Genomic DNA, 222,313 nt, shown 5'->3' with positions numbered 1-222,313 from the left:
CCTGACGGTAAGGCCTGTGGCAGTAGTACCCAAGGGCACAGCAGAAGGCTTGCCAGGGGGCTGGGGGCAGGCAGGACTCACATCCCCAGAGCCCATGACGTGTTTTTGGCAGGGAGTCCTGGATGTGGCCCACGCCTGTGTCTTCACCCCAGATGGAAAACTTTTAGTGTCTGGAGCTGCTGATTAGGCGAGACGCCAAGTTCACTGCCTGATCAAATCACCTGGAGACTCTCAGACAACGCTACCATGCCTAGCTGTCAGACCGCATACCCTGCCTCTCCCTGCCAGGCGCATGGACTTGGCAGAATGAACTCGTGAAAGGAGAGGCAGGGCAGGTCCATGCCACAGGCCCAAAGTAACCTTAACAGAGCACCCAAGAGTTCCCCGAATCCACAACTGTCACGGCCCCACACCAGGGCAGCCAACGGCTTGCAGGCAGGCCTGCCAAAATCCATCAGCCACCGGTAAGGTAACCATAACTAGGGCCACACCGGCCCATGGTTAGTTGAAACACCTGGAAACTCAAAGCAACTCAGCCAGTGTGTGCTTTATTGACGTTGTGATGCTCAGGCCTTGACCGCGTATTTCCGCAGTGGGTACAGCCGCTCCTTCCGCTGCTGCTTCTTGGTCTTCAGGTTCTCTTCGTGCTTGTTGAGGCGGCGGCGCATGGCACGTGTTTTCTTGGGTCGCAGATCCAGGGGCTTGTACTTCTTACCCTGGGTGATGGAGAGCAGGGGGAATCTGAGGACCAGGGTTTAGGAGTTTCTGTAATAGCTAAAGCTGTCCCGGCACTGGGGCTAAGCTGTTGGGAGGGCACTGGGAAATGCTGGGAAGTGACTGATGGAGGTGCATGGCTGGGCTGGGGAAGGTAGTTTGTAGACACATGTATAAGGAGCTGTATGACACCCAGCCCAGCAGGGGACTATCAATATGGGACTAAGGACGGATTGAGATGTAAGCAGGCCATATACCGTGCTCACTACTTCATATAATTTCCTCAGAGTCAAAGGTGTGGGAAGAGATCATCCCCATTTTTTAAAAAGTCTGTTAAATTACTAGGCTGAAAAGCAAGTAAACTTATCTAAATCTCAGCAAAGCAGTAGCAGAACTGGGGTTTGCACCCAAGTAAACCAACTTCCTACTCAATGTTCTTTCTACCTGATTCCCTGCCATGGAGTCAACATCACACCCAACCCAGTCAAGGGCATATGGGACCCACCAAGTCCTGGGCATGGCCACTGTTATCTAGGTGTAAATTATGCAAGCTGGGGAGGGGGGCACACACTTAACCTGGCGCTTGATAAATCAGGAGTGTCTACCAGATCCCGGTGGTGTTTCCTGTGACACATTCCCATTTAACACGAGCCCCTGAGCTTGGCCAAAGTCATCCTGCTCAGAGGCCGAGCCCCCTTCTCTGCCTTGGCGGCCTCCTGCTACCCCTGCTCCCAGACCTGTAACAAGGCCATCGTCTCTCTGCCCCTGGCTCCCATTCGGTCCTGTCCCACCTGCTCCCAGTGAGCAGGTGTAGACTAAGGCAGCTCTCACGGTCTCTCCTTTGTTCTGCCAAGGTTCCCTGGGACCTCTTTGGCTTGAGGCCCTGTGCTGGGTGTTGGCTTGGCAACAAATCAGACCTAGTCCCTGCTCAAGGAGCTCCCAGTCCAGCGGAGAAGCCTGAACAGATAACAAGCAGCTCATCAGCGGGGACAATTCACCTAGTTAACTGGCAATAGCCTCGAAAGCAAGCAACGCAGATGCCAATTGAAAGGAGGATAAAACTGTGCACAGAAGTCCTGAACGATGACAGCTCAGGCCCTTTCTGGGAATTATCAACAGCCTGGGGGTAGGCACAGGGCAGGCACACGTGAGGTAAATGAGGTTCATGTCGTGAATAGCCTTGGAGCAGAACACTGCAGAAAGCAGATGAGGGCAAGCTCTGGAGGAAACTGGGAAGCACAAAAGTCTCTGTCCACCCACATCTCACACATTGGGTGGCATAGATCGGGATCTTGTTTATTTCAAACTTACAAAGCCCCTAGAGCCCTGCCATCCAAGAGTGGCCGCTAGCCACATGTACTGTTTACATTAAACATTCAGTTCTCAGTCATCATAGCCACACTGTTCAATAGGTACATGTGACCAGAGGGGACTGTATTGGACAGAGCAAGTACAGAACGCGCCTGTCACTGCAGAAAAACTACTGGACACAGTGACAGCAGCCTTCACCTCCACCTCCCTGCATGGTGTCTGGTATGGGTGCACTCACTGGCTGGTTACAAAGACAATGCTTCCAGGCCCCCACCTGTCTGGTCCCCTCAGGGCCTGATGAAAGCTTCAGGCCCAATCCTCAGAAAAACATTCCCAAATGAGCATACCTCTGGGGTGGCAGTATAACCCCCCAAACTCCCACATGCTAGTGCTCCCTGGGAAGCTAGCCCCGACACACCATGACGGCTTTTTTTTTTTTTTTTTAAATGTCAAACCCTCCAGTTATTCAAACACTAATTTGGGAGCTGAAGTCATTTTGTAGATGTAATCAGAGCCCCTAATCAGTTGATTTAATTAAGAGAATATCCTGGGTGATCAGAGTGGGCCTGAAAAAATCAACTGAAAGGCACTAAAGGCAGGGCTGGGACTTTCCCTAAGCAATCCCACGGCAGGACAGTAGCTTCACCCGTGTCACAACTTCCAGCCCGCCCATGATCTTCTCTTCCAGACAGCTTGAGTCTGGACTTATTAGCCAGGCCCCACAATCACATAAGCCAACTCCCTGTAATAAAACGAATGCACGTATACACGCACGGTCTCCTACTGGTTCGATGTCACTGCCTGAACCCTGATAAGACTACTTTAAGGATGGGACACACACACCAAAAAAAAAAAAAAAAAAGATTGTCAACATCCTAGGCTGTGGGATAGACGCCTGTGGGAATCTCCCAAGAGCACTCAATCCACCGCTCCCAAAGACATGGTTTGGAACTTAGGTCAAATCACTCCGTGAATTGTAGGTGGCCCTGAGCAACTTAACCTCTCTAAGCTTTGAGGTCCTCACCCAAAAAACACTGCTTTGCAGTGCTAGTAAGGCAAATGTTTAACAGTCAGTCCTCATAGACGGTCCAAATGCACTCGGCTAGTCAGGCTGCATCCAAAACCCAAGTATCCAGCCAGACTCCCACCATACTGTTTTAACTGCGACCCTGAGGAAATGAAGTCTGTAGGCCATATGCTGCTAGTGCAAGATGCTGGAAAGAAGGCGAACCCGCCTACAAGCTGGGAAGGCTCTGGATAGCTCAACTACACCTGGGCAAAGTCCTGGTCCACACTCCCCAGAAGAACTTCTTCGTACTGACCCCCTCGCCAAGGGAGGGCTGGAACTTCGCCCCCTGCAGCCAAGCACCGCTCTCACACACCCCTACTCACCTTGTAGAATTTCCTGAGGTTCTCTTTCTGAGTCTGGTTAATGACGGTAAGAACACGGGCGATGGATTTGCGAACAACTCGGCTACAAAAATGAAAGACATCAGTGAAGATGGTGAAGACACACCGAGTCCCCCAAAGCACCTTGTCCAGAGCATGACCCAGATCTCATAGAGCAGGGACATTCCCCACTAGCTCACCCATACTCACCCAGGAGGAAGGGCTCTGGGGGTGAGGCCTGAGACACTACTGGAAACTGGCATCCCAGGAGTGCGAATGGGAAGGGCTGAGTGTCCACTGAGGAGGCTTAATGAGGAGTGGTGGAGGGCAGATTGGGGAAGACCTTCCATGCCAGGGGCATGAAACCAACCTAACCAATGCCTATCTGAAAGAGCTGAACAGAAGGAACCATGACACAAGCTGGGGAAGCAGGAGCCATCTAGGAAGAAGTACCATGGGGCAAGAGAGCCTAAAGCTAGAAACCAGCTGGGGATAGGTGAACCTATGTCATGCTGACTAAGAAGCATATTGGGGATGATGAGAGGCTCACTTAGCAGATAGCTGGTAAACCTGGTTTTGAGGCTTCAGCCCAAAAGTGCTTATTGTTCCCAAACTCATCTGATCAGCTCTTACCATGGTAGGAAGGCTGGGGGCCCATTTCAAAGAGGAAAAGGAACTGGCTGGTGAGCCAACTTGCTCATAAGGTAGGATGTGGCAGAAGTGGAATTTGTGTCCAGATGGACAGATTCCTTTTACTACGTGAAGGTAAAAAAATGAAGTGGCTGATGAGAAGTGAAAAGAACAAGGTCCAATTAGGCTTTTGAAGGTAGGATTAAAATGCGTCTTCAGGGACACCCAGTTCTTTCTCCAGCCAAATGAGCCTAACAAGAGCACTCCAGGGGAAAAAAAGTACCATGCGGTTAAAGGCAGAGGTTCTCCCACGTGTCTGGGCGTGAGCAGGTGAGCCTGGACAGGCTGGTTAGGTGTGACAATCCAACCCACAGATCCACTGAATGTACTCTTAAACGGACACTTTCCTAAAACAACTTCAAATATCCACAAACGCTCCCGATGCACACAAACTCCGCCCCCCCTCCCCCCCCACCAGAGGACAGTGGTCTGGGGTACCTTCGCTTACATTTTGGAGAGCTTGGAAGCTGCGCCTCCTGTCACTTTGGCGACGCGCAGCTGGGACAGCTCCACCTTTAGGTCGTCCAGCTGTTTCAGCAGCTCCTCTTTCTTCTTGCCACGAAGGTCTCGGGCCTTAATCTTGGCCTGTGTGCAAGAAAGTGTCTGGGTCAAACGCCCGGCGGCGCCGTCTCCCGTTCCGCCGCTCACCGAGGCCTCCACCAGCGCCGTACCCAGCCCCAGGAGGACGCGCGCCTCGCCCTGGGCTCCGAGCGTGCCGGGGGCCCAGCACTCCCTCACCCCAGGCCTGCTACGAGGCTGGGCCGCTACCCCGATTCGGCAGATGCAAAGACCCAGGCCCCGGCAGCGCCCGCACGTCTCTCCTAGCTTAAGGCGGCAGCAATAGGACGGAAACTGACTAGGGTGGAGCTAAGCCATTCAGCACGGCACTCCACCGGCCCGGCTGGTAGATGGGACCCCAGACTTAACCTCGCGCTCTCCGCCTCAGCCCCCGAACCCCAGAGCGCACGGATGATGCCCGATTCCCAAGCCCTCACCATAGCTGCAATAAGCGTCCTCCGCCGCCGCCTGCTGGGAGAGAAAGAGGAAGAGGCGGGGCTGACCCCTGCAACTACTGCCGGGTGACGGCGGACGTGACCAATAGCGCCGCAGCGGGGCCCCGCCCCTTCTGCCTCTCCGGGCTCCTATGCAGCGAGGAGCGAGCGGTACCTCGCCCAACCCCGCGTTGTGGTTCCCGCGTTTTCCTCCAGCCTCCGAGGTTACTTAGCTCCGCGTCACGCCTTGAGCACAGCAGTGGGGGAAACGAAGGCCTGGGATGAGAGGCAATTTACCTGAGATTGCATAGCGAGGACTCCAATTCATTCACTCAGTCATTTATTTGTTCATTCATTCATTCATTCATTCCATTAATCTCTGCAGGTCGCCCAGTTCGTGCTCCTCTGGGCTGGGTGCCCGAGTTCTGGGGGTGGAGGGGATGAAGACTGAGGATGTTCAAAGATGAATTAACACGGCACCAGCCTTAGAGGAATTTAAAGTCCGAGGTGGGCCGGCAGGGCCGAGGCCAGACAGCTATAATCCAACTCCATAAATATTCTAGTGGAGGCAGCCTGTGGCAGAGGAAAGGGCATTCGAGATCTTTTTTAAGTGAACCTGACCTGGTTTCAGGTTCTCGTTCTCTCGCCTGATGCTAGCCCAGACTCGGCAAGTGCCTTCCCTTCTTTCAGTCTCATTTTTTCTCATCTGTGAAATGGGATATTTATGCGAATTAGGAAGATAACACGGAAAACTGATATCACAAGATCTGATACTAACAGTAGCTCAAAATACCATCGTTATTCATGTTCCCAGGGGAATGAACGTTTGACTCGAGCCCCGAAATTTGAAGGGGAATTCACAAAGCAGAGAGGGCGCTCAGGCTTTCCGACAGGGCAGTTTCATTGTTGCTGCAGCCAGAAAGAATCAGCGCTCCAGTGTCACTCCATTGCCATTAACAAAGACACACCGACACCACCTCTTAGAGCTCTAGTTAATGCCAGGTTGCCCCCTTGTTGTTGTCAGATGTCACCTCCAGGGGGCCTTCTCCCATCCCCTCCGGGGTTGTTAATGGACCTTAGCCTTGAAATAAATCGAGACACAATCTCCTGTGTCCCAAGTTTTCTATGCCATCCTCTCTTTAGTCCTAAACATACTGAGTTAAAATGGTTAATGTGTTGTCTCCACAGCCAGCCTGGAAGTTCTCTGGGTGCAGAACCACGGCTGACATCTGATTTGATTTCTCTATAGTCTCTAGGCCCAGCATGTGGATGCTTGTTGGATGAATGAATTAGTGAGCTTTGCCCTAGACCACAGCAAGAAACTTTCAGGAAGTAGGGGTATGTGGGGTGGAGAGGGCAGAGGGAAATCTTGCCATGGATTAATCTTAAATGGAAGTCAAATAATGCAAAGGGGCTTTGCTGTCACAACCCCCAAACGCTAATAGTTCTATTAGAACTAATGATTGTGTACATCTTTTCTAGATATGGAGTCATCCGCGATGCCCCTGTTCTTCTTACATGCCCCATCCAATCCACAACCTAATTCTGTAGACTCTACCTTCAAAATATATCTGACCTCTTCCTACCATTCTTATTGGCACATGCCTGGCCTGAGCTATCATTGCCTATCACTGGACTGTTGGTGTGATCTCTTAAATCATCTACTTTGCCTCTTGCTCCTGTGTGTTCTAAATACAGCTGCTAGAGGGACCCTTTCCATACTTAAGTCAGATCATATCACTGCTTTGCCCAGAATTTCCAGGGCTGTCCCATCTGAGTTAAGTCCACATCTGTGCCTCAGCCTACAAAGCCTTGCAGCATCCCTTCCATTTCCATCTCATCTCTTTTCACTCTCCGGCTCCAGTACGGCCTCGCTCTTTGTGGAATCCACCAAGTCTGCCCTGCCTCTGAGCCTTTGCTCGGCTCCCTCCTTCACTTTCTTCAGGTCCCTGATCAGTGTCACCTTCTCAGGGACACCTCTCTTGACCACTTTAGTATTCTCAGGCACTGTATGATTATTTACCCCCTCAGCACAGCCATCCCTGACATAGTATAGTCCGGATTTTTTAAATTAACCTCCCTGACCAGACTGGAGTTCCGACATTATAAGCAGGGACATTATTTCATTAACCAGTTTATTTAGAGGCTATTTCTTTACTTGTAAAATGGGCATTTCTGGTTTAAAGTTCCCCGTGACCAAGGTATTCTGGGGGATGTGAATTTCTGCTGTCTTATGGCACGCTTGGGTCAAAATTTTCTTCAAACATAGGAGCTTTGCCTGTTTCCAGAACCCCCGAGACTTTTATTCACTACCTATTTCCACTGCAGGAGTGTATCTTCAGCATCTGTGATTAGGCAGCATCATAGTCTGGCATATGTTTTTGGATCTGCAGACACAGTTCAATGAGAAATATTCAAAACAATAGAAGCGAGTCATATTTTATCAACCTTTATTAAAAAGAGTGTTGTGGTGTGGTTAAACCTAAGACCCATGGAGCCAATTGAGATTAATTATGAGCCTTTATTAGCCGGCAGTGACTGATTCTCCCCACTAGAGAATCAGCCCCAAGCTTCCGGAGGCAGCTTATAAAGCCTGAAACCACGTCTTAGTGGCCTTGATCAAGCAAGCAAGCGGATTACAGAAGCAGATGTTAGTAGCAATATTGTTTTAGTTTTTACATTGTCACAAGAGTACTATATGAAAACAAAGACCTAATTTAGGCTAAGGCTAAGGCTAAGGTCCGTTAAGGGAACCCCTCAAGCAACATTAGCCCAGGCTCCTAATCCTGGCACCAGAGTCGTCCTTTACTCTGCCCTCCCTCTTCCCACCCCCATATTAGATGCTAGGCTTCCTACCGGGATATGCCTCTCCAGCCAGGTCCGTCTTCTCAGTCCCTAGGACCTCACCCTTCCTGCCAGGATGCTGACCCCAGGATTATCTCCATCCCCTCCCCCGCCACGCACACGCGCGCGGAGCCACCACACCCTCAAGCCCAAAAGTCTTCACTGTTTTGTCAGCACCCTAGATACACTTTGAACGTCTTTCAAAGTTTCCTAGGCTATTAAGAGTAGGATCACTGTATAGGAAGCAGAGGCCACCTCCCCTGAGCTCAGTGTGGTGGCGTTCAAGGTTCCTAACACCTGAGACTTGGGCTCCCCCAACCCATGTCACTCCCCGGGGCATAAGAACTCTCCTACTCAACCCTTAGGCCTCGGCTCGAATGTTTCGTCTCCAAAACGCCTGCCTGGCCTTCGACAGACAGAGCCGGGAGCCTTCTCCTGGGGGCCTCGTGCCTCCTCAGTCTGGGCAGTGATGACCCCCAGAGTCCGCGGCTGTGCCAGCGCCGGCCCCTTCCAGGGTCAGGGGCTACTTGAATGCAGAATGGAGGCCGAAGAACGAGAGCAATAATGGCGTCCACGATGTTAGGCCTCTCGGGGGCTGGGCGCACGATCCTGAGATGGAACGGCTAAGGCGCCACGAAGGGAGTCTGACCGGGGGCAGTCGGGGCGACTACCAAGCGCGTTAACCAGCACATTAACCAGCGATTCCAGCCCGGCCGCCACAGGCTCCGCCCCCACCCACCGGCACTTCCGGTTCCGGCGTGGGCCGGAAGTGGGCGGGCAGCGGCGGCGCGCGGAGGAGGTGGAGGAGGTGCCGGGCGGCCGCTTCCCGCCCCCGAGCGCGAGCCGGTTCCGAGTGGAGTGGAGCGGAGGTCGGACCCGGAGCGGAGCCGGCTGAGCGGGCGCTGAGCCCCAGCCATGGCCCGGAACACGCTGTCCTCGCGCTTCCGTCGGGTGGACATCGACGAGTTTGACGAGAACAAATTTGTGGACGAGCAGGAGGAGGCGGCGGCGGCGGCGGGCGAGCCAGGCCCGGACCCCAGCGAGGTGGACGGGCTCCTGCGGCAATATCCTTCCCCTGCGTGGCGGCCCAGGCTTCCCTCTGGCTCGGCCTTCCCACTTCCCTCATCCCGAGCCCCGGCCCCTCAGGCTGGCTCCCCACTTGTCTAACCCCTGGCCCCTCTCTGGTCGGTCTCCCAACTCCCCTCTGATCCGGCTCCCCTCGGGCTGGGTTTCCTCGGTACCAATGTACCCCGCATCCCTATGATCCGGCCTCCTCACTCCTCCCTGGTCCCTGGCCCCGGCTCTCGGAGCCGCAGCAGCGTAACCCCACGCGGTCCCTGCACCTCGGTGGAGCGGCTCTCGGCGGCCCCGGGAGCGTGCCGGACGCGCCTCTGGCCCCGCAGGCCGCTCATACCTCTGCGAGGCCTCTCCTCCTTTCTTCCCCGTGCCTCCCCATTCCCTCCGGCTGTTCTTTCCTTGGACACCGCATCACTCCATCCCGCCTTGCAGGAAATGGGGTCATACTCGGGCTTGACCCGCGGGAGGGGCCGAGGTGAGCCACCACTGAGTAATTGAGCGGCCGGGGCGGCTCCTGGGCAGTTCTTCTCGGGTCTCGGGCTCGGACAAAAATAGATGGGTGGAGGCCGCTGGGAAGAAAGGACACAAGGGGGAGCGAAGGCTGAAGTCCCTAATCCAGCCCTGATTGTGCACCTCCCACCCCAGAATCAATCTGACCCTCTAGCTTAATGCTACTCCTTCTCACCTGTTCTGTTTCCTACCAACAGTTTGGGCTTTGGACCTTGGTGGTCTAAGCCATATTCAACAAGTAAGTTTTGGCTCCCTTCCCCCAAATAACCTTGTGCAGGAGGCAGTGGGAAAAACTAGTTTAGAGGTAAGAAAAACCAGAGAGCAAAAAGTGAAATGTAAAAGTAGAGCCCCACGACTGGAAATGACTTTTTGTGGCCACGGAAAACAAGCGTTTAGAAAACGATTAAAAATAGAGGTGGTTGTCACAGCCTGCTTGGTCCCTTAGCAGTTTGAACACAGGAAACTGACTTTTTCTCACAGGAAGGATTTTTCTTATTCAAACGGTGTTACAGGAAGTGCCCGCTCCTCCCCCACACTTGTCAGGGCTGAAGTCTCATGCTGTATATAAATCAGGTTCTGGGTCTTTAATCATTTGACTCAGCTTGGGAAGTCAAGCCCATAGACTGCCTTTGGGAGGAGTCCTGCAGTGTTCAGTGTGTCTTTAAAACAAAAACCTTCAGACTTTAGAGAGGAATGTTTTTTCTAAGGTGTATTCAAATATGTGTACAGACTCGTATTTCCTGCCCCATCAGGGATCACCTTGCTTACCCCGTTGGTGAACTGGCAGTATGAGAAGGACCCTCCTGAGGGAAGGCTGATTCTGCCTTCTGGTACAGGACCTCGCTCATGGGCAGGTGGTGCCAAAAGGGCTCCAGGGTCAGGTCTGTGGCTTAGGACCATCCACAGATGGGGAGAACAAGGTCTGCTTATCTGCTGTCTTGGGTCTGGTGCAGCAGGGACTTATTGAAGGTCATCTCTTGTAGGACCCTGACTAGTGATAGGTTCTTTGAGGCCATTTGGAGACCTAGGCTTAGCACATCAGGGGATGGTATTTTCTTTACTAATTACAATATCAGAAACCTCGTTACCATGGAGAATGTCCCTCTTGGGATTAGGGAAGGGGAGTTTAGTGGATGAGAACTGAAATCCTAGCAAATGCAGCGCCCAGGGAGGGAGGAGGAAGGAACTAATGTTTACTGAGGCCTTACCATGTGCCAGATGTTGGGCTTCTATTAGATCATTGAATTTAAGTTGTAGAATGGGCTTCTAGGACTCTTAGGACAGAAGTGAGGGAGTAGGGATAGGGGTTGATTGGAATAGGGGGATGTAGGTAGGATGCGTGTCCTAGTACTGTGTATGGGAGCAAGTCGTGGGAAGTAACACATGAAATAAGAGCACGGACTGTTCATCCACACAGACCCAACTATCGTGCCATAGCTTCGTGACCTTCAGGAGGTCACATGCCCCTGAAGATCAGCATTCTTTTCTGTTAAAAGGAGAACCTTATAGGTTCCATGGGAGCATTGCTGGACAGTGGCCCAGAGGGCTTCAGCACAGCACTGGGCGCACAGCAGGTGTCCTGGACCTGCTGCGTGGGTCAGTGGGTGGAGTGCAGCAAGGGATTGTACAAAGAGCTTGGCTTTGGATTCAGGCATCCTGGGTTTGAAGGCCGGCCGGACAGCTTAGCTTTTTGACCTTGGACAGGTCTCTTCCCTTTTCTGAGCTTCAAATTCATTGTCTTTAAAATGAGAAATGTGATTCTTGTCACAGTTGTTAGCAGTAATGATATGACATATGAAAGCACTTGGTACAGGATCTGAGACCTTGTAGGGATTTTAAAGTAATATCCCTTTTTTTTCCTCTCTCAAGCACTTTCTGGTCCTCTGAAGCAGGGATCTGTTCAGCGCAGTGGTTCTGAGTGATTTTTCACTTTCCTCCCCCTGAGGGAATTTGGCAGTGTTTGGAGATATTTTGATTGTCACGTCTTGAGGGGTGCTACTGGAACCTAGTGGGTAGAGCCAGGGATGTTGCTAAATATTGTATGATGCATAAGACAGACCCCACATCGATCATCTGGTCTAAAATGGCAGTAGTTCCATGGTTGAAAAACCCTGATCTAGAGGAAGCTCGGAGTTGGGCAGAGTTCCCCAGTCTCACCGCTTGATCTCTGGAAGAGCCTGAAGCCAGCTGAGTGTGGAGGCCAGCTCGGGAACTAGAATGCCTTCCCAGCTCCCCAGATCTCCCCAAATCTCCCCATATCTCCCCAGCTGCTGACAGCCTTTACCCGTCAATACAGTGAGTGCTTGATAGACTGGTATGACAGAGAGGTGACTCTAATAAAGCAGTGATTCTTTTTGCCTCCATGGACTAGTTATCCTACCCACCTTCTGAATGATTTTGTTTGTCAACCATACTGGATAGTGAAGAGCACCAGCCTGTATTTCTTTTTTAAGCCTCTGCGACTCTTTATTGCTCTGGGACACCAAATTAGAAAAGACTTTTGAGGTAGAAGTTATCAGTGGCTGGTATCAGACTGGCCCTTGCCTGGCACAGGGAAGAGGAATTCCAAAGCTGGTAGAGATAGGGAGTGGGCTGCCTCTCAAATGTGGAAGGTGGATCGGAACTTAGCAAGGGCTTGGAAGGTGGCAGGAGTGGCTTCTGTGTGGCTTCCGAGTGGCGTGGGCCCAGTTCAGTCAAGATGGAGCCCACACTAGGGAAGGTGGGACTCGGCTTTGTTTCACACGTGGGTATCGCTGCAGGAGCAGGAGTAGAGGCCTTATTGGGCAGAAGCCATTCCTTGTTCTATTTTTGAAGCTTTTTGGCTGAAGCCAGTATTTCAGATGAGGAAATGAAAGTCGGCTGATGTAATTCAGTTTAAAATAGGTGTCACCTTTGGGGACCTAACCCAGATTGTAATTTTCTTTTGAGTACTGGGTATTCAGAACTCAGCAAAGAATATATCAGGATTGCAACTGAGGTTTGGAGGATGAGGGAAGATTGGCTCATTTATTGGCAAAGCTCTCTTAGATGAATAAATCTCCCTCCTGGTAGCTGTTGGGACATTGCTGGCCTGGGTAGGTCTTGGAAGGTGAAATTTAGGGGATCTCGGTTTGTGCCTTTGTTCTTCCCTTTGGTGAATGACAAGGTGGGAATGATATCCACATGGTTGCTGCGAGGGTCCAGCAGGGTAGATATGCTGTCCCCTGCTGAGCAGGTGCACGTGCACTCAATCAGATTTTGCTGTAAGTTAGCCTGTGAGAGCAGTTGCTTAGCGACTTTCAGGGATGGAGGGAGGGAGCATCCAGACTTGCTTTGAGGGGGACGGTTTAGGGGGTGGAAGAAGGAGAGGCATGCAGAATTGGCAGAGAGGTGCCCACCACCCTATTTGTGGCTCAGAAAAGCCATAGGCCACCCTCTAAACAGGCTTTAGCCTCCCGGAAGCTGCAGTGGGTGGTGGGTGGCTATGAATAAGATGCCATTTGACTACTCTTGAGCTGTCTTTGAGATGAGTTCATTAATAAAAGCATGGACATGTTTGAGCCTAGCCATCCTTAACTGGCGGTGATGCACAGGGGACATGCTTCGGGCGTTTCATGCAGCCTTGAGGAACTCTCCTGTCAACACCAAGAATCAAGCTGTGAAGGTAAAGGGGGTCGCGCTGTGCCTCTGTTGGGTGTGTTGAGACCAGGGCTGTGGTTGTCCAAGTCTCCAGCCGCGCGTGAGCTCCCTGGGGCTCCAGACAACATCTGTGTCTTCTCTGCACCGGTGGGTATCTACCAGTGGAGTGAGCTGGCACTGGGCAGGGCTTCCACAGAATCCTCCTGGCGCTCCTGACATCAAAGCTGTCAGTGTTTATTTTAAAAGCTCCCCAAAGAAACGATCACTCCTCCCCTGGGCCTTATGGGGTGAGAAGTCAGCCCAGCCCTTGCTGATGAGCAGAACTATAAATTAGCTTGCCATGTGGCACTTAGCAGAGTTATGCTTTTCTACGCTATTGAACAGGCTTTATTTGCATAAGGATTTTCACTGCTTTTAGGATTTCCTGACTTTAAAAAACTGGGTGAGAAGATACAGTTTCTGCTTACTGCATCACTGAGGCTAACATTTCATCATTGAGCTTAAAATTTGGTCCAGGGAAAGGGGTCTCTCTGAAGCTGGGATTTTTCCATCTTGTGACCACATCTTGATGTAATCAGCAGACCTCACTGGTCTGAGGGGAAATGGCACCTCTCGCTGGGGGTGGATTCAGAGAGAAGTTGCAGCTAGATAAACCTGTTTTTTAAAAAAATGGATCTCCACTAATCATTATGCTGTATACCTGAAACTAATATAAATTATTGAATGTCAACTCTAGTTAAAAAATAATAAAAATAATAAACCTCCATAGCTGTGGTCCTATGGCATCTTGGCCTTGCTGGTGTCATCATAAAAATGTAGTGATGCTTCTCCCCAGTAAACCAGTCATTTCCCCCCAAGTAGTGGGATAACTTATTTGCATAAGTAAGGGATACTTTGTAATTTAAATCAGTGAGAGAATTTTTGCCCACTTTTTTTTTTTAACCATCTCAGACAAATTAGAAGTTGTACTGTGTTCCTAGTGAGTTCTGACCACTTGGTTTGGTGTTTCGTACCTGGGGTGGGGGACGTGGATGTGCCTGGGCTGTGGCTCTGGGCCTCACTCCCTTTCTCTTTCCTCTGTAGGAACGAGCCCAGGGTGTGGTGCTGAAAGTGCTTACAAATTTTAAGAGCAGCGAAATTGAGCAGGCTGTGCAGTCACTGGACAGAAATGGCATTGACTTGCTAATGAAGTACATTTATAAAGGGTTTGAGAAGCCCACAGAAAATAGCAGCGCAGTGTTACTCCAGTGGCATGAAAAGGTATGTGAACACGCTGCCCATGTAGGCAGCCAGCTGACTCACCCCAACCCCAAGGTTCAAATCAGCAGGCCAGTTTCCAGAACAAGAGGACAGTCTGATAGGTATATGAGAACAAAGACTGTCCCATGCCTGAAGCCACCTGGGACATCTGATCACCTACCTCTGCCAGGGAAGCACCCGGTAGAAGTCCATTGTTTCTGGTAATCACAGCTGGTTTAGCTACTGATTTATGCCAGGCAGGTCATGGGGGCAGATACCTTGGCGTGATAATGTGGACGGGGAGTCCCAGATGGCAGGCAGGCAGGCTTGTTGGTGGCTGGGGCTTCATAATACTTTGCTTTGGTGGAGTTGGTGGTTGAGAGGGTCTTAGGAATGCAGGCCGAGCATTCCAGCTAGCCCTAAGGGCTTCCTGCTCAGGCCTCAACCTCACCAGGCCAGAGTGGGCAGTGGCAGAAACCTTGACAGTCACTTGAAAAGGGTCTTCATCCACCTGAAGCAGAAAGAGCTGTGCCTGTCCTTTGCTTGGGTTGGTACAAGAGCAAAGCCTTTCGTTAAGCCTGTGTCCCCTTGCCTTGTCAACTACGGGAAGCACGCCCACCATCACAGGAGGTCGGGCTGTCACTAACACAACGTCCTTCCCTAAAGGCCTCAGTGACTTTAAGGGAGTGGTCCTCTGAGATGGCTCAGACTCACCTGAGGGGGGCTGGGCTGGGGCTGGGTCCAGGGCCTTTGGTTCTGCTGGTGGGTGTCCTCTGGCTCCTTGGTTGGAAGGTGAGCTCTTGGGCTTAGTAGGTGGGGGTGGTGGAGACCAAGCTCTTGGGGCCCTTTTCGGCAGATTGGTGCTCAGCCCTGGTGGCATTTCTAATGAGGGCTCAGGAAGGCAGCTGTGATGACCTAGCATCTTAAGTGCCTGGGGCAGTGCGGCAGGCTGGAAACAATGAGCTTGTCAAAAGGGAAATTGGGGGGTGGGGGGCTCTGCTGTGTGTGCTTAGTAACTGTTGAGCCCAGTTCTACTGTCTGAAGAACTAGTAATTCCTGGACCCTTGGCCCCAAGACAGGGCTTTGTCCCTAGAATGTGACCTGTTGCCTTCTGACCGTGCCTGTGTTTTTGCAGTCATCCTTTTTCAGAGGTTCTGTGACATTGTGGGACCTAGGTCAGCAAGTGCATGGTCCCACTTCCCCTGGCAAGCCAACTGAGGCTCCCCTTGTCTAAATGGGTCTCAGGTGGGTCTCATTTGACATGTTTCCTTTTCCTGCCCCACAGGCGTTAGCAGTAGGAGGACTAGGCTCCATTATAAGAGTTCTTACAGCAAGAAAGACTGTTTAAAAAAAAAAAAGACTCATGTTATCTTGAGAAGAATTTTGGATGCACAGGCTGGTGAAGAAGAGATTGACAATGGACCATCTTCCTAGGAACTCCCAACTATTTCAGGACATGCATCCGCTGAAGTGTATTTTATTTTCAAGGTGGAGGGAGAAATTGTCTTACTGTTTCCTAAATCCTTTGCAGGATCTGATAAGTCTATGCCTTTGTCCACAAGTAATGCAGAACTGACATTGTGACTGTCTACCAGAGTGGCTGGCCAGGGATGGTCAAGTGTACCTGTGTGCACTGCCTGTTTAAAATGTGGGAGGGATGATTTGGGCAGGTGCAGATCCAAGGGCTGTGGTGAAAGGGAGCGCTTACCTTGTTTTTGAAGTGGAAAACCCCGAGGGTTTGTACAGACATCCCATCCTCCCAGAGAAGGCGGGCTCTCTTGGGTTCATTGTAAAGTGCCTGCTGCATCAATAAAGCTCTTGGCTTATTAGTATATACTTTGTAGTGTGTTTCATATATGTTAAAAAAAAAAAAAAAAAGGATAATGAATGTGGGGTCGACTGTTCTGGAAATTCAATGTGGAAACTCCATGTGGAGGGGGCAGATGCGCATCCCCGTTCAGCCATCCCCAGGGAGCGAGCATGGCAATCAGCCCTCGTCACAGCAGCGCCTCACGCCTGGGCTACAGTGCTACTGGCTGCTATGGAGAGATGTTTTGCTGACTACGTATTTATTGTTTTTACTCCTTTGATTTGTATGTAATTTTGGAGCTTATTTAATTTAATAAAGTGCCAAACATTCAATAATTGACCTAGGCTTTTAAAGTCTTCAGTTTGTGTGACTGTACTTGGAGTCCTCTGAAAATAGGTCTCAGACAGGCCTGGTCACCATCTCTGACCCCAGGTTTGGCTGTGTGGTAGAAACATTCTTTACTGCGATGTTGACAAGTTCTTTTAAAAGAATTAAAAGCCAGAAACAGGTAGCAGCAGTCGGCCTATAGATATAAAAAGAACATTTTGTTCCCTATAAATACTAACAAGAGTCTCTTCTTCAAAGAGCAAAGATGCTTTTCTTTCCTTTTTAGCACATAACTAATTTGCATTCTGTGGCCCTTGGAGATAGACTGTGACCAAAGTGACACAGTCCTCCCAACTCCTGCAGAACCCCCACCATTCTTGGGAGGTAGGCCTAGACTGCTGGCTCATTAAATTGCATTTATTTATTCATGCAAACCCTATCTGGGGAGGTTCTTTCTAAAACACATGCTCTTTAGCCCTTGAAGTATTGAATATGAGACACAATGTACTAAATTTAGTAAGTCAAAGGAATATTGACACCAAACTATCAAGTAAAACCCACTGTAGCTGCATCTGGATTGAAGAGCTTTAATCAAAAAGTATATTGCACCACAAATGATTTTTCTACAGCAATTTTAGATAATATAATCCCTATTTACAACATGGAGAGAGAAATCCAGATCAAATGCTCATATAAAGGGTTATATACTGTCTCTCACAGAATTTTATACAAGTGAAAGTGCATTAAATCAGAATAGTTACTCCACTCTTCTTAAAGCTGAAGAAAATTCAACATGCAGGAGGAACGCCTAATCAGAATGCATCCTCTCTAAGCAAGTACAGACTGAGTGATGGGCTGCACGGCTACACCTACACCTGCTTGGAGTTGGGGGTGGGGTGGGGTGAGGCCACCGGAGCTGAACGGGCTCCCGCAGGTGTGCTGTAGCTGCCTGTGGCAAGCCCTGAACTGCCTGACCTTCGGAACTCTGCAACAGGTAGAAAAGCTACCTCTTCCTCATCAAGATGACGGAACAGAAGGGACTCCTGTTTTGTGTCCCCACCAGGTAAATGGAAAATAGCATTCTGAACAGGACAGACATTGGCAGGGAGGAGTCATGGGAGGAGACTGAAGAATGGGTCACTCGGATGGCAGAGCCCGGGTGAGACGAGGGTGATGCTGCCCTTGCTACTTGTAGACCCGTGAGAATGTAGCAGGTTAACTCTGCAACAGCCTTGTTTTTCTGAGATATTTTAACCCTAAGTGTAATTGAGGAACAGAACTTTACCATGGGATAATAACAATGGAGTTAGGACCTCCAGCTATTTTTATTTGACCAGCAAAACTTTCCTCAAACTAAACGGTTTCCCTTTAGATTTGTTTGATATTGTGGTTATCCAGGGCAAGCATGTAACTTTTCTTGAATAATGAATACAAATTTTCATCAGTCACTACCAGAGCCATTTGTATATTATCAAGTCCTGCAGCCAGCTCTGGGCTTTCCAGACGCCACATGTGTACTGTCATCTTAAATATCTGGGGGTAGGGTGAGGGAGAGCTGGCTCCACATGCAGGGTAGACCACCTCCAATGTTTTGGTCAGGGCTTGAGGGAGGGGCAGCTGCTGCCTCTCTGAACACAGTGGTCTGTGCTTAACAGTAGAAAACATGTGATTAGTGCTTGCTCAGTGCTAACAACCCAGAATTAAGAGCAGAGCGAATTAAATACCACCGCTGCTTCAGAGGGACGCAGATGCCACAGGATGCCAGCGAATTACAAAGGGGCAGCAATCCCAACCTTAGAAACGGCTTCTTCCTCTTAATGCTCTGATTTTCCTTTAAGAATGCCATTAAATGGCTTTTATAACAGAAGACATGTTTATAACAGTGAAGAACTTGAGCTATAAAAAATAAAGTGGTTTACCTATGCAGGACAAGTACATTCATTAAAAAGGCAATTGAGTGTATTTGGTACTAAGGAACTTTTTATATATTTGCTAGTTTTCTTCAGTAAAATGAGATACTGATAGAAAGCTGCATATTCATTAATCCACACTGGTCCCAGAGCATCTTAAGATGTATACATTTAAAGTTCGAGGTGGTTTGAGAAACAAGGTAAAATAATGTTTTCTTGAGAGGAAGGGTTAAAAAGCCTCTTCTAACTTGTCTGAACCCCAACATGCTAACAGGGAAGGAGAATTTTTAAAAGCCCCCCCACTGAGTTGGCTCTCCCTGGCAGAACCAGGTGAGCCAGGCGTGCTGGGCATCATTCCAAAGGGCGCGCTACATCTGGAGTCATTGCTACGTGATGGATCAGTCGCCTCCTCTCTGCCAGATGCAAACGGCTTCAGCTTTCCGTGCTAACAGTAAAGTCAGAGGACTCGGGTGCGGATGGGTGTTGGCCAGGGCTGGGATTTCAGCAGCACTGGAAACGTGGGTAGTGCCAGGACCCTCTCCCATTTGTGACCAGAATGACAGGATCAGCTACCTCCTGAGGTCCATAGCAGTCTGCAGGGAAGTGGGCCTTAAGTCTTGTAAACAATGTTTAGATACTTGTACAAAATACTGCAGTTACAGTGATTAAAAACCCACCCAGACTGGTGTGTCAGTGTTCTGTTCTCGGAAAATGCGGCAGCCCATGAAGCTCCGTCCTTGGGTAGTTCCGTCTAGGACCACGGTGTCCGAGGGTTGGAGATGGATGGCCGGATGCTGCCCTTGGGAGCTGGCTTGGACCCAAACCATGACATCTGTGTTTAAAAATGGGAAAGGCTTCTGAGATGAGAATCAGGACTAAGGCAGAGGGAGCTGAAAGAGCCCCTCCCCACCCCCATCCTGCCCTCCAGGCATCCTGACCGGCTGTGAGCAGAGCAGTGAAGACCACAGAGCAGTAACGTCTGGAGGGCTCAGGGCCCATTCCGAGCACGGGAGGAAACAGGAGGAAATCTGAGCCGATAAGCACCAGGTGGTGGAATTATGGGTATTTTTTCTTTAAATTTTCTTTCTATTTATAATTGATGCAGATACTTTTTGAACATATATATTTCTAAGTCTGGGTGCTGGGCCAGACCTAGGACACCTGATGAAGTGATATTAATAGAAGTGCTTTGGAAAGTAAGGTCTGCTGGTCAAGCAGAGCACAGACCGAGCTGCGGGCACGAAGCTCGTCTTCAGTGAACACGCCCGAGTCAGGTTCGTCCTCCGAGTGCCCTCTCAGGGGATGGCTGCTCCTGTCTGCTGCTGTGGGATCGCCAACCCCATTTTTGGAAGGGACAGCAGACCAGGGAGCCCTACCTTGTACTCCAGAGTTTCTTTGAGCATGTTCTCCTCCTCTTGTGAAAAGTTCAGCAGCACTGACACAGCTTTTATAAGATGAAAAGCCTGAAACGAAGTAAGTGTTGCTGCCTGGGCCTGCACTGGGGGTGGAGGCGGGGCTCGGGCTAAGTGGCAGCTTTCTGGTTCTGCCCCTGGTGTGTGTGTCTGGCTCGGTGGGCAAGGACACGCAGAGGGTGCAGGTGGTCATTCTGAGGTTGATGGCAATGACAGGTTCTTTTTCTCCCCCTCTATCGTCCATTTCAGAGACTGGCCAGATCACCAGGAGAGCCACACAGCGATCCTGCTCTTCGGCAGGACGTGGGACTGCTTGGCGGGCAGATTCGGTTCCTTGGCCTCTGGCCTCAGCATCCGACCCCCGTGTCCTCCCAGGAGCCAGTCCCTCAAGGTCCCCCCACCCCTGCCTGCTGCTCAATCAGCAGGTCAATGCCAGCTGGAGAAATAACTTGGTGTCCACACTGGTGGCCAAATTGGAATGCTGGAGAGGAAGTGGCCTTGGTAGGAGGCCATGCGGGGCTCGGGCACGTGAGCCAGGCCCTCGGGTGGAACTCTACCCAAAAGGCAACTCGGACGCCCTTTACCTCAGATTCCCGACAGGACATGAATTTTAAAACCACGTGTTTAAGGTATTCAAAGTTGATCTCGCGGGCATCACTCAGGTCAGCATTATTCGTGATAGAAGGGGCCATGTTTGGCATCTCAGGGCCAGGCTTCTCCCGGACTTCAAAAAGCTCACTGTCGGGCTTGATTTTCTGGAAAACCAATGGAAAGATGCTATATTGAGCCACTCGAGACACATCTTAAAATCACATGGGAGATTTGCCTGGCCCACCCTGTGATCACCTGCTGGTCCTCTGCCACCCCCTGCACACAGTAAGGGGATGGGCTGCCCCTGGGAGTAAGCATCTGAAGAAGGCTCAGCCCCTCCACACAGGGTGGACGGCTGAAAGGAGGAGCGAGGCCACCTGCAAAAGTTCCGACATCTCTATCTGCGCCAGGATGCATTTCCGGGAGCAGTGAGCACCCAGCCAGGGCAGGGGTGCTGCTCTCCTCCCATGTCAAGGCCCGCCACTCTGCCATCGCATGCGGCACCCATGTCATCTCACTGACTCCTCTGACAACACACGGGCTCGGAGGAGGGCACAAGCCTGAGGCCACATAGCCACACAGAGGTATGTTCACGCTGGCAGGGACACTGTCCCACTAGCCAACATCTGACCTCCCAGAGACGCCTTGCAATAACCTGGGAGCATCGTCACCAGGCACCGAGGGACCCCAGGAGAACCAGAGGGCAGGGAGGGCGAGGCAGCAGGGAGGACAGGGGCACTCACCAGTTCCTTCTGCAGCGTCTTTCTGAGTTCCAGCATCCTCTGCTGCATCTGCTTTATGGTCTGAGACAAACCCCCACCCCGCAAAAAGCTATCCGTTAAATGTACACCTCACCATCTTTAAGGAGCAAAGGGCAACAGGACAGACAGACACTCTCTTGGGTCCCCAGACACCTGTTAGAAGTCCCTGCCTGGTCTCCTGAGAGGCTTGTGCTGTCACACCTATATGTCTTCTGCGTTGGGCTCTGTCCCTTACATGCAGCTGCTGTGCACACACCTGCTCTTCAGGCCCATCGATGGCCACCATGTCGTCACATGACCCTCTGCAGAGCATGCGAACGCCCCGGCACCATCCCACTCTCCCCAGGGGCTCTGTCCTCAGGACTGCCTCCGCAGTGCGCCTCCGCAAGCAGCACAGCTAGAAACACCTCTGTACGGACCAGTCTGCCTTTTGGAAATACATTCATGTATTACGATCCCCAACTGGGACACAGACCGACATTTACGGCTCTCGTCATTACCGCCACTGCCCTGAAACACCGTGACTTGATGCTTCTTTTGAACAGTGTAAAAGATCGTGGCTCTTCTGCGTAGCCCACTGACACTGGGTTTTATATTTTTTACTTATCTATTTTAAGCGAGTTTAATTATAAGCCTTAAATATAATTGATTACACATTCCATTAATCACTAGACAGGCTGAACTGTTTTCCCAATGAAAAATTTACTGTGTAACCAGCAATACAGGAAAATTTTTAAATAAAAATTATTCTAAAGCCTCACAACGATATGTATGAAAATGAGTTTTTCCTGCGGACTTCTAGTCCGTCACCATTCTTGTATCGAGTAGCTAGAATTGTGAATGGTATTTTACATTTATCAGAGATTTCACAGCTTTCTACAGTTTCCTAATTGTCACTTTTACTGTGACAGTAACTCTAGGGGACGCCCCATGCCTTGTTGTGTAGCTGTTTCTATTTTTGAACAAAGCCACAGTATGCTTTGTTTTCTCGAGAGAGGTGTCTCCACAGTCTCTCTAGAGGGACGGGAGGACTGGGTCAGAGGAGCGTGCAGGTCCTGCCAAGCACATTTAACCGCCTCGAACACACCCCAGCTCACGGAACGGTGACGTGTTGTTGCAGCTGGCCTTCTCTTGTTTGATCATGAGGCTGGACGTTCCCCCAAAAGTACATTTGCTATTTTATTTTATGTTACTTGATTTTCTAGGTTTTAGGCTCATTTCATTAATTCATCCAGCAAATACTGAGTTCCTACTATGTGCCAAACACTGTCCTAGAGGCTGAGGAAATAGCCAATAAACAAACAAACAAGAAATGTATGCCCTCGGGAGGGAAAAGTACCGAACCAAATATACAACCTATCCATGGAGAGAAAGAGCAAGGCAGGGGGTAGGGGTTCTGGCCGTGAGGGCTGACGGGATAGCTGGGGAGCCTCACTGACAGAACGATACCATCACGGAGGTGAGGGTAACTGGGGGGAGAATCTTTTGGACGGAAGGCTCAGCAAGTACGAAGGCCCTGAGGCAGGAGGATGCTTGATATTCACAGAAAGGCAAGGCCAAAGTGCCTGAGAGGGGCTGCTGGGGACAGCAGAGAGGGTGCTGGGGACAGCAGAAGGGGACAGCCGTAGAAAGGATGTCCATTGGTAAGGAGACAATATGTGTCCAATATGACCCAGCTGGTGATGGCAGAGGTGGCTGGGAACACCCAGACCTGCTACTGCCCAAGCTCTAATGCCCTGATGGCATGTCGAGTGCGGGGCGGGGGAGAAGACTGAGGGGGGCTGTGAAAGGGAGAAGGCAGCGGGGAAGGAGCCGAGGGAAGCGGGGAGAAGCCCCTCTAAGGAGCGAGGTCATGCCTCCCCGTGAGGTGCCCAAGGGTGTCGGCAAAACTCTCAGAAGGGACTGAGCAGAGAGAAACGGGCGAGGCGAAGGGCATCCTCACCTTGTTCTTCTCTAGAAGCTGCTGCTCCAAGTCCTGTTTTTCCTCCTGGAGCCGCCCCAGATCCGTGGCCCCGACCTCGCCGTTCGGTATTCCCTCCGCAGCCGGAAGTCGGAACGCAGGGTCCTGCACGGCCCTCGAGGCTGCCTACAGGGTGGGGGCAGCAAGTTGAGAGCCAGGACCGGTGATGGTCAAGCTAAGCCACAGGTCCATGGGGAAGGGGAGCAGACTCGTTCCAAAGGTGGGACCGGTCCGCTCCAACAGACAGCTGGCCAGGACGCAAACCAGCTCCGGTGAGGCCCATGGGCGCCTCCCGAGGGACAATCAGATGCCACGGAGTGAGTGTGCTCGGAGTGAGTGTGCTCGGAAGGAAAGGGCTTTACTGCCTGAGCACTGACAGGTGCTGCCACCTCCAAGGGGCTTCTCAAGTGACTCACGACCTCCTAGTCGGTTAGCGCTCCCTCACGCTTTAAAGAAAGGAAGCCGCAGCACAGGGAAGCGATGTGCCCAACACCCCGGCCAGTAAACGCAGCGCTCCTGCGTCCTCCCACTGCCGCCCCCTCCTGGCAAAGTGTGGCAGCCAGCCCTCCGCCCTCCCCGCGCCCGCAGCACGCGGCTGCCCCAGGGGACCCTCCCGATGGCACTCACGCGAGGCTCGCCGTCGGAGAGCGCCAGCCCCTGCCCCCGGCCCGGCAGCCTCAGCAGGCCCTCCCGCACGGCGGCCGCCTCCGGCTCCTCTGCCCTCCGGCTCCGCAGGGCCTCCAGCTCGGCCTGCAGCTGGTGCGTGTGCAGCAGCGCCGCGTCGTGACCTGGGCCGGGCAGAGGGGAGGCGGGTGGGCACGGTGAGTCCGGCGAGTTCTGCTCCCGGATGGGCCGCCACAGGGCGGGGGTGCTGGGCGGGAACGGGTGGCAGGGCTCGGCCAGGGGCAGACTCCTCACCTTTCTTCAGCTGCAGAATCTCCTGCTCTTTCTGCAGAAGTGCTTCGGCTTTTTCCCGCACACTCAGCTCCTTCTCATCTACTAGGGCCGTCAGGTGAGCAGCCTTGGGGAGAAAACCCGGGCAGAGGGAAGGCTGGCAGCAGAGGCCGCATCACCTCCACAGGAATCTCCACATTCCACTCTCTAGGGTCCCCCAGGATCCATCCCTGGAGCCCACAGCCTACAGCATACCCCAGGCTGACCTGCTCCCCTAAAAATGCGCAAACCCAGTCTCCTCAGCAGGTGCCCTGCAGGGGGCAACCATAACTTCAGGGCCCTGTGAGGTGCCCAGAGTTTGTTATACATGACCTCACTATGATGTCCTGGAGGGTGTCACCTCCCTAGAGTCTTTTCAGAGGCAACGCGGAGACTCGGGTTTGTTGAGGATCCACCCGAGGCCTGAGCCAGCCCACTCGAATCCTGGGGCCTGATGCTGAGTCTGGCTTCACAGGGAGGCTCTTCCCACCCTGCTGGCCAGAAGCCCGACCGCACGCCCACCGCAGAGAGCGCCCGCGAGTACCTGGGCACGGGCTCTTCCTCAGGTGACGTCACAATTACTGACCGTCACTGTCTAAAGGGCCTTCCTACGGGGTGGGGGTTTCTTTATGACACTTTCTCCCACCTTCCTAGGAACATCAAAGGAATCGCGCAGCTGCTGTCCTTCTTGCGACCTACGTCCACCCCGCCCTGGACAGATGGGGAGGCAGGCTGGTGCCACCTGGGACAGAGGTGAGCCTACCTGTTGCTGCAACTCTTCCCTCTGCTTCCGCACCTCCTCCAGGGCTTGAGCCATTGCCACGCTCACAATTTCCCTTTGGCTCCATTCTTCCTACAACCCAGAGAACAGGTAGGAGACTGGGCCCCCGAACCCGGCTCGCGCTTTGCTGCGCACCCGCGTGAAGCCTGCCGAGGGGCCGCCTTCTCGCAGGGGCAGACCGCCACTCCTCCTGCGCCCCACGGTGCGCAGGCTGCCCTCCTGCCGCGATGCCCTCTTCCTCCGAGAACTGTCCCAGTGGACAACCCACTGACCCCTCTAGAAACGAGCACACTACCCAGGGTCAGTTGTCCCATAAGCACAGAAGCCAGTACTTCGGCCCAGGCTGGGGGAACTAGAACTTGAAGAGCTGGTCCAATGAAATCAACACAGAAGGCCCATGTGAACGGTGTAGTGGACTGGAAAAATCTGGCCACAGGAAAAATAACCAGCTCCTTGCTTCAGTTGCTACTTTTGTATTATCTTTTAACTGTTTCAGTGCTGGACTAAAAACTACATTAGAACATAAAGTCTCAGTAATGGGTGGTTCCTTTCTCCTGACTGGACCACGGATGACATACTGTGGGTCAGATTTTCTGTTTCTTCTCTTGTACATACTTGCAATGATCATTGCTCTTCATTCTTTCTTACCTCCTCCCATCTTCCATACAGAATTTTCCTTCAGCTCAAAGATGCTCTTTAGTACTTCCTTTAGGTGCACGTCTGTTGGTGACTAATTCCTTATTTTCATTTTATTGGGTTTCTTTCTACTACCACGCTGTGTCTGCGTATGGATTTTAAAATGTATCCTGTTTGGCTTTGTAAGGATGGTGACACCTGTGCCTGTGACTTGATGGCTTTCGTCATCGTGGAAAATTCTCAGCCGTTCTCTCTCCGAGGACTGCTCCTGTCCTGTTTGTTTCATCTCCTTCAATATCTCCGATGACACGATAGAACATCTCAAGGTACCTTACATGCCTTTCATCATTCCTTTTCTGTATTTCATTCTGCCCTTTCTTCCATTTCACTAATTCTCTCTTTAATTCTGATCTGCTGTTCAGCTCGTTCCCTAGGACTAAGATGAGGAGCCCCACAGATCTGGCACAGACCTTCCGGGGGGTGGGGGGGGGTGCACTGTACAGTTGGCACTTGTGTGTTTGGTGGAGAGGACAGTGAGTAAACTCAGCCCCAAGTGCTGGAAAAACTGCAAAGTGAATGCAGCTGCTGCTTCAGGAAGAAACTGGAAGCTGACGGGAAGGAGCAGGCCTTTTTCTCCCTGCTCCTGCCTTCCAGTCTTCCTCGAGCCTCCCCTGTTGGCAGGGATTCACACGGAGCCAGCTGGACAAGCAGGAGCGTGCCGTGCCGAGTCCCAGGTGCGGCAATGCAAAGCAGAATATAAAAGGACAGCGTGGGCTCAGTCAGAAACTTAAAGCCAGGCAACTTAGAAGTGTGGTTAATCTTAAAATGTTTGGGGAATTTTCTCAGTACCTTAGATTTCTAGTTTAGTATCATTTGTTGAGATAATACCCTGAATGACTGCAGTCCTCAGTTATTTAGACCTGTTTTGTGACTTGGCCTACAGTCTTCTCGGTGTACTTGAAAAGAATACATATTCTGCTATTGTTAGGGAGAGGATTCCATAAAAGCTCATTAGGTCAAGCAGGTGGATAGTGCTGTTCAAACCTTCTGTTTTCTGTTTCATTTGTTTTTTGTCCACTCATTCCGTCAGAGAGGGTCATGCTAACTCTTCGACTGTGATCATGGATTTGTCTCTTGCTCCCTTTAGTTCTGTCCATCTTTGCTTCCAGTATTTTGAAACACTCTTTTAAGTGCACACATATTTAGAATTGTTTGTATCCATAGTTTTCAAAACAGCTGTTCCCTGGGCCTCTCAGGGGAATCATCCCCAGGGGCAGTCTGGTGGCTCCCACTGCAAACCTGAGCTGTGCCAGGCAGCCTTGAATCCCACAGTCCTGGATCGCATGTGGCTCTGTGGCAGCAGCACAGACTTTAGAGCCGCACAGACTCAGTTGCGTGTGCCTGCCAGTTCCAATCTGCTATTAAACTCATTCACTGTTTTTTTAAACAGCTTTACAGCAATGACCCAGCATCTGCTACGGATGGGGCGGGGAGCCTGGAGTCCTATAAGTGGCAGAATCTCTCTCCTCTGCATCCAGTTATGTCCAGGACATGAAGGGAGCAGCACCTGATTAAAGACTGAGTTCTCAGAAAGGGAAGGGAAGCAATCCAGCGGACTGCCTCCTCATTTATGTTCAGGGTCCCTGATGCAAACGAATAAGGTCCTGAAACCCTGAGGCCCTGCTTCAGAGCCAACGGTGGTGCTGACAGCATTACTTTCAGGCAGCGATTGACGACGACGCAGAGGAAGGGCTGGGCCTCTGTGGAGTGAAAAGTGGGACCAGCATCACTTCTGACTATGGGACTTGGACAGATGACTTGCACTTGGAACCTCAATGACATTAATTGCAAAATCACTGTAATTCTTCCTACCGTCATGGGTTCCTGAGAGGAGTTAACGAGGTGACAATCTCTAGCAAATGCCTAACAGAACTATGCCTAACAGAACTAACAAATGCTAGTTCTACTCCTCCAAGTAAAAGACACGACACTCTCATGAAACTGAATCAATTAGGTAAATACCTTTAGCTTCTTTAATTCGAGTTGGTGATGCTGTAAAGAAAGTTCACATTCGTTCTTATTTTGTTTAAGGGCTGTATTTTCTTGCTCCAGCTCTCTCTGCAAATTGAGAAAAGCACATATTGAAAGAAACGATCTTTACCACATTTCCCCTGGGCATGGTCCTATCTCTTTGACATGGAACCTTTAGAAATGCTCCTCTTCCCCCTTTTTTTGTTCACTGTAGGCATGGGAGATGAGAATGGGGTGGGGGGAGAACCGCCTTACAAACTCCTAAGAACTAGGCCCTTGATTCTGAAGACTGTGGAACAGGGAGAGGGACCAGGGAAACACCATTAGTGATGGACAATATAAATTCTAGAAAGAAGGCGGGAAGGAGCTGATGGCACTGCTCATGGAGCGTCGAGAAGTCCTGCGCCACCCAAGGAAAAAGAAAACCCACTGGTCTGTGATTTTTCTAAAAAGCAGCCTTTTTACATCTGGTCTTGTGAGCCAGCATCTTGTTGGAAAGGCGAACACTCTAAGAAGTGGTTCCCTGGTCCGGAGCGGGCTGGTCCTCCTGTCACACTGCTTGGCGGCCCAGCCACGCACGAACCTGGCGCTGACCAGCCCGGCCCGCCCCCTTCCTCGCTCACCGCCTTGTGCTCCGCAGCAGCCTGGTCGGCCGCCCGCGCTTGCTCCAGGGCAGCGAGCTGGGCCTCCAGCACGCGGATGTGCTCCGCACACTGCTGCTGCAGGGCGAGCGCCTGCTGCTGTGCGCGGCTGCTCTCCTTGTCCGCAGCGGCCTGCAGGGGCACCGGACCACAGTTATTCAGGGTGACAACAGGGGCCTCACTCTGTTTCTCAGTGATCCAAAGATGGGTGGACCCTTCTGACCTTCTGCAGCCCGGGTGTTGCTGAGGTCCCCACCTGCAGGCTCTGCCTACTGCCCCGGGCCCTGGCCTACTCAGAAACTGGAGTGTGGGGTCGGTCGGTCTTGGTTCTGGGGACACAGCTCTGGGCAACAGTCAGTCCTGAGACGCAGCCCTCTCTCACCCTCCTCCCTACTCAGTGCTGCCCTCTACTGGGAGGTAGTATAACAGAGCAATGAAGAAAAGGCCTCAAGGATGAGGGTTCTGCCATTTATTAGCTGGGAGACCATGGCCTAGTGTTTCTGAGCCTGCTTCCTACAGAGAATGAGGACAACCGTACGTACCTCCTGGGCCTGCCGCAAGGACTAAATGTAACACATACAGTACCTAGCACAGTTCCTGGGACATGGCACGCATGCAATGAATGCCATTTTTATTTCTCTAGTTTCTAACTCAGCAGCTCTCCTGAGGCTGTGATGACAGGCCAGACCCTTGCCATCTTCTCCCCAGAGCCTGGACCTGCTCTCCGCAGCCCGGCTGCCCGCTGAAGTCTGAGTGCCAGCGGAGCTACCACTGCCAGCTCTCCCAGAATTAGGCCGGGCCCCACGGCCGGCTGTCAGGTGGGAATTAGCCAGTCACTCCCTCTCTGGGTGACTCAGACCTTGCAGCAGGTCTGGACTCCCTCTACCTGCAGCTGCCCACCTGCTCATATGCAGCACAACTGTATCTAAAGTCGGGTCCAGAAACCATTCCAGAAGTTGGGAGTGACTTTGGGGCATCTGCAAAGGCAGAAAGGGAAAGGATCAGGGGCCCAGAACACGGCAGCCACGTCACCACCTACCAGCTCCTGAATCTGAGCCTCCCGAGCTGCGGCGACGCCAGCGCTCTCCTTCAGCTTCTCCTCGGAGGCCCGCAGGCTCTGCTCCAGGTCCTTCACCTGAGAGGGAAGCAGAAGCACCTTTCATTCAAGGGAAGCTGAGGAATAAAATGAATGGCTTTAAAAACCAAATCCGTTTAAATCAGAAATCAGGTACACTACAGAAAGTTTTTAAATCAGAAAAAGATACTCATAAGTCTACTATTAGAAAACACTATCATCCTAATGTATTTTCTCCAGTGTATTTTTATAACTTTTAAAAAATGGCTTTGTATACAATTCTAGTAACATTTTGTATTGTTCCTCCTCACTCAAGTTTCCTTCTGTGTTTCCATGTGGCCTCCAGACCTCAGATTATTTTCTCCAGGGATAGTTCAGAATTTACTGCACCGCTGCCTACTATACTGGCACTTAGGTTTTCTGTTTTCCCACCAAAAATAATTCAGCCATTAACATTTTCATGCAAAATTTTTTGACCTGATTTAAATTACTCCCTCGGGATAGATTCCCAGAAGTAGGAATCTATCCCAGAAGTACGACACAAACTTTGGTTTCATTCGTTTCACAAATACTGACCAAGTCTCACTGCGTACCTGGCCCCGCACTAGGACACGAAGCTGCCCTGTGGACAAGATGCTATGCACTGTCTAGCACTTGGCTTCACTTCACTCTCTAGTGGGGTATTTTTATCTGACTCAAGCTCTCTTTGCCAATTTCTCTGATAAAGTCCTCATGTTTACCAATGAAGGTCTGCCCTTGGGGAGCTTTATTATTAAAACATAAGCACAAAGCCTGCAGCTTTTTCAAAGAGAGGTAGGCGCCCTGTGAGAGGAGGGGTTTTTAGGTATCGTGGTTCCTCAGACATACACACACATCACACGATGTAACTGAAACAACTCCATGAGAAGAACGTGAGTACTTCCACAGAGGAGACGAGTAACATTATTGTCCGTGATCATAATTTTATTAGTGGTAGAATCAGGACTCAAACCAAGTTTTTTAAACTCCTGGGTTCGGAAAATATCTACCCAACTCCCAGATAGAGAGAGAACTCAGGGAAGATTTCAGCTCCTCAAAAGGTAAACTATAGAGGTACCATATGACCTAGCAATTTCACTTCTAGTATATACCTAAGAGAAATAAAAGTATAAACCCATACAAAAGCCTGTTCACTGTGCTACACTAATGTTCAAGCAGCATCATATCCACAACAGCCAAAAGGTGGAAACGACCTCAATGTCCCCTGGCAAATGGATAAACATAACGTGGTATATATATATATACAATGGAACGAAAGCCTTACAATGCCTTATTAGGCATTAAAAAGGAATGAAAGTCTGGCGCATGCTACAACATGGATAAAGCTGAGGGCATTATGCTAAGTGAAATAAGCCAGACACAAAAGGACAAATATTGCATGATTCCATTAATGTGAGGTACTCAGACTTGTTAAAATCATAGATACAGAAAGTAGAATCATGGTTGTCAGGAGCTGTGGGAAGGAGAAAATGGGGAGTTACTGCTTCGATGGGTACAGAATTTCTGTCTGAGAAGATGAGTTCTGGAGATGACGGCGGTGATGGCTGCACGGCGACGTGCATGTACGTGATGCCACTGAAGTGTGCACCTGGAAATGGCTGAAACGGTCAATTTTACCACGATAAAAAAAGTGGATGTTCAGAAAGAGAATGTAATTATAATAAAACAAAGCTATATTTAGAGAAAAATGTACTTTAAAATATATGTATCAGGAAATAAGAAATGTAAAAATGAGCTAAATTTGCTATGGTCTGAAAGTCTGTGTCCCCACAAAATTCATATGCCAAAATCCTAATGCCTGAAGTGATGCTATTAGAACCTGGGGTCCTTGGGAGGCGCTTAGGTCGTAAGGGGAGAGCCGCAGGGAACGGGAGCAGGGCCCCTATTAACGGGGCCCCACGGAGACCCTCTGCCCCTGCCACCGCTTCACACTCGTTAAACTGGGAAAGGCCAACGCTGGAAAAGGCTGAGGTGCAGACACAGGAACCCTCGAGCATGGCAGGGGAGCAGAGCCAGGTGCAGCCCTACTGGAACAACCCTGTCCTGCGAGGCACATTAGGTCATCTGCATTCTCTCTTCTCAAGGTGACATGAACAAGGATGCTCACTGAAGTGTGGTCTGCAGTGACAGGAAGAAGGCAACCTGGATGTCTATCATCTAGCAGATAACTACAACGTAGAGTAGATAAGTACGATGGAGAAAACACCTGTACAGCTGTGTCATGTACATAAACACATATGCACACAAACGATGCCGCCCGTTTCAGGGTAACCCAACAAAAGGGTCTCTATTAACCACGTGGGAACGGTTTCCTATGGGAGGAAAAAGAATAGGGATGAAAGGAAATTAATAAGGACAATTTTGTGTGGCAAGAAGAAAGAAAATGACTAACTCAAACTTACAGAAGTGAGATTCCAAAAATACTCCTTTCAAAAAAACCTCTGACCCGAGGGGATCCTCAGCCGCAATCATGCCATCCACTAAGTTACTGCCCAGACATCGCAATCATGGAGAGTGAGGTCAGTACCTTAGTCTCCAGGACGTCAATGGCCTTGGCCTGGCTGCTCCTGGCTGCCAAGAGCTGCTGTCTGGTATCCTCCAAATTCTGCTCGGCAACTGTTTTCTGTAAGTTGAAAGAGAGTAAAATGAAACAGTCATTCCTACATTGAATAAATATTTACTGATATCTATACCATACTATGATTTTTGTAAGGTGCAAGGGATACAAATACATTTCAACCTCCCTCAGTTAATTAAAATATAATTTACATATCATAAAGTATACACAGATAAATTTGACACAGTTCTTTGACCTTTAGGCTGGGACAAAAGACTAACAAAAAATTATATAAAAGAATGCAATAGTGCCCACAAAGAAGGAGCACAGAGCAGAGGATACTCAGGGCTTCAAGCAAGTGGGAGGCTTCATAATTCACAGGTGGCCTGGGGTGGAGAGAGCATCCAGACAGAGGGACGACCGGTGAAGGCATGAAGCAGCCTGGGATATCTGGGGAGCTATAGCTGCCAAAGCTAAAGTGATGGGGGACTCAGATCAAAAAATGAGACTAGAAAGTTAGGCAATGGGCCAGATCATTAGACCCTTTTTATGCCATAGAAAGGAGCTTGAATTTAATTCTGTAGGCAATATTTTCCAAACACTGGCATTAAAACTTACCTAGAGGGGTGGTTGTTAAACCTGAGGCTTTACTCCAGGCCTGCTGAAATCGGAATTTCTGAGGGTAGGGCCAGAAATATATATACCTTAACTAAACTCTTAGTAACTCCCATGCAGACTAAACTTTATAATAATGATGATGGCACAATAACAATCATTATACTACTAATAGCTCAAATTTATTGAGACCCTACTATGTTCTAAGCCTCATTCTAAGCACTTCACATATTGTAACTCATTTAATCCTAATAACAATTATATGTATTTGGTACAATCATTAAACCTATTTTACAGAGGAAAAAATAAACACAAAGAGATTACATTTCTTGCTCTAAGTCACAAACTAGTAAACAGTAGAGGCGAGATACAAATCTAAGCAGTCAAGCTCTAGAAATCAGTTTATACCCTAGAACCCACATCATACTCACTGCAGACTGCAGGGGAGTTGTGGAAGATATTTAAGTTTAGGAAGCTCAGTTTGGTAGTGAGCATGGAAGACTGTCAGAGGGTGAAGGAGGAGAGACTGATGCTGGGTAGGCCAGTCTGGAGACGTCTAATATGGGCTAGGCTAGAGCTGCTGGAAGCCCTAAAGCACTGGAGATGGAGATATTTACCTGAAACTAACTGAAGACAGAAAGTCTAATCTAGGCCCAAGGCCTTGGCTTTGTCACCTTTGTCACGGTGAGGCCAATCGTTGGTCTACTAAGAGGAGGAAGAGCAGAATGTGGGCAGACGATGATCTCACACCTGGCTAGAAAGCAAGTTCACCTACCCCACTGGGCAAAAGGTCAGTGCGCTCAACAGCCTCCCTTAGCTAAGAAGAGTCTGCTTGCTGCCCAAGGCCATTCCCGCTGAAGCCAAAGGCAGATAGTAACTATTTTCCTTGGCCAATGGAAAGTGCAAAAGGGAGGAAGCGAGCACCGCAGTAAGACAAGACAGGACAAGTGGAGTAAATCGCTAGGCAGGGTTTATTGGTGTTCAGGATGCTCTTCGTTCTTGTGTATCTCTGAACAAAGCTTTCTCTGTCCCTAAGGAACACAAGTCACCCAAGTGACATGAGGCTTTTTTGCTGAAAGCAAGACAATCAAAAGTGGGAGGGAGCGCTCCTCTCACTAAGCTGTTTGCTTGCAGACTCTCCAGCTCTGAAACTCTAGGACTTTATGCAATCCCCTCCTCCGCCAAAACTGCCTTCCCAACACTGACTGGCCCAAAGGGAGCTGGTCACCTCTTTCAGAAGTTCCTGCACATATTCTTCTCCTGATAAGTTCTGCTCCAGTCTCCTCTCTAAGGATGTGACTTTCTCCTGTAAATGGGTGATGAGCTTTTCTTTCTCTTGAGTTTCAGCAGTGACCTGCAGATGAAAGCAGAGATTACAATACACTATAAACCCTCTCTCCTTTCCTTTCTGTCTCCACTAGGACCACCATATTCCCATGAAACTCTGGTCTCAACTGCATCCTCGAAGAGCATACAGCCAGGAAATCTTCCCAGAAAACAAGATCTAGAAGCTACATGGGGATCACTGGAAATGCACTCTCTCTACGGCATACCTTTGGAATCTGAAAACTTTATTTCACTTATTTGGGATTTGCTGAGTTGTAAATGTCTTTATTTTTCTTTGTGGTCACAGGAGACTTAAGTTCCATAATTAAACTGTAAGTCTCTGAAAGAAAGCACTGTATGTGTCTAGATTCTCAGGTCACTGAGCGTAGAGACCTTGTATCCAGGTCATTCATTTGTGTAAGATCTATCTATTGGGTGCGCCTTGCTGTGAGACAAAAAGCCCAGTAGAACAAGCATGAATTCTGGAGTAAGATTTGGGTTAGAATCTAGCTCTGTTGTTTACTGTGTAACAGTAACTGACTGTGTAACTTTGAACAAGGTATATGACCTCTTAGTTTCCACTTAGGATCGGTAAATATTCTAATGCTTAGCTGGAAGTGGTAATCAGACTTCTGTTTATGCAAATCTAACTGTGCTATGATGATGCTCTAAGTCTCCCTTACACTTGACACTACTGGTTCTCAAGGAATGAGGGTAACATTCGTGGTACCACCCACTAGACACTGTTTTGTCATAAGAGGGGAAGGGCTGGGTTGTCAATGCCTGAAGGATACCAGCGGCATTCAGACCCCAGGGCCAGGAAAGCAAAATGCCCTGCAATGCAAGTGTCAGTTACACAATACGAACTGTTCTGCTTAAAATGGTGATAAACATACCACAGAGAAACACTGCCCTACAGTCAATAATAATATTATTGTTCATCCTTCTGTTCTCAGAATTTAGTACATGTCAAGGATAGGAGGATAATAAATGTATGTTGGCCAAATGAAAACACAAATTATAATTATATCATTTCTGTGTTCTTTTGAACAAATTGGGTTAGAGCCAAGTATGTCAAAGATACAACTTTGGCCATGTCAACCATAACTGTTATGTTTTCTTATGCTCAGGGTCCATCATGTAGTATTTTAAGACATACTTGAGTAGATCGAATGGTGTGCTTTGACAATTCCTGTCAGGACAATAATGATCTCTCCTGTTAAGTACCTCTTATTTGGTTACTTCCACCTGAAATGCAGCCCAGATAGACCAAGAACTAGGGCAACATGGATGGCGTGAGAAACACGTTTCATCAGCCATCCGGATGTAGAAATTTCTGATAGAATTAGTGTTTACCCCATTCATGAAGCCTAGGAAGCCGGATCCACTCCGAGCACTCGACTTACTTTTTGCAAATCAATGGAAAGCTGCTGAATGCATGCTTGGAGCTCTTGTTCCTTTTGTTCCAGGGCTGCGAGCTTATTTTCTGCACCCATTTTTGAAGCTGTCACATGATCTCTTTATTGAAAGAAAGCAGACAATAAACAAATTTGGATATCTTATCTAAGACACTCTTCCATAGGAAAAATATAAATGTTTCTTTATATATCAGGGCTGCAAACACTAGCCATGAGAAAACACCTTGGCTCTCTCTGAAGCGGAAATCCGAAGAGAAATCCTGATCTACCTTTGGTTACTCAATTGCACAGAAAGGAAAACACTGAATTGCTTGGCAGGGTTGGAGGGGTTCTGAGTTTGGGCAGGTGAAGGGGAATGAGGATTTGGAGGGTGGGGGGTCCTGAGCCCTAGGCAGGTTGAATGAGCCCTGAAGCCTTTGCGAGAACTGAAAGCGGAAAGTGTTGCAGTGAGTCACGGGGAAAAGTGGGGCGGGCTATGGCCAGAGCTACACTAACACCACTTCCCATGGGCCCCACAGACCAAGCAAGAACCTCTGCTCTTCCAGCGTTGAGTAGTGTCTCTGCAGTTCTTCTAGCTTTTGGCTCAAGTCCGATGACCGCTGACTGGAGGTCCTTAACTCCTCCTGGGTGTGACTAAGTTCTCTGGTCCGTGCCTCCAACTCTTGCTCCATTTTCTCCAGACTTTCTTCTTTTTTTAAGAGCTGATACAAAGATAAAGTTTCACTGAGCCACTACTAAGAAATATAATTTAAAAAAAAATCTGGACCAATAAGCCACACTTTTATAACATTTTTTGTGAGCTTATAAATGGCCTTATATATCCAGTAGTTACAGAAAGAAGGAAATAGATTTCAAACAGAATATTTCCACTTTAGTAAGGTGAAAAACATATAAATATGATTAATATCAAAGACTACGGGAATATGTTTATCAGCACTTAGAGAGTGATGACTTATAAAATCTACGTAATTAATAATCTATTTAGCATTCAGCTCCTAAAACAAAAATGCTCACCATATGCTTTACTTTACTTAGTTCCTGCTGTTGGAACTCTTCTAATTCATCCATTTCATCTCTTCTTTGGAAAAGATTCAAACTCTGGTTCTTCATTTCCTGTAACTGAGCTGTCAGAAAACTTTTCTCCTATTTGGAAGAAGAAGACATCAACTCAGGCAACTAAGACATTAGAAATCATATTATGTAAGCAGAAATCTTAATAAAGGAAAATCTTAAGGAAATCTCTTGTCAGTAGGCAAAAATATATTAATAATAGGAAGCTTTACAGTAATATGACCAATATGGCATCATCTACAAATTCTTTAAGTTAAAAATAAATGTTTTAAATGACAGTTGTGAATAAAGGGAATAAGAGCAAAAATTACTTAACACTTTAAAGTCTTAAATTTGATTAGCAATGCCAGATAACCATTTTAGATGTCTATTCTCAGTGAGACTCAACGGGAGTGAGACCTGAATGCCCTTTAAAAATTCAATGCATTTAAGTAGAACTGATTTCAGTTAACAAGTTCAGTTAGCGAGTAAACAAAAATTAGATACGACTGGTATCATCAAGCTACAATTTACTAAATGATAGCTTTCCAAGGTGGATTCTCTTAAGGACGAACTCTGCTGTTGTAGTTACCAATTCTTGATTGAAAGAGAAATTAAAACAGTCTAAAAATAACATTTCCAAAAATCACAGTGGCTTCTAAGACCTACATAGGCGTCTCATTACTCTTTCCCGGTCTAAAATATTTCCCAACGCCTCCTCTGGTGGTGGGGAAAGAGAACAATCTCCTTAGTGAACTGAGGTTTTATTTAGTTCAGTACTATTTGGCTCCTCCTTTACCATAATTTTAAAAGATAAAAAAGAAAAAGTCCAATGAGAATTTCAACTGCTGTAACCTTAAGAATTTCTTTTAAGATAAGAACACTTTAACATAACCACCATATATAAGAAGACCATCATCGGTACCATGGTTATAGCTTTTTTTTTTCTCCCAGGCACATATTTCTTTGAGTGATAGTCTGACTTTTCTGTAATTTTTTTATATAAATGTTGCCGATTTAATAATCAGATTTCTATAGAACACATAAAGAAAACCTCTGGTTTAACTTGGTGTTTTATCTCAAGAATAGAGCAATAATAAAACTCAGTTGTTTAATAAAATTAATAGTAAATATATTTGGCAACTGAATACATCTATCTAAGAAATAACATTTCTACCATGAAGAGTAACTCAGTACTTAATGAAAACAAGGAATGAATAAGGTAATAGCATATAATTTGGGTTGAGGGTGGTGACTATTGATTATTTTATTTTTTTAGGAGAGGCAACCCTTGGCTCACCTCACAGATTGCAAGGACCTTGTCAGCTTACAATCCCTTATTTTTTTCATCTTTTTACACCTACAGCACCTGGTCTTCCATCCAAGTACTAACCAGGCCTGACCCTGCTTAGCTTCCGGGATCAGATTGGATCGGGCTTGTTCAGGGTAGAATGGTCGTAGACTACGACTGATTATTTTATATTAAAATGTTTTTCTAATTGTAGGCTTGAAATTTCATCTGCTATTCATGTCTGGGAGCCAGAATACATTACGTTAGGTACCTACAATGTTAGAAGAGCTATGGTGTTAGAACAATCAATTTTCCTCGTCTGTGTCTGGCCAAGAGGTTCTCTTATCTGCTTAGTGCCGAACCTGGAGAAATGCCCTCCTTCCCCAGGCCTCCTCATAAAGTCCTCCTAATGTTACCAGAGTGTCAGTCAGAGCCCCCGCAGGAAACAGATGGCCGACTCAGATTAGGGATTTTGAGACGAGTTTAAATAAAAGGACTTTTCAGAGCTGTGGGCAGGATAAGACAACCCAAAAGAGAATATGTACTAGTAATAGCTGAGCATGAAGGGGCAAAGGGATGAAGAGGTTACATGAAACCCAGAGAGAGAAACGATATTAAGAGGGTAAACTGAAGGTCCAACTGAAGCTGTGGCCATCGGATACAACTAACCAGAAGGCGCCCACGTGGAGAAGGCTGAGGAATGAACATCCCCATCACTCTTCTTCCACACAGGGTTCCTTTGGTGTTTCCCACTGGTGGAACCCAATCAGAAGCAGAAGCCAGAGGGCAATGGAGCCCTACGGACGTGGGTCCTTTCAGCCTTCGGGTACACAGAGGAAGGTAAGAGAAGGGTGGAGAGTGTATTGGGAGGGCACGCCCACCAAGGGAAAGACGAGCTTTTCAAGCCAGTGTCTAATCATCCAGTACCCTGTTTCCATGAGGTGGCAGAGCAATCAGTCCACTGGATGGTACTGGAGAAATCACTGTCCAAGCTCCACAGAGGAGGCCAACATTTATAGAGACAAATATAAAGATGAACTAACCTTTTCAAGCTGATCCACTTTTTCTGACCATTCCTGAAACGAAACAACAAAAAAGTAATTTCCAGGGAAGAGTATCAGTAATATCAAGATTTTCAGAAAACAAAACAGCCTGCCCCCGAAAGCAACCCACCAACCAAATAGCAAAAAAACTCCCCAAAAACAAAACAAAACAAACCCATGAAGTTGGCCTAATAGTAAGAAAGCCAAGAATCCTAAAAGAAGAAAATGAAATTTATATAAAATTCCAGAACACGAATATAAAGGCTGCAGATTTTTACCAAGAGCACCCAAAGTTGTATCTGTTGTTCTGATGCAGTTTAGCTTATTCCTGAGTGTTTTTCCATGATTACTATAATAATTTATTGAGAGTGGGTAGCTGGGATCACCTGAATTGGTAACTCTTCAAATGATGTTTAGAAATTAATTTACTGAAAGGGGAAGGTCTTCAGCAGGCCCTAAAAATTATTTTCCTTGATTTTACCAATATGCTTTATGCCATCTGATATGTTAAAGGAGGAGAGATTATGTCCCTTATTCACAAATCACAGAACGGGGAAAAAATAGCCACTGGTACAAAAGACCATATCCTAAGTGCCTACAATTAGAATCCACCTTCTTCCTTTATATACACTCATATCATAGTTATCCTCTAGGTATTGGTGAATGATGTTTTTTCCGCCCAGTAAATGTCCTAGATGACAAATACATATTTTAAAACCAACCAACCAATCACTCCACCTACTGTTGGTAAATAATACATTTTCTTAAATGCAACATAATATAATAAAGTGATCCTGTCTTAATAAATCGGGCTTATCATTATAAAACCTTGATGCTTATCTTGTAATAGCAAGTAATACCATCTTTCAATGTCTGGTTCAAATGAAATGACAGGAATTCCCTTCTGTCACTGTGATCAGGTTTTTTTTAAGAACTATGTACATCAAGTATGATGGCTAGTTTGATAGCATCTTCTCCTCTATAGAAGACAAGTGTTTTGGGTCTAGGCTTAGAGACAGGTTTTTAGAGGACAGAAACCCTTTTCCTTATCTTGGGGCTCACCAGATTATAAACACACTATTTCCCTTCTCCATTTTACAAAGCTACACAACTGTATAATGATACTCACATTCTGGATGTATTTCATGATTATAATTGTAAAGCTTCTTGATAATTTCCACCCAGAGGCCAGGTGAAACCTTAAAGAACTTACATAACATTCCTTTTCTCTTAGGTTATAAATATTTTCTACCAGGTTTATGTCATCATTTCTGAAATCTTTCCACTTGTCTTGGGGAGTGTCACATATAAAATACCTGGTCCTTTCTGGCTAATGCCAAAGCCAGTCCTTCTGCCATTTTGGCTCTGTTGGCTTGGAATGTCTCATTCTGCTCTTGAAATTTCCGCATGGAAGCTGTTAACAAAGAGGTTCTATTAGAGATATGGAAATATTTCTGAAACAGCATGACAAACAGCTCACATGATTACTTTACAACTGTCACTTAACAAAAAGGCCAAGTCACATATGTGAATATGAGACTGGGAAAAACCTGATCCATCTCGACCTCCCCAGAATCTTTTGGGTTTAGTAAAAAACCATAATTTTTGTTTGTTTCCTGTTGTTTTTGTTTTTTATACTAGTCGAATATATCCATTTAGGAAAATGCCAAAAGGTATTTTTAAATGGTACAATGGTAGAATACTGAGTTAGGTAAGTTGTCAGAAAACGATGCTGTTGCTAAGTGATGGTTACCATCACTTTATCAGAATTAAAAACAAAAACAAAAATCAAAACAAAGCAACACAAAAGATCCTTTCTTTCACTCTGTTTTCCTTTAAAGACATTTTAATATATATCAACAGAAAATAACTTTCTATTTCTGTTAGCATCTTTCTTGGATTGAATCCAAAGGAAAACATATGATTTAGGGTAGACTAAACAAAATGTATGTTCTATTGTTGGAGGAATGATGACAATTAGAGATTTCCCCCCAATTACTGAACACAGCAGCAATGGAGCTATGGCTAGAGCCAAAGTCTCCTAATCTAGGTCCAAGGCCAGGCACTAGGTTCTACTAAAATCTAAGGGCAACCAATAAACTGGTCGACTGGAGGGAGACAAGCTGATATACATAGTGACCTTCTCCTAAGAAGCAAGCCCATAAGGCAATATAAAGACGATTTATACGTTACTATATACGAAACAAATGTTATGTCAATCTGTATACTGTAATACTGCTCACAAAATAAAGATTTGAGCTATGATGGATAAACTTAACCATATACTGTTGTTTCATTTCAAAAAACTAAACTCTAAAAAGATTGAACAAAAAACAGCAAAAAAAAAAAAAATACGTACAATCCTGGTGTTTTTCTAATGCAATTTCAAGCTTCTCTTTTATCTTCTGCAAGTTTCGGACCTGTTCAGCATAGTCTTGGGTGAGGAGGGTGACGCACATACCAGGAATGGACAAACATCAGGAAAGGAAGTTAATTCAACAAAAAAATGAGTGAAAATGATGATGACTTTCTCAGCCTGAAAACCATTCCTGTTAAGGAAAGCTAGGCAGACAGCTCCCATTAACAAACAACACAGGCAAACAGGTATAGTACAAACCATCCACGGTGTAAATGGTGACTACAAACAGGCAGATTTATTTAGCCTTGATAAAGAACAAGAATTGGGCCTGGTCTGGTCATCAGAAATGCCCTGCTATGAAAACCAGGTATTATCTTATTACTTAATTTCAAATCTCGGTTTTCACTTCCCCTTCTAGTCTGGGCAGGATAGATCAAAGGGAACTCACTAAATAGCACCCTTACAATCCATACCACTAGTGACAGCGGTTAGGACAACTGCAAATACCCTACCACAGTATTGTTTTTATACTGAAAGTTCTTTATGCTCTAGAAAAGTCAGCTTCCTTTCTACACGGGAACTGAGCCTGCCTATGCCACTTAAAAGGTGAAAGTCAGAATTAATTCCCCAAGAATTGCCAAAGAATACAGTATGATATAGTGTAAAAGTAGACAGGCTTTAGTACAAATCCCAACTCTCTGTTAGTCCTTAAGCAAATTATTGATTCTAAGTATTAGTTTCTTCATTTATCAAATGATATTAATTGCACCTACCTTGAAAGGTGTATTAGATAATAAACTAAGTGTTTCATATGCCTTAAGCACCTGGCACACAATGTTCAATAAAAGGTAGCTGCTATTGTTGCTGTTATTATTCACACTAAGCCTGTAGGAAAATAACTCAGCTATAACTGGGCTCAATAAATGTCAGTTCTCTTCCTTGTTCCTTCTTCTCTACCTTAAGTTAAGCCTAAACTAGTCTTCCTTCTGTATTAGACAGGGCACAGATTATTTTATAGTTTTCTCCACAACATTAAACAAATGTGAAGTTATATAACCTGTTACTGACAATATTCACAGTACAGGTAACAGGATGGCAACAACTGCATTTAAAGCAGATGCTAATTAAGAACGTGGACTCCAGCATCAAGCAAATCTGGATTGGATTCCAGCTATACCACCTATTACCTGTGTGACCTTAACCTTGCTAAGCCTAAAAAGGCTACAGTGAGGACAAAATGAGATAACGCACTAACCAGTAGCCATGAGCTACACCAGGGACCTTTCGTAACTGCACCAATACAAATATTTCACATACGATTTGGTGAATTTTGTAGCCTACTGCTTTCACTCCAATAAAATGGGCATAAAGCCAAGGGACAAAACACAGAAGCCACTGACCCCTTCACGGGATGAAGCTTTTTAAATGTATCCACTGGCAGAAACCAAAATAAGAACTCACAACTCTACCACAAATATGCCCTGCTCAGGCGAAGGATATAATGAGAGTTGTGTAAATTGCAAAGTGCACACAAAAGACATAATGAGTTACGGCTTCTACACAGGTGTTGAAATTAGAAACACTACTGAGAAGTGGCCCAAAGACCAGAGTACCACTTATGTAGGTGATATTTAGCTGTAGCAAGTGGCCACATAGCACCAAAGCCTTCTAGTGTTGAAGATTTCAACGTGTGTTGGCCATTTCCTGTAAATAGTATTCCTTACCCTTCTCCACCCGAAAGCAAGCTATGCTAATGTCTAAAAGATGGTCATATCTACTCTACATATACTTTTAATACCTTTTATATCCATGACTAGAAACCTCAAGAGCAGAAAAACAGAAATTATTTTTTTAAACCTTAAACCTCAGTTTTGAATTTACACTATTTAGCACACTAACAAAAGAAAGGAACGAAGGGGGTATAAGTCACTCTTTTGACTAAGATCAAAATATGTCAAAGTAAGTACACAGTTATGCTATACAGCTATTTTACAGGGACAGAGTGTCAGATAAGGCAAATTTACTTTGTTTTTTATAAGTTCTGGGACATACCAGAAAGTCTGGCCTCTAATTTCCGTATCTGTTCATTCCTTCTCAAAAGCTGAGAAGAAAGATCTTCTCTGGAGCTGCTTCCATCAGAAGCCTGTTCGGACAGACACAAGAGGAGGTCGTATTTATACACGTTTTCAATAATGCGTGACCACAATACTGACCCAAAAAGTGACGACTCTTATTTTAGGTTTGGTTCCACTTTAACTGTGATCACCGAAAAGCTTTTTAAATTACCTGGGCCCCAGTTTCTCTATCTGTAAAGTAGAAGCAACACTATCTTCATCTACAATGTGAAGGAGGTATAAGATGCGAAACAGATAAATTGTGTGTGTGTGTGTGTGTGTGTGTACACACGCTATTGGAATAAATGGTGGTGAATGAATCCATTATGATCATATAACAACCAAGTATATAATACAAAAAATATATATCTTCAGTGATAAAACATGTTTTATCACTTTATTTTTCCAAAGGCAAAGTGGCAAAGTCCTGGGATAAAGAGGGGAAGGTTCGTTAGCAAGGGATCAAAGTAAAGTAAGTTTGTGACAAAAAATTATCATTGACATTGATAGTTTCGGTATCTTCACCTAGAAAACAAAGCAGTGTCAATCTAAAGCTCTAAAATGCACCAAAAACCTTAGCAGATAATAAACATTCAATACATCAATATATTAACGAGACATCTATTTTCCCTAGCAATCTACATTATTTTAAAACATACGGGTACTTCCATTACTTTGGGTACTGCTTGCTATTGCTAATAAATAACTTGCTTTATCTTTTTACCTTTGATTATAAAGTTTTTAAAAATACAGAAAAGTAGAATCGTTTACTGAACATTCTCTGCCTGTCTTAATGATTGCTGATGTTTTCCCATACTTGCTTCATCAACTTTTATTTTACCAAAGTACTTTAAATAACAGATATTATGACATTTCATCCTAAATACTTTGTTAAACATTTCTAAAATATAAGGATATTTCCTTTTATCACAATACCATTATCGCACCTAACAAAAATAACGGTATCTAATATCTAGTCATGCTTCTCTATTTTATTCTCATAATAAAATAAAGGTGGTCTTTAAAGTTGGTTGAAAAATTGACTTTAAATCTTCATTTACCCATCCAGCCACCTGCCCACCCAACATTTACTGAAACGCAGTATTGTGTATAGGTAAGAGGAAATTCCTGCAGGTGGAGGCCCAGATTAAAGTTCCATCTTCAACATTTATAAACTATAACAAGTTGGGCCAATTAGTCAACTTCTCTGTGTTGGTTTCCTCATCCGTAAACTATGATAACAAACATGATTTACTTCATAGAACTGTGATGAGGATTAAATAAACCAATACTTGTCAATTCCCTAAAGTAGAGCCTGGCACATAATTAGTTTCAATACCTATATCATCTGTGATTAGTAGAAGCTATGATTATTACTTTTAGTGAGACATCCTATTCTCAGCATTGTATTAAGTGCTGGGAATAGTGGTAAAACAAAGTCTTTTCCTATAACAGCAGCACGTGCAGCAACTACTTATTATGAAATGCATGTTTAGAGCCAGGCAGTATACTACAAAGTTTTACATACCGCACGGAAGAGTTAACATCACAGGCCTGATACTGCTATCCTTAGCAAGGCCTGCTTGTAAGGTTTGCCCCTGGTTGGCCTATGGAAACAGGTTTTAAAAGGGTTCCCACTATTCTTGATAAGAATGGCTCACTGTACCTAAACTGATTGTGCAAGAAAATGTGTCTGCTGAACACCCGTTTTCCTTCTGGGAGTCTGGGATGTTGGTAAATACTAGGCAGAAGGTGTCACATGACTAGCCTCCCAGTAAAATCCCTGGGCACCAAGTCTCTAACGAGCTTCTCTGGTAGACATTTCGCCCTGTGTCATCACGGATCACTGCTGGGGGAATCAAGTGTGCCCTACATAACTCCTCTTGGAGAGGACTCTTGGAAGCTTGTGCCGTTTTCCTCCAGGCTTTGCCCTGTGAGCCTTTCCCATTTATTGATTATGCTTTGGATCCTTTTACTGTTATAAACGATAGCAGTGAGTGAAACTACATGCTGAGTCCCATGGGTCCTCCTAGTGACAGCTCCTATCCCTATTTTCCAGATGAGGAAACTAATGCATAGAAAAGTGAAGGGACTTGCCTAAAGTCACATAATGATGGAGCAGGGAATCAAATGCAAGTCTGACTCCATAACCTGATGTGAGTTCACAACTGCTATACTCTGCCTCTCATACAGCTCTAGTGGGAGGGACAAACAAGCAAATCAGTCACAATGCAGTGTAACAGGTGCTCTTATAGAGAGATAAGTAGGAGACCAAGGACCAAATTCGGCCAGGAGGGACAAAGGGTAGAGGGGGTGAAAGGGGCAGGTCAGGTCAAGGGAGCTTCCTGGAAGTAACATGTGAGCCAGTTTTGAAGGATGCACCAGAGTCTGTCAGAGGAACACAGAAGTGAAAGGAGACAGGAGACATTCCTGTGAGAGGAAACAGCGTATGCAAACATCTGTAGGCATGAAGAAATGCCCATTCCAGAAAAATACAGTCGGTTTAATATGGCTGGAGCACAGGGTATAGGAAAGTGGAGTGAGATGAGGCCGGATAGATAAGCTGTGACAAGACCATGAGAGTTTAGCATTATACTACAATCATGAATTTGCGCTTCCTCCTTAAAATGATGGACAAGCCACTGAGGAGTTGTAAGCACCAGAGAGACACAAACGGATCTGCTTTGGGGAGTTACTGGGGGCAGGGAGCCCAGGTAGGTTATCACATTTGTCCAAGAAACAAAGACAGCCTGAAATAAAATGGAAGCAAATGTAATACTAGTGAGTGGAGTACAGAGGGCAAGTCTGAGCCGTTTAGGAGATGGAAGCCAAATACTTGTTGACTGACTTGACAGCAAATGAAGAAGGGAAGAGTCTAAAATGCCTCCAAGGTTTCTTGTTGGTGACTTTGGGGGATGAAGGTACATGTGGCAATGGAGTTAATGTTTTCAGTTTTGTTCATTTTAGAGTCTGAGATACCAGAAGAAAACTTCTGGTTGGAGAAATACATGCAGTGGGATATAAGCGTCTGAAGATAAGGAGTGAGGATCAGAATACATATATAATTAACTTCAAATAGGTAACTTTAGAAGTCTCAAAGCAAAGTACTTCCTGAATTCGAGCCAGTCTAGAGTATCTAGAATGCATTAGAGAAGAAAGCCTTCATTTAGCATGTCAGCATGAAGGCAAAGCAGTTACTTCTGCCACAGAGCTCAGCATTAAAACTGTATCTTTCAGCCTGGTGATCAAATGTGCATTTGTATTTCCTACTAAATACAGGTACCAATGATAACTGAGATCTAGCAATCTTATTGTTCTGCCCCAATAACCTAATTGCTTCTGCCATGTAATCTGACTCAGACAAGTAGGATGTGAGAGGAGGAGGAAGACTCATCTGACCATGGAAACAACTCAAGTGTCTATCACCAGGAGTAGACAGAGATAAACTAAGGCGTTGCAAATGCTGGAACCTTATACAGCAGTAAAAATGAATGAACTACAGCTTTATGTAACGCCTGCATTTTAGAAACATGTTGAATTAAAAAAAAAAAAAAAAAGGAAGTCCAAGACTTCTATTATAAAAATAGCATGCTATTTTTATAAAGTTCACAAATAAACAATATCAAATAAATTGTTTATGAATATATACATGTCTGGTAGGATTTTTTAAAAGCACAATATCTAGGAGGAGGGCGGGGAAGGGATCTGGGAAGGAGCATATGAGTGGCTTGAACAGTAATGATGTTCTAGTTCTTTGGACAGTGACAGATTCACAAGCATTCGTTTTATTTTTATGCTTTATACTTTATATACATTATTTTACACATAACAAGCATTATAAAACATTTTTAACAAGTTATCTGACTTTAAAAGGATCCTGTCACATGCCAAAGACATACTTGTAATCCTAAGCCATGACATTTACCTAACCTAACGTAGCAGCATCTTCATTCTCTGAAATCTTTCCAACCACAGATACTTTACAAATAAGGGGCATACTGAAGTCATCAGTGCCATCTTTTCATCAATTTTCCCAATAAAAGAGTGCACTCTGGCTCACTCCACACAACTCAGAGTCCTTGTTAAGCAATTAAAGTATATGTCTGTCTGCAGAAACAACAGGTCGAAAGTATTTTGAGAAATGAAATGTAAAATACATAAGATATGTAGATGGAAAAAGAGCACAAGAGGGCAATATAGAGAATATTTAGCACCTCAGAATAGGAAGAATCAGATCTAAACTACAAACAATATTGCAATTTTAAAAGACAATACTTATTGGAAGGATTCCCTGAAATATTATTTTAAAATTTTATTGAGATGGTACTAAATATTAAAAACAAGAGAAGATACTTACAAAGTCATCTCCTGAGTCAGCTCCCATAGAGGCTACTGATTCCTTGCTCACTGACCGGGCGATCCTAGTACCACCTCCTGGTCTCTGGGTGATAGCAGTCTCTTCCGCAATTTTCTTCTTCAGTTTTGCAAACATCTTGCTGTGTGGCTCTCCTGCACTGATGACCAGTTCTTGAACCACCACAGTGGTCCTTAGGCCAGCAACCAGGAATTCTGAGACAGGGGCCTAAAAAGTTCCAGACATCCAAGCTAGCTGCATTCCCCCTTAAATATGGGCCAAGGACCTGTGGCAACACAGTATCTATAAATCAGATGAAAGAGAGCTGTAAGTTAAACAATGGAGCGATTTCACATCTGAGTCGCTATGTTAAACTTCAGGTTTCAAAATTAAGTTTCATCATTTTGCATGTATACTTAATAGAACACAATTACTAAACATTTAAAAAGCACTCAGGTCCTTCATATGCATACACAGATAAGGAAATCCAGTCTCAAGGTGGTGAAGCAATCAGTCAAAGATTGTGTGACAAAGTGGCAGAAACAGTATTTGAACTCAGGACTCTGACTCACAAGTCTCTCTTATTTTCATTACACCATGTGGGTTACGCCATACGACACATTAGTAAAAATTTCCAAGGCAACCCCTAACATCACAGAGTACTTTTGAATCCTTCTCCCAATATTAACTATAGTTTTGTTTCGTTTTTCTTTAGATGAAGACAAAAACATGTAACTCAATATGGGAAAAAGTATAACGTTCCAATATTCCAAGATGGTTTGCAATCAGCTGGTTCACTGGAAAAAGCTGACAATCTGGAAAAGACCAGGCAAGCCAGACAACTATATTATACAGGTTATCAGATATCATTGAAACAGTTCCTGGAAAATGCTGTGTTGGTTCTTTTTAAGGGTGATTAAAATTACCTCAAATCAGTTGCTTTTATTCAGAATGTTTTACATGATATTCAACAAGGAGATTCAAATGTATTTTCCTCCCTGTGGTGTATGAAACCCTAACATTCTGGTTTCAACCTTAACTTCTCAGGTTTTGTGGAGGACATCCAAGCTCTAGTACCTAAAATCTACAAATAATTTCTTACCATTTCAGATCATCCATTTAAGTCTGTACAATTCTTCAAAAAACTTTACCTTCAATGTCTGTAAACCACCTACTCACCTGGATTATCTACTAGATTTAAAACAGATCGGAGGTCAAAGCGTTCTGTTCTGCATAAAGACAAAAGATAAAATGCATTGGACATTTCCTTTCAAGTGTAAGGCCAAATGTTAGGGGTGGGGAGTGGAAGAGGAGAGAGGATTAAGGGGAGAAAGAAAACATGTCACTACCACAGTCCTCAGTGGGCTACCCTCCCTCACCCTGGTCTCACTTGCATTTGCGATTTGCCTGAGTTTCACTTACAGGCAAGAATTTCACTTACAAAGAATAGAATCTCTCATTGCAGTAGATGCCTAAATTCCCTTCGCACTGGGAGCCTCTGAACAAAATAACTTGAATGAGATTAAGGTTTCCCAGAGCCAGTATTTCTTTCTGTTGATTCTGACAGTTTACCTAGTCAGATCCTGGAGCCTTGACTTGCACTAAGAGAGTCGCCGAGAAAAAGGATTGCTAAGTTGGGTAAAAGACAGCTGCCTAACGCCAAGAAAGGTAGCAGGTGCCTGCAACGGCAGTCTGGATCCCACTCACTCAGACTCCTTCCAGACCCTTCCGTGCATGGACTGTCAAAGAAAGGAGGGACCCCACATCTCTCCCATTTGACAGCAGAGAAACTGAGACGCAGAGAGGAGTGACTTGTCAAAGGTGGCACAGAGGGGAACCCCGGAACCCTACGCTCCAGACTCCAGTGCCAGGCAGCCCACCTCTGCCCCTACCCTCGCCCTTTCAGCACCCCAGTACCGCCCCCCGCCTTGGGCCGCTTTGGGGGCAGACCGAGGCCACTGGGAGAAGAAGGGGCCTCCTGGCGTCCCGGCCCCCACCCGCGCACCTGCCGCTCTCTGGGCAGCCGGGGGAGCCCCGCCTCCGGGGCCTCTCGTGAACGCCGGGGCGCGTCACCAGCCCCCACGGCCCGCCGCGGAGCGGAGCAGCGACCCGGAACCGCACTTCCTCCAGCGCGCCGGAAGTGGCCGCGCGGAGGCCGGGCCGCGCGCATGCGCCCCAGAGCGGCCCCCGCGGCCGGCGGCGCAAGTTTAGAGCGGCAGTTGGGCGGAACCGGTTAGGACGCGGCGCGAGGCCGGGCGATCCACCGGGTCGGACGGCCACGTCAGCGAGTGGCCCGACCTGCGAATGGTGACTGGGCGGCCGACACCTTTCTTTCGTTTTTTTAAAGCTGGTGCAGAGCAGGGGAAGTGGGAGGAGCCTCGTGGCAAAAGGAAAACCCAATTGGTGCCGTGGGGTCAGCGTATGCCGTGCGGGACAGAAACCCCAGGCTGTGGCTGCGCTCGGCCAACCTGGAGCTTCCATTCCTTCCCCCCGCCTCCCAGTCCCACGCACTCTGTACAGCCACTTTGTCACTGAGTGGTAGGTGATCACTTCAAGTCCGTGCCTCCCTTCTCATAGAGAAGCTTGTGACCTCCCGCCTTGGGTCTAAGACCTACTGTATGTAGGTATATGCGTTTTGTATCCCCACCCGGGACACAAATGTTATATACCATTGAAGTTTCCCTAATATAGTGCACTCTTGATATATTGCATTCCGTTAAGAAACATGCTGGTGGCAGCCCAATACACTCAGTTCATTATCCACTAATGGGCTCCCAATTTTTCACAGATGAAGAAAGTCTGGGGAGGTAAAACTGCCTTGTATAAAGTCAGAATGCAAATTAAGAGCCTCGTCGGGTCCCTGGACCTCTCTGTGTCAACTAAGCCAGACATTCCACATCGGAGTTGCTGTGCTTGCTCCCGACCCAACGCCACCAGATTCCCCTGAAACAGTCCGTTCCTCCCCTGGTCCCAGTTCTGACCACCAGCAGGAGGGAAGGGAAAAAACCAAGACTAGGAATCAGAAGAAATACACAAACTAGAATAAGCATTGAATCCACAAGCGCAAGAGTTTAAAATGTCTGAGGCATTATCTGAAAGAAGCAAACTCAACAGTTTAACACTTCCGTTGTCAACAATTCTTAAGTACCAAAAACTTTAAGCAAATAATGTTTATTTTTATATTGATGATACACTTAATATATACGTGAATTCAAGATACAAAATTCATTTACAAGAGTTCACACCTGATGAATGTCACATTCCTAGAGAACATTTGTCAATGCAAAAATGTTTTCAATACACTGACAACAAAAATCAAATATTCTGTAATCTGGTTATTCAATAAACATCAAAACGACAATGTTTAACTTGCCATCCTCTAGTATTTAAGCGCCCTCAAGGTGGTAGGCACCATATAACAGAAGAAAACATTGGAAAGACAGGGGCCTACTGAATCTGCTCTGTAGAATCACAGTGTTTACTCAAATTCATTTAGTGAAGTAGTTCGTGAAAGGTTTGCTATCCTTTATGACAAATCACAAATACAAGAGTCAAAAGTGATGAACTCAGGAAAATAAAATGTTTCAATAACCTCTCAATTTCTAAAATCTATGAAGTATTAACCATAACAGACAATGTAACAAAGAGGCTGCTGAAAAAGAACATAACAGAAAAACCTCCTTAAGGATATGTATGGCTAAAGCAATTTAGAAACACAACAGACAAGACTTTTACAATACCACAAACATTCAAGTCAAAAGAGATTGACAATATGATTTTCCCCCTTAGTCATTGGTAGTGAATAGCCCCTTCAAAATTTATTCTACTGATAATACACATAAAACTAATGAATTAGAATGTTTTGCTGTCTCACAGAGTTGAGTTGATAGATTTTGTTCTAAAGTATTAACCCACAATACCCAAAATTTAATACAAATGAGCAACAAGACTAAGTTTCAATGATTACAGTGATTTGTGAATAGCTAGATAGGCAACCAAATAGCTTCATTATTTGCACGACAGATTAGCAGCACTTGGATAAGAACTGTTACATAAAAATTATTGTGCTTCAATCTCTTGAGAGCTAATAAATATAACTCTATAATCCCTATAGTGTTACAATTCTATAACATTTCAGTTACAGACAAGCACAATTTTTAAAAAGTATTTCACACCACTAGAAAATCAAGAAAATCAAGTAATTATATTCTCCAAATGTAACTTCTGCTATGACTGAAACAAGGGCATTTCTGCCTAATAGCCATAATATAGACAATAGCGTTTATTATTATTTTCAGGGAAAAAAGATCAAACATAATTTATTTTAACTCCTATTTGATTATCTTAATCTTTAGTGATGATTTGAAGAAAAAGGATATTCAACCTTACAATAGAAACTGCTCAGAGAAAATAATGTGACCTGAAATGATGATAATCTTTAGAGCCAAGTAAGGGATGATTTACAACTGCTTCATCAGATTCTATGATTAATGAAACCAATATTTGTACTGATGCTACACACTGAAGATAATCTATTGGATAAATTCCTTTCCTTGTAAGCTCTACTATTTAAATGTTAGACTATTGTACCTGCCTTTCCTAATATCTAAGACCTTTCTACCTCAACTAGAAGAAGCCTCCAAAATATAAGACTCTGATTGTTGAACAGCAAAGTTTATTAAAAACAAAAAAACAGCTGGAGAACTAGCCATATGGCCTACATGACAAAAAGAATGTATCCAGATACCTATAAAAGCCATGAACACAAAGTCCTAAAATATTTTACTGGACCATTAAGAGTTCTTTTTAATAAAAAATAAACAAGAGTTTTAAAAAAACCTTATTCTTCGAGAAATTGTAATAAAAATTCTTATTGCCCTAAAGCATTTAAACAATTTTCTTGTAGGGTTTTAATGCAACACAACATATATTTATAATTTAGAAAACAATTAGTAACATGCAGAGGGTAGGAATAATATTTTTTTAAATATAGTAGTTATTTCTCTATGATTTGGAAATAATCCAATTTAAGAATTATATGATCATAAGTGACTATATATGATCATTTCACACTTTGCAATGGTTGATCATACTGATTTGATGTATGAGAAAACTTATGGGTCATATTGTAACATTACTAATCTTAATTTTCAATTGCTGACAAGTAGAGATTCACAAGGGCTTTGAAAGAGAAAACTCTAGTAATACAACATAAAATATTAAATATTGTTTACTGTAGACTTATAGGAAGGCTAACTAGAATTCCCTATATCTCATTCTGAAAGTGATACGATCACTCAGTCTATTAACTTCCATTCCATAAGTCTATCAGAAACTAATAATCTGAACCCTGCAATTATCAATGTCTCAATAAACAATATTATACCTAAAAAGATGATTGTCTTAGAAGATAGACTGGAATTGTCCACCAAAATAGGAAAATATTCCCAATTTACAGTCTGTTCTAGGACCAAATTCAGGCTGTATGATTGACTCTGGAGTGCAGAATTAATATATTTCAAACTACTAAAAAACTGATCTACTGTTCAAATAGTGCTTAGAGTAGTTTGATAACTAATTTAAAAAATAACTTTAAAAAACAAAAATATTTTCAAATTAAAAAATGGTGCTTCAGTGATTAACAGTATTATGCAGAAATGGAATTCTTCTCAAAAGTATTATGCCAAACTAATAAGTGAAAAACACCAATTTTAGCTTAAGAAAACATTTCATATCTAGAGTTCGGAATGAAATATTTCTATGGCGTCAACAAATTAGTTATATTAATACATTTATCTTTATCCAATTAAGGGCATGCCCCCTACATCATCTTTCTGACATGCTTCTCTTCAATAGGTGATTGATTCCATTCACACATCAATTATTTTTCCTTAAACACAAGGCATGCTTGAGAAGTCTGTGTTCAAAAACTCAGTGAAGCTAGGACATCGTGTAATATTATGTTTTGAAATTCTAGATCAAAGACGACGAATTGCCTTTGGGAAAATTTTTTTAACTGGTCAAAGTATCCAGGATAGAATGGGAGGTACAGCGCGAGTAGGTGCAAATGTCTTATTAATAAGAGTACAGAAGAACAGGAAGAAAGTGCTTGGTTTTCTAAGAAATTCTTACCTTACTTAACTGCAAAGTAACTGGCTTTTTACAACTGTTAAAGTCAGAGGTCATAACCACAATGTGAATGTCATCTGCACTCATCGCTGCTGCTCTCCTCACATCAATGTCCACACTGAGCCTGAGTCCGTTCCATGAATTTTAAATGGCATAACATCTGTTCTGCTACTCTCCGACTGCGATAAATGATTTGGTTATAAAACAGAACATCGAATACTATGAACGTTTTCACTGATTTTTCAGAAATGGTATATTACCAAATTGTAATATTTATAAGTTCATTTTAAATTTAATACTGTAATTGAGAAGTATTTTGAATAGGTGGCTTTTATTAAAATCACAATGATGAGGCAAGTGTAATATTTTGGCGGTGGTAAAACTGACTCCCAGCTCTAACTTCTCTAAGATAATTGAATGTTCCATCAGCTAGATTTAATCTTCTGAAGAGTGATGGGTAAACAGTCGCTTTGCAGTCAAATTTTATCATGCCAAAATAATCTCTACTTAATTTCTGCGGTGAATGTATTCAAGTGTATATTAAACACTTCCTACACGTTTCCATGCAAATAAACATGCCCAGTGAAGACAGGAGTAACTGAACGCTGATGCTCTGTGATCTTTCATCCGTCCACAAATTTGCACTGCACATAATTCCTGTCCTCTAACCCTCCCCCACCTGTCATCTTTGGTAGAGGTTTGAAGGCCCAGATTTTATAGCATACCATACACCTAAAATGTTAAGAGTCCTACCTCATGTGTGAATATATCATCAATTTGCAGAACATAAGTGGTCTCATAGAGACAAAGAAATACAACTGAAGGCATTTTATTCACTGGAAGCATTTTCTCAGATGAACGTACTCATCTTTGATATGCAACTCCAATAAGAAAAATCTATAGTCAGAAATGCCAAGACAAGACTAAATTGATCAGAGCTGCTGCAAATATACAGATTAACAACCCCCTGTTCCTCGGGAAATGCCACCCCACCTAGGTAAAGCCTTCTCCTAGCTAATGCCCCTTTTTTCTGCCTCACAGAGACAGATATAAAGTGAGACACGTTGGTGAAAAAAAAAAAAAATTTGTTCCAAAATTAAAATTCAGTATCAGGTATTGAAATGGCAACTAAGAACATAGTCCCAATTTAAAGGACATTTTCCTATCTATTTTGAAATGTGATCAAAGTAATTTTTTCTACAGCCCCTTGATTCTCCATATAAATACTACTCAGTAATAATATCCAACTATGGATCAAGAAAATAAAGGACTAATACATCTTAAGAACCTGCTGGTGTCTCAGTTTCACATACTTAAGTTTTTTTTCAGGTTTATATCACTAATTTATTATCAATTTAAATGCAAATTGGCAGATGATTTTAAAGCTAAGAATATCCAGCTTTCTGTTAAGATCTTTGTATCCCTAATTTCAACCCCAAATTAGTCCATTTTACCCAAACACGAGCCCCTCAAAATAGAGGCTCATGAATGAGATACAGCCACAACCTAATTAACAGCAGCACGAACAATGCCACTATGATGTCCTCACAGAACTTAAATAAATTCAGCCCACAATGGGTATGGGTATATAATATACACATACTGTATCACTGCATACCAACATATTTACAAATATGTACATATGTACAAAAAGTATACACAGAGATTGCATTTAGCATCATAAAAATATACACATGCCATTAAAAATAAAATAAGAATTTCAAATAAATAAAGTCAACAAAAGAGCCCTCAATGTAAATACACTTTATACTCTCCAAACACACACCCAGGATCAAATATACGCCCAAAATATTACCAGGAGAGTCATATCATTCATATATCAAATCTTTTTACTCACTTAGTGTGGGGAGGTGGTTCTAAATCACTAGCTACAGCCAAGTTTGCAGACCTTGGTACCTTACTATATTTCCAGTCTAGAATGCTCTCTGTATATCAGGCTGATTATAAGTCTCCATGGATAACTAAGTACAAGATTTTAAACTGAGTCCAAACCCCTTCTAAGAGACAGAAAGTTACTAAGTCGTACAGGTCAGAGACTAAATTTGGAGAATGCTACAGAAAGCTCTATAATTGATAAAGAAAAAACCAATCTGTTGCTTTTCCTTTTACCTTCAATGAAGTTCAGTTCAATTATCGCCTAATCTGTTTCAGGGAATTCTACTACAAGAAGAAAATAAAGGGCAGTAGCCACAAGTGTGGAAAAATAAAACCCAGATCCTAGATCAGGAAAACGTGTCATGACTAGATTGCACTTTGCTTTTATTATCTCAAAACATTTCAACTATGTAGAAATATAAAGGGTACGATAAACTCTATGTGCTTTGAGAGGTTTCGAGAGCACCACTTCCTAGGAGGAAAACACACACACACACACAGAATATATCTTGGCTAAAACCAAAGATAAAATGTCTAACTTGTGGATTTTTTTATAACTAATAAATAAAAATTTCCTAGGGATGACTGATTTACTGGGTTCAATATTTGATATATTAAAAATAATATAACCTTTGTGCCAAAATATAAATCTCTAATTATTTCTGTCTTGGTCATTATAGAAGGCAACCTGAGCAACCAGAAAGACTGGACTGAGATCAGGAGATTTGAGTTTTAGTTCTAGCTCTGTCACTATGAATTAACTGACAGCTGGTGGGGCGGGGCGGCACGTGTCTCAGATTTCTCTTCTATAAAATAGAGAAGACGGTTGCTTTCCCAACTTCAGAAATACACAGATAAAGAAAGAAAAAATAATTCCATTGTGCTTAATTGTTTTGTGTATAACTGACTTCTTGCAGTCTTATACTTTCTATTTTGTTTATAGTGATTCTTAAGGGAGGCGAGAGACTGTATCAGAATCTCCAGGGGAAGTTTGTGCAATTTGAAAAGAAAGAAATGCCCTTTCTCATTGCTTTGCTTTGTTCTTAATTCCAATATTTAAATTTCTGTGAATTCTGAAAATAAATAAAGCGCCTAGCAGTTTTATATTTATAAAGGGGAACAGTATGCGTGGAGAAAATGAGTCTTTGCCATTGGCATCTTAAGCCCATAGGGTGATTGTCCTTTTACGTTTCTTCTTCCTTGATTAAAGTAATGCCTTAACACGTAGAAGCTGGGTAGTGGGTAGTGGGTTTGTTAAACTCTGTGTATGTTTAAAACTTTCAAAAAAAGTAAAAAAAAACTAAAGACAAAAAATATGAAGTATTTGCACAAATGGAACCTCAGTGAGGCCTACCCTGATCACTCATTTAAACATTGCTCTTTGCCCCTAAATAAACAAAAAATTTCCCTTCCTATGTATGCTATAACTTTTTCTTTATACTACTTATAACTTTCTAACATAAATTTACTTATTTATTACATTTAGTGCCTGACTCCTTTTACTATAATGGAAGTTTCATAAAGATGAGAATTTTTAATTTATTTTGTTTGCTTCCCCAATGCCTAGAATGAAATCTGGAGTATAGTTGTTATCCCAATACACATTTTTTGAAGGCATGAATAAAACAATACTTTAAAATTATCTAGCAGTTTTCCTCTCTGGATCACTTTCCTCTCTCAGTTCACTTTAGATTTTTAACTATTAGGAAAGACTTATACTACTATTAGCTTAAGGAACAATGTCATCATCTGTGCCCTAGTTGTGAGTTCTAAGACGCCTTGTTCTTACATAAATTCATTTCTAATTACAAAAGCTCTAATATTTCAGGAGATTCTCTCTCTGCACTAGTTTCTCCAAAAACTAAGTGGGATGCAGCTATTTTCTTGAATAAAAACTATGTAAATTATGACGTAGAAAAGAAAATGTTAGGTACACTAAAATCAGGAAAACTAGTCCAGGTGGCAGGGGTGGGGAAGTCAATGTCTTCTGGAACCACGAGTCCAAATTACAGAATCATAAAGTTGCATGGGCCCTTGGGTCAATACCTTCATTTTACAGATGCGAAGGCTAAAAAGTAGAGATAAGAAGACACGTGTCAAGGGCAAAAAGCTACTTACTGGGAAAGCCAGGACTAGAACTCAGGCCTCCTCGTTCTCAGACCAGTGTTCTTTATGCTAAACAGGCAAGGATAAAGCTCAGGACATAAAATATTATTTTAAGCATCAGAGAACAGGAAAATATGTTTTTAGAAACATTCCTGGCACAGAACTTTAGGAGAATTGAAATAAAAGGTCAGACAACTAAGACCAGTCTATTGCTGTAGCCTAGGTGAACAGGGAGATGAAAGGAAAGCTCTGAAGTATACTTAGGGACTGAAAATAAAGGAGAGCAGCTTTTATCTGACAAAAAAGAAAAAAAAAGAAAAAAAAAACCTACTAGCAAAGGAAACCTCTCTCCAGAATAACTTTTCCACAGCTTTCTGAAATAATGTTTAAAAGAACAAACAAACAAAAACAATAAAAGAGCATAAAGTTCCCCCAAACCCAAAACAATAACTTCAAGACCTCAGATGAAAAATAAACAAATTGGAACAGGTATATGAACAACTTAGACCCAAATAACTCTCTATGCCAGAAATGAAAACCAAGTCAAAAATATTACAGTAAAATTTCCCTAGGGACATAGGAAAGAGGCACCACAAGCAATCACCTCATTTCCCCTGGAACTGCCAGAGGTAGAATGTGAGCCTGTACAGAAAATTAGGTAGCAGGGCTTTTGATTCATAACTTTCTTGAAAGCTGTGGAGTCAAAAGAAGGAGGAAAAAAATCATAGCTAGTGCCTGTGAAATTATAAAAGGGATGACAGGGAAGAAAAACACAGAAATATTTATATTATACACTGAGTCCTATTAAAATAAAAACTTGTGCATGAATATAAAATATTACATACAAGAAGTTTTAAAAAATCTTATTGCCAAAGTGTCAATGCAAAAGGAACTTCCATTTCCGGTTAAATAACAATTCAGTTACCCCCCAACTAAAATTAGAAACATCTCTGACTCTGAAGTCTCATAAATTTGAACGAGGCAAAAAGATGCCAAACTCTGTACTGTACGCCATGGACTTCGACCCAGACAGTCTTTAAAGCTGATCTCATGAGTTAAGAGTTTAAAGAGAATTCTTACTGGAAATCGACAATCTGATTTTTTAAGTGAAATATTTAAAAGTTGTTCTTTTTAATTTCCAGCACTCAAAGGCTTCAAAGAAAACAAAATATGCAAACATATCTCATAACAACACAGGACTCACACATTCCAAATGATAGTTATCATCTCAAGACCTCAATTAAATATTTAGTTTTCTGATGCAAAATCAATCCTGAAACTCAGTTTCTGACACTCTTATAGTATTTAAATGAATTAAATGATTTCAAGAACTGTCTTGATTTTACTTCAAAGAATCAGACATTTTCTACCTACTAACTTGGAATGAAAAGAAATATTATGGCAGGACTGTTCTCTTGACGTTTGGTAGTCCATGCTGGCCAGTTTCATCTCTGTGAACAATTACATTTTCCAAATCCACACATATAAGTCCAAGTTTAAGAGTATGATTTTCCTCATTATACAAAAATAAATAATTTACTCTTCTCAGGGCGAGAATAGTGACTATTTGAGTGTAAGTTTAGATGTTGGAGGTAAGTATCCATACATCGAAACCAAAAAAATAAAAATTCCAAGAGTAATTCAGTTTTTTAAAAGACCTGAAAGACTGTATTTTAAAACAGTTACCCTAAAAGTGTGAACAATTTTTTCAGTTTGTGTTTTTTAAAATGGTGGTCCTAAATTAAAAAATAAAAACTAACACAACTATGTGTCTGTTACCACATTAGAAAACTGCACCATTTAAAATCTGTGGCAAATGAAAAACTGCTTTGACAAGAGGGTTTTTCTTTTAATAGTCATCTATGGTATTCTCAAAGAACACGTTTCGAACATCCAGAATGGATGCCAATTCCAAAATGTGCTTCTGGAGATGAGGGTTCTCCACCGTTTCATCCCTTGGCAGTTGTGGATATGATTCTGGATAATTTCGTGTTTCCTGATAGGTAAAGAAGAGAAAAGTCACGTTTTACAGTTTAATGAAAAAAAAAAAAAAGATAAGCATTAATATTACTGTTAACATAAACAATATTAAGGAATAACAATATATATTTTTCTCTTTCATATGGTATGATTATTATTGGTAATATATTTGTTGAACATATGAAATTGCTGACATTTGACCATTTTGACCTTAGAAATGACAATTTCAGATGATCCAACCTATTAATATATTAATTTCGTTAGTTAATTCACAAATATTTACTGGGGCCTATTATTTCTGAGAACTATGCTATATTGAGGAAACAATATGATTCTTACTCATTAAGAGGGGAAAATCCTAGCATACATAGAATTTCCACAAGTATTTGTTAAATGAATGAATAAATAGATGTTGCAGTGGAAATTAAAACAAGAAAAAGACGTGAGAAGCACTGAAAAGGTCAAATTAATGGGCCTGGGAAATTAATTATAGAAGGAGATGTCAAAGATAACTGAGATTTCTGTAAAGGATGACTTACTTGGGAGAAGGATTGGGAGCAACTGTGAAAAAGAGAAGTAAAAGAGGAAATAATTTGGAAATAGTATAAGATTCGGGTTTGATGAATATTTCATTTGAGGTAACGAGCTAATACAAATAGAACTGCTCCTCAACCAGAATTTGAAAATTTAGGGCTGTATCTCAGCAGACAGGTTTGAGCAGTATATGTAAACACTGATATCATCTGCATGAATATTAAAGCCATGAAGATGGATGAGATTTCTAAGAATATTAGCAAGGATTAAAAAAAAAAAAGTTCCTAAAAAGGGAGGTGAAAATTTAAAACAAGACAAAGAAACAGAAAAGGGATAATAGAAAAACAAATTTTATAATACATGGAAGCAAAAGAAAGATAATTTCAAGAATGAGGTAATTCTCATTTGAAAATTCTTCATTTGGTAATTTCTGCAGACTATAATTTGTCATCCATTTAAAATTTCTTAAAGAAATAAGTTACTACTTTTCTACTTTTTTTCTACTTTTAACAAAACAGTTTATATTCAAATTTCATTTCTATCTTATTCCTGCAGTCCTCACTCATTGCATATTACAAAGAGTAAAGTTTGGTTTTACCATACTAAATATTGTGACAAAAATGAAACATTCAAAAACTCTAAAAAAAGAGAAAAAAACAAGAACTACCAAAGACTACTGTAAGCTGAACAATTTTCTTAGCTTACACAGTGCTGGGGGAATGTTTGGTTCTAAACAAACATTCCCCGAAGAGGAGAAATCTTTTCAAACAGGTAACAAATGAAAGAGACTCTAGAAGAATCATGCTTCTTAGCATTAGGCCAAAAGAAGCTTACATCTTTATGCTACTAACTCTAGTCTAAATCCGCCCCCCCTACCCAAAAAAGCTTAAAAACTAGCCATAGAAAAGTCGAGAAGATCTGCAAGTAATTTCACTCCTGTCAGAACAAAGTCTAACATTCTTTAAAGAAAGGCAACAAAATCCAGAATTCAACATCATAAAATTCACAACATCTGCAGGATAACAGAAAATTAGTAGAAGTACAAAGAATTAGGAGCATAAGGTCCATAACCAGTAGGAAAAACAATAAAAACAAACCTATAAATGATAGAGAATACAGTATTGGCAGATAAGAACTTTAGCTATTATATATACATTCAAGGGCATAACAAAAACATAAATATAATGAGAGAAATGCAAAATATTAAAAGAACCAAACAGAACTTCTAGAGAAGAGAAAAATGTAACCGCTGAAATAAACAACTAAATGGATAGTAGTAACAGCATATTAGACATTGCAGAAGAAATTATCAGTGAACTTGAAGACACAGAAATAGAAACTGAAACACAGAGAGAAAAGGCTTAAAAATGAAGAGCACATCAGTGACCTTTAGGACGATATTAGCTTGTCTAACATATATGTAAATGGTGTCCCAGAAAGAGAGAAAAGGGGGAGAAAAGAAAGAATATCTGAAGAAGTAATGGCAAAAAATATTCTTTAAAACTATAACTCACAGATCCAAGATTCTCAATGAGTCCCAAGCAGGAGAAACACAACAAAGAAAACTATATCGAGGTACATCATAATCAAATTAGAGGAAACCAATAGAAATAAATATCATAATCATTCATAAAATCAGATGCAAAAATCCATAATGAAATATTAGCAAATTGAATCCAGCAATGCAAAAGGATAATACATGACCACAAAATGCATTTAACCGGGGTATAGAAGGTTGACTTACTACTAGAAGATCAATCAATGCTATTGATCATGTTAGAATTAATATATATCAGATCAATTGATGCATAAAAAATATTTTACAATTTTCCATACTCATTCCTGATATAAACTCTCAGATGAGCAATAGAAGAGAGCTCAGTCAACCCAGAAAAGGGCATCTATGACAAACCAACTATTAACATTATAATTTATGGTAAAAGACCAAATATGTTCCCCCTAAAACCAGGAATAAGGTAAGGATATCCATTCTCACTACTTCTATTCAACATTTTACTGGAAGACCTAGCCCTGAAATTAAGCACATATAAAGAAATAAAATAAAATGCATTCGGATCGGGAAGAAAGAAATAGAATTGTTTTTATTTGAAGATGCTGTGCAGAAAAAAACTTAAGGAATGTATAAAAAAAAGCTAACAGAATACTTCATTTTAGCAACACTGCAGGATACAAGATCAATTTAAAAGCAGCAGTATTTCTATTTATCAGCAAAAGATAACTGGAAAAAGAAATTTAAAAAATACATCCCCAAACTTGAAATACTTTGGAATTTAATGACACATGTACGACCTGTATGATGAGAGCCACACAATATTGGTGAAAGAAACTAAAAAAGACCCAAATAAATAGGGAGATATAACATATTAATTGATTAAAGACAATATTATTAAAATACAGCTCTCCACAGAATGATTGCATAGATTAAATGCAATCCCAATCAAGACGTGAAGTTGATGCTAAAATTCACAGATATGCAAAAGACCTAGAACAATCAAAACACTTAAAAATTTTATGGGTGAGGACTCATACTATAAGATGACAAGACTTAATTTAAAGCTACAATAATCAAGGTACTAGTGTCCTGGAGAAAAATGCTATTGGTCAACGAAACAGAATTTGGAGCTCAGAAATATCCCTGCACATATATGGTTGACCGATTTTCAAAAAAAATAACAAAAATAATTCAAAGAGAAAAGAATAATCTTTTTGACAAATGATACTAGGACAATTTCATATCAATATTTTTTTTAAAAAAACACCTTAAACCCTTACTGTACACTATAAACAAAAATGAACTCAAAATACATCACAGATCTAAATATAAAACCTTAAACTATAAAACTCCTATATGAAAACAAAAGAAAATCTTTGTCACTTCAGGACAGGCAAACATTTTGTAGATAAAACACACAACAACAACAAATTAATTAATTGAAAATTCATCAAAAATTTAAGTTTAGTCTTCAAAAGCTTCTGTTAAGAAAACAAAAAGGCAAGCCACAGAATGGGATAAAATATAGCTAATAAAAGCATGTGAAAAGATGTCCAATATCATTATTCACCAGTGAAATGCAAATTTAAACTATAATGAGAAAACATAATAAATCCACCAGAAAGGTTATAATGTAAAAGACTGACAAAACCATGTGTTGACAAGGACGTAGAGAAACTCTCACCATGCTGTTGCTGGTACAACTACTTTGAATAAAGAGTCTGGCGGTTTCTTATAAAATTAAACGCATGCCTATCCAATGACCAAGAAACTTCAAAACACTAAGACTGCAAATACTTGTGCAAAAGAATCTTGACAGCTGCTTTATTTATAACAGCCAAAAATTTTAAACTGCCAAGGTGTTCATCAAAAGGAAAAGGCCTAAATAAACTGGTATATTCAGACGATGGAATACTACTCGTTAATAAAAAGGAATGAGCTACTTATACATGAAACAACATGAGATGAATCTCAAGAACAATCTGCTTGATTAAAAAAGGTTTACACTGTCTAACTCAAGTTCATGAATAGGTGAAACTAACCTGTAGTGAAAAATAATAAAAAGAGAGCTGTTCTGGGGTCATGGGTAGTAGACTAAAAAATGGTGTAGAGAGAATTTTCCCTAATGATGCTATGCTGTATCACATGATTGGGGTTTGAGTTACACAGGTATATGTATTTATCAAAAGTCATCTCATGGTATACTTTAGTTTCGTACATTTCACCGTAGTAAATTTTATATTAAAGTCTACTGAAGTCCACGATTTACTTCAAAATTTACTCGAAAATGAAATAATCTGATGAATGGAAAGTGGGATGGATAAATGGAAAAATATGTGAAAAAGCAAATATACCAAAATGTTAACTCTAGAAATTAGCTAGTATGAATACAGGTATTCACTGTACAATTCTTTAACGTTTTAAAATTATAATAGTAAAATGGGAGAAAATAACAAATTTTAAGACTAAAAGTTGCATGAGATTTTTAAAAAAATGTTTAGGCCTATTTGAAAAAGATCTAAATATTACTTACAAAAGTGAAAAATATAATGGCTAAAATTTTAAAACCTCAATGAACAGTGTTACGTAGCTACTTGAACACACCAAAACTATCTAGAACAAAAGACTTGAACGCCCTCTTCACAAAGAAGAACAAAGAACACCACATATGAACCTCAACAGTAACCCCAGAAACGAAAATTAAAACCACAACAAACTACTACTTCACACCCACCTGACTCGCATGGAATATAAAGTATGACTCCGACAAACGTTGGCACGGATGAGCGCAACAGCAACGCTTACATACTGCTGGTGCCAGTGTAAACTGACACAACCACTTCGCAAAATGTTTGGCATTACTCAATAAAGTTGAATATGCCGACATCATCTGATCTCGCACTCCATCCCTTTTCCCTCCAACGAACACATTTCATCCAAATATGGCAAGTGCTGGGTCACAGGCAGTTCATGATAGAGTTCTCTGATGAGGTCTAGAATTGCCTCATCTATTCCCCAAAGTGTTATATATGTGGACCAGGAAACTGATAGAAGACTTCACAGTGGCATTGTTTATAATACTAAAAGACTGGAAATGCCTCAAATGTCCATTATCGGTAGAAGAAACGAATAATTTGTGATATAGCGTCAAACAATGGAATCCTGTGTAGCAGTGAAAATGAATGAATGAAAGCTTTAGTCAGTCTTCAACATGGCTCAATCTCAGGAATATAGTAGTGAGTGAAAAAAAAGCAAGTTGTAGAAGACTACATACCATATGGACCTATCAACGTGCTGTGCAGGAATACAAATACATGTGGCAAAACTTTAAAGATGAGTGAATAATAATTATAAAAAATCAAGATTTTAGTTTCATTTGAGAGGGAGATAGGATCAGGGAGGACCCACAGAGGGGACTCAAAGAAATGAGAATGTTCTATTTCTTAAATTGGGTGACAGATAATCAGATATGCCTTACATTGTTCATCTTTATACCTTATCTATTAATTTGTGATTATTATTCTTTTGGGTCTATTCAAACTTTATTTAATACAGGTAAAATACAATATAAGATTCTTAAATACCAAAAATGGTAAAACTGGTCTTAATAATACTCTTTGCCTACCCGAAAAATCTTGTGCATCCTCATGGTGGCTGAACAAAAGACAAATCTTGTGAGAAGCAAGCGAAGAAATTCGTCTCCAAAAAACTGGAGGAAAGCCTGATCTGCAAAGACGAGAAAGGTGATCGTAAAAGGATGCTTAAATGGGTAATACATTTCAAAGGAGAAGAAAAGTTCAGGAAAATCTTCTCAACTTTCCTGTCTTCAACAAATACCTTTAAAAATTCAAACAATTCAAACAATTTCAACAACTTAAAACAATTTAAAACCATTATAGTACGTTCTGTTAAGTGTGCAGTTAGATTAGTAGGGTACCTATTGAACGTGAATGGGTCAGTAGCTGGGCAATATCGCGGTTGATTTTTCGAAGATATTCTTGACACTTTTCCCATAGGCCTCTACGCATGCTTGACAATCCAGAGACAAATAGGAAGGCCATTAGAGGATTGTTCAAAAAGAGAGTGAAGAGGCTACCTCGTTGAGATTGATCTGTAATAACAAACATGTTATATGTATATGAACAACAGTTTTGGAAAAGATAAGAGATGCATTTGAGGAACATTTTAACATACTGATAATGTATAAAATCAAAGCTATATCATTAAATCATAATTCAAAAAGCAGATTCTGCATGAGACTACGGAAATATATCCCAGGTACACTGCTTTCTGCTGAACAAACCATAGAGCCGAGTAACCTTAAGAGAAATGGAAAATGAACATAGTCTTTTGCCTGCCCCTCCCCCACTCAGACTAACACGCTTCATCCGAATAGGGCCAGGGCTGGATCCCAGGCAGTTCGTGAGAATTCTCTGAGGAGTGCTAGACTCGCCAACCTTTCCCACTCTCTGCAGTTAGTTGTTCTTTCCCCGCCCATCCCTTAAACATCAGTACCTTCTCTTTGCCCTATCCACTGCTAATCTCACCTACTCCCATAATTTCAGTTATCATTTATGTGCCTATTGATTCCCGATTCTCTATCTACAGCCTAGATTGGGCCCCTTAAGAACTTAAAATGTGACTGGTCCAAGTCCAAATTGAGACATGCTGTGAAGTGTGAGATATCCACGGGGTCAAAGCCTCGGTACAAAAAACACACTGCTAACATTCATTTTACCAGTTTCTTTCTACTTTTTTTTTTTTAATGTGGCTATTGGAAAACTTAAAATTATATTTGTGACTCCCATTATATTTCCATCAGACAAATTTGCTCTAGACTTCTAAATTAAACACAACATGTCAAAAACTGAAAATAACTTTCCCCCCTTTTATATAAATCTACTTCTCATCCAGTATCATTATTTCCATCAACACCACAGCCAGAAACCTGGAAGTCCATTCCTGCCTCCTCCCTCTCTGGTATTTCCTCAGCATCACCAAGTCCATCACCAAGTCCTGTTGGTTCTCTGGGCTTAGTATCTTTTGAAGCCAGTTAACCAGCCAGTGTTCTCACTACAACCACCATAATCTCCCTATTTCCATCAACGTTCCTGTCCAATGCATTTCACCCAAGGTTAACTGAACGCTCTTTCTTGTTACTGTTCTGTTTAAAATCATTTGATGGTACTCCCTTGTCCTCCATTTAAATCTCTTAACCAATCACAAAGGGTTTTTCATAACGTAGTCACATAATCCCAACTCTGCCTTTTAACTAGCAGAAACTACTCTGATTTCTCTAAACGTTCCACAAACTCTCTCTTCTTAGAGCCCTTATCTCAGGGCTCACATGCTATTTCTCTGCTAGAATACCCGTTTTCAACCATTCTTCATCCCCATCTAATCTACATACCCTTCAAGTCCACTATAGACATCATTTCATCCCGTTTCCTCATTCTCGAGGGCTGATTAGAACTTCCTCATGAGTATTGAGTGTGCTTCTCCCCTATGAGACACTAATAGCACCTACAGTACTTGTATGCTAGGTTGTCTGTATCTTCTAGACAATTGCCTCTGTGAGAAACATAAACGTGCTTGTCTGGTCAGAGTGTTACATCGGATGCCTAGTGCTGTACCTGATAAATAAATATTAATGATCAATGAAGTAGAAAAAACTGTAGACTTTAGAGATCAGAGGTACAGGAACCTAATTTGACATTCCAAATACTTAGGTACCTGCTAGTTTTGTTCCCAGAAGGCGTACAGTTAAGGGATCAGAGGTCTAAGCTTTAAAGCACAAAAGATCGGATATTAGACTAAAAAATATTAAGGGCATATATATTATACCTAAGCATATTAGTAGTCATGATAGTTGGGACATACTGAATACTGATTACATACCCGGAGTTATTTTATGAAGTAGGTACTATTATCTCCATTTGACAGGAAAAGAACTGAGGCACAGAACGGTTAAATAACTTCCCAAGGTCACACAGCCTCATAAGCAGTTGAGATGGGATTCAAATCCAATCAGTTTTCCCCCAGGGTCTGTGTTTTTACCCTATATACAACAAAGCCTTTCAGAGCTTGATATCAGCCCTTTAGACCATGCAATTTTAAATAAAACTGCCTCTTGACAGGACAAATTGATCGCATGAGGAACTGAAAGGGGTCCCATTTCTCCAGAAATGATATGCATCAGGCTAGGTTAACAAAGTCCTCACCGCAGGAGAATTTTACCGTTGTTTGAAGGTAAGTTCTATCCCTTAGTAAGTTGACTTTTAGATACATGAACTTAATACTTCTACATGTTTTTCCCTGTTAAATAGTAGAACTTACCTTAAAACAACGGTGAAAAAGTCTCCAGCTTCTCCCAGGCATTCAAATGCTGACCATCACTTCCTGTGTCAAACTATGTCAGCAGACAGACTTCTGGCGGGGAAGTAGCAGTAAAATGCCATCTCCCACCGAGAGACATCAGCACTATTCACGGTCAGGGAGATAGTGAAACAGTGACAAGTACTGCTAAAACAGGGTTAAGGTGCGTTTAGTATTTTACCTAGCTTGATGACTGGGAGTTAGAAACAGATTTTGTGCTGCCGATTAAAGACAAATTATTAACGACAAAAGGTCTTGCATTTCTCATTCATCTGAGAAACGGCAAAAACGCTGACCCGTCTCTCTGGCGTGCTGAGAAGAGGTTCTTTTATTTAAAAAAAGACAATGAGGTAAAAATGTGAATAAAAGAAACCCTTTAAGTTGTGCCAGTTAGGGTACCCTAACTCTTGGGCATAAGCTGAGGGGTTTTCTAGACCAGAAATCTTAAGTCTTAAAAGACGCCTAAAATATGTAGCCAGAGATGCAGGAAATCATCGTGCCAGATGGAGGAGGACAAACTCACCGAAACAAACAGCTGCAAAACAAATTTAAAATTCACGAATCGCGAATTCCCCAAGAGCGAGGGACCAAAACCACCCTTTTCTCGGGAATGTTGTACCATTTCTTGGAGAATCATCTCAAGGCCTAAGGGTAGCACAGTAAAGAAGTCTGGTGGTTGGCAAGGCTTCTGGCTTGGTTTCGCATTGACACCTGCCCCATGAAACACTACACAGTCACATGTGATCCTTATGGGTCGGGGAGACAAAGATCGGCATTACTCGAAATGCAGACAGTGTTTACTTGCACCCTATGGAGATGAGAGGTAACGACAGAACATACCTTGTAAAGCTTTTGGATATGCTGTAGGAGAAAGCAAGCAGACTAGTGGCTGTCCAAATAAGTTTGTGAAATTCTGTAATATATAAGAATTCGAAACGTTCATTAAAGGTTTGACCAGAGAGAGCAATTTTCCAAAGCACATCATTAGTGTATAGATTGGGCCCTTTGCCTCACAGCAGCGGCAGAAACAGCAGCAGCAGCAGCGGAAGAGACTGCCGTTCATACAGAACCACCGCGCATCACAGGCTGTCTTAAAATAGTGACATTTACTAAATGACTGTTGATTTTTAAAATAAAGGCCTGGATATGGTCGCAGTGTGACCAGGAGAGGTCATCTGGCTGTCTTTACACAAAGGCCATCCATTGGGCAACGTACACTAGCAAAGGTATATTCGTTCACAAGGGTGAATTTTCCAAGATCTTGATCTGGTTCTCAGCCTCACAGGCTCTAAAACCCGATTTACTGGTCTGGGAAGACTGGGCCCATCTCTCACTGTGAATCATAGTAACTGCTCATGCAGAATGATATATAAAAACAGAATGTCAATGTGCTAACTCACAGTGAGAATTAAAGTGACGCTCACACTAGAATACTCTTTGCAGCATTAGGGATATCTTTTCCCTAAGGGCAGATCTACACGGGAAGTAAAAGTATAGACTGGTAAAACTCCTAAAAGTAAATTTAAAAAGAAGCGAAGAGGCCATAAACAGCCCAAAACCACTCTTGAATCATAAAAAATAAGCCTAGAACAAATGGACAGACATACTAGGTTCTTAGAGAGGAACCCATTCCTAAGATGTCATTACACTAATTTATTAAAATCAAAAACAATCTCAATAAAAATACCCGCAGTATTTTTTTCTGCAACTGAAAAAAAAAATCTTAAATTCATATGGAAAAAGTAGATTAGCCAGGAAAACTCTAAAAAAGGAGAGCAAAGAGGGGGACCATGACTCATGAAATATTAAAACATGCTTTAAGCCTGGTATAAGACAGAAGACCAACAGGAGAATAATGAGGCCAGAATTAGACCCCAAAACAGATAGGACTTGAGTATATAAGAGAAAGATGACAGTTCAAATTGGTGGAAACACTGGATAGACGTGTAGGAAAAAAAGGTGGCTCCATATTTCACACCACGCACTAGGAAAAATTCCAAATATATCAAAGATTTAAATGTAAAAAATTAAATAATAAAAGTGCTGAAAGAAAATATAAGAAAATAAGGATTATTTTTGTAACCCAAAATATTTTCCTAATTATTAAGATAAAAAGTAATACAAACGTCAAAGGCTTGTGCATAGCAAAATACAGCATAAACAAAATCAAAAGCCAAATGATGAACACTGGGGGATATATCTACAACTCCTATTACAAAGGATTAATCACCTTAATATAGAAAGCTTCTCAAGTCCATAAAAAAAAGAGACTGCTGACTCAAAAGAAAAATGGGTAAAAGAGAACAGAGAATTCATAGAAAGGGGAATACGAATGGTTCAAATATATGAAAAGATGATCAACCTTATTGATAACGACAAATAAAATCAAAGCTCCATTAAATTATCACTTTTTAACCTATTAGTTTAGTAAAATTTCTAAAAATTTGAGAATATACACTATTGGTAAAAACATGGGGAAACAAATACATGTAGATGGTAGGGATATAACTTAGTATAAACTTTTTAGAAGACAATTTGGCAGTATCTATTAAATTCAAATGCATATTCCATTAACACAGCAATTCCACACTAGGAACGTAACCTACTGAGATACTCTTAAAACCTGTGAAATAACGCAAAGCCTAAGTTATTCCTTGCAGCATTGGTAGTAATAGTAAAGGACTAGAAGCAGTCAATGACCCGCAGTAAGAGACTGGTAGAATAAATTATGGCACAACCATACAATGGAATACTACGCAGCTATAAAAAAGAATGAAGTTCTTTATGAACGAATATGGATAGATCTCCAACACGTCTTAGTAGTGAAAAGAAGATACAGAACAGTTGTGTATAGCATGTTACTAGCATTTATAAAGCAAAGAAGACTAAAGATTATGTATTTGTTTTGGCTTTTATGCGCATTTAAAATTTTTTTCTAGAAGGATAAACGAGAAACAGACAACAGCTATTACCTACAGGGAGGGATAGTAATTGAGGGAACCGGGACTGAGAGGGAGAAAGATTTAAGATACGCTTTTTGATTTTGTGAATATAATACCAATCCAAAAAAAAAAAATTAAATAATTTTTAAAAATTAGAAATTTCTTGTAATGAAAACAAAGGGAGCAAGCAGAATGACATTAAGGGTCATTCTTCAGGTAAGGCGGCTTGAGCACTCTTCCACACCGCAGAGATGGCCTTCTGGGTCGGTGGCGGCCATGACGCTCTCGCTGTCGGATAGTGCTAAAATGGACACTGCTGTTATTTATGTCCTGAGGTTTCCTTTTTGCTTCCCTTGCCAATCAACTTCTCTAATTTCTTTCTTTCTTTTTTTTTTTTTTTAAATACTGTGTAAAAAAAGTTAGCATAACAAGCCTGACTGCTGTCCTTTGAAAGGCCTGCTTACAAGCGTGGCCCTTGGCTAGCTTCTGGGAACTTAGATTTGGGTGAGTTCCCACCATTAGCGGAACCGGTAAGAGCGGCTCACTTTCCTTAGACTGTGCATGCACATGAAATGGTTTATGCTGAACGCCTGCCTTCCTTCTGGGGGAATGGCATTTTGATATGCGCCAGGCACAGGGTGCCTACGTGATCAGTCCCCAGGAAGCACCCTGGACACTGAGTCCCTGGTGAGCTTCCCTGGTGGACACGTCACCGGGGTTGTCTCCATGTTGCCGGGGGGTTAAGTACCTCCTGTGTAACTTCCTCTGGAGAGGACCCTTGGAAGTTTCCGCCTGCTTTTCCCTGGACTTCATTCATCCTGTGTGCCTTTTTTCCTTTGCTGATTTTGCTCTGTCTCCTTTTCTTGTAATCGATCTTAGTGCTGAGAATGACTCTATGCTTAGATCTGTGAGTCATCCTAGTGAACCCCTGAACCTGGGGGTGATCTTGGGGATCCCCAACTCCCTTCTATCAGATTATATTTAAATTTTACACCTGGGAAATAGTTTCTTTTAAGGATGCTTCATGTCACTGTTCTAACTCATTTAGTGATTAATTTTATAGTTTAACTACCATAATCTTATTTTCTTCATTTGCAGGTTTTTGAGATTGCCTCATAACTGCCCCATATGTAGATTATATGAATTCAATATTATATATAAGAAAAATTATGCCAATTGTATATAAATGGAATATATAGTGAAGAAATTTTAACTTGTTATTGCTCATACTTCAGATTGCTATTGATTTTTGTATAGTCACCCCGTATCTACTTCATTGAATTTGTATTCATATTAACAGTCTTTCTGCAATTCCTTTGGATTTTCTAAATATGAAATCATATCTATAATTAATTTTTCTTTCTTTCCAGTATTTATACCTTTTACTAGTCTGAATAGCATTTTTTATTATTTTGGGAACATTACTAAATTCTGGTCAGGACTAAAACAACATTAATCATAATGATAATAGAAGGCATTCTCTTTTTCTTGCTCATTTTAATTAAGGATATTTTTGAATGTTTCTCACTCTAAGTACGGAGTTGGCTATTTAATATAGAAGCTCTTCATCATATGCTAATTTTTTTCCTCATTAAGAACGGGTACTAAATGTTATTAGATTCTACAAAATGACCATACAGAAATCCATGTGATTTTCTTATTTATCCTATTGACATAGTATACAATATTAATTTATTTTCATATACTTAACCTTCATGCATAATTCAGAAAAACTCTTTTGGTACATTATTCTATTAACAGGTCTATTTACTAGTATTTTATTAAATGTTTTCTAATCCATAATGATAAACTAATCTGAGGTGGAGTTTTCTTTATGCTCTTTTTATCTCGAAATAGTGTTGTTATAGTAATAATTCCTATCACTTACTGAGTGCTAACTACTTTCCAAGGACTATCCCAGGCTGCTTAGATCCTACCTGCCCTGTAATCTTAACAATTCTGTAAAATCAGGGTTGCCAACCTATCTTACAGAGAAGGAAAAAGGCTTAGAAAAGGCCAAGCACATTTTCAAGGTCATATGAGTCTTGTGGCCAAATTGCTACAGGATGGCTTGGACAGTCCAATCTTTTTCATTACTCCGGAATTGTGTATTTGATCCTAAAAGTTTAAAAATATTTTTGGTGAACTCACAAGGACTAGAACCTTTCCTGTGGGAAAGACGAGATTAACCATGATCACTTTCCTCTATTTCATATCCTGTCACTGGGCTTTTCAGACTTCCTCTTATGGCCATTGGATTTTCTCCTCCAAGAATTATCTGAGACTTTGAACAATCTTACAACTTTAAAAAAGTACACGTCTTTTTTAAAGATCTCTTTTCTTCAACAAATACTCATCAAATCTATAGACTAGACACTGTCCTAGGTGCTAGGAAAACAGCACTAAACAGAATGACTAAAAAACAAAAAACAAAAAACAAAAAACCCTGTCTTCCTGGAGCTCACATTTAGATGAGGGTGGAGGTGGCAGACAGAGACTCATAGTAAAAAAATAAAGACGTTAAAAGAAGGTAACAAGCGCTACACACTGGAAAACAGCACAGAGCACCGTTGGCCGCACAGGCTTTACAGACTGTTTAAATTCAATTCAGCATATGTGACCTTGGGCAAATTACTTAACTTTTCTGTGTGTTGGTCTTATTAGTTAAATGGGATTAGAGGTGACACATTGGGTTGTGCGACGATTAAATGTGTTGATATTCGAGCAGTACATAGCATTATATGGAAGCTGACTGCTACGGTTAAGAAAAATAAAGAAAGGTGGATAAAAAGTGCCGGGGAGATGACATATAATTTTCAAGAGGACAATTACGGAAGACCCTATGAAGAGGCTTCCGGCGATGAAACGCAAGAATAATGTGGGTGTCTTTGGCAGAAGATTTAAGGCAGGGGGACCAGGACACAAAGATCCTAGCAGAAAACCGCCAGCTTCATCTGCGGAACAGCAAGGTCAGTGTGACTGAAGAGGGCTGAGCGACAGGGAGACCGGCAAGAGACAGCGGAGACACACTCGAGGGCAGGGAGGAGGTGTGTGAGGTGGGGAGACAAAGCCTTCTACTCTGAGTTCTGAGAGGAGGAGCCTTTGGAGACTCTCAGTACAGCAGTGACAGGATCCGTAGGGGCGTGAGGGCAGAGGGGCGGAGACTGGTTAGGACACTACAGCGATGGGTCAGGGGACAGACAACGGAGGCAGCGCCCAGAGTGACGGAGGTGGAAGTGGTAAGATTCTGGATACGTTAGTTAGAGCCAAGAGGATTTCCTGAAACGAATGTGGGGTGTGAGGGAAGGAGGAGTCAGGTACGAAACCGAGGATGTGGGCCGGGGCGGCCATAAAAGCATAATGGTAGTTAACTGACACGGGGAAAGCGGGACGTGGAAGAAGTCTCGGAATTCCGGAATTCTGTCTGGGGCATGTTAAGTCTGCGATCGCTATTTAAATGACCGATTAGAGATGTGGAGCAGCTAGATGATATTGGAGTCCGGAGTAACAGAGAGAGGTCTGGGCTGGAGACACAGATTCGAAAACTGTCAGCGCAGAAGTAGTAATTAAAGTCGTGAAGCTACATGAGGGCATCAAGGGAGCCGGAAAGGAAGCGGAACAAGGATGGAGCCCAGGGGCACAGCGAAGATGAGGTCAGAGAGGGGAGGAAGCAGCAGGAGCCCGAACTGAGAGAACAAGCCTTTTGACTCAGGATTTCTTTTGCCCTGAGACAAATGAGCAACCTGAACTTAGATTTTAAAGGCTTTACCTGGAGAAGGAGACAGAAGTCAGAGCTCGGGGTTTGCCTAAAATGGGAGTCTAACAGAAAGCCAGCCCTGCTAAATTAGAATCCCAAAGGGCTACATACTTAGTGTAAAGATGAACCAAAATCAAACTTCGCACTCCCCTTTCCCCCACGAGGACTGCACAGGGGACCACAGGGAAGATTTTCTTGGGGCTGAGCAGAGACAAACACACAAAACAAAACAGTTCCTGAGGGCTATAACTCTAAGCCAGTCCTCCTGCATATTTGCAGCCCATGTTCATATCACCTGAGTAATCCCCAAAACAGGGTCCCCCAATGGGAGTACCTCCAGGTATCTATATGCAGACCCTCCCTGGATGAAAGGACCTTCATTCTAGGGCTCAGTGAATTTCTCATAAATAATTTTAAGGATAATGAAAAGAAACTAGTCAAAGATAATCAAGCGTACAAGGATACAAAAATAGCAAAGGGTGTCTGTCTTTAAGCAGCAAAAGCAGATTTAGTTATAAGAATTATCAGATTATTAGATTTAAAGAAATAAAGAACATACTTGAAAATAGGAAATAGGAAACAATAAAAAGAGCGATGGATTATTTGAAAAAGAACCAACTAGACCTTCCAGAAATGAAAAGTACCACAACCAATATAAAACTCAATAAATGGGTTTAATGTGGCAAGTTAGTCACAGCTGAAGGAAGAATTCGTGAATTGAAAGACAAATGAGAAGAAATTTTCCAAATCTCAACGAGAGAAATGAAAGGATGGAAAACAATAAAAGAGAGGTTGAGAGATGTGGAAGACAGTTAGAATGATGCATATAAAATCAGAGAACCAGAAGGGGAGGAGAGAGAAGCTGGCACACAGCCAATATTTGAGGGGAGGATGGCTGAGAATTTCCTGGCACTACTGTAAAACTCCAGCCTACCAATTCAAGCAGTCTAACAAGTCCCAATAGATTAACCACAAAGAAACAAAACGTGGACATATCACAGGGTGACTGCAGAATGCCAATGTCTTTCAAATAGCAAGAAAGAAACAAAACGAGTGAGGCTCAGTGGCAGAAGAGCTCTTACATAATCTTGTTACGAGGGTGAATGCCTTAATAGACTGCCGCAATCTGCGGCCATCAGTCAAGTAGGAGGAGGCTGTTGAGATAAATATGACTGTTCTGACAAATGTGTAAGTCATGTTCACTGGCAGGGATCCAGCTCTGTCATCATTATTTAAGCACTCAACATTTTTTCTTCCAAAGAAAAGAAAGCAGAACTAAAATAAGTGTTCGAAGTGACTGAGGGTTTTTTTTTTTTTTTTTTTTAACTCCCACTAATACTATGTTACTACAGATAAGGCCATTTCCACTTCCCTGTTTCCTAGTGGAAATGTGAGAGCCACAATGTGGGCCATGCTTGTCACACAGATCCTCTGACAGTGACATGCTGTTAAAAAGGTGACAAACACTGGGGACGAAGAGAAGATCCTACAAGGTCCCAGAGATTGAAAAGATAATCTAGAGTTAGACTGCTTTGTACTTCTTAAGAAAGACTGGAAGCCAGAATGCAAGGCAGCGATGCCTTGCAAATTCTGAAGGGCAATTTCTAATCTATATTAAAACCATCACTGAACTATGAGGGTCAAATTAAAGACACTCGCAGAAGTGCAAGACCTCACATGTGTTACTTCATCTCCACCCTTTCTCAGGAGTTACCAAAGGAGACGCTGCACCAAAACGAGAGAGTCAGGTGTCCAAGAGGAAGACACAGGATTCAAGGAAACGGGGTCCGGTTTGGAAGAGAGATGAAGACGCCCCAGAATAATGAAAAGAGAGTCTGGGATGACAGCTGAGCAGCAGTTTAGAGGCTGTGAGAGAGAAAAGATCCTGAAGATAAAATTAAGACTAATGCATCTGAACAATCTGAAAGAAGATTCAGACAAGTGGTGAGGAGATTTGGGTCGATTAGTGATAAGTTCAGGAAAAAAAAAAAAAAGGAACAAAGATAGACAATTATTTGCTCCAGGAAAAGTAGAAAGTTGCATAGGAAAGAAAAAGTTGACTATTTGGCATAGCTGTTAAAAGCACTTTATAGTCATAATAATATAAGCACTAAATAGTCAATGAATCTAAATTATGATATAAGTCTACAGAGTGGATAAAAGGATGTAACAGGTATAAATGTGAGCTGGGGCTAGGGAGAATAGAGCTAAATTTTTCTTTTATAATGGGATATCAATACATAATGCCTGAAACTGAAAAATCGAGAAATACCAATACCAGCATGTTAAATCAGAAAAATGATGGTTAAATACCAAAATAATCAGCTAAGAAAGATGTAAATAGTGGCCTCTTGGAGAAGGCAAATAGAGGTAGAACTAGAGAGCAGGAAACTGCTCTTTTTAGTAATACCTGGTAGAACTTGACAACATACTACAATTATTCTGACTCCTGACCCCACTCCACTCCAGGTCAAGCAAATGAGAATCATGAGAGTTGGGGCCCCTGGTACAAGTGGTTTTAAAAAGGGCTCTGAATGTTTCTGATGTATAGAAAGAGTTGAGAACTATAACTTTACTGCATGTATGAGCTACTTTCATAAAAATAAAAATGCACCAGTTAAATAAATATACATGAATGTTTCTATGAAAAAGTATTTAGAAAACACATATATGTTCATAAAACATTCACGTGTATGAAACATATAGCAAAGTAGATACATAAAATAAAGAAATAATATGTGTTATCTAGGTCTCCTTTTTCATTAGAAACTTATAAAATGGTAGTTTAAAACTTTTTACACATGCTTTGTGGGAAAAGTAAACATCAGACGCCTTCATATGTTAACAGAGAACTGCACATGATGTACAGGCATTAAATTGTACCAATTTTTAAAAAGACCAAATTGGTCTGTGCCATTCTCTGATCTGCCTACTGCATATGGGCTCCCCATTTCAGTTCTGAAGATCCATGTATACTGGATAATTAATTTTTTTAGAGGACTGATAATGGCATGTGCCATCAAAAACAAGCAAACAAACAAAAAATCTCCCTTTCTATTATTCCACTGTCATCCTGGGGTTCAGAATCTTAAAATCTAGAATTAAATCACGATACATAATCAAGTAAATACATTTCCAAGTACGCAGAGTGGTGTTTTGAAAAGCAGCATCCAATGCTCATTCTGCATTCAAAAAGCACTCTGGATGTAGCGGCCACATAGGCTGCAAGATATCCTCGTGATTATAAAAGGTGGTATCAAATAATGTCCATTAAATTGAGAGAAATTACTAAAATACTCTAAATGCATGCTGGAGCATAGTAAGCAATACACATATCCTGTCACATCATTAAACTGTAGCAAATGACTCCTTTCCATTTACAAAGAAACGGAATGTTTCTTTTGAATTCCGTGAAGGTACAAATGCCTCGGCCCTTCTGGTTTTATTAGTTTAAACGAGATCGTCAATAAAACTTTTCCTTCAGCAACCTCCGACTCCCTCAAAAAGGTTTAAAGCGACAATCATACACACACGATTTAAGAAGGCATACAGCTAATTTTCCTAAAGATCAAAACTGTAATGTTAAACTTGACACAATAGTGGGAAATATGCTGAAAAATTTAGAGTACGTTGGATGTTCTTGGAATTCAGAAACTAAACATGAAAATTTGAGAGAAAACGTGCTTGGGGTCAGCCCTCTTGGCCACCAGATAGTCCCATTCCTCTCCTGAAATAAACCTACCAAGGCCTGCTTCTCCATCTAATTATATGAACGCTCACAACAGAAACAGTTTTAATTGGCAGTTTTCATACGCAGATCCCGGCATATTTCTGAACATATTGTTCACTAATGAACTATTCCAACCACATACGAAGGACTCCAAAAAATTCTGTTTTTTACTTGCCTGTGAATTGTTATAGTTTGAATTCTAATATCCTACTTTAAGGGGTTTTGTTGCTGGCATTCTTTATACGATCATTGAAAAACACTGCTTCAAAAGCAAAATATAAAACAAAGGATTTTCAAGTTAGATCCCTGTTATTTATTTCAGCATTGAGGGCCATATTTTTTACTTATTGTCACAAATGTTTAAAAAATAAGTGCATCTAAAACAATGTATGTTGATAGCCAATGACTGTAATGGTATAACATGGAATAGAAATTTCACTTAAACTACAGCACACCGCAGTGTGTAAAAGGGGGACGAGTCTAAAAACTAGAAAACGAACTTTGCCGACACACGTCTACCTCTGTAAGAGAAAATTATTCTGGGTTATATAACAAAAATAAACCTTCCACCAGAGATCTTGGAAATCTTGCATTTTTTTTTCCTGCAGGAGGATTTATTATTTTCCACTGAGTGTCCATTCATGCGTTTTCTTCTTGTTTCTATTCATAGCACCAGATCCTGACTAGCATGCACAACCTCAAAAGAAAAGAAAGACTAAATACGAACTGTGTAAAATGAAATAAAACGAAGCAAAATAAAAAGGCACATCTTAAGACTGGTTACCTCGTGGGGGGGGCGGGTACCGTAATGTCTAAAGAACAAGAGTGCTCACGGAACTCACCTTATAGGCAACGCTATTGGATGAATCCACGATGATGAACAGGGGCTTCCTCGTGAAGGGATAGAGGTCTCCGGGATGGAGGCTGGGGAAACAACGATGGCAGTAAATAACTGAACAACTCTATCAGCTAAACCTTAGAATCTCTGTTCTTCAGTTTGGTCTGCTGGTGTCTCCTTTCTATTGTAGCACTGAGAGACAGACAAAGACTAATTAAGCAAAAGACAAAAAACGTCTGTATTGATTGGAAAAGACAAGTTAACAAGTTTTGACTGGAAAAAAAAATTCAGAGATAGTTATTATTCAAGAATATTTGAGCCAAAGAGAAGTCTATATATTCAAAGATGGACTAAACTTACAACCTGAAAATCAAAGAAGGCAGCATTTGGGTACTTGTTTAGGAATTAGAAGCCTCTTTTAAAACATGTTTTGAAAACAACGTTATAATAACATAACCAGATTTGTATTTCGATGAGTCTTTCAAAATCTATATCCATTTAAAAATTTTTAATATTTCAAGCCACATTCTTAATATTGCAGACAGTAACAGGGACTCCCCTTTTACTATTCTTTATGCTTCCTCTGGACATTTGCATTGAAATTAGCTGGGCACTTCTTAAACATATATACTCGCTGGCCCACAGGAGACATATTGGCCCCAGAGACTTAAGTCCGGTTATACGCATGGGAGAGGCATTGCTTAAGAAGGTCACAGTTTGGTGTGCGTGTTCTATCCACAGCTTAGTGGGCAGTGTGTATGTATGTATGTATAAATATTGATGTAAACATAATTACAAATATGTAAAATGATGTGTTAACAAGCAACAGTATCAAACCTCAACATATTTCAAATACAAGTTTCATTTACAACTAAGTTGGGGAACTGTTAGCTATTATGTATATAATTTGAAATGTCTCTCTCTCTGCCCTCCCTTCCCCATTTTTTAATATAAAGTTAACAGTGTTATGTAAAGTGCTATTAGAAATGCGGTTTCAAACAAGTGCAGTTTCCTTTAAAACCAGATTGCTCTCTCTCAGCTAGAGATATTCTAGAACCAATTGTGGTCCACCCAGTGAATGTGTTATAATTAGAAAAAGAGCAACTTTCATGGATGAAATCTACTTGAAATCATACAACTAAGTTCATTTGTGCTATATCAAATCAACAGGACCTTATATTAAAAAGCTTGTAACGATGTTAGGACAATTTGCCATGTCCTAACATTTACCTATGTATATATTTAGTTTCATTCAGCTTAAATGTAGTTTTGCTCAATGACATAGCTCCAGTTATTGAATAGTGCCTGATACATAATAGATACTCAATGAAATTAAAATAAATAAATAAATAAATAAATAAGCCAAAAATTCTAAAATTCCTGGGATAGTCAGAGACATAATATTGCTGGAATCCAAATGAGTGTTAAGTAGCCTGAGAAAATATTTCTAGTACTAGAAAAAGTCCCCATTTCACTCAGTCCTTTATGAGAGAGATCTATTCTTTTTACAATAGGAGGAGACACTAGGCTACGTACCAGTGCATTTCCTTGTGGGACTGATTTCGTTTGTGGATGGCGTCTCCGTTTATAATATCCCGGTTACTATTAGTAAGTACCCCTCCGAAATCATACGGACCTGTGGAAACAAAGGAAAGAACCCTAGACTTCAGTTGGAGGGTAACAATGATCTGATGTTCAAATGCAAAGGTATTGTGTGACTCTCATTAATACAAGTGGAAGATAACCGCGAAACATTTAAATTACTTTAAAATTTAACATTCTCGTATAATGCAGTCTTTAAATGATTTCAGCATGTTGCCTGTTTCGACATTAAAAAAAATCATTTAATTATTTGTCAGTTCTTCAAACAGAATATAATGAGAAACAAAACAAGAATCTACTGCATCCCATTATTCTGGAAATAAAAGGGATAGAGATCTGGAATGCTCAAAATGATCGTTACATTTCAAACAAAATTAAAGTCTCTGGTTTTACAAAAGTACTTAAGAAATTGGAGAACAAAGGTCTAATAATTTTTTTTAATTAAAATCTTTTTCAGAGTTGACATACAGTATCATATAAGTTTCAGGTGTAGAACGTAGTGATTAGACACTAGTAATTTCTTAAGTATAATATTAAGTGAGCCACTGATTGTAAAATTTAGGAAGAATCTGAAATGAAACCTGAAGATTCTGACAAAAACTTTATTTTTAAGGAAAAAAATTGCCAAATTTTAGTGCGTAAAAAAATCCATTATTATCACTATTATATCAATTACTGTAGTTCCAGTTTTGAAGTTAGCCTTTTCCCATTGGTCATATCAATTAAACTCTTGTCTAAATGGAGCAGCAACCATAACATGTTAGAAATAATCTCTGAAAGGACAATTCAGTTAGTATCGATTGTGGTACTACTGTACTTCAAAAAAGTAAAACAAGAGGTCCATAGGGTATTTGTAAATAAAATTACTAACTTTACTACAAAAAAAATTGAAGTAGTTTGATTTCACATCACTTTTAATGTTGTGTTATATTTTATCACTTAAAAAAAATCATTGCAATGAAAAGACTTCGAGATTTATTTTGTTTTGTTTTCATTTTAACACTCAAAGAGGATCTGCAGGTCATGCAAGGAAGATGGCAGGGACATGCACTGTATAAAGGAATGCAAATTTCAACAAACAGATGAGGAGGAAAATGTTAAGGATGTTAAGAAATTTTTTTTTTTTTTTGTCCAAAGATTGAATTGCCTAATTTATGTCCCAGTTACTCACCTATTGGGACCAATTTCATATATTCTGGACAGTTTTAAGTTTTTATTCTGAAACAGCATCCCAATATTCTACAGGTTGAATCCATAAAAACCAAAGAAGGGACAGAAAATACCCATGACAAGGACTTGAACTTTCACAGTTACAAAAGTGTACTGATTTCTACAAAGACTTCCAGCCACAACGAAACCCCGACCGGATTTGTTAATGCACTAAAGCTCAGAAAAATCCAATGATGTTAAGTAGATCATTAGGCTAGGTTATTCCATATATATACATATACACGTGTGTGATTTTGGCAAATCTGAGATTGAGGTATGTATTTAGTACATGAATTTGCTGATGATTTGTGGGCTTCGATGTATAAATTTTAGCAAATACAATCGACTGTGGTATCTATAGGACTGCCAATTCAACAAATAGATCAGGTTTCAAATTTGGAAGTCTCTCTAAAAAGCCTGAGACGGTCTGTGAGCTGTGGGCCATCGTCTTGTAGAAAATAAAGAGAATTCAAGCCCTGCTTACAACAGGGAGCATTCCTTTATTGTACCTTCACTATCGGAACGACCTGTGGGGAAAACGCCAGTGGCTGACAGGTAAATCAGAAGCACGCTATTGGCAGGCAGCTCCTGAAATTGAAAAAACATCACACATACAAAACAACAAACAGGGAAAACAGCTTCATTTAAAGCTCATGACATTTTGAAGTTGTGGGGGAAACAAGAACCTAATTTAACACATGACTATTTTCTCTATGGGAAGAGTCACTCTTGCTGGTTCCAACTTATAACTATCAACACAGCCGAGAGTCATTATTAATCTATGATCTACAACTATTGCCACAAGTTTGTAAGATATTCTCTGCTTTAAAAACCGCGTCATTTAGAGTATGTTCTCTGAAAAACCTGAAACAGAGAGATGTAAAGATCCTGACTATAGGTCTAACAGACAAACTCCCATCTGTGGCTTTCTCTATATAAACTCTGCAAGGAGTCATTACTTTTCAAGTTCTTTCAGTGACCAAAATGTTTCCCTGAGCTGCCTGCATGTATAACAGGCCTATGCAACCTGCTCCTTTTTTTCTTTTGTTCTGCACTGACTCTTATTCCTACAGCAGTTTAGCAATGAAAACCTGGGGGAAGGAATTAAGCAACAGTCTCATTAACTAATGGGAAGGAAGAGTCATAGCATCATAAGCAATTTCCATTCTGAAAATAGCTACAATTAGGATATCTGAAAGGCAGTTTTAATTTTGCATTTGACCTAAATTCTTGATTCAAATATTTAAAAAGAAGAGTGACTCTTAGATTCCACTTAGGGCACACTTTCCCCATAAAGTAAAAAGTACTGGAACGTACATACCTTAAAAGATGCTGCTAAGAACGTGTATAGTTGGCTGAAGGTGGGTTTGTAGAGCAGATACTTGTGGGGGTTTTCCCGCCTGGTCGGCTTGTCGGCTGATTCCTGTATTTACACACAGAAAACAATATACATACAAGCTGTATTTGACAGGTGAATTACCAATGCCGACTTTTACAACCCTCTCTATCAAATATCTTTTTCCTCAATATTACTATTATTGTGCTTTTTATTTCTCCTATGTCTCGTTAAGACAGTTCATTAATTGCACTCATAGCATCTGTTGAATAACAGCATTGAGTAATAGCATTCTTCGTGGAGCAGAAGCAGCAAAAATGTTACCAAAATTGCAAGTGTCGGGAGACGATACCTGCATTCCTGGCTTATTCATCTGGGAGGCTAAATTCATTGGCTCCCTTTCCAGGGCTTGTAACATCCGGAACATGTCCACGGTTAGCTCACTGAACTTAACCTGCAAGGAAAACAAACCTGACTATTAACGCAGTACGCAGACCTGGACGTCTTTACTCATATTATTACTCTTAACTTTGATGTGTATTTTATTGTTCAGTGTTTTACTTTCTTTTTATTTCTTTAGTTTTTATTTTCCAACATTTTAGGATGAGAAATTTCAAGATAGAAGACTGAAAAATTATATAGTCATCGAGATCCCATGACATTAATGTTTTTCCGTATTTGCTTTACCACAAAGAGACCTGTATCAGGTCCTATAAAACATGTTAACTTTTGGCAAAACGGTCAGGCTGATTGGTATATATGGCCGTGGTCCATATTTTACAACCTCTTCACTATACCGTGGCACGCTACAATGATTAAGACTGTATCCTTCTCATCTAAGATGTTTTAATTCTGAAATTTGCAGATTGATGTTTGTAAGAGCCAAAATTGGAGCAGTACTAAAAGAGGTGACAATAACCGAAATAATAGGCATTAAGGAAACTTGTATAAATAATGTATACAGAAAAATGTATTCGCTGGTGACTCTACTAATATCGCAGAATTTCTAGTAAATTGCTTTTCTAGTACATGAAATTATCATTCTGGAACTATTCTCTCATGAAAAAATATTTGAAATTTGCTGTGACAAATGTACTTAAACATAATCCCTCCCTCCTTTCTGCCTGATTATAGATGTAATATACAGATTTAGACAGTTGTGCAAAATAAAATTAAAGTCACCTACAATTCTGCTATTCAGAGATAAACCTTTTATGATATTGGTGAATTTATTCCTAGTCTTTTTCCTGTGCATATATGTATACAGATATTTTAATATATATGAAATAATTATTTCATAGTTCCATAACAAGTTTATTTTCACTTACCAAATCATGAGTACCTTCCTTTGTGATAAAAAATTCTTTCTACATCATTTAAACGTCTGTGATATAGTCCATATATGGACACGGCAGAGTTTAATTAACCATTTCCTCACAAATGGATGTAAGGCTATTTCCAAGGAAATAATAATTCTGCAATAATCAAAAGCTCTACTTTTCAAAGTGGATTTTAAGCATGATGCCTGCACGATTCTTTACCTGGTTGTTACAATTACCAATAATGAGTGCGTCGGCCAGGGACAGCTGCCCCACAATCATGCCCTGTTCCAGCAGCGGAGCTCCCGTTTCGGCGAGGCGATTGGATGTGATGACAATGGTGTTGTCATCATTCAGTACCATGACGGGGTCCGCCTGCAGAAGAAGAGCAGGAAGTGGCTGATGGCCCAGACGGAATGTCAGGACAGTAAGTTACTCCTCCTTCTTGATATCTAAACACAGTGAGAGTATCTATCACATGGACATTTATCTATCTATACTAATGACAACCTTCCTCGTCAGGCACTGACCTCGATGAAAGCGGCCACTTCTTGAAGCACCAGGTTCCATTCCACTTGATCTTCGGTATTAAAGCGGTGAGTATAGTCTTCAATTTCATCAGACAATTCCTGATTTTAAGGTATCACAAAGAAAACGGTTACAGGAAAAAAAAAACAAAACATACAAACAGACGGCTATATTGTACCACGTAGTTAAAACTTTATTATCAATATACAGTCCCGATTACAACCAAAAACGAAGAATGAAAACTACATGGATTTATTTCAAAATCAAAAACTCCAGAATGATACACATCAGTAGGATCTTTACAAACCAGAGCGACCCATACCTACTGAGTGCCATATCGGCGATGAATTTATTTATTTATTTTTAAATTAATTAATTGACTTTTTATGGTGACATTGGTTAACAAAATCCAGTAAGTTTCAGCTGTACATTTTAACAGTAAGGCACATACGTGTGTGTGTGTGTATACATATACATATGTATACATATATGTGTGTGTGTATATACGTATAGATGTATATCTGTATATATACGCATGTATATGTGTGTGTGTATATATATGTATATATATATTTACACTGTGTTAACCTCCCATAGTTTGATTTCTTTCTGTTACCACATATTTGACCCTTTTTACGCCACCTACCTTCCCCCTCCACCAGGTAACTACAATATATAGTCCATATCCGTGAGTCTCTGTTTGTCCTGTTTGTTTGTTGCTTTTAGGTTTATATCCCACATATAAATGAAATCATGTGATTTTTCAACTTTTTTCTGTCTGGCTTATTTCACTTAGCATGATGATCTTGAGGTCCATCTATGTCGTCAAAATGGCAGTGTGTCATCTCTTCTGGCAATGAATTTATGAATAGAAAACTCTTGATGGCAAAACCTCAAATTTTTAACATGAAAAAAATGAATACGATCTAGCTAATTTTCTTTGGATTTACATCATACTTTTTGTTGGAAGGGGAAATAGTCTTAATAGTAAGTGGGAGTGGAGGAAGACAGAAGAGGACTTATTGAAAGCAGTATATTTGAGAACCGAAATTAAGAAGTGTGCCACCGAAACCATCAGCTGAGTGCGGAGTGCAGCCAGAATGCAGTACATTCTGAAACCAGTACAGATATGAATGAAATCGGTACGGATGTTAAGTGGAACCCGAATGCTGTCAACGCTTAAGTACCGGAGTTGACGAAGGACAGTGATGCCGACGTACTAAACAGATGAAGAAACCAAAACGCGTTTGCGATCCCTTTGTAAAACGTGGCACACTTTTTCTTGACCTGACATTTTGATTATTTCCTCTTAAACCAAGTATGTTAACTTTTGTTTGCATTTCCCAACCGTCCGTTGATGAGCGGTAAAATGCAGAACATGCTGAAGGGACACAGGCCCGGAATCAAGAGAATTATCTCTGATGAGTGTGTGCTTGCAATAAGAAGAGATGGAAAAAAATTTTTTTTTTTATCATTACCCTTGTCGGAGGTTACCGTACTTTGAATGTTGTAGTGATTTAGATATACCCAAAAGTATTTTACCATTAAATCTATTGTTAGAAAACATTAGCCATATACGATTAGAAGTTAGGATTTAAATGATTTTACCTTTAAATTTAAAGGATTTAAATTACATTTACCTTCACCAGATCCTTTACGACGTCCATTTTGTTGAGAAGAAGACAGACGACTATAAATCTTGCATAGTATCGTAGCTTCTTAACCACCAACTCAGGCCTATAGGAGATAAGTGGGAAAATATTCATTAGATTACAAAAGAAAACATGCTTTTTGATTTTTCTAACTTTCCTATACCTTTTATACTCTTTTGATCCTATTCTGCAGTTATAAACATTTCTGCATATAACCCATAGTCTTTTAACACATTTCTTACTGATTCATTATATTGTTCATCCATAATTCATTCATTCAACAAATATCTATTGAAAACTTAGATGTATCAGGCACTATGTTAGGTGCTAGAAGTAGAGTGATTTTAAAAAAATGATAGACACAGGCTCTTGTTCACAGATCTTACAAAGCATTTCAAATGTACAAGAGACAGAAAAATACTTAAAACACAGTAGAATAAATATATCAACAGGAGAGACTAAGGATGCTATCAGACACTAGCTGTTGAGTGAAAAGGCTTCCTAGGGAGAGTAACGTTTAAGACTGTAAGAGAGAGTAGGAGACAACAGGCAGAAAAGACAAGGTGAAAAGAGTTCTGGGAAGAACATTCTTTGTTTTGAAATCTTACTGCTCTGATATTAATATAATCCAGCCAGTGTTCTTATGCTTAGTGTTTATTTTTACGCCTTATCTTTTTCTATCCCTCTACTATCAAGTAAGTATCTGTGACTTTTTAACACATCTTTTGTAGACAGCATATGGTTAGGTCTCACCTTATTTTTTACGTCTTGCCTTTTTTATCCACTTTGATCATCTCTGCCTCATACACTCAGGTCCTCAGCCATTTACACTTAATCTCCTACTTGCTTTGGCTGGGTCTGCGTCTCCCACTTTGCGATTTGTTTTCCATTTTCCTATTCTGTGTTTGTGTTCCTCTGCTGCTCCTTTTTAGCTTTCTTTTCAGTTAATCTAATGTATTTTAGTATGCCACTTTAGAACCTCTTGGCTTCTTTTAGTGTTGTGAGGAGTGGCAGTTCGCATCTTCAACTTATTAAAGGCTATTTACAATAAATATTGCACCTTTTCATACCTGACCTTTGTACTTATCCCTCATCAGTTCAAAATTGACATTTCTAATTTCCACTTCCTGCTTTCAGCATCCTACATTACACATATAATAACCTTAAAGCAGTATTTTTTGTATGTTTGACACTCTTCATAATAAATTTTTAAAAATTCTTCTTTAATCATGAGTTATTTAGAAATGTGTACTAATTGACAAATTTATTGATTTTGTTTCATTCTTAATTTTAATGGAATGGCACCATAATTAGATAATACATACTTGAAATATTGCAACCTGTTTTGTGGCAAGTGTAAGTCAATTTCACAAATCTTTATATAAGCGTGAAAATAATGTGTATTCGCTTATTGCTGTATGGAGCTTTATGCACATTGGAACAAATTTTTAATTATGTTATCCAAATTGTCTTATAATTTTTCATCTTCTCAACATATAATTCATTAAACATGGCATATTAAAAATTTCCGTATATATTAGATATCATCAATTTCTCCATGAAATATGATGCCATTTTTTGCTTTATTATAATGCTACATAATTGGGTATTTACAAGTTTAGAAATTTTATGTTTTCTTGAGTTGTTCCTTTTATCATTATGAAGTAAACCTCTATCCTAATAATACTTTCTCCCTTAAATATAAATAATGTGCACATAAACATAGCAGAATTTCTTCCTCTTAGTATCTGTCTCATTTCTCTTTTTCTGTGTACATTTTATCTCTGGAGGGTCTCCTATAAACAGTGTATTTTTCTGGATTTAAGAAAAAGGCACCTGATAATCTCTGACTTTTACCTAGGAAATTTATATATCACTTTCATTTACTATTATTACCAATGCACTTGGACTTGTTTCTACTTTATTATTTTGTGCTAATCATACCTTTTTTTAGCATATATTATTTTTCCACCTTTTATTGTGATAATCATACTTTTATTATTCACTTTCCTCACTTTCTTCTACCTGTGTTGAAGTTACACAGTCTCGTGTTCTTTTAAAATCTTTTTCTTAATATTTTAACAAGCAAACTACTTACTCTAAGCTTCTTCTGAACAAAAAATGAATATTATTAGTATTCGTTTCATGTTACAGTTATTCAGGATTTGGCCCCGTTTTATCGTCATAGCCTCAATCAGCCATTATTACAATGATTATTATCTTATGAAGCCTGTGCTTTTTCAGGAAACAAAGGGATAATTTTTTCTCACCAATCCTTGTTTATCACCCCTTCCTTCTTGTTTCCACTTTCCTCTTCCTGAAGAAATCCTTAGTAGTTCTTTTATGTCACTAAAACGACCACCCCCCGAAAGGCTGTCTGTCACAGCACTGGTCATCGGGCTAATGAATTGGAAATTTTTCTTAAGTCTTTTGACAGCTAACCTGTCCATTGAAAGGGGTGGTTGAGCTATCTTATCCAGCATTTCTAGGCATTTTGGAGATGGTACTTTAGATTATATATCCTACCACATTGTCAGAAGTGGAATTCAAAATCGAAAGAAAATTTGGAGGATGTCCATTCACAACTGAAATATCAATAAGACAATTCTTTAATTTTTCAAAATAAAATAGATTCTATGAATCTCTATCATAGATTACACAAACACATATTGAATCAGAGATTGGCGAACTCTGTCTACATGGCCAGACAGTAAACATTTTTAGCTTTGCGGGCAACTTAGAGTGTCTGTAGCATATTTATCTTTCCTTTTTTTCACAACCCTTTAAAAATATAAAAATGGTTCTAAGCTACCATACAGTACAAAAACGGGCCATAATTTGCCAAACCCTGTATTAAATAAACATACTGAAGTGGCGGATGCGTTCTGTTTTGGAAACCACTGTGTTGGAATGCAGCAAAGCACAGAGAAAGTACGTCAGGGCTCCCTCCTCGCCCACAAGAGGTTGCCCCAGTCCAGCCTGAAACCCCGAACCCACAGCCCACAGCCTATGCCGGAGTCCACATCAAACTGCAGGAAAAAAGGCCCTTCTGTGAGCCTCGTGGGAAAGGTCAGATCAAATCCTCCACATAAATACCGCCGCTAGGAAGTACCCACGTGAATCTTCGACTTTAGACGCCCGTTTCCCACTAAGACAAAACTTCAGTGCTGTCTACACTACAGCAGGCGTCATGACTCCCTTGACAAAGTTCTTCTGGCGCTTGGACTGCAGCCCTGACCATCCTGCCAGGTCCACTGCTCAGAAGGCGCCCACTCTACCTATACCTTTGTCTGAGAAACTGTTTTTCCAGGAGGCTAACACAGCATCTCCCCGCATTCTCTGTGTGACCAGAAACTTCACCTTCTGTATATCTAAGTGACCAGGGTCAGCCTCAGCCATTTACAACAACTAAGGCTTGCAGGTCCCAGGACAAGCGATTATGTGGTGACATCTCCCCCGTTAAACAGGACGGGCCCGTGGGATGAAACATTCGGAGAGCTGTCTATGCTTAATGACAGCCAGACACCTTGGTAACGGCTGGAATGTACCATTCCTCCTGGTTTTGACACAATCCTTAGGCACTGATACAGTGCAGAGAGAACTGGCTCCTTTGAAGAGATATTTTTGCCTTTTAAAGCAACTGTGAAATACTGGAACACTTTCTTAGTTTTCATCTCCTGGCTGTTGATTTTAGGAGTCGTGGCCAACTGCTACCTTGACTGGCCCCCTTGCCTTATGTGAACTAAGAAGCGAACAACCTACCAACTGAACAAAGTCCTTCCAGAGAACAAGGTGAAAATTTTGCACATTGGACGGTCCTTGGATTCTAATTTAGTGTCTTTAGGGCAAAAGATTTTGTCATCCTGATCCCAAATAATCCTACCTCTGCCCTGGCCCTGCTCTAGGAGGCAGCACAGGAAAACAATTCGTATTTGGTATTTGCTATTAGGATAGAAAATTTCACAAATCTCATTGTTGGGTTTTAAGCCAAAGGGCCTAAGGCCAACTTTCCTTTTGGTGAATTAGAAAAGTGAATTATACAGGTATTTTATGATCGCTTAAAATAGTTCTTCGTATTATATTTATTTTTCATACTGATAAAATGTCACTTAGCCCTTTTGCTTGGTTTTAGATATACAGCTTACCTCACCAAGAATTCAGACATATAGTACAACACAAATGCAAAAAAAAAGCGGGGGGCAGGGTAGGGTTGAAGGAAACACACCTGTAGTGAATACATCTCAAGCGAACCGGAAGAAGAGCTGACTGAAAAGTAATTGATGCTACTTCTAATAGAAGAATGAAGCAAGGTGATGACCAAAAGAACTGGGGGAAAATAATTCAGCATCGACATAACTCACTGCATCAAGCTAACGCCTCTAGACAAGTTTGAACAAGATTTGCCAGCACGTGAAGGGGACTGACGAGAGTGAGCCTTTCCAAAAAATGTTCCTGTGAGCTGGAAAGCTTCTGACAGCCAACTGCAAAGTGTTCTCCAGAAAAACAAGCCAAAACTATGTTTCCTTCTATCGCTAAGAGGATATAAACTTTTCACGACATAACGACTGTGAGTTGCGTTTCTGGGGCTGGAAAGAACATTCAAATCTTCTAGGCCTGAATGTTCTCTTCCGATGATGCTTGGAATGCTAGCAATAAAGACTCTCCAGCAGAGTCCTGGTTTCTCTTACAATTCTTGTCTCATCTGGAACTGATAACATCACCATCTACCTGTACCCCAAATATGTCTGTGATTCCCGTGAGAAGATAATAAGCTGACGGGAAAAGAGCTCACTTGTATACTTTCTTTTCTTCTTCATCTCTACTCCAAGCATCTACCACACTGCCAGATATATCATTAAGTACTCAACAGGTTATACTGATAATTATAAATTCTACAGGCTTTTTACCCTAACAGTGGAACTATATACCACGGCACAACAGTATTGGGTTTATAAAAGAAAATTCAAACAGTATTAGCACCTTTTCTTCATTCCTACGCGTCAGCTGTCAACAGGATTCTGAATGTATATGAATTAAGAGCACACAGGCTAAAAAGAATCAAGGTTATCAGCTAAACGTCACTGGAGTTTTCTTTTCACTGAAACTTTGTGTGACCCCAATCTCTCATATAGGCATCATCCACCCCTCCTTTGTGCTCTGGCTGTGCCCTGGTATTGTGCCATCTGTAACAACATCTGTAACATTTATTACTATTAGGGAACATACCTCTGTATCCCTAAGAAGGCCTGGTACATAGCAGGCACTTTATAAAGTCCATGAATTGAATAAAAGTTATCAACAAATGTGTGCTGTTCTGTATAATTTTCACACAAACTAAACTTTTAAGTGTTCTATCTCCCTCTCTTTGAAAACATAGGTGCATACCTGTCCTCTTTATTGACTTGAGAATAATACGATCTCTGTCTGATTGCAGAATAGAAGGAGAAAGCCTCATTCAGATAGCTGGTCTCAGATGTGCGCAGGCTGTAAGAAAAAAATATCTTTAAATTTGACTGTTTCAAACTCTTTACCATGATAAATACTTGTTTCATTATTCCCCTATTCCTCCGCATGAGAGGAAGAGAACGGCTGTCCTAAATCTGAATCAGGAAGGCAATATTCATGTTACCCTTAAAATGTGTAAAAATGATAATAATGATAATAATAATAAAAAAAAACCTCCCCACTGCTCCCAAGCCTTTTTGGATGGCAATCCCAAATACACATTGTTCTCATTCTTTAAAGGGACTCTCCAAATAGTTTCCCACCCAGTTAAATCTGTCTACACAGGGCCAAATCTTTGACAACCTTCCCCAAGTGCACGCGCAGTCACTTATCCTTTAGTTTCCTTAGATTTTTTATCTTACAGGACTCTGAAATGGGACGAACCTGTATTAATCTTCAGAGGATGTTGATGAATTAGGTTGTTTAACATTTCTAGTTTTACGAGGAACTTCTTAGGAAAGTATCTACCCAAAAAGGTGCTTTTAATGGTGGGAATTTGGGGTGGCATGCCAAAAGACAGGAAGAGGAAGGAATCTTCCAGCCTAATAATGGTCCGAGCCTTTTTACTGGTATACCCAATATTACTTCATGATAATGAGATTTAGATTTCTAAAAGTTCTCTTCTTGACTCAGGGTGGGACTATATAGATGTTACTGCTCTAAAAATACAATCAGAAGTATCCTTATCTACTTCAAGTAACCTTTTAGACATATCCTACAACTATGAGTTTTAAAGTATCCTTCTGAAAACCATTCCTTCAAACACATAAGTTATGATTTGTCTCCGTATAGTATCAAAATTTATGGGAAGCCATTAATAACTATAAATTCATTTCTCTAAAACCAAGATCATACTCATATAAGTTGTAAATAAGTCTGACCAAATGAACTGTTGGACGGTGAACTTTTGAAACTTTCATTATGAAAGGCCCTAATGCTGTCTTGATCAATATGATCTGAACTGTTAGGGTTTCATTTATAACTTCTCAGTTTTCTCCCTTACCACGGAAGTATATTATGCATATTTCTGCATGCTGTGTTTAAATTAGGACAATGCTTTATTTTCTCCATATGCAATTCACTTACTAATAATGGTAGTATAGCTGCCCAATCTTAGAAGCAATTTCCCCTATTTGCCACCGCTTCAAGCCATACCGATTATCCAAGACTTGTCTGTTTTATATAGGAAATAAGAAAATAGAAATAAGAGACTATAAATTTCAAAAATAACCAAATCAGTAAATTTAATAGGATAAAATATCACCCATTTCAGCATGAAATTTTAAATTCATGAATTCAAATTCATGAATTTTTCACGAAATTTCAATAGACTCATTCAATTAAATTTGAAAAGCATTTATTAAATGTCTAAAGTAAGTTAAAATATAAAAAGAAACTTTGAGTTATATTCATGAAAATTAAAAGCAACTCCCGCCCCCTTCCAAACAGCCTTGGCCAATAAACAATACCAACTTCGGAACTGAAACCATGAATTAACCAATTTATATTAGAATTAATCAGAACCATTTCAGATATAATATTGTCTTTAAAAATCAGATAAGAACATTACATTTTAAAGCCTTAAATAAATAAGAAAAAATCAATTTGTTTTCGAGTCATGAAGATAAAATTTAACAGGATGCACCAAGAATTAAAAAGTACCGAGGTTATAAAAGCCAAAACGGACTAACATAAAAAGGACCGTCGCTCTCCCTTAACTAAAGAATTCCTTTACCGATGCTGCTGCTGGAACTTCCAGAGTTTGGTGTAAACATCAAAAGTTCTTCCAAAATAGGACTGCCACTGCTTCTGCCCATATTGTGGCAAATCCCTGCAAGAACAAATACACATATATTAATTTTAAATCTCTTACACTATTGGAAAACTAAGTCTTGTGATAGCACAAGCTGGATAAATTTAAAACATCTGCATTCACGGTTTCTTTTTTGAAAAAGTTATAATGTGGGGGGCACACTCTCTCTCCTATGCTTACCCCGCTACTTCTGACAGCTCATTCTTGGTCTCCTTTGTAGAGACCGCTCTTGTGGTTTCTAGCATCCTCTTCCATCTTCCCAGGTGATCTTATTCATACTCACTTATATACTGATAACTTCTAAACGTTTATCTTCGGCTAAGAATTCAGCACTTGAAAAACACTGCTCTAGGGAGTCTGGAAGTGAATGTGCAGGAGGTATTATTTGCAACTCGTCTGCCCCCTCCCTATAGGGGAAATTAGACATCCCTGTCCTCAAGCCTGATAACTATAATACATCCCTCAGAGACAAACATTCCTCTACCGTCCCAACACTGGCACTGGCCACAGAACCTGCCTTGGCCAATGATACACAATTGTAAATTATCTACACCAGGTCTGAGAAGATTTTTAAAAATATTACTTGGGTCAGCGTTTTCACTTTCCCTCTGACCCGAGACCAAGACAGGGCTGCTCCTCACCCTGGAGCACGGCATAGGACACATATAATGGAGCCTCAGAACTGCAGACGACTTGTATTGAACACGGGAGCTAGAAATAAATCTCTGTTGTAGTAAGGCATTAAAAGTTTGGAGTGGTTACCGCAGCCTCATTTAGAAAAAGCCAGGACAGAAACTGGTACCGGGAGCGAGTTACTGCCATAACAAACGCATCACATAGGTGAGATTGGTGGGGGGATTGAGCGGCATTTAACTGTTACTGAAGACCACAAAAATGAGGAACTGCATCTGCCGGCAATGACTTGGAAAGTAGATACTATGACCAATGAACCTGTGAATTTAGACAAAGGATCCAGGAAACAGTATGCTACTAGCCCTGGATGCTATTGGCTGTACTCAACAAAATATGAGAAAGAGATGAACTCAGAAAAAGACTAGCTGCAAGCAGGGTGGAAAAGGAGAAGAGAAAATCCACAAATTCCAGAACTTTCAGGATTGAAAGATACAACAGTTTCTAATGTATAAGTGTAAAAAAAAAAAATTTGAGAAATGCTAGCTATAAATACCACTTAAGACTGACTCTGATCTTCAGGATAAAATCCCTTCATGAAAGACTGTATATATATAGGAGACAGGTCCTAAATACATTCTTTCGGTGGAACAAAACAGATCACAGAAAAGAATCTAAGAATTTGGCTGTCTTGTAAAATTCTGATAAGTTTAAGGTATCCATAATAAAGTTTAAAAGAGAGAAAGAAGCATGACTCAAAAATCACGGGTATGGTTATTGGTACATGGAGGCTTAACCTGACAACCAAATAGAGTCAATTAAATTTTGTGAGAGTTATAACGCCGATGCCATTTGTTTTACAAATGGACAGTAATTGTTTATTGATTAGGGTGGTACACTTCTTATTCCAATCTGTGACTTGTCTTTCATTTTTATTGATTTTTTTTTTATTAGTTCTCACACATATCAACCTTTATGTTTACAGTGCTTTTTCTTTTTAAAAGAAATTCATTTATACAATAATAATCTTTTAAAAGATTTAAAGTATTGGCTTTCAAATTTAACTCTTTAACGTAACCAAAATTGAGTTTCACATTATGTGTAACGAATTCTAACCAAACGATTTAAATATATACATATATATACATATCCTTCTGGATGATATGGTAGAACTGGAATTGCAGCCATCAATTTTCCCTTATGTTTGTGTCTCGGCTCTTTGTTTTATTCTATTGGTTTGTTTTTCAGTTTCCTCATTAACGTTCTGTTAATTGCTATAGCTTCATCAGTCTGGCATATTTCTTCTTTTTCAGGAGTGCCTTGGCTATTCTTGGTTCCTTGTACTTGCATATGGATTTTAAAATAGCTTATTAAAGTTCTAAAAATAAAATCCTAATAGCAGAGTTCTAATGAGGACTGAACGAATCAGAAGATCCATTTGGTGAGTTAAGATTTTAAAAAATAATTTTTCATGTCAATAGTATCTCATTCCATTTATGTTGAAAGCACTGTGTCGCGAAATAAATTTTGTAACTTTTTCCATAAAGGTCTAATATTCCTTGGTTCACATTATTGCAAGGTCTCATATTTTTACTGCTTTTGTGAAAGGTATCTTTCTTTTCATTTTTAGGAAATTAGCAACGCATTTATTATACTCCTCAAGAAAAGCATGATGGAATAATAATAATTCGATACATTTAATTTTGAAAATGTGGTGTATAAAAGTAAAGATCAACGCATCGATTTTTTAAGTTATGTCTTCAAAATGTTTTTTTTTTTTTTTTTATGGTGGAATGTTTTAAACACACAAAAGTGGAGAAGAGTGCAATGAACTCCCAGGAAACATCACCAGCTTCACAGATTATAAACTTAGGGTCGATCCCTTCCACGTGGGGCTGGCCAGGTAAATGACAGTGTTTTGTTTTGGGGCTCCCCACTCTTTTCCATCGGTTCCATTGTCTATTTCTGTGCTAACACCACTTCGTCTAAATCAGTACCCCTACAATCACCATGAGCACTCTTTCCAATTAAGAAAAGAAATGCAGGCCGTATTTCAGAATGATCCCTATAACACAAATGTCTACCAAACTACTTAAAATGGAGAAAACAAATGTTCGGTAGTAAAAGGAAGAACTTTTAAAATATAAATTTTCTCATTTTACCTAAGTCTGACTTTCAAGTATAAAAGAAATCCTTTATGTACCTTACATAAAAACCTGGTTGTCTTAGTAAATGCTACATATTTATAGAAACTTGAGGCAGTATTTTATGTTATTTGGTTTTGGGGAAAGGGATGTATATCCTTCCGGATTTTATACATGCTCAGCATTTGTGTATATGGGCATGGTATTTGTCTTGTTTTATCATGTAAATTTTTCCACTTACTATATCATTAAGATTTTCTCATGTTAATGCATGTGCCACCCTGTGTAGAATACACGTACATGTTCGGGATTGACAGAAAGAGACCATACACACACACGTACAAACCTGCTATATAATTTTTATTTTTTTAGTGAAGGAGACATAGTATCATGGAAATGAGCAGGAACAAACGCAGCTTATGTTTGTGTAGCTTTGCTCTTGCCCCCGTGGGGTATCATGCCATGGATGGCATGTGCCCTGCAGTTAGGCAAGGCATATTCTGAAGACACGGGATGAAAGGAGAAAACCTGGTTATTCTATAGGATTCTATCAAGTGCTGAGTATTATGGAGGCCAGAGAAAGTAGTATGAAATATGATCTGTACAATAAAGGAGCTTATTGTTTAGGTAAATAGAAGAGACTAACACATGTACAGAAAAAAAAATAGCGCGCAAGCATAAACTATATGGTACTGAGTAAAAGTAATAGAAGAATATAGAAAAGAGATACACTAGGGCGTACACAGTCCGGGAAAGCTGCAAAAAGAGATGTGAATAGGCGAAAGAGAGATCATGCGAGAGAGAGAAAGAAATGAGATACTTAAGAGAAACAAAGGCAATTATAAGACGGAAGATTTGCAATTATAAGCTAATAAACCTGTAGCACAAGTCTCAGCCAGGCCTCTCTCATGCAACCGCCGGCAGCTCGTAGTGGATGGCCGCCCTCGAATGTCCCGCAGGGCCTGTCTGCTGATGGCCGGAGCGCCGGGTCAGTGTTTCCATCATCCGACAGGCCAGCTTGGGTCTGTTTGCAAGGATCCCAAGAGCAGCAAAAGAGACGGCAGCTCAAATGTGCTTTTTTCTTTACAAGTTTTTGCATCAAGTTTGTACTGTCCCACTGGCCAAAGCAAATCGCACGGCCAAGCCTGGAGTCACTGAAAGAGGGGACTACTTGAGGGCATGGATACCGGGAAGGGAATGATGTTTATAAAGAAACGGAGACCCTATGTTTCTTTTTTCTTTCTGAATTTTGAAAATAGTATGTCCCTTGGGAAAAAATATTAAATAGGGTATGAACCAAGAAGCAAAAAATACCCTATTGCTTGTACCCTCAATTCTAGTCCCCAGAATAACCACCATTAACAATGTATTTTCTATGCACATTTAAGTATATGTGAGTGTTTCTATTATTTTTAATAAATGAGATCAAACTATATACAATGTTCTGTAACATACCTTTTCAATTACTAATATATCGGGTTTCTTTAATGCATACAGGATTATATCAATATCTACCAAACATAATATTTAGTATTTAATGAACTAATTTATTTAACTAATCCCTCCTGACAGACTTTTATACTGCTTCCAGTTTTCTCTTGTGAGAGATGCTACAATACTAGCTATGATATGAGTAAAAGGTAAATTTCTATAAGTGGAATTGATGAGTGATGGAAGATTTGCATTTCTGTACCAGATGTTAAGAAAATGAGCAAAAAAGCAAAAGGCTTTCTGACTGGAAATTTTCAGGCACACATAAGAAGAATGAATTAGTAATTGCATTTTTAATCTATTTCTATTATCTTTATGATAAGTAGAAGGTAGAAAATCATTTCAGATTACAGAAATAGGTTAACTATAGGTAATAGTTTCCACATTTATTGCAAGTTATCATTTTTTAAGTCTCCTCAGATCTCTAGTGAGAAGTTGCAGTAGAAGAAGCTAATCAGATATTTAAAAATTGAAGCTGCTGCTAGAATCTTTAAGAATTATTCAAGTCGCTGCTGCTAAGGAGACTGTATTATATAAAAGCATAAGGCAGCGACATCACCTTCATGAGAGCTAACAACTCTTGGATGGTTCTTTAAAGATGGTGTGTAAAGTCTTTAGGCAAATTTTCAAGTAAGCATCTACTTGCAAGTTCCTTTAAGTTTCTAAAACTGACAAATTTAATAAACCTCAGTAATATATCCTGTTAAGGGAGAAAACAGAACTAGAACTCAGTGTTTTACTTCATGACTATATAATTTCAGGTGATCAGGAGAAAGGGCATTTAGGGAAAGGGAATTTTGTATGAGGACTAGAAGCACATAAAAAGTGATCTAAAAAGCTCCTGACAATAGGTTGTAATGCACAAGTATTTTTTGACTTATAGCTATTTTCCTGAAAAGAATTTATAATATCTACCACTCCAGTCTAAAGACTCAAGCACTATAAAGATAGCAACTTCTTTTTAAAAATAGGATTAAAAATTTTTTTTTAACATCCTAAAAGATCAGTCCTAGGATCACCCTTTTTCTAATGAGGCATACCAAAAAGCTAATAGAAAAACCACAATAATATGATTAGAGTCTAAAATTAACTAGGGCACTTTATAAAGAGTTCTAGATAAGTTCCTCTACTATTCATAGCTTGACTCTGGTTTTAAACTCTGAGTATATCATTTGGTCATTTCTACTGTCGGCAGAGATGGGAAATTAATGATCCATAGAATTAAATTAAATGGGGCTCTGTGAATTATCCCGTTAGCTAAACGACCTTATATTTCACATTTTGCAAAGGCACCTGTGCTATAAATTGGCTGCTCATATTCTTTTTCCCAAGGCTTTGGAGGAAATCAAAAGTATGACACTGATCTCTCTCTTCTTTTTAAATCCTCAACTCTATCAATAAAAGCTGGGGAACGGGAGAGGGAGGGGGGTAGTGCAACATCACCTTCCCAAGCAAACCTGATCCTCAGAGATGCTGCAAATGGAATGCTGAGATGCCAAAACTTAGAAAATTTCTTCCAAGTTTCTGCAGTTCAGCCCTCTTTACTAGACTGAACGAGCTAAGATGACTGATGTCTACGAACACTGAAAATCCAGGTCCAAGAGTCACTTCCCAGTCCTCCCTGGGGCAGGACGCTGTTCACCACTTTCTCACCATCCTGAGTCTCTTATTTTGGCTTCTCTTCCCTTAGTCTGACCCTCGAAAGCTTGGCTTCCCCAGGGTATGTAAGTGTATATGTAAACACACACACACACGTATGCACATGCATGCACGTATGCACATGCACATTAAGATGAGGATCAGAGAGCTAAGTGAGGTGCCTGGGAACTCACGACCGGTAAGTTGTTGAGCAAATTCGCACCTTCTAACTCCTATTCAATGCTCCCCTCCTTTCTACCATATGGGAAAAACAGCTTAGATTTTGATTCTGCATAGCAGAGTTCTTCTCTGGGAGCTCATTCTGGTCCCCGGGTCTTGGGATGCTGGTGATCACCAACAAAGCTGTGGTCAAAGGCTAAGGAATAACGTGACTTGTCTGATCACGGTTTCCGGTCCCGGAGCACACCGACCCACACGCAGCTCTGTTGACACAGAGAGGACTGTGTTACAGGAACACCTCTGTTCCACTCCACGCCTCTCTGTTCATTGGTATACCAGACAAAACTGTGTTCGAGACTTGTAAAAGCCCCATTAAGCACTCCCTTGTTTTAACACCAGCATTAAAAAAAAAAACCGTACCCATAGATATATGTTTTTCAAATTTAGGTTTATGAATGGATCTGGGAGTTTGAAAGTGCTGGGGGTATCAAGAGGCCCAGACTGTTAAGGCTGAGCCCTTCTTTTAGGGGAGCTTAAAAATATCATGATGCCCCTGCATCGGCCGTGTTGTTTACTGTAGAGGGAGCAGAGATTGAGAGAATAAAAGATTGAGAGAGAAAAACTGCACAGGAATGACTGATTGGCTTGACATCCTATTTATCTTTAAATCTTGCCCCTAGTCCTAGCCCAGGGCCCAAAATGGAGCTGGCACAAAGACTGTTCCACTCCTAATGGTGGTTTGTGAATTTGAATAGCTTTGAATAATTATCCCTTGTTTGAATTTAAACATGCCAAGCCAAATAAAGCTATGGAATGGCATCTCCTACCCCTGCGAACCAGCTCCAGGGGAAGTATAAACATTCTTAACATTTAGAAACAGAGGTATTAATAAATTTAGTTTCTAATGACCTTGCCCATAGAAAAAAGTAGTTCTCAAACATGGCCCCCAAAGGTGTTGGTGCCTTTACACCTCACCTGCCCTGCCAAGTGTCCATGACTATCTAGTAGGTGTGAAGATACCAAAAGGACCTCCACAGATGTGGGTTCCTCTGAGAATCAGGCAGATGAGCACAGGAAGCCAGGAAGCCACCTGCCACCATTCCAAGAGGCGAGCGCGCACCTGTGCTACCCCCAGAGAGGAGGCAATGGGAGCTCCCCTGAGAGTTTGGGGATCCCCGCTCCTATACTGAGGAGAAACTTCTTCAAAGCAGCACTTCCCAAATTAGAATCCATCATATTAACACAGGCTATTACTTTATCTGCCAACGCTCTGGGTTTTTTCAACTGTGAAAACCGAGAAAATAATGAGGTTGTTTTGAGGATTGAATGAAATCCAGGGAACTTAAAACATCTTTATTTTTTTCTCTTTACATGCCTCCTGCAGGATCTTAAATGGAACCACAAAAATCATCCCCCTAATCAATCGCTGATCTAGCTTCCAGTAGCAACTCAAAAGTGAAGAGGTTCCTGTCTGTGTGTTTGTTTCTAGCCGGGCCTGACAATTAGGAGAGCTCACTTAAAAGACCAGGTTGTACTGAGCCTGGACAGTTAAAAAGAACTAATGAGAAATGTGCTGATCCATATTGCTGTTTAATATTTTGGTATAGCATTAAAAGAGCTGATTTTCTTAGATTCTGGGGAAATGGTGGCAGTGCAGTTTTGAACCTACTCAGATACAGACAGAAACTAAAACAGACTGTATTTAAATAACAAAACCAAAAACCCCGCAGGCAACATTTTCAGCAAAAGTAAGTGTTACGGGCTGAACTCTGTCACCCCATAATTCATGTGTTCAGGGCCTTCACCCTCAGTACCTCAGAATGTGATTGCAGTTGGAGACAGGGCCTGGAAATAGGTAATTAAGTTAAAATGAGGCCTTTGGGGTAGGCCCTAAGACAATCTGACTCATGTCCTTATGAGGAGGAAATGAGGACACACAGAGGGACACCGGGAGTGCTCTAGCGAAGAGGGACAGCCACATGAGGATACAGCAAGAAGATGCCCATCTGCGAGCCGAGAGGCCTCGGCAGGAACCAACCCTGCTGACACCTGGACCTTAAACTTCTGGCCTCCAGAACTGTGAGACAACAAATTTCTATTGCTTAAGCCGCCCCAGTCTGCGGTACTTTGTTATGACGCTTGGAGTAAACTAATACAGTGAGCAACGAGGTTACCCCTCAAATCCCAAAGTACAGGTGGGTGACCTGCTGGCTATCGCCATTTGTATAGGAAGAGGCAGAAGAAATAAATGGGAACATCTAATCGACCTGTGGAGAAGAGAATCCCAAAACAGTGAATATGTATTCTCCTGGATAACACAGTGGATCATTTTGAGAAAAGAAGTTAAAAGCAGGAGAAACTTTGCCTGAGCCAATAGCCATATGTGGCTACCGAGGACTTTCGTACTGCAATGTTGTGTAAGTATAAAACATTCAGTGTACTTCAAAGACTTGTAAAAAAACAATGTAAAAGATGTCGATAATTTTTTATATTAACTACATGTTGAAATAGAATGTTTTGGATATGATGGATCAAATAAAATATGTTAAAATTATATCACCTTTTTCTTTCTACATTTTTAAAATCTGGCTGCTAGAACATTTTAAATCACGTTTGTGGCTCACGTGACATTTTTAATTAGTCGATGCATCTCTAAATCATGTGATCAAGGGATCTCCTGAACTCTGGTGGCAGCCTACTTCAAGAACAAGTGCAATTCTTTTGAGTGGAAAGCCATATAAAATGAAAGCACGATATAGCACACACTTGTACAGACAGTTTAAGGTATTATCTCTGAATAACATATACCTTACTATTAGCAGTTGGCCGTACCTGCCTCTAGGAAAGTATTAATTTTTTGAAGGAGGAGGGGAAGGAAGAGGGAGGGGAAGAAAAAGAGAGAGGAAAAGAGAGGAAGAGGACAATGGAAAAAACTCAATTTCTCGGCTCTCCTTTCCTGTTTAAAAACTAGAGTTCCCTAAAGAGAGGCTTTGAAAGGAAGCATTGTGGATGATTTCTTCTCTGAGTTATTGGGAACATATTTAACAGCAATAATTTCTGCAATGATTTTTATCTAAGACCATTATAACTTCACTTTGGCGCACTTCTCTGTAAATACACACATTCGTGGGCTCCAACGCTTAGTTTAGCTTTGTGTATTTGCTCCTCTGGAGTCAAATAATTAGGGACCTGGAGGCCTTTGCTGTTTCAAAGCACCAAAAGTCACGATATCACTGGTAGACGCAGCTGTGTATCTCAAATACATGTCTCAAGATGCTGCCTTATATAATCCCACCAAATATTCCATTCTGCTTCGTCACCATGGTAACCAGAACCCTGCAAGCACTCAGGCTTTGATCATTTTCTGACAGCATTCAACGCTATTTCTAACACTTCATTACTACTGTAACTACATGCGAGAGCTACTATAAGCACAACATCATTCATTTTATCCATTTCCCACTCTCTGGACTATGTTTCCTTACACAGTAAGTAGAAAGAAGAACTTATTTATTATGCACATATTATCAGAAGGTATTTTCAGTCAAGGAAAATTCTCCATTAAGATATTCACGGCTGGGCAATCGAAGAGGCTCTGACAACTTAGATCAACGGTTTAAAATAAGGCAGGAAAAAACACTTCGAGAGTAAAAAGAGAATTTATTATATCCAAACAAGGCGTTATATAGACAGTCTGAAGTTTTTCATCCACTGAAATGCACTTTTTCACTCTGTTCACAGAGTGAAAAGGCCAGGTGAGAGGGACCACAGCGCGGTCGCTGAGGTGCTGGATGTCCTATGGCTTTATCCAAGTACAAGCCACCCAGGCGTGTTCAGTCTGTGAACAAACACACCTGTGTGGCGAGCATCTGCGATCTTGCCGCCTGGAGTATACCATCGGTTTTGGCTCGAATGAACTCGTGAACATTCTCAAAACGAATACACTTATATGTACTTTTCTGCAAGTATATTACACTGCAGTAAGTTTAATAACCAGTTTGTGAACTCGACGAAGAAAGAGAAAACACAAAGGAAAGCGGGCCAAAAGGTAAGCAAGAACAGTAAAAGTGATGCTGGAAAAGAAAGGCCAATGTTAAAAGCGGATGCTATTCCGGCCGACTGCCCACTTCGATTCTTTTTCTCAAGTCCAAAGCTGGTCCAGAACCACTACTGATGTATTTTTTTTTTTTTGTCCCCTATAAGCACTGTGTTCCTGTTTTCTTTTCAGACCAATACAAATATAAGGGAAAGGGGAGGGGACAACCAAAAACAATCTTCTTTTAATGATTCCCAAAGAAATCTCTAATTTAAAAGAAATGTGCAAAAGCGAATCAACACTTGAAAGTAGAAAGCTATTTAAATTTATGAAACTCAGAGTAGTGATGGAGGATTCATTCTAGACATTTTCTGAAAATGCTGAGAAAAAGGGATATGAAAATCGAAAGAGAGTGGATGGTTACAGAGGATTTCGACAGGATGTTCATCTAAGCATCACAAGTATAAACTAGGAAGGAGGAACGAGAAAGAAAAAAATGAAATATATAATAGCAAATTGAAAAAATATTTTTTTCTAATTAAAAAATACCTAAGGTCTCACACCACCCACAAAAATTAACTCAAAATGGTTCGCAGACGTAAATTTAAGAGGTAAAACTATAAAACTCTTAGAATAAAACATGGGAGACCTCGGTTAGGCAATGATTTCTTAGATGCAACAGTACAAATGATGAAAGAGAAAAATGACAAGCTGGACTTTTTAAAAATGAAAAGCTTTTGTGTTTCAAAGGATACCATTGAGAAATGAACAGACAACCCAAACGATAGGAAAATACATATTTGCAAATCAATATATCTTACGAGGTACTTGTATCCGGAATACACAGAGAACCACTACAACTTACAAAATAAAAAGCTAAATAACACGATTTGAAAAATGGTCAAAGGTTGAGAATAGACATTTCTCCATAGAAGACATAAAAATGGCCAGTGAGCACATGAAAAGGTGCTCAGCATCGTCAGTAAATTGGGAAATGCAAATTGAAACCACAATAAGATACCACTTCACACCCACTAGGATGGTGGTCATCAAAGAGACAGGTAATAACAAATTTTGGTGAGGATGCAGAGGAAATGAAACCTTCATACATTGCTGGCAGTACAGCCTTTTGGAAAAACAGCCTGGAAGTTCCTCATAAGGTTAATTATAGAGTTCCATATGACCCAACAATTTCATTCCTTAGGTATATACTCAAGAGAACTGAAAACATATGTCTACGCAGAATCCTGTACACAAATGTTCATAGCAGTATTATTCATAACAGCTAAAAAATGCAAAATAACTCAAATGTCCATCAACTGGAGACTGGATAAACAAAATATGGTAAATCTGTACAATGGAATATTAATCTGTAATAAAAGGAATGAAGTACTGATACATGTTGCTAAGTAGATGAACCTCAAAAAATATTATGTTTAGTGAAAGAAGGCAGTCACAAAAGACCATACATTGTATGATTCCACTTATATAAGATGTCCATAATGAGTAAATCCACAGAGACAAGATTAGGGATTGGGGAAAGTGGAGAGTCACTGTTAATGGGTATGGGGTTTCTCTAGGGGGTGATTAAATGTTCTGAAATGAGATTCTGGTGCTAATTGCATAACTCTAAAAATATACTAAACCATATAATTGTAAATCTGAATGAGTGAATTTTTATTGTATGAAATATGAAATCTAGCTCCATAAATCGGAGGAGGAGGAAGAGAACAAGGGGTCAGAGTTACGTGGACTATGATATTTTAAGAGTTGGGAATAAAGGAGTTTGAAAGTCACGTGCCAGAAGTTACAGTAGAATTTTTCATGCAAACTTTTAAACGGTTTCTTTCTTTAAATCTACCATCCCTTAAACTTTTTTTATTTGCCTTAATTTCAACAGGCACAAGGAGATAAATAAGAAATTTGCTTAACAGAGATGCTAAATCTGAAGCTAGCAGCAAGTAGGTGGCCATGGGTCTGTATTTTCGCAATTTCCTCAGGAAGTATTTGAGAGCAGGGATTGTTAGTTTTATCTTTGGATTATCTGTACCCAGTACAGAATGTGGCACATACTGGAGGCCAAGTAAATGCTGAATAAATAAGGCGGACCTGGATATTAATGGAGAAAAGGAAAAAAAAAAGTCTAAGTATGCAATTTAAATGGTTTATAACAATCTAGGCGGGGGGGGGGGGGTGGGGAGACTTACTAAAACCTGGACATACTGAAGTCATTTTGGGAATTATAATAGTAAAAGAAAATAATCTTTTAAAAGTATGCAATTAATCTGTAAAGCAAAGATCTTTTCTGCAGCACGAAACAAGATGTGGCAGAGTGAGGCGTTAATACTGTCTCTGGAACGCTTCATTTAACACGTGTTCTTGGAGCACCTGCAGCGAGCGAGGCCCTGGCTTAGGTACCAGAGAAACAGCGACAACAGGGCCTTGCTCTTGGAGATGTTTCATTTTAATGAAGGAAGACATCATAGGCAAATAAATAAGATCCCTTGAGACAGTAAAGAGTTTTATGAAGAAAATTAAATGACTATAGGAGGAACAAGAGAATGATTTAAAGCACAGCTTCAGATAGAGTGGTCATGAAGGATTGTGTGACCTTGTGTTATCTTTATCACTGTAAATGTTTTTTAAAAGATATATGAACTTTAAAAATAAACTCTGCCAGTACAGTTCTAAATATAGGGATGTAGAATACAATTATAAAACATGTGAGGAAAAGCTTGCATTTTCTCCCAGGAATAAGCTGTAAATTAAAATAACCCACAATCATTCACTTCTATGTAGAAATTCAAAAATAAAACCTATTTTACCTATAAGCGTTAATTTTTTTATGACCGGAACTAAGCTAATTAATGAAGCTTTAGGTCGGAAGTAAGTCAATATGCTAAGGATCTCAAGAACTAAAATGTGGGCTAAATCATCTAAACAGAAAAAAACCATAAAAATTATTTACCTACCACACACAAGCATACATAAAGAATACATTTTGACATAAGCGCATAAGGCTTCTGCTACCAGTCCCTTCAGGGCACTCATAACTTAAAGTAAAAATAACACTGTCTAGAACACTCCATCGTTCTTTTAGCCAACAGATATTTCAAAATAAGAAAAAGAACGAATAAAAGAAACAAGCAAATAAACAAATGTACAGAAATGTAACAGGAGAGCGGCCCAGTTCACCTGCATTATGCACTCCTAGGCCTCTTAGTCCCCAACACCTCACTGTGTAATCAGATGTGAATCGGGTATGATGTGGAATAATGTATCTAAAGCCATCTAACAAAGTAGCTCTCTTCAACTTGACTAAAACAGCTACCCTCTTTTCCTATCGTTCTTTCATCTGAGCATGAAGAAATAGTATCAAAGAAAAAAAACACAATCACTTCTAGTACAGATATTATGTAACATTCTATACACAACTTTCGGAAAGTAACCATACATCAGCCATGGGAAAAAAAAAAAACCATACAGAATTAGGGACAAGTTTAACACATCGAGAGTCCACTAACCTTAACCCATTGAACAGCTGCTTAGATTTATCCAGAAGGTAACAAAAATCTGTAACCGTTTTCCTCTCTCCTTGCGGGATGTCATCTTCAGCACCTCCAGACGACATGATTTCTTTAAGAGCAAATTCAGTCCTGTAAGAAAACATGTGTCCATTTACCAAGTAGGTGAAACTAAAAAGAGAAACAGACCTCGGTTACGTTATCTGATAGCATTTTTTTTTCCAAGACAGAGAATTCTTTCTGATTACAATCAAATCATGGAAATAATTTAAGTGTGAGATGGTCGGAGAGAACAGATGATCTCATATCGTCGGTGGGACTGAAAAGTGGTCCATCCAATTTTCCAAAAAGTTGGAAAGCAACTTTTAGAATATTCTTCCATCCAATGTTATTTGAACGCCTGTGGCGTTCCAGGCACTCCTTTACATGATTACAAACAAAAAAATGTTGATATTTTGGATGTATTCATCTACTTGATCCATTCTACTAATCCATCCTGTAAAAGGATCCTACAAATGGAGAACACTTTAACTATAAAGATATTTATTTCGGTATCATTTATTTAAAGGCTGATAACCTAAACGCAGCAAAGAGGGAAATGGTTAAGTACTTCATAGCATTCTAATGACTGCACGCTACCCTATCACTAACTTACCATTATATTTAAGATAGAAGGTAATAAATAATATGGGGATGCCTCAGTACAAAAAAGGGATTAAAAGAAATCATACCTACACACAGAGGTATTTTAAAGCTATATGTTTTTGTGTGTGTTGCAATAAGACTTTATTGACACAAACAGTGTTAATAAAGTGGAGGGCTTTATTAATAAGGTAGAGGGCTGGATTTGGTCCATGGGTCATAATTCAGTGATGCCTGGTTTAAGGGGCTCAGAAAATAACAAGCAACACAGGAGGAGCCCAGGCAAGCACAGAGTCAGATGGAATTTACACGTCTCTAAAATGTGGAAATGAAGGGAGGAAGTTGTATTTGACTGACATACGACTTCTCACCTACGCATCTACTAAATAAACCAAGTACATCAGTACTGGCAAACTAACAATAAAACTGTGCCAGAATAATTACATCATGAACACAGAAAAGAATTTTTTTCTTTGACTATTAGTAGTTCCAGCAGGAAAATGAAAACCAGTTCAAATCCAGCCTCTACCAGTAAAGCTCTATTTTATTGCAGCCAAACTATCTTCATCCGTAATCGATCGTGTTAAACAGCCATTTTAAACACAGCAACTCGCTCTGCGGTATATAGAGTATGAACCTACACTAAACATGGAAACAAAGAATTCATTTGTGAAAAGGTTAGAATGAACGCTGTGGATTGAAACTGGAGATCCGGGTAAACCAGTGGATTTCTAAAACTAGAGACACAGATGTGCAGGGTGTGTATGTGTGTGTGCATGTAAGCACACATGTACATACACCTTAGCTCCCTCAATCTGTCTATTGAGAGGGCCTCAGAGCAGTGACAACCTCCATGCTCTAATGGTACACTTCACACATCCCTAGCGCCCAATCTTGGCTTCTAATACACCATTCTCCAATAAAGGGAGCCAGAGCTCCTTGCGAGTTGGAACTGGCTAATTACAGCACTGGGGCAGAAAAAGGACAAGATGAATCTGGACTATCCCATGCCAGAGAGCTAGAAAGTACTCAAAGGATGAGGGATGTGTCAAAAGGACCTAAGTGCCCACCAACAATATATGATAAAGAATGTGGCATATATACGTGATGGAATATTATTCAGCCATAAAGAAGGGGGAAATCCTGCCATATGCGATGACATGGATGGATCTTGAGGCCACTATGCTAAGTGAACTAAGTCAGACCGAGAAAGACAAATACCATATGATCTCACTTATAGGCAGAATCTAAAAAAGGGAAATCATAGACACAGGGAATAGACAGGTGAAGGTGAACAAAGGTACAAACTTCCAGGTATAAGATAGTAAGTTCCAGGGACATAATGCACAGCGTGGTGACTACAGGTAACAATACCATACTGTATATTTGAAATCTGCTAAGGAGGCAGATCTTAAAAGTTCTCCTTATAAGGAAATAAAAAACTGTAATTATATGAGGTGATGGATGGTAACGAAATATAATGTGGTAATCATTTTGTAATATGAAAAGTGAGTATGTTGCACACCTTAAACTAATACAATGCAATATGTCAATGACATCTCAATAAAACTGGAAAAAGAACGAAAGAGAGAGAGAGAGAAGGAGGGAGGGAGGGAAGAAAAACAAGAAGGGACACAGGATCCAGCTTGAAGGAGATCCCACTGACCAAACTGGAGATAATTTCAGCATCAAAACAAATGATAGTAATGGATTACAACCTACTGAATAAAATAAGAAATTATGAAGCAATACTAATGTAAATAAATAATGAATAAATGGAAAGTTTGAGAGTGAACAGGATAGTTTCAGAGTAGTTCACCACTAAACAGATTCATTCCAAAAAGAAAAAGTAACTTCACAGCAGTGAAACCTGGCAGCCACCACCTTGGTCAAGGGATCAAAGAGAACGTCATTAGCAATCAGACGCAGCGAAGTCCGGTACCACGCGATAGGGTGTGATGAGCAGTGTTGTTCCTGACAAAGACCTGAACTTGAGTTTAATCACGAGGAAACAGACAAAACCACACTGGGGAGACATTCTACAAAAATAACCAGCCTGTACTCTTCAGAACTGTCAAGGTCAAAAACGTCAAGGCCGTTCCTCCAAAGGAAGGGGAAAGCCGAAGTGCACGGCCTGATGCTGCATCTTCCTGCCGTAAGGCATGCTGTCGGGACAACAGCTAAAGCTGGAACGGGACCTGAGAACTCGACGGTAGTAACCAATGGTAACAAGAACCTGTCAAACCTTGCCAGTCATCAACAAAATACGCACCTGATACAGCAAAGTTAGCACATCAAAAATATACTAATTACAGGGCTTGAGTATGCACTGAAACCAGCATATTTGCTAGGGGCGGTGTAAACGTTCAGACCTGGGAGATTCCCTGTATGGACTGGGGAATATGTTCACGCCATTAGACCCAGCGATCACACTTCTGGAATTTAGCGTAAAGAGCATGTCAACCTATCATTACTGATAAACTACTCATAACCAGAGAACTGGGGAAGACCTGCCGGCCAGCCTCCCCTCTCACTCTTACACAATTCCCTGATCTCTGATCACAGTGCAACATCTACGAGTCTCTAAACAAATTCTACTCTTACATAATACTACAATTTTGCATGTTATTCTCTTGGCCTATTTTGTTCACCTGGCAGATCTACAGACATAGTTCAAGACATTATTCAAATGGCGCCTTTTCAGTAAAAATTTTCTAGAAAATCTAATCTTTCTCTGGCACTTACATAAGATCAAGTCAGTAGAGGCTTCTTCAGCGACTCCATAAAAAGTTCTCATGTAAGAATTATTGGTTTATACCATACGGTTTTACTTATATGTGGAATCTAAAAAAGAAAAGAAAAAACAAAACAGAACCAGACTCATAGATACAGAGAAGAAACTGATGATAGCCAGATGGGAGGAGCTAGGAAAAGGTGAAGGGATTAAGAAGTACAAATTTGCAGTTACGAAATAGTCACGACATGAGGAATATAGTCAATAACATTGTAATAACTATGTATGGTGCCAGGTGGGTGGGTGACTAGACTTACTGGGTACTTATCGAGTGGGTATACGAGACTTACCACTTCATATATTATATAAATGTCTAACCCCTATGCTTGTACACTTGAAACTAATATAATATTGAATGTCAACTGTAACCGAAAAAAATACAATGTCATTAAAAAATTGTTTATAAAAAAGTCTGTGGCACCCTCCAGACCCAGATCTGTCACATCTAAAACTGTAGGTATCAGCCACATGTGGCTACTTAGCACTTGCAACATGGCTACTCTAAATCGAGATGTGTTGTAAATGTAAAATACATCAAAGTTAAGACTTAATATGAAAAAAAGGATGTAAAAATCTAATTAATTTTTATATTGTTACATGCTGAAACATTTTGATCATTTAGAGAAAATATATTATTAAAATTAATTTTATCTAACTTGATTATATTTCTACAGATATAAAGCTATCATTACAGATGATATGAATCTTTTCATAGAAATTTCAAAAGAACCTAGAGATAAACTATGAGAATTAACCAGTGAGGTTAGCCAAGTTGATGAATATCAAGTGAATATAAAAAGGCCAACAGTATCCCCACGAATAGGTAACTAGAAAGTGAAACCTTAAAAGATTAGATCACAATAGCACCAAATAATATCAGGTAACTAGGAATAAATACAATGCAGACGTACCAGACCTCATCATAGAAAACTGTAAAAAATGAGAGATAAATTAAAGAAGACTTAGAGAAAATTAAGAATGTGCCATGTGTTTTACTAGAGGCCTTAAAATTATAAAGACATCAGTTCTCACTAAATTTGTCTGTGGAGTCAATGTGATACCTATCAAAATCTCAATAGATTTATGGAAATGGACAAGTTGATTCTACAATTTATATGGAAATGCAAAGAGCCAACAGCAGCTAAAATCATCTTGGAAAAGAACAACATGGGAGGACTTATTCTACTGGATGTCAAGGCTTCTATAAAGCTCCAGGATTGAAGACTGTGGTATTGGTGCAAGAAGAGACAAACAGACCAATACGGCAGAACAGAGAATTGAAAAAAAGCCACATGTACATGGACACATGATCGATGACAAAGGTGGCACGGTCAAGCAATAAAGAAAAAATTGTTTTATCAAAAAGAAATAAATAAAAGGAGCCAGTGCTGGGTCAAGCTAATCAGGATATCTAAAATAAAAAGAAAAAACATGAATCTTCATTCCCATCTACACTACACATGAAAATTGACTCTAGGTATAGACTGTGCAAGTAAAAGAAAGAAGTAAAATAACATAGTTCTTAGATGATAATATAGGAAACTATCTTCGTGACCCCGAAGTAAAAAAAGATTTCTTAAACAGGTCACCCAAAGCACTCACCATGAAGGAAAAATGAGACTGTTTTAAAAGTCAAGTACTGTGTTCATTAAAGACACAATAAAGACACAATTTAAAAAGGGAAAAGACAAGCCATCGATATTTGCAATATATATATTTGAAAAAGGGCTTCTAACCAAAATAAATGAAGCATCCCTACAAGGCAGTAAGAAAAAAAAAAGATCCGATAAAAAAGGAGAGGGGGTAAGGCCAAAAGGAGAGAGCCAAAGGAAAGGCTGCCGACCTTCATTCGCCGTCAGAGAAATGCGAATTAAAGACACAATGAGTTACTGCTACATACCTATCAGTCTCAAACATTAAAAACCCTGACAATCCCAGCGCGGAAAGACTATGCAGCAACGGGAAATACTAGAAAACTACTCAGGAGCATCTGCTAAAACAGACCCTTTGATTCAGCACTAGGTGCATACCAACACAGACCCAACACGTGTGCACCAAAAGACAGAGAATGTTCACAGAGGTAAAATTTGTCATTGACAAAAGCTGGAAGCAATCAACTATTCATCAATAATGAAATGAATCGGCGGAGTACTACAGTGTGATGAAAATGAACGCACTGCAGCCACCTGTAACAACACGGATGAACCTATCACGATGCCGAGTAAGAGGAAGCAGACACGAAAAGCATACGTACCATGATTCCAAAGTCCCACACAAAACTGGTACGGCACTGAACAGACTGAGCAAGACAGTGGTTCCTTTTAAGGAGCAAGCAAGAAATAAGAGGGTTGCTAGCAATATTGTACGTCTCGACCTAGGGTTCACATTGTAAGAATTCATTGAGATGTGCATTTATTACCTATACACTTTTCTGTGTTACTTTTTTTTAAAATTTATTTTAAAATTATAGTCGGTATACAATATCATATTAGTTTCAGGGGTACAATATAGTGATTAGACATGTATATATCTGACGAAGTAACCACCACGATAAGTCTAGTACCCACCTGGGACCATACATAATTATAACAACATAACTGTGTATCTCAGTGACTAATTTTTTTTTAACTGGCGGTTTGTACTTCCCAGTCCCCACACCGCCTCCATCTGACGACCATCAATTTGTTCCCTGTATCTATGAGCCTACTTCTGTTTTGTTTTGTTTTTTTACATTCTATATGTAAGTAAAATCATATAGCAATTATCTTTGACTTATTTCACTTTGCATAATAATACTCTCTAGGTCCATCCATATTGTTGCAAGTGGCAAAATCGCATTCTTTTTTATGGCTGAGTGATATTCCACTGTGTAGATGTACCATATCTTCTTTATCTATTCATCTATCGATGGACACTTCAGTTGCTTCCATGTCTTGGCTACCGTAAACAATGCCGCAATGAACACAGGAGTGCACCTATCTTTTCGAATTTGTGCTTTTGATTTCTTTGGTTAAATACCAAGAAGTGGGGTTGCTGGGTCCTACGGTAGTTCTATTTTTAATTTTTTGAGGACTCTCCATACTGTTTTCCATAGTGGCTGCACCGGTTTACAATCCCACCAGCAGTGCATGAAGGGTTCCTTTTTCCCCACATCTTCACCAACACTTATTCTTTGTTGTCTTTTAGATAACTGCCCTTATGTGACTGACTATGTTATTCTTGAATAAAAAAGACAGGGAAAGAAAGGGGAGGGGAAGGAGAGGAGGGAGAAAGAACACCAGACCCAGATGGTTTTACAACTAAGTTTTAAACCAAAGTTTAAAACACACGCTAACATTGAAATACACTCAACATTCATTTTAATAAAGCTGACATAGCCTGACACCAAAACCATAAAAGAGCAATACAACAAAAAAGCAAAATTACAGGCCAAAGTCCATATTATATAAATAGCTGTTCTGGCCTCAAATGTTTGTAATATTAATAGATTAGAGACAACTGAAATTTTAACAGCAAATAATCTTAGTGGTTTACTAAAATATAAATCATAAAGCCATGAATGAAATATATATATGTATGTATCACTATCAATTATGTGGGGAAAATACACAAGGAAATCTACAGACAAGGTCGGTGCTACAGACCGTTATGGACGGCACATACGTAAACATATCACATGGGTAGGAATAAAAGTGGAGACAAAGAGAAGGCCATATATTGTTGTGGGTTGACTTGTGTCCCCCCTAAAAGGTACGTCAAAGTCCTAACCCCTTGTACCTGTGAGTGTGACTTTATTTGGAAACACAGTGCTCGCAGACGGAATTCAGACGTCGGTTAACATGAGCTCATACTGGAATGCAGTGAGTCCTCAATCCAGTATGCCCCGTGTCCTTAGAAGCAGAGACAAGACACCCACGGAGAGGAGAATGCCACGTGGAGACGGAGACTGGATCTACGCAGCTGCGAGTCGAGGAACGCCAAGGACTGCTGGCAGCCACCAGAAGCTCGGGCAGGGACACGGAACAGATTCTCTCTGTGAGCTTCTAAAACAGATCCAAGTCTTCCCAGGAACAGCTTGATTTTGGACTTCCGGCCTCCTGACGTGTGAGAGCACAAAGTTCTGCTGTTCCGAGCTGCCCAGTTTGTGGTCATTTGTTACAGCAGCCCTAAGAGCAATCCATACTGGATCCTGACACAGATGACAAAATGGGCACACGGGAGAGAGGCCAGCGAGCGGGAACAACTGCCCAAAGACTTCTGCTAAATACAGAGCACCTGACAAATTACTGACCTGCCCTTGGTGACAGTTTCTTTCTATGGGAAGTCTTTTGACAAAGCAGCAAGAGAAACTGCCCCTCGATTTCGATTCTGAGTAAGTGGCTGGCAACATGAACGTATGAAAGAAACCGGGAGAGGAACGAGACAAGCGTGTCTCGCATCACAGCAGGGAGCGCACTGCAGAGTCAACGGCAGCGGCAAGGGCCCTGGACTAGGACAGAAGCCTGAGCAGTCCTGTTCCTGACACTCCCTAGTTCCGTGACTGTAAACAAATAAAAAACTTTTGTTAACACTTTGCGTTGCGGGTTTTTTAATCTGTAAAAACAAGCAATTTACACTTGTCCTGCCTACCTGGGATAACTGCTGTGAAGACAGAAGGAGATGATCTAGGTGTGAAAGGCGTCTGAAAGCAGCTTACAACGTATAACATCGGATAACATCGCCGTTATAACTCTGCGGTTCAGAGATGTTTCAAAGAGACAGGGAACAGCCCTGGGCTTAGACCAAAAGGAAACGGGCTGAGGAAGGGAAGTATAGGAAATAAAACCAAAATACAATAAAAAATGAATTCTGACAAAGAAGAGAAGGTATTTATAGAAATTGCACAGTAGAAGAGAGATCATTTTCTTATGAACTCAGATTTTTTTTTCACTCAGATTTTCAAAAAGACATACAAAGAGACAGAATGACTGCGTAATTCAGTATCAACAAAGAGAGTATCACATACGTTTTCCCAGCTATAAAAATGGAATATTAATAACAGATACCTCCTAAGGCTGTTGGACAATAAAAGGAAGTAATGGATATGAAATTGCCCTGCTGATTACAATGTACTCTAAAATTGTTAGTTGTAAAACTGTTACACATGCACTCAAAAACAGAGTGTAAACTGAAAAATACCAAGTATGAAAAATACTGAATGTGTGTATATGGGGATGATGATGGTGTTTTGCCATGTTCAGGGTAAAAGGAACAAGAAGCTACTGCTTGGTGCAGATGGTACTCCTATACTGAACAAGTGGCCGTGCTCGAAAAAGCTGGTCCTTGCTCCGGTACAAAGTATCTTCATGTATCGAAGATCGCATAAAACTATCGTACATTATATACAACTTATTTTCCAAAAACCATTTTCCTGACTTATTCCAACATGTGACTGAAATCAAATGACATGCTATAATAAAAACCGCAAGGGAAATGCATAGGTACCAAACGTCTCATTGTTCAATATATAAAGAAAATGAATGAACTGAGAGCAAAGAGAGTTTAAGAAAAATCAGCCAAAGAAGCTAGAGCACGGAGCAGCAGTGATGCACATACAGCCGGAGGCCCAATCGTAAGATATTGTTCAGGAGACTGTAAAGATGTCATTTTGCCTACCAAATGTGGAGAAAGAGATGTGTTTACCTGACACACAGAAATATGCAAATTACTTCATCCAGACATAGCCGCAGTGAAAGGAAAGAAAGGCAGTTAGTCATCTAAAAAGAATGACTATCAACGAGACACATGGAATGACTATTTGTGAAGCTAATGGGGCAGGAAACACAAAAATATACAAAATGAAAGGAATCTTCAAAAATAGGATCTCGGTTTCCATGGAGAAATATGACCTGAAGCAGCCTATAGCTAACAATTCATAAAAACTGTCTCCGGTGGAGAACTCACGGAGCGGCAGTCAAATACAACGTCGTTCAAATTAAATAGCCGCTTTTTCATAACACAAAAACTCGAGAGGGAACAAAAAGTTCAGGCAAGGGCCTCGATCATCCGCCAACAAGACATGGCTGCTCTCTGGTATGTCAAAAGTATGAGCCCCACAGATTTTCATTCTTAATGACATCCGAGGATGACCGCAACAGCAGGCAGAAACTATGCCAGGCATTTTCCATACATGTTTCATCTTCACACCCCTATGAGGTAGGCATTGTTATCAGAATCTACAGATGAAGACAACAGGCTCAGGTAAGTTATTTATCCAGAGCTACCGAGTTGGAAAAAGACTCCAATGTCATGCTCTTCTTCCCAGGGCACCCTTACATAAGAATGTGAAGATTATAATCAACAGGACAAGTAACAACAAATGTTGGAGAAGATGCAGAGAAAAAGGAACCCTCATACACTGCTGGTGGGACTGCGAATTGGTACAGCCGCTGTGGAAAAACAGTATGGAGGTTCCTCAAAAAACTAAGAATTGATCTACCATATGATCCAGCAATTCCTCTACTGGGTATTTACCCCAGAGACTTGAAAACCCACATCTGAAAAAGATATTTGCACACTGATGTTCACAGCAGCATTATTCACAGTGGTCAGGACAAGGAAGCAACTGAAGTGTCCTACGATAGATGATCGGCTTAAGAAGCTGCGATACATATATACAGTGGAATATTACTCAGCCATAAGAAGAGATGAAATACTGCCATTTGCAAGTACATGGATGGACCTCGAGATAATCATGCTAAGCGACATAAGCTAGACAGAAAAAGTTGAAGATCACATGATGTCACTTATATGTGGTATATAAACCTAAAAGCAACAAACGAACAGGACAAACAGAGACTCACGGACATGGACTATAGACTAGTGGTTACCAGAGGGTAGGGGGTGGGAGAGAAGCAGGGAGGTAGACGACGGTTCAAGAGGGTCAAATATAGGGGGTTATGGGGAGAGTGAAGTGGGTAAAGGAGATCAAATATATGGTAGCTGAAGGAAACTGGACTTTGGGTGGTAAACACGCAAAAGAATATACAGATGTAAAATTATAATGTACACCTGAAAATTATATAATTGTATCACCAATGTTACTCTCAATAAACTTAATTAAAAAAAAGAAAAAGAATGCAAAGATTACAAAATAGGATTGTCTGATCTCATTACCAATACTTGAAATCCCACTGGCCCTGCCTTTCCTTTCCCTAAAAACATAGCTAATAATATGTTTAAGGTCTCTTGCCCCCCAATAACTGGAAATCAGTCTTTAAAAAAAATTACAAGACCCAAAAAAATCACTAAACCAAATTTCTTTAAAAATGGACTTTGGTTATCAGATCTACCTGTCAAGGAATGATTTTAATTACTAGATATTTGACTTTGGGATGCTACTTTTCTAAGCTTTGGGATTTCTTCAATTCCAAAATGAGGATTATAATATTTACCCCTCACATAGCTATTAAGGAGATTCGATGAGACAATATTCATAACATTGTAGTCCAGAAAGTCGCATAGTTATTAATAAAAGTCAGCAAATATGAAAACTGGTCATTCTAGCTGCTGGAATACAGCAGTGAATGAAACCGACGAAATCCCTGCTTTCTGAGTATACTTTCTAATGGAGAGACAAAAATAAAATAAAATAAATAAAATATTCAAGTGGTAAGAAGTGGAATGAGGAAAACAGCAGGAAGGAGAGAGCGTGACTGGGGGATAATAATGTTAGTCAGGGTAGGTGAGGTGACATCTGAGAAAGTAACACCTGTGTGAGCAGAGACCTGGGTGAAGTGAAGCAGAGAGACAGGTAAAAGATCAGGTGAGTTCAGGTTCTAGGCAGAGGGAACAAGTATAAGGTGCTGGGGCAGGTGGATACTTCGTATACTGAGGAACAAGAGGTTTTCCTTATAAACACAGGACTAAAAAGAGCCCAGCTCCTCATAAATAAGTTAAGATAAACCAGATTCACGGCTCCTGCTTCTGAGTACTACACCTAGAAGAGGCAGAGTGGATTAAAATCCAGACGCTCATTTTCCAAGCCCGGCATCCTGGCCCTAGCACGTGTGGCCTTTTCCTGACTGCCCCGTCCACCTGGAAGGGCTGCTTTTTCTGGTTTGCACGCAGGTACCATACAGGGCACCTGCGGCCCCCACAGGCCTTCCCCTTCCGTAGGATTTATTGGCTCTGCGATCATCAAAGTGGCGTTAATAAGCCTGTCGACTCAGAAATGGAAACGGACTAATTGTGCTGAACTAGATTCGATAATGACATTCATTAAAAACGACGTATAATGTGAGATGATCACAGCAATGTTCATTGTTCTTCTCTATCTTGAAACTGATTAAAAATGTTTTTTAATCTAGCAAGTTAAAATAAGGCCACGTGATACACACTGGATCTGGATTCTGAAGACCTGGGTATAAGTCCTAATTGTGCCATTTTATTCAAAGTCACATAGCTTATGGTTTAACTTTAGTTTCTTCATCTGTAAAATTAGGATACTAAATGCTGTCCCATCTCACCAGGCTACTGTGATAAATTCTATTCAAATGCAGCCATATTTTTTTCTTATTAAGATATCAAGTAAAAAAGTAAAAAGGCAAATGCATAATAATAAAAGTAGACAATGTTTTTATTAAGGAAAAAGATCTTGTGTATATCAATAGACTTCAAACTAAAAAAGGTTAAAAAATGATCCAATAAACAACACCAGACTTGCACATTAAAAAAAATTAGTCTTTCCTACTGAAGGGTTCCATCTGTTCCTGCTGCTCGCAGCCCACCTAGAGGTCAAAGTGTGCCATGATGGTGATGACTGAGGATTTTCCACAAGAGGACTCAGCGTCAAGTTGTCAGAGTCCTCCTCTTGTCTGCGATGATCAATTATTCTCCCATCAGGCCTCTACTCTTGGCAAACTGAAGGCCCGTCCTTAGCATAAGGGGGGTAGTGATTATTTAGCCAATTTAGAGGTCATCCAACTGACTTAAGTATCTCCACCTTCACGACATTTTCCTGGATCAGCCCTGTCGGAAATGATTTGTTTTTCTCTGAACTCTAAATTACTCACATGGCTCAAGTTGCCTTAAATGATCGTTATTCGTGCACGTTCATCATCCCCTTACTGAACTGGAAGCTAACTGAAAGCAGTAGCTGTCTGAAAAACATCTGTCCTCAGAGCACCTTGTGCAAGGTCTTTGAATACTGTCCCCAGATAACTCCAAAATATGAACTGATCAAAGGTAGTGAAAAAGTGTGTGTGTGCCTGCCATACCACGGACACTGTTCCAGGTGCTGGAGAAACCGCGTGTGTCTGAATTACCAAAGACAGCCAGGGGTGAGGAGCAGCGACTTGAGAATCTGCAAAAGCTGGGACCGTGCGCCCCTGAGAGTCCAGGGGGGCATGCCAAGCAGCTGCTGTTCAAAGAAAGAAGAAGACGTCTATAACCGGGTTGGTGTGGCAGTGGAGAGGAAACCTACAAGCATCGTATGAAGGAAAGGGAATCCCTCGAACTCCCAAAGCCTCAGTCATGCTGCTGATGTGAAAATACGCAGGTTAATTATCAGGAGACTCCTGCTAGACTGGCGTGTATTCTACAGAGACATGTATTTGGGACCTGCAGAGAAGTCACACAGCGGAGTGTTTAAGAGCACTGGCACCAAACTGCCTGCACTCAAACCTGGCTCCGCCACTCGCCATTCAAACACAACTGTGTGATCTTAGTGACGTTATTCAACTTCCTTGTGCCCCAAACTCTCAATATGTAAAATGGGGTGAGCAGTAAGATCTGCTTCTTAGGGTTGTCATGAAAATTAAATGAGAATGTATGTAAAGTGTTCAGAAGAGAACCTGGCACACATTAAATGTCACGTTAAGTAGGACTATCCTTTAATTTACCATCTAAACTTGGACAACTCTGTGAATGAAAAGGGATTCTATTGATAATTACATCAAGACTGTGCAAAAACTGAGACTGTATCAGGCAAACCGGGACATATGGTCACCTTGTAAGTAAGTTAGATGGAACAAGAGGACGTGACCGGAGGAACGATGGTGCTCTGCCCTGCTCTTTACAGAGGCTGCCCACAGATACATGCACCCAACATTAATAGCTAAATTCTATTCCCCTGCATGCACACTATTGAGCTAAATGAGCACACTTAGCTTTTTGTTATAAATGGTTTCGATTAATACACCAATTAATATTGGCACGATCCCCTCAAGATTAATAACAGGCATCAGACAAATAATGAGGACATAGTAATGGTCACAGGTGAAGGATGGTGAGACTAGTTCCTTGCCCTCAAGAAGCTAATAACCGCCAGTTACATGCTTCTTGCGGGTACTTTCCTGCTAAATGGCCCCAGAAGCCATGGCTAGAGCAAACGCACCAAAGCAGGAAGGTATTTCAGAGAAATATTGAAAAAGGTGAGAAAGGCAGCTTAAAAATGAACATAATAAAAAAAAGAGAAATAAAGGAGTATTTCATTATTTTCCACAGCACTGCCAAATAGTTTGACACTCTAGAAAGAAAAAACGCAATTTGTAAAAAATATTTGTGGCAGATAGCTTTTCTTTTGACCTATGCAGCATTCATTTCCCTTTCCTTGTGGAATTAATGCTCTTTCATTATGTGTAATCTCATTAGAAACAAACAAACAAAAAAAACCACTTCAGTTTGGAGAGGGAGAGAGAGAAGAAGAAAGAAGGGAGAGAGAGAGGAGAGGAGGGAAGCAGAGAAAGAATGAATCAGGGAAAATTAATTGTGTGTGACAATGGCTCAAAAAAGGAGTCCTCATGATTTAAAGACAGGTACCAAAATATTTCCAGATGAAATGGTGTGATTCTGGGATTGCTTCAAAATACTCAAGAGTCAGGTGAGCGGGTGTAGAGAGAGATGAAATAAGATTGGCCATGAATTCATGACCTTGAAGCTGAGTGATGAGTGCATGAAGGTTCATTATTTTAGTGTATTTTTCTCTACGCTTAAAATTTTCATAAGGTTTTTTTTTTTAGTTAATCTACAGTATCGTCTCGATTTCATAAAAGCATTTCTCTCTTTTCTTCTAACATGGAAAGATAAATGGGATAATGTTCACCTAGTGTTAATGATGTTTATTTCTGGGTGTAGTGAGATTTGGGATAGCTTCATTACTGTTTGAATTCAAAATAGCAATTGTGTACTATTTTGCCAAAAATAATGGAGTGATATTTCTTGAACCAAAATCCTATAATCAAATATGATAAAATGTTAACATTGGTTAAATTTGATTGGTGGACTATAAATTATTCTCTATTTGTCTTTTCTGTATTATTTTTAATTTAAAAACTAATCGAGTGCTCACGAAACTCTCTGACGTAAAGGTTTCCCAACCATGGACAAACAATCCTTTGCTGTGGGGGGGGGGCTGTCTGGTGCCCTGCAGAGCGTGCGGCAGCATCCCTGGCCTCCATCCACTAGGTGCCAGTAGCACCATCACCATCCCACCTGTAGTGAGAACTAAAAATGTCTCCGGATATTACCAAATATACTCTGCGAGGTAAAATCATTCGCAGCTAAGAACCACTGTTCTAACCTCATCAGGTACCTTATCCACAGCATGCTCAATTCTGCAAAACACAAATTCCCCAATCCTTAGGTATATCTGCATATCTAATAATAATTCTCAACATTATATCACTTTCTCCCTTATTCTTAATTCTGTTACTACTCTACTGGTAGTTCAGACTACCTCAAGTAGATAAACCAATTTTCCTGCTGCTGTGGATTTAATGAACCAATAAAAATTATACTGCTTAAAACATTTCTTATATTCAGTTCCAAAGCCTGAAACTAAAAACCTTAGGCTATATATGGTACGATAACCTTCAAGAATATGGGGGAAAGCATCAGAAGGTTATATAATCCAATCTTCTTAAAATGTACCACTCGACCTTTGGTTAAACTAAAGAGTCCTAAAACATTCCTCAAAGCAGAGTAATTCACACAAATGTGAATGTTCAATGATCATCTGGCCTCTTACTACTCAAGATGAAATCTGCAGAGCAGTGGTCAGCATAACCCCAGAGCTCATTAGAAACGCAGAAACTCGTCTACAGCCTTGCCACCCTGAACAAGTCCTATCCCATCTGATCTCGGAAACTAAGCCATGTTGGGCCTGGTTAGTACTTGGATGGGAGACCACCCAGGAAGACCAGGTGCTGTAGGTGTAAAAAATTAAAAATAAGGGATTGTAAACTGACCATATCCCTGCAATCTGTGAGGCCGACCAAGGGTTGCCTCACCTAAAAAAAATAAAGGAAAAGAAAGAAATACAGAAACTCAGACCCCGCCCCAGACCTATTAAATCAGAATCTGCATTTTATGGACATTATTAAGTTTGAGAGGCTGTGATCTAGCTGTTTTTATACAAACTTGCTAGAAGCTGAAGTTTAAAGAGCTATTCTTATAATATACAGAACAAGTTTCTTATACTTAGGGAGACGAAATAAAACCTGTACCATTACAAAGAGCCACAGACTTAACGGACTCCACCTCTACCACCCCCAAAAAACTCTCTCTGATCTTAGGAAACTAATCTCAAAGATGAGATAAAAGCCATATTTTAAAATCAAGCTAAGAGATCCAAATAGTCATTTATAATGGATCCCCATTAAAAAAGAATGAACTTCCAGTAAAGAATAAACTAGTCTGAATAGCAGAATGCTGTGGGTTCTAAACCAGGCTGATTACCCCGGATTTTTTTTTTTTAGTAAAGATTTCTGGAACCTACTTCTAGATATTGTGATTCAGGAAGGCTGGAATTCTATTTTAGCCATTTCTGATGATTAGCTCCATTTGAAAATTAGTCTTAAGAGGATAAAAAAAAAAAGACATAGTTTTCTTTCTCATTATATCCTTTAATAATGGATATGTATTTGGCCTATTTCAAATAAATGATATGTAAAAAGACTAAAATAAGGGCCTAGTCAGTCCTGGGGTGGAGGGGAGGGAGTTTCGATAACAGAGATCATATAATCTCAATTGTCCACATCTAGAAAAATGTTAGCCTGGTCAGCAATCATGTAGTTCCCTGGAATAAAGGAATCATTTCTGAGTGTCTAGACTTAAACTCAATTCTAGAATGCCTACCACTGGCAACCGCTTTCAGCATCGTACTGTACGTAGTAGGAGCTTAAAAGTATTTTTTAACAAACACATGAGGAATACTGCGGAATTTTATGAAATATTCTGCCCTGTGCAAAAATAAGACTCCAGGCTTCTAGAAAGGTCTGGATTTTGAGAAAGAAAAAGGAGGAAGAGAATAGAGTAAGAGGGGGAGGAAGAGGAAGAACAAGAGGAAGAAAAAGAATTTTTCCCAAGAATTTGGCAGCAGCCTAATGGGCTGTTTCATGAATCTGTCCATTTCTTTCCATCCCCACCATCGCTACCCTAATCTAAGTCAGAAGTATCTATCACGGAACCCCATCCCTGGTTCTTCCCACTTCTACTGTTGAGCTCCTTACTTCATTCTTGATGTCACAGCCAGAGCAATCTTTCTAAAGGTCTTTGAGACAGAGCCAGTAACGAAAACAAGAAATGGTAAGTTCAGAAGCCACTTCCTCCAACAGACACGATACCGGGAATCAGAAATGGCAGCCACAGCATCTGTCTTAAGTCTGCTGGAGCAGCTATAACAAAATACCACAGCCTGGATGGCTTATCAACGATAGTACTTTACTCCTCACAATCCTGGAGGCTGGAAGGCTGAGATCAGGGTGGGTGCCAGCACGGCTGGGTGAAGGTTCTCTTCCAGTCCGACGCTTCTTGCTGTACCCTCGTATAGTGGCCAGGGGCTTCAGGATGTCTCTGGAGCTTTTTCTTAGGGCACTAATCCAATCAGGTCCCACCCTCATGACTTAAGCCTCGTAAAGGCCTCGCCTATTACCTTTGAGGTTAGGATGTCAACACATGAAATTTGGGGGAACACAAATATTCAGATGACAGCACCGTACTTAACCCAAACGTCCTTTGCCAACGTCTTCCAGTGCTGTGACCCTGGCACTAATTCCTGATCTTTTAATTCCCTTGGTTCCTGCCTGTTTTCTGAACCAGATTCTCCAGTCTTTCCATCAGTGCTGTGAGGTACTTGACAACCTTCCAACAAATTCCTTTTCTGATTAAGTTGCTGGAATCAGAGCCTGTAATTCTCAAGCAAGAACCTCTCCTGAAACAATGCCATGCCTTTTTAGTTTTTTTTTTTTAATGACCTGTCACTCACTAAATGTAGCATGCTAAAAATGGGTATAATTAAAAAACTGAAGTTCTGAATACCATGCACATCACCGACTTCCTGAAAACGGCTTGCAAAGTGAACAATGAGATTTATTACTTGACTAAACCCTCCACCTATTCTGGGCTGGCATCTCCGCAGCCAAATATGGCCGAAGAAGCACACACGATCATGCTGACTGGTCTCATTTTCCATTCATGACCTCAGAACGAACACTTCCCTCTTCCATTCACTCTTTACCCCCCTGGATCACTATTTTACACCCTCCCTTCTCTCCTCGAACATCCAGCATCTCATCCCTCATCCTCATCTTTCAGCTGATGGCAACTGTTCTGTATTTCTCTGAAATGACATGGGCAAGCAGCAAAGACCCACACACCCAGTCACGCATGTACAAACCACATGCATCTGTAACCACATACGTTACTCTCTTTTCCTGTTGCCTTGATTGAACTGACTGGCTTCCTACCTAACGCCAACGCCTCTATTTAAGCATCAGCTCTCATACCCTCATCAGTATCCACGGACATCTGTCCAGCGGCTGTTCACTGTCCACAGCATCACCAGTCGTCTCTTCTATACCCCATGACAACTGCCAGTGTCCAAAGAGGCTGTATTATCTCCCAACTTAAAAATCTCTCACCTCCTCCTCTAGCTTTCATACTATTGCTCTACCTCCTTCTTCACAGCATGACTCTTTAAAAGACACGTCTGTGTGGCTGTCTCCGATGCGTCTCCCATTCTTCTCTCTTGAATACGCACCAACCCCCTCTGTTCCCGTCATTCCACTGGTCACTCTCTTCTGAATGCTCCTCTTTGTCCTCTAGGACATCGTTTCCTCCTCTGACCTCACTGGCTCTGCTCCTTCTCAAGTCTCCACGGGTGGTTCACTTCATCACCCAACCTCGAAATGTTGGGGTGCCCCAGAGATGTTCTCTTCTCTGCTCCTTTAGCAGGTGACAGCTGCACACTCACGGCTTTAAATACCTGTTACCCACCGATGGCTCCCAAGTATTTTAATCTACAGGCTGGACTTCACTCCTGAATGCCAATCGCCATCAGCCAACTTCCTGTTTGACATCTCTATCCAGATGTCTCACTGGCATTTCACACTTAACACATCTGAAACTGAATCCCAGCTCTCTCCCCAAGAGCATTCTCCACACACGGCCCTCTCCTTCTCAGTTCCTTCTGTGGCTCAGGTACCTTTGTTCCATTCCTCCCGTTGCTCAGGTACGTTCACTCCAAACATGGCAGATAAGGTGATCCTTTAAAATGTCAATCAGATTCTATGACTTTTCAGCTCGACACCAGCACACAGCTTCCCAACTCATCCTGAGAAGGTCTCAAAAATCTTCGCAATGGCGTGCAAGGGTCTCACATGATCTGACCACTACAATTATGCCCAAAACTATCCGCTACTATCCTCACTCTGGTTTGGCCACATTGGCCTCCTGAATGTTGCTCAAACTTGCCAACACACTACACGCCCTTGCCACCAAGGTCTCTTGGCATTTTCTGTAATCTCGGCTTGTGACGCTCTTCCCCAAAATATCTGCATAGCTAGGTTCCATCATTTTACTCTTGTCCCTGATTCAATCACCTTATCAGAGAAGCCGCTCCTGACCGCTCCACATAAAGCCGAGATACCTCTCCCTATACTGTATTATTTTGCTTCAAAGTAATTATCACCACCTGACATGTTATAAATTTATCATATGAACTCCATGAGGGGAGGGGCTTTGTTTTGTCATTCCCCTATCTCTGGTGCCCAGAATAGAGCCCAGTACACAGCAGTTGTTCGAGAAGTTCTTGTGGAAGGAATGACGAAGCAAACTTTAGCTTTTTTAAATTATAATATGGATATATAAACATGTACTAGTGACTTTCACACACACAAAGTTGTGATAGACAGAGATGTACCACTGATCTCACTTCAAAGAAGGACTTGGTGTCCAGTGGCTAGAAGTGCTCGTTCAGGTGTCGCCACTGCTGAGCCGCCCTGCCCAAGGACGTGTTCCTCCCGAGGTAGCCCGCGTCCAGTGACTGATAGAGGCAAGGGTATAATGACCCAGCCACTTCCGCCAAATGCAGGATAATGCTAAAAGGCTGCCCATGGACAATGGACTAGTGGTTAGCAGAGGGAAAGGGGAAGGGAGAGGGGAGAAAAATTTAAATGTTAAATAAATACATAAATAAATAAATAGATAGATAAATAGGTAGGTAGGTAGATAGATACATAGATAGATAGATAGGTAGGTAGATAGATAGATAGATAGGTAAAAAAAAACTAAAAGGCCACACGAGCTCCAGAGCTCCCTATGGAGTCAGCCAAGACTGCTGTTCAGGTCTGGGCCACAGCTCAACGTCCCCACCTGTCAAATCCAGACGCCCTCTGAGCCCTTCCATGGGTGTTAAACACAAGGACACTCCTGAACATTAAACTCTGTTGCAAATTCTGCTTCCTGTAGACTCCAATGTGACACAGTTTAAAGGGGGGAAAAAGGCACGCTTGTTGTTAACACTAAAAAACAAAAAACCCAGAAACCACATCCCTAGGAAGTAAAAAAACATAATAGAAGGTTCTACAATATACATTCACTCCTTTCACAGAAATGGTTACATGATAGCAGAGTCCCCCTGTTGTTAACTGAGTGTAAGGCCAACTCTTAAAAACTGTTCTCCCTTGCGTCCAGGTACGGCCACGTAACTAAGTTATGCTCAATGGGACGTGAGCTGAAGTGATGTGTTTACCTTCCAGAACTTGTCCTTGGAAGAATCAATGTGCCCTCTTCCCTGTGACCTTTCCCCTTTTTTCAACTAGGAATATAGACATTATTGAGCATCTCGAGCCAAGCAGAGGTGGGCACCAACCTAGTGATGACAGAGCTACAAAACAGAAGGAGCCTGGTACCCTGTGAAGCCGCCGTACTAGTCCTGGACTGCTTAAACTGAATTATTAAATGAAGTGAGAAAACATAAACCTCTGTCTTGTTTAAACCTCTGTAACCGGGGTGACGGCTGCAACCGCGTTCTCTGCTCTTTCTGCATCTCCCCCCAACCCCGTGCCCTCACTGCCAACAGCCAGGACCTTCAGGTCTCGTAGGAAGGTGACTCTCAGGCCGCCCGCACTTCCTGGATGGGATTGATGTTATATTTACCCGATCCTTCCCATCAGGCTCACTCCTTCACTTCAGCCATGACTGATGGAGGTGGGAGAATGAAGCTCTATCTTTCTTTCTTTGTCCCTGATAGTGACAGCTGTTAGGTATGAGCTCAGCTCCCCTGCAGGAGCCAAGACGGTCCTCCCCGGGGCTGCACTTGAACCCTGCTGCAGCCACGCGTGGCCTCCCGCCTCCTTCTTTCTTCCCAGTCCCACTTCCTTGTTCCCTACCAGGTTTTCCTGAAACTCTTCTCAGGGAAGTTACTTTCCCGCGAAACCTCAGCCCAAGTTCTGCTTCTGAGGAATCCAACCTGAGGCAATATTCACTGAAAATATGTAACTCTCATTCCCTAGGGTTCATCGCAGTTAATAATTGTACACCCTTCCAAACGTTTTTCTTTGCATAATTGAATATATGGTGATTCTCTTAAATGAAAACGGGATTATATGATAAAACTATGTACCTTGCCTTTTTCGCTTAAAATATTTCACGGACCATATTCCATGACAGTAAAATATACACATAGCTTGTTATTTTTCATGATGTATGGCTGCCGACAATTTAAAATCTATATAAATATCATGGAGGAGAGATGTAGAGAAAACACTTTTTTAAAGGGGGGAAGATTCATGGGTTCATCCCTGCACCAATGAGCAAAGGTTACATATACACTGACTTCTACGAACATTAAAAAGAATGCAGAATTCATGAAAAATTGATAAATTATATCTTCATTCTATTTCTTTAAGCTCCTGAAGAAGTCTAAAGACTTGAAAAGATTTTCAAGTCTTTTATTTTACATGAATAGGTTTATAACCATCAATGTTGACATTAAAATACAGAAATACTTGTAGAGACATATAAAATTTCACATGAAAAAATCAGGATGTTCTTCCTTAGAGTCCTGTGATTAAAGGAGGCAGGGAGAAGCAAGACTTGTACAGATTTTATGTGTATTGTTGTTCTAACTTCTAAGTGATGGTTAGTGTTTCTCTTGTTATTGAAGGAAATACACATCTGGATATTTCAGAAGGGTATGTTACTTGAAATAAACCTACATTTCACAGAAAAAGTTTATAGATGTTTTATGGACCTCCAAGAATTAAAATTACAGTCGACAAGCAACAGAAATTTCGATACCAACATTATTTAAGAATATGAAATATTAAGACTATACATGAATTATATAACCATAAAAATATCTTTTGGATGCTAAATCTGGATTGCAAGGGTAAAAGCAACTTAAAAAGCAACATAATATTTATCTTCTACAAAATGGCTCTACTGGTGCATAAAATCAAACAGAAGCCTTTAAAAGACAAACTCTTACAAATGACAAGACTGTTTCGGACTCATTTGGAATTGTTCATTGTCACACAGCAAAAAATCTGGTAGGCCGATAATCTATACCACTACAATTTAAGAACGCTAAAATGATGCATGGCAGTGAGATGCAGTTTGCATTCCTGGTAAATTAAGAAATGGAGGGGGTCAGATGTGAGAGAGAATTCCTGTGGTGGTGTTTTTCCTATTTGTGCACTGCAAAGGGAACTCTCCGATCTAGTGATTAACCTTTCAGTCTGTCTAAGGTAATAGCTATTATGCCAAAAGCAATTACACAGGCTAGAACTGGAGATCTGAGGCGTTTGTTGTTTTCGTTTTAGCAGAAGCGAGATAATTCCTGTGTGTTCTTATCCCTTAATCAGCATGTACATCCGCAATATCAAAACTCTCACTTCTGTTTCCGTGTCTTCTCGACTGACAAACTCGTAGATTAAAAGAAAAAAAAAACACATTACCCTAGATAAGTGTGTCCAGCATCGTCTTTGATACAAACATTTTCAGACGATTTTTAAAAATGGGTTTACTTGTAGGGGTTTTCTTGAGATGCAGAAAAGTGACTGCAGTGCCTTGAAGATATTTCTGATACTGCGAGCTACATTCTTGATGTTCTTTAAGCATAGATATGCAAATCTGGGAGAAAACAGAATATATGCAAATACTCGCCCAAATTAAACTATGACATAATTCCTACAGAATTATAAAAGGAAACACTTTCATTCTCTGAACAAAGCAATACATTACTTGGGGGGGAGGGGAACAGAAGAATTATCACTGTTACCCTGGCTTAGGCTCTGGCTGAACTGGAAAGTTCCAAAGCTATGGAGTAAATAATGAACATGGGAAGATTACATGCCTGTCGGTAAGGAGTATTAAATTTATATTAATCACTGACAATAAAAAAAAATGTATTTTTGATTATGTATGTTATAACTATCTCATCAGAACAGTATCCATAATTTAAAACGTCTCTGTTGACCTTTTAAAGCTCTATGAAAACAATCAGCAAAGCCCTTGATGGCTCTGTGGTGATGGCTAAATATGCTAATGTAAGATTTTGTTTTTATTGTAGTAAAATATATATAACCTAAAATTTATCATTTTAGCCATTTCTAAGTTTATAGTTCAGTGGCATTAAGTAAATTCATATTGTTGTGCAACCATCACCATCATCTACGTCCGGAATTTGTTCATCTTCCCAAACTGAAACTCTGTACCCACCAGGACACTCTCTACTGCCCCTCCCCCGGGCCCTGGCAACCACCACTCTACTTTCCATCTAGAATTTACCCTTTCTAGGTACCTCATATAAGTGGAATTATACATTTGTCGTTTAGTGTCTGGCGGTGAGATGCAGTTGCATCGCTGGGAAATTAAGAGATGGGGGGTCAGACGTGAGACAGAACTCCTACGGTGGTGTGTTTCCTAACAAAGGGAACTCTCCAATCCAGTTACTAAACTTTCAGTCTGTCTGAGGTAATAACCATTACGCCACAAGCGACTAACTACACGGCCTAGATCCCGAGATCTGTGCTTTTGCGTTTGGCTTGTTTCGCCCGTCTTCAAGGTCCACCCATGTCCCACCGTCTTCAAGGTTCCTCCATGTCGCAACGTGTGTCAGAAGTTCACTCTTTTTACGGCTGACTAATATTCCACTGTATGTATGCATATGACGCATTTCGTTTGTCCATTCGTCCGTGGATGGACATCTGGGTCGTTTCCACGTTGGGCTATTGTGAATGTGGCCGTTATGAACACTGGTGCACACGTGTGTTTGAGTCCCTGCTCTCAGCAGCGCTGGGTGTATACCGAAGTGGGGCTGTTGGATCGCGTAGTGATTCTCTGTTTAAGTCTTTGGGGAACCACCACACTTTAAATTTTCAAGCGCAAGTATCAGTGTATTTTACAGATCTATGAGAAGCAACTCTGGTGTCTTGAGTCGACTGCTCATGCTGACTACAAGTAAATTAAAGCTGCAACTTGTAACACATATGTCACAAGTGGCCCAGGAGTTCACATTTGGAAGGGAAAAAAAACGGTAATAACAGCAGCTATCATTGACTGAGTGTTTACTAAGTGCCAGATTCTGAGCTGAGAGCTTTACATATAAGGATGAATACGCAATACCAGCCAGCCCAGAAATTAGTCTTTTCCTAAATGTATTTCTCAGAGTGTTAACAGTTGTTATAAAGCACAGGAGTTGCGGGAAGGTGGTCAGATGCTTAAACAGTTTAGATTTTCTCTTGAGGATTTTTTAGACTTCAATAAACTAATATGTACTGTGACTTTCTAAGAGGTAATATATCGAGCCTTTATTTAAATTGGCCTTTGTTGACGGTCACATCGCAGGACGTTCTGATCTAACCAAGGCTCTCGGCCACAGCATTACAGGCGTTTGGGCCCCGCTGATTCTTTGCTGTGGGAAGCCGTCCTGGACTTCGTAGGATGTGTAGCAGCATCCCTGCCTTCTACACACTGGATGCCAATAGTACATTCCCCAACTTAGGACCACCTAGAACGTCTCCAGGCATTGCCAGCTGTCCCCTGGGAGGCAAAACCACCCTCGGCTGAGGACCACTGGTCTGTTATTATCTCAGTAAGTTCACTCTCCATTTCTCCATGTAAACAGAGGCCTTTAGACATGGATTTCTTCATTTTCTCCTCCTGCCTTGAATTTGTCTCCCTCCTTCCCCCCTCTTCTACCGAAGAACAGCTGCCCCCTCCCTTCGGCTTCCACCTGTGCGCTAGACTCCATTCCCACCTGCCTCACACCAGGAGCAGCCCGCCCATTACCCTCTGGCCAGGATGTTTAATTTCTCCCTCAGGTTCCCAACGTGCTCAATTTTTTCTTTCCTAAACACACAAACCCAAACCCTTTCTCCTCTCCCCTAAGTTTTCTTTCTCCTTCTCTAAACAACTAAATTTTCATAAGAGCCTATCTTATACCAGTTTTTTTTCCTCTCCTCACGTTTACTTCTCGGCCTAATAAATACTGCGTCTTCAGGCATTTTTCTATTCTCTCAAAGCTCAAAACCTCCTACCTGCCCAGTTCAATGGTTTCCTCAAGATCCTTCTACTATCTGACATTACCTAGTGTTTAAAACATTTCTGAATGAACTGCTGAAGAAAATATTTGACCTGGTGAACAACCTATCTCTTGATTCCATGACGCTGGTCTCTTAATTCTCTTCCCAGATCACTGATGATGGCTTTCTCCAACTATTTCTGTTTCTTCTGCATCCCCTAATATGTGTAGTCTTTTGCGGATGATTTTCAGCTCTCTTCTAAATGACTTCCATGCCTCCAAACACCCGTAGGAATTCTGTTTATCTCTGACCCCATATTATATCCTGAGCTCCAAATTAAGATTTTTTAACAGCAAGGTGGCAAAATTTTGAATAAAAGGAACCAGAATAGAAACATAAACAATAATAGAAACATAAACAATAATAATAACTACTACCAAAAAATGCCTCCTACATGTCAAGCAATGAAGAAAGTACTTTATAAATACCTCATTTATACTTTAAATACCTCCTCAACAACCCTATGAGGTAGGCTCTACTCTTCCAACCATATAAATGAGGATACAATCTCAGAGAAGTAACCTTCTCACATAGCTAATAAATTATAAATACAGAATTAGAACTAGATTTTACTTCATACCCAATTTTCTTAATCAAGTGATATTGTTCCATCTTATCTTTTACATTTCTCCTCAAAATTCAATTCTCTTAGGTTCTTCTGATTTTCACAAATGTACAGGATAATTTAAGGTCAACATTGTAAACTATACGCTCTTGGAATCTGTATTTAAAGGAAACATCATTTTCCTAAGAATCCTAGGGCTAAATGAAAGTCAGCATTACATAGCTCATCTCCGAGCCTGCAGGCAGAACTGTATCTAAACCATTTCAGACAGATGGGTGTCTTCTATTTTTAATGACATCTAGGAAAGGAGTTTCTTGCCCACTAAATTTAGATGGTGAGCCAAAGGCAGGAAGTGTGTCTAATTTTATGCTCCATATAGCTACACCTTCACATACACTTGGCAATATGCATCTGAACAGGATTATTACAAGTAGAAATTGATAGTTAAAAACTACATTAAGAAAATAAAGCCAGTCCCTAGAAAGGGATTCAACCAGACTCTTCGAGTTGACAAGAGAATAAAACCATTCCAGTCCAAAGTACAAAAGAGCTGACATCATATTATACCATGACCCATGTGGCAGAAGGAACTGGAAAAATGACACAGGAATTTCTAGTATGAGGTATGCACGTTACATGGCTGTAACTAGTTTCAAAAAGTCAACTCCAAATCTTACTGGAGAGGTGTCACGAACATATCTGAAGTCAGTAACATTGTGAGGTTTATAGTTGTACATTTGCTATCCTTTCCTCTAAGCTCTAGGTTTTAGAATCGAAACTTTTCACGATCCCTTCACCCCCGAAGATTTCAGTCTGATTCTGGCAATCGGATTATCTCTGTACTTCTCAACACCTTATAGGAAAAACAAAACAAAAAAATGAACAAATGCTACAAAATGAAGAGATTTCGGAAGGTGTGCTTTTACTTGAAAAAGTTATTTGCACTGTTTAGTACAGCAGAAAGATAAAATCGCTTTAAGATAATTATCTCAAAGAAGCTACTGGCTAGAGATGACACAAAAGTTTGTGGTATTTGGCCCTGAGTCACATACTTTCCCAAATTAACCATTTGAACATGTATCTTCACAGAGTTAAGAAGGCTGTGGCAATACTTCGAATAACAATCCCTAGGGCAAATCGTATTGTAAAATTAAGTCCAACTTTTCTTTCTTTTTTTTTTAATGATTAAAGGAAAGTGTAGAGTGGATAATCTCATGAGTATAACTTTTGACTTCCAAAATCGCATTGAAATCTAGCATAGACTAGCAATAAATGAAAATTGATAAAGCTAGGGAAATGTTCACATAAAATTACAATAGTACTCTTGGTACAATCCCCAAAACCCAGGTCACAGCTCGACCATTCTTTAAAACGAATATTCATCAAAAATAGCAAAGGTCAAGGATAAGATGAAAATACTGACCTGACCCAATCAGGTAAAACCATCGAATATCTTTCTGAAAGTAATTCATGCTGTTTCCCAAAAGAGAGCATCTATTTCTATCTAAGCAAGAATGAAGTAGGACATTTGTTGCCAAAATAGTTCCTTCTCCTATTTGACGATGAACTGGAATTAAAGGCATGAGGTTTTCTCACATTCTAATTTTATAATCATTGTTTTAACCCATCTAAGTAAAACAAAAAATTATAAGCACAAAATACATATTTCGAACACAACCATCTTGAAATTTAAATCAAAATGGCCTATCCCTGCCCCCCCAACCCCCCCAAATCTAGACCAAACAACAAAAATGTCACCTTACATTTGGCCATACATAATGCCAAGTTTCATTTGGTGCGTGCTGGAGGCGCCTGTATTTTTTTCTCATCTGCTTCTCTGTCATCGCCTGATCTGGAGATGGTTCACTGCTTTACGATTCCACGTATTTTATCACAAAACGATCTTTGGTTAGTGATTAAAATCAGCCCTTCATAACACTTAGGGCTTTCTTTTTTTTTAACAGCTTGATTGGTATATAATTCGCATACCATAAAGCTCACCTCTTTGAAGAATAAAACTCAGTGGTTTTTAGTATATTCACAAAGTTCTACTTCGACCACCACTAAGTCCAGATTTAATCACCCCAAAAAGAAATCTCATACCTGTTAGCGGACACTCCCCACTTTCCCCTGCTCATAACCGTGGCAACCATGAATCTATTTTCTCCTTCTGTGGGTTTGCTTATACAGAATATTTCCTATAAATGGAATTGAACAATGTGTGAACTTTTGTGGTTTCTTTCACTTAACATACTATTCTAAAGAGGTATCATTGCTGCAGCATGAATCAGTACTTCATTGTTTTTATGATGGGATAATATTTCATTGTATTGCTATATCACATCTTATTTATCCATTCATTGGTTGAACATTTGGGTTGTTTCACAACATTCTGGGGCTAAGAATAATACTGCCTTGAAAATCCGTGTATAAGATTTTATTTAAAAAAATTATATTTTGTGTGTATAGGTTTTTGTGTGAACATACATTTTCATTTTTCTTCACCAACACTTGTAATTGTCTTTCTTTTTTATTATAGCCATCTTGGTGGGTATGAAATGGTATCTCACTGTGATTTTGATTTGCATCTCCCGAATGACTAATGATGTTGGGCATCATTTCATGTCCTTATTGACCATTTGTGTAACTTCTTCGGAGAAATGTCTTTTCAAATCATATGTTCATTTATAAATTTGGTTATCTGTCTTTTTTTGTTGTTGTTATTGAGTTGTAAGAATTATTTTTATTCTGGATGCAAGGCTCTTATCAGATATATGACTGGCAAATCAATTCTCCAATTCTGTGGATCATCTGATTTTTTGAGGGTGTCTTTTGAAGCAAAAAAAAGTTTTTCATTTAGATAAAGTTCAATTTATCTCTTTTCTCTTTTGTCATATATGCTTTCAGTGTCATATCCAAGAAAACACTGCCAAATTCAAGGGCACGAAGACTTACTCCTAAGTTTTCTTCTAAGGGTTTTACAGTTTTAGCTCTTACATTTAGGTTTGTAAAACATTTGGAGTTAATTTTCATATACGGTGTGAGGTAAAGTGTCTGATTTCATTCTTTTGTATTTGGATATCCAGTTGTTCCAGCACCGTTTGTTGAAAAGACGATTATTTCACCACTGACTTGTTTTGGCTCCCTTATTGAAAATCAATTGACCAGAGATGTAAGGGTTTTATTTCTGGCCTTTCAATTCTATTCCATTGATTTATGTCTTTCTTTATGCCAGAACCACATTGCCTTGATTACCGTAGCTTTGCAGTAAGGTTTGAACACTTTGGGCTTTTAAGAAATAAATCAAGAATATTTTTAGACTTAGAAACTCCAATTCTGGGAAGACTCCAACATTTTAAAGGTTGTTATTCTAAAGCTTCATTTTCGTCAACTAGTCAAAAACCTAGAACTTTTTTTCCCTGCTGTTTATACATGCCTCATATTTTTATTTACGTTATTGTCTATGATCTTAAGCTTTAAGTTTTTAAAAACAAGCATCATACATATCTCCATTTTATTCCAAATATTCTCTATCATATAAAATAATCCATTACCCGTTCCACATTTCCCCTCTGGACACCATTTTCCCAAAGCATTCCGTTTCTTGCCACGCTGGATTTCACTGTTCTCCAGCCTTGCTCTGCAATGTGCCACTTTGAAAGGTCCCTTTCACTGTGCTCTTACGTTGGAGCTGCTATTTCTCGAAGTCCCTTATCATCATCTTTCATAAAATATACTCTTATTTTGCTAAAGAGCACCCTCAAGTAGTTTTCTGAGAAGGGACACATCAAAGATAAAATTTCTAAATCCTCACTGATCAAAAAAAATGACATTCTATGATACTGCTAATACTTGATTATTTGGCCAGGTATCAAATTCAGGTTGAAAGACAGGGAGTGATGCTTGAAAAATTCTGATGAAAAATTTCTAGAGTTGCAATTGAGAAATTGGATTCTATTCTTTTTCCCCTATTCCTTCCAATTGATGTGGTGTGTGTGTGTCTAGAAGTGTTCGAGACCTTTGTTTTCTTTTGTAAAGGATGTTTTGCAGTTTCATGATGATTGTTCTTAACTATGGATCTTTTTCCGTTCACTATTCTAGCCACTTGGAGGCTCTTCATTCTAGAAACATCAGCTGTGGACAATTTTCATGTTTTATGGTTGTTTTATTTTGTATATTTTTTTTCCCCCTCTCCTTATGCAGCTATTAATCTGTCATTGGACGCTATCGACTGATTTTGCAAGCCTCTTATCTTTTTTCACCTATTTTCTATCACTGTATTTTCCTTCTAGTTTTGGGGAGATTTCTTCAACTTCACCTTCCAACTATTACAACATGTTTGCTTATTTTTTAAATTTGAGCTATCACAGTTACATATATCCACTAGCTCTTTCTTATTCCCAAACTGTTCCTTCTTCAAAGAATCCAGCTCTTAATTTATAAATTCTTATTTCTATGAGATTAGGAACTAGAGAATTTTTGTCGAGATTTGTTTTTGGTTTTCTTGCGATTTATTTATTTTTCTTTCTCCACGTCTCATGAGCCTCAGTTGTCTGTTTCCATTTAAGAATGAGACACTGAAGATTTGCCTGGCAGCCCTCGTGTGTACAGATAGGGTTTTCATTCAAACAGCTTCCCTATAGGAAACAGCTCTGTCATTAGAGACCCTCAAATGTCAGTATGAGAAAGCCTCTTCTTTGAAGCTTCTTTAGTTTCTCTCCTGAATGGGCCACAGAAGTCTGAGGACCAGTGCTCAGGAGCCAGTTATTTGACAGATGAGGTGGCAGGTTATAAGTCCACAGTTCAGTACACAGATGATCCCCATTTTCTGTCCTATGACTCACTCCATCCCAAAATGTCTCCAATTTGGAGAGAACCCCACCCTTGGCCACATTCAAGTTCTCTTGAATAATTGAGGGGTGTAGGAAAAGTGGCTGTCTGGCTCTACAGTATAAGGGAGGGGCCCTGGGGACCCCACTTTTCAGTATACGAACTCTGAACCAATGCCAAGTTTTCAGCTTAATGCCTCCTTCTACCTCTGAACTACCTGGTGCCTGTAGGAAACGTGTGGGTTCAGCCAGTTTGATTCTTGTAGGCACTGCCTCTTCAGGTCCTAAAGGTTAACAATACCATTCTGTTCTGCTTTCAGTTCCTTTCCCTTCTATCAAGTTTCTGTCATCGAAATTTTATTAAATCTTCCATCAGATGCTCTGTTCTAAACCATTCTCATTTTTATAGTCTTAGCCTTTCCTGCTTTTTTAATACCCGAGAAATGTAAATGCATATGGAAAGTACATCAATTTAAACCAAAAGCAAATCTAAACTTAAAATAACACTGGGAAGTTATTATCAAGTACATTTTTTTTAAAATTCTTTTTCCAAGTGCATTTTAAAAATAAAAAAAAAAACATAAATCCCAAAATTATTAAGTAACTGCTGAAAACCAAAAAAAACTAGCAAATGACAGAAAAAGAATTTAATTTCATGGCTCTGAAAAGAAGAGTGGAACATCAGATTTGAGACCAGTACAAAATTACATAAAATATAAAAATAAGCTATGAAATATAATATTCAACGGAGATGAAGAACATATATTCCATGTATCTTTCATCTCATTTTGGAGTAAATCAAGAAAATTAAGAAAGGAATGAACTTGTGGAATCTAAAAAACAAAATAAATGAGCAAACAAAACAGACACAAACTCATAGATAGATACACAGAACAAATGATGGTTGCCTGATGGGGGGGTTGGGGGATGGGTGAAAAGGTGAAGAGACTGAGCAGCACAAATTGATAGTTACAGAATAGTCAGGGAGATGTAAAGTACAGTTTAGGAAAAGCAGTCAGTAGTATCGTAATAACTATATACGATATCAGGCGGGTACGAGTCTCATCAGGAGATCGCTTTGTAAGTCATATGTGTCTAACCTCTATGCTGTACAGTCAAAACTAATGTAATATTGAGTGTCGACTGTAATTGAAAAAAATTTTAATATTTTAAAAGAAAAGAATGCACTCTATAAGCCAAGAAGTCGAAGGTAAAAGACGAAAAGGTAAGCCTAAAAGAAAATCCATTGATCCAAGAAAAGAAAATAAGCAGGAAAAAAATATCACATCGGAACTTAAAATAGTGCCAGAAAAAAACAAGTGCAGAAGATAAAGGAGAAGGCATGAAAGGAGAAGGGAAGAAAAGGAAAGGAAAAAGGAAGACGATGGGAAGGAGGAGATGGGTATTTACTGCAGTGATTCTCTCCCTGCTGCACCGCTGAGAGCTGGGAGGCGTGGGAGCTCAGTGAGGACCACATCAAGAAGTGATGGAGAGCCTATCACAAGGTCCCGGCTGTTAGGCCTGGTGCTATGATTAGATAGGACTTTTGTGTCCTCTTTTCTGGGGAGAGGGAGAAATATAAAGGATTTTACAAGCATAAGGAAAAGAAAATATTTATGACAAAAAGAGTGAATAGTAGAATACTGAATTACTGGCTTCGCCCTTCAGGAAATGCTAGTTTAAACCATCAAATTTACATCAAGAACCTAAAGCCTGTATAACCTACTAACAAAGCCTAATAACACCAATAACAGGTAACGTTTACTGAATACTTACTAAACCAGATTCTGTTCTAAGACCTTCACATAACAATAATAATAACAGCTAACATTTACTAATTGCCTACCATATATGTTAGGCTCTATTTTAAGTATTTTATAAATATTAATTTAATCATCAAAGCAAGCCTATTAGGTTATTGTTCCCATTTTTCAGATGAACAAACTGAGACAGGTAGATGTGAAGTAACTTGCCCAGGAGCGCAGAGCCTTAGCTCTTAAACCATAATTCACAACTGTCTCTGCCGCACAGGCTACGATGCAGCAACAACCTGAGCTCAGAATACAACATATTTGTAAAAGCAATTTTTCTCAAATTAAGTGGCTTTTCTTTTTTTTTGCTTCTTCAAAAAGTTCTTTAATGCTATTATGAATTGTATGCATTTTTTAAACAATTAATATCAACATTCTATGACCTCAAGTAAACCACGCTGATTTTAAGACTCAAAGAATTACAAGATTTACAAGGACTGCCTATAACCAGAATGACAGGACCCCTGCTAGTCCTTTTAGAGTTTTAAAACCTTAGTTTAAAATATGTGAACTTCAAGAGACACTCATAAGGGAAGAGAGGAGAGTGTCATCAAATGTAGAAGCAACCCATTTAATTTAAATGAAATAATTTCACCGTAACCTTCTCTCCATTATGAGAGCCTAAAGCCATTCTTAATTTATTTAGAATGTCAACATTGTTTTTGTTTCCTGAATATTAATGGTCTTCAAAGACGCTTGACAGTTTTTACTTTCACTGGCTGTGAACTAAAAGCTGACACACCACTTTTAGAAGCCACCTGAGGGTGAGAAAACCAAGGCCACATTTAAGATTTCAAATAACTCACTAATAAAACAGCAATTAAGGAACAGTTCTATTTCCCCAAGTGTTAAAAACGCTCCTATTCCCTTTATGACACTGGGAAAATTACTTGTACCTCAACTGGAATTGCCTCACTTCCCCATAAATAAAAGAATCCAAATACATCGTTTTTAGAAGGATTTCAGGTTCAAAATTCCTACAATTATGTACAGTATTATCTGAATGTATAAAGCAGAAATAGGAAATGTTGCATTTTACAAATAAAGAGAACAACAGATAAAATACTTGAACACAATTATTTCATTATCTATATTTCCATTTTTGGCACAGAAAAGGAAATTGCTTAAGCTACTTGTTCTATTTTATTTCTAAGAACTTAAAAAGCTCCTCTCCTCATTCATTTCCAAATCTTAACATCAGAGGACACTTTGGAGAAAAAAGATAGAAATAAGTTTACATTTATTCAATATGTTAGAAAATTTCTTAAATTTTGGTTTAAATTTTTTAAAGTTTAAATTACATAAGTATAAGTAACTCTGTCTATTCAACATAAAAATGTGAGATATATATATATATATATATATATATATATATATATACATACATATATATATATATAAATAAAGCACTGGAAGGTTCATTTCCAATGGCCCAGCCATCCAGTAAAATGTTTTAGCGTCATAAGCTTTATTTCCTGCCTGACATCCTCAGGGATCTAGTTTGACAGCTCTCCTGTACAATTTCTACTATAAGACTTCTCTGGCCTCTCTTGGCACAAGTAAACTGCTGCTAAGTAATATTTCTCTTGGCAACAGACTACATACTTTATAGAAACAGACCTTTAATTGAACCCTTTCCGCTCAAATTCATATCTTCCCCTAACATGTGAATCTTAAACTAAGTCTACTCTAATAAGATGGATGCATTTATGGAACCGAAATGTTACATATGCCCTAAATTCTCCCTGATAACACCATTCGATTCAAGTTATAATCTCTCCTGAACAGAAATAAAAAATGGTTTCAGTAAATCATATTCTCAACTAGAGTTATTTTTCTTTTGACTGCTCTAGAATTATAGATAGATATCCATTCTACAAAGTTTTAGGAAATAAAAATAAAATTGAGTGAAATCTAAAAAAATAAATAAAATATAAATGGTACTTCCAATGTTTAAGAATGATGCTTTCAGTTAGTTACTCCCTCCTTTTTACTCAATACATACTCTAACCAACACTAACCCACTGCCAAAGAGGTAAAATGTACATTTTAGAGACAGAGCCCAAACGAAGTACTGAAACGACTACTTAAATCTACATTTCTCCTTCTAAAAATCTCAATACAAACCCCGAGCATGCTTTAATTTAACTCAAATATCTATCTGGTCCTAAGTCTCAGGTGATAGTAAGTTTTATCAGAGACATAACCTGTCGGCTGGTTTATAATCTACTGGGAAAGATAAAAGAGTATACAAATTAAAAAAATATGTATTATGCTGGTATGACAGAGTTTGAAAAAGCAAACAACTGGAAAATTTATTCATTATTAAATGTATAGCTTTGAACAGATCATTTGTCTTCTTAGAAAAACAGCTGACCAAGATTGAAACGAAAACAAATGAAAAATCTGAATAGTCCTAGAACTATTAAAGAAATAGATCTGTAATTAAACAGTTGCCCAGATGAAATCACCACTTGGCTTCACCAGAGAATTTGTCTAACCATGTATGGAAGCAAAAGCACCAACATTATACAACCCTTTCTAGGGGAAAAGAGGGACCATTTCCCAACCCATTTTATAAATCAGGACAGTCTTGATGCCAAGATGAAGGACGCTATACAAACATAGAGGCAAAAATCCTTTCAAATTATACTAGTAAACTGAATCCAGTAACATATAATAAAGGATAATGCATCATGACTAGGGTTTATTTCAGAGATGCAAGGTTGATTTAACATTAGAAAAAAACATCAATGTAATTTAACGCACATTAACAGGAACAAAAGGAGAAAAAAATCATTTGATCATCTTAATAGTCACAGAAAAAGCATTTGGTAAAATTAAACTCCCATTCAGGATTTTAAAAAAGATCTAAAAGACTTGTGGTCAAGATGCAGTAACAATTAGATTTACCCTCCTACGTGAAACCACCAAAAAAAAAAAAGGCAGAAAAAATAGATAAACAATGGTTTTGAAGACACTATATCAGGCAACAAAAAACAGTGATCTCTGAAGACAAATGAGGTGAATCCTACACAACTGCTCCAACTCATGGCCTTGAGAGCACTTCCAGTGTACGAGGCAGGAAGGAGAACCCAGACATAGTCCAGGGAGATCCTAAAGATGGAGCTGAGAGTCCATGGAGATCGAGGCAGCTGGAGTTCACAGGGCAGGATATTGTAGAGGGGAAAAGCTGCACAGAGGAAATGCGGGAGATCTGCAGGGAGTTTCTCTCAAGTATTCCACCAAATAGACATCAGTCCATGTGTGAAAGAAAAATACTGAAGACAGAAGAAAGAACCATTCAAGAGGATTAGAGAGAGCAGTACCCAGAGCTTACACAGGCAACAATAACGCCTGTTCCCATCAGCCAGACTTAGAAAACCCTGTAATTCCCTGGTAGTCTTGTCACAGCAGTAGAGAATGATAAGCCCGAGAAACGACAGCTCTCACACTGCTCTGGTCCCAGCCAACGAAGTGTAAATCCAAGATCAAAATGTTTCCACGTAATTTAACTGCATCATAGGAAAAAAATCTCCGTAAATTTATAAGAAGGGGGAAAAAAATCAGAACAAAACTAAACTCCAGTCCCTTCACAATGTCTGGTATCCAATCAAAGACTACCAGGCAATCCAAAGCAGCAGAAAAATATGACCAGCAATGATGAGAAAAAATAACCAATCAAAACCAACTTAGAACTGCTGTGAAAATAGTTATCGTAACTATAAGTTTAAGCAAACTTTTTTCTATAAAGGTCCAGAGAGTGAATATTTAAGGCTTTGTGAGTCACACAATCTCTGTCACAACTACTCAGATCTACTGTTGGACCAAAGTCTTAAAGTCTTGTCACATGACAAACAAGATACACAAATAACTAATAAACATATATAAAGGTGGCTGACTTCATTGATCATCAGAAGAATGCAAATTAATACCTCATTGTACCCCAATAGCAACAAGCACATCCGGCACCCAGATCTTGATTTTTAATGCCATTCTCCAACAAAAGGAAACAGGGTCTCTTGGAGAAATGTTTGATTCTGTGACTGAGACAAAAATATAGATGAGCCTGGAGCATCCTGTAGTGCCAGAAAGTAAGAAAGTGTCCAAAAAGAATGTTTTCAAAACCTACAATGATAGGAGTATGTCAAAGGGACACAGAAGCCAATTGAAAGCTCCCAATGGCCAAGCTGGAACAATTTCAGCACCAACAATAAAAAATAAAGTAATATTAGATTATAAACAAAGTATTAAAAAATTTACGAGTCCAATTATATAAATAAATGATTGGATAAACAAGAAAATATAGGTGGAGAACAGATGAATCTCCTATGAAGAAAAAATTAAAATAATTTATGTACTTTGCTTTCAAGGAAGTGGAGCATGACTCTCTCTTTTTTTTTAATTTACTAATTTATTTTTTTATGACGACATTGGTTAACGAAATCCAATACGTTTCAGCTGTACACTTTAACAGTAAGGCATATATATATTTATGCTGTGTGTTCACCTCCCATGATTAGATTTCTTTCTATCACCACATATTTGACCCCCTTCACCCCATCTACCTCTCCCTCCCCCTATCCTCTGGTAACTACTAGTGTATGACTCTCACTCTTGAAGCATGGACTGCACATAGTGACTTCATATCAAAGAATACTGTATGAAAACTGCATAGTTAAGAAATCTGACAAACACTATCTCAGCCAGGTGATCAAGGTCAATGTTAACAGTGATAAGTCATGTGGATGGCATGTACCTTTGACATGTGGTAAGAATGGTACTTCGCCTCTGTGGTCTACCCCGATTAAACGACATTCTAGAAACTACTTGACCAATACTCTTCAAAACTGCCAAGGTCATCAAAAATAAAGAAAGGTCTGAAAAACTGTCAACAGGCCTCTGAGAAGACATGATGACTAAAAAAAAATGTAATGTGGTACCCTGTGTGACACAGGAAAAGGACAGTAGGTAAAAACTAAAGAAAGCAGCATAAAGCACAGACTTTGGTCACCTATTTTAAAAACAGCACACACGCAAAATATCTTCCCTGATCTCTCTTAAGTGTTACATGCTCATTAGAAAGAAATGTGGAAAATCCAGAAAGTACGAAAAATAAATAAAATTCCTCCTCCCTGGAGGTAACCGGGATTACGATGCCAAAGCCATAGTTCCCAAACTGTGTGCACAGGCACCTTGGGGCACCACCGCACGCACATTCACAAGGACAACGCTGGGTACTTTGAACTTGCAAGGGAAACACAGTGACATCTGTTGGATACTACACAAACTACAAGCTCTAAGTCCTTTAGTTTTAACATTAAATCACTTTACGCTCCTTTAAGTAATGGCATTATCTTCATGAAGCTGGTTTTTGCAGTGGCTGCCGTCCTAAGAAGCAAATACCATGTGAACATCATTTGGTATGGGAAATGAGGTGAGAGCAGGATTCGAGGTTTGAGAAACTGTGAAGGGCCCAAGTAATTGTGATTATTCAAGAATGAAATGAAAAGTGTTCGCCTTTTTAAAAAAACACACACACAGTAATATTATTATACCATTACCACAATGGCTAAAATTTAAATATACCGAGTGTTGACAAAGAAGTAGAGAAACTGGAACTCCCACAGAAGTAGCTCATGGGAGTGTAAATTGATACGACCACTTCAGAAAATGGCTGTCAACATTTAGTTGATGATGCTCATTCTGTATCACTCAGGAAGTCTTCAGACATATACCCTAAAGAAACTTACACATGTACAGAAGGAGATACCTTAAAAAATGTTTTCGGTTCCATTTCATAACATAGAAACAATTATTCGCAGACAGAAGAAAGGATAAGCTGTGATACAGTCATGTAGCTGAATATTATGTAACAGTGAAGATTCATGGAACATCTACATGCATTACCATGAATGAATCTAGAACTCCCAATCTGAAGTAATAAAGCAAACTGAAAATAACATGCGGTATGATTTCGTAGATACAAAGTTCAACGATTCTAAAACTAAACAATATACTTACAGTTACATCCATATGTTGTAAAATGATGAAAAAAAAATGCAAGGAAACAGAAAGAATTTCAAAGGAGTGCTTTCCTCCGATACAGCAGAGAAGGGAGGGAATGCCACAGATGACACGGGCGGATGAGGAATTTTCAAGGTATTGATAATGCACCACTCTTAAAGCTGGCCAGCGGGACACATGTTTATTCTTAAAGTATATACCTATGTCATTTGCTTTATTTGGTATATTTATTAGATTTCATTTTAAATGAATAATTAAAGTAAACATTATTCAACAAAATATGTCTCGGACGCGTACTATGTTCCAAATATATTCTGGGTTTTATGAGCAAAGAAACATCCTTGACCTCACAGAGCTTATATTGTAGCAGAAGACGACAAAAAGCAAAACCCAGAATAAATAAATGAAAAAATATATATATATGTAAACATATATATGTATATGTATAAATAAAATACAGCAAAGAAAGAGGTATCAGGAGTATAGGGCGGATTATAATATAAAACACTCATTGAATGTACTTTGAGATGTTTAAAATTTTATTATAAAAACTTAGATTTTTTTTTTACCAGTTTATAGGAAACTTGGGAAAAATCTAAGAGATGAAATCCATTTTCTGCTTTCATTATTCCTGAGAATTTTAGCAGACTATCCATTAAAAGTCCTCAGTATAGAAAGACGTAGCATATCTAGATATCTGTTGAACAAATGATTGTTTGCACACAAAATCTGTTTTAATTGCCCCATTTTTTGACCTAGCATTTTCCATAAAATAAATAAGTTTTAAAAAAGAATTTATGAAAATGAACGGCTGAACTCTCATTTACCCTTTCACCTATTACACTTAATTCTTTATCTGGTGTCGATTTTCAAACAGAACAAAAAATAGAACATGCTACAAGGATAAGAGAATACAAAATATGAGAGAATAAAGAAGAATCTGAAACCGGCAGGAATACTATCCTGATTGAATCAGAAGACTATGTTCCTGCATATGGTGAAATATCCTGAATGTGAAATGAGCAAATGTGAGCGAAGACAGTTTTCACTCAGTAACATTTCAAATGACTTCCCCATCATTTCCAATTACTTGTCCATCTAGTCTCAAGCATGAGGTTTGTCTGTTATCCAGTAAAACTAGGCAACATCGCTTACATTTCTGCCTTTAAATCTTGTGTCTATCAGACTTGCAAAAGCATGAACTGTCTAGAAACAGTATTCTTTTCACTCTTAATGGTCTTTACTTGCAATAGGTTACTCAAAACAATCACTTTTACCTAATTATCCGAACCACTGGAGAGGATTAGCTGATAAAACTACACTATCTCAATTATAGAAATTGGTAAAATAGAAAATAATGGCTTAAGAAGCTTGAGGAAGTTTGAAAATTTTGAAGCCAGAAGACATCTACAACAAGAACTGTTTTCATTTTATTTACAGGCCCTTAATAAACCCTCATAGGATATTATCTCCACCAAAGTTTCTATAAAAAATCCAGTGTTACTATTTTAGTCTGTAATAGCAAAAAAATGTTATTGAGCCTGACAAAAAATTGTGTTTTGTCTTGACTGTGCCACTTTTTAGCCGTGTTATTTTGGGTAAGTGAGTTGATTCTCTTGAGCCTGTCTCTCTATGTGTAAATGCGAATAACACCATTTGTCTTCGAATGAAGTAACAAATATAAACTTGATCTGCAAACAAGCACCGGCACCCTGGGAATTAAGTCATCCTCCCTTGGTCCCCTCCTTCCATTCATTTCATTTACTCCACTCTACGATAAACCTAAACACTAAACGATTAAGGACTGATCAAAACACATAGCATCCTGAACACTTAAGGGCTATACATTTCATCGCGTGTAAAGTATTCATCAATAAATTTAAAGACATATTAAAAATAAAAATAAACTAGTGACAACAGGTATTATGTTTGAGACACTTCTGCCTATCTATTGGTAAATGCCGGTCATTATCAAGACGTCCAAAAACCAGCACCGGCCCGCCCCTGGTTGAGAACTTTCTCCATCACCGTCTCCCTAATCCTTTTTCCCAAAGAGGTCCTTCTGGCTTTCACCTCTTAAGTGACCCTTTAAGCCCTGAAAAATCTACAACACATTTATCAATTCCTCAGTCCTTTCAGACTCCTCCAAATCCCTCTGTCCCTCACTTCTTAGGAGTATTTACTCCATCATTTCAGGATGAAACCTTTCTGCTGGTTATCCTTCCCCTCCCTGGTCTAAAAATAATAACGCCAATAACAGAGTAGCGATTAGCAGGAGTAACAAACAGCGATCATTTAGTGATGGGCACTATCTAAACACTTCATATGTACATATAATCGAAACCTCACGACCACCCTATGAAGCCGACACCGTGAAGACACTGAGTTACAAAGAGGCTGCTCCTTTCCAAGGTCACAGCTGGCCTGAATCACTCCAAAGTCACTGCTCATCAACATGCACATGGCCTTCGAAATAAGGAGGACATGAGAATGGAGTTCTCTGGGAAGTGATATTATGGTCTTATTTTTGATGATTTAATTAAAAGGTATCATTTAAGAAATATGTAAAATGAGAGTCGATGACATAAAAATCTACAAGGGAAGAGGACACAGAATCTGTTTTTCTTCTCTTATGATACTAACGATGCTCCTGAAGGTAGAACTACATCTTGTTCTTAAAGTGGAGGCAATTTCATTTATAATGTGGTCTCTGCTCCGGACTCAGGCAAATGTTATACCAATTCTGTTACCCTCTGCTGTTTAACTTAGTGGCTTAAAATGACCACCTTCATCCTGGTCATGCATCTGCAGTGTGGGCAGGGCTAGGCAGGGGCACCTCTTCTCTGCTCTACGTGGGCGCCCACTGGGGGCAGCACCGTGGGGATTGGGAGGATTAAGATCCACTTTTAGGACAGCTTACTCGTATGGCTGGCAGGCTGGTGCTGGATGCCAGCTGGGAGCTCTGCTGGGGCTGAGGGCCAGGAGCTTCGGTTTCTCTTTCCCACGGGCCTCTCTTTGGGGCTCCTCGTAACCCAGCCTGGTAGCTAGGTCTCAAAGACGAGTCTGCCAAGAGAGGAAGGTGGGAGTCCATGGCATTTCCATGGCCTAGCCCCAGGTCAAGGCCTGTCCTGATGACGAGATGGGGATAGCAGACCTCACCACTGGACGGGAGGAGTGTCAAGGTCACACTGTAAGGACAACACATGAAAGGGAAGATACTGCTGTGGACAGCTTTGGGAAATACAACCTATCACACTAATGGCCCGGTTACGTGTCAGAATACCTCAAAGTTGAAAACAGTGACCTAGGACTCTTCCTAGTCTGTGATGAAATGAGGTCAATGGCCTACCAGCAGTTATCGTCAGAACCAAATGCCAGAGAAAAAAAAAGAAGAAAGGAGAGTTAGGTACTTCCCAGAATAAAAGAGTGATAAAAGATAGCGAGTAATCACTCACTAAAAAGTAAACATATTTATATAAGTAGGAAGAAACTTTTGGCATCACTTAGCCCTCTGCCTTTATTCTAGCAACTACTACAGAAAACTGAGCTTTTCTATTTCAATGAAGGTGAGGGAAACATCTTACTATTAGTAAAACTCTAACTGCTAGGATGCATAAATTTTAATTCATTCGATTCCCTGTACTGGCGGTAGAAACCCTTCAAAATAAAACAGCATCAAACACCTTCGGAGTTAACAAGGTAAGGGACGAGCTGAGGCGCCCGCATCCTGTTTCAAAGGGCTTATGAGCAGAGAGAAAAACAGGTCATATCGTGGATGCTGGAATGAAGATGCGCCAAACCCCCAGGGCACGGAGGGATAAAGAGAAAAGGAGCGACGAGAAACCAGCCGGAGCTCTGGGGACTGCGGCGGCAGGCCTCGATCCACCTGCTCGTTCAATGCATCGTACACAGATGCTTCCTCCTCAAGCCCAGTCCTTTGCCCACACACATATCAGAGCTAGAAATGGCTCCAGAGAGCTCTAATCCCGTGGTTCCCGGTGTTTTCAAGAACCGCTTTTTAAGAGTAAAAATTCTTTGACATCCATAAGACAACTGTTGTGACTTTATTATCGGGTTATCGAGGAAAATCAATAACGGCATTAGTACCATGAGGTCACTAACACCTCTACCAAATGCTGTTGGGATTCTGTCACAAGGGCATTTACACACAACGGCATGTACACGAGACATTCGATTTAGAGAAAATTCTTAGGAAACACTGAATACATACATGTCAGTTATTGGTAAACATGTGAGTAAACCATATTCGAAAAGGCTGGGACTTAGGAATTTTTAAGGACTTCCTTTTCAGGTATGTTACAGCAGCGGTCCCCAATCTTTCTGGCACCAGGGACCTGGCCTTCTATGACAACCTAATGCCTGGCAATCTGAGGTGGAGCTGAAGCCGCGATGCTAGCGCTGGGGAGCGGCTGCAGATACAGATGAAGCTTCACCTGCCCACCTGCTGCTCATCTCCTGCTGTGTGGCTCGGTTCGTAACAGGTACCAGTCCTTGGCCCAGGGGCTGGGGACCCCTGTGTTACAGGACTTCTTCTGTGCTTGTAGTTGAGCTCCATAATCTCTTCCAACAAAGATTCTATAATTTTCTTATAAATGATTAAAAGCAGCCCCCTTCTTTTTAACTTATATCTTAATGATTTCAAATTGGTTTGGGACAATATAGATGCATATACTTATTTTTTAAAAAAGTAAGATTCCTTACTTTTTTTGATTACGAGTTTATTATCACCAGCCAGGAGTCACCTCAATAGATAAATGGCTTGCTAATCGATCGTTAGAAAGACAGGTTAATGGCAACTACTCTAAATCTAAAATCTCTGTTTTGGGCAACGGTTCTCTAAAAAATCTGTATGTGATCACCCTACGGTCTGGAAATTATCACAATAATTGAAAAGTTCTGACCACCATTTTGCAATCAAACCATGTGTAAGCACCTTCAACAAGGGCCCAAGGGCCCTGCTCAGAGGAGATCTGCCAGGATACAGGCAAACGGGCACAAAAGCTTTTGCGGCCCGTGGAGCCCATGGAGGGAGCTCCCAAGAAAGAAACCCAGCTGCAGAACAAGAACACAAACAACGATGTCGGACCTCGGAGTGCAATGTTTCCAAAACAGCTGCCGCGTTTATGAAAACACAGACACCTCTGCTTCTGCTTAGCCGTGGTGAGGACGGTTATCTCACGGCAGTCTGCATCCACGAAGAGAACCCACAGCTCGTGATGCGGAAGCTCTGACAGGCTGAGGAGTACTTTGGAAAACCAGAGATGAAACAAAGTTAGGCCATAAAAAAGACTAGGCTTATGTATTAGTCATGAGTTCTCCTGAGAATTACGGTGTGGGGCTGTGTGTGTGTAGACAGATACATATTAAGCAATTGGCTCACACAATTATGGAGGCTGGGAAGTCCCAAGATCTACAAGCTGGAGTTTCAGGAGAGCCAACAGAATGGTTCCAGGAGTCTGGGAGCCAGTGGGCTCGAGACCCAAGAAGAGCAAAGTTTCAGCTCGAATCCAAAGGCAGGAAAAGACTGATGCCCCCATGCAGGCAGGCAGGCGAAGTTCCCTCCAACCCAGGCTTTCTGTTCTGCTCAGGTCTTCAACTGATGGGATGAGGCTCAAACACTCTAGGGAGGGCAAAGTGCTTTACTCAGTCTACTGATTCAGATATTAATCTCATCTGAAATGCCCTCACGGACATGCCCAAAGCAACATGTGGTCAAATGCCTGGGCACCACGTGGCCCAGTAAACTTGATGCATAAAACGAACCATCACCGCTTACCCAGACAGCCAAGAAGGGGTTGAAAAGAGTTCAGGTACCAGGCAAGGACCAGCCAGAGGAAAACTGACTCTTTACTAGGCAACTACCTTTTGGCTCCTCCCTTAATTACGTCAACATGAGCACGGGACCACCTTCCGATCTGTGGGACAAGAGACCAGGGAGAGAACAAAGATTCTGAAGATGAAGGAAGAGCAAATGGACAGAGATCCAGTTACTAGGACAGGATGCATCACTGCCTGAAAGTAAACTGTCCTTCGGTGCCTCTGATCAAAACATAGCTGCTTCCCAAACACACACACACACACACACAGAGCCCATCAGAGATCTACCCCGGAGGAAAAGCTTAGCTAGAGATCGAGGCCTCTGGGTACAATGGTGCCAGTGCTGGAAGAAAAAAGAAAATCACAGGCTCGTATAACTCAGCCCTTGTGAAGCCAGGATAATAAAGTCAAGCCTTTGGCCAGGGCTGTAGTCACCTCAAGGCTCAGCTCATGTGGGACCCCCTTCCAAGCTCACTCGTTTGGCTGCTAACAGGCCTCACTTCCTTACCACATGGCCCTGCCCATAGGCTGCCTGAGCGTCTTCGAAACAGGCAACTGGCAATCCTCTATCCAGGATGGCGGCTAGCCTCCCCCAGAGCAAGCGATCCAGGAGAGAGAGAGAGAGTAAAAAAGCACACCCAAGGCAGGAGCGACTTCTCCTTATAATCTGATCTGGGAAGTAACATCTCATCATTCCTGTTTTCTATTCACTAGAAGTGAGTCGCTCAGACCAGCCCACACTCAGGGGAGGAGAGTTAAGCTCCATCTCTTAAAGGAAGGAGAATCAAAGATCTGTAAAACCACCACAGGAACCAAAGCAGTTACTGAAGACAAAGAAAGTACCTGGATAAGTTATTAAGATATCAGTGGATGTTTTATTCTCACTGTATTCCCCAAACCCGCACCCGGGAGATAGTCCTTGCCTCAGGGGAGGTTTCTGTTTGTTTTCTGAAAATGTGAACTCCTGGAGGAGCTTATGCTGAGGGAAGAGTGGAAAGACAGTGCCTTGAGGGTGGGAAGGTAGAAACAAGAAAACATGGGGTGATTTATCTGGGAAGGGGAAGGAGTTCTTCAGGACCCACAAAGAGAGGAGGCCTAGCAGGGCTCTGGATAAATGGCAGGTCCTCAGGAAAATGGGTGTGTGTTGTACCTAGGAAAGCTGAAACCTCTGTACCAGAATCCCAAACCGGCAAAGATTCTTGTGCCTAAAGTTGACCATAACTATCAGAGACACCAGACATCAAGGAACCATATCCTCTCAGATAACACGTTTATCAGTCACAGCCACGCTGGACTGAAAACTAGCCTTCCACCCTTCTCCCGATTCCTCATATGCCTCTCAGATAACTGTACAATCCTAAAGAAGGGTAGATGCCTCTTCTTAAATTACTGAGGTTGAATTTTTCATCAGTTTAGGGGGTCGGGGTCCTAAGACTGGATTTAATTTCATTTGAAGGAAATAAAATACTGTACCATTTTCTTGGTTATTTGATTTTATGAAACAAGATTCATACTTACTAGATGTTCAAATTATTTACTAACTTATGGATATCTTTTACAACTCATCAATCTTGGTGGTTTCAAAGAAAGTTCCAAAAAAGATCCTCCATCAGAACATTAAGATTTTAGTAATATGTTACCCCAAAATTTGTCCAGGCTACACTCTCCTAATATACAGAATATCAAGCAATTAGTTATATATCCACGTGTATCTGCCTGGGTTTCCCTCCCACCCATCCCCACTCCCAGCCCCCCAAAATCCTGGCCTTGTGGGAAAGCCATCCATTTAGGGTAAGGATCTACAATTTCCATTTTTTTTAAAAAATCAAATCCACCTCTTTAGTCACTTGACTTCTCAACAGATACAGCCATAATCGTCATTACACATAACCTGTATTTTTAGGATCTTAACTTAAAATATAGTTCCCAACTGTGTGCTACTCAACTTTTATCAAAAAAAAAAAAAAACCCAAACAGAAAAACAAACAAACAAAAAAATACCTTCATGGAGGATTACTGAAGAATCTAGTATATTATCCATTCTTCTAGATTTTTTTGCTTTCTAACCCTTTAGAAGCAGAGTGATGACAAATGACGTAGGCATCTTTGGAGAATGGCTGTATCTCAGTGTGAGCAGAAAACATACCAGATGGGCCTGGAATACCCTTCCTACAAGGAAGTTATCAAAGTCTCCTGAAGTCCTGTCAAAAGGACCCAGGAGCCAACTAAAGAGGCCTCCACTGGGCAAAGCATGGGCGACGAACAATTCGTGTTCATAGTAGTATTCTAAGTTTGTCTATATTTAAAAATGTCCATATTAAAAATATACAGACAGACAGAAAGTAGGAGTAGGGCCTCGGAGTCGCCTGCTTTACCTTCTTCTGGCTGCTCCTAGCATCCCAGCCTCCAGAGAGCCCCTGAATTAGTCCCAAGGGATCTTTGGGCTCCTTTTGAACACCCTGGAAAATCACTGCTCGAGCCTGTCTAGATCTTATTACTGAATAAAACGTTACGATGAAAATGCTGAGTGCTCTGACCAGGTTAACCTGGGCCCCTGCAGAATCTGCCTCCACGGAACTGCATTTTGGCATCGTGCCCCAGGTTTTCACCGACACGGGCTCTACCAAACCCTTGGCATTTCTGAAGGGATGCTGCCGAAGCGAGACACAACCACCAAAGAAACTGCGAACAGAGGCGGCGATTCGCGGGCTTCAGTGCGAACTGGAAAACCTTCCCCGGGTTTTCCGTATAACTTCCCTCCAGAATCTCAGTTTCTCACCGCAGAGTACAGAGGTCTACCTCCCAGAGACGAGCACCCCTTGTTTGATCACCACCCGCAGAAAGAGTGCGATGGACGCATAGCACTGCGAAGCAGCGCATCCCAAAGGCAGGTCGCGGTTTGGTCTACCCCGCGCCGCGTTACTGTGACATCCTACCGCCTTCTCCGCTTGTCACTCGACGTGGTCTCTCCGGGTTACTTCGTTTGTTTTCGTGATGTGGACCACGACGTGCTTCCTGATGACTTCTACATCTGTAGCTCAAGCCCTAATCTCTCCTCGCAGCTCCAGACCCATGTTTTCGCCTGCCTGTTGAGACAGGACACTGAAGCGCTTTACGCTCCACAGGGCCCCCCAAAAACTCGTCATCTTACCCTTCCAAACTTGCTCCTGTATCTGCTGCCGCAATTAAAAGCGTTCCCATCCAACCTATTAGTCAAGCTAAAAACTCCCCAAGAAACTGTGAAGAGAAAGGCAAGCCACAGACGGGGGGTATGATATCTGCAAAGCATATACCTGATAAAGAATAAATAAACAATTCTCAGAATTATATAAAAAGACAATTGATTTAAAAATTGGGCAAAGACTCTAACAGAAAATTCACAAAAGTTATATGAATGGCTAATAAGTACGTGAAAAGATATGCGACATCATTAGTCATTCGGAAAAGGCAAATTAAAAACATAAATAATCAACATACATCCCTAGAATGGCAAATAACGGTGATGATTTCAAGGGTATACATGTGTCAAATTTATCAAATCGTACACCTTAAATGTGCAGCTTATTTTCTGACATTTGTACGTAGATGAAACTTTAAAGGAAAAAGAATGACACTATCAAGTACTGGTGAGGATATGGAGCCATGGAATCCCGTACATTGCTGGTGGGAATGCAAAATAGTACAGCCACTTCGGAAAACGGTTTGGCAATTTCTTCAAAAACTAAAAACACATGTGCCGTAAGCCTTATTAGCAAGTCCACTCCTAGGCATTTACTCAAGAGAAATGAAAACATGCGTCTGCAAAAAAAGACTTCCCTCAAATGTTCATAAAAGTTGTATTCGGACTAACCAAAAACTAGAAACAAGCCAAATGTCCATCGACTGGTGAGTGCATGAACAAACTGCGGTAAAATCACACAGCGGACTGCTCCTCAGCAGTAAGAAATTAATCACAGCTACGAACAGTAACAGGGAGGAATCTCAAAGGCATGATGCCAAGTGGAAGGAGCCAGACACAAAAGACGATACAATGAATGATTTGCTTATACAAAATTCCAGAAAAGACAAAACTAAGAAAAAAAAGATCAGTGGTTGTCAGAACTATGACTTCAAGGGAACATGAGCAAATTTGGGGGGGAGGGCCGCACTGGCGATATCCTCTATCAACTGCGCTGGATGATGGTTGGTTACGTAACTGTATACATTTGTCAAAAGTCATCAAACTGTATATTTAAAACTGGTGAATTTTATTATATGTAAATAATACACCTCAATAAAGCTGGTTTTTAAAAAGACTGGAAGGAAAAGCCAAATAAAAAATATTTTAACTAATGATAGTCACATCTATCAATTACTGAGTCCTTAATGTATGTCAGGTAGCTGTATCATGTATTTAACATTCATTATTTCATTGAAAGCTGTCAATAAGCCATCCGTTGAATCATCCAACATGGAGATACTGAGAACCTATTATGTGTGAGGCATTGTTCTAGGTGGTAGGAATAGAACAGTAAAGAAAACAGACAAAAATCTTCGCACTTACACAGTTTAGACACTATTAGAGAGGAATAACCTTTTGATATTTCAGACCACCAAAGCCCCATCCCACACTAACTCCTTCTTGCCACCAATTCATTATTAGTTCACTGTAGTTGTATTAAGCACCCCCACAGACATAGGGATACAAAGATGAACTAAGACAAGGAAATAGTTTTAGTGGGGAAAAAAGATACAAAGAAATAACAGTAGGGTATGAGATGTTCACTCATCTCAAATGATCTTGGTTTTTTCTTTAACTGTTACAGTTTGGTCTACACTAGGTTCACAAAAGATAACTCAGCCCTAACTAAAATCTGTCAAAAAGAATGACTTAGCAACTATCCTAAAATAAAAAATCAGACTTTTGGCTAGTATAATAGTCAATAACCATATACGACAGGCCACCTCACAGGGATATTTAAGGTTATATTCAGCAATTAACTTATCTGAAGTGTTCACCAGGAAGTTATATCATTTGATAGTGAGAATTTTTATGACCACAGTATGCAATTGATAATAATAGCTATACAAATTTTCTGGCTACGGCTATTACATTCTTTCTCTACAAGTCATCTTTAGGGTCTTAACTGGCCATTGTTTTCTATTTTTAGAGCAAATATTTAGAGGAAAATCTTGGTCTCGCCCACAGGACTTCTGTAGAGATGTGTGCTGGCTGTCCACTCAGGTCAAACCCCTGACTTGGTCAGGATTTGACTTTGATCAGACATGCAGAATCCATGCCCTCATGATCCTGGACTAAGAATAAAGCTTAAATTCACTGCTGCTTGGTGGTTACCAAAACTTGGTTATAAAAAGTAATGTTTATGGAGCACTACCAAAGGACTCTTTCGCTCAATAATTCGGTCAATGGTTTTCTAAATGCCAGGCACAATTTTAGGTTCTGGGAATAAGCAAGAGTCCCTGTGGCTTATTCATTCCTCTCAATCTCTGAACCAAGTCTAACCATCGGTGGGCTGTATACCTAAACCACATTGGTCTGGCTTTTTGGAGGATGTTCCCTGGAATCCCCTGAACCTGGACCAAAAAGCATAAGAAGCAGTCTTAGAACACTCATTACTATATTTACCACTGGGATTTTTTTTTTCTCCCCATGAAAAGAAATCACAGTGCCCCCACTATGAAGATCAATGCGAGAAATTTCTCAGATCTAACAGTCAAAAAAAGCTGTGCTTCTCTTGAACAACCTGTGTTTGATTTTACAGACACCATGAATCTGCAAGGGGAGCTTTATTTTCTTCTTTGCTTTGCTCTAAACTCAGAGCCAAATATGGAACTCGCGTTGAGGACTGTGAAGTACTTTCTAGGTCCATAGACTTCGTCACTAGTTAAATTTTATTATTCTCTTCTCATTTCTTCTTTGCCCTGTCTTTATTTTTAATCCTTTAGATGGTACACATTTTGAAAAAAGGTGGGGAATAAAAGTTATTTGATGGTACCTAAAATTTATCGTGCACTGTCTATGTGCCAGGCACTGTACTAAGGACTTTACAATCCTGTCAAGTTTAAACTATTATTTTTCCCATTACACAGATGAGGAAACTGGGGCTCAGAGAGGTTTACTAACTTGTATATGATCTCATAACTTGAATTTGACAGAGCTAGAATTCAAATTCAGCCCAAACCATTATACCTCGGTGTATGTACAGACTGTCCTGAGAACAGACAAGGTAGAACAGAGGAAGGAGGAGAAGTGGGTGGGGAAAGCTGCACAAAGGATGAGATGTTTGAGCTAAGTCTCAAAGGAGGAAGCCTGCCAAGGAGCAAGGAGAAAGCATTCCAATGAAAAAGAAAAGATGTGGGGAAAAAAAAGCCAAAGCAAACAGAGAACATAAGTTCTGGGAATGGCAAAGAGAACACAGAGTTAAGCTCAGCAATTAATTCATCGTGAAGGATACACTAGAAAGTTAAGTCACTTAATACTTGACAATTAATAGATCTATTCTTGCGAATTTCCGTGGCCGTGGCACTAAACTATGGCTGGAAAGATGGGCAGAAGTGAAATAAAGACAGTCTCTTTTTTTATGAATAGGATAAAAGTCTGAATTATGTTCAATAAGCAATGAGGAACCACAGAAAAACCGTAAGCATGAGAATTACAAGATCAACTTGCACAGCATGGTGAATGAATTGCAGATTCTAGGTAGGGAACCTCGTCAGGCTACTATGAGTCTGGCAGTAGGGTAATGAAGTTAAACAAGGGTTATCAAAACAAATATAATGGAAGTCATACATGTAATTTTAAATTTTCTAGTAGGTATTTAGAAAAAGTGAAAGTAATTTTAGTAATACTTTTATTTAATCCAATTATATCTAAAATATTATTTCAGCATGTAATCAATGTAAAAATTAGTAATGACAAATTTTACATTCATTTTTTGTACTAACCCGCAATCTGGTATTTTATACTTAGAGCATTCCTCATTTTGGACATTGTTTTCATTGGCAATATTTGATCTGTATTTAGAGTTCATGAAATTTACAGATGAAAAAGTACATTCACATACACGAGTTTTTCCAAACGTATGGAAACATTTTCCAATAAGTGAGTCAAGTATCAGTTTTTAAATTTAAATTAATTATAATAGTATTAAAAATTCAATTCCTCCGTCATGCTAGCCACATTTCGAGTGCTCAGCAGACGTAAATGGCTGTTATACTGAACAGTACAGAACGAAAGAGTGACAAAGGCACCATGTCCCCAATCACCATTTCATATCTGCCCACCGTTCAGGTCTTCTGTGTACTGACATTGATCACTCGCCAAGTATTAATTAACTATGACAGCAGTCCTACTGGTCACGTCCTCACTACTACCGCTTACTTTCTCCAGGCCAGTGACTACATGTGTGAAAAGCAATCTTCTAATGACTACATAGAATTGCTACATAGTGCCTGACAAGTTGAATGCATTCAAAAATGTCTGTGGAATGGATACGTGCCCTTCTTTGTTACTCAAGGAACAAGTCACTTGTTTACGAACTACTTAAGCCCTTTTTTTTTTCTATTTTCCTAGGGTTCACCTGTTTATTAGACTCTATGTACAATGAAAAAAGAAAAAGCAATGAGAAAAATCTATTTTCAATTGTACATTTGTTAGAGGCATTGTAGTAGAATGGTTAAGAGCTTAGGGTCTGGAGTGAGACCGCCTAGATTCAAATCCTGGTTCTATCATGAGCTGTGTGATCTTGAGTAAACACGGGGCCTCTCTGTGCCTCAGTTCCCTCTTCTGCCAAATAGTAATAATGGTACATACTTGGGGAGCTTCAAGGATTACAGAAAATAATACATATAAAGTGCCTCCACACAGATTCTGACACACGGTTGATGTTCAGTAAACATTAGCTTTTAAACAGAGCTGATAAGGAAGAAGTTGAAATTATGGTCAAAGTAAAAAAAAAAAAAAAAAACAACTAGAATTTCTCTATTATCCAGGTCTCTTTCCTATACACTCTTAGATTCCACCCCACCCCACCCCCCAAAAAAAGTCTTGCAGATGGTTATATTCATTTAAAAAAAAAAAGAGCTAAATAAAAAACTTCATCCACTGACAGGGCATAATTATGCAGTACGGCACAGGTGTAGCCAAGTAAATGAAAAAAACACGAAGCAAAATAGGAAGGCATTTTGCCTTACCTGCTTTTCCGTTTTCGAGGTGGTTTCTCCACTGTGCCAGTCAGTCTGTAGAGCAACAGATAAGACGGTAACTAAAAGTAATACTTTTATTTAATCCAATATATCTGAAATATACAAGAACACATCTCCAGGCCTTACCGTACCAGTCAAAAACTCAACGTACCACCCTCTAGGACTGACTACAGGCTCGCTAAATGCATACTTGACCTTACAAAATGCCTACGCTCTGTTTTTTCTCCTATTTACCAAGACCAGGCAATCCCGGGACTCACTGTCCCCCAAATGTTTGCTTAGCCCAGACCTTGCTCTGCCTTCTGGTCTCTCACTCCATCCTCAGATCCTATTCGTCACAGCCCAGTTCCCCAAAACCACCCAACACCACCTACTCATTGTCTGTCTTGTCACCCCCGCAAGCCCCTCCGGCCTCCCCTTTCCTGTGCCCACCCCCTCCCAAGCGTGCACTGGTCCTCGGAGCCCCGCCCCTCCAGGCCCCGCGTCCCCCGCATTCCACGGCCCCTCCACGGGGCGCGCGCGCCCTGCCCCTCCCGGCCCAGCGCCCCCAGCCTCGCCCCTCCGCGCCCATTCCCTCTGATGCCCCTCCGGCCGCAAGGATGCGATCGCCGCCCAGCCCGCTCCCCGACCTCTAGGCAGCCCCCGAATTCCTCCAACCTGAACTGCCTGCCCCTCCAGTCTCTGCGCCCCCAATGGTTCACGGCCCCAAGCCGCTGCCCCTGGTGGGCCCGCTCGTGCGCCCCATCCCCAACCCAACCCCGACCTCCACCCTGCCCCCGCCCTACCTAGGGGCAAGGCGACTCCGCGGCTGCTGGGGCTGCCGGGCTCCTCTGACCATCCGGCTCCTGCTCCGCCGCGGGAGCTGCTCCGGCGGCCGCAGGGCTCGCTCGGGAAGCTGAGGCGGCGGAGGCTGGAGTAGGCGGAGAGGCGGGAGAAGGGCCTCGCGCCTCTGCCAGGCTTGCCGCCGGGCCCGCCTCCTCCGCGCCTTTCCTCCGCTCCCATTGGCTAGGGTCGTAGTGAGACCGAAAGTCTGGTGATCGATTGGACGCTCGAGCTGTCACATCCCGTCACCTAGAGTTTGGTTGAGACTGCAGGTGGCGGCAGAGGTGCCTTAGAGACTGCTAGCAAGGCAGGGGAAACCTAAGCGCCCCCGTGTGCTCGAAAGTAGAAACTGCAACTCCGGCGCCAGACACCTGCCGGCAGGTTCTGCTGCTAGCTCTGCGTCCTGCATCCCACACACCTGCTGGCGCCCCCAACGCTGCACCACGTCAGAATCAAAACCCAAGCACTGCAATTTCCCAAATTCCTCCGGCAGGTGCGACAGTAACTTTCCAAAATGAACTTTCTTTGGAACCACCTCGTACTCAGTCCCTATCTACACAACGCTGAATGAAATGCTCACACAGTTCACAGATACCCTTCATAGAGGATCCAGCCAGAAAATTCTTAACAATCTACCAGAATAAAGCGTGGTTTAGATTTCCAATACTGTGCAGAAAAGACCAGCTTGGGCGCAGGCTTCCAAGAAAGCAAGAGGTATGTTTAATTGCCACGAAGGAAAAACCAACACTGAAAAATGATGCCAGAACTAGAAGCAGTGTGTTCCACTTTGAAGGGCCTAAATAGAACTGATCCCCGAGTGTATGCTAATCGTCCTGGGACACTGCACATGATTGTTAAGTTCTACGCCAGCTAATCAATTAAAATAAATTTCACTGCATTTTGGTTGTTGTTGACAGACTACCAGCACAGAAGCACAGTTCCCTTTCCACTTCTACGTTTACGAAGCGGTCCTTGAAAATGACGTAGCTCATTAACATATTACAAAATTATTCCTTCCGCCTCTCTGGATTCCTTGGGTACACTCATTTGGCATCTATTTGAAGTTGAGAGGAGGCATAAAACTTTCTCTTAAGCTACTTCCATTTTATTAGAACATATTTTTATACATCAGCAATGTGACACCAACGGGTTGGAGATAAATCTCTCACTAATCTTCACAAATGGCAAAAATGAGGATACTAGTGTTTCACAAAACCAATTTTATGGCTGCCTTTATGCAAAGATGGCTTTTTCTACATCTTTGATGTTAAAAATGGCCTTCCTTGTATGAAATGAGGATAAATTATGAAGGGATTTTTTAAATGGCTGTGACACAAAAAAATGTCAAAATCTGTTGCTTCCCTAAATTAATATTTTATGTAATCCCAAAATCACAGCACCACAAACCACTTCCAACAGTATCCACTGTATTATCACCAAGCCAGAAAGGGTGAAGAACCCCAGAATAATGTCAGACAAGATCAGAAGACGTGGGGTAGCAGTACTTTTGGATCATCAACTAAGAGTCTAATCTTGAAATAGCACTCGTTATGTTCCTTAAAATATGGATTAAAATTTCGTCTGGTTTCAAGGCCTTTCAATGCCTCTCTGATACATGGTAGATATTAGCAGAGCCGAGGCTAGTCATTTCTTATGCCTTCCCAAGAAGTACCCTCAAGTCGTATCTGAGTCATGTCCAAGTTCTAGTAACCTCTGTGGCTGTGCTTTTACTATATGAGAAATGCACATCCCATCAACCCAGTTCACATTTAATTCATATTTTCAGATAAGCCTTCCCCAATTATTTCATCCTACATCAAGCATGTCTTCTCCAAATTTGTTTTACTTAAGCTGTGTCAGCAATTACATATTACCTTGGGTTATTCTTCCCAACTTCGTTGAATTTGGGCAAATGGTATATCTTAGTAAGTACTTAATAAGTAGTAGCTTTGGGCCAGGGACTGGGTGCTTCATGAGTGCTATCTTTTTAATCCTGTTATCAAGCCTGTATGGTATTCTCTTATTTTAGACACAAAATTTCAAGATTCAGAGAATCCAACTTGCGCAGGGTCACACAGCTAAGATAACCAGTACTGCTCAAAATTGCTTACCAGGGCTTAAGACTTACTGTGGTACACCCTACAGGGGTTCAAATTTGAGTCCTCCTGTGCAACCTTGGGCAAGTTACTACCCTCTTTAAGTTTGTTTTCTTGACTGAAGGGTAAAAAAGGGTAATGGAGTCATAAAGACATAGTAAGGGTACGACAAGATAGGGCATGGGCAGCATTTACTTAAGCGTGCTCAACACAGGTTAGATGCTATTACTGCTTGGCACGCCTGGGGTTTTTACCTAGATCTGATCCCAAAGCCTGTATTCTTTCCACTATTCCATAATGCCTCCATACAGTCCTTTCTGTCTCGCTCCCATTTACACACAAAAAGCAGAGTGCTGAAAACAGTGGGTGCCCAGGGATTAAGTGGAATATACTTGTGTAATCAAGTATTTTTGCTGACACATGCAAAAAACCAATCTTCATAAATTTCATGCATTTTTGAATTAAAAAAAAAAATCTGAATGATCCAAGCCAGCATAAGCATACCCTCATGAGGGTAAAAAAGGCACATATTCATCACCTGATTGACAAGGAAGTGGAAAGGAACGAGGAACCAACCTTCCCCAAGCATCTACTATGTTTGGCCTCACGGTGGGAGACTTTCCAAATGCCTTTTAGTGTTTTACTACTATATATTTTCTCAGCATGACTGCACATTGTAAATACACAATTGAAAAAGTTGTGACAATCTCATGAAGCATGGTTCTGGGCACCAGATCCAAGATTTAACAGTGGATATTGCCTTTAAAGAACTGGAACACTTAGTTCAGTCAAATGCAGAAGAAAAAGTTTCACTTCTGTTTACTAGTCAAGCAACCAAGTGAAGAAATAAGCATTTTTTTAATTTAAAATGTGTTATATAAAATCCTAACTTTTTGTTGGGACATACTACAGACTATGTATTACATAAAATTTTCTGACAAACTTCCTATAATATTTTTATTAATTTACACTGAGAGAATATAGCACCTTTCATCCAAAGAACTGAAGGTGCTTTACAAACATCAGCATTTAAAAAACAATTACATTTAAAAATCTGGATTCTTGCTGTTAAATCTCTTCGACTCCAGATACACAATTTTCTGGAGGCTGAAAGAAAGCAATTCTATTTCTCACAATGAAAGAGGCTCAGAAAGAGTTTAGATTTGCTTTCATAATACAGGCATCTTCCGAAACCTGGTGCTGGCTTACAAAGCAAAAATACACAAATCTTAATGCTGTCAACAATATTTCAAACCTTATTTCAAAAGCAAAATCCAGGGTTTAAGATGTCAAAAATCTTCCAACAGTCCTAGATATCCAGATGGAGTAGGAGCTGATGCAGGTCGTATATTAGATGTGCTCTGGATCCGGGCTTTTTAGGATCACACCCAAACGAACACATTTAAAGTGGTGAGATTTTTCAGGAAAAAGCATGAACTATAAAAAGCTAGCCAAGAGCATATTAGGCAAAAAAAGGAAAGGGAGTGATTGGCAATTAAAAATAGACAGTTCTCACTAGAGCCTAGGACACTTTATTAGAAACCAAGTATATCATACGCAAATAAAAAGTTATTACCCCCATTAATACAACATAAGGGATTTTACATTCAGCCTAGACACAGGGAGTAACAGAGCCTCCTGCCTACAAACCTATAACTTGCAAGTATCCTCCACCACATGATTACTCTGTATAGTACATAGCCCTTATTTAGTAGAGGAATCCAAATATTCCTTTTAGGCTTACAAAGTCCAATACATTCACTCTCTCTTCCCTTTACATGTCTAATAGTAAAAACTATTTTTTTTTCATGCAAAAAGCCATTATTCAGTTTCAGAGAAAAAAATCAGGCAGAACAGAGATGGGAGTTAAGGAATGGACAGAATATTATTGGCACATGCCCAACTAGTGACAAACAAATGCAATACACCATGACTTAAAAATAAGAGTCACATTACAGGGATAACTAAAATAACTACATCAATCTAAACTAGAGAGTGTCAAATGGAGAGGGCTGGGGGTTATCAGTTTTATTGGTACAACTTAAGAGCAAGCACTTAAATACAATTTACGGTAACAAGAAAATACTGCAGAGAGCTGTTCAAAGACCACACCAAGTTGTCTGCATCATTAATTTCCAGTGTTTCACAATTAGTAAAATACATAGCTACATATCCCTGCAAGATTAATACCTTTCCCCCTGAATTACACTGGGGTCAGGGCAGTGACACAAAGCTACTGACCCAACAGTTCAAGTGTGTGCAGCAAACGTCTTAGCCACTTCTTTCATATAGCTATACAATTAAAAACGATACGAGTAGCTGGGTGGTTAGGAAAAAGAAATCAAAACAGTATTGTGCTCATTTAATAAAAGAAAACCCTGATGAAAAATTATGTGCCAAGAAGTGTAGACTATAAAGATTTTTATTGCATTTTTAGGTTACCTGGAAGTTCTTATCCTCGAGGGGAGAAATTGGTTTTCAAAACTACCTGAACAGATGCTAAAGTGCTTTATTAATTGGCTGGCTTCACAAAGATTCCTAAAAAGACAAAACTTAATTGTGGTGGTAAAGGGATACCAACTATTTCACAAAATGGTAAGTTCCAACATCATTTGTGACCACAGTCATAAGGGATACTGGAACACCTGTCCTTATTAAGTGGACATTGCATATCGAGAATTGATCATCGCAACCCTTTGGATATTTAAATTACGTACACAAAGCCAAAACATGGTATCACAGACCTTTACAAAAAAGGACAATTTGTTTCATTCTACATTTTTAAAAACCTGCTTCAAATTACAGTTCACAAATACAAGAGTCCTGACTTTTCAACCTTTCCAGTTGCAGTTAAAAAATGAACACTTTCTTGAAAGTTAAGGTCAAGTGTTACAGCAAGAGAATGATTCCTATTGAAAAGTACATAGATTTTACTTAACGATATTCATGATAGATTGTAAACTGGATTGATCACATTCTACTCAACTGGTGTCAAATGAACACATCAGCATTACAAGTATTAAATGTTTTTCTATTACTATAGAGGATATAAACCAAAACATTAATATGGCAGTTATGTTCTTTAGGCACAGTTTAGTGATTTTTTTAAAAAATAATTAGTACTGAATTTCAGTTGAAGTTTTAAACTCAATAACCAAAGGGTCGAGGACTCTAAGAAAAAAGAAAAGAATAACTTTAAGCTAACAATGTAAGCTGTTTAAAATTTCTAACACTTTAACCTGTCTGGGTTTTATTTAAGATTACTTTATTAAAAAATACAAGGAATCTGAAAAAAGATCAATACAATTATCTTAATGTACAAAGTCATAAGTTGTAGCAGTTTTTAACTAAAATTTAAAAACACAACAAGGAGGGCAGCCCTTTAGACCAATTTATTTTATATCCATTTAAAATATCATCCAACAAAGGACAATGAAGTTTACAGCTGGGACAAGTATACATAACTCGAGGCATTTGCAGTCCATCATGCCCACTGAATAACAACTTTGCTGCTGAAATTTCTTAAAACTTACCAAACTAAAACAAAAGGCTGAATGATACAAAAGGAGTATTTCAGTGTAGTCTGTTCTGTCAATTGGCTTTTTTAAAAAAGGAAACACATCTTGCTTCCCCCAGACCAGTAAATAAGCATAAGCTACATGCAGCAGTATGAATATTAAGACATTTCTCAAGTCTTCTCAGATGAGTCCAAGGTGGGGAAGGGATGGGGGAGAAAACTGATAGAAAAACATTGCTATAGACACCATAACAAACAATAAATTTAGATAATTTAAAATTAAAAAAAAAAAAAAGGCAAGAGGCAGCATTTCAGCAGCAAAGTGCTTAATAAAAAGTATATTGTACGGGGTAATACACGAAAGTTGGGGTAAGAAGAGGGCAGAAAAATGGGTCAGCAGGATGGGCGAAGGCCTCAAAGGAAATACGGCGTCGTCGTTCTGGGAGGAATAACACGTTCTGAATCTGGAACTGCCCGGAATAACTTTGGTTCTCTTGTATTTACGTCTTTGAAGACCATGATTGAAGCAATATTTCCACAACGATAGCAGTAATTAGGCGCAGACCACACTGTTACCAGCTTCTCATCAAACATAAACTTATAGCCTTCGTGCACTAGTTGGTGTGCTCTGCAGATGAGTTTTAAGTTGTTGATATGAACAAACTGTAATTTAGAAAGGTTTTGTTAAGTATCAGCATGTTTTTTTTTTTTAAATCGACCTCCATATATAAGAAAATAAACATTCAAATACAAATCCTTTTACCAAATACAGTTCTCGTGATTATAAACCCATTCTACAGTTACCCCAAGTAATTTCAATAAGTTATAGGCAAATAGAGCCACTTCGGCCTGAGTCTATAGAAATCTATATAAAAGAGTTATATAGCCACATAATTAGAACTTTCTGGAAGAAAAGCATTTTACAAGTAATATCAGATATGAAAACAAAGTTTTTTAAGCTTTAATAATAAACATTTTGCTATCAACATCTATCATTTACTGAGGGTTTAATATGAGTCTTTCAAAATTTCTGAAAGATTTATTATCCTTCTTTTGAAATTTAAAGAAACAGAGATTCAGTCAGGATAAATAATTTACCTAAGTTATACCGAACCGAACTCTCTGACTCCATGCTGGATCACTTCCCAATATAAGTTCATCCGTGTGTGTGTGTGTGTGTGTGTGTGTAAAACGAAAAATAGCTGAACCTCAAAAAGTTGCCTAGTCACAATATACACATATAATTCATTATGTTGTATATCTAATACAATGTTATAGTCAACTATATTGCAATTCAAAATATATATTAAAAATATTTTTATTTTTAAAAGTTGCCCATCTCGCCTTTGCTATCTCATTACTTAACTGCAATATTTGAAAGAAAAGGAACATTTTACACATATTACCAAGGAGATGCTGAAGGAGGTGATTTCATTATGTCATCTCATCAAATGATTGAGTAATAAAAGATGATAAACTAGATGAAAAATTTGATAGCCACAGCCACCACAGTTTGAATAAACTAGACTAGAATTTTGTTATCTACAGCCACCATAGTTGTTTATGTAGTCCATTAGCAACCACAAACCACTTTTCTGAAAATGTTGGCTTTACCTCATTTGTGACCTTTGCGCCAAAAAGCCAGCCTGCTCCTCGGGGACTGATAGCCCAAGTATCCACATCTTCAGGATCTGACCAAACCAGATCACAAAATGCTCCTTTATGAGGAATTTCCTGATTCCGTTCAATGGTTCGAATTTGATCCAGTGTTTTAATATCGGGAGATAAACCACCATGAACACACAAAATCTGCTCATCTATTAACTAGCAAAAAAAAGGATAACAAAGAGTTGAACAGACATATAATAATAAACCCAGCCACATCTAAATTCATCAATGAATGCTAATGATATCAATATAACTGAGATAGCAATTAGATAAAAATATGCAGAGTGTTGTTATTGGCAAGAAAATGCTTAAAGTTTAAAAAAGATTTATATCAACTTACAGCTGCTACTGTGAGCATGTCGAAAACTTTGGTACAATATCTCCAGGCATTAGCATTACCATATTTGGTTTGGCACTCATCTAGGAAAGAAATGAAAGAGCTCTCATTCATGAAGTTCTGAATCTGCCCATGGTGTTTACATCCAATACTGGGACAACAGAAATTCAGCTTAAACTAGTAAGAGAGTAAGAGAGTTCAGCTTATCTTTATAAGGGCAAAAGATAATGCAAAATATAAAATCTAAAACTAAAGGGTTATGAAATTAATATTTTCAAATTTCTCAATATCTGCCTTACTTTTGCTCAAGGAAAAGTCATATTAATAATCTCAACAGGAGGGGGGAGAGGAAAGTAAAGGGGGAATATTTTAAATCATTTCAATTAAAATATTGAAATAATTAATTTTTAAAAATCTCAATAGTTCTGCTGTCTACTTCCTTCAAAGAACTTCTTAACCTCATTTTTTAAAACTTTTGACCATATAAAAGTTTTATAGAAGCAGATATTTTGCTTTGAATGCTGAGTTTTGTTTCTAATCCCTGAGGTCCTCGGATTCTCTGGAATAAACAACAGATTTTTATATATATATGTATGTATGTATGTATGTATGTATGTATGTATGTATGTATGTGTGTGTGTGTGTGTATATATAAAAGAATATCCATATATCCTTGGTATATCATATATATGAATATATATATATATATGTAAAAGGATATTCATTCAGCTATGTGTATAGCTATGTGTATTCAGCAACTTAGAAATAACTCCAACGTCCAATGTTAAAGGGACTGGTTAAAGCAATTAGCAGGAGTCCCCATGCCCCAGGCCGAGAGCCAGGACCAGTCTGTGGCCTGTTAGGAACCAGGTCACACAACAGGAGTCGAGTGGTGGGTGAGCGAGTGAAGCTTCATCTGTGTTTGTAGCCACTCCCCAGCACTGGCATCACCACCTCAGCTCCACCTCAGATAACTGGGCATTAGATTCTCATAGGCGCACCGGTCTCTGGTGCCGAAAAGGTGGGGACTGCTGAATTAGAGGACACCATACAGTACAATACAATGCAGTTATAAAAATAACATCAATGAAGGAAAAGGGCAGGTCACAATACCAAATGAAAAAAGCAGGTATGATCCCGTATTAGTATGGTGTGTGCATGCACACATGTATGTATACAACATATGAACAAATATACACATACATATAGAATAGATCATCAAACTTGAGTGTGCAGAACATTCACCTTCACTAGAATCAAGGGTCCCACCTCAAAAGATCTGCGGGGGGGGGGGGGGTCCAGAAATTTTCATTTTTAAAAGCACCTCAGGTAATTCCAACGAGGTAAACCGAGAACTATACTTTGAGGCCCTGATCTAGAAAGATGTACACCAAAATGTTAAGAATGGTTCTCTTTCCATGGTAGTAAGACTTGAGGAAGAGGGAGAATTAAAAGGTGAGAAAGTAGAAAAAGATTATCCGTACTTTCTAATTTTATTATAAAGCAAATGAATGACTTGTGTGGCTTTTCTTCCCAAAGACGAAAGTAAAACAATGTTCAGAATCAGAGAAATAGAAGATCTTACCATAAAATCCATACACCTGTGTTATCTGTCTACTCTCATGATTTCCTCGCAAAAGTGTAATACGATCAGGCCATTTAGCCTTTAGTGCAAGAAGGTAAGTGAAGGTCTCCAAACTATAGTAACCTCTGTCTACAAAATCACCCTGTAAAGTAAAAGTTTACAGTTACAAACAATACGATAGCAACAATATTTTTAAAAACTTTTATCAAAGTGTGCAAACTCAGAGACAAAGCCCAAAATAATAAAAATGAAGACTTATACATACTGAATTATTTAGAAATTGTGTTTTAATAAAAAAATTCAAGTTCAAGTATATAAGCTGTTTTTACTATGTGTCTGTGCTAGTCTGTGACTCAGGAGGCCTACGGGACCCTGCAGTGCAATTCTCTCAATGATATTGGCTGCAAAACCACCATTTTTTTCAATTCTTGAGATAACCTACACCAACAGATGTTTCTAAAAGGTCAATGTGTGAATCGAAAAAAAAAATTTAATGAATTTCAAAAATCATTTTAACTGTATCAGAAAAGCTGCCAACTTGAAGAAAATAGTTTTTTGTAAAAGCAAATACTATAAGTATAACCGTCTCAAGCTCAATTTTGTACTTAACGATGGCATATGATGACATATTTACACTTCCCATTGTAATGTTGTACTTGGACTAATATTAGACCAATTGGAAAAATGTGAAAGAATAATAGAAAAGTGACCCAGAAATTTTCAGAAGGAACATGACAAAGGGTTCAGAAAAAGGTCAACAGTAACATTACGTTCCAAAAGAAAAGCAAATATGCACCTGAAGAGCAAATGTGTATGTGTGTATATTCACCAATCCACAGATCAATAACAGATAAAGATGAATACTCAAAAAAGTCGCATAAAATAACAATAAATTAAAATTTATGCCTTAACTTGTGGTTCTGGGCTATTTTTTCAGCCCAACTATTACCAGGTGGGGGGGGGGGGAGCTACGACCCAGTCTTATGTATATAGCAGTTTACTACAGCAATTATTCTCAACTAGAGGGGATAGCAAAATATAGAAAAGTACAGAATTACCTTTTTAAATATTTAAATTGTGATTATCACATGAGAATGAAATTATTATGTAAGTTACATGTAATAAGACGGATCCTTCCCATTTTAGATAAGTACCAGTGTCACTGGTGTTTACATACCATAAATATGTAGTTTGTGTCAGGAACCTGACCTCCGGTTCTGAACAGCTCACAAAGATCGTAAAACTATAAAAGAAATGCAATATATGTTGATTACAAATTCCTGTGGAGGAGTAAAATAACAAGGACAACAAAACATGTAAAATAATAACACTGACAGCAAAACATGTAAAGAAGCAGTTAATTCGGAAGACTTCAATATCTACATTAATACAAAGAAATGAAGTGTAAGCAAAACTGCCAAGTGCACACCACCCAATCCTGAAAAAAGCATTATAGTAAAGCTCACAGTTACCACTGATGTTGTTCTTGGATCATGTTATAGGTAGCCCCTCTCAAATTACTTTCACTTGAGAATTTAAAATCATTTATTAGTTACCTAAATTGTCAATAAGCTAAAATGAAGTAAAAGATAAAAACACAAGCGGATAAGAGTTTTTTCGAAGAATAAATTTATATGACACTTTATAATGTCATGAAGAACCTTCCTACCCGCTACTGCTGGAGCTGTGTACCCGTAGGCTCCACAGCTGTGAAGTGTCTTCTCGAAAATCAATAAAGAACTGCATATTTCACCATATTCTATTTAACTGAATATTGGTAACTGACAAATTTTACACTATTATTTTTTCAAAATATTTGCTGTCCATTTCTACTATGTAGTCTCTCCCTTTGAAAGGAGTATAATTCCAATTTCCCACATCACAGATGTATACATGATGTTTGCATGTGTATCATGTCACTTATATTTTTTATATATTTACATCCACATACATACAGTATGAACAGTAAAAAAGAAATACCTATCTAATACACACACATGTATATATACATGCACACACACATATATGTGTGTTATTCTAGTCTAGTAATTCTACTTCTTTGATTATATCCTAAGGCCAAAAAAAAAAAAAAATTCAAATGCCATGTAAATATATACAAAATGTGTTATAACACCATTTATAATAAAAGAAAAAACCTTCATACTAACATAAGGAAATATCTTAATAAAGTATGATCAACTCAAGGACTTGGACCTCATGCAGTCATGAATAATGATTATAATGGAAACTGTAGCAAAATGGAAAAATGGTTAAGAAAAGAATGGAACACAAAACTATACCTATAACTACATAATTTTACTAAGTAAAAAACTGAGCATATATACACACAAAGTCAGGAAGGAAACACTAAAAAGTTTTATAAAACAGTTGCTTTTATAAAAATGTGGCAGAAGAGTGAGTGAACTTAAACTTTTCTACTGATGTTTATAGAAATATGTTCTTGAATAAAAATTTATAAGTTTCAGAGACCACCAGGTGCTATAGGCATAAAAAAATAAAAAATAAGGGATTGTAAGCTGACAAGGTCCTTGCAATCTATGAGGTTAACCAAGGGTTGCCTCACCTTAAAAAAATATACATATATATATATATGTATGTATGTATGTATGTATGTATGTTTCCATTTGCCCTATGTACATTTAACAGACAATCAAAAATTCTGCTTCTGGGACACATAGTTCCTACTCCATAATGGAAGTTTTTCTGAAATTATTTAATATAATAAACATTTACTGAGAACATGTGCAGATAATCAACTCTGTCCAACATTACTGGAAGCCCACCTAATCATTTCATAAATAATATCTACCATATACTGTATGTTTTTCATATCACAGACACTCTGTAAATATTCTCATTTTAAAACAAAGCCAATCCTGAGAAGTGGATTTTATTTCATAATTAGAGGTAAGGAAACAGTTGGCTTACTCAGTTGTTTTAAATTTTTTGGTTTCAAAACCCATTCAGTCTTAAAAATTAAAAGTCTCCAAAAAGTTTTTGTTTATGTAGGTTATATCAATCAGTATTTACCACATCACACATTAAAATAGATTATTTTTTTAATTCATTTTAAAAATAAATAACTCATTAAATAGTAATATATACATATTTTTAATGAAAAATAAACTGCTTCCCAAAACAAATTCAAAGAGCAGAGTGGCATTGTTTTACAGTTTCATAAATCTCTTTAATGTCTGGATAAATACATCATAGCTGGACTCTCATAACCTGCCTCCGCATTCAAGCTGTTGGGATAGAATGATTAAAGCATAGGAGGAAAATCCAGCTTTCACACAGGTATGTGTTACAAAAGGAAAGAGTATTTTAATTACCATTAGAGATAATGGTGCATATTCTTCTTTTAATATATCAAAACTCAACAAGTGGTCTTATCACATTAAGATAAATTGGTCTAACACGTTGAGTGGATACCACACTGGTCATTTGGAAAATGGAAATGGCATTTCATTATATATTATCAAAAGCTCATATTTAAAAATACATTAATATTACCATTCATCTCACTAGAAAACTCTTTAAATATCTGAAGCTGTTAGTCTCATGGTGGTGGACTCGAATTTTCTAAAATTCCAATTTTTCATTTGAAAACTCGAATTTTGGCATTGGTAACAAATACTGTCAAACGTGTTCTTTGAAATAACTGGCTCCCTTTCCTTCACTTTTGCAAAAATGGTTGCCAAATACCCATAGTTAGTCATTCATCCTCAAATAAAAATAGCGTTCCATGAAAAAAAAAGAGGCTACTCAGCTCATGATGCAAAGAACTGTACAAGCACTTTTCCTTGAGCAAACCATCTTTCTTCAGAACACAGCAGATGTGCTTTATGCATACTTCCTAGTTTATCACATTCAAAAGTATCTACTCAGGGTCGAGAGTTACAATTAATAACGCTGCTTCATCAGGGATATTCTTAAGTGACACTGGCATTTTATTTTACTGTGCATGCATGCTGGGGAAGACAATGACAACCAGCATAGTCTGGTGCCGCTCCCTTGATTTGTGCTGAGGCACCACAGTTTTACTCTCACTCCATTTTGTACCACTTGAAGGACACTCAAGGATCCACAGGCCACACTTAAAGAACTGGTGAGCTAGCTGAAGTGGCTTCTTAAACAGGTGGTATGTAGCCAAGCTAGGACTTGAACCAAGCTCTGCCTGACACTGAAGTCTACCACCTCCTCACTAGATTACACTGTTTCGATGCTTCTCACTGGTTGGCCCTCTTAATCTGAGGATTGCACATCCTTGAGCATACTGAAAATGTTCTTTTGGGCAGAAGTAGGGGTGCAGGAGCAATGTTACATCCTTGCTGAGGTGTACCATGTAGTTAAGCCTACAATGACTGTGTCTGTACTGAACAATTACAGACCTTTGTCTTCTAGTCATTATTCCCTAAACAATACACTATAACAACTATCTACATAGTATTTACACTGTATTAGGTATTATAAGTAATCTAGAGTTAAAGCACATGGGAAGATGTACATAAGCTAAATGCTATACTATGCCATTTCATATAAGGGAGTTGAGCATCCCAGGATTTTGGTATCTGCGGGAGGGAGGTCCTGAAACCAATCCCCTGAGGATACCAAGGGACAGTTGTATATGCTTACCTATATGTTTATTTATACTCATAACCCAATCTGAAATTCCAAAACTAGTACAAGGAAAGACAACTGTACAAGTCCCAAAAGACACATCTTATATTTGATTAAATCAGTAAGCAGACTTTTAGAGGCTCCTCAAGTCCCATGCTTTTGAGGAGCAATTGTTTAAAGAGTCAGCTACAAGAGAAACAATGTTCACAGTTTAGTGGTAGTCTTAAAACATGGGCTACCGGGCACCCAAATGAGTTTCGAATCTCTGCTCTGCCCCTTAATAGGTGTGAGAGTTGGAGCTAATTCTTCAATCTTTCAGTCTTGTTTCTTTCTCTACAAAATGATTCAATCTTGTAGGACTCCTGAAAAAAAATTTTACATGGAATATGTGCAAAGCACTTTGTTAACCTTAAAACACAAGATAAACTACTAGCAAGGCTGAAGGTATATATAATATAGAAGTACAATTTATGATTTTAATTAATTTTAGTTATTTTAAATTGTCTCTAACTTCCTGACTTTTGACCATAGTTATAATTCATATATCGAAAAGTTCTTGATAACATGGGTAGCCCCTCAATTTTAATATTATAATTAGAGGAAAACATTACTTGGTTTATTCCAGCTTTAAGGAATGTGTTAAGAAACCGCTTATATTAATATCCTTTATGTTAGTAAAATACAAATGTTTATTATACTTTTGTTGAGAACTTGACATGGAAATTTTAAGAAATTTATTCCTAAAATTTACTCCAGATAACTAAAATTTTAACAAATCACAGATAACATAATGGGGGCTTCTACTTAGATGCTGATAACATGCAGATGTCAGATATATTATAATTCCAACCATTCAGAAAACAGATTGAAAAAAAACAAAAAGAAAAGAGCCCTCTAAATAGTCAAAATAGGACTTTACTCATTGAGTAGCCCCCAATCACAACTAATTTACCTATATTCCTGTTCCTTTAGGCAGTCATACTTAAGGCAGAGGACTTGCACAGAAGACAGTAAGTCCTGTTGGCATTCATAAATACTATATTGTTCACAATATATTACATCTTATAGCCCCAACTCCACTGTATGCATACAGCAAGCTATGAATGTTCTGGTCACCTTTTCTTCCCCTGTTAAAAATAAATAATTTTAAAAAAAGAACTCTACAAATACACAGAAGTTTTCCAGCTAGGCTAAACACTGACAGAGGTGTGCTCCTCCTGTCACTGCCTTGAAATCCTTAAAAATAAACAAACAAAAACCCAACAGATAAAAAAATGAACTAAATCTAAAAAAAAAAAAAATGAACTAAATCTCTTATCCAATTCTAGCAGTGGTGACTTGCTGTGAAATCATGCACCAACAATTTTATGTTTGAAGCTTTGCTATTCTCACTCCCACTAAGGAAATTGTAAGTTTTCAACAAAATATGACATAACTGAATAGAATGAATAGAAAATTAGTGCCTAAAACCAAAGCATCTCCTATTAATCTAATCGTAATAATTATGAGCAGTCTACATTTGTTTTATATCTCCCCCTTTCCACAGAGCATACTGCTGCATTCCACTTGCTTTGCAAGTACAATTTCAACACACTCTGTGAATAACCTGACCACTGCTTTTATTCACTGTAACAGTAACCAGGAATCATTGGTGTCATACAGACTGAGGTAACCTAGCTAACCATCGGCTCGTTTTTCTGTTTGCAGAAATGGAAACAAACATGGACTATGGATAGTACAAAGCTAAAAATCTGCTCATGAAATTTTACCTGTCCGTGTATGTCTCCACACACTGTTACTGGTGTCGATACTGGCTGGACATTTGACTCTTCCAAGAGGAGGTCACAAACATAGTCACATAGCCGCTGTAGGAAGAAAAGATAAATGCAGTGTTTTACTACAATATTATAACTAATGATCAGATGTCAAAAAGACAAGAACTAATCCTTACATTGTTTAATAGGAAATGAAACTACCCTTTGATGATTCTGGGATTAGATTTCTGTTGGCTTCACTTTCATCTCATAATGCCTAAGGATGATACAATGACAACAGATTCTAGAAGACAGATAGCTTTCCAAGAACTGTAAAATGATGCCTTTCATCAAAAAGTATGAGTAAATAATTTTAACAAGAAAAGGTTCTTATCTGCTAATTTTTTTTAAGTAAGTGGCAAATCATGCACTTACCACATGACCCAGCAATTGCACTCTTGGCAGTGAAAATTTATGATCATAAAAATCTGTACACAAATGTCCATTGAAGCTTAATTTATAATAGCCAAAAACTGGAAATAAAGCAGGGGTCTTTCAACAAATGAAGAGCTGAACAAACTGTGGTCCATTCACAGCATGTTAAACTACTCGGCAATAAAAAAAAAAAATAAACTATTAACACACGACATGGATGAATCTCAAGGGATTTATGATGAGTGAAACAAAAACCTATCGCAAAAGGTTACATAATGTATGATTCCATTTTGTAACATTCTTAAAATGGCAAATTTATAGAAATGGAAACCAGATTAGTAGTTGCCAGGGGTCCATGAGTTACAGGCAGAAGGGAAGTAGGTGTGGTCATAAAAGGACAACATGAGGAATCATTCTGGTGATAGAACTGTATCTTGAATGTGCTATTGGATACATGAGACTGTAGATATAATAAAACTACATATGCCTAAACACACACAAACATGAACAGAAATAAAACTGGAAAAATCTGAACAAGACTGTGGATTGTATCCATGTCAGTATCTTGTTGTGGTATTTGTACTAGAGCTCTACACAATGTTACTACTGGGGAAAACCTGGGTAAAGGGTAACATGGGATCTCTCATCATTTCTTATGACTGACTACATGTAAATCCTCAAGTATATCGAAATAAAAAAGTTAACTAAAATTAATTACAAAATGCAAATCTAAAGTTCAAGAGTCACTCTACTTTTTAAAAATGACCCTAAACATTTTCATTTTTAAAATATTTGTCCTCTGAAAGTACTCCAAAGGTTGCACAGAAGGAAAATGATTCTCACAACAGTGTTCTAGGGAGGGAAGTGTATAGTCCTGCTATACACATAAAACTAGAGGGGAACCTTCCTCCCACCTGAGACCAGCTTACACTATGGCCAGGGACTTTGGTGGATTTTATGATAGGTCTTCCAAGAAAGGAGAAATTAAAATACATGAGCATAATGAAATGATTTTAAACATTAAGGACTCTAAATGCTAATTTATTGAGATAAATGAGACATACACTTTAACAGTTAGACAGCTACAATACTTTACTTGGAGTTCAAGAAATGAACCTTAACTACTTCCCTTAGAAGTCAGGGAAAAATGAGGAACTAGCAAAAGACTGCTTGGGGAGGCACAAAGGAAACCATGAGAGACCAGTAGTACTTTGGAAGACCAGTGGAAAAAAAAGTTTCAAAATAACAATGATCGACTGTGTTCAATGTTGCTGGAAGGTCCAATTTTAGAGAAATCCAGTATAGGACAGAGAGGGAATACCCCTTTATTCCTAAATCAACAAGGGCCAATAGCAGAATACCTTATACTCTAAGACAGAAAAGTGGAATACCAAGTAATATCATAGCATATTTCAGAAGTTAGGAGCATAGCCTTTGAAGTCAAAGAGATCGGCGAACAAATATTGGCTTTACCTCTTAACTATCTAAGTATATTGTCTGTTACTTAGTTGTGTAAGCCTGAGCAAATAACTTGATCTCTCTGTGCCTCAGTTTCCTCATCCACGAAATAGAGATACTTACCTGGGGATATTCTGAAGATGAAATAAGATAGTGCATGCAAGTGCTCTGCAAAGTTGTACACACACACACACACACACACACACTCTCTCTCTCTCTCTCTCTCTCTCTCTCTCTCTCTCTCAATCTATTATATATAAGCATACCCTGAATTATAAAATATGACCTAGAGGGATATACATCAAACCTTAATACCAATTGCTCAAGATGGCAAACAAAAGGAATTCTGCTATTATCTTTCTTTTAATTTTTAAAAAAGCATGGAAAAAATTATTCTTAGAGGAAGATGACACAGATGTATTAGTAAATTATTCTACATATTTTTCTGTAGCTACTGCATTTCTTAAAAAAAATAAATGTTATTTTGAAACTAGCAAACAGCCTTTATTGAAAAAAATACAAGATGCAGAATAGTGTACATGTTACCTCATGTATTAAAGAAACACACACACACACACATATTTGCTTGTATTTACTTGTACATACTTAAACTGCTGTTTCTAGAAGGATCCATAAGAAATTTAACACTGGTTACCAATATGAGGAAGGGAACTGGGTTAAGAAAGACTTAACATCTGTAGCCATTTATACTTTTTAAGTTTGAAACCATATGGGTGTGATACCTATACAAAAAACTTATTTAAAATATATTACCAGAAATAGTCCTTCCAACAGATGGTATTGGGGTGTCTGGATTTCACATGCAAAAGGATGAAACTGGACCCCTACCTCACAGCATATACAAAAATCATCTCAAAATGGATCAATGGCCTAAAAGGAAGAGCTAAAACTATACAACTGTTAGGAGAAAAGATAAGGTAAGCCCTTATGACCTTGAATTTGGCAATGCAATCTTAGATATAACAAAAGCACAAGCAATAAAAGAAAAAAATAGATAAACTGGACTTCATCAAAATTAAAAACTTGAGTTCATCAATAAAGTGAAGCAACAACCTGCAGAATGGGAGAAAATATTTGGAAATCATATATCTGATAGAGGCTTAAAATCCAGACTATATAAAGAACTACAATTCAACCACAAAAAAAGGCAAATAACTAAACAATAGGCAAAAGTCTTCAAGAGACATTTCTCCAAAGAAGATATATAAATGGCCAACAAGCAAATGAAAAGATACTGAATGTCATTAGGGAAACAAATGCAAATCAAAACCACCATGGGAGACCACTTTACACATACTAAGATGGCTATAATTTTTTTAAAAGTGGAAAATAAGTGGTGCCAACAAGGTGATGAAACTGAAACTCTCATATATTGCTGGTAGGGATATAAATGATGTGGTCACTTTAAAAAAACAGTTTAGCAGTTCCTCAAATGCTGAACACAGAATTACTATATGACCCAGCAATTCCACTTCTGGGTATATACCCCAAATAATTGAAAGCAGTGAAAGTATAGAAGAGATACTTGTACATCAATGTTCTCTGCAGCATTATTCACAATAGCCAAAAAGTGGAAACAACCCAAGTGTCTATCAACAGGTGAATGGATAAACAAAACATAGTACATCCATACAAGGAAGTACAATTCTGCCATAAAAGGAATGAAGGACTGATACACGCGACAATGTAGATGAACTTTAAAAACATTATGCTGAGTAAAATAAGCCAGCTGCAAAAGGCCACATAATACACAAATCAATTTATATAAAATGTCCTAAATGGGCAAATCCATAGAGATAGAAAAGAGATTAGTGGTTGCCTAGGGCTGTGCTTTGGGGGAGGGAGAGATGAGGAGTTACAGCTAAGTTTCTCTTGAGGGTAATGAAAATGTTCTTACATTGATTATGGTGATGGTTACACAACTCTGAATACATTAAACTTATTGAATTGCACACTTTAGAAGTGAATTTTATGATATGTGAATTATATCCCAATAAAGCTGTTGCTTTTAAAAAATAAATAATATAGATAACCTATTAATAATAATTACCACCTTGCCCACAATCACTCAAATCTACTTGTGGACAAACTGCTCGTCCAGTCAATTTCAAAAGATCAGTGTTGTACAGCATCCTATTATAATCCATTACACCTGTCATATGTAATTTCATAATTATTTTTATAGTAATTAGCTCCCAAAGTTTACAACCTACTATTTGAATTTTTTTAAACCCTAACTCACTTCCACATAGCTAGGGCTGGTTCCAAAGAACAAAAATGGCGTGTTTGGCCTGTATTTTTTTAGCCTTTCATTACCACATTCCTTCTCCTCATGTTACCAGATTAAAGAGCACTACCCTTTTCAGGTTAGCTTTATTAGGTAGCAATTAATATTTTGATTTTTTTTTCTGATACTGTACAATTTTTAAAATATAACAATATAGTAATGTTTCAAAGTACCTATCTCAAAACCTTACTCACCTTTCTTAGGTATAATGCCTTGCTCAAATAATACTTGGAATATATTTTCAGGTATACTCACCAAACCTTCTCAAAGACAATTCCACCAAAGGTATCTGGAGGCGTGCTTTGGGGTAATTTGTACAAGAGTGGGCAGAGTTTTCTGTTTGTTGCCATGAGGACTGTATGTTGTCAGGCACTTGTTCCATCCACACTCCCTTTCAGATTTCACATCTTTTAAGAGGAAGTCTAACTTCCACCAGCAAAGGTCAGGGCCCATACCATGAATACAATTTAATTCTTCTCCCAAGACATTCTGACACAAGCTGCCAAAGAAGCTCGTCTCCCATTCTTCTTTCCACAATGCATCTCTGGGATAGAAAAGTTCTCAATTTCCTAAAATGCTGACCCTTCTACATACTTAGGAAACTGTTGGTTACTTGTAAATCTGGAGCCTCCATTGTTTATACTCCTCTAAAGATCAATTATTAAAATGTTACCTAAACAAATCTCCTATAAACTCACTCTGAACTGTACTGCCCTTCTTTCTCAATTGCTTTTTCCCAAATTGCACTTGGATGTCATACCATCAACCTGTAAGGGATGTTACAGGAAAGTCCTCTACACAGCTTGTCATTGTGTTGACTACAAACAAGGTGCATAGGATACTGTGATTAAACAGCTGCTTTCAAAGAGGACCCAGGGGAGGAATAGAGGTGATTTCCCTGAGAAGCTTGTTTTTATCATCTTACAGACTGTGAATTTTTTAATTGATCAGTTTCCATCTTTCAGTAAGCAACTAGAAAGCTTAAGGCCTAATCTCAAAGAAGTAATCTGGTCATCATAGCTTTTATTTCACATACTATTCTTACTTTTACTATTGGCTGAATCTTGGTTTCCTATCTTTATTTTCTTTTTGTCTCATTTTTCTTACTTATGCTTAAGAATATAATTTATCTTACTATATTGAATGTATCTCTGTAAACCACTCTATATCCTTTTAGTACAAAGTGAGTTATCATTGAATTAAAATTTGAAACTAATCACAGCAGATTCCTAAGGGACTCCATGGTTCCCATATTTGAATGTGCCAGAATTTGCACCCACATATGACTGGCTCTCCTAACCCATAATACCTCCTGAATTGTAAGTCACTCCTGGTGATTGGCCCATGCCACCAGTACTGATCTGAAAGTAACAAATTATAAATTAAAGAGCATCACTGTGAAACCCTACCAATCTCAAAGGCTAGTGAGTGTCTAGAAAACACATGTAAACTACTCAGGCAGAATCTTTAACCTGAGGCCAATAACCTGAGTAAAGTAACAGCTGACTCCTGTAACTGCCACTTCTGCAGTCCCAACTAAGAATTTAGAGCTAAGTCTCTAAGACGAAGCCACTACCTCCCATCTTTCCAGTTCAGCAGTAGCTTACAAGTTCTTATCAAACAGACACAAAAATAAGAAGTCTTCGAAATCCCAGCACAAACTCTACGTAAGTCAGCCGGCCAACTATGCACACACAGTGGCTTCGCAGAGATGGGAGAGGCTCCTCCAAAGCCCTTCACAGCTTTGTTTTGCTGCTTGGTTTGTAAGAAGTATGGTTTCTCTTACTGCTCCAAAACAGGCACTAAGGCAAGATTCTCAATCTTATCCCAAATTGAAGGCAGACTACACCCATCTCTCCCCACAGTGCCCAACTCATTCCTAATCCTTGACTAAGTAGGGGTTCATGGCCTCCACTCTTAAGAGACCCTATTTCCCTTCCCTACCTTTTCCTTAACATATTTGCTCATGGTTCCTTTCTAGTCTGTTCCTATCCTCCTGTTCCTTCTTTATCCCTCAAATACACTGGGTTTTAAAGTTTTGTAATTCTTTGTTTAGCTGACCTTGCTATCTAAAACATACTATTTCCTTTGTTTACTTTTACATTACTATTTATAAAATACTCTTATCTTAAAAAATAAAAATTGTTTCCAAAATTACATTTTATATAACCATTGTATAGAGTCTTTACTATAATACGAATCACTGGGAACAGTGGAACTCCAAGATGACAGTAATATTTACACCCTTACAGTACAGAAGGAAATATCTGTATCTTCAGTCTAAACTACAGTTTCTCAACCACAGCACTATTGTTGATTATTCTTTGTTGTGGGGGTTTCTGCCCTGTGCATTATAGGATGTTTAGCAACATCTCTGGCCTCTACATCCACCAGATACCCAGAGCAACCCTCCAGCTGTAACAATCAAAAATGTCTCCAGACAAAATATCCTCTTGAGGGCACTATCACCCCCAGTTGTGAACCATTGATTCAGACCCTTCTCCTGAGTTTAATACTATTAGAACAGTGTCTGGAGCACAATTAACAACACATATTTAACTAACTGGTCTGTGTATCTAAGACTTCTGAACATCTCTACCTCAATGTCTTGACTTGACAGCACCTCAAAGTCGGTATGGCCCAAACCAAATTCTCTTGCATTCCTTAATCTAGTTATAATATTTACTAAGTAATCCATGTCAGAAACTAAGAGATTATACTGAACTCTCTCCTCTTCCTCATTATCTAGACTACTCTGTCAACAGGTCCTATTATACCTTCTTCATTTCCTTTTAAACACCAGAATTACTTGTTACTTCAAGCTCTCATGTCACTTGGCCTATTGCTTTTATGACATTTTTGTCCCATTCCAATCCATGGACCACAATGCTGCCATAAAAATATTTCTAAAACCTGTCACTATCCTCCATAAAAATCTCTCAAGGACACTCCTCCTCTGTCTATGGTAGTATTTCTCAAACTCCATTTAGATACCATCATCCCTCATGATTTTGTCATGTTCCTATCACATACAACAGTGTATCCCTATAACAGTTTTCTTTGAATCTACTTCTTTTCAGTCACATTTTAAACAAAGTCAGGATATGTTTTTCTCTAAAATATAAAAACATTCCAAAGTGTTTATACATGTACCCCCTAAAAGATAAACAGTCAAGTTTATCAGCCTAGCCTTCCATGATCTGTTTTCTGCCTATCTTCCCACCACCACCTCCAGCCATACCAAACTGCCTCAAGTTCCCTAAATTAGCCATGTTCGTTCAGATTAAGCTATATCATTACACATGGCATTTATTCTGCTTGCATGTTATTTCCTTCCTACTTTGTCTACCTAAACAAACTGCTCACCCTCTCACTATTTCTCCTTTGTGAAACCATCTCTGGCTCCAGAGTTAGATGCTGCTTCTTCTGTTTCCTAGTGTCCAGCCCTCTATTTTAGCACCTATCACACCATGCGATGATCATTTGTTTACTTCCATCTCCCTTACTATACTGAGAGTTCCTCAAAGGCAGAGAGAAGTACGGGGTTCTATTTATGGACCCACAGGGAACAGCATTTGACATAGGAAACATTTCGAGAAATGTTTGTTGTAAAGCAGTATGCCGTATGATCCAACAACCTTCACTGACTGTCCATCACCTACAAGGCAGTGTTCTAAGACTGTGGAGAATACAAAAATAAATATGATCCTGAACCTCGAGAAGCTTAAAGACAGACATATTTGCTACTGTACAAGACAGAACACTGTAAGTAGTAAAATGGAGGAAAAAGTGCTATAGGGTAAAGGTCAGTATAGAAAAGAAAAAGTGAGAATTTTTTTTCTCAATTAAATCTATGGCATTTTATTTATTTTTTAAATTAAAAATGTTTTTTTCAACTACAGTTGACATTCAATATTATATTAGTTTCAGGTGTACAGCACTGTGGTTAAGACGTTTATATAACTTATGAAGTGATTTCCCTTCCCCCCACCATAAGTGTAGTACCAACCTGGCACCAACCATAGTTATCGACTATACTCCTTATGCTGTACTTTACATGCCCCTGACTACTTTGTAACTGCCAATTTGTACTTCTTAACCCCTTCAGCTTTTTTGCCCAGTCCCCTAACCTCTCCCCCATCTGACAACCATCATTTTGTTCTCTATATGAGTTTGTTTTGTCTGCTTATTTTGTTTTTTTTTTTAGATTCCACATAAAAGTGAAATCATATGGTATTTAACTCTGTCTGATTTATTTCACTTAGCATAATATCCTCTAGGTCCATCCATGTTGTTGCAACTAACATTTCATTCTTTTTTATGGCCGAGTAATATTCCACTGTATATATGTACCACTTCTTCTATATCTGATCATCTATCAATGGACACCTAGGTTGCTTCCAAATCTTGGCTACTGTATATGAAATGTCCTTCGTTGTCTTGTATTATAGCCTTTGTTTTAAAGTCTATTTTGTCTGCTATAAGTATTGTTACCCCAGCTTTTTTTTTTTTTATTTCCATCTGCATGAAATATCCTTTTCCATCCCTTTACTTTCAGTCTGTGCGTGCCTTTTGATCTGAAGCCGTTCTCATGTAGACAGCATATGTATGGGTCTTGTTTCTTCTCCTTTCAGCTACCCTATCTCTTTTGATTGGAGCAGTTAATCCATTTACATTTAAAGTCATTATTATAGGTATGTAGTTGTTATCATTTTATTATTCATACTCTATCTTTTCTTTTCCTTCTTCTTAAAGAAGTCCCTTTAACATTTTTTGTAATACGGTTTGGTGGTGATGAACTCTTTTAGCTTTTTCTTAACTGCAAAGAATGGAAATTTTCAATAGCAAATAAATTCAGGCATGTATTCTGTTGAGTCACTGTGGCAAAAATCACTTAAATTTCATCAAGTCCTGGCTTTGATATGTATTCTGCCTATGACACGGGCTGTGTAAATGATAGAATAGTCATGAAGGTGCTCTGAAAACCATAAGGAGCTATATAAATTCTAGCCATTGCTAGTAATCCTGACTATGGAATCCAATGGAGAAAGTGGCATCTGAACTAGACAGAGATCAAAAGGGGCTTGGAGAGTATTGTATATAGGAAGCATAAGTGGTAGTTAAGAATGTGAACCCTAGAGCCAGACTGCCTAGGTTTGAATCCCACCTCCTCCACCAACTTACTAGCTATATGACTTTGGAAAGTTACTTAATCTGTCTGTTCTTCAGTTACCTGACTGTAAAATGGGGCAAATATTAGTACCCAACTCACACAGTATTAAATAATTTAATAATTGTGCTACGTACATATTAAATAAATAGGTGAAGAAAAAGACTGAGCAGAACCAAAGAAGCAGGGAAGTACAGGGCATGTTATCAGAAGACTGCAGTCCACTGTGCTTAGAATGGAAGGTATAAAGAAAGGTGAGACATATCTAAGAATGCATTATACTCAAATGCAAATTGGCCTGTGTACTCAAAAATAATAAATCGATGAATTTTGATGGTAAAAAATAAAATAAAATAAAAAATAAAAATGCATGCTATTTGCCATCCTATAAAGGCTATTAACTGTATCCAAGAAAGCTCTGCCCAAGGCTTTCCAACCTAATTCATGGATTAGCTGGACATCCTCAGGCAGACTATAAACTCTACAAGGCTCAGTTTCCCTTTCAATAAAGTAAGAAGGGTACAGAAATAGATTAACCCTGACTCTCTCTCTCAGCTCTGAAATTCTAGGAAATGGGCTTGGTAGTCATTAGAGGTATGCACTGTCCCATCTGACACCTACAGCCACATGTAGCTACTGAGCACCTAAAATGTGACTGGCCTGAATTGGGATTTGTCATAAATATAAAATATACAATATATTTCATAGACATAGTACAAAAAAGGGCAAACACTATACTAGGAATTTTATATTGATTACATGTTAAAATTAGGTTAAATAAAATATTACTAAAATTATTTACCTGTTTCTTTTTCCTTTTTTAAAATATGACAATTTGAGGCTCACATTTCTCTGAGTATTTTATTCCTACTGGGCAGTATTATTAAAGACTATTTTCAGAAGACATAGGGGAATGTGATTCTGTGGCCGAAGAGGCAAACAAATACAAGTCATTATCAGAAAGACTTGCAAAAAACGCAGAAACACTCTTCTGGGCCTATACAAAGCCCTGATGTTTCCCTAAGTCCTGTACTGTGTTCAGTTTTCCTTGTAGTACCTGAAGAAAGATACAATGCAAAACCAAACAACTCATATGATGATCAATAAGACAGGCAACAGGTGAGTAACAAGACTAATAGGGATACATGGAAAGATAAATGTATGGAAGGATAAAGACTACAAGATATGATATGAATCTATAAAATCAGATAGAGGCTGAATGAGAAGGTACAAAAGGCTATTCAACAAATGTCAGAATAAAGGAAGGGAGAATTCTTTGAAGCTTTATGGAGGCATTTCAGACAGATGTACGACTTTGCAGAGCACATAGCCTTATACGAAAAACTCAGGGATGGCTAGACTAAACATGAAGGTGAGCTCCAAAAAGATTACATTAACCATTAATCCACAAAAGTGGAATTACACAATTCCTTGTGTTGTACCTTTGAGATAGACATTAGTATTGTCCCAACCATTATCACATTAACTATCTTTGGTTCCTCAGTAAAAAAAAATAAACACCAACTCCGTATGCAATTTTTTTGCTCACATGTCACCTTTAAAGACTTTCTAAAAGATCAGACAATCTCCAAGGTATAGAAACTGTCTCCCTGCCAAAGCACTTAAGTATTCAGTAAACCTGACTTTTAACATTCATTCTAACACTTGGCCAGATATGGAATATGTAACTTCTATGATCAGCTCTGAAAGCTTTATCGTTGATGAGAATCACATGAGCTCTTCTGAAAGCAAGGTTATGCTTTGGTCCACTAACTTGTATATTTCATCCTTATTCCTTGAAAACAGTTAGATTCCATCCAGTACTAGTGATTTGACCATTTCCAATTTAGGTATAGAGAAATCATGATTAGATCTAGAACATCTTTTGCATTTATTATTTTATTTAGTACCTCCGACTTCTAGTCAACTTTAAATACCATGAATTTCTGTCTTTTCTACCAGAACTAATCTTTTCCATAATGACCACTAAGTGGCCTCAATTATTTCTTTTCTTCTTCTGATAGAGAATCTTTTATTTTAGCTTTAAAGCCTCAGCAAAGGTGCTCCCAGAATATTTTCTTGGACTGCCTAATTTTAGTCTGCACTTCATGCCAAAAAGTAGAAACAAAATTAAATTTCTTTAAGTACACCAGAGATGAGCATGCATCACAAGCAAATTAATCTGATAAAAACATTTCAAAGACAAAGAAAAAAGCCTCTACCTATAAAAAAAAACTTTCCCCAGGAGTTGCTTAGATTTGTTTTTAAAGTATATTAAGAAATAGGTACACTCTAAGTACAGTCCAGTTGCATTGTAAGGGGGAAATGAAATGGTTTAATAATTATATTTCCTTATGGTAGGAAGGAAATTTAATGTTTTTCAAACCAAGAGGTCTAAAAAAAATCCAACTGATTATCATCCAAATAATTTCAATCTCAATTTCAAGTTAATATTGAGACACATTTTCATAATAAGCAACTTTATTAATTATAAATACAAAGCTTAAAACAGCTTTACATATGTTGAAGAACAGAAAATTTCACATCAGTTCACTGACATGCAAAAAACTGCTTCACCCATGGGATTAATAACACTACCAAAAGAAGTCCGGTTAGATTTCCGTGAACTGGACACCACTGTTTGTATTTATTGAGGGCCTACTAAATTATCCACTTAAGTTGTTTTCTAAAAAAGCATAGAGCAGAAAGAAGCCATGAAGAACTCGGATGAGCATGAAAGTTGCATTTTTACTAACATTGGCTTTGCCCTCATTTTAATTAAATTAATCCTATTAAGTGGGAAATGCATGAGAATGACTCCCCTATCACACAGCACATAAAATTTACCTGTAAGTGCAAATAAGTTACATTCACAACAGCTCCTTTGGCTTCCCACATTTTGCATACTTGTTGACTGACCTTAAATATCAACTTCCTCCACCAAAAGAGACAGCAAAAGAAAAAAACCAGTAACATCTTCCTTAAGAGAAAAAAATTCACGAACAAAGATAAACTGCTTTAAATCCACAACTTGAAGAATAAAAAGAACTCACAACTATCGACAGTTTACCCACTTACCACACAGCGAATCAAAGCTAACTGAACAAATAAAACAGACAGCAGCACTAACCGCTAGACCCTGCTAGACACCTAAGCACTGGTTTTAAACGCACGGGAACGGAAAGACTTGTCAAAGAATTACATTCATTCCTTTACCCGCACGTACATTTACTGTTACTTGGACTCGGCAGTAACAGAAAACAAACAAACAAACAAACCTCTTTTAGCAAACCAAGAAAATATAACCTCGAGTTAAGAAGGGATTATGGGGAAACAACTTAAAAGGACAGAACGGTATTTGTATTTATTGAGGGCCTACTAAATTATCCACTTAAGTTAGCTTTATCCACTTAAATTAGCTCAACCGGATTCACATCCATTTTAGAAGAAAACCAACACTCCCGAAAAGCAATCGGGAGGAGCGGGAGGCAAAGAGGGACGACTTGACGTTCTCTCACATCCCGTCCAAACCGCTCTGGCCCACCGTGTCCCCAGTCCTCAAGAACCTAAACACACTGGGGCCGCGCTGTTCCGGGGACCGGTGGCATCTCCTGTCAGACGCTGTCCACCCAGCGCTCCTGTCACCACCTCTGGGGGCGGGGGGGCACCAATCCCGAGGGCGCTGCACGCTGGGGCTCGGTTCGGACTCCAGGAGCCCGGAGATCGGATCCGGGGAGAGGAGACTTCTAAGCACAGGTGTTAGGGGTCGGAGTCCCCGGGCACCCGAAAGCCCAGAGGGGCAACCCCGGAGCAGAGGCCGCGACATCCCCCGGGATGCCGGCTACGGAACTGGGACAGCATTCTGGGGACTCCAGCTCCCCCTCCCCGCTCTCCGCGAGACGCCAAGTCCGACTGGGTCGCTTGGCACCGCGCCAGGCCCTCCACTGTGACAGGACGGGATGCTGGCGGGGGTCCCGCGGAGAAGGGCGGGCCGGCGGGCAACCCACTGACGGAAGGGGCGAGCCTCGCCAGCAGCGCTCCCGCCCCGGCCCGGCTCACCTTCAGGTCGTTCTCCGGTAGGTATTTGCAGAGCCGCGCTATCTCCACATACTTGTCCAAGTCTAGGGGCGCCATTTTAGCAATAAGAAGCCCCGACGGCGGCGGCGGTGGCGGCAGCAGCGGCGTCGGCGGCGGCAGCTGGAGTAGCGGCGGCAGCGGCAGAGGCCGAAGCCGGAAGTCTTCCTACGTCACGTCCGGCCCGTGAGAGGCGTCTGCGCAGCGGCGTAAAGCTTGACCCGATTCTCCCCGGTGTCTCCGCACACCCCACGCCTTCTCCCGCCGAACCCAGGCTGCAGGCCCCAAGTGGCCCCCCTTGGTCCCGCAGTGAAACCTGCTGGGACCCGTAGTTGTCTGCCGCGGTTGGGTTGGGATTTGTAGTTTTCAGTAGTAACCAGATTCTCTCCCCCACCCCATCCACCCTCTTTTTTAAAATTTTCCCTCTCCTTTTCTTTCTCAAGACTTTCACCTCTGGGCGCCCAGAGAGGCTTTTCTGATGCAAAATGGCGAAGTAGGTGACCCTAGTCATTCCCTGATTTCTCACCGCGACCCATTTAAGCATTCTCTCACGAGAACATCAGTGAAAAATTAGGTAAGCCTGGACGTGGTAACCTGTTGGCACCTTTCCAAAGCCTTGTGAAAAGCTTGCCTGAATCTGTGTTAGAGATGTCAGGTTACCCATCTTTCAGCCTCAAAGGAAGAGAAACAAATATTAAGGCGTTTCTTATGCTAAATGCTATATAAATGCTGTTTTTCTGTTTAATCCTCATAATGATTGATAGGAAAGCAAGGCTCAGAGAGGTTAAGTAACTTTCCCCAAATCTCAAAGAGAACAGGCAGGGGAGCCAATATTAGTTTAAGCATACTTCAGTGCGAGTCCTGCGAAATCAAGGAGTTTTTGTCGTACACTCAGTGCCAAGAACAGGACCTGACATGTAGTATACTTTCAACATTCATTCATTCAACAGCTTTTTTGAACATCAACTGTGGGCCAGGTACAGTTGTAGGCACTTGGGATATTCACCAAACAAAATAAATAGATTCCCATCCTCAACCCATAGCTACATGCTAGTAGAGGAGACAAGAACATACCAATAAAAATAATAAATAACTATAGCATATTGGAAAGAGATAAGTGTGTGTGTGGGGGGGGGGACTCCAGCAGAATAAGGGAGATGGGGCGATGCATTTTTAAGAACCAACAAAGACTGGGGGAGTTAGCTATGCAGATACTAGAGAGGAGTTAAAAGAAAGAGCTGTTCAGAGGCCCTATTATGGAAGCATTTCTAGAATGTTGGAAATGGCAAGAAGGTTAGTGTAGTTTGAGCAAGATGAGAGGAGTAGGAGAGGGGATGAGAGAAAAGAATGTTTTCTTTTCGTTACTAATTTTTACTTTTAATGTAATAGGGAGTTATTGCAGAGTTTTGTGCAGAAGAGTAACATGATCTAATTCATATCTGGTGCTGTATGAGACTAGGAGGCAATGCTTGCAGCCGAAAGACAAGTTAGGAAACTGTTAAGTAATACAATAGCAGGTTATCAATAAATATTTGTTGTTCACATGGCCCTGGACTGGATCCTCTTGCTCTAAAGGGTATTTTGAGGACATTTGGCTAAAATTTAATGAAGTCTCTGGGGGAAATGCTTTGTATTATTCCTGTAACAATTCTGTAAGTCTATTATTGTTTTAAAATAAAATTAACTTTTAAGTTTGTTGCAGAATGAATGATGCCCACAAACATACATTTCTTCATTTATTCAGCAAGTTATATTAAATGAGCAATTAATTAAATGCAAAGTATAATTAGTGCTAAAAAGGGAGAGAAGGGGTACTGGGAGTTGAAAATGGAGTAGAAGAGGGCTAATTTAGGTAGGCAATATAGTGGAGGTAAAGTGTGAAGATTCCAGCACCAGGTAGCCAGAGTTCAAGTATATTACTAACCACGTGACTTTGGTGAAGTTATTTATCCTTTCCGTGCTCCAGTTTTCTCAGCTACGATATGGAGATAGTAATAAAAATGCCTACTTCATATGGAGATGATAAGAATAATACTTACCTTATAGGCTTGTACTGAGGTTTAATAGACTTAATATATGGAAAGGGCTTAAAATAATGTCATGTACAGAATGAGCACAATGTGAGTGTTAGCTCTGAGTATTGAGTGGGTGTGCGAGACCTTTCTGAAGAGGTAACATTTAAGATTTTAGGGGGGAAAAGTATAGGGAGAATACTCCCAGAATTTCTTGGAGCAAAAATTCCAAGGAAAAAAATGCTACTGTTGTTTAACTTTTTTTTTTTTTTTTTTAATTATAGTCCTTTTTGGAAATCTGGCAATTCACCTTTTATCTCTGAACCTCAGTAACTGGAAATGAATCCTACTCAAGATACCATTTCAGAATTGGGAAGGAGGACAAATAAAGCACTTAAAAGGAAGGTGTCACTTATTTTTGCTGATAAGTCAGTGAACAGGTAGGTAATGACAGCAGATGGTATCCTCTTCCAATGAAAATAGATGGCAGGCCTCACATTACCAAACTGTTAGGCAGTAAGACGCTCCATCCTCATTGGGTGAACCTCACTCTTGATATCCAGAGCAGAGGAAAAGGAGGGATGCATCCCCAAGTGTTCAGCGAGTTCTTAGAAGAGGCGATGGACATGTTTGGTGGTTTGTTACAGAGACGGTGTGCAGAGCTTGCTGACTGGAATATGTTATTAGTCTTTCTTGCACAAAGCAGAAAATCTAGGCTCCTGGTCCTGCCATTTATGTGAGTTACTCATTTTAACTTCTCTGGGCCTTGATTTCCTTTTAAAAATAGGTCTCAAAAGTTCCTTCTAGCACTTTCTGAAATGTGATTTCTATCTAAACGTATGGGTCCCGCAATGAAAACTGGTTGCTATGTTGCTCACAAACCTCTTCTAATTTTTTTTTATATATGCACAACTCCTGCATGGCACCTTGCAATGGATCTAGCCAAAAGGCACGGGACATCAGAGCATTCTGCAGCTCCAAACAGAAACCTAGATGCACATGGATATATGGCAGAGCTAAACTGGTCTTTGCTTTCTCTCCAGAAGGAGAGCAGAATGACAGACTCCTACACTCCTCTTTGGCAGGCAGTGGAGATTTTCCCATTAATATGGGAACTCATGCAAACTCCAGGTGTTTGAAATAGGATGTTTGAGCAGTGAGGAAAGCTGCAGACCTCAAATTCCATTTTGTTAATAAATTTTCATTATGGTTTCAAGTAGCTAAAAGATTTACCAAGTTGGCCTTTCGCCTGTACCATCCAGTCCTCTCAACTACTCCCTCTGTGGAGTAGGTATCACTATGCCCATCCTAGAGACGAGGAAAGTAGGGCACGGAAATAAACTTGCCAAATGTCAGGGTTAGATGGTTAATGCTGGAGCCTGGATTGGAACCCAAGTGTGTCTTTCTGCTTCCCCCCCTACTATCATAGCTCTGTACCCAGGAGCACCTGTGTTTCCTTCTGTAGCTGTTACCTGTATTTCCTAGGCTACAACATCACGCCTCTAAAACATAAGTGTAGGTGAGCCACCTCTCCCTTTTGAGGAAAGCCACAGGGAACATACGGTTATGGAGACAGAGGTAATGCAGGTGAACACTTCTAACTCAAGACTTGTGTCTAGAGTTGGATTTTAGCTAGGAATAGCATCACATTTTACAGAGGACTAGCTCTGGGCCAGCGACTGGGCACTGGGCATTTTATATTCCTGAGCTCATGTATCCCCCACCATAACCTTGTGACAAATCTTAGCTCCATCTTACAGGCAATACTGCAGCCCAAAGAAAAGTAACTTCCCTAAGAATATACTCTCACTGATGAACTTTTGACAAATATACCTAGTTATTTGTTTTTCTGTTTACTCTCTCTCTCTCCATAGTTCGATTGTAGACTCCAGGAGGCCAGGGACCTTCTGTTTGGTTCAGCATAGAGCCTGCCATAGTTACACAAGCAAACTCTGAAATGAGTCAGCCGTTTAAGGCGGCAAAGCTTGAATCGACCTAAAGACACCCAGGAAAGCACCCTTAATTCTCCCTTTCAAAAACCATTTCTAAAAGCCGCTGGAACTGAAAATATCATAGCCCCCTTAGGATAACAGCCCAGCTGCCGAAAGAACTGGGTCATCCAAGTGGATGCACAGCCCCCGGCTTTTCGCTTGTAAATCTTTTTCAGAGAACCCTAGTTTTATTGACTCCGGCAGCAGGTGAGCTCCAGGGAATGGCCCGGCGTGTTTGATCCCCGAAAAGCACAGGCTGGCCTACATCCCTTTAAGCGAGCGCGGTGGCAGGCGGGGCGGGCCCTGGGGCGGAGAGGAGCGGAGCGGTTGGCCGCCTCGCTCTTCCGGGGTCTGGGATGGGGCGAAGGCCCAAGCATCCTCCCTCATTGGGGCGGAGCCACAGTCCGGGACTGGCCTAAGCCTCCGCAGGTAATGCGGTCCGCGCCTTGGGGGTCGCAGGACGCAGGGTCTGACGCGGTCCTCAGCGGGGCAGCAGCACCCATTAGGAGAGTGGGCTCCAGAGCGGGTGGAAAGCGCCGGAGAGGACCTCCTCGGGCTCTGGCCCGGCCACACTGACAGGAGCCAGCCTGTACTCTCGGGACCTTCTTTCCTATCTCCCATCGCTGCCACGCGAGGATGGGACTGGGTAATGGGACTGGCAGGCAGGGCTGCGGCAAGTCCCTGCGTACACAAAGTTTATCCCAGGGCTTTGGGAACAGCAATCAGTGGCTTTGGCCAACGGTTGGATTTATCCATTCATTTCCCAGAAATCTCATCCATTTTCTTTCTTCATCCACTCATCCCTTACTTCTACCCTATGCCAGGCCCATTGGGTTCTCTGAATGAACCCGACGGACCCAACTCTCTCAGAATTCAGTCTAGAATCTAGTCTAGAGACTTTTAAGTAATGACGTTCAGGTGATCCCAGCAATGATGGTGGTTTAATAGATGCCTTCATAGAAGAAGGAAGTAACTTGACAATCTAAGTGGAAAACAACAAATTAGTGAAGGTTTTACTGAGGATGGGTCATTTGAACTGGGCTTTGGAGGTTGACTAGAAGTTTCCTCATTGACAAGAAAAGAAGGAACGTTTCAGGTAGGGGAAGCTGCACAGGATACAGGTGACCAAAGGGCTTGCCATGTTAGAGGAACAGCAAACGTAGCAAGAACAACTCAATATAGCAAGAAGTTGTGGAGGTAAGTTCCTGGAAAGGAGGTTGAGACCAGAATGTGATGCTGAAGCCAGGATTTATCCTAGAGTTCAGTATTTCAGTATTTCTTTCAATAAAACATCTTAATCCCAAATATAAATTTATATCAAGGTTGGTAATGCTTATTAAAGTTAATCAGGTCCTAGAAATCAGTACATTAATACATTTTAAAGAGGGCAGTGACCTGATTTGTTCTGTGTTTTAGAAGATAATCATAAATGTCTAAAAAATACCTTTCTTTCTCGTGCATAGGACACTATGAAGCAGCTGCCAGTCTTGAAGCCTGGAGACAAGCCCAGGAAAGCAACATGGTCTGTAAGGAATGATTCAGACAGAGAAAAACATAAGTTTTTGTTTCATTTATAAGTAGTTTACTAACATATTTAAACATCTATGAAAAAGGGTAGAGATGAAACTGTCTGCAGTTTCTGGTAATTAGACTCAGACTGTTTGAGGTCTTCAGAGGAATGATAGTCGGGCAATAATTATCATAGAGCAGATGTCGATTTTATTAAAATCGATTTACCAGGAAGAGTAAGGCGCTAACCATCTGGCATCCTCAGCTCCAACACTGTCTTCCCCCACAAGCTGTGACTCATTTTTAAGACTGTCAGGGAATTGGATTTGGATTAAACTGGTTTCACTGTTTCTTGGCTGTTTGCTCAACCAGCCTTTCGTTCAACAACCAACACTGGCCCGACAGGGGCAGCTGCTGTGTAGACGCTGAAGGTACAAAGGCGAATAGTTTTGGTGTAGTGGGGGTTACGGACTCAGCAGATGATGGCAATGAAATGTGATCAGTGCTGAAGAAGCAGGACCCACACAGGGCTGTGGAGAGGAGGCACTACTTCTGCAGGACCTTGAAGAAGGGTCTCTGATATGGCTTCCCTGTGTCCATTCTTGCTCCCTCTGCAACATAAATCTGGTCATGGCTTTCCCTAGTTTAAAACCCTTTTTTCCTATCCTATTGGTCTAAGGATCAAAACCAGAGTCCTTTAAATGGCCCACTAGGCCCTGCATGGCCTGTCCCTGCCTGTCTTTCCAGCCTCAAAGCCCATTACTCCTCCTTTGTTCTCTTTCTCTTCCTTAACATGCCTTGCACTGCCCTACTCAGAAACTATATGTATTAGTCTCTCTACTGGATCACTCTTTCCCTCCATCTTTTGTCCTTCACTTTACCCAACTAACTTCTACTCATACATCAGACCTCAGTTCAACTGGTGCTTCTTCAGGAAGCCTCTGCCCACTCCCTTCCCCCACCTCTCCTCACAGGGCGAGATGCCCTTATGATATGTTCTTATCTCATGCTAGATAGATACCCTGTACTCCTTTATAGTGCGGTTGAAATGCAACAGATATTTGGGAAATCCTCTGCTAATGTTTCTCTTCTTAACTAATTAGTAAGGGCTATGAAGGCAAGAACTTTTTTTTTGTCTCATTCACCATGTATTTGGATGGCTGTATACTTTGGGGTAAGTTATTTAACCTTTCTGAGCCTCGGGTCCTCATTCACAAAACTCAGATGATAACTGTCCTCAAAGGGGTTTTGTGCAGATCAAGTGAAACCAGGGTTGTGACAAAGTTAGGAACATGCATGGTACATTATTCAGGTGGTAATAGGATCTGTGAGTCTAGACATTAGAAGAGAATCTGGAAAAGAATAGAGATATGGAAATCACTGATGGACAGTGATATAGATGGATGGTATTTATAGCCATCAGTACAGATTTAAAAAAGACCAGGTAAGCAAATGTAGGCTGAGAAGAGAATATAGAGATGCTGAGGGTTAGGAGAAGGCTGGTGGGAAACGAGTCAGATATGGAAACAGAAAAAGCAGCCAGAAAGTGGATGGAGAACCAAAAGAGAGCAGTGTGGGGCGGCCAGGTAAAAGGAGAAAGGTACAAGAAGGAAGGAGAAGTCAGGAGTACCCGATGCCAGAGAGGTCAGATAAGACAGGGCCTGAAAAATGGCAATAGAATTTTCTTTTCCAACTAGGAAGCTTGAAGTATGTTCTCTCCTGCAGCATTCAGAATAACTTTAGAGAGTGAAATGGCTGGATCCTGTAGTCAACTGCAAAGTCCTAGCTTTGGCTTCCATCAGGTCCAGCTTTATGAATAATCTGGAAGAGCTCTTTGAATCAATAAATTCTGGAGAATATAGTTGTCAGGCAAGTATCACTTGCTAGTGGCAAGAGCATTGGGGCTGTAGGTTCCTGTGTGATTGCAGATAAAGCTCTAGCCACCATGTATTGAGTCCTTTCCTGCACTGTTATAAGACTTCATCTTACTCTTCAGGAACTATTGCTATCCTCATTTTACATTTTTACAAACAGAGAAATGAAGATTTAGGAAGGTTAAGTGACTTCCTAAAGGTCACACATCTAGAAAGCACCTGAACTTGGACTTGAACTAGTTTTATCTGCCAGAACACAGCACCGAACATTTCTGTGTGTCAGTTTCCCTATCTACCAGATGGGGACATTTACTACCCCAGTACATCCCCGTTAGGTTAATGTGAGATGAAAGTAATGACAAAATTGAAGTCAAAGATTATGTGCAAATGGAAGGTACTGTTGTTAGTCAGGGAAATGCTGCTTTGCTGGATACGATTTAAAGTGTCTGTACATATAAGCCCCTTCATTCTGGTGAATATTTCATGAGGAATGGAAAGAACACACTTCTGTTATTTATTCTCTGTTCAGGCCTCCTAAATACATCCTTCCTTTGGCAGGTACACCTTGACCCCCGCAGGAGATAGCCCCTGCGCTCGGGTTGGCCACAGCTGCACATATTTACCCCCGGTTGGTGATGCCAAGAGAGGGAAGGTCTTCATTGTTGGGGGAGCAGATCCAAACAGGAGCTTCTCAGATGTGCACACCATGGATCTGGGTAAGACCAGCACGAGCCCCAGGGCCAGAGAGCAGGGCTTCGTGCAACAGTGACCAGAGTATTCCTTAGGAACACCAGTTCAGTTTTCCTCTGAGAAAATGAACATTGTCTATGGCCATGCCAACCTGAACGTGCCTGATTCTCAGAAGCTAAGCAGGCCAGGCCTGGTTAGTACTTGGATGGGAGACCACCTAGGAATACTAGGTGCTGTAGGCATTTGAAAAAAAGAAAAGAAACCTCCCCGAGAGGTCCCTAAGTTCTCAGCAGAGCCCTGGAACACATCCACACAGCCAGTATCTTCTTTTTCGGGTGGAAAAGTCCACATGGAGCCCTAGACATTCAGCCATTCACTCATCACATATTTCTCTGGGAGACACTGAAGACTACACCTCCTCTTCCATTCGCATGCCCAGTTACTCACCAGGTCTTAAATATTTCTCTCTTCATCCATGTCTATCAATTTCTGCTATTACTACTATAGTCTAAGAATTGTTCTCTCTCAACTGGATATTACAACAACCCCCTGTCTGGTCTCCCTGCTTCCAGGTTTACCCCCTGTACAGTGCATTTTTCATACCTAGCCAGAGAGTATTGTCTAATACACAAATCTGGCCATGTCACACCTCATTTCAAGCATTTCCCAGCTTCGTTTCCTGGCTCTCTGGAACTCACATAGCATCCTTTATTCAGTTGCTTGATCATATCTTGAACGCTGGTCTACAAACCTTTGTACATATTTCCTCTGCTTGAAGGCTCTTCACTTTCCTTCTGTCTACTCTCCATCTTTCAGGTTTGTGATATTGTGATTTATAAGAAATGTATATTTAGTCTTTGTCCACGGTTCTTGGCTCACAGCTCCCAAAACCCTTAGACTTTTCTAAGTATCAAGAGTGATAAAGGTGTCCTTTGTTATATTAATGAGGTGACTTTTGGAAAGCACCTAAGGTTGGGAGTTGGTCACTAGGAGACCCAACCAGGTGATAAGAGGGTTGGAACTTTCAGTCCTACACACACCCCCACCTCCAGAGAGGAAAGAGGGGCTGGAGGTCGAATCAATTGCCAGTAGGCAATGATTTAATCAATCATGACTATGTAGTGAAGCCTTCATAAAAACCCAGAAGGACAGGATTCCGAGTGCTTCGGGGTCGGTGAACACATGGAGGTGTAGCTCTGCACCATTCCCACATACCTTTCCCGAGGCATCTCTTCCATCTGGCTATTGCTTAGTCATATCCTTTTATAATAACTGGTGATCAAGTAAATAACGTTTCTCTGAATTTTGTGACCTATTCTAGCAAATCAATCAAACCCAAGGCGAGGTGGTAATGGGAACCTTTGATTTATAGCCAGCCCGTCGGAAGTACAGGTGAAAAATCAGATGGGGCAGGGGCTAGCCTGAAAGTTCCAATGCTCTCACCATAGGGTTGGTTCTCTTGGTAACCAGCCTCATCCTTAAGAGACTTTCTAAAAGTTACCTCATTAACATAAACTCAGTAGTGATTGACAGGGCTTGTTACAAAAGACACCTTTATCAGCCTTATCACTTAGGAAATTCCAAGGATTTTAGGCTCTGTTCCTGGAATTAATAAAGATCAAATATATATTTCTGTATATAAATCACCATGTCGCAACCACCCTCCATATTTTTATAATATCCTATGCTTTCCCGTCCTTATCCTCCTTCACAGCCCTTATCTCATATTATTGTTTCTTGTCTGTTGTCCCCAAAAGCGTATAAGTGCCTTAGAAACAGGGAACATGGTTATATTACTACTCATCTTTGGATCTCCAGCCACTGTCATAGCACTGGGCACAGAGTAGGTGCTTTATAAGTATTTGGATGGGTGGATAATTGGACGGATGGATGGATGGATGGATGGGTGGATGGACGGACGGACGATGGACAAATGAACAAATAGTTACCACTATGTACTATGCGCAATGGCAGAAGAAAACTAGTGACTCACATATATGTTTTGTTAGGTCATGTACTATTGCTGCTCTTGTTTTGATCTAAGCTACCAACCAGATGTGAAGGAGTGTACGTATAAAAATTAAAATAGTTCGGCTTCTCTCGATAATTTTGGAAGATCTGACATTAGTAGGCCTGTGTGTCTATAGGGCAGTAATTATTTGGAGCTGAGCTGCCACCTATCAGTGGGGCTCTAAATTTGCCACATTCCCTCCACTCCTGTGTAGGCATTTGAATTTCTACACCCTGTACTAGGAAATCAAAGGTAAATTAAATCTCTTCCAACCCTCAAGAAACCTATTATCTAGATCAGTTACATCTGTGTCGTCACCTCTTACTAGCTTTGTGACTCTGGCTAACCTGTCTAAGCCATCTGGGCTTTGGTGTCCCGTAAAATGGGCATAATTACTTGCTTCACTTGGTAGTCGTAATGCTCTAACAAGATAATGCTTGCGAAGGTCTCATGTAAGTGGTTTACGAACTAAAATAACTAATAGATTAGGTATTATTATTATTCATCATAGTTTAGCCAGACATCATTTAGTTGCAGGAAATAGAAACCTTTAAATGAACAACAACCACAAAAAAAGTAAGAATCCAAAGGTAGGCAATGCTGCCTTGCCGTAGGAGAGGGGGGAAGCAGGAAGTGTTAAGCCGTCAAAAACCATCTGCTTTCTACCACGCTCTCTCTGGGGAGATCTGATTGTTCATGTAGATGTTTCATTCTTTTCTTCTCCATGCTTTAGCTTTCTCTACTTCTCCACACATGGTAGAAGATGGCCACCCAAAGCCAAGAATCTGTTTGAATTTCAGATTCTTGGGAGAGAGGATCTGATTGGCCCATTTGGAGTCAAGTGGCTACTTTTGACTCAGTCAGCTAGAGCGAGAAAGTCAAGGTGTGTAGGCATTTGAATTCCCATGGTTGGAAGAGTGGGGATAGTTTCCACAGGAAAGTTTTGTGGACTCGGCAGACAGTCCCCAGGAGTGTCTATTATAGAACTTCTTGGAGTTTGACCACATTCCATTTAAGTGATCCATCTGATGGTTGTTCGCTTATGCTTTTGACCCTCTCCTCCTCACTACCCTCTCCTGAGTCTGTCAGGCAATCTAAGCAGTTGGCAGTCCCAATCTAGGAACTGGGTGAAATGTTTTCTAGGAGCACACCGATGGGATTTAGCCACCTCGGAGGGCCTCTCGCCCCGGTATGAGCACGCCAGCTTCATTCCCTCTTGCACACCTCACAGCATCTGGGTGTTTGGTGGTGCCTACCAGTCAGGAAACCGAAATTGCCTGCAGGTTCTGAATCTTGGTAAGTAGCCAAAGGTTATTTTATTTACATACATACACTCATACATAAATCCAATTCCAATTTCATTACCTTTGCCAAGAACCCATTTAGACCTTACCGAATTATCCATTTGTTTAACTTTGCTGACCTCAAAGAAAACAGGAATTTTAACTTCTAGCAGAATCTTAAGATAATAGAATTACATTTTGTTTTTCTGATAATATATACAATTATCAGCTTCTTAAAAGCCAAAGCTGAAATAGACTTGGAGAGTAGCTATACCAAATGGGCAACCAAGGTCCAAGAGAAGTGACTTTCCTAAAGTCTCCAGGGAGTCAGTGACTGACCCAGGCTAGAACCCAAGTCACCTAGCTCATATGGCAATGATTATGCCTCCCAGGGGACATTTGGCCAAGTCTAGAAACATTTTTGGTTTTCACTACTCAGGGCAGTGAGGGAGCAGTTTGCTCCTGGCATCTAGTTGATAGAGGCTGGAGATGCTGCCTCTATCACATAATCCACAGGAAAGTGCCCACAAAAGCAAATTATCTAGTCTACAATGTCAGTAGTGCTAAAGGTAAGAAACTCTGAGCTAGATCCTCCTAGTATATTTCTTTTAGCCAAAAAGTTCAGAGTCCCTGACTAGTCTCATTGGCAATTTTATCACACAGGAGGCAGTTTAGGGGCGTCACTGCTGAGAGGATATTGCTGCATCGCCTATGGGAGGTGGACTTGTCTTTTCTCTTTATAAATATAATATATATTCATTGTAAAATATTTGAAGAGTCTAAGTGGACAAAAGCCATCCACAATCCTATGACATTAAGGCTGTTTCCATTTCTGTGCACTTCCTTTCTGTCTTTTCTCTGCATTTTTATAAGCCTGAGATCATACTACTTCACCCACTATGCCATTGTACCTTTTTTATTTTAATTTCACGGTTACTGCATAAATGATGGCCTGGTAACAACAGTGCTTTGTTGACATCATTTTTAATGGCTGCATAATATTCCATTTATGATAATACCACAAATCGCTTGTTTTTTTAACATTTAGGTTGTTTTTAGATTTTTCTCAGTATAAATAACAAAGCAGTGAACCTCTTCGTTTGAAAGTCATTGACTATTTCAAATTATTGTCTTAGAATTCAGGCTCAGAAATAAAAGGACTAGTTAAAACACTGTCAACTTTAAGATTTTTGATACATGCTACCAAATTACTCTTCAGAAAGATTTTTTTCAATTATACTCTCTCTAACTGTGTTTCATAGTGCTTGTTTCACTCCTGATCAGCATGGAATTCATCATTTTTAAATACTGCTAATTTGATAAGCAGATCTGGTAGGCATATCTAATTGTTTAAATATGCATTTTGGTAATTACTAGAACTTGGACATTTTTCACATGACATTAGTTCTTGCCCAGTTCCTTCTGTTAACAGTAGATGTATTTGCTCAATAGCTGATCTTCTTTGTCACTTTGGGATAGTCATAGTTCCGAGCTTGTTAAATTTGACAGGGATTTAAATTAACTCAATATCTGGTGCATAGTTAATGCTCAGTAATGGTGGTTGTGGTTGATGTAGCTATAGTTTGGCAGATAGAAATCCATCTGGAACCTTGGCCTTTTGATTTTCACTAATGGCATTTATTTAAATAAAATAAAGTGGAAATTTGGAAAGCCACTATCAAAGGAATTGATTTTCCACTGGATCCTTTTTCTCTCCTAGAAAGTATAATTTGACACAGTGCCCAGGAAATATGAAAAATGTAAGTGAGCTATTAGTTGCTTGTGTTACTAAGGCAAGTCCGTCAAATGGCTAAGTAATCCTTTGTGATTATTTGCACTGGCATTTGACTTGGCAGCAACACAATCCCAGGATCCTGTGATCCTGGAGGCCCTGTACCTTCTAGCTCCCCCGAAGATCCAGAAAGCCCCCCAAGGTCTGTAGCTACAGAGACAATTTTATTTTGCTTTGGATAGAGGCTGAGACTTGTTTGGTCTCTAGGTTCATATTTGAGTTCCACTCATATTACAAATGCTTCATGGGACAGTTTGTATATTTAATGAAGACATTTCCAGAAGGCACAGAATTTGCCTAGCAGGAAATAATTCTTGGTGTGTTACGATGGAGCAAGTGTGGCAGCCTTGGCAGATCTGAGTTCAACTCCCACTCTGCTCCTTGCAAGCGCTGTGACCTCAGGAAAAGATTTAAATTTTCTGAGCTTCAGTTCCCTCATCTGCAAAGTGGGGATACTTTCTACCCACCTCCTGAGGTTGAATGAGGATAGTGGGGATAGCAGAGTGCTCAGGGCTATGATTCTGCACAAGGAAGGTTCTTAATTAATGCATCCATTTCTATAAAATTCACGCTTCATTCTAAAATAAACAAATAAATAAATAGATAGATAGATAGATAGATAGATAGATAGATAATAAGCAAGCTACTCTACACCTACCCAGGTGGTGAAATTTTATTCCTAAGTCAGAAGAGTAGAAATTACATAGATTTTGGTGTTCGAAAGAATTTGAATCCCAACTTGGCTTTTTATTAGCTACCCTAAACAAGTGACTGTATCTATCTCCTTTTAATTCCCTTATCTGTAAAAGGGGAAACTAATATTTATTTGGCACTTTCTGTTTAGTAGAGACTAATTGCTACCACTGAAACTGTAATAACGTTGTCTACTTTAAGAGCCATATATCCTGGGAAATTTAGCACATTTGGTTTCTATTATCTAGTGGGAGTGACATTTAGCAAATGTTAGGCTCCTCTGAATAGCACAGGGCAGGAGTTAGCAAAGTGGAAGACGGTTCAGAGAGGATGTTTGAAGCTCTCCAACAACAAATTAACCTCATTCTTAATTGCACTTATGGCTTTTCAGTCTCGGGAGTTTGGGTATATCTGGGCAAATTCTAAGGATCACCCCTACCCATCCTTGACTTTGGTGGCCTAAGATCACTGCCTTGACCTATACTGTCCCCCTTAGGGATTGGGGTTTGGAAGGTGATCCTGCCCTGCCTCAGAGTCAGGGTTAGAGGCCTGTCAGCCTAGGTGTTTTAGGTGCCTCCCTTCTGTCTGGACCAGAAACCAGGACTTGGACCACGCCAGAGGTGACCACCCCACCACCAGCCCCAAGAACATTCCACACATCGTCAGCAGCCATTGGAAACCAGCTGTATGTCTTTGGGGGTGGAGAGAGAGGCGCCCAGCCCGTACAGGATGTGAAGCTTCACGTGTTTGACGCAAGTATGGATGGGTGGCACCTTGGGGCTGCCATTTACCTGGTCAGGGCTACCCCAGCCCGCAGCTTACCTGATGTAGGAAGCAGAGGTTAGAAAATGATACCCTGGCTGAATGTCTCTGTGCTAGACTTCCTTAGTGTATCCCTTAGCTGATATCTTCTTCCCACAGCAAAATTTGCATTTAAAAAGGTATAAATGATCAAACCCATTTGAAGAGTATAGCTTATAAAGTAAAAATGTAAAGGTTTCCCCTTTAGCCTTTCTTTTCCACTCCCCAGATAGAGCTGTTGGCAGTTCCTAATGTCTCCTTCCGGACTTTCCTATGCATTTATAAATCATGCATACATGTACATGAACATGTATGAACTTTGAATACACACTTAGAAACTTAGAATACACACATGGAATCAAATTAGAAATACTGTCCCGCAGCTTTTTTTAATAGGGGTAAGGGCAGATTGTAGTAGTTGAAAGCATGAACCACACGATCTGCACTCAAGACATATAATTTCTGTATTACTTTAGTTACTTTATATCTCTAACCCTTACTTTGCTGATCTGTAAAATAGACATATTAATAGTGCCTACCACAAAGAGTTGGAAAGATTCTATGAGGTAATGTGATACAGTGCATCGTGCAGTATCTGGCACATAGGAAGCACCTAACGAATATTAACATTCTTATTATTGTTACTGTTATTATTATTATTGTTATTCCTTCATTTAATCACACATCATGGATGTCTTCTTAGTCAGCACCAATTTCCTTGCAAAGCATATCCTTTTATGGGTATCCTTTATTCACTCAGTCATTTTCCAATTGATTGACTTTTTGCTGACAGCATTACAGTGGCCATATATATTGATTTTTGTACATGTTACCACATTTATATGGAATAGATGCTACTGGGTCAAAAGGGTATGAACATTTAAAATTCTGGGACCTCCTGCCAAATTGTTGCCTGAGGAGTACTTATTTACATTTCTTCCCGTAGTGGTGGGTATTTATGACTAACACTTTACAAATTTTTATGTGTGTTTTTCAGGAAAGATGTAATCTTTTTTGAAATGCAATAAGCAAGATTTCAAACTTATGAAGTATAATTGGAAGACTTAAGACACATCACAGTATGACTTTTCTTTTTCCAGAAAGAATGGGCTTTGTGATTCTTTTAAAGCCCTTTTTAAATTTTTAAATAATGTTGTTTTTGAATATATGAAACTCTAAGGAAAGAAAAAAATAATGTATGTATGTGCATATATACTGTTCTTGGCGTCTATGTATATAAAATACTATGACTCCAAAATGATTAAAATCTCAGTACCTTTCCAGTCTTTTAAGTAGCAGAGATAATTTTGTATGAAATACTTGTATCCTGTATTTTTCACTTAAGCATTTTTCCTGTAATCACTGAGTCTTTACCATTCTAAGAAATGCGTAATATTCTGTCATGACTGTGGCAGTAACAACCATTCACCTGTTGGACTTAGATAATTTACAGTTTCCTCTATTACAGTGCTATCATAGGCATATTTGTACATAAACCATTTTAGATTATTTCAAATTGTATTCCTTTGAACACTGGGGGTGGCTCATACAACCTGCAAGCATTACCACAAACAGTATTTCAAAGATAAGTTGTTTGGAAGGCCTGTGTCTCAAATAGTTTTTGCAGCATTCCTTTAAGGCTTTTCTAGCATGTTGAAATGATTCATTTTCCCAAATTCTATATGTGTACAATTTTGAAGATATGAAGGGCTGCCAACTGGCAGAACACATCTGCGCTATTAGGATAATAACCGTATTAGTCATTCTCATGTATCGAGTACTTTCTCTGTGCCTGTGTTTTATGTGTATTGTTTCCTTTGATCCATACTTCTACCCTGAGAGGTAGGTATTGTCAGGTTTTGTCTTTATTCCCGTTTTACAGCTGTAGAAACTGAAGCTTAGAAAATTAACTGGTGCAAGGCCACACAGTTATTCAGTGAAATAACCTAGTTTTAACTCCAAATCTCATGTTCTAACCATTATCCTCTACTGCCACTTCGGCAGGCTCTGGTAAAGTTAAAAGTAGTCTGTCTTTTCCCACTATGCTTCCAGCAAATCATGAAGGACATTACCTTGAAAAAATATGACTCTGAAGGCCTGCCATTGAAGAAGCAAGTTCTTTTGAACTCTGAGGCAGTTCTAGGTTGAAGTTTTAGGGAGGTCTTTTTTAATTCAAAACAAGGAATGGTTTACTAATGCCCAGTAGAAGAGCCAGGCATGTCAGTCAATTCTCAAACCTTGGAAATGTCCAAGCGGAGGCCAGACGGGCTGTAGAGAAAGGGAAGCTTGGATTAGGTTGGTGAGTTGAAGTGAATGACCCCAAGGTCACTTTCTGCTTGGAGTGTCTCTCCTTGCTGGTAGGTGAGGGTTGGACATATTTTTCAGGTTTTTGCTTCATAGTTTTGTCATTTGATGTCAATGAATTTACTTTTATAGACACTCTGACCTGGTCACAGCCAGAGACGCTTGGGAAACCTCCGTCCCCCCGGCATGGTCATGTGATGGTGGCAGTAGGGACAAAGCTCTTCATCCACGGAGGCTTGGCAGGGGACAAATTCTATGATGATCTGTATTACATTGACATAAGTAAGTAGGGTGGAAGGCATGGGGGTTTGTCTCTTCAAAATTAAATTAAATGTGCTTTGATAAAATATAGCCTAGTTCTTAGGTGTGGGTAACTTGACAGCTAGCAGACTACTCACTAGATTCTGTCAATAATAATACAAGCCATCATTTCCTGAACATTTTATATGTACCTAGCCATTAATTATCTCTTCTTCCAACAACACTGCTCTTTCATTAAAATTCATTATACTTTGTGTTCCCCAAGTGGATTTCTTTCAGGCATTAGCCATTAATTTGATGCCTATGAGAGGCATGGACAATTCTAGAGTGGGTCTGAAAGTGAGCAACTGGAAATGTCATGCTAAAATAGTTAAAGACACTGGGAAGAGGAAAGTTAGGAAGAACATGAGAATTGTCTGAAGGGCAGATGTGCCCTGGAGAGCCTGGACTCATTCTGGGTCATTCTTTCAGACTATGAGCTCCCTTAGGACAGGGACTTTGTATCTTTTGTCCCCCAGGGTATTTCCAGCACTTAGCACAGTGTCTGGCAGATCAGGTGATGAGTGCATATCTGTTAACTGGTGGATAGGTGAACAAATGAACATGTTCTAGGTTGGTCCGGAATACAGGAATTGGAACAATGGGCAGAAGGCATGAGAACTCCATGCAATGTATCTAGCTACCCTGCCCAATAAAGGGTCCTCTGGCTGAGTGACATCTAATGCCAGGTGACGCTGGCTAGGATTCCTGCTCTAGCTAGAATGTTGGCCGGATTGGGTGATTCTTCCTTCCAGCTCTGGACCCCTGCCTTGAATTGACAGATGGAAAATATTGTCGCAGAAGCATTTTGGGCACCCAAAAGGGGTTTCAATATTTATTTTTAAAAAGAAAGTCCTTTTGTCTTGTGCTGAAGAACTACTTCCTCTTTTTCTGTTCCTATCCAGGTAGTTCTCTAAACCTAAAATCCAGTAACACCCTGCCTCATTTAAATGCTTGTTTGAAAAGATACAGATAACCCTGCAGAAATGGGTTGGGGATAGGTACTGAGGCAGCGAGTTACATATAGAGAACGCAGGTTTTGGAGTCAGACCTGAGTACAATTCTAGCTCTGCCACTTGCTAGCTGTGGGATTTTGGCCAAGTCTTTCCCTCTCTTATCCTGTTTCCTTATCTGTAAGAAGGCAGGAGCAATGGCAATACCAAGCTGTTAGAAGAATTCAGCAAGACATTTAAAGTGTCTAGACAGCAATCAAAGTTCTCTCTCTCTCTCTCTCTCTCTCTCTCTCTCTCTCTCTCTCTCTCTCTCTCTCTCTCTCTCTCTCTTACACACACACACAACACACACACACACATGGAACCTCATCTACTTCTGGGATCTGAAATAGTTAACGGTGACAGTCACTTTTCTGTGTTCTGAAGACCACCTACATCAGAATCACCTGAGATACTTGTTAAAACTATAGATTACTCCCTCCCTAGACAACCCAGACAGCATTTCAAGCTCTCCCAAATAATTTTTACGTACACTAAACCTTGCTATATTATCTCAGGGCTCCTACTCAGTGCCATTTAGGTGTACAAACTGACAGGTAAGTTTGAAACCATGTTCCAGGGTGTTGTGCCCAAATTCTTTCTCTTGGCAGGTGACATGAAGTGGCAGAAGCTAAGTCCCAGTGGGACAGCTCCCACAGGCTGTGCTGCCCATTCAGCTGTGGCTGTGGGGAAACACCTGTATGTCTTCGGAGGTATGACTCCCACAGGAGCACTGGACACAATGTACCAATATCACATAGGTGAGCAGGTGTTCCGTGTGGGTGTTTAAGCAAATGTGACCATTTTTTGGAAAGTACCAGTGCTTTGGTTTTTCAGTTTGATCCCTCCACACCTAAAGTCAAAGGAATGAAAACCAGACTTCTAGGGAATTACATCACCATTAGTTTTTTTCTCCTTTTATTTCCTATTAGAACTCGAGTGATGCAGCGAATCACTGAATGTATCTGAAAATTTCTTAACACAGTCTTTTTTTCCCCCTCATATAGAAAAGCAGCATTGGACCTTACTTAAATTTGATACATTTCTACCCGCTGGACGATTGGACCATTCCATGTGTATCATTCCATGGCCAGTGATGTGTACTTCAGAGAAAGAAGATTCAAATTCTGTCGATCTAAACTGTGATACTGAGAAAAGGGATTCCAGTGACAAAGGAGTGATCCAAGGTGGTGACTCACACGAGGAAAGTCAGACTGATTCACTGCTGTGTTTTGTGTTTGGTGGGATGAATACAGAAGGGGAAATCTATAATGATTGTATTGTGACTGTAGTTGACTAATAAAACCCACATTTTTATTACTTTTAAATGTCAGTTACTTTCAGTAAAGTTAAATGTCTTAGCTCTTTTATACCTCCAAAATATTTTCTGCACTACATATCCCTTTTGCTGTCATCTACTTTGGTAGGTGAAGAGATGAACTGTATAGCCCAGTGCAAAAACCTCTACATAAAGGATTTTGCCAGCAATACAAGTTCAGTGACATTGGTGGTTACTAATCACAAAAATGTTGAAGCATCGTAATTGCTAGGTACAACATAAGCTATAGAAATTCGAGAGTGGACATTTACAGATTGAAATGTTTTTAATATTCAGTAGCTGCCCTTCATAAAAGGTGCAGACTGTTGGCATTTGGTAGTGACAGCCATTGGGGACAGGAAAGACTGGCCCTTGTCTTGCCCAACTATCCCCTAAACCCCGCCACACAGGGCACTGCAGGTGATTGTTTGTCCTTGATCCACAATTGCAATGGGGCCTAATGTAGTTTCAAGGACTCCATTCTAGATGCCACTCCAATACCACTAATGAGAAATTTCAGAGATGGGGATTCAGACATAGCTGAGTTTCAAAATAGACCTTTACGTCCTAAGATTATGAATTGAATCCAAGTATGTAAAGTTAACATTAGTGATTCATCTATCAAGCCTTAGATTCCAAAGCAGTTATAAAGCATCATTAGCAATAAAAAGCCACCAAAAACTTTTAGAAAGATAAGGAGAAATAGAAAATTTCAAACATGTTCATGAAAACTCCACTCTTGCACATTGTAAAGTGGCCCACCTTCCACCCCTTTTCTTTAAAGTTAGGTAAGTTCCCTGAAAGTATTGAATAAAAATATTTCCTTACTTTAAAAGCCCAACCTCCCCATCGTGAGACTCTAAACTCAAAACGGTTGACCTAATTAGAAAGCTTATCACAAAAATTAGACCAGTGTAAATAACAAACATTTATTGATGTCACTTACGGTAGAAAATAAAGTTCCTACACCAGATGCACATGACCCAAATGTTAAATAGAACATTTTTCCATGGTGAACACATGCCGTAACCCAGCCTTTTTACCCACTTTTTAAGATAGCCAATTCTTCCTCTCCCCCCACCCCAAGACATGTGAGCAACTGCTAACGAAAAGCAGTAAACAGCCACTTGGGCTATAGCATTTTCAACTCCACTCCAAGGTGAAGATTCCAATTACATTCGAGACTTAAGTTCTCTCAATTTTCTCCTAACGAAAGTTCCTGAGTCCAGTATTTACAACATCATAGCATTAGCAGAGCAGTGTCTACAACTCATCTTTGTCTGCTGGTTCCTCGTCTCCAGTTGGGGGAGGGCCTGCACTTCCATAGAGTTTACTAATAATTGGCTGAACAATTTCTTCTAGTTCCTTCTTCTTAGCTTTGAAATCTTCAATGTCAGCATCTTGGTGACTTTCCAGCCATTCAATCTTTTCCTCTACGGCTTTTTCCATGGTCTCCTTATCTTCAGAGGAAAGTTTGCCTCCCAGCTTTTCTTTATCTCCAATCTGATTCTTTAGAGAATAAGCATAACTTTCTAATTCATTTCTAGTATCAATGCGCTCCTTGAGCTTTTTATCTTCCTCAGCAAACTTTTCAGCATCATTAACCATCCTTTCGATCTCTTCAGGTGTCAGGCGATTTTGATCATTGGTAATTGTGATCTTATTTTTGTTGCCTGTACCTTTGTCTTCAGCTGTCACTCGAAGAATGCCATTCACATCTATCTCAAAAGTGACTTCAATCTGTGGGACTCCACGGGGAGCAGGAGGGATTCCAGTCAGATCAAAAGTTCCCAGAAGATGATTGTCTTTTGTCAGGGGTCGTTCGCCTACAAGTTACACACAAAAATCTTTGTTAGTTGTTAGTTACAAACATTAGTACATCTGGAACCCTACATTTCTGTCTATTAGAGCCAACAGTGGCAAGGGCACTCTATCAAGCTAGAAGTGGATCATTGGTCTGTAAGGAACAACAAATGGGACCAACGGTGAGTTAACTACCAACTCTTAAAAGCGAATTCCATCTATATCATTATGAACCCTTTTTTTGTTCTTGTATTCTAGAGCCAGCTTAAAAAAATATATTTTTTAAATTATTTCTAATGGGAAAGAATGCTAGATAAAAACTGGATTTTTGTGCTCTTACCAAACTCAACACTAGTCAAATTAGGGACCTTCCCATCTGAAAACAGCAGGTATTTCTTTCCTTAGTCTTTTCAATAGAGTATATTAAGAAGTTATGCTCTTCAAAAACATATTATGGTATTAATAGAAGCAATCACCTTCATAAACTTTGATTGTAACAGTTGGTTGATTATCAGAAGCTGTAGAAAAGATTTGTGACTTCTTGGTGGGCACCACAGTGTTCCTGGGAATCAGTTTGGTCATGACACCTCCAACAGTTTCAATACCAAGTGTAAGCGGACACACATCAAGCAGTACCAGATCACCTGCAAAAGTAATATAGAGGTAAGTTCTAATTAAAGTCATAGGAACACTACCAATCAATCTCCCCATGAACAATATTTTACATTCTTCACCTTGCTATCTGGTCAGGTTCTATTGCAAAACCATTTTAGAAGCAGTGAATTAAACATAGGATGTTGAAACTGTGCCAAGCCTTGTCCTCACTGTACCCTTTATTAGCTGTGTGCCTTTATAATGCTCATATTCTACTGCTTTCTAAAGCAACACTAATTATACTCTGGCCAGGAAGCTGCTGAAGCACTGTGGAGCATACTTGTAACAATGACCTACCTGTATCTTGATCACCAGATAGCACACCAGCCTGGACAGCAGCACCATACGCCACAGCCTCATCTGGGTTTATGCCACGAGATGGCTCCTTGCCATTGAAGAACTCTTTAACTAGTTGCTGGATCTTTGGGATTCGAGTAGAGCCACCAACAAGAACAATTTCATCAATATCAGACTTCTTCAAATCAGAATCTTCCAGCACTTTCTGGACAGGCTTCATGGTAGAACGGAACAGGTCCTAGAGCAAGAGACATAATTACTGTGATGATGCCTGTTTACCCAGATTTTGTCTAAATATCTAATGCATTGTCCCAAACTCAGAGTCTACTTAGATCTCATTAGCGAAGCGAAAAACCAGGAACATACCATGTTTAGTTCTTCAAATTTGGCCCGAGTCAAGGTCTCGGAGAAGTCTTCTCCTTCAAAGAAGGACTCAATTTCAATTCTTGCTTGATGTTGAGAAGACAGGGCCCGTTTGGCCTTTTCTACCTCTCGCCGGAGTTTCTGCACAGCTCTGTTGTCTTTCCTAACATCTTTGCCAGTCTTCTTTTTGTAGAGCTTGATGAAGTGTTCCATGACACGCTGGTCAAAGTCTTCTCCACCCAGATGGGTATCTCCATTAGTAGCCACGACTTCGAAGACGCCATTATCAATGGTGAGAAGAGACACATCGAAGGTTCCACCACCCAGGTCAAACACCAAGATGTTCTTCTCCCCTTCCCTCTTGTCTAGGCCATAAGCAATAGCAGCTGCTGTACTGTTAAGAGAATAAGGGGGAAAAAAGTTTAGCTAAGTTTACTTTTTCCCTATTTAGCAAACATGCTTTATCTTTGAATTTAAGACTTACGGCTCATTGATGATTCTCATAACATTCAAACCAGCGATAGTTCCAGCATCTTTGGTTGCCTGGCGTTGGGCATCATTGAAATAGGCTGGTACAGTAACAACTGCATGGGTAACCTAAAAAAAATAAAAGGTAATTAAGCATATTTTATCATGTGGTTTAACCCTTACTTAAGTTACAGTCAAATCATCACTTTCCTTTCTAAGCCAATTTATTTGCAAAATGGGCGTAAAATGTATATTTTTATACCCAGCGATTTATAAGCATCAACTGATAATACTTGAAGAGTCCCTATTATTTTCTTTGGCCTACAGTAGTAACTGATATAGATGTAATTCAGATTCAAATCATTAAACTGACGAAGGCATCTATACAACACAATCAAGAAAAATAGTAATAACGTTGTTCTAGGAATACTTACCTTCTTTCCCAAATAAGCCTCAGCAGTTTCCTTCATTTTAGTGAGAACCATGGCGGAAATTTCCTCAGGAGCAAATGTCTTTGTTTGGCCACCTCCGATATCAACTTGAATGTATGGTTTAGTTTTCTTTTCAACCACCTATTTTAAAGAATGCTTATTATATGCACGCACAGAAGCAGTAACATTTCAAACTTTGACGATTGTCTGAGAGTCACTTCCTTCCCCATAGTTTGCTTTACTTTGATTCCTTGGAGCTCAATATTGACTAAAAAAAACTTCTCTTAATCCTAAACTGTGGATGGAGTAGCTGTGTGTGAAGTTTCCTTGTCTACCAACTTTAATAAGTTTTGTAACATACCAAAATTATTAAATACAAATTACTACATATACCACGTATCCTTTTCTGTTGTCTTAACACTGTTTCTCAACCTCTCAATCTTAAATACTCCCACCGCCACCACCCATTTCCTATCCGGTGAAAAGACCCGGTCGAACCTTGAAGGGCAAAAACTTGATGTCCTGCTGCACAGACGGGTCGTTCCAAGTACGGCCGATGAGCCGCTTGGCGTCGAAGACCGTGTTCTCAGGGTTGGAGGTGAGCTGGTTCTTGGCTGCATCCCCGATGAGACGCTCTCCTTCGGGAGTGAAGGCCACATAAGACGGCGTGATGCGGTTGCCCTGATCGTTGGCGATGATCTCCACGCGGCCATTCTTGAACACCCCGACGCTGGCGGAAAAACCGAACCGAAGGAATCAGCACTACGGTCACCACCGCAGCCCGGGAGGCCACGCCCCAATCCCCCTTTCCACAAATCTCACTTACCAGGAGTAGGTGGTCCCCAGGTCGATGCCGACCACCGTGCCCACGTCCTCTTTCTTATCCTCCTCCTCGGCCCGCGCCGCGCCGAGCAGCAGCAGCACCGCAGCCACCAGGGAGAGCTTCATCTTGCCGGAGCCGTCGGCCCAGTCAGTCAGCAGGCACGAAGGACGTCGCAAGCAATCCAGCCACAGGCCGAAGCACGGGAACGCACCGAGATTACCGACCTGAGAGAGACAGGGCCAGCGGTCAGGAGGCGCAGCGGACAAAACGAAGGGCAGATCCAAGAGGCAGGCCGCGGCGCCTACAGTTCTCACTCACGAACTCCTTAATTCGGTAAGTCTGTGATGTCTTAGCCAGCGTCAACCGCGCTGTCCCCGACTCCGTTTATATACCCTCCCCCCAGCCCCGTCGTGGAGGCCTCCGATTGGCCAAAGCTCTGCTAGTTGGAGGTCGCTGATTGGTTCAGACAACCAAGCTGGCCGCCGCCGATTCGAAGCGGCCTCCTCCGCATCTAACGTCACTGCTACGCCCCCTGGACGGGCTCATTGGCTGCTGCTTGGGCTCAACAACCACCAATGGGAGGCAAGAAATGTCCCGTGAACTGGCCCCATTGGCTCAACAGCTGTCCGTTCCCCTACATGCGACCTCTGACCTGGAGGAAGTTTCCGCCTGTAACTCCTCCATGTTGGTTCCTCTGGGGCTGGAGCGAGGTTCTCATGCCCGATTACCCCGAGGCGTTGGGACTTGAGTCCTTTACTTCCCCACTGCCCGCTCTTCGGCCCCTCATCTGTCCCTCGTCCCGAAGTGGGAAGCGGCTTTTCCTCCACTCTGTGCAGGTCTCAGCGTAGTTTCTGTGATCACCTCAGAACAAATTTCTCTGCCCTTCATAGCCACTGCGGGTACTAGGGTGTCCTAGCCTCGGAGCATCTTGTTGCTCACCGGCTTTCAGCCCTGGAGCCGGGGCCTTGGTTTGGGCACCGCCGAACCGCGAATCATGGCTTCTAGCCAATGTGTGGCCCTTGCCCAGCTGCTGTCTTTGTCTATACTGGGCCTCCCCACGGGGCCCTGCCCCACGATAAGTCCCTGGCCACAGTAATTGTCTCCCATCCCCGAGTTCCCGCCCCACGATGGGAACTCTCCCGAAGAGCTTACTAATGACATCGCTCCCACCTTGGGACGTGTCATTTTTCTACTGTGCTGCCTTCCTTACCTTCCCCACTCCGTCCATGGGTTCCCTTTGTGGTTCAGGTTATAATTTACAAGAACTTCCTTATCCTTTATTCTTGATACCTTGCTACCTTCGCTCTTTTTTTTTTTCTTTTTATTGGTCTGATCGTGTTTAAACACATTTGATACACAAAGACTTCTTGATAATGTCTTACGCTTGTATAACACCCCAGTGTTATACAAAAAAAATAATAGAGGCTACTATTTACTTTAGGTTTACTATGTGCCAAACGTTGTTTCCTATGTCCTTACGTCTTTACTGTTCAATATTTGGCATTTCCCATTTTCCAGATGAGAACATTGAGACAGAAAGTTTAATTACCTTAACAGTCAGTCATAGAACTGGTAAAGGATGGAGTTAAGATTGATATCCAGGTCAGCATTACTCCGTAGCCAGTGCTCTTAACAATTTTTTTTTAATTAATGAATTCATTTAAATGTGGATGCTTCAAACTATGGACAGGCCAAAGACTTCATAACAGTATTTTGAGATGCTTCCAGAAAAACGCATATGACGGTGTCATAGGAACTGATGAAACCAGTCTTTTTCCCACTAAATGTATTTTTGCGATTCATGGGTAGGGGTGATACTGTGTCCAAACAGCAATGAAATAACTTATAATTTACTAATGCCGAATGAGTCAGTACTCAAGAATTTTCCTCTCTCCTTTAGTGCTCTTCAAAGGCTATACTGGTGACTCAGAGTTGACTCCATTCTTGCTGTAGAAGTTGCATCATCCGTCTCTTCCAACAGGGCTTGTAATACTGCAGTAACACTGATCCTTCTTTAGGTTGCATCAGTCCATTATCAAGGTAGAAATCACCATTCAACCACATTACAGCTTCATATCAATTTAAGCAAATTTCCTGTATATATCACAGTCTACTCCCATTAACAACAAAGCTCTCAATTTCAGCTTCACCCTTGATCGATACAGTAACCGTTTCCAGCGCCCTTTTTCTAAGATGTAGGAAAGTGATATCTGGCTAACTTCTGAAGAAAAGTTATGAATTGGTTGTAGTATCTTTTTATAACCAACATATTAGGTATATGTCATAGTAAATCTTAAAGCGTGGTCATTTATAAATTGAATGGTAAAATACATAGATATATCTTGTCTGCTGAATGTTAAATGCCGATGATAGTATCAGTACCAAGTTATCAATATTTAAGTGCTAGACACTAAGCTGATTGCTTTATGTGCATTATCTCTTAATCCTTAGGAAAACATTTTTTAACATCTATTTTAGAGCTAAGGAATCTGAAGCCCCAAGAGGTAAAGCAACACCCAGGAGATCACACAGCTAAGAAGATAATAGAGCCAGGACTTGAGCCTTGACAGTTTGATTTTTAATTTCTGTAGTCTAGGTTGTCATCCTGAGCTTTGGATTTATAAGACTTCTCATTTTAGGATATAGAGTAGTTACACAGTTTGCAAGTATTTTGATAATAGGTTGTAGACAAGTGAAATTTTATTCAGTAATTGGTTGTTTCACTTGTGCTTCTAGGGGTAAGAAAATTTGTATTTCCCATCCGATTTGACAAAAGTAAGCAGAGTTAGGACTGATTAGGATTGGATGTCATCTAGCTCCTAAATCTTCCTTCCTGAAAGAGAATCAAAGGCAGAGTGGAAAAAGAAAAAGCCTATGTAATTGACAAGTTGAATCCTTAGACTCTGATAATTGGGAATTTTTCAAATTCATTTGAAAAACTCATCAGAGAGATTCAACTAAGAGAAGGCACATAACTGGAAAAAACAAAACAAAACCCAGAGCCTCAGTTTCTTCATCAATTGAATGTTGGATTTCTGTCCTTCCTGCCTTAGTGGTTTGTTGCAAGGACGAAATGAGATATTATATGTGAAAATACTTGGAAAATTGTAGAATTGTGGGAACGTTATTAATCGCATAAATACACTATGAAAAGGAATTTCAGAAGCTTTCCAAGAATACTACGTCTTGAGCATCAATTTTCAAAATTTTTTTAAGTGAGACTAAATATATTAGTATATTCGTTAGCATATTATATTTCGTGTATTTTCATATTAGTATATTTTTCATATTAGTATATTTGTTAGCATCTGTCTTAATTACTATAGCTACCTAATAAGTCTTGATCTCCTGTAAAGACCTACCACATTGCAATATTGCTCCTTCTTCAGTAGTGTCTTTGGCTATTCTTGGCACTTTGTATTTTCACATAAATTTTGAAATTAGCCTGTCAAGTTAGCAAAACAAATCTGTTGTATATTAAGTAAAAAAAAAAAAGCAGATTACTCAACAATATACTACTTTATCATGTATTTTTTAAATAACCTTTAAAAAATCTTAAATTTCTATTTAATTTATTTTTGTATTATATAATTTTTAAAAATTTGCGTGAATTTGGTACTTAAAAACTTTATCAGAAATGAACAATTTGCATTCTGAAATGACAAATTATGATATATCAGTATGATACAATATATCGCCATCAAAATTATTGATACCTATGTTTTTCAAAGAGTAAATTGTTATTTTTTGTCTACATTTTCTTGTTATTTTTTTTTTAATATGTTTATCAGGAACTTATCAAGTTTGGAAAACTTTAATAACTTAAAACTAAATACAAGAGAACAAAAAAGGTTGTTAGTGAAAAATACGTAAGATACAATTCTATTAAAGATATTTCATATACTTAGTCATGGGTTAAAATCAAATATAGACAATGCACCAAAGTCATCTTTCATTAACTTACAGCTCCTATCAGTCTGGACATCCCTGGTACTGGTAGAAAAATAAGGTTTATAGTAGATTTCATTGGATTGAAGTATAAGTTGCAAGATTTATGACCCTATTCTACAGGAGTCCTTTCCTCATTTTCGGTATTCCCAAATTTTAGACTTTTATCTGCTGTCCTCAACTTGTTAAAAATTAAAACATTTTTAAAAATTGAATAATTAAAAATTCCATGGCAAATGTTACAAAACCATGTGACCATGTGAATACATTGCTCTAGACTTGGAGAGGTCCCCAGGCAGGTGAGGGGTCCTAAATTGTAAGTAAGCTCCATTGGTTTTTTACTAAATTGACCTCTGAGTACTATTTCTGAGCCTGCCAGTTGGGGCCAGTACAGGACAATCAAGGGGCCTGAACATGGAGTAAGACTGTAACATAACTGGAGTCTTGTCCTTTACTTTTTAATTGGATTATTCCAAAGTGCAAGAAGGATTTTATGAGAGAATACTTTCTGCCACCTGTGTGTAAGACAGCCTCCATGCATGTCTTTCTGGATTTTTTTTTTGTTAACAAATTCCCAGACCTTTAGAAAGAAATTTCCCTTTAAAACAATAACATATTTAATTCACATGTATTGTTCGTTATTCAAAATAATGAGTTCAACCTAAATGTCCATTGATAAAGAATGCTAAATGAACTGATAGATTATGCTATGGAAATGTGCAAAGTTTCAAAACAATGAGGTAGATTTTTATATATTGATATGGAAAATGCCCAGGATTTATTATTAAATGAAAAAGGCAAGTAACAGAACACAGAACAGTATGTACAATGTAATCCTATTTGTGTTACACACACACACACACACACACACACACACACACACACACACACACATCTGGACAGATACTTGACCGGAGTGGCTCCCTCTGGGTGGAATTGGATGGGAATCAAGAGGAACTTTTGACTTGTATACATTTTTTTAAGAATAAGAATGAATTCCAGTATTACCTGTTTAAACATAAATTTTAGGAAAGAAATGTGAATGAAAAATAGCTAAGTTAGCCTTTAGCATTGAATACTTTAAATGTTTGCCTGCTGTTTGGAGTTCGAACTATGTCATAGTGTAACAGCTTACATTTGTGTTCTGCTTTATGGTAAACAAAGTTTTGCCCTGAATCCTTCAGTTTTATCCTCATAACAACTAGAAGGGATAGATAGGGTTGGTGACATCTCTATTTTCTAGTTGAAAATACAGTCTCAGTTCATAGTAAAATTATGAATTCTCTGCTGTATTGGTTTCTTCTCATGGTATTACTGTATTTACTTATCACCTAGTTTATAGTTTAATCCTTTCAGGTGAGACAGTAAGATTAATCTTTCCACCGGTTATGGCTTTCTGCTGCCAAGTGTATACTACCACTTCGAAGTAATTTATTTTCTAGCTATGTGCCAAATAAATCTATTTCATAAGTGAAGTCCTTGTTTCTTTCCTTTCATCTTCCCCTCTGTCTTCCTAATCTTTATTTCTTTCTGGATATGGCTCTCTTTTTTTTTCTGGTATGGTTTGCTCTCACTAAACTGTCATATTTCTTTCCTATGTAGAGATGCATAATAACTTAAAATGTTACTTTTCCCAAGGGCATATACTTGTTAATTAGGATCTCTTGAGGAACAGCCTCTTAATTCAAACAATTGAAGGTGTTGGACTAGATGACCTTTGAGACTCCGTTCTAACATCTGTAATTCAATGTATCTATCACTAATTATGACATTGTAGGGCCATTCGCAGACCTGAGGATAAAATATTTTTGTTCAGAAATACTTGCCAAAGGACCCTCACATAACTTGCCATAGTATCTATTTTTACCTCTAAGACTGCACAAATAGAAGGACATAACTTAATTTTTTTTTTTTTTTTTAATTCTGAGTTTGTCACTGCTATTTGATTCTATTGCAGAGCAGTAATGGAAAGTATGAGGCTGGGAGTCTGAAGAACATTTCTAATCGACATCCAGTATGAGTTTTGTAACTACATAAATACATGTCAGGGGAGGCTGAGTGATGTACTGAAAGAAAAGGGCTTCGCCCAGCACTCACTATTTGCTCATCCCCTTCATTTAAGAAGGGAAAAAAAAAAAGCAAACAGGTATTACATCCTAGGCCAGGTTCCCAAGAGATGGTGGTGACTAAGATGGGGTACTGAGCCCTCAGGGAGTACTGTTTACTGATTCTGAGCATCTTTTCACCTCTTGAATTCTTTTTCCCATGTATAAAAAGTGTTGAGAGTAATACTGATATTCTGCAAGAATTGCCATTGTAATGATTCATTGTTTTAATGTGCGGGGTTGTATCTCTTGGGTCTGCTGGGTGGAAAAAAAGACTGAAAACTGCTGATCTAGTTCAAGCTCTTCATTTGCAGGTGACAAAATAGGGCTAGGAACAATTAACTGACCATCCCAGGGCTCTTTACTCACCTCCATACTGTTTCTTCAGGACCCTCAAGAACTTTTTGCAGTCTTTGCATTACTTTCCCGTCTTTGGCCTGTGCGAGCCAGCACATCTAGAGTATTCGGTGTTAAGTGGGAGCAAACAATGCATTCCTTTACGTGTTCATTTTGCTTAGGCTGCATTCTTCCTTAGCAATCCTCACCTGCCATTTCCCTTCTTGAAATTCAGCCATCCAGTAACTCTCAAGTGCCACCTCATTCTTAAGATCATGGCCCCTCAACTTCTTGAAGCCTTTCTCTGGGAATCTCATAGCACTTTGTACCTTAGTTTATTATCATCCTTAATCTGTTTGAGCTATCCTGTAATCCCAGAGCGTAAACGGTATCCTTTTGCTTTTTTCATTCCCCTGGTGCTTTGATCAAATAGAATTCTTGAATCAGTTTAATGGCAATGATAGCAACAATACCTGACCAGCTTACCATAGAATGCTACTGTAGTAATAAAACGGGGCAATAAATATGAAGCAAGTTTTGACAGTTTTTAAAGGTAATACATAAGGATGACTAAATGGAAAGCAGTCTGGGAGTTGATTCATACTTGAAATAGTTGGAAAAGTGATTTTCGCTTTTTTTTTTTTTTAACCTGGAGACTCCGAATGGATGACATAATCATTGTTTTCAATTTTTTGAAAGGCTGTCAGATGGGAAACATTCCTATATTCCTCCAAATAGCATAACTACTAGCGGTGGAAGAAAGTAAAAGGGAAGCAGATTTCAGTTCAGCAGGTGGCAGAACTGTGCTAACATTTAGAGCTGTCCAAAAAATGGAGCAGGCTGCCTTACTTAAAGCAGTGAGCTCTCTGCAATTTGAACTGTGGAAGTACAAGTTGTTAGACCATACTGCTGAAATGTTACAAGAGGCAATTCCTGCCCGCGCGAGAATTGGACTATTGACCTTTAAGGTGCCTTCCAGTTCTAAGGTTTCTACGACTGTTGAGCTCAGTTAACTAGAGATTTGAATATCTGAATTGCTTTTGTAAACGAGTTTTTATTAGATAAATTGTCAATCCACTTAAAACCTGTGTGGTCATGTTGACGATGAAATTTGATAAAATGAGGGCTGGGAAGTCATGTTTAAAAGTGAAAGTCCAGAGACCACTAAAGGCAATTAGAGAAACTTTTAACAGCAAGAGGGTGTGTGTGTGTGTGTGTGTGTGTGTGTGTGTGTGTGTGTGTGTGTTTCGAATGTGTCCTGGGCAA

The 222,313-nt window shown here is 40.2% G+C and overlaps 7 protein-coding genes and 2 pseudogenes across 20 annotated transcripts; 4 read left to right on the top strand and 5 right to left on the bottom strand.

Moving 5' to 3' along the window:
* Positions 1-522: 522 nt before the first annotated feature.
* Positions 523-5,176, bottom strand: RPL35 (ribosomal protein L35). Its single transcript, XM_016137415.2, has 4 exons — positions 5,100-5,176; positions 4,553-4,689; positions 3,418-3,499; positions 523-716 (listed from the first exon to the last, which is right to left on the bottom strand). The coding sequence occupies exons 1-4, from the start codon at positions 5,100-5,102 to the stop codon at positions 567-569; spliced, it is 372 nt and encodes a 123-aa protein (XP_015992901.1). The 5' UTR covers positions 5,103-5,176; the 3' UTR covers positions 523-566.
* A 3,556-nt stretch (positions 5,177-8,732) lies between these two features.
* Positions 8,733-16,533, top strand: ARPC5L (actin related protein 2/3 complex subunit 5 like). The gene is made up of 4 exons (XM_016137412.2): positions 8,733-9,004; positions 13,098-13,170; positions 14,229-14,405; positions 15,670-16,533. Exons 1-4 carry the CDS (start codon positions 8,856-8,858, stop codon positions 15,730-15,732), a joined length of 462 nt encoding a protein of 153 aa, XP_015992898.1. The 5' UTR covers positions 8,733-8,855; the 3' UTR covers positions 15,733-16,533.
* A 555-nt stretch (positions 16,534-17,088) lies between these two features.
* On the bottom strand, positions 17,089-49,540 carry GOLGA1 (golgin A1). Of its 7 annotated transcripts, XR_004956270.1 has the most exons (24): positions 49,424-49,540; positions 48,598-48,647; positions 47,422-47,721; positions 43,003-43,093; positions 40,951-41,025; positions 39,908-40,005; positions 38,592-38,624; positions 36,222-36,350; positions 35,739-35,908; positions 35,196-35,307; positions 33,692-33,817; positions 31,819-31,914; positions 29,217-29,312; positions 28,160-28,309; positions 27,528-27,623; positions 24,852-24,941; positions 24,074-24,176; positions 23,783-23,943; positions 23,138-23,281; positions 21,178-21,237; positions 20,428-20,598; positions 19,808-19,894; positions 19,109-19,263; positions 17,089-19,024 (listed from the first exon to the last, which is right to left on the bottom strand). XR_004956270.1 is itself a non-coding variant. In XM_036238956.1 (23 exons), the coding sequence occupies exons 3-23, from the start codon at positions 47,554-47,556 to the stop codon at positions 19,183-19,185; spliced, it is 2,304 nt and encodes a 767-aa protein (XP_036094849.1). In that variant the 5' UTR covers positions 47,557-47,721; positions 48,598-48,647; positions 49,424-49,540; the 3' UTR covers positions 17,089-19,182. The 7 variants fall into 7 exon arrangements, 6 of the variants coding, with proteins under 6 accessions (XP_036094849.1, XP_036094850.1, XP_015992893.2 ...); XM_036238956.1 differs by having other exon boundaries at positions 17,089-19,263; XM_036238957.1 differs by lacking the exon at positions 21,178-21,237 and having other exon boundaries at positions 17,089-19,263.
* Positions 49,541-50,573: 1,033 nt separating this feature from the next.
* On the bottom strand, positions 50,574-161,328 carry SCAI (suppressor of cancer cell invasion). Of its 5 annotated transcripts, none has more exons than XM_016137395.2 (18): positions 161,170-161,327; positions 160,373-160,417; positions 107,826-107,957; positions 94,105-94,200; positions 93,456-93,542; positions 92,250-92,348; positions 86,853-86,949; positions 85,215-85,313; positions 84,907-85,059; positions 83,718-83,819; positions 83,351-83,452; positions 82,539-82,617; positions 80,755-80,854; positions 79,223-79,304; positions 68,792-68,864; positions 65,514-65,687; positions 65,202-65,302; positions 59,381-59,545 (listed from the first exon to the last, which is right to left on the bottom strand). In XM_016137395.2, the coding sequence occupies exons 1-18, from the start codon at positions 161,220-161,222 to the stop codon at positions 59,399-59,401; spliced, it is 1,821 nt and encodes a 606-aa protein (XP_015992881.1). In that variant the 5' UTR covers positions 161,223-161,327; the 3' UTR covers positions 59,381-59,398. The 5 variants fall into 5 exon arrangements, with proteins under 5 accessions (XP_036094288.1, XP_015992881.1, XP_015992888.1 ...); XM_016137402.2 differs by lacking the exon at positions 161,170-161,327 and adding an exon at positions 160,511-160,657 and having other exon boundaries at positions 59,399-59,545; XM_016137400.2 differs by lacking the exon at positions 161,170-161,327 and adding an exon at positions 111,213-111,311 and having other exon boundaries at positions 59,399-59,545.
* Positions 123,337-123,455, top strand: LOC118600592 (annotated as a pseudogene).
* Positions 161,329-164,814: 3,486 nt separating the features above from the next.
* Positions 164,815-190,406, bottom strand: PPP6C (protein phosphatase 6 catalytic subunit). The gene is made up of 7 exons (XM_016137392.2): positions 190,235-190,406; positions 176,820-176,915; positions 171,587-171,652; positions 170,410-170,551; positions 168,828-168,907; positions 168,434-168,643; positions 164,815-167,482 (listed from the first exon to the last, which is right to left on the bottom strand). The coding sequence occupies exons 1-7, from the start codon at positions 190,307-190,309 to the stop codon at positions 167,234-167,236; spliced, it is 918 nt and encodes a 305-aa protein (XP_015992878.1). The 5' UTR covers positions 190,310-190,406; the 3' UTR covers positions 164,815-167,233.
* Positions 190,407-190,492: 86 nt separating this feature from the next.
* Positions 190,493-209,829, top strand: RABEPK (Rab9 effector protein with kelch motifs). 3 transcript variants are annotated; one of them, XM_016137390.2, is made up of 9 exons: positions 190,493-190,823; positions 192,546-192,701; positions 195,716-195,774; positions 198,194-198,351; positions 201,480-201,632; positions 204,699-204,860; positions 207,342-207,491; positions 209,113-209,262; positions 209,509-209,829. In XM_016137390.2, exons 3-9 carry the CDS (start codon positions 195,722-195,724, stop codon positions 209,799-209,801), a joined length of 1,119 nt encoding a protein of 372 aa, XP_015992876.2. In that variant the 5' UTR covers positions 190,493-190,823; positions 192,546-192,701; positions 195,716-195,721; the 3' UTR covers positions 209,802-209,829. The 3 variants fall into 3 exon arrangements, with proteins under 3 accessions (XP_015992876.2, XP_015992875.2, XP_015992877.2); XM_016137389.2 differs by lacking the exons at positions 190,493-190,823; positions 192,546-192,701 and adding an exon at positions 194,602-194,681; XM_016137391.2 differs by lacking the exons at positions 190,493-190,823; positions 192,546-192,701 and having other exon boundaries at positions 195,716-195,778.
* LOC118600799 lies at positions 198,459-198,567 on the top strand (annotated as a pseudogene).
* Positions 209,830-210,727: 898 nt separating the features above from the next.
* Positions 210,728-215,059, bottom strand: HSPA5 (heat shock protein family A (Hsp70) member 5). Of its 2 annotated transcripts, none has more exons than XM_036238693.1 (9): positions 214,977-215,059; positions 214,662-214,882; positions 214,334-214,565; positions 213,839-213,976; positions 213,421-213,533; positions 212,940-213,330; positions 212,574-212,811; positions 212,099-212,266; positions 210,728-211,645 (listed from the first exon to the last, which is right to left on the bottom strand). In XM_036238693.1, the coding sequence occupies exons 2-9, from the start codon at positions 214,781-214,783 to the stop codon at positions 211,083-211,085; spliced, it is 1,965 nt and encodes a 654-aa protein (XP_036094586.1). In that variant the 5' UTR covers positions 214,784-214,882; positions 214,977-215,059; the 3' UTR covers positions 210,728-211,082. The 2 variants fall into 2 exon arrangements, with proteins under 2 accessions (XP_036094586.1, XP_036094587.1); XM_036238694.1 differs by having other exon boundaries at positions 214,964-215,038.
* Positions 215,060-222,313: the final 7,254 nt, after the last annotated feature.

This window comes from Rousettus aegyptiacus, unplaced genomic scaffold (genome assembly GCF_014176215.1).
Source record: "Rousettus aegyptiacus isolate mRouAeg1 unplaced genomic scaffold, mRouAeg1.p scaffold_m13_p_3, whole genome shotgun sequence".
In the NCBI taxonomy this organism is placed as follows: Eukaryota; Metazoa; Chordata; class Mammalia; order Chiroptera; family Pteropodidae; genus Rousettus; species Rousettus aegyptiacus.
Note: the sequence above shows the minus strand (reverse complement) of the source record. Positions and strands in the feature narration are given on the sequence as shown.

What these genes read in the sequence shown, in the direction of transcription:
- SCAI (XM_016137395.2), bottom strand. Translation starts at nt 161,222, where the DNA reads ATGGTCAGAGGAGCCCGGCAGCCCCAGCAGCCGCGGAGTCGCCTTGCC. An exon ending in TCCCACAAGGAAATGCACTG is followed by an intron (nt 79,305 to 80,754) that starts GTACGTAGCCTA and finishes TTGTTTCCCCAG; the next exon opens with CCTCCATCCCGGAGACCTCT. An exon ending in GACCCATTCACGTTCAATAG is followed by an intron (nt 65,303 to 65,513) that starts GTACCCTACTAA and finishes TCGTCTTTGCAG; the next exon opens with ATCAGGCTTTCCTCCAGTTT.
- HSPA5 (XM_036238693.1), bottom strand. Translation starts at nt 214,783, where the DNA reads ATGAAGCTCTCCCTGGTGGCTGCGGTGCTGCTGCTGCTCGGCGCGGCG. An exon ending in CTGGGGACCACCTACTCCTG is followed by an intron (nt 214,566 to 214,661) that starts GTAAGTGAGATT and finishes TTTTTCCGCCAG; the next exon opens with CGTCGGGGTGTTCAAGAATG. An exon ending in ATCTGGTGATCAAGATACAG is followed by an intron (nt 212,267 to 212,573) that starts GTAGGTCATTGT and finishes TTACTTTTGCAG; the next exon opens with GTGATCTGGTACTGCTTGAT.
- GOLGA1 (XM_016137408.2), bottom strand. Translation starts at nt 47,556, where the DNA reads ATGTTTGCAAAACTGAAGAAGAAAATTGCGGAAGAGACTGCTATCACC. An exon ending in TCGAATTAAAGAAGCTAAAG is followed by an intron (nt 24,942 to 27,527) that starts GTATTTACCTAA and finishes TCTGGGTTGTAG; the next exon opens with GAAGAATGGAGCCAAAGGGA. An exon ending in GGGAAGAGTTGCAGCAACAG is followed by an intron (nt 24,177 to 24,851) that starts GTAGGCTCACCT and finishes TTTCTCCCCAAG; the next exon opens with GCTGCTCACCTGACGGCCCT.
- RABEPK (XM_016137390.2), top strand. Translation starts at nt 195,722, where the DNA reads ATGAAGCAGCTGCCAGTCTTGAAGCCTGGAGACAAGCCCAGGAAAGCA. An exon ending in CCTGCAGGTTCTGAATCTTG is followed by an intron (nt 201,633 to 204,698) that starts GTAAGTAGCCAA and finishes TGTCTGGACCAG; the next exon opens with AAACCAGGACTTGGACCACG. An exon ending in AATGTACCAATATCACATAG is followed by an intron (nt 209,263 to 209,508) that starts GTGAGCAGGTGT and finishes CCCCTCATATAG; the next exon opens with AAAAGCAGCATTGGACCTTA.
- ARPC5L (XM_016137412.2), top strand. Translation starts at nt 8,856, where the DNA reads ATGGCCCGGAACACGCTGTCCTCGCGCTTCCGTCGGGTGGACATCGAC. An exon ending in GTGGACGGGCTCCTGCGGCA is followed by an intron (nt 9,005 to 13,097) that starts ATATCCTTCCCC and finishes GCGGTGATGCAC; the next exon opens with AGGGGACATGCTTCGGGCGT. An exon ending in TACTCCAGTGGCATGAAAAG is followed by an intron (nt 14,406 to 15,669) that starts GTATGTGAACAC and finishes CCTGCCCCACAG; the next exon opens with GCGTTAGCAGTAGGAGGACT.
- RPL35 (XM_016137415.2), bottom strand. An exon ending in GCTTCCAAGCTCTCCAAAAT is followed by an intron (nt 3,500 to 4,552) that starts GTAAGCGAAGGT and finishes TCATTTTTGTAG; the next exon opens with CCGAGTTGTTCGCAAATCCA. An exon ending in ACCTCAGGAAATTCTACAAG is followed by an intron (nt 717 to 3,417) that starts GTGAGTAGGGGT and finishes TCCATCACCCAG; the next exon opens with GGTAAGAAGTACAAGCCCCT.
- PPP6C (XM_016137392.2), bottom strand. Translation starts at nt 190,309, where the DNA reads ATGGCGCCCCTAGACTTGGACAAGTATGTGGAGATAGCGCGGCTCTGC. An exon ending in TACCGGAGAACGACCTGAAG is followed by an intron (nt 176,916 to 190,234) that starts GTGAGCCGGGCC and finishes TTCTTCCTACAG; the next exon opens with CGGCTATGTGACTATGTTTG. An exon ending in ACACAAACTACATATTTATG is followed by an intron (nt 170,552 to 171,586) that starts GTATGTAAACAC and finishes TTTACTTTACAG; the next exon opens with GGTGATTTTGTAGACAGAGG.